This window comes from Saimiri boliviensis, chromosome 10 (genome assembly GCF_048565385.1).
Source record: "Saimiri boliviensis isolate mSaiBol1 chromosome 10, mSaiBol1.pri, whole genome shotgun sequence".
NCBI lineage: Eukaryota > Metazoa > Chordata > Mammalia > Primates > Cebidae > Saimiri > Saimiri boliviensis.
In genome coordinates this window covers 57,321,229-57,609,586 of record NC_133458.1, presented here as the reverse complement: position 1 = coordinate 57,609,586, position 288,358 = coordinate 57,321,229, and the positions used below count along the sequence as shown (strand labels likewise).

The following is a 288,358-nucleotide window of genomic DNA, read 5'->3' as shown; positions in this document are numbered from 1 at the left end:
CTTGATCAATTCGGCTGTTAAAACTTGTGCATACTTCATGAAGTTCTCGTATTGTTTTTCAACTCCATCAATTCACTGATTTTCCTCTCTAAATTGTGTATTCTTGTTAAAATTTCGTCAAACCTTTTCTGAAAGTTCTTAGTTTCTTTGGATTGAGTTAGAACAAGTTCTTTTAATTCACAGAAGTTTCTTATTATCCACCTTTTGAAGCCTGCTTCTGTAACTGGAACACACTCGTTCTCCATCAGGCCTTGTTCCGTTGCTGATAAGGAACTGTGATCCCCTGCTGAGGGAGAGGCATTCTGATTTTGGGTATTCTCAGCCTTTTTTGGCTGTTTTCTTCCCTTCGTTGTAGATTTATCCATCTGTGGTCTTTATAATTACCGTCTTTGTAATTGGGTTTCTGAGTGGACGTCCAACTTATTGATTCTCAGTGCAGAAATCTGAGCAACCCACTGCGCTGACTAAATCAGCGGCGTTAAGATTGATGGTGCTTTTCTGATTCTAAACCAAGAACCGACGCGCCAAGGCACTGGCAAAACTGCCTCGCCAGTCACAAGAGTCGCGCTGGTGACCCGTGGGGCTCCTCCGCTGGGAATCTCCTGGTGAGTGAGCAACAAGAATTCATCTGAAAGTGTAGCGTCCTCTCATTCTCTGCGCTTTCACTGGGAGCTACAATCCCGAGCTGCTAGTGATCAGTCATTGGATCTCTCTCCAAAGCCTTGTATTCATAAAGCATATAAAATACTCCCACAAACCAATGAGAGAAAGAAACAAACAGAATCTCTAGTTTAAAGGAAAAAAAGAATACAAAATTGATTAGGCACACAACAAAAGATAATATCCAAATGTTCATTTAAAATATTTAAAAAGCGATTTTTAACATCATTACTCATCAAATAATTCAAACTACCATGTGTCATCATTAAGCACCTACAAGAATGCCTAATTTGAAAAAGGCCATGACAAGTGTTGGTGCAGATTTAAACTACAATACTTTTTATACCTTCCAATAGGAATGTAAAAAGATGAAAATCAGGCTGAAAAACTGGCAATATTTGCTAATACTAGAAATGCATATACCCAACAATTCCATTCCTAGACATGTACCCAATGGAACTGCACACATGTATGCATCACACAATATGTTCAAGAGTATTCATAGAAGCATTATTTTAAAAAGCCCCAAACCAGGAAAAATATGTGAATGTATGTCAAAGGTAGCATTGACAAGTAAAGTGTGATAAATTCTTAAAATGGAGTTCTATAGAGCAATAAAAAAGACAAAACCATGTTACACCTAAGAGCAGGAAAGAATCTATCATGTTAGTGAGTGATGTAAGCCAGAATATACAAAAGTGTATATATCATCTGACTTACTGTATACTGATATTGTATATTGTATATAATTTACTATATATAAAGTTCTGTATAGCAGAAGTTACAGTGGGTCAAGATTGCACTGCTGCCCTCCATAAAAAAAAAAAAAGTTTACTAGGTCCTATATATAATATATCTATTTTTATGTCAATTTCTGTTGAAAATATGAGCAACTTAAGAAGAACTTTTTATGACTATTCTTATCTGTTGCTAAGAGAAATATTTACTTGGCCTCTACAATGTGCCAGTAATTTAATACATTGATAGATTAAAAACAGCATGTATAAGAAGTATCTTGAGAAAGTTTAAAAATCTCTGCATTTAAAAAATACACATTTGAGTTTTAGCTAAATATTTAAACTTAATTTTGCCTTCTGTCCTCATAATAACTTCAACTGAGTATCGAAAGAAATATTATGATTAAACCACAATGAAAATTTAAAACAATTTTTGATACCTAATTATCCTGATTTAATCATTACACATCGTATGCTCATATCAAAACATCACATGTACCTTATAAATATGTACAATTATTATGTATCAACTTTTAAATGACAATGAATAGGTATATGTATACACATATACACACAAACAAGTATGTTTTAATTATTCCTGGTAGTTATGTTCTATAAAGTCACTACAAGCACTGAATGATGAATAGTAAACCATTGCTCCTAGGGAAATACAGGGTTAAGCTCCTGCACCCTCTCCTCACAACATTTTCATCAAACAATGCATACATAAGTTTGGTTTATTTGTGTTTCTTTTTAAAGATACCCTAGTTAATAGATATTGTTGATTAATTACCATTGAACTCATGGCCAACAGCACTATCACTTGTGCCTTAATGAAGCTTATCTAATACATGTATTTTCTCCGTCAGGCTCATTGCAGCCTTCTTACACTTAGAAACACTAGATAGCACTTTAACACAATGCTTGGGGACTGTTTTAAACAGAAAATCCACTAGCAGAAAGAACAAAAATGCAAAAATCATGGAATCAAATAGACCACACACAAAAAAACCATTCATTTAGAGTATGAGAGCTGAAACAAGAAGAGAGGCGTCACCTTGGTCATCCTCAGCTGGAAACGTGTATGTGGGGCAACTCAAATTTTGCACAACCCTATTGTCTGTCATGGAATGACTAAAAAGGCATCTTCAGTGTTAATTTGTGGGTTACAAGTAAATTTTAGCAAGTAGGTAAACTTGCAAATCCAGAATCTGTGAATAATGGGAATTGACTCTAAGTATATATATATATATATATATATATATATATATATATATATATATATATATGTGTGTGTGTGTGTGTGTGTGTACATATGTATGTATGTATATGTATATATGTATACACACATATACATATATGTTTACATGGAAGGTCAGAGAGTTTAAGGTTCCATATGCTTCACATGAACTAATTAAAAGATATGAAAAGGGCTAGGTGCGGTGGCTCATACCTGTAATCCCAGCACTTTGGGAGGCTAAGAAGGGAGGATCACTTGAGCTCAGGAGTTCAAGACCAGCATGGTCAATATGGTGAAACGCTGTCTCTACTTAAATACAAAAAATTAGCCAGGCATGGTGCCACACACCTATAGTTCCACCTACTTGGGAGGCTGATGCAACAAAATAGCTTTTACCCAAAAGGCAGAGGTTTCAGTTAGCCGAGATCATGCCACTGCACTTCATCCTGGGCAATAGAGCCAGACTCTGTCTCCCCCGTCCCCCACAAAAAAAATATATATATGTATATGAAAAGGCCTCTTGTGAATTACACTAGTATTCTGTCTACCATTGGTATTGCTGACAGATGCAAGATTACAAGGAGGAAAAAGAGAGACCCGAGAGATAGCTCCAACAAGAGGAAGAAGTATCTGACCTAGCGAAGTAGATTTGCCAACAGTGAGAAAACCTCAGAAAAAAGCAATCATAACTGGCATAGCTCTTAGAGGTTTTTGACCGAGAGAGAACTAATTTGTGACTTCTAATGTAAATAAAATGTAAAACATAAAGGATAGTACAATACTATTAATCACACTTGTTCTTGCGTAAAACAATTTTTTAAGAAATGTAAGTGTAATTCAACCTAAAATTTAGAAAACAAAGATTATATTAAGCACCTGAAGTTCAAGAACTGTAAAGGAAAAATAAGTCTGATATTCCTATGGTAACTCTAAAGAAAAATATTATACTTCCACCATATAAATTTCTGTGACCAGTACATTGTTATATGAGGCCATGCTCTTAATTTTCCAGAATCACTGGTTATGACCTTCATGCATTACAAAATATTCAGCATCTCAGTTATTTCACTTACTTAACTGTAATCTTTCACTTACTCCTTCATTCTAAAATATTTATTGAGGACCTTATCTGAGTCACGTCCATTACTAGACACTGGGTACATGGACAGTTGTCAAGGATACAGACATGATCCCTACCTTTCTGGGTCTTAAGATCTGGAGGAGAAAATACACAATGTTATAATCACCCAACTAAATATGTACTTGCAAAATGAGATTTAAAGATCTACAACTGAAATGAATATACTTTTAAAAAAGACTATGAGGGAGACTCAATTGAAATTTTAAAGTCAAGGAAGTTTTTTCTAAGGAAGCCAATTTAGACCGATATCCAAAGGACAAAAAGGCAAAGAATGGAGAGTAGACTATTCTGGCAGAGGACTAAAATTTCAGGAGTCTTCGTCGCAGGAATGGAAGGAGGAGCAGTGTGGCTGGCATGTAATGGTCATGGGTCAAGTAGAGACATAAATTTGGAAGGGTCGTGTTAGTCATGAAATGTCTGGGTTTTACTTTAAATTTATTGGGAAGCTATTGAAAGCTTTAGAGATGAAAGAGCTATTAAACTTAAAATGTCAACATGAAGTGATAGACTGTCGACTACACAATGGTGAAAAGTTGATTGGAGGAAGAAATGGTGAATTTGAGTCTCCTAGGCTTAAGTAGTCCAGGCAAGCAGTGAGGGTGGCTTAGATGAGGGTATTGACAAAAAATGGATGGAAGTGGTCAGATTTCAGGTGCGCTTGGGAAAGTTAGATTCTTTGAGCTTCACTTTTATCCACATTAAATAACAGTAGATATTTAATTGGGATATTATTGATAAAGGAGATAATTATAACATTAGTTTTTTTGTGGTGGTGTTTGTTTTTTGAGATAGACTCCTGCTCTGTTGCCCACACTGGAGTTCAGTGGTGTGGTCTCGACTCACTGCAACCACCACCTCCCAGATTCAAGTGATTCTTCGGCTTCAGACTCCTGAGTAACTGAGATTACAGGCATCTGCCACTATGCCCAGCTTATTTTTGTATTTTTAGTAGGGACAGGGTTTCATCATGTTGGTCAGGCTGGTCTTGAACTCCTGACCTCAGGTGATCCACCCACCTTGGACTCCCAAAGTGCTGAGATTATCGGTGTGAGCCACCATGCCTGGCCTAATGTTATTTTTCATAAGAAATTCTGTTTAACTGGAAAAATAAGGACATTCATATAGTGTCTCAAACTTTTTAAGAAGTAACTGCTGTCTGTCTCAGCAGTAATAGTTCTTGGTCCTGACTCCTCAGAACTCAAAGTCATCTTGGTATACCGTATCAAAATCCATCTGTCCTAGAGAATATTTTCCTTTGACTTCGATTCTCCATGGAACAGTTATACATCACAGCTTATACATCTATTCATTATGAATTCACTAGAAAATACATATTAATATTTACTAAGCTCTACAGTGTGACAGGTACTATGCTAAATATTTCAAACATATTTTATATCATTGTTTCAACTATTGAAGTAAACTGAGGCTTACACACATGAATTAATGTGCTAAAAGCCACAGACGAGATTAAATTCCAGGTCTGTCTTATTCCAATGTTCATGCTCTTTTCACAGTATCAACCCAATTTAGAGACTCCTACAGTGAGTGGGCTTTACATAAGACAGAGTTGCCTGGTTTTGGGCTGATTAAATGGCTGAATTATCCACTTTTGCAGTCTCCTAATCTCCTGGTACCATTTATCGATCTGCTTTTGAATCCTTCCTCCAATTCCACCAATATTAAAATATTCTTCATTTTTATATCTTTTAGACATGGCTAAGCAAAATTTTGGTGTTATCTATGCTTTTTTTTTCTTTGAGTTTCATCTGGCTCCAGGTTTATACTTATTCAAATATTCATGCATCCATCACCAAAGTAACAAAGCACTGACTGTTTCTCTGTATTGAGTGTGCCTTATCCTGTCTGACAGGTGAAAGGGTATTCTGAAATCATCTTGCTTTTTTGCTGCCACTGAGCTTCTTTAACACTTAAGACAGGACTATTGATATTTACATAAACTGTTAGCCTATCTAAACCTATAGTATAGGTTTTTTATATTTTAAAAGCATAAATAAAAATATGCTTTAGTTCAATTCAGTAGTAGTTTACTAAACTTCCATTATGTGAAAAACATTCTAATGCAAAGAAACAGAAAAAGAGCAATATTCTTTCTCTCTAGTACCTGGATTTCTAATATTCCTCAAAATAGAGTCTCTATTTGTTCAACAAATTGAATTGAATTTATGTCATGGGGAAGGAATTTTATCTGTCCAAGTACTGATTTTTAAAAATATATATGGATAAAAGAAAATTGAAAAGTAATCTTAATTTTAAAATAGTACTTGATTAGTTAAAGCTGTTAAGACAATGTGAACTTTGAGAAAATAGCCTCAATTATTAATGTATTCTAGAAACTTTACTGAGTGACACTTGAAGCAACTTATCTGTACTATAATGTGTTATGCTGATGCCATCAAGCTAAATCCTAAATCCTTGGATTTGATTAGAAACATCAGGCTACCGTAAGTTAGGAGAATAAATATGTTCTCTGCTGGAAAATGAAGGGAGTGGCTCCAGCCCTGATGAGGTCAGCCAAGAGCTAAAGGGAGGAGAAAGAATGGAGCAGAAATCCAAATTTATTAAACCATATTGTACACATTTAAAAAGCATATTTTATGTTCTTTCAGGTAGAAAGAAGAAAAATCTGGTAACAATTTACACTGATGTTTATACTCATCCACAAGAGTGTTTTTTAATTTGGATTAATAATCTATCAAGTGTTTACTTCTTTAATCAAGTTTTTTAAATATAATTTTAAATTTAGAGCTGTGACAGGAGCCTCAGTTTCTTTATCTCTGTGCAACATGGGCTTAAGTCTTATTATTCCAGCCACTGCTGATGTTCTGTGTTGACATTAATACCTAAATCTCCATGTTCCAAGACCCCCTTGTTTGCCTGCAAGAATATTGATGCCCATGAATCACTTTGACTTGTAATTTGCCCCTGGGAGCAGTGGAACTGGGGTTGATTGGCTCAAGCCCCCTGCAGATCCACAGATACTCTGTTTCTCTGAGGTCATCGCCAGAAGAGCATTGGCTATTGGTAAATCTCGGATATCAACTTCTGCCTTCTTTCTGCTTTTACAAAGTAAGAAAGAGCAGAGTTTTCCATATTATGTCTACTTAGGATATCCAATAAAAAATAGATTAGAATGAAGAATATTACTAACATTTTTGAAACTGTTTTTTCAATGCTTGCTTGTTGGCTGAGTCAGACCTGTGTAGCCAGTCCAGTTTTCCAAATTGCAATGCTCATGGTTCCCAGTGCATTTTTGTGAGACCATTTTTGTCACCTAGGATCTGGTGGGGCTGGAAATGTACCACTCCTGAGTAGAAGTGAAGAACTACTTTTGGATCTTAAAGGAGATGAGCAATTTCCTTTCTAATGAAGTGAGAAAACAACAGTCTTCTGTAACATTCAACTTGGTAAATAGATCCTAAACCAAAGTTACTTCCATTTTAAAAGGTTATAGTCCTGAACAGATCTTTGAAACAGTAGACCGAGCCTCTATTTTCTAGCATTCAAATGTGATGCCAAGGAAGTTGGGTTAGAGTTAGCATGTCTCATGAATCTGCACTGGGTCTTCCTTCTCTCTTCCAGCTGTCCTTCTTTGTATATCGGGCTCACCATTCTGATCCTCCTCTTTGGTTGAGTTTTCTCTTGGATGCACCTTTCTCTCTCCAGGCAATCTGGACTCCACAGAAATAAAACCAGTCTGTGAAAACAGAAAATGTTTGTGCTACAGTTTACATTACCTCAAGTCATTCAGCCAGGAAAACCATCACCACTAACATACATTAGTGTTGTAGGACTTTATCCTTAGTTCAGCAGAAGTCGGGGTCCTTGTCACATGGCCATGAAATTTTAGGTTCACAGACACTTTGAAAGGAGAGAAAAATGGAATTTATTGGGTGAAAAGGAAAAAAGGGGAAACAGGGACTCTGCAAAGCCAGGGTCCTGCTAGCTGGCTTCCCGACTCACAGATTGAAGCCTAGTTACCACCCAAGAATAGGAGAGGCGGGGCTCCTCCCTCCTGCAGACTGCATGAACTTTCTGAGGCTCCACCCTGTTTTCCCAGTGTGCAGACTGATGAGAGTTTCTCTTGGGACCCCTCTACACTTGGATGTCTCATGAGAAGATATAGGTAGCAAAAAGCAGGAATGGTGTATCACCTTGTTCCATTCACTTTAGGATATTGGTGTCAGTGTTGTAGTCAGGATTAAAGAGGTATCGTTGCAGTGCCAGGGATAATGAAAATCACTGAAGCTGAGCAATAAAGAACATGACACATTAAGATGCGTGGCAGCCAAGAAAAAGGTAAGGAAACACATGGAAACAACATAAGAAAATGTCATGTGTCAGGTGCAGAATTTCATGTCAGATGCTATTATAGAACGTGTAAATAGAGCTATTTTGATGTACCTTACCAAGATGTCTCATTTAATAGAAAGTTATGGCTTCTTTGACCCATGATTTAATAGATATTAATTTTCAGAATGTGTCTATTTAGATATTTTTTATTATGTTTACATTAATCTTCTTTTCAGCAAAAGGTCAATCTGTTATTTGATAGAAATAAGAGCATCCAGGAAGTAAACAAGTTCAGCTCAGAGCAAGAAGTTAAGATCCTTCTATAGACCATTGAAAAGAAAGAAAATATATCTTCAGAGTATTTGAAACCCTTAGGACTAAACAGGCAGTCAGACTTCAAGTAAACACTCATAAATATATTCCCTTTTCTACGTCAAATGAAAAAATTTGGGTAAAATGGTGATATATTGTACACAGTTAATCCTCAATCAATGTTAGTCAATTTTAAATTAATAGATTAAATGATTCATCTGAATTTTTGATCTACTGAAAGCTGAGTATTACAGCAGCTTTTGGCCTTGTTTTCTAGTAAGCATTGCTAAAGCAGTAAACTCAAAGCTCAGCTCACTTTTATATGTTAAACTCACCACAGTTAATAAGTATGATAGATTGCAAATGTAGCTGCATATCATTCCTCTTCCTGGTATCCACACTGTCTTTGCCCTATAATCCTGAGTACTCACCCACTCTAATGCTGGGCTTGACCATGTGACTTGTTTTAGTGAATGGGACAATAACAAATGAACAGAGACTTGGAAATGATTATGCTTTGGGGATTGTCTTTTCTTGTTGCTCATGGAACTCTGCAACCACTACTCAGGTTGAGTAAGCCCAGACCAACCTGCTGTATAAAGAGACCCATGACTCAGTCACCACTGTTGTACCAGCCAACTTCTGGGTATCCATTGGGACTATGGATGACATCATTCTAGATCAGCCAGCCCCAATCAGTTTCTAGGTAATAACTGATGAATGCATGAGATTAGCTCAGCTTTTTGGAAGAGCCACTCATGAAATCCAGCCCATATTGCAGCCTGATGAAGTTAAACAAATAGTGGTTTTAAGCCACTAGCATTCAGGGTGACATATTACCCCCACAAACTAACAGATAGAATAAGAAAATGGAATCCCGATTAACTTTATTGATACTATAGTTTGACTGAAGTGAAAGAGAAATTATATGGAAATTTGGCATTATTGGATTAGTAAGATAGCATGGATATAAATATTGAGGCAGTCATATTTATATTCTAATCTGTATCATCAGCTTTGGTACTACATGGGATCATGTCATAGGCAAATTATTACTATTTTCTTGCTAAAATTTTTAAGTGGCTGTGGAGTTGAATATGCAGATTATCAATGCACAGGTGACTGCTCATTCTTGGAGTTATTTAAGGTCATCTGGCTTTGTAGTCAGTCTTATTTTTGAACTGGCAGAGCTACAGCTTAATGTAAATTAGCAACTGAAAACCATTAACTTCTAAACCTCAGCAAGATTTTTATCTGGCAAAACTTCTTGGAGTGAATGAAGAAAAGAAAATGGCATAGGAAATCCTGCCAGTCTTGGGAGAGTAGATGCCTTTCAATATGACAGTCTCAACCCTCAGTACAGGGTGGGTCAATTTCCTTTGGATATATCCTATTTTTAGAGGGATTGTTACAGACTCTAAAATGTTGACTGCCATGTAATAGTATAATTGAAATGGAGAAAGATTGTTGTACTGGACTAGCTCACACTGTCAGCATTTCAATGTGTTACATATTTGAATATCAGCCAATGATCATATTTTTCTAGGTGAGCAGGTGATGCATTTTACTAATGTTAGAATAAGGAATTCTATCTCTGTAACATAGCAATAGTAAAACAAAGCAGAGTGATACCTATTTTAAATAATCTAATTCATACCAGTCTATAGAAACTTACTGTTTGTTTTTTTTGTAATATATAAAATACATACAGCAAAAGCTGGATATAATAATTGCCTCTTAGACATTTTAATCATTGACCTAATTCTAATTCCCATAAAAACATGTTACTTTGCAAAACAGTGTCAAATGATTTTCTGTTTTAGTTTCCATGTGGAAAAATATTTTTTCAGAAGACTAAAGACATTAGCTGAGGTTTCTATAATACTCAAAACATTCGAGAATAGTATGACACAATATGAATCATCAAATAGATTTTTCAGTGTCTTAAAATTTTTAATAATTGTTTATATTTTCATTATGCCTATCAAGATACCCTCTAGTAGCTCAAAATATTTCTTTGTTAAATATAATTATATATATTTGTTAAGCATAGAAATAGAATTAAGTCTATTTGACCTGGAAACTGCATGACTTAGGGACTGATTGGCCAAGGAAATTGCAATTGTCAGTTGGTGAGAATATATTTACCATCTGTCATCTTCTGTGTTTCTGCCTGGCACTGCCCACTGGAACATTCAAAGTGGCTTTTAGCATTAAAATTATTTTCTAGTTTTGATCTTCCTGAGTCAGTGTTTTTCCAACTATCACCATGCATACCTGTTAAATTTATCATTTCTACTAACATGGCTTTGGTTGGGGTAAAGCACTTGGACACAATTATTTATACATAGCAGAAAACATGCCAGGAGCAGATGGATAGGTGGGGCCGTTGTTACCAGTAGATTTAAATAAACAAAAGTGGTAGGAAACTTTTAAAAAATGTTTAAGGAAAAACAGCAGTTTGAGGACAAGCAGCAGTTTGGGAACCAGCTTTTTATTCACTGAGCTGTGAAGTATGAGTGTGTAAAAATAATAGCCAAACTTTTAATAAATGAAATTAATGTAACTGTTCCATGAATTAAGTTGACCCTATTTGTTAACTGCCTTGGATACTTTCATTAATAACAATGTTGATGTTTCAATGTTAAATTGCCCAAGGGAAGAATTTCAAGAAGTAGTAAATTATGCTAGAAAAACTAGCAGAAATTACTCTTTGGAATACAGTATTATCTCAGGGAGGGGAGTGTTGTACAGTATCCTGATTCTATTTTTAAATATTCTCTTTTAGGGTTTTATCTAATACTACATTCATTAATACTTTAAAATATTTACATAAATCATGTTTAAGCCCAACATAAATATAAATAGGTGTATAAAACCTTAAAGGGATATTTCCTATTGTTTCTTTTCTCAGAGAGCATTACAAACATATTTAACTAACACTAAAGTTATAGCTGATAAAAATTTATGAATTATTATATACTCAAAGTAAAGTTGACCCGGCTTGCCACGGTTGCTCACACCTGTAATCCTAGCACTTTGGGAGGCCGAGGCGGATGGATCACAAGGTCAGGAGATTGAGACCATCCTGGCCAACATGGTGAAACCCCGTCTCTACTAAAAATACAAAAATTAGCTGGGTGTGGTGGCACATGCTTGTAATCCCAGCTACTCAGTAGGCTGAGGCAGGAGAATCGTTTGAACTAGGGAGTCAGAGGTTAGAGTGAGCCAAGATCATGCCACTGTATTCCAGCCGGGTGACAGAGGGAGATTCCATCTTAAAAAAAAAAAAAAAAAAAAAAAAAAAAAAAGTAAAGACCCAATTATTTAGGTGCCATAGTTGACGTCAACTACCATAGCGAACTTAATTATTATGTGACACCAAATGATGTCAACAACTGTTAACAACAGTAGAAATTGCATTGATTACACTCCTTTATGTGTATTTCTTACACAAACATTTCAATTGCACAGCACACAATAAGGAAGAGAATACAAGTAATTATATTATTAATGTTTTTCAATGAAGAAAACCAAATAATTGAAAATAAGTAATTATTTAAATAATTGACAATAAGAAATTATTTAAATAATTTTAATTTTAAAACACATAGTTCTCCATATGTCTAAATAGCTTCATGTGACATTAAAGCTGGACATTAAAATTGGAAACATCAGAATCCATATGTGTGTGTATGTGTGTATATATATATATATATATATATATATGATTAAATCATGGGTTCTATTACTAGTCTTCCTGGATTCAAATCTAAGCACTGACATTTGTCAGTTACATGACCTATAGAAAGTCTTTTATTTTTTTTTGTCCTAAATATCCTCATATGTAACAGGAGGGTAATAATATTCCTTATGTCATATGATTGTTGAGATGGTTAAATGTAAAGTGCTTAGCAGAGTACATAGAGCTTCAGTTTTTTACTGTCTGCAAAGTGCCAATATTCATAGAATGAATGTGTATTAATGAATTCAGCACAGCTCTAAGTCGTATTTTTATATTATACGTTCCTCATCCATTTGTTTTGTTTGATCCAATAAACTCAAGAATAACTAGAGTTACCTGATTTGCCTTGGGTTGGTGCTCCCTTTCCTGTAAGTCTTTTTTCAATATCTTTATATATTTACACTTCATTATTCAGAGAGGTCAATCCCTGATCAAATTGTATAAGATAAGCACATGCCTCTATCATGTTGTATCCTGTGGTCATTCTGTATTGTTAATAATACTTACTATTTAAATATCGACCTTATTTGTCATTTATTTACTAACTCCTTGTTTTTCTTTGTTTCATACGACCCTGTGTTCCCTGAATCTAGAACAGCACCTGTGGAGTTGGTGCTCAATAAGTGTTTGTGGAATAACTGAATGAATACATAACCACGTCCCCTCATTGCTTCCTCAGCCCAAACTTTTATATCTTTTCTGCTATTCACATCTTTTTTTTTCTTTTTTTTATTGCATTTTAGGTTTTGGGGTACATGTGAAGAACATGCAAGATTGTTGCATAGGTACACACATGGCAGTGTGGTTTGCTGCCTTCCTTCCCCTCACCTGTATCTGTCATTTCTCCCCATGCTATCTCTTCCCACCTCCCCGCCCCCCGTCCCTCCCCCATTTCCCCCCAACGGACCCCAGTGTGTAGTACTCCCCTTCCTGTGTCCATGTGTTCTCATTGTTCAACACCCGCCTATGAGTGAGAACATGCGGTGTTTGATTTTCTGCTCTTGTGTCAGTTTGCTGAGAATGATGGTTTCCAGGTTCATCCATGTCCCTACAAAGGATGCGAACTCATCATTTTTGATGGCTGCATAATATTCCATGGTGTATATGTACCACATTTTCCCTATCCAGTCTATCATCAATGGGCATTTGGGTTGGTTCCAGGTCTTTGCTATTGTAAACAGTGCTGCAATGAACATTCGGCTATTCACATCTTTATCATATCTCTATCCTGTATGGACATTTGAACTGGGCTCATGGAAATTTTATCCTCTTCTGAATAGCACTTGCTTCATCATCAATTTCCCCCAATACAAAAGAGATTATGTTATATTGTATTATATTATGTTCTTGAAATTGAATAGAACACAGAGGTTCTATTCATGGATTTTAAATTAAAATTGTAGGAAAGACAGAGAAATGCACAACATGATTTACTTATTCAAAATTACTTAAGCACCTACCAACTTTTATTAATGATGGAGAATGGGCCTTTTTCTGCTCAAAGGCAGAAAATTGCATGTCAATAGTGCCCACTAAATGTGTGTAATATGGTAGCCCTTACAGAGAATACTGTTATATAGAAGACATACAATGTTCTGCCATTAGAAATAAAGAATTTAGAGGAGAGAAGGAAGACAGACCTGTAATATAAGTAAAATCCCAAAGTGCCATGTTAGAAGTATAGAGAATTATGAGAACACAAAGATGGCAATATTAAGACACTCCAGAAATGAGGCAATGCTATCCTAGGGGAGGATTGTTTATCCTCATTCCTGAGGGATAAGGAGGAGAAGTCAGAAAGTTCCTCATCTGTGCCCAAGGCTGGGCCTGACACACCAATACTAATGGCAGTAGTATTCCTGAGGGACCCAGGCACTAATTGTGCGGTTTCGGAACACATTGACTGCATCTATAGAGGGAGAGAGACATCACTCACATATGGTAACTCTGGTGCCTAGCAATGTCCTTGTAAAAAAAAATCCTGGGAAATTGCCAGTGACCAGGTGCCTCCCCTTAGGACATTGCCTGGCAGTAGTACCCACTAACAAGAAGAACGGTGTAAAAGAAACTGAGAACTTACAAGATAGCTTATGAGGACTTTCAGAAATAACTGGCCAACATTTTCAGACATTGCACATGAGGAGGGAGAGTGAAGTTTTGCCATTGTGAGTGAGCCTGTGGAATTTGGGCATTAATATTCATGAATCCTCATCTGAACCCTCAAGCTGGTGAGACTGGCAGACATTGTGGGTACCTTGATATAACTGAGAGGATGTATTCCTATGACTTTTTAACTTGGGTCCCCCTTGATACAAAATGTAATTAACATACCTTAATTTAGGGACGTTTTTGAACATGGAGATTTCTTTATGGCTCCTCAACCCTCATACCTCCAGGGGATGGCTAACCTCCATATTACCCTCATTTAATCCAGGTTGCACTATAAACTTCTCTTTCCTGAAGAGAGGTACACAGGACCCTCTGAATGGTTTTCACTTTGGGGGCTCAGGTAACACTTTCACAACTTCTAGATTTCATGGATTGTGAATCTCAGAAATATAAGAGCCGCTCGTGAACAAAAGAAGCATCTGGGATGCTGCTTTTCCTCCTTGTCCGCCGTATCCCCACACTAAGCAGGGATAAACCTGAAGTTCTCCTAGTCTCCATAACACACAGATTGATTCTGTGAAATAATTATAGCTTTATTTCCAGAGGAATTGTGAATGAAAATATCACTAGGATATGATTTTAACAATATGTTTATAAAGAAGGATCTATACAACAGCTATGCCTTTGAGTTTCATCTCTGTTAGGTTATCTGTGTATCTCACTCAGTCTTTATAAAGACAGAGTCACCCTGTCATGCCGACATGAGGACAGTACATAAAACAAAGACTGGTTGTCATAAATTGGCAGCATGGACTGTGTTCTTCAATGAATTTAATTCATTTAATTAATATTTATCAAGAGCCCAGACGGAGCCTGGCAGTCTGCGAGGTGCCAGCCACTCCCACTCTCACTGCCTTTATACCATCTGCTGCACATGTGAATGGCAGGAAAGCCGCCACCTCAGAATGAGAAAATGTGTTCCCAGGTCGCCTTTCTGCTGCTTCCAACTCCCTCTCTGTATCTTGTTCCTCACATGGCTTGAGCTTGTATATAAACTATACCCCAAGGTATCGGACTCAAAGTTCTAAAATATGCTTTGTCTACAGGATAGTTAATGTTAAGGTTTTAATTATTTTTTCCTTCTTTTGTAATCTGGTGAATTCTAGATTTACTATAAATGGGTTTGCATGATCCCAGTGATTTATGAAAACAACTATGAAATGGTTTTTCCGCAGAATCATGGTAATCAGGAAATTTATTATACAAAATGTACTGAGAATAAGAGCATCATTCTTAACCAGGCATCTCACTGAGACATCAAAGTCCAAACCTTTATGTCTTTTCAAGTTGTATGAATAGTTACAAAGTTCTATTCTAAAGCAACTCTCAGGCCTGGTCCTCCTCCCATCTTTCACTTGCTACTCTGTAGTTTCCCCTGATACAGTAACAGGATCCATGCAGTCTACAGGTGAAAAGCCCATCTCCTCAAACAAGCATTATAGTGTTGCATATCGTCACCAAACAAAAATTCAAGGGCCAAATCTGTTTCTCTAACTCCTTGAATTATTTCTCTTTTTGCACTCTAACTGTTGAATAAATGGTGCTTTTAACCTAGTGTGTTTCAACTCTGGAATCCTGAGTTGGCACCATCCTCTGCTGTCTCTGCTCCAGTGACAGCCTTTCTGCATCAGACCTATTGATGTTGTTTTTCACAATTCTGACTCAGTCCTGGGACTGCCTCCTACTGGGGAACCCTGGTTCTGCCTCTGCCAGAGTTACCCTGCCTCCCATGGCCAGCACCCTTTGCTCCATTGCTTCATGATCTTCAACGCTGCCCTAGCTGGGCCATGCTCCTTCTTGCTGCCGTTACCTTCCAAGGTTTGTTCCTCTTTTTTTCTGATGAATCATATTTGATGGGAAATCTTCTTGCAGGGTTTAGTGTTTCTTTCCCATTTTTCTCACAGAAGAGGATCCAAATGAATTGGCTACTCATTAAAGCTATCCCACACTATGTATCTGACATTCTTTGCTCCGTAGAGGGAGGGGCTTTAAGGTTAGGTGGATGAAAGATTGAAGGCAGCAGTTTCCATTTCCCACTCTCAGCATTTCACCCTCAATCTCTCTCAGGAGTACAATTAATTTAATCATGGCACCCATGAGGAGAGGAACAATAATTGGACTTTTTTTCATGAAAAAGAGAAACAGCAAATTCTATCCAGGTTTTTTTCTATTACTACTGGCATATCCTATTTTCACTTTTCCTACCCTTTGAATCACCCAATATTCTGTAGAAAGAATGTTTTTTTAACCAAAATCAGTCTTGCACAGGTTTCTAGGAATCCATGTAAATGCTTTTGATATAATACTTTTCCTTCCATAGCCTCTTTCTCAGGAATCAGACTTTCTAGGAATGAGAAAAGGAAGTTTTCACTAAACCTCCATGTTTGTATTTTCATTCACTGGTTGAATGGTCATATTTATTTTACTACTGTGGCCAATGCAATGTTAATTCCTATGAATAATTCCTTGTAATATGTTAATGTGGAAAGAGGCAGGGAGGTTAATTGCTTATTCTTAGACACTTAAGGCAGAAAAAATATTTAAAATAAAACCTAAAGATTTTAATCAAACATTTATAAACATTTTGAGAGAAACAACTATTTAAAAGAATTATTTTGGAAATAGTATAATCATTTTGATGACTCATTTAATGTATAAATCATTAGATGTTGCTAAAATAGAGCTTTTCAATTGCAATATTCAAACATCAACTAATATATTTTGAAATTAAAATATCTGTAGCTCTACAAATTTTCTCAAAACGAATGCAAATATTCATTGTGAGAATATCTGCATTCATTTTGAGAAAAATTGTAGAGCTACAGATGTACTATTAAAAGATATAAAAATAATAAATACCAGATGTACTTTTAAGAGATATAAAAAGGATAAATTAAATAAAACTTATCAGTTTTTCTATTTGACTGTTTCATGAAATATTTTTACACACAGAAGACTAAGTGATTCTGCATAATCAGTATTAATAAATAGAGTTTTAATCATCTTTCGGCTAACTGGAATATATCAGTATTTCTCAACAAGGGCTGTTTTGTCTACAAGTGACCATTTGGGAACTTCTGGAGACATTTTTGGCTGTCACACTAGAAAGCTGCTTTTGGCTTTAGTGAGTAGTGGTCAGGAATACTGCTAAATATACTCCAATGCATAGAACCAAAGTTGTAAACCCATGGAATAGGTAAACTTTAAGATCATGTCTAAAACTGTGATATAAACAAGTATTTACAATAAACACTCAAGGCATCTCATAAAATATTTCAACTTAAGCAAGTACTAAATAAGCATTATCTGTGTGGTACAAGTTCATTGGAATTGATTGGAAAATTCATAAATTAAATATTCATAAATATGTATGTTATCTAAAGTAGAAGTGATATGTACAAAGTGAAGGACATATCGGGAATGTGACTATTTAAATGTCATTGATAGCAATATCTCAATAATAATTGCATTTCATTTCATACCAAAATTGGTATTTTATTCAGATACATTTTTCAACATCATGCTTTAAATGAGAAAAGCAATTATATATAGATGATATAGAGAGTTATTTAAAGTTCAGATGTCAAGTGGTTTTAAAAATGAGTTTCAATTTCTTATTTTGCCGATAGCTAGAGTTATTTACTCTTTGAACAAGGTTTTTATTCTATACTCAAGGAGAGAAAATTGTAAACTTCCAGTAAACTTGATAACTCTGGTTTTGCCCCTTTACAAATACAACATTTTATACAGGACTGAGTATTTTTTTTCACAAAATGAAAACATTTAAAAAAATAGCAACTGTTTCTTGAATATATATCCTTCTACAAAACTTCTGAATTATATTAAGTCAATGGTAAGGAAGACTCGCAAGACCCAATGAATGAAAGAAATATAGACTAAAGAGAAAAGAAGAAATAAATAAATTTGGGATGTCTGATCTCAGAGGAAAAACACATCTAGAACATACTATTTGTAAATAAGTTTATTTTATAAGGGGACTTAAACCAAATAACGTTTTTGAAAGAGAGAAGACTATTCTTATCTTGAATGAAGTGGATGACACACCTTTTAAAAGGAATTTTTCACTGATACTTTAAAACTTGCAAAAATGTAACATTAGTGTTATCTTGAAAATTGTGTTAAGATTATGAGTTAATAGAGTTTTCTCTTCATTTCAAAAACCCCCACATATTATCTAGTCATATTGTTTTTTCATAATTTATTTTTTGAACCACTTCGTTTCTTTCTTAAAGGTGTAAAAAATAAAATAAGACTAAAAGAGTTTGAAAAAAGTTGGTCCAGAGGGACCCAATAACAATATCCCACCTACATTGAGATACCGTCTCACACCAGTTAGAATGGCGATCATCAAAAAATTTGGAGACAACAGATGCTGGAGAGGATGTGGAGAAATAGGAACACTTTTACAGTGTTGGTGGGAGTGTAAATTAGTTCAACCTTTGTGGAAGACAGTGTAGCAATTCCTCAATGACCTAAAAATAGAAATCCCATTTGACCCAGCGATCCCATTACTGGGTATATATCCAAAGGATTATAAATCATTCTACTATAAGGACACATGTACACGAATGTTCATTGCAGCACTGTTTACAATAGCAAAGACCTGGAACCAACCCAAATGCCCATCGATGATAGACTGGATAGGGAAAATGTGGTACATATACACCATGGAATATTACGCAGCCATCAAAAACGATGGGTTTGCGTCCTTTGTAGGGACATGGATGAACCTGGAAACTATCATTCTCAGCAAACTGACACAAGAGCAGAAAATCAAACACCACATGTTCTGACTCATAGGCGGGTGTTGAACAATGAGAACACATGGACACGGGAGGGAAGCACTACACACTGGGGTCTGTTGGGGGGAAATGGGGGAGGGACAGGGGGGTGGGGAGGTGGGGAGAGAGAGCATGGGGAAAAATGACAGATATAGCTGAGGGGAAGGAAGGCAGCAAATCACACTGCCATGTGTATACCTATGCAACAGTTTTGCATGTTCTTCACATGTACCCCCAAACCTAAAATGCAATAAAAAAAAATCCCACCTAAAAAGGAAAAATATTACAAATTAGTCTAACATTTCCATGAAATTTAAAAGATACACACACACACACACACACACACGCGCGCGCCAGACACCACAAGAATATTTGACCGAGACACATTTGTTTTTTTGAATTGCTCCTTCTTCTTTAGTAGAAGTGAATATATTATAGACTTCAAAAGTTAAAGTGTAAAATTAAATATATTTATGAACACAATTGTTTGGTTTGCTTAGTGCAAATGTAATTATGATTTTTAAAAACCTAAATGGCTAAACAAAAACAAAGAAATAAAAATGTATACAACAGAAATAAGGTGTACCAAAGTATATGGGAGCAAGAAATAGAGACTGTTCAATGTTCTTCCACTTATTAGTTTTGCACTGAGTCAAACTCATACGTCTAATATATATGTATATTTCCTACTCTCAGGAAGGATCTCAGAGGTCTTTGTTCCCGATTCTTGGTTGCCCTTAAATTCCCATTGATGGACCTTTTCTGTATGAGCTGCTCAATAGAGCTACTTAAAGAAGAGGCCAAGGCTCCAAATCTGAAAGTGCAAACGCATTTAAGTTGCCTTAAATATGCTAAAATACAAGTTAAACAAAAATATCTAGTTATCTTAGATATAGGAGACTTAGAATGATCTCTACCTTTGCTTTAAGAATTTTCATTTACTTACAGTTATAAAAATTATGACATGAATTATTGAAATGTAACAAAGATGGCGCACTTAATAATATAATGTTTAACTTTATAAGTCTGATTCTGAATGCAATGTATTTGCCTGTACAAATATAATCAGAATGTAGAGTTTTATGGGTTTTTTTAGGTGATATTTAATCACAAGGCCAGATACTAAGTGATAAGAGGAGATAGTCATTCATGAGACCAGTATACTTTTTAGTAGTTAAGATCTCTGTGGAGGTAACATATTCTCATAATTTATAAAATTTGAAATCTTACACAATTCAAAATTATTTTCTCGAGGGATCATCAGCATAATTGTATATATTGGTAGAGAATATTCAAGTACATTTATTCAAGCAAATATTTTTCACTCATTTCTTAAGCTAATTTAAGAACCTAAGAAATTAGGTTTTGAGGCAAAAAATAAACATAGGATACTCCTTTTACAGTTTATTTTCTAGTATTAATATAACTAGAAAATTAATATTTTCTAGTATTATTAGTAGTTCAAAACAGATGTTTCCCCACATTTTTTTTTTTTTTGGTATTTGGAAATTTCAAACTCTTTCTTTCATTGCATAATTGTACTTCTTGAGTTTTAAATTTGTATTGGCTCCTAAACTCCTGAAGAATCCATCTATAAAGCAAAGCAGAGCCACAACCTATGCCTCACCCAATGAAGGAATTTTTAATATGGGTTTGGAATGCTTAATGCTTCATTTTGTCATCACTTCGTATCACTGATATATCATATTTGAAATGTTATTCTTTTGAAGAGATATAAGAACCTATCCAGACTAATGAATAAGCATCAGTATCCCAGCATCCTCTAGAAAATGTGACTATTGCCTCAATTACATTTTTTTCCTGGTGCTCAAAGCACACTAGGGCAAGTGTGTTAGCAATTCTTGTGGCATCCAGTATGCAATGAGGTAGCAATGGTGGTAATTAAAATATAGTGGAAAGCAAATAGCACTTAAATAATTATATGTATGCAATAAATCCCCCAATTGCTTTGATCTCCTTAGTAATTGGCAATTAGAAAAACTGGACCCTTTGCCAGGTGCGGTGGCTCATGCCTCTAATCCCAGCACTTTGGGGGGCCAAGGCAGGTGGATCACTTGAGGTCAGGAGTTCAAGACCAGTCTGGCCAACATGATGAAACCCTGTCTCTACTAAAAATACAAAAATTAGCTGGGCATGGTGGCACATACCTGTCATCCAAGCTACTCAGAAGCCTGAGGCAGGAGAATCACTTGAACCTGGGCAGTGGAGGTGAGCCAAGATCATGCCACTGCACTCCAGCCCGGGCAACAGAGTAAGACTTGTCTTAAAAAAAAAGAAAAGAAAAGAAATAAAAGAAAAAGAAAAAAAAAGAAAAGAAAGAAAAGATAAGAAAAAAAATTTGACTCTTAATGGGGCAAGAGAAGGAGGATACCTCATGAAAGGTTCCATATCTAAATTATGTCAGTTATCAAACAAAGGGATTCATTGTTCTCTATTACTTGCTTGGGATAAGAATAAAATCTGTAATAGGTAATAGCTACTTGCAGAGTTAACTGGTGAAAAGGGAATCATGCATTTTTGTGTTATTGTTTATTTGTTTTAATTTTGTTTGTTTGTTTGTTTGTTTTCCTCCTCTAGCTGGCCTGGTTGCTTAAAGTCCAAAGTTAATGATCCTTTAAAAGACCCTTAAAATTAACCCTTAAAAAGAGGAAAAGGGGTGGGGCGCCATGGCTCACACCTGTAACATCAGCGCTTTGGAAGGCAGGGGCAGGTGGATCACAAGGTAAGGGGTTCTAGACAAGCCTGCACAACGTAGTGAAACGCAGCCTCTACTAAAAACACAAAAATTAGCCAGGCATGGCAGTGTGCACCTGTAGTCCCAGCTACTCAGGAGGTTAAGGCAGGGTAATCACTTGAACCCAGGAGGCAGAGGTTGCAGTGAGCCAAGATCATGCCACTGCACTCAAGCCTGCGACGCTAAGAGTGAAACTCGGTCTCAGGAAAAAAATAAAATAATAATAAGAAAAGAGGGAGAGGGAGCTTATGGCGAATGAGCACTCTATTTCTGAGAAGCTGCATTCTCACTGCCTTTATAGAGCCTAATGGCAGGATCCAAAACCATCATTTGGAAGAGAAATTCCACATGAAAGTCAACATGAATCCAAGAAAAGTTATTTAATCCCACTGTTAGGGACTTCAGCGTGGAGATGGCAAGAATGTGGTATTTGTTGCTACATGACTAGATAGCAAATGAGTCCTACTCGTAAACAAAGAAATCTTCAGTAGGGAGTAGAAAAGAAACCCCTGCTTTCTGTCTTAACCTGGAATTCATAAATGGACAAATAAATCCACAAGTAGTAGTATTACTGTTTTTTTTTTTAATTGCACTTCAAGTTTTGGGTGGACGTGCAGGTTTGCTACATAGGTATACACGTGCCATGGTGGTTGGCTGCATCCACCACCCCCTCATCTACATTAGGTATTTCTTCTAATGCTATCCTTCCTGTAGCCCTCCACCACCCAACAAGACCTGGTATGTGATGCTCTCCTCCCTGTGTCTACGTGTTCTCATTGTTCAATTCCCACTTATGAGTGAGAACATACGGTGTTTGGTTTTCTGTTCTTGTGTAAGTTTGCTGAGAATGATGGTTTCCAGCTTCATCCATGTTCCTGCAAAGGTCATGAACTCATCCTTTTTAATGGCTGCATAGCATTCCATGGTGTACATGTGCCACCGTTTCTTTAGTGTATCATTGATGGGCATTTAGGTTGGTTCGAAATCTTTGCTATTTTGAATAGTGCTGCAATAAGTATATGTGTGCATGTGTCTTTATAATAGAAAACTTTATAATTCTTTGGGTATATACCCAGCAATGGAATTGCTGGATCAAATGATATTTCTAGTTCTAGATCCTTGAGGAATCACCACACTGTCTTCCACAATGGTCGAACTAATTTACTTTCTCACCAACAGTGGAAAAGCTTTTCTATTTCTCCACATCCTCTCCAGCATCTGTTGTCTCCTGACTTTTAAATGATCACCACTCTAACTGGCATGAGTTGGAATCTCAATGTGGTTTTAACTTGCATTTTTCTAATGACCAGTGATGATGAACTTTTTTTCATATGTTTGTTGGCTGCATAAATGTCTACTTTTGAGAATTGTTTGTTCATATCCTTCACTCACTCTTTGATGTTTTTTTTTCTTGTAATTTTATTTAAGTTCTTTGTAGATTCTGGATATTAACCCTTTGTCAGATGAGTAGACTACAAAAATTTTCTCCCATTCTGCAGTTTATCTTTTCACTCTGCTGATAGTTTCCTTTTGCTGTGCAAAAGCGCTTTAGTTTAATTAGATTCCATTTGTCTATTTTGGCTTTTGCTGCCATTGCTTTTTGTGTTTCAGTCATGAAGTCTTTACCCATGCTCATGTCCTGAATGGTATTGCCTAGGTTTTCTTCTAGGGATTTTATGGTTTTAGGTCTTACATTTAAATCTTTTATCTATCTTGAGTTAATTTGTGTGTAAGGTAAAAGGAAGGGATCCAGTTTCAGCTTTCTGCATATGGCTAGCCAGTTTTCCCAACACCATTTATTAAATAGGGAATCCTTTCCCCATTGCTTGTTTTTGTAAGGTTTGTCAAAGATCAGATGGTTGTAGCTGTGTAGCATTATTTCTGAGGCCTCTGTTCTGTTCCATTAGTCTATATATATATCTGTTTTGGTACTACTACTATGCTGTTTTGGTTACTGTAGCCTTGTAGTATACTTTGAAGTCATTTGAAGTCAGGTAGCATGATGTCTCCAGCTTTTTTTCTTAGAATTGTCTTGGCTATGCAGTTTTTGTTTTTGTTTTTTTTTTGGTTCCATATGAAATTTAAGTTCCTTTTTTTTCCAATTCTGTGAAGAAAGTCAATGGTAGCTTGATGGGGATAGCATTGAATCTATAGATTACTTTGGGCAGTATGGCCATTTTCACAATATTGATTATTCCTAACTATGAGCATGGAATGCTTTTCCATTTATTTGTGTCCTCTCTTATTTCCTTGAGCTGTAGTTTGCAGTTCTCCTTGAAGAGGTCCTTAACATCCCTTTTAAATTGCATTCCTAGGTATTTAATTCTCTTTGTAGCAATTGTGAATGGGAGTTCACTGATTATTGGCTCTCTGTCTGTTACTGGTATATAGGAATGCTTGTTATTTTTGCACATTGATTTTGCTGAAGTTGCTTATCAGCTTAAAGAGATTTTGGGCTGAGATGATGGGGTCTTGTAAACATACAATCATGTCATCTGCAAATAGAGACAGTTTGACTTCCTCTTTACCTATTCGACTATCTTTTATTTCCTTTTCTTACCTGATTGCCCTGGCCAGAACTTCCAATAGTATGTTGAATTGGAGTGGTCAGAGAGGCCATCCTTGTCTTGTGCCTGTTTTCAAAGGGAATGCTTCCAGTTTTTCCCATTCAGTATAATATTGGCTGTGGTTTTGTCATGAATAGCTCTTATTATTTTGAGATATGTTCCAGCAATACCTAGTTTATTGAGAGTTCTTAGCATGAAGGGTTGTTGAATTTTGTCAAAGGCCTTCTCTGCATCTATTGAGATAATCATGTGGTTTTTGTCTTTGGTTCTGTTTCTGTGATGGATTACGTTTATTGATTTGAATATATTGAACCAGCCTTCCATCCCAGGAATGAAGCCAACATGATCATGATGGATAAGCTTCTTGATGTACTGTTGGATTTGGTTTGCCAGTATTTTATTGAGGATTTTTGCATCAATGTTTTGTCAGGGATATTGGCCTGAAATTTTCTTTTTTAGTTGTATCTCTGCCAGGTTTTGGTATCAGGATGATGTTGGCCTCATAAAATGAGTTAGGGAGGATTCCCTCTTTCTGACTTGAAATAGTTTCAGAACAAATGGTACCAGCCCCTCTTTGTACCTCTGGTAAAATTGGGCTGTGAAACTGTCTGGTCCTGGAGTCTTTTTGTTAGTAGGCTATTAATTTATTCTTCAGTCAATTTCAGAGCTTGTTGCTGGTCTATTCAGGGATTCCACTTCTTCCTAGTTTAGTATTGGGAGGGTGTAAGTGTCTAGGAATTTATCCATTTCTTGTAGATTTTGTTTTATTTGTGTAGGGATGTTTATAGTATTCTCTGATGGTAATACGTATTTCTATGGGATCAGTGGTGATGTCACCTTTATCATTTTTTATTACGTCTATTAGATTCTTCTCTCTTTTCTTCTTTATTAGTCTAGCTAGTGCTCTATCTATTTTGTTGATCTTTTCAAAAAACCAGTTCCTGGATTCATTGATTTTTTTTTTTTTTGAAGGGCTTTTTTATCTCTATCTCCTTCAGTTCTGCTCTGATCTTAGTTATTTATTGCCTTCTGCTGGCTTTTGAATTTCTTTGTTCTTGCTTCTGTAGTTCTTTTAATTGTGGCATTTGGTTGTCTATTTTAGATCTTTCCTGCTTTCTCTTTTGGGTATTTAGTGCTATAAATTTCCCTCTACACACTGCTTTAAATGTGTCTAAGAGATTCTGGTACATTGCATCTTTGTTCTCATTGGTTTCAAAGAGCATCTTCATTTCTGCCTTCATTTCATTAGTTATCCAGTAGTCATGTAGGAGCAGGTTGTTTAGTTTCCATGTAGCAGTATGGTTTTGAGTGAGTTTCTTAATTCTGAGTTCTCATGTGATTGCACTGTGATCTGAGAGACTGTTTGTCATGATTTCCATTCTTTTGCATTTGTTGAGGAGTGATTTACTTCAAATTATGTGGTCAATTTTAGAATAGGAGTGATGTGGTGCTGAGAATAATGTATATTCTCTTGATGTAGGGTGGAGGGTTCTGTAGATGTCTATTAGGTCCACTTGGTCCAGAGCTGAGCTCAAGTTCTGGATATTCTTGTTAATTTTCATTGATCTGTCTAATATTGACAGTGTAGTGTTAAAGTCTCCCACTATTATTGTGTGAGAGTCTAAGTCTTTTTGTAGATCTATAAGAACTTTATGAATCTGGGTGCTCCTGCATTGGGTGCAGATATATTTAGGATAGTGAGCACTTCTTGTTGCATAGATCCCTTTACCATTAGGTAATGCCCTTCTTTGTCTCTTTTGATCTTTGATGGTTTAAAGTCTGTTTTATCAGGGACTAGGATTGCAATACCTGCTTTGCTCTGCTTTTCACTTGCTTGGTAAATCTTCCTCTGTCCCTTTATTTTGAATCTATGTGTATCTTTGCATGTGAGATGGGTCTCCTAAACACAGCACACCAATAGGTCTTGACTCTATCCAATTTGCCAGTCTGTGTCTTTTAATTGGGGCATTTAGTCCATTTACATTTACAGTTAATATTGGTATGTGTGAATTTGATCCTGCCATTATAATGCTAGCTGGGTTGCTCTTCTTGAGGAGTACCTTTTTAGTGTTCTCTGTATTTCCTGGATTTGAATGTTGGCCTGCCTTGCTAGGTTGGGGAAGTTCTTCTGGATAATAGCCTGAAGAATGTTTTCCAACTTGATTTCATTCTCCCCTTCACTTTCTGGTACACTAATCAAATGTAGATTTGATCTGTTCATGTAATCTCATATTTCTTAGAGGCTTTGTTCATTTCTTTTCACTCCTTTTTTCTCTAATCTTGTCTTCTTGCTTTATTTAATTGAGTTGATCTTCAATCTCTGATATTCTTTCTTCCCTTTGATTGATTTGGCTATTGATAGTTGTATATACATCACAAAGTTCTCATGCCGTGTTTCTCAGCTCCATCAGGCCCTTTATGTTCTTCTCTAAACTGGTTATTCTAGTTAGCATTTCATCTAACCTTTTTTTCAAGGTTCTTAGCTTCTTTGCATTGGGTTAGAACATGCTCCTTTAGCTCAGAGAAGTTTGTTATTACCCACTTTCTGAAGCCTGCTTCGGTCAATTCGTCAAACTCATTCTCCATCCTGTTTTGTTCCCTTGGTAGCAAGGAACTATGATCCCTTAAAGAAGAAGAGGCATTCTGGTTTTTGGAGTTTTCAACCTTTTTGTGCTGGTTTTCTCTCATCTTTGTGGATTTATCTTCCTTTGGTCTTTGAGGTTGATGACCTTTGAATGGGGATCTCTGAGTGGGTTTCCTTTTTGTTGATGTCGAAACTATTTTTTTCTGTTTGTTAGTTTTCTTTCCAACAGTTAGGCCCATCTGCTGCAGGTCTGCTGGAGTTTGCTGGAGGTCCACTCCAGACCCTGCTTGCCTGGAAATCACCAGTGGAGACTGCAGAACATCAAAGATTGCTGCCTGTTCCTTCTTCTGGGCAGTTCTTTATAGCAGTTTGAGAATGGACTAATGTTTATGGATATTCTGGAACATGAGATAGAACATTTATTAAATGAGGGTTTGAAATTGGTTGAATGAAGTAGGAATGAATAAAGAGTATTGTTAGCAAAGTGATGCTCCAGAAGATTTGGAAGGAAGGTTGAAAACTTTATCTAGTTATTCACAAATAAAATTGTTGGTATGCCTCCCCATGCAACATTGCACTGGTAAATGTGTTGCTGTATACTTAATTAAGCATCTAAAATGTGTGGTACAATGTAGCAATAGAAACCTAAAAATATAATTTTAATTGTTTTATCTCTTTGGTAATTCTTTAAAAATAGTAACTCTATCCTCTTTTTTTTTTTTTTTTTTTTTTTTTTTGAGACAGTTTTGCTCTGGTTGCCCTGGCATGATCTTGGCTCACTGAAACCTCCGCCTCCCAGGTACAAGTGATTCTCCTGTCTCTGCCTCCCAGATACAAGCAGATTACAGGTACATGCCACCATGCCTGGCTGATTTTTCTTTGCAGTTAGTAGAGATGGGGTTTTGTTAATGTTATTCAGGCTGGTGGCAAACTATTGACCTCAGGTGATCCACCCACGTTGGCCTCCCAAAATGCTGGAATTATAGTCGTGCACCACTGCACCCGGCCAACTGTATGCTTTTTAAAGTATTATTTTAAGAAGAAAATGTGTCAATAATAAAGGAATTTTTAAAAACTGAAAAACACTATAGCACTTACCCAGAAAGTGATCTGAACTAGTAAATAACTTGGTAAAATTGATATTTTATTAAATGTTGAAATACATGTTTCTCTTATCAAAGGAGAAAGTTTTACAAGATTCCCCTACTGACAAACATAAAAATTTATTTTTTTATTATTAGGTTTGTGGAAAGAGTGCACACAACATCTCCAAACCTAACTTAGTAAGATAAAATAATTCAGAAGATAAGGGTAGGAAGAGGAAGCACACTGGTCACTACTTAAGGTTAGCAAATAATGTTTCATATGCTAAGAATCTGTATCATCTTCATTAGTATATAGCTTTTAAACCAGTGAGTTTTTTATGAATTCAGTATTAACTTTAACATTACATCTGAATTGAGAACAATGGTATTCTGACAGAAATTTTGATTTTTTTTTTTTTTTTTTTAGAGGGAGTTTCACTCTTGTTACCCAGGTGAACCATGGTGGTGTGATCTTGGCTTACTGCAAACTCCACCTCCCGGTTTCAAGTGATTTTCCTGCCTCAGCTTCCCCAGTAGCTGGGATTACAGGCATGCATCATCATGCCTGGCTGATTTTATATTTTTATTAGAAACAGGATTTCACCTTGTTGGCCAGGCTAGTCTCAAACTCCTGAAATCAGGTGATCCACCCACCTCAGTCTCCCAAGGTGCTGGGATTACAGGCACATAAATCTCTGAATCTGGCCAAAATTTTGATATTTAAATTAAACATGACCAAATATAACATGTTCAGTGTCCTTAAAGTCCTCCAGTCTTTTGAGGTCATTGTGTTCCATTATTCATTTTCAAAAGGGAGAACTCAAAACTTCCTTCTACCAACAGTGGGATATACTAGCCTCAGTCTTACCAGATGGTTCCTGCATTTCTTCTAGTTATGCGTCTCATTCCTTGCTTTCCGGGGAATAGGCTTAGCAGCCTTTCCTTTTATCTGTGCCGTATGGACCCAATCATATAATGTTTTTTTTCTTATGTTTCTCAAATCGCATTTACACAAGAATACTTTTGTGGTAGGAACACAACATAAAATCTACCTTTTAAACAAAATTTTAGGTGTGCAATACAGTGTTGTTGACTATAGGTAAGATGTTGTAGCTCTTTAGTACACAACTATATTCTCCTTACACAAGGAGAATTTTACTAAAAACCAAATCAGGAATAGATGCAGAAGCCTATGCTATATTGCCCAAAGCACAGAGTATCATGACCATCAACATTAAATATTGGACATCTGTGTTCAATACCTTTGGACTATTTACATACTTTTTTCCTTACCTGTGTTTCGCATTGATTCCAGCCATTTTCAAGTACCCAAACTATGTCGTTCTCTTTATGAGCAACCTTAAGAAACTCCCCAATGTATTCTAATGTTACTATTAAAGTTAGAGAAGCGAAATTTAGTTTTTGTGTATCCGTCCTAAGACAGCTCCATAAAATGCCTGAGATCTGTTTGTTCTAACTAAACATAGCTCATAGTAGTCATGCTCAGGAAAAGATAGCTCCCTCCCCAAAGAATTCTGTCACCCACTCTCAAACTAAGAATCTATCTTTCACTGCTACACTTACAAATGTCTCTTTTGTTGTTGATGTTTATGAGATAAAAATTGGTTCAAATAAAAGATGAACCAAGAATGCTGATGTAAAATAAGCACTGTGTTCTAAAAGAAAAGACTACATATTTACAGAATTTAAAATTAATCCTTTTATTTTACAGATCACATTACCACCAGAACCAAACTATCCAAAAATGCTAATGTTTGAAACTAATGCAAAGATTCATTTACTCCATCCTCTCCTTCTACCTTCTTTCCCTTAAGTGATGGTTAGGCATAGAAGAGCCTCTCAGGGCTAGTTGGTCTGACAGTGTGTTGGCAGTTTTTGTTCCTTGCCTTGGTTAAAAATTTAGCTCACTTGTTTATTTTTTGCTATTTATCATGCCCATATGTATAACAAGTTCCAGACCTGAGATCTGGCAGAAGTTTCTAAAGCAACATTCAAGATTGTTACTATTATGAGACTATCTTAGAGTTAGAGTCTATGAAGTGTACGATTTGTCTTTTAATCTAGATGTATATACTCTGAGAAATTCTGCACTATTATGAATCCCTTAAAGAAAATGATTACATAATGAGAGATGGAAATATATATATAGATATGTATTTATATAAGTGTAAATGGATATATAGCCATTGGTCTTGGTAATGTATTGCTATACAAGCATGATTTTTATTTTAAAAGTGCTGAATAAGTAATTATTGAAAAAAATGAAGGGAGGAAAGACTATCTCTTTGAAGACAAGATAATTCAAGGGAAACTGAAAGATGTTCATACAAATATTCAACATTTTTACCCTTTAGTTATTATTTATTTATTTATTTACGAGATGGGGTCTTTCTCTGTCCCCCTAGCTGGAGTACAGTGTCATAATCCTGGCTCACTGCAACCTCCACCTCCTGGGTTCAAGTGATTCTCTGGCCTCAGCCTCTTGAGTAGCTGGGATTACAGGTGTGTGCCACCACGCCCAGCTACTTTTTGTAGTTTTAGTAGAGATGAGTTTTACCACATTGGCCAGGATGGTCTCAATCTCTTGACCCCATGATCCACCCACCTCGACTCCCAGCGTGCTGAGATTACAGGTCTGAGCCACTGCGCCTGGCTCATTTTTACTCTTTATTTGACAAGCTCCTCTTACTATGTTTCAAACTATTTAATATTCTTGATTATTATATTCACTACCTCATTACATTCAATGAGGCTGAGGTTTTTGTTGGGCTTCATTAGGACAATTGCAATGTATTTGCCATAATCACAAATTTGCAGTCAATATTGTTGTAAATTGAATTTTTTTAAAAAATAGTGTTATTAAAGAATCTCAAGTTAACTGACTTACTATGTAATATATTGAATTGAACTGAAATGAGAGCAGGTAGAGTGTGATCATCTGGTCCTTGTTCTCACTGTATCTAACCTTCCAATATAAGAAAATTCATATAAGCTCTCTAGTCTAACTTAACTTCTCTATAAATGGAAAGATATAGAATAAATGAACTCTCTGTATAGTTGAGTAAGAAAAAGGATTATGTTTAAGGTCAGAATTAGGATCTCTTCTGCCTTTTTTCTAACTCATCCCCATTTATTCATCATTCCTTTCCTTCTCCCTCTTCTATGTGTTTATCTTTTATTTTCTTCTCAGTCCAGGCATAAAATAATCTCTTGCAACTTTCTATCTAACTAAAACCTTAACTTTACAAGATTTCCTTCTGAGATATTACCTCTTGGCCTGTTTTTCTAACTAATCTTTTATTCACACTGGCTTATAAAAAGACAAGCTGACCTCATAAAAATATAATTAATCATATAGTACACTTTCCAGTCTGTTTTCAATGTAAAACAAACAAAAATCTTCATCCAAAAAAATTGAACCACTAATAGAGATTTTTTTCAGCAACTTAGTGAAACAAATGTTAAAGGTATTTCTTAACATTCTAAAAAAGGTAAGACAAGGGCCAGGCGCGGTGGCTCATGCCTGTAATCCCAGATCTTCGGGAGGCTGAGGTGTGTGGATCACTTGAGGTCAGGAGTTCAAGACCAGCCTGACCGTGGTGAAACCCTGTCTCTACCAAAAAATAAAAAATTGGCCACACATAGTGGTGGACACCTGTTGTAATAATCTACCCTGGGCTAGCATAACTGACTCCATTTTAGCTGTAAACTCCAACTTGTCTTCCCCCTCCTTACCACAGTCCCTTTAGGTGCATAACTGGGTCATGCTGCACTTAGAAGCATTGAAGCATACTGTTCTTAACATTTGTAACCATTGTACCGCATCCTGCTTGGCATACCTCCCCGCTGCTATTGTAAGAAAAAAGTTTCCCTTTGATTGTCTAGAAGGAGCCTGATCGCTCCTCTTCTTGGACCACCTGTGCCCATAGCCCCTTCCTCTAACCTGCTTTTCTGCTTCTGTAAAATTCGCCTTCAGCTAGGTACTCCCCTCCCCTACCTAAATCAAGGTATAAAAGATAATCAGGCCTCTTCCTCGGGGCCAAGAGAATTTTGAGTGTTAGCCATCTCTTGGTCGCTGGCTAATTAATAAAGGACTCTTAATTTGGAACTCAGAGTGGCGCATTCTAACTCACTCTGTTACAACACTGTAATCCCAGCTACTCTGGCTGAGGCAGGAGAATCACTTGAATCTGGGAGGTGGAGGTGTCAGTGAGCCAAGATGGCACCATTGCACTCCAGCCTGGGTGACAGAGCAAGACTCCATCTCAAAAAAAGAAAAAGACAAACTGTGTCTAATAATGGCTGATCGTGTCCACTTCATATTTTTTTTTCTTTTGGTGAAATGTAACATTCAAGATGAAAACACAATTCCTTCCACCCCAACAAATACTATAAAATTAAACTAAAAATATAGCATGATATTTATTGTGATTACTGAAAAATTTAAATTCCATTTATTTAGAAATAAAATTAATTGATAGAAACTCTGTCTGGATAAAAAGTATTGGAATACTGAATTTCAAAAGCAAATAAGAACGTTATGCTGTATGATAAAATCTTCAGACAGAAACAATAGTTAAGTAATTAGGTATGTGCCGCTCTTTACATTTAAATAACAAAATTTTTTATAAAATATTTTTACTGCTGTCTTATATAACTATGTTGACTATACAGTAAAATATGTTTTGGCCGTATTCTATAGTGACTTCATTGTAATTGTTCCCTTTGATGTATTCTCAACTTCAGGAGTGTCAAAATACTGCAATTATTCCTATTCCTAGAAATCTGGAATGAGAGGACTTTATTTGACAATTTCAACCAAAATTTGTGTCTTTATCTTGGCCAATAGCCTAAAATATAAGTTACATACTCAGTAAAATGTTGAAATAAAAGTGCTTTTTTTTTTTTTCTGGAAATGCTATTTGTTTCAGTGCCATAGAAGTATGAATAAAGAAGCCTGAACATATAATAATAGCTTTGGGGTATTAAAAATGTTATCATAATCCCAAACATTAGTCATTAACTGAAATTAAAATCCAAACATCTGGTGTAGCACATTTTTTTTTCCAAAATCTGCCGAATAAATGGTCTGCTGCAGTGATTTTCCAGATTATTCCTAACAGATTTTATTTTCCAAATAAAATCTTATAAGTAACAATAATGAAGAATAAAATAAAACATGAAAAGAAGATCATCTCTTTCTATGTAGGGAGGAAGATGGTGATACAGCCAGGTAGGAGGGGGTTCCTGGAGAAACTCCAACCAGCCTGCCCACTGGGGTGAAGACTTGGGAAGTTCACTAGGTTCGCAGCAGGGAGGAGCCCAGCCCCCCCACCCCTTCCTGTGTGGAACTGGGATTTAAGCTGCCAGCAGGAAGTGCTCTAGCAGAGGGACTCTGGCCTTGCAAGAGTCCCTATTTACCCCTTTTCTTCCTTTTCACTTAATAAAACCCTGTTTTACTCACCATTTAAATTATTTATGAACATGAATTTTCATGGCCATGGGAGAAAGAACCTTGTTTTTAGCTGAGCTAAGGAAAAGTCTTACAACAATGAGACCTCACAACCTAAATTCTCAACTTCTTTGGATCCTATCTGGGGTCCACTAGGTCTCCAAGGAATCCATTTCTAAACTTGTCAGTTTCAGTCATGTCATAGTGGCTTTATCAAACTAACCTCCTGCAAATAGAAATTAAGAAACATGGATGAAATGTGTTATAACACAAAACTAGAAATTGAGCTGTTGAAAACACTGGAGACTGACCCAGATTAATCAGACATTTGAGGGAAGTTGGCCCTTGAAAAAGGATAATTCACTGGGCAAGATATAAGTCTTTATGGCTTTTTTCCTGAGCGTTGCTATTCCACAGGGTCTGGGGCAAATTCTAGAGATCAAGTAGATAGTTGCAGTGTTACAGATTTGAGGTGTGATACCAGAGTTTGGACTTGGCAGGTGACTGTAAATTGAGAAGATATATTCAGGAAATGAAGGAAGCTACAAACATGAAAGCCTGTAATATTGTATATAAAGTCCCATCATTCCCTTGGCTGGCTCTTTAACTCTGCAACAGCAGGAAAATCTATAAGAAACTTAGAAGAAAGTGAAAGATGGGTGTCAGAAGAGGGTGAATGGGACACTGATTGATGATCACTGAAGGAAGGTTAGAATTTTGAATATAAAATCTACTAGGTTAGAGGAGTTTCCATTGAAACCACAGAGAGTCCACATTCACTTATTTATGTATCTTAGAACTAAGAATTTTTCTTATGAATAAAGGAAAAACTGAAATACATTTTCTTTAGCAAGGTGCAAAACCAAGCTTCCAAAAGTTCAGTGTGCCAATCAGTAATTTAACTGCACACTGGAAGATAAGTTATGACTTTTCAGAGGAATATAACAGAAGCCATTGTCTGTACAATGTGTCATCTGAATTTTTTAGTATACTACCGAGAAAATATGTGTAACGATACAGAAAAAAACTGATACATGTTAAAAAGAAAAGAAGATGTTTAATAGACCATAAGATCATCCAGAAATCATGAGATCACCCAGATACTGAAATTAACAAACTTGGACTTTCAAACAGCTAATGATAAATATGTTCAATGACTGGCTTAAAGGAAATGATCATTAAAGTTAGTGAACCAGAGAGGAATGTTAAAGAATAAATGAAAATTGTTTTGAAAAGAATCACAATGGAATTTCAAGAACTAAAAATTATAGTATTGGAAGTAAAAAATTTATTGTTTGGTCTTAATATTAGAGACAGCAAAAGGAAAAGTCAGTAACATTGAATAAAAATCAGTAGTAGTTATATAACATGAAAAATAAATAGGGAAGGAAAAACTTTGAAAATTAAATGAATAGGGGTAACTCTGATCTGTGGGACACTGTTTATTTGCCTAAGTTACATGTGCTTGGAGTCCAAAAAGAAGAGAATAGAAAGACTGGAAAATAAAAATATTTGAAAAAATAATGATTGAAAGATTTTCAAAGTTGGTGAAAAATACTAACTTACAGATGCAAGAAGCTCAGCAAAACTCCATATGTATACATAAAAAGAAAAGAAAATATGGGTCATCATAATTAAACTGCTGAAAGCCAAAGGAAATCTTGCAGACAACTAGAACTATGGAAAGGCATATTATAAACAGGAGAATAATTATAAGAATAAGGGCTAATTTCTCATTAGAAATAGTTCACAGATTGAACTATTTACTGAGGGAAAAAAAGAACCAACTCTGACTTCTATACCTTGTAAAAATGTCCTTCAAAAATGAAGGCAAACAAAAAAAATATGAAAGCAAGGGTGACTACAGGGATATGGCCGTATAGGAATATACAAAACTCTGTTCCTTTGGATAAAACTAGACAAAATTGTAAGAGTCAACTTTTGTGGAATTCTAAAATCTAATAAAAAATGTACAACAGCCAGGAAACATTTAACGGAAAAAAAGCTTCTGAATTTTGTTAAGAGAGGTCTGTGGCATTTTAACTTACCCTATTGCCATCCTCAACTCTCCAGCTCTCTCGTTCCGTGTGCAGGTTACTGGTACCAGAAGAAGCAATAGAGATCTTGTTTCTTTCTTTCTTTCTTTCTTTCTTTCTTTCTTTTTTTTTTTTTCTTTTTTTTTTTTTTTTTACAAATTATAGCTATAGCTGTGTGATTTGATCTCTCTGGCTGGTTCCTAAAGGACTGGCTCAAGGGTTTGCACTTGTTTCACCTTTCCTGGAGCTTATCTATGGCAGATATTACTTCCAAGGTGACAGTTTTTGAAAGCATTTAAAGCAAATATATTAGCCACTGCCATTTGGGGCAAGGCCATGCCCAGCCAGAAGAGTACACACTTTACAAATATAACTTAAAATTGGATACAACTGAGGGTGTAAATCAACAGATCCAAAATTGTAGTTAGAAATTTTAATATATCTTTCTTGGTAAATGATTGCTAACTAGAGTAAATGAATGAATGAATGAAAAAAGAAAGAGAGAAAGCAACACACAGACCAAAACAACTGGGAAGAATGAGCCAGAAAAAGAAAATACTTGAGAAAATAAGGGCTTAGAGAAACTTCTACATATTTCAGGGAATCTAGAAGGCCACATGCATGCCCAGCCTAGAAACATGCTCAGAGAAGACCTGAGAAGATGATAAGCTCTCATCTCTGACTGATCGTCTGTCTTATACAAGCAGGAATTGAAGACTAAAGTAGAGTTATAAACTGCCTGGCTATGCATCCAAGCAATATTCCAACACAGAACCAATCTGCTCAGGCAAGGAAAGTTACTTGCTGTTGTTGAGGACGTTGTTTTTAATACCAGACATTTAAGGAAATATCTGCATTTCACTAGCTGACCACGAAGCTCATAGAACAGAGACCTTAGTGGTCACACATAGCCAAAAAAAAGGCTTAAATTTTTAAAAAATACATATCGAGATTTAAAAACTGAGTGAATTTGTTGTCTGTAGAACTACACTGCAAGACATGCTAAAATAGTTCTTTCATCTGAAAAAAATGACATATATAGAAACTTTCCACAAGCGTGAATGAAGAATATAGAAACTGCATTTATGTAGATAAATAAAACATAAAAGGCAATGTTTCCATTTTTAAGTTCTTTAAAAGATAAATAACTGCATAACAAAAAATTTTAAAACTTTGTTTACTAGGGGTTATACATAGATATAAAATATATGTCAACAATAATACAGAAGACACAAAAGAGAGGGTTGGGCAAATAGATTTATAGTTATGTTGGGATCTTGATCACTGAGGTTTGACAGTTTGCTACAAGGTCTCACAGGACTCAGTGCATAGTTATACTCATGGCTATGATTTACTATAATGAAAGAATACAAAGCAAAATCAGTGAAGGAAAACATCAAGTGGGACAAAATCTGGGGGAAATCTGACACAAGCTTCCAAGAGTCCTCTCTTAATGAAATCATACAGAACATATTTAATTTCCCCGTCGATGAGTTGAGACAACATGGGTAAAATGCTGCAAACAAGGGAAGCTCATTAGAGCCCAGTGCCCAGAGCTTTTATGGGAGGTTAATGATGTAGACACCCCTGCATGGCATGTACCCAAATTCCAGATTCCTAAAAGAAAAGTAGGTGCTCACCCTGAACCATGTAGTTTCTACAAATGATTTACACACAATAAACCACTGTTAATCAGTTAATGGTGGGAACCCTCCCAAGAGTTAAATTTCCATATACCAGTTGAGGGTCAAACATGTAAACAAGCCTTTCAAAAGACAGTTGTGAGGACTGCTATGTTAACTCTCTTCTGCCCAATACTGTTGCAAATTTCTTACAGTTCATGTGATATGGTATAGTAGTAACTCTAAGGAGACTATGATAAAAATGTATATCAATTGCATTCTTTACTGGAACCTCTTAAAATGTTATATAAAGAGTTACGGTTTTAAAAAAAGCAATTTGAAGAATTAAAATGTAATTAAAGTGTGATTAACCTAAGATAATGTGTGGGACAAATAGAAAATAAATAGTAAAATGGGGTAGATCTAAACTTAATATCATCAAGAAGTATGATCAATGAAAATGGACTAAATATGTCAATGAATAGGCAGAGATGGTTAGACTGGGGAGGTCAGGGAGGGATAACATGGGGAGAAATGTCAGATGTAGGTGACAGGGCAATGGAGGCAGCAAACCACATTGCCATGTATGTACCTATGCAACAATCCTGCATGATCTGCACATGTACCTCAGCACCTAAAGTACAATAAAAATAAATAAGATAAAATAGCATGGGGAGAAATGCCAGATACAGGTGAAGGGGAGGAAGGCAGCAAATCACACTGCCATGTGTGTACCTATGCAACAATCTTGCATGTTCTTCACATGTACCCCAAAACCTAAAATGCAATTTAAAAAAATAAATAAAAATAAATAAATAAAATAAGGAAAAAGTAAACCTCAGATTTTATTTTAAAGTGTATTCTGTTTACAAGAGATACACTTTAAATATAAAGACTTGGAGAGACTTAATGGAAAATGATACAAAAAGATGTACCATGCAAGTTTTAAATATATCTGGTGTAGCTATATTAATGCCAGGAAAACTTAGTAAGATGAGAAGTATTACCAAGATAGAATCACTTCACAATAAAAGAGTATACTCTTTACAAAGATAAAGTAAAATTGGATACAACTAAGGGTATAAATCAACAGATACAAACTGTAGTTAGAAATTTTAATATGTCTTTCTTGGTAAATGATTGCTAACTAGAATAAATGAATAAATGAATGAAAAAAGAGAGAAAGAAGGAAGAATAGAAGGAAAGAAGAGAGGGAAGAAGGGAGAAGAAATATATAGAAACTTTTAACAATACTGTCAACTCCCTTAACCTAATTGACATATTGTAAAACACTGTACTCCTAAATTTGCAGAATAAGCATGCTTTCAAATACACATGAAATATTCCCTAAAATAAAAATATGTTCAACCATGAAATATTTCAATAAATTTGAAAAAATTTAAATCTCACAAAGTGTTTTCTTCCATGATAAAATATTAAATTAGTCACAATAGCATAAATAGATCACTCAAGTTATTTATATACTAATAAATCTTTCAATACAAATAGGAAAGAAAAACTTTATTTGGGGAATGAGATTAACACTTCTAAATCTAGATTAATATTACATGAGAAAATTCAAAATATGGGATTTTTTTTTTCAGTGATTCTTTGTCACTCTGCTTTATAGCAATTTGAGTAAGATATTTTCTTTGGATAAAGTAATCAGTTATTTGAAATTTCAAAATATAGTAATGAATTTTGAGTTACCCTTCCTGACTGCATGGATTGGACTGCTGAACTAAGTTATATATTTACTTTAATTTTGATAGTGAAAATTGTGAGATCCTCAAGGGCAGGAACAATTTCCTTTTGATTCCTAGCAGTAAGTTTTGCACCTTGAAGGTGTTCAATGAATATTTGTTGAATGAATGCCTGTATTCTCAATTTGGAAAGTAATAAGTATTTGTAAAAAGAAAATGAAACACAATACACATGAGAAATTTAGAGCTAATACAGTATAAGGTATAAACGGTATTGTCAACATAGAGATAAGTTTTTGAAATAAAGCTTTCATTAAGCAAAATAGGCTTTGGTAAATTTTTCATCCCACTTGAAGACAAAGAGCCCAGTGATTTGGATGGTATTAGAAAAAAGTTTATGATGAAAATAAAAATACTTATATTATAAAATTCAAATTTATATTATAAAGTCCAGTTTGGGACAATATCTATGAAATTATATTTTTAGCAATCACATCTTGTTTTTCTTTGTACCATAAAACTCAAAGAACAATCCTTTGTCTTTCTTGAATTAGATGAGAATCTAAGCCATTAGAACAAAGGGCTATGCAAAAAAAGTAATTCGCTTTATAAATAGAAAAAAATAATCATACTATTAGCCTTTAGAGAAGAGAAATTTGCCAACACACTCTGTTCTCCTTTTAACTTTTCTTCTTTGCCATGTATTTCGCTCGAATATACTCAGTCACTATCTAGCTCACTATTGTTACTATTAAATTATATACCAGGAAAATTCTATTTCCAAACTTTATCTTTACCACTTTATTTTCCCAGCAACAACTGTCTTTTGCTTTTATCCATCTGTACCCAATGCTGATGAGGTGGAGATAAAAGGCAGAGTGTTAGTGTGGAAACAAACACAAGGGACAGAATGATTTATCAAGAGCGTGGGTGTTATTGATGATGATGAAAATCAAGACTAGATAGGCTCTTTCTCAATCCCTGGATTCTCATGGCCTTTTTCGGAAAGTTAAAAATTACATTAGAAACAAAAGGAGTGTTTCAGAGATGTCAAATAAGTTGTTTAATAATGTGTACAGTATATATTTAACATAAATGTCTTCCTTTTTTTCTTGTGTAAAACAACTTCCTAATTGTACAAATTAGTAAGTATATTTATCCCCAAATAAATAAAATGTATTGAAAATATACTCCATAGCATGATTTAAATCCACGCATTATTCTATCCTTAATATTATTATTTTGTTATTTAATGGAAATAGCATTAAATGGGAGTGCAGAAATCTAGGTTGCAGCCAACCAACAGTTTGACTTTAGGGAAGTAATTTCAGTTTCCTGATCCTAAATTTCTTTATCTGTAAAATAAATGCCAAGGCCACTTTTAGGAACAAAATGCAGAACACTTAATTCTCCAGGTGACAGCAAAATTATTTGAATTGAGGATATATGCCTACATTTTCAGTCTGTACCTAAAGAGAAAAAGAAAAAAAAAATTGCATATTTTGTATAGAAATGGATAAGCCAAACCCAAGTTTATCTTTGTTGCTATTGTATCTGTTATTGTTGTTTTATTTTGTCATTTTGACAAACTTGTACCTATGACAAAATAAACTTTTATTTTCCCGGATCCTTCTAAATAACAAATTCAAATCATTGTAAACAAGGAAGAACAATGAAGCTAAGAAACTGCTAATGACTACGGTTAATAAAAGGGAATCTTTTCATCATTTTTAGTGGGAAATTTTAGTGACTTACATTTATATAATTGTTGCTAAATAGTGATCCTTCTCTAGTTAGAAACATTTTTGTCCTCTTCTAATCTAGATTTCAGTGCAGAGCAAAATGATTTGTAAAGAAAATTAGATGGCGCGCCGGGCGCAGTGGCTCAAGCCTGTAATCCCAGCACTTTGGGAGGCCGAGGCGGGTGGATCACGAGGTCGAGAGATCGAGACCATCCTGGTCAACACGGTGAAACCCCGTCTCTACTAAAAATCTAAAAAATTAGCTGGGCATGGTGGCGCGTGCCTGTAATCCCAGCTACTCAGGAGGCTGAGGCAGGAGAATTGCTTGAACCCAGGAGGCGGAGGTTGCGGTGAGCCGAGATCGCGCCATTGCACTCCAGCCTGGGTAACAAGAGCGAAACTCTGTCTCAAAATAAAAAAAAAAAAGAAAGAAAGAAAGAAAATTAGATGGCTATGTAAATATAAAACAGTGATAGCTCTTACACCACAGACCAAGGACCTTTATGGGAATTGTGCCAACTACCAGTTATTTCTATTTCATTCCAATTATACATTCAGAGACTGGTGAAATAACCACCAAGTGGATCATCTCATCCACAGTGCCATCACTGGGCCTAGTTTTGTGATGGCTTCTCTTTCTGTGATCCCTGGCTTACAAAGGCATTGCTGGACACATTCTTTTGTAAAGGTGTATCCTTTGGCCCCTCCCACACTAGATTTTCTCTACTCCAACATGACCACTTCTTTGAATCTAGAAGGTTTCTCAACCTTAGCACTGTTGACATTTTGGGCCATGTAATTATATTTTTGTAGAGGCCGTTGTGTGCATTGTAAGATATTTAGCCACATCTCTCAATCTCTACCCAGTAGATGCTGCCAGCATCTCTCTAGTTGTGACAATCAAAGTGCCTCCACACATTGCCGATATCCTGGGAAGGGGGTGGAAACACAGTCATCTCTGATTAAGGACTACTATGCTATGGTAATTCTAGGATTGTAATCTGATTTAGTGTGGGCTGTAGTTTTACATGAACACTTGTACAAGTACCCTAGTAGCAAGTTTGTACCATACCTCCCAGTGCTGGGGAAATGTTTGTGAATATTAATTCTGAATGAGCTAGAATGAATACAGATCTTAATTTTATATTACACTATTTTTATTGGTAACAGGGATATGATTTGGTATGTTAGCATATGGGATTGGAAGTCATATAAATTGTTTGTCTAATTGGCCGACTGAAAGCAGAACCCAGTGGGGGCCCATGTTCAACAGAGCTGAGATGCCAGAATCATGAGCCTCACAGCAAGAGACAGCTTTCCAGGTACTCCAGTTGGAAGTTTAATTAGCTTTATTCCTGGGTGCTTGTGAACCAATATATTCAAGTGGGTTTCAAGTGTCTAAGGCAGGTAGCTTCTCCAGCAGCAGGCTCCAACCGTGCAGGCAGCTTCTCCAGCACTAGGCTTTTGCAGAACACTAACCTGCAGCACTCAGGAGCCAGTGGCTTCCCTCTGAGCACCTGATGAACAATTTCATAGTGGACAGTGTCTGGTGGGACATCTCCCTGTAAACAGATTTCCCCAGCTACCAAGAAGGTGATTTCTGGAAGTTCTGAAAGATAGATTTTCTCTAAGTCCCATTGACAGGGTACCAAAACAAGTTTGCTGCCTTTCAGTGAGCCGAGATTATTTTTTTCCCAATAAAATCTGAATCTCGGGCCTGGGGTAATGGGGACTCTTCCACAGACAATTATCTTAGTCCTAGGAAACTGACTCTTCCTTACATATTCCATTCCTGCACTCATTAGAGTTCTTTTACTTCTTACCAGCCAACCCCTTATAACTCCAATCCCTTATTATATTTAATAATTCTTTTTTTAATTGTACTTTAAGTTCTCGGGTACATGTGCAGATCTTGCAGGATTGTTGCATAAGTACACACATGTCATGGTGGTTTGCTGTCTCCGTCCCCCCGTCACCTACATCAGGCATTTCTCCCAATGTTATCCCTCCCCAACTTCCCCACGCCCTGCTGTCCCTCCCCTAGCCCTCCAACCCCCAACAGACCCCAGTGTGTGACATTCCCCTTCCTGTGCTCATGTGTTCTCATTGTTCAACACTCGCCTATGAGTGAGAACATGCAGTATTTGGTTTTCTATTCTTGTGTCAGTCTACTGAAAATGATGGTTTCCAGATTCATCCATATCCTAAATAATTCTTTGTATTACCCCTTTCATTTTCAAATTGCTGTGTGGTTTTTATCTCCTGATTGGACTCAGACTTATACAATATTTAAAGGTATATGATTAAAAAGAGATAAATAAGTTTTCTCTGTTAGTGTGTTCAGTAGGAAATAAACTCGTGAGCATGACTGGTATTAAGTGTTCAGCAAATGCTTAGAAAACAAAGCTCTATCCCAATACTTACTATATTTATTTGCCTTACAGTAATTCATGAATTGTGACAAGAGTAATAAAAATAAATCCTCATTCAGTATTTATATAATTGTTGCATTTTGTTTTGTTTTATTATTTTATTTTCAGATGGAGTCTTGCCCTGTTGCCCAGGCTGAAACCTGGGAGGCAAAAGTTGCAGTGAGCCGAGGTCGCACCACTGCACTCCAGCCTGGGCGACAGGGTAAGACTCCAGAGTAGCTGGGATTACAGGCATCTGCCACCATGCCCAGCTAATTTTGTATTTTTCACAGAGATGGAGTTTCACCATGTTGGCCAGGCTGGTCTCAAACTACTGACCTCAGGTGATCCACCTACCTTGGTCTCCCAAAGTGCTGGAATTACAGGTGTGAACCACTGTGCCTGGCCTTAATATTACTAACAATTATTCTGCACAAAATTTCAGAATCTCTGTGTGCATATAGAAAATCAAGCTTGTGGGGAGGGGAGCGGAAATAATGTGAAATCCTCATGAGCTAAATAGTAGTGTTGGATATCTGAATGAAAGTCCTGATACTCCCAGTAATGAAAGACTAGATCATGGATACAAGATAGACAAGGAAAATACTGCACTAAAGATCCACATCACAAAGAGAAAGCTAATCCTACACGACACCTTTTGGTATGCTTTTAGTTACCCTTATATCTTAATGAGCTGCTATTCCATTGCTAACTAAAAGCTTGGGCTTCAAACAGTTCATTCTAAAAACAGATAATGAGGTCATATAATATGCAAAGCACCCTGTGGAGGATAGTTTTCATTACAGCCGTGCTTATAAAGCCTAAATCCTAATAGGAATATTATAGGCTTGCTATATTATGGCACACTTATAAAGTCATTTGACTTTTTCTATTAATGTTCTTCCAATAGCCCAACATTGGAGAGGCCCAGCATCTGGGAGCAATTTCTGTAAGAAAAGTACCTGTTCTTTTCTAACAAAAATTTTCAGCATTATTGAGATACAATTGACAAATAAAAATAACATATATTCAAGGTATACAGCGTGATGCATTGATATATATATGCACTGTGAAATGATTACTACTCTCAAACTGATTATCATTCCATCATCTCACGTGCTTACTTTTTTGTAGTATGAATATGTAAGATACAGTTTTTTGGCATATTTCAAATATATAATACATTATTACTTACTATAGTAATCACATTGGATATTGTGTCTTTGGAACTTACTCATTTTATAACTAATAGTTTGTAAGGTAGTCGTTCCTCCTTCCCCCCACCACATTGACCCCTGGAAAACACCTTTCTACTCTCTGCTTCTATGAGTTCAACTTTCCAATTAAAAGTAAATAAATAATTTTTTTTTTTTTTTTGAGACGGAGTTTCGCTCTTGTTACCCAGGCTGGAGTGCAATGGCGCGATCTCGGCTCACCGCAACCTCTGCCTCCTGGGTTCAGGCAATTCTCCTACCTCAGCCTCCTGAGTAGCTGGGATTACAGGCACGCGCCACCATGCCCAGCTAATTTTTTGTATTTTTAGTAGAGACGGGGTTTCACCATGTTGAACAGGATGGTCTCGATTTCTTGACCTCGTGATCCACCTGTCTCAGCCTCCCAAAGTGCTGGGATTACAGGCTTGAGCCACCACGCCCGGCAATAAATAAAATTTTTAAAAATAAAAAAATTCAACTACTATAGGATCTAGCATTCCTACTTCTGGATATATGTCCAAAAGAAAGGTATCAATTCTTTAACATCCTTACTCTCCTTTTTCTAGGAGATTTGCAATTAATATCTGTTTAGAATTAGTGTTAAAATTTTATAAAGAAATTTAAAGATAAACATCAGTGATCAAACCTAATGAGTTTTATAAACTTCCCACATTATTTCTGCTATTCATAGTCTGTTTCCTCATAGCTATTACCACTAAAAACCTTTAAATGAAAAGGAAAATAAAGAAGTTTACATAAGCCAGCTATATCAAAATCTGGAAAAACAGGTGTTAGCTGACCTCAGGATTGTTTCTCCATGTGTGAAGCACGAAGCTGTTAAAACTCTTTGTTCATCAGCCTATGTTTTCCCCTCCAACATACCACTGTCCCCATAACTGTAAGATTGCTTCGTCATCATGCAGAACATTCCATTTTGGCCCTCATGTATGATTTAAAAACCTCCTTTAAAAGGAAAAACTTAACAGATGGTAATGGTGAAATAAGTAGGCCTTGGAAAAGTAAGATCCCTAAATTCTAATTCTAGATTTGTTTCTCACTTACTGTACTACAGAATTTCAATTTCCTATACTGTAAAACAAGAAATCTTATAAGGTCATATTATAAGAATATAAAAAGACCACCTTTAAAAGGTATTTTCTCATAATGTGAAAAGAACAATCTACGAATAGAAATGCTTTTTTCCAAACACATGTGATAACCACTTTCAACATTACCCACCAATGATCACATTTTAAAATTGGGTTGTTGAATGAAACACCAACTTGTTACAGTCATATATTCTACTCAGCTTTAAAAACATAACAAATGGAATATTCCAGAGCACAGATTCTCATTTTTCCTATCCAGTCTTCAATGCATTTTATTTGTTTAGTCTTTCTGATGACTTTCTTTCTTGGCCAATATTTAATCACAATATCAAGTACACATTATGTCTATGTTATTGTATTGTGAATAACTTATAGTTACCACAATCCCACCCTTATGATTAATTTTATCTCCATGTATAAGGACCACCCACTGAGGTGATTAGGCAATTCAGTTTTCCATCTCATTCCTCTTCCACTACCTAACTGAACATCTCAGCTTGCTTTCTGAATCCTGGGAATACAGAGCAAGGGCAAGGATTCCTTAAGATGTTTACTAAGGGAGTAAAAAGGAGAATAACTGGGGGATGGGGAGAAGCAATGTGTTTCAAAGTTTTGGAGAGAATTGTGGAGGGAAGCAGAGAATTCATACCATTTGATTCGTTTTAGATGGGACTGGGCAAAACCCTTGAGAAAAGATGAGAAGCAGATATACTGTGGTCTCAAGGGAAAAGTAAAGGTGAACTAAGGGTTCATTTCCATTTTTATTGATGTCATTAAACAACTTGATCTGTGGTCTCTTACTGACTTTGCAGAAGAAACCAGTTGGTGGCAATTAGGATGTTGGCTTTACCATGTGAACACATGCTCTAAGCTAAGCTCAGAACTGATTAACTTCAAATGTGTCAGCAGCTGTCAAGTGATAACAATTCCAAGTAAGTTCTAACCTAAACTGGAAGCACACCAGGGGCATAGAGGTAAAATTGCTTAAGAATGCATGAAGACATCAGATTACTATTGCATAAGCATTTTGGTCCTATGTTCAGTTCCAATGTTTTACTTTTAAAACATTTGGCCATCCATAGTGATATGGTTTTGTTGTGTCCCCACCCAAAATCTCATCTTGAATTATAACCCTCATAATCCCCATAATCCCCATGTGTCAAGGGAAAGGGCAGATAAGGGTAATTGAATCATGGGGATGGTTTCCCCCATCCTCTTCTCGTGATAGTGAGTGAGTTCTCACAAGATCTGATAGTTTTATAAATGTTTGGTAGTTCCTCCTGTGTCCACTCCCCTTCCTGCTGCCTTGTGAAAAGGTGTCTTGCTTCCCCTTTGCCCTCTGCCATGATTTTAAGTTTCTTGAGGCATCCCCTGCCATGCAAAACTGAGTTTATTAAACCTCTTTCCTTTATAAATTACCCAGTCTTGGTCAGTCCTTAGAGCAATATGAAAATGGACTAATACACCTAGACTTTAATTTATGGATTATTTATGAAACAACCTTGGGTTGCCACTTTCAGGCATATCATATGGTGTCCAAATATCAACACAAACAATGTACTTTTGAATTGTAAAGCATTTCATATAAACACAATTGCATGGCATTTAAGGTGCCTTTGAACAGTTCCCAAGCGTTAACTTTATTATGAGTGCTTAATACCTACCAATCTTACATTTTTCGTTGTCGTTTGGTATTGAGTCTTTTTCCACATACATCACTCTCCACATTTAGAGTCCTTCTTTGGCTTCTCTGTGCTCTTCGGGTGAGGAGAAACTACACTATGTAAGATTGTGAGCAGCAGGCTTGCTGTGGTTGCCATCTCTTCCTCCAGCTTCCTTTTCCAGTTCATTTCTCCTTACTTTCTCCTTTTCAGCCACTCTGCTCTTCTTTCAGAGTCTGAACCAGTCATGCTTTCTTTTTAACACAAGAGGTTTAGCCATGCTAGAACACTCCTTCCCTTTAGCGAGTCGGTGTCTGCTCATGCTTCCGAGTTCAGTAGAAGATCACTCCTTCAGGGAGAATTTGTTGTGATCCCTCTCTAGGTCGATGCCCTATTTAGGCTCTTACAGTTCTTCTAGATCTCTTCTCTTGTTCATTTGAATGATTATGAATTAGTCCCTTTTGCTCCACTAGAATCTAAGCTCTGGAAGAGTAGGGGGGCAGAACTCTTTTATTTACCATTATGTATTTAGCACCCAGAGCACTGTGCAATATATATTTCTTGAAAAAATGAACAAATTACAGGGATGCCAGTAATAGAACAATGTTACAGAAATCATAAAGCATGTATGAGTAAATTGCATTTGGGTCTGACATTTACGAGGCCATCATTTTAGATAAATTTTAACCCATCTGACCAACTTTAATTTTTCTCACAGTCATTCAGCAAACAGCTTGTCTCTTGTATATTGGCAACTGTATTTCCTATATCATGAAATAAAAGTTCAGTAAGTTCGTAAAAAATACTTCACAGGGAAGCAAAATTATTAAAATAAAAGCTACTTCTCAGGTGAAATTACCACACCCTCAAACAAGCAAATAAAATCAGAGAAAATAAATAGAAAATAAGATGATATTGTCACAATAAAATACAATTTCCTCATTACTATTAAGAATAATAATATTTTACTGAAATGGGAAGACTAGATTTTCTAAATCTTAAGCCACATTCGAGAGTATTTAAAAAGGGGAGTGGACAGGTGAAACAGAGAGAAGGAGACTGGCATACAGGCAGCGGCGGGTTTACACTAAGGAGTATTAACAGATTAGATTGGAAAGGTATGTGTGAAAGAATTTTTGGAGGAACAGACTATATTTTGCAATAATGCAGAATACAGCCAGGACTGTGTTGCTTACAATGGTAATGAGCATAAAGAGGCAAGTACACAAGACATTTTGAAGGAATAATTGTCAGAAGTTGATAATATATATAAAGGAGAGAAAAACAACCAGAACAATACATGTTCAAAATATTTCAAATTTTACTAGCTAAAATTGCAACAATATAACATGACAAGGAACTAAGCTTAAATGTTGTCTTTATTTTTCTATATATTCCTTTTATAAAGAAAATTCTTATAGAAGACAACAAAGTACGTGTGGCAAAATATCTATGAATAATAAACTAATCCCACAATGAATTTAGTGCTCAATAATCATTTTGAAATTTTAAAAAGTTGCTTGTCAGCTATAAAAGTGTCATCCATGTGGTTTAGTTGAATGGTTTTCAAAATGTAAAGTTAAGTTTTATTATGGTATTTTGAGGGTTCTAGAACTTGCTAATTAGAACTTAATATTTTAAAATATATTTTAAATCTTTAAATGCTGTAATGACAGACGATATCCACAGTTACTGTGCTTTGTGTTAAGCTGCAACCCCGTGGAACCACAAACACATTAACTTGTTCTGTGGTGTAAGTTTGTCTTGTGCGGATCTGCTATCTCTGTTCATGTATTTGAACTTCTTATAAAGATATTGTAATTTTTTAAATTTGCAATCTTTTTTACCATTAATTAATTTATTTATATTATATTTTAAGTTCTGGGGTACATGTGCAGAACACACAGTTTTGTTACAGGGACATACACATGCTATGGTAGTTTGCTGCACTCATCAGCCCATCATCTACATTTTAATCAAGTACTAATCAGTACTTTTTCTCAATATTTTTTGCTTTTTTTTTTTTGAGATGGAGTTTTGCTCTTGTTGCCCAAGCTGGAGTGCAATGGTGCCATCTTGGGTCACTGCCTCGGTTCAAGCGATTCTTCTGCCTCAGCCTCCTGAGTAGCTGGGATTACAGGCATGCACCACTAAGCCTGGCTAATTTTTTGTATTTTTAGTAGAAATGGGGTTTCACCATGTTAGCCAGGCTGGTCTCAAGCACCTGACTTCAGGTGATCCATCTTGGTCTCCCAAAGTGCTGGGATTACAGGTGTGAGCCACCGCACCTGGCCTTTTGAATTATTTTAAACCAAATTGAGGCCAGCGCATATCTGTTAAATGCAAATCTGTACAACTGAGTGCCTATATCAAGCTCAATTAGCAAGGCCCAGGTACATTCACTTAGCAGCTATACACATCAGGACAAGTGCAAATGGAAAAATAATAAATGAGATATAATAGATTATTACTGCTAGTCAACTTGGGGTTTCTTTTTCTGATTTTGTGTTTCCGTCAAGAAATACAAGCAGTACTTCAACATTTTCTACCATAGTTCATCCCCCAAGCCTTAATAGATTATCCTGAGATTGTGAAGTAAACTGGGTAAAAGTTATCTTTGCAGCTGTTTGTCTGTACTGATACAGACGTGCCACATATGGTACAACCAAACCAAGCACAGGCACAATGGATATTATCTGCAATGATATTTTTTAGACCTTGATTTCAGTTTATGAAACCTTCATCAATATGACTCAGGAGCATTTCCAAAAAACAAAACAAAACAAATCCTCATCAAGACAACTAAATTTTTCTCACTGACATATATTAAAATAAATAAAAGTTTCACAATAAATTGAATGAAATCATCAGTGAAATAAATTACCTTTGGTTTTATTGATTTATTCACTAACTTATTTGAGTCAGGATCTCACTCTGTTGCCCAGGCTGGCGTGCAGTAAGATGACCATGGCTCACTGCAGCCCCAAACGCCTTACATCAACCTGTCCTCCCACTTCAGTCTCCCTAGTGTCTGAGATTACAGGTGTGATCCCACATACCTTGCTCAGATTAACTTTCAAAGGAGAGCTTTGATTAAAAATCAAAAAGATAAACTGAATATCGTTAATACATGTGCAGGTGATTAACACTTGGTTTTAGAGTTTTACATTAGAGGATGGATATGTTCAAGGTGAGATATTTTTCTAATGAAGGATATAACAATTCTACATTTACAGAGAGTTAAAGATGCACAGTGAAGACCCAAATGACTTTATTCATATTCTACATATGAATTCATTGTATAATCCACTAGAGTGTGAAGAATATAGCCTATGGAGCCAAACTGTCTGGGTTCAAATGCCCTTCTAATATCTAATGATCGTGTGATTTTGAGCAACTAATTTAATCTCTCTGTGCCTTGCTTTTCTCATCTCAACCTTACAAGATTCTCCAAGCAGAAAAATGATTATATAGCCCCCGTCCCATCCCCTATTAACATTGCTGTTGAAACACCAGGGTTGTTTGCTATTTGCTATACAGAAAGCCAATCACTAAGACAATGGTTATTGCCAAGGAAGAAGGCTTTAATTGGGTGCTGCAGCCAGGGACATGGGAGCTCAGTCTCAAATACACCTCCCTTATCTACTAAAAGTAGGGGTTTATATGGCAGGAAGGAAATGAAGCAATGTGTACCAAAGCAGGAACTGGGGAGGGACAAGGAAGCAATCGTGATGAATTAGGTAGGGGTCGGACATCTCATTGTCTGGATGTGGTGATCTGGTGAGTTTCAGTTCTTTGATACTTCTTTTTTTTGAGACGGAAGTTTGAGGCTGCAGTGCAGTGGCATGATCTTGGCTCACTGCAACCTCCGCCTCTGGGGTTAAAGTGATTCTTCTGCCTCAGCCTCCTGAGCTGGGATTACAGGCGCAGGTCACCATGCCCAGCTGATTTTTAGTAGACATGAGGTTTCACTATGTTGGCCAGGATGGTCTTGATCTCTTGACCACGTGATCCACCCACCTTGCTTTCCCAAAGTGCTAGTATTACAGGCGTAAGCCATTGTGCCCGACCTAGTTCTTTGATACTTTTTGAGAGAACTGAAGATCTTTTCCTGAGGAGGGAATTCAGATAAATGTAAGTTTCAAGCTTTATAACCAGAAGGGTGAATTTCTACTTTTATCCAAAAAACTATCTATGGGACTATTGGATTGGTTTCAATAGGAGCTCCAGGTTCTACTGCCTAATTGGTTTATAACAGAAAAGTAAGTTGATGAATATGGTGACATATTCTTAAAGTCTAATGTTTCTATGACTTTATATGAAATGAGCCTTTCAAACCATGTAAAAAAAAAAAACCCAAAAAAAGTGGAAAACTACCATTCTAGTCTAACCTTGCATTTTGCAGAAGAGGCAAAGAGATTCAGAAAAATTCAACAGCTTGCCCGAGGTCAAAAGGATTGTGAGAAAAAACACACATACAAGATCTGAAGATTGTCCATTTTGCCAGTGTATAATGTCACCTTCTGAAGATTGTCCATTTTGCCAGTGTATAATGTCACCTTCTTAAATGCCAGGTCATCTCTTAATGTGATTATAAGGTGGTAGAATTCTAGAGTGCTATTTGTGAAAGTAGCATGGTTTGGGAAGTCTTAATTAATCCACCATGATTCTCCTGTGATGGGGACACTTTTTAGTTGTATTTGTATTCCAATATTGAGTCTTTGACCTGTTTAGGGAACCATATTGTGGGAGGAAAAGAAGAAATGATTGCTTTGATTGTCTTTTTCTGTATACCAGGATATCAGGGTGACAGTAGATTTGACAGTCACTAACTCCCAGGAGTACTGTGTAAGAGCAGTTCACAAATGCTCTGATAGTTTCATCCAAAGGTTGATTCCAAAGCCTCATGTGTACTTACGAAACACCTGTAAAATTTCTTCTGTTATCTGTTATGTCAACAGCCATATCTATTGAGTAGAAGGCTGGCAGCCCCATGATTATGAATATATCAGTTCAAATTGGTCAATCGCCTTTCTAATCTATTGATCCACTTATGTATTATGGTTTTTTGCACAGAAGCAGTTAACACTCCAAGATTTCATTAAACATTTAGACACATGTTGGGTTACTACATTTTAAACCAGTATGATATTTATTCTTGGTTTCACATTGGAAACTCCTGAGTAATTTCCAAAACTGTCAGCATTGTGATTTCAAGCCATATGTTGCATTTTATTACCACTCTGCTTTGAAAAAGAAATGTCTTAATGCTTTATACTTGGATTTTCTTCTTTGTAGTAAACAACATTTCCCCCCAATAGATTTACATAGCATTTTAATTTGTTTCTATTATTGTCTTCTGTGGAATTTTAAGCAATGACTCAAATCACATTCTGACCAGTTGTTTCCTGGAAGTCATTTGCACATGGTTTAAGGCGAAATAATACGTTTTACAGAAATTCCTGTTGCACCAAACTTGTCATTCCATCTGTAACCATTAAAAAATAAATTCTGATTTTTCATTAAGGCAGCTTGAGATACATAGATGAATTATGTGAACTGAACTTCTTGTTGCAAACTTAAATTTTAATGTATTTTTAAATGCCATTTATTCCTCAACTTACTACTTTATCTAATAGACATGTTTATATACATATTTAAATACATATAGCATCTAAGAAAAAAGATACATAATTCAGTATTTGAAATAAGTGGCTGATGCCTGTAAGCCCAGCACTTTGGGAGGCCAAGGCAGGTGGATCACTGGAGGTCAGGAGTTCAAGACCAGCCTGGTCAACATAGTGAAACCCCGTCTCTACTAAACATACAAAATTTAGTTGGATGTGTTGGCATACTCCTGTAATCCCAGCTACTCTGGAGGCTGAGGTAGGAGAATCACTTGAACCCAGGAGGTGGAGGTTGCAGTGAGCTGAGATCATGCTATTGCACTCCAGCTTGGGCAACAAGGGTGAAACTCTGTCTCAAAAAAAAGAAAGAAAAGAAAGAAAGAAAGAAAGAAAGAAGAAAAGAAAGAAAGAAAGAAAGAAAGAAAGAAAATAAGTAAATAACAAAAATGGAATGTTAATATGAATGTTTTAATGAAAACAGACCACCAACTCATAAGCAAAAAGAAGGAATGTGGTCTCATTGGACTAGTTTGGAAATTAAAAAAAAAAAAAAAAACTCCAGAGATGGCTTGTCAGAGAACAGCTGAGAAGAAAGGAACAAAGAAAGCATGTTTTTAGAATAGAAGATGAACATGATCAGTGAAGAATTGGAAACATTATACAAACAAGACCATTTAGAGGATGGTTCAGGACGACCAAGAATGCAGAATTCTAGCAGTTGCCCAGGAGTACTACACCCTGTTTCTCTTATATTGTGTTTTTTAAAGTTCTTTTCATTCAAAATTTTCCCTTTCCCTATGTTTTTTCCCCATGATTTTTTGACAAATTTTTCTGCTTTCAAATATCAAGTGAAGAATGACTCCTTTTCTGTAAAAGCTTCTCTGACCCATCTGGAAGAGTAGAGGATTTTTTCCCAGTAAACTCTAATTGGTTCTCATTACAACCACTGTTCTAAACCACTGGTTCTCAATTATTGCTATACACTGGAATCACTTGGGGAATTTTAAAAATATTGATGTCTACAGCCCCACCCTCAGAGACTCATATTTAGGTGATATGGGTGTACCCTATGCATTGAAATGTAGAATAAGAAGAGAATAAAACAAAACAAAACAAAAAACAAAACAAAACAAAACTCTAATATAAATTGATTCCAAAGTACAGCAGAGTTCTCAGCACCACTGCTGGTTTCTTTTTAGTTGCAACGTAAGAGTTATCGTTCATATGAAGCTTCCCCTATGCTCTATGTGAATCTCTAAATTAGTTTAAGAGAGACCCCCTTTCCTCATGGTACTGGTTGGAAACCTGAGCTGGGCATTGCTTAAGAGCAGAGGGGTTTCCATGAAACAACTGAGATGAAATTTTAACTCTCTGACTTACCAAGGATATGTGTTTGGGCAAATAATTTTATCTCCACAAGCTTCAGCTGTCTTGTTAATGTACTGAGATGACTAAATGAGAAGTAATATACGTAAACATTAACAAGAGTGCCCATCAAAAAGTAGACTCCTCTTGTTTTATACTCATAATGAATTGAGCAGAGTCATTCTAAACTCTTTAATATATTTTATTAATTTTCAGAGCACTCTAAAATAAAGTTTTAAATATAAAGTAAATATTATTAGTCTGATTTTACATATGAGGAAACTATGGCACAGAGAGGCAAAATAATTTTCCCTAGAAACCTGTGGAAGGTCGAGATAAGTTATGAAGTTAAGAAGTAGAGCTGAGATTTGAAACTAGTTGGTTAACTTCTGATTCTGTGCTTGAAATCTTTGTACTTTTCCGGAAAAGGATGGAAGCAAAGCTATTTTTTAAAATTTACTCTATTTAGTTGTATGTGATACATGAGTGCTGAAAACATATTTTAGAAATTATGGTGGGAAGAAGTATTTATGTGCAGGAACTCAAGGCAGGCTTCATGGAGGAAGTGAAATGTGAACTGTATTCCCAGGCTGCTACCAATAATGTGCATGGTAATTGGTACACACACACACACACACACACACACACACACTGCCTTCTCTCCACCTTATTTAACTATGTATGACAGTTACTCATGCATTGAAGTGTTTTAGGCAAGATACATAATTTCCTAGAAAGATGTAAAAAGCAACCATTGAACAAGAATAAATACAGCTGTGTTTGTGTTCATGAAGTACACTAGATAACTGCTATTAAAGAGCACAGGATGTGATTCTATGCTGAAATGAATATTTTAATCTTAGACAAAAATACAAAAGGTTGGATGATCCTAAGAGGAGCATTCTCTGTCATCTGGAATACAGTTTTCCTTAAATCACAAGCAAGGATCGTTCACCATTATTCAAAAACCTATAGAATTAGTTCTCTTTAAAATTAGGACAAAAGCAAGGATGTCTGCTGTTATCAGGACTGTATTACACTAGAATTCTATAAAAAGGGATAGAATAAATAATAAAGCAAAGCAAAAACAGTAGGAAGTTTAAGGGAAAAGTTTGTATTTTTCATTATTCGTAGATTATCCAGAAAATGCAAAAGAATCAACTTGGAATCTTTTAGAATGGATAAAAGTTTGATAAATTGGACAGAATAAAAAAACTAAGTCATCAGCATGAACCTATTAGAATGCCAATCAGGAAAAGACTTCATTTGCAACAGCATCTCGGTATGTACAGTGTTTGGGAGTAACTTTAACTAGAAATGTACAGAATGTATAGGCTGTGTATATATATATATAATATATATTATATATATATATTATATATATAATATATATTATATATATTATATATATATATTATATAATATATATATTATATTATATATATAAAGAAGAGATATTAAAGGTGATGGTTATTTCAATTATCCTTATTTGACTGATGTTTATACATTGTAAGAATATATCCAAATATCACCTGTACCCCCCAAAAATGTACACATATGATGTATCGATAAAACATTTTTTAAAGAATAAGAATAGGTAAATATTTAACTTATATTAGACAATGTCTTTAACAATTTTTATTTTTGGCTCAGATTTATTTGATAATTAAATGAGTGGTTATATAGCCTCTCTTTGGGGAAAGGAAAGGAACGTGTGCATACAGAGAACATGCTGCATGTAATTAAAGATGATGCATAAATAAAGCAGAAGCAATACCTGGGTGGAGGATAAAGAGAAGCAGGTAGTCGCGTATGGCTGCTCTCCCTCTATCCTTCAGAAGTCAGTTTTCTTTTAGATAGTTACATTGGCTTTCTGAATTAAATTGAATCCTGCCTGAGTTCTGGGATCACATAAAAAGTAAAGATTGTGGGGAGGTGGGAGGAGTCAGGAAGAGTGTCAAGGGCAGGGCTGTTCTCCTCCACTTCCCCTATTAAACTGCTCTTCTCTACAATCATATCCTCCAAAATAACTCAGGAAGTGGTAAGAGGACAAGTGAGTGGAACACAGTTAAGAAAAACAGATGCCAGTAGGCTTGCAATGCTGCCCACCTTCTCCGGTTAATTAACTCCTTTTATTTCTTCTGACTTGAGTGGAAACATCACTTCTGGAATGTGTCCTCTGACTTCCCCAAACAATATTACATCCTGTGTTATTGGTTCCTACTTCACCTGTGCCTCTTGTAACACTTAATTGCACTTATATTTATTAGCCTGATGTTTATCTTCTCCATAGTACTTTACAGTTCCGTGAGAAAAAGAAATGTCTTTTTCTTTAATCATTGTTATCCTAGAGTCTATTCAATATCCACCACATTTCAGGTACAAGAAAAATCGATATTTAATAAATAGGAAGACAAAAATAAATCAGAATTTTTGTAATTTTGCATAGTTTTGCTTTGTCGTTCAAAATGAGCTCAACAGCAAGAATCAGCTTGGCACTGATTCTTGGTCATTAAAAAACAATGTAATAAATGGAGAAAATTCTAAAATCTTGTGAAATATGTACCATGTAGAGAATACAACCATTTTGTCATTGAAGCTCAGTAAATTGTCATACGTGATTATATATAGCTTTACTCTCTTTTATGATCCTTTATGCCATGTCATGTGAACTGAGTGCCAAACTATGGGGCCCCTTAGTTCTATCCTGGGAACATCATCTGGGCAGGGATTGGATTAACAGATAGACAAAGTCAAAGAGGGTTTCGTGACAGGCCCTCTGGAATTTGAGGATAACGTTTCAAAAGCCTCAGGCATGCTCTGGTGATTCTTGGCAGTGATGTACCATACTGAAAATAGGAAAGGCAGAGACACTTATACTGGAGACCTTAAAAGATAATAGTATTGAAGTTCTGATGATCCTTTGTATTATCAAACTATCTCTCTTCTCTTACAGCTGTTGCAGGAGAGATTCTCCACAAAGTCCTCTAAAAATATCCCATACAAATACATTTTTGGTAAATGACAGCTCTTATTAATTAGTTATCAGGCAGGTTAAAACTAATTGGGTTGACAATATTTCTGTGATAACTTATTTTAGCATAGTGAGTGTGATAAATGAACAACAATTAGAGGAGGATAAGTTAGTTTTCATATCCAGACTGGTCAAGAATGAATGGAATTTAGATTTCTCCAGAGTTAATGTAATCATCCATTAATTACCCAAGCCAAACACATAAAAGGAAGCAAAAATTTCCAGTTATCAATTTATGAACACTTGTTCTTATTTTCTAGAATTTGATATTTATGTGTGTGTACACACACACACACACACACTCACACACACACATATATATATATATATATATACACATACATTATATATATATATATATATTATATATATCATAATGTAAACAGTTCTGGCTTTTTGTTTTGTTTTGGTTTTTTGAGATAGAGTCTCACTCTGTCACCCAAGCTAAAGTGCAGTAGCACAATCTGGGCTCACTGCAAACTCTGCCTTCCAGGTTCAAGCCATTCTTCAGCCTCAGCCTCCTGAGTAGCTGGAACTACAGGTGTGTGCCACCACACCCAGCTAATTTTGTATTTTTAGTAGAGATGGGGTTTCACCATATTGGTCAGGCCTGGTCTTGAACTCCTAACCTCACGTGATCCGCCTACCTCTGTCTCCTAAAGTGCTAGGATTACATGTGTGAGCCACCATGCCCAGACAACGGTTCTGTCTTAAATACCATAAGATGCAGATTTAGTATTAGTGTGCTGAAATTGAACAAAAACATTTTAGTGTAACTTTTGACTCTTACTAAAGAAAGATATTCATTGACTAAAACTACTACCAAAACAAAAGAGATTCCAGTATGTTTTGGGGTACATGATAAAAGACAGAGTCATATGAAATAAATGCTAGAGGAATTCAGAGAGTAAAACTCTAAAAACAGAAAAACTATATAAAATTGCTTTGTGTACAGTACACGTATCAATACATAATTTTACTGTTTTGTTTAGTTTTATTGCATTTTCTGAAATTTTAGCAGAGTGTTGATCCCTGTATCACTCAGAGAATGAGACTAAATATTATATAAAAGTCAAATAAGAACAACCTGAAAATGACTAAATACAATGATAAATCAGGTAACATTTTGTTGGCGCTCTGGGCAAAGATAAGGATTTTAGGCAGCGTATTGATAAACCAATTTTTAAAAACAAACAAAATTCACTTTAATTTGTAGTGCAAATATTCTCACATCATAGACATTTTCAACTGTTGGGAAGCCAACCGTTTACTAAATGGCTATCAAAATACCGACTATTTAACAATCATGGCCTACTGAACATGACTGTCCTCACCCTAAACTCACTAGTTTGCCTTGGAAAAAAAAACACACTCACATATATATATTCATAAACACAGTTTCAAAACTATCATTATTTTCACATCAAATGCATTCAGGGAAATCTAGTAAATAACTGCTTAAAAAACATTTCCACTATAGTCCAACGTACCCAACTCTATTCTAATTCAAGTGATTTGCTGTTACATATTTAAGAACCAGCTCAGAAAGATGGGGTCCTATTTTGTGGTATATACTCCCACCATTGCTGATTTAAAGCTTTTGATGCGCTATCAATGAGCAGAGTTCAAAAGCTATACTCAATAGGGGGCATTTTCACTATAAGGAGACAGTCGATGTAAATGATCACAAAAGCATAGGTTATAGTAATACATAGTAAAATAATTAGGTAGCGATGAGTTTGGGATTTACATTACCTTTGCTTTTTATATAGTTAATTGTAAATGTATATAATTTAGTTTTTAATAGTGATTTTATTTAATAACTGGCTTGCAAAACTCCTGAAAATTTAACAATCATTTCTACAAGGCCAGTACAAGCCTGATCTGCATGCTAGTAACTTCCCCCACAATTCCCCTACACCACCTGCCAATTACATGACAGTAATAGAAACACTTGGAATCACACACCAAACTGAGACCTCTACACAGAGGGATGCCAAAGGGTCACTGTTTGGATCTGCTAAAATTTGTGCCCAAGGTCACCATCAGGATGTCCCATAACAGTTTTTATCCCTGTCTCTAAACCACAGCAGCAACAAAATTGTGATCATCTATCATTTTAGGTCCAGAGATGTCATCAAGTTTAAATCTACAAGTAATGATACTGGATTTAGGAATTGGGATGCAAGCCAGGACCAGACCCATCCAGATACATTCAGCTTGCTCTTGTTTCTCCATTTTCTGAAAATACCTGCTGGCAAAAACCAGTCCTGTGAGCATAGCCCAGGATTCAGAAAGCTAAATGCTCTAATAATTGGCTACAGCTAATTGGAAGCAATTGATAGTTTCTCAACTAAAATTTTGTTCTGATCCAAGTACTATATTAAGATTGTAAAATAGGTATTCTCATTCAGTTTCACTACTTTTTCAAATTTAAGTCTTATATCTTCCTTTTTGATAAGAAAAACCAAAGCTTAGAGAAGTCATATAATATGCCAGGACCCCCAAGGTAATAAATAGCAGAGTTAAATTTCAACTCAGGTGTCTAGCCTCAGAAACTATGCACCTGACAAATGTGCCATTCTGCCTAAGGCAATAATGATGTTTATGATAATAATGCCTGACATTAGTTGAGTGACACTTATGTACTAAGTTGTATCTAAGTTCTTTACATAGATAAACTCGTTTAATCCTTACAACAGCTAGACATAAATCAGCACATTTCCTCAATTCTAAGATATTCTCCATTGTAGGGGACACCTTTGACTTGAGAACAGTATTCAAGGAAAATAATGTAGTATGTAAATATCATATTGATTATACTATGTATCCCAGATTATTAAATATTTAAAAATATGAAGCTTATGTCTCAGGACCAAGAAAACATGGTATACTGACCCTTGTATTAACAAGGAAACCAAAGGAAGAAAATACATGCAAGGAAGTACAAGATGTCAAGGGGAATGAGAAACTAAAATTCTAAATTACTCAAAGACCACATAGTTTCTCAAGGTTCCTGAATGCAACAGTCTAATGATGTCTTTAGGATTGAGAAGCAATTTATCTTCTTGAGTAACGTATTCTCTCAATTACCATTTGTTGTGCCTGTTGCACATAGAGGGAGGGGGAGGCTAGAACCGTATAAATGAGGACATTCCCAGAAATCACTGTGGAAGTCATTAGATTGCTTCTGCTTCTGCAGGTATATATGCAGGTTTGAGGGTCTTATCCAGGTGGATAATGCAAGCACTGGGCCAGGCATGTTGCTCTAAAATTAAGAATATGAAACAACTGTGATTTTGTACGAAAGAAAGGATAGTCTCCATTTTAATTTCTCTCTGTCCCTCTCTGTCTCTGTCTTTGTGTCTCTAAACACACACACACATGGCTCTGAGTGAAAATAAGTCAGACAATATACAGAAAAAGATATTATAGTAATAACAAGTCTACCTGTAAAGCAGAAGAGCTCTAATAAATCCGCCTAATTTGTCAAATGTGTAAGGCCTTAGAAGCTAGATGGTTTGGAAGGAATTTTCTCAAGGATCATAATTTGAATACATTTTACGATTGGATTCATTTATCTACAAAAGAAAGTCAGATAATATCACTGTTAATAGAATTTTAAAAAGCAAAGAGAGCAGCAGGACAGTAGCAGTACAAGATCGAATCCATGCCTTTTTGAAAAAAAAAATAAGAAATCAACAAGAATATATATATTTTATTAGACTTCTGCAGACGTGTAAAAGTTAAAAGAGTGTATTAATCTATTTGGAAAATGTTTGCAGTGAGATTGGTAGATTAAAAAAACTGAAAGAGCCTGAATATAGCACAACTTTATAATAGTAGTAGAGTAGCAGAATAATCATCATTGTTGAATGTTAATTCAAAATTAATAATTTAAAAAACAAACTTAATTGTAAAATTGGATTGTGTAAAGAGTAATCAAAGTGACCATCTTTGGTCCTAAGTAGAAATCCACCACAGCAACTTTCTTCTTTCCTCCCTTCCTCTCTTCCTTTGTTCCTCGTTTCTTCCTCCCTTCTTCCATTTTTCTCTTTCTTCCATTCTTTCTGCCTTATTTTTTCTTTCTCTCCATGCGTGTGTGTGTGCACATGTGCTTGTGCGTCTTTCTTTTTGATTGAATTAATTTATGCTTTGTTATCGTGCACAAGTGTCTGACAGGCCCTTTGTGTTGGGTCTTAAAGCTAGTTGTACTCGAGAAATGACACAACCTCTGGAGTACAAATAATCATTTGATAATATGGCAATGAGATAATGCTTTTCTTTTCTCTTCTTTTCTTTTTTTTTCTTTCTTTCTTTTTTTTTTTTTTTCTGATACAGAATCTTGCTCTGTCACCCAGACTAGAGTGCAGTGGCACAATCTTGGCTCACTGCAAACCTCCGCCTCCAAGGTTCAAGCAATTCACTGCCTCAGCCTTCCGAGTAGCTGGGATTACAGGTACCTGCCACCATGCCCAGCTAATTTTTGTATTTTTAGTAGAGACGGGGTTTCACCATCTTGGGCATGCTGGTCTTGAACTCCTGACCTCGTGATCCACCCGCCTCAGCCTCCCAAAATGCTGGGATTGCAGGTGTGAGCCACTGTGCCTGGCCCATTTTTCATTTTTGTAAGATTCAATACATTTTGTGTAATTATGTTACTTCAACAATCAATAGGATTGGAATTCTTGCCTCTCCAATCCAGAATCCATGATAATTTCCCTAAATACAAATTACATCATAATCCTGTTTTTACCAAAAGCCTGAATGGCATTATGGTCCTAATTCTTTGCACATGACCTGGCTCTAAATTAGGACTGTTGTTTGAAAGGAACAGAAACTCACTGAGATTAAATCAAAAGTCTTTTGTTTTTTTGCTAATAGATCAGCATGAGTTTTCTATTTCTGTAACAAATACCACATACCTAGTGGCTTAAAGCAACACAAATATATTAGCTTACAGTTCTCTAGTTCTGAAGCCCAAAACATGTTTTACTGGGTACTATGGACTGAATTGTGTGTCCACCAAGTTCATATGCTGAACCCCTAACTCTAATTTAACTGTATATGAAGATAGGGCCTATAAAGAGATATTAAAGATTAAAGTTGGGCATAGTGTAGGGCTGTAATCTGATATTACTGTTGTCTTTACAGTATGACAAAAAGACATTAGAGATCTCTTCTTCTTTCTCCATGTGAAGAGAAGAAAGGCCATTCAAGGTTATAAGAAGGCAGTCATTTGCAAAGCATGAAGAGAGTCCTCATGAGACATCAGCTCTAATGGTACCTCGATCTTGAACTTACTGCATCCAGAACTATAAGAAAAATAAATTCCTGTTGTTGAAGCCACCTAGCTTGTGGTATATTGTTGTGGTAGCCCAGGACGACTAATACATTGGGTTAAAATCAAAGTATAAACAAGGTTATGCTCCTTCTGGTGGCCCTCATCTCTTGGCTCATGACTCTCTTCCTCCATCTCCGAAGTCAGCAAAAGGGGGTTGAATTCTTCTAACATCTCATTATTCTGACCTCCTCTTCTGTCTCCCTCTTCCACATTTAAAGGAATAATCCAGGATAATCTCCCTCTTTTAAAGCGAACAGAGTAGGAAACTTCATCTTATCTACTACCTTAATTTTCCCTTTCCATGTACCCTAACATATTCACAGACTTCATGGATTAAGATATGGATGTCTTTGTGTTGCGTGGAAGAGGAGATTGTTCTATTACAGTGACCAAACTGCAGGAAAGACAAAGAAGTGGCTGCCCTTTGTTTCAATTTAAAAACAAAAATCCTAGAAAAGAATTCCCATTAGCCTAGCAAGGGCCACCTGCCCATTCTCATGATAAGGAAGGATGGGATTGAGAGCTAAGCAACACATCATAGTTGGCAGCCCCAAATAAAACCATGTGTTTGGAGTGAAATGAGAAGTACTCCATTGAAAGAAGAATGGCTTTCCTCAGGAGGTAAAAATGCTAGACAAGACAAACAACAGATATCTCCTGTGCTGCTGTTTCACCCTAACCTCTTGCTACTTCCTTTTAGGTACCCAGTGCTCTAGGCAGACCATAATAGTAGCTGCCTCTTCCCACCCACTTTCATTTTTATATGACCTTTTTATCTTTTCTCAGGCAGTACAGCCTAACTGTCATTCTTTGACTATAGAAATCCCCATTACCTCAAGAGCTAATTCTTCTAGAAGAGAAGTCAATTTCTGGAACACCTGGCTCTCCAATATTCAAACTACTTACTACAATATGAAAGGTTTAACAATAATATAATCATGATTCTGAGAGCAAATGTTGTCTTTTCCCATTGCTTGAATATTTCAGAAGCCCTCTTAACTCTTGACTTGGGGAAAATTCATTTGTCCTGTCTGGCTTGATTTTGCACTGTGCTCTGTTTCAAGAATTACTGCAAACGTTTTCCAGAAGTCCAAGATACTTGGTTGTGCTGTAGAGTGATTTATGAATGCCAAATTTACTTTCCAGTCTAAATCTCTTTTCTTATGGCACTAATAGACGGTAATGACAATGCCACATCTCCAGGCCATTTGACTTGTTTCCGCAAAGGAAAATTTAATTCTCAAAGAGTATTTTATTATTACAAAGTAATTCACTGGGTTGAAAATTAGATTTTATTAAGTTACTTTCTAATATACATAATTAAATTCTAATATAAAAATATTTTTTAAAATTCCATCCTGTGCTCCATAATATGTTGATTTTTATAAAATAAAAGTTGTATTAAACATGCTTATCAACATCAGTTCACTGCTCTAGCAGGGAGTTCCAAGACCACACATTATGATGCTCTCAGAATAAGATTGTAGGAAGGCAAATTTAAAAGCCAACTCATTTTTAGGTAAATGATATTATTTTAGATATTTGCTACAACAAAATCAACTAAATTAAAGACAATGGAGACGATCAAAATGTTGATGTTTTGCATGGATATTTGATTTTTAGCTGAGAGATTTTATCCTTGGGATAAATTGTTTTATTTTATTCCAAGGCTTACTTTCTTAATTTATCAGATGATCTTAGGAACTTATTATTATATTACTTTTCCAAGAAAACCATGTTACTCATATGAATAATTCATTAGGGCAAATATTTTTGCTTCTATTCAGAAAAAAGTCATATAATATCTAATCATATTAGATTTTGTAGCATTTGAATCAATCACATTTTTACAACTATTAGATATCTAAGTAAATTTTTTCTAAAATTTACTTAAATTACTTGAATGTGAAAAAAAAGACTTTGTTGGACCTTCGAAAACTTTCATTGCCAAGAAATTATCCAATTCTTTTGCTTGGATAATTTTCTCTTTGCAAAAGTACTTTGTCTTTTAAAGTTTCCAGCTTGCTAACCGTTCCAGCTGGCAAACGACATCACACTCACTTTCAGTCTGCCTAGCTGACACCTCCTGCTTTATTAAACTTTTAAATGTCGGAGTTCCTCAGGGCTGTCTCTCCCTTACCAGTCCACACATTTTACCTGGGCTTTATTATCTTCTCCAATGACTTCATTTACTCTGCATATATGGAAGACTCTAAAATAGAAGTCTCAGTCCTACAACTGTCATCTGAGCTCCGCAGCAATGTAACCACCTGCCCATCTGACAGCTCTACACAGATATCCCATAGCTACCTCCCGTTTAGTGTCTCTAGAACTGAAAGTGTGTTATTCTTACTGCCCTCTCCTGTGTTCAGTTGGCAGAGAGGGGCCTCAACATCTCCCTAGTTGTTGAATTCAGAAAGCAGGCAGTCATCCTTCACACTTCTTTCTCATTTAAACTTTATATCCAATCTAGCATCAAGTCCAGTTAATTTTATGCCAATATATTTCCAATATTTTCTCACTTGCTAACTGGGCTCCTTTCATCAGTGTTATTCATATTAAAGCTGTGATTCTGTAGCCAGAAAATTTTTTTTTTTTGGAGATGGAGTCTCCCTCTGTCACCAGGCTGGAATGCAATGGTGCCATCTTGGCTGAGCAACCTATGACTCCTGGGTTCAAGAAATTCTCCTGTCTCAGCCTCCCAAGTAGCTGGGAGTACACACCACCACGCACAGCTAATTTTTGTATTTTTAATAGGATTTCACCATGTTGGCCAGGATGGTCTCGATCTCCCAAAGCCTCGGCCTCCCAAAGCGCTGGAATTACAGGTGTGAGCCACCATGCCCAGCCTAGAAAACCTAATGAAATCAATGTTCTCAAAATTCTTCCTTGAACGTATTCTACACCACGCAACCATGAGGCATTTTCACAGATTACCTAAACTCTGAGAATTCTCCTCCATCCCCTCCTCACCTTCGTAACACCTGCCACCCCCATATCATACCTTAAATACTTGTTTCCCATAGCAATTTGCCTGAACCCAAAATTTAGGATATATTCCTCCATTCTATGCTTTCTTCATCCCAAGTCTCAGATTATAATGAATCTATTATTTGTAATTTATGTTGTTGCATGTTTGTTATTTATTTTCTTTGTCTTCAGAATGTGAGCTCTGTAAGAGATACCTAACTGTTGCCACCTCTACCTAGCACAATATTTTGTACAGAGAAGATCATCAATAAACATTTGTTAAGTAACAGATAAATACATACCAACATGCTGCTGAATGTGCTACCCTTGCTAACAGAACTTGCTTTACTAGAGGAATGACTCCGATGGCTTTGTTTTCTTCTAAAATTATATCCATAATCCACATTCTTTAATCACCTGATGTTTCTGAGTCCTCTTTGAACTCTAAATTTAATTAATAGCCAGGACATCCCCAGGTGGGTTAGTGACTGTCACTATATCTCAGCAAATTTAAAAAGTGATGCCCATTCGGAAAGCTAACTAACAGTTGTAAGGTCCTGTAATGTTCTTTCTTATGTGTCCATTCTGTTTCCTCCTTGATGCCAATTTGATTAGTGTTCTCAATGACTTTCGCTTACATTTCACATTCAATGTTAACAAAATGGATAAATTATGATTTTTGTCTTTGAAGAACTCAAGAGTTCAGTGGCCTATAACAAAACAAGTAAAATATAAAGTAAAATAAAAATTTCTTCATAGTCCCCTGTCAAACCAATCATGCAACTGAGAAAAAGTGGCAGTGTGTGAGACAAAGTTATGCTAGCTAAAGGAAAGAGCAAATGCAAAGACAGGCACTTGAGAGGGAACCACGTATTGAGAACAGTGAGCGATTTAGAGCCTACTGAGCCTGGATCCCATACTGAGACAGACAAAGGAAGGGACTGATTAAGGTCACACTGGAAAGCCATTTTACCATGCTAAGGAGTTTACCTTTTATCCTCTGGAAAATAGGGAACTATGCAGTATTTAAATAGGAAAGTGGAATACTCAGATTTTTTTTTTTTAAGAAACATTGTCAGTATTTTGAAGCATGAACTAAATTAAGGATTAATTAAGTTTCCTGAATCTGCAAGAAAATTTGTTCATTACTGTTCTTTTGTTTTGGTACAGAAGGGGCTATTAACAAAACAGGGACTAAAAGAAGAGTTGCTTCTGCTTTCTCTAAATTTGACCACCTCTACCATCTCTTTATTATATTTATTGACTTGTTACTTTTTTAAAGAGGAAGACTGTCTTTTTAAATTGCCAGCAGCAATTTTCTTTTGGAGGCTAATCCTGGGACGAAAAGAGAATATTAGTTCAAAGAAAATGATATAGTATTTACAGAACCTAACTAATACATATATGAATCATTATGTTATTTATTACATCAGCAATTGACCACAGTTAGTAGAGCAAATGGATTTTAACTTTTTCACCAATTCTTGCAACCCATGGCTTAGAAATAAGTCTCAAAAGGAAATCTCTTCAGAAAGCATTTATCCGACAGTGCCGTGTGCCATATATGAGGATCAGATCTGGTCATGAGTTCAGGAGCATCACCACACTAGGTAGCAGGTGAAAGGCTGGAAGGGAGCAGTTTCTGTAGCACTGGGAAATTGACAGTGGGGAGCACGTGGAATGCTCAGACCAAAGAGACATTTTAGAACAGTAGTGTGGCAATTCGATGATTAGGAAATAGTGAAGTGAAGCAGTTTTCTTGAATCGGCAAGAAAATGTATCCCTTATTGTTCTTTTGTTTTGGTTCAGAAGAGGCTATTAATAAAACAGGGACTAAAAGAAGAGTTGCTTCTGCGTTCTCCACATTTGACTGCCTCTACCATCTCTTTATTATATTTTATTAACTTGTTACTTTTTTTTTAGATGGCTGTCTTTTTAAATGGCAGCAGTTTTCTTTTGGAGGCTGTGCAGGGACAGAAAGAGAATATTGGTTGAAAGGAAATGATAGAGTATTTGTAGAACCTAACACGTTTCATATATGAATCATTATGTTATTTGATCAGCAAATGTTTGCTCATAACTATTTGAATCATTTTATTTAACTATTAACATCAGCAAACATTTGTTCACTGACTTTATATTACCCAGGATATACCCAGCTTCCCAAAATGGGGGAAAAAAAGGTAGCATAGCCCCTCCTCTTGAAAAAATGTGTTTTCCATATTTTGTTCAGAGCAAAATTGTCTACTTAGACACTATCCCTTTGAAGTAGCCCTCCCCAAGTGAATCTATGAACCACTATTGGCTCACAGGAAGGAAGTGGTTCTTTCTAAGGCTAAGAGCCAAAATCTTGCATTCCATTCCATTCATTACTTCTGCTACTGATTTATTGAGTAATATTAAGCAGCAATTCTGTAGACTTTTCTCTTTGTTCTGCTGAGCATGGCAGTGCACTGGAAATTCCACTAATGTGGGCACAGCTTGGGGCACGACAAAGAAATAGGTGGAGACCAGAAACATGTCAGCATCTCTGGCATGTCTTAGGAATGTCCCGAGAGATGTTTCATTACTGAGTAGCTGAGCAGAGACATGACTCAGCCAGAGTTCTGCAACTGCCTGTCTGGGGCAACTATGAGAATGCTGGCATGAGTTCCTGACTAGCCAGTGTTTGCTGAAGATCTGAGCCTTTTATTAAAAATTGGAACTTCTAAATAGCAATCTGATTGTACAAACTGACTTGAGTTTTTTGTTAGTACTAAAATATTAAGAGGGGAATAAATCTGCTATCTGTCTGCAATAACTTTCTCAAATATGTCAATGCATTTGAAGCACCTGTGAAGAATTATAATTTAATCAGTGGACATTAGAACTTCTATTTTGATGGATTTTAAAAAAATACCTTGATTTTTTTCAGTTGCAAAGTGAGAAAGTTTCTGTTAGCAAACAGAGAACTAAGAAGTATGTAAACTTGTTTCTTAAGAAATAAACACTAAATTGAAGATGGAGAAAAGGGGAAAGAGAATAGACAGGAGGAAGGTGACCAAGGAACAGAGCCAAAGAATGAAGGAGTAGATGAAAATCTATTGAAACGCAATGTCTAATAAGAAGCATTTATATTAGTGGTACAAATTTTCCCTCCATGTGACAGTATATGCAGATAGATACATGTTTTGCATTGGGATTTTGATCATTTAATATTTATTTTTAGTTTGTGTTTATTGTCTCTGATATGAAAAAATTCAAAAACTTCTCTCTCCCTTATGCATCACTGTTACTCATTGCCTTTTTAAAAAATAGAAACTGGGCAATTAAGGCCAAGTGCAATCACTCTGTTTAAATTTATTGGGCAATAGTTGCATGTTCTTCAGTTGTGGGAATTTGTTTGTCAAGGTTCATACGACAGTTCTTTTATGGCATTAAAGTAAGACTGTAATTGTCTTTGCTTTGTCCTTTCTGCCTGCCCTTGGTCAACTCCTTATTGCAATGAATTCATATTTCTGAATCTAAAGATGACTAGCTTCTAGCTGCTAAGTTAAATTTAAACCTCCATGAGGACACCAGCTGTCCCTAAGTGAGATAATTGCTATTTTCCTCTGGCCAAAAATTCCAGTTTGAGGGAAGACAGGGCCTTGAAATACACATTCCCTGCAAGGTTACTTTTTATCCAGAGATCTCTTAAAGTGTTAATGGATTTCCACACACATGAGCAGCCTCCTGGTTTTTTTTTTCCCTTTTGGGATAAAAATCAAAGAGATCTATAAGGAGACTATCTCAGAACTTTGCTTCCCAGAACCGTTATTTATATTCAGCTTCAGTATTCCTGATTTATTAGCTGGGACCCAGCAGAGCAGTTACAGCAACAGAAAACAGTGAGCAGATGGCAGATTTCATGGTGATGATAACACAATACCTGAGAAGTATGTGGTGAACAATATGGGAGCTCTACGCAGATCCCTCATTTTCCTTTTTTGCTAATTCTATGTGTGGAGGGAGGGGATGTTAAGCGCTTTGGGTACATTCTCTCTCCTATCCCATAACAATGACACATGAGTGTCTGATGCTATGGAAACCAGCTCTCTTGCATCTAGCTGGGACAGCTCTAAGGTGGAACACATACTCCAGAGCTCCTTGCAAAATCAAGCTAAAATTCTCCTCTGCAGGATGCATGCCTCTGCACCTGCACCATAGCTTGGCTTCCTTCCTTTCCTCTTCTGCTTTCTCCAACTCCCTAATCTGAATGCCCTGGAGTCAGTTCCTTAATAAATCAGTTACACACACATCCTTGGCTCAGGCACAGCTTGTACTAAACCTAGGACAAAGGGAGTGGTGAGTAAAAAGGGTGAGAAAGGGAAAAGATGAATCTCCAACAGTGATGGAAAAAAAGGTTACTGGAAGGCAGGGTAGAGCAAAAAACTCCTGTAAGAAAGGAGGGGAAATAGGGTAAAGGGGGAACCAAGAATCAAGATACTATTATCTGGCACCATAGTATATGGGACCTTTATTTAGGGGTCCTGAAACAGTGTTGAAACACAAGGCCCTGACCTCATACTGACTGAGGATAAAAATCCAACTTTTCCACATCACAAGTATGTAACCTTAGGCAAAGTATTTATTCTTTAAGCCTCTGATTTTCCATCTATAAAATGAGTCTGAGATTTTAACCCTTAGAAATACCTTTAAATATGGAAAGAACGTTATACCTGAAAGTATTTATTGCAGCATCATTTAGAGCGGTCCCCAACTGGGAGTGATTTTGTTCCCTAATGGACATTTGGCCATATCTAGAGACATTTTTGTTTTCACAACTCAGAGTTGGAAATTTACTAGCTGCTAGTGTATAAAGACTAGAAATGTTGCTATACAACCCATAGTGCACAGAATAGTCTCACATCCCCCACCTCTAACAACAAAAAAAATTTTGAACCAACATGTCAATAGTGTACAGTTGAGAAACTTTAGAGTAACAGAGAGTTGAAAGCAAATATTTTAAAAATTTAGAAACAGAGCAATATTAAATAAATTATAATATGTCCCCAAAGCTAAATAGTATGCTATACCTGAAAGTAAATTACATTGTTAAAAAAAACTTGTTAACACCTATGATGAGATAACAAAGTAGAAAATGCTGACACTCTGTAAATTGTGTGAATTAATTAATTAAATAATTCAAGTCATACCTTTCAAGAGCTAACCCATGACAGATATTGGACTATTGTATATTATAGTGGTAAAGGAAACAAATTTATTGTGGTCATAAAATTTGCATTCTAGTAGAGAGAAAGGACAGTAGAAGATAGACACATAGATAGATAACAGATAATAGATAGATAAATAAATGATGAATAAACAAATGAGCAAGAAAGAACTCTGAATAGCTGATATGTCAGCTGAGATCTCAGTTTGTAGAAGGTGTGAATCATGGCAGGATGGAAGGGAGAGCATTCTTAGACAGACAGATTCATTAGGCTGATGATCCTAACGTGAGAATAAACATGGCAGTTTTGAAGAACAGAAGTGTGAAAAGGGAGAGAAAATTATGGTTAACAATACAGGCTATTGTGGAGAAAGACAGACTTGAATTTGAATCCTTGCTCTGTGAGGTATAAAATGAAATGTTCACCCTTTTAGAGACTTTTCCTTAACATTATTTCACTGTGTATAATTGGGCATAAGAAAGCCTCTCAGGATTATTGTGAAAACGAAACTGGGTAATATATGTAAAGTGCCAAGCATTATGCCTTTTACATAATAAGGACTCAGGTGTTTGAATTCAATGAAAAAAAAAAACAAGATTTAAAAATATATATGGTATACAAACTGGAATACAAAAGACATACAGAGATATATACATTAAACTATGTAATATACATAACAGACATAATGTTAGGTACAGATGGATTAGATTAGATAGCCTCCTAGATCCTCTCATTCTATAATGCCAGGACTTCATGAATTCCTGTACAATAGTAAATGACAATAGTTTTTGCTACATCTACTCATTCGTATCAGTTCTCTGAATCCATGAAGAATGACAGTCTGATTCTCTAAGGTATAAAAGTGTGGTGGACAGAAAGTAACAACTGAAAGAGCCCTAGTCTGTGACCAACAGGTATTGGTTCTCTTTGAGATTCCTCTGCCTCTTAATGTTGATGCCCCAACCATCACCAACTGTTCTGAGCCCCAGTTTCCATAGGTATAATGAATAAATAAGACAAAACCATCTTGAAGATCCTTTCTAACTTTAGAATTCTAAATATTGCAGATTATTTAGAGATAAAAGGTGGGTTGACCAGATTTTAGTTTAATCAAGTAGAAAACTGGTTTTTAGAAGATAATACTGGTTTCTCTCTAGAAGAAAAATTAAATAAATCTTTTGGTTTAAGGAAAGCACCTATTTATAATTTTTATAAAAGTACTTTATTATAATCAAAATACAACAATTATAAATTCTCTTCTTTAATGTATTTGCTTTTAATTTTTTATGTTACATGCAGAAATAAAGATGGCCAGACTTTTACAATAAGTAGCTCAAAGACACCAGGTAGTCATATAAGGAAATTCTATAAATACCTCCAGTGAAGAAAGACAAGATGTCCTAGATATCACTGAAATGACCATACATTACACGGAGGCCATTCCTGACATTGGAAATGGCATCATTTTGAGTGTTAAGCTCAAAAGCACTAATCCAAAATTGGCTTACCCAAGTGTTTTAGTCTATAATTAAAAATAACTACCTAATTGTGTCATTAATACAGGAGTTAAAGTGATTTATAAATATTTTTTTTATCACATAACAATAGGAATCAAAGGCGAGTGAGTAATATACCAGCTTTGTTTCACACAACTTAAGTGAATAAAGAACATATGCCTAATGGTTTATGGAAAGTCACATACAATAAGATAAGGTCAGGGTCAGGATCCACTTAAAATCCATTAAAATGTCATTGAAGTCAACTATCCACTCCACATGGAAAGGTGATTACACTATCTGTTGTTAAAAAAAAAATTCTTATAGGAGGGTACAGTGACTTACAAGAGGATGAACACTAATAGCATTCAAGACTCCTGAATGCATAAAACATTTATATGAAAATGTTTAATATGTATATTCTTATATATTAATTTATTAAATGAAAAGATATAGTTATAATAAAACCCATAAGTGGCATTAAGTGGGAAGAATTATGAGGGCAAATTTCAAAATATTCTTTCATCCCTAGACCAAAACCATTTCTGCAAATATTTTATAGAATGCCTTGAAAATGCATTCTATAAAATATATAAAAATGTAAAATATATAATATTGTTATCTGATTATACTACTGAGATGTTATTTAAAATTTTGAAAGATAAACTTCAACACATGGTTTATGTATAACTTTTTTCTTTAATTCTTCAGATGAGAAATTAATGCCAGAAGTGAAATGAGGAAAGATAGTCTTTTCCATATCATATAAAATGTATTTCATTTTTAGAATTGTCTAGTTTCTCACATGTAGTGAACTCTTAGAACAGCCAGAATCTAATAATCATGTCTTTGGGGAGCAATTATATAAGCATTATGATTTTCTTGGTGAGTAAATCTTTCCGAAGCAAAACAAATTGTTTACCTACGTTGAGGTGGGATGGAGCAACAGTAATTTCAAACAAAATACAGGGGGGAGGAGGGAAGTGGGAATCAGGTGATAATTGAAGAGGAGAAGAGAGGCTTTGTTCAAAACAGTAGATGGAACATTTGAATTTATATCTTTTTCTACTTAACTACATATTAATGCAATTTTAAAGCGTTTTGTAAAGAGTATAAATTTGCAACAACAAAGTGAGCAGAATGGGACTATTCACAAGCTTTTAACACATTTCTAGAAGGCAGAAAGCAGATGGTAAAGTGGTACTATTGCAACAGGATAGGAAAATCTATGGCCTAGAGGGCATGAAGAGAAGGCAGCAGCTGGTGAGAAGAGAGTCAATATGTGCTGTGCAAGGTCCAGGCCTGGAAGCGCCAGCCACTCTAAAAGGTGGGAAATGCATTTGAAGCAGGTAGATGAAGAAGCGGCCTACTGCATTTCTCAGGACTAAATACAACACTTGGAAGACTGCTTTTTTACTTGGTAGTGAAAAATTAATCTTTTAAGGTTGTAGAATATATAGAAATAGGCACCCCAAAATAAGACCATCTATACTCTGATATTTAGGGAGCGAAATGTTTGGCACCCTGGCCCTCTAACTTCATCCGAAGTCTGGCAATCCAGTGCTTCACACTTCAGGAACCTCAAGTCATGAACCCCCACGAAAGCATAACCAAAGTTCACAGGACAGTTGAGAGATGTCTGAAATACGAAAACGTCAGACTAAACAAACAAATAAATGACCCCCGGGAAACATTCACAGATATAATAGGGCTCATTCGACTTTTTAAAAAGAATATTAAGTATAGATCACATAAAAATATGTTTCTATGACAAAGAAATCATTAGAGAACAAAAACTATCTCTTAAAAATTAATAATGTGTTGTTCCTCAAATAATTCATTAAGAAATTTAGAAGATAAAGGTAAGAGAATTAAAAAAATAAATAAAGGACATAAAAGATCAATTCTGGGGACTTTAAATGAATTAAAAAGCTCTAGAAAGCTGAAAGAGAAAATACAAGGGAAATAATTCAAAAGAATTTAATAGAGAATGACTTCTGAGAGATATAGGCACAGATTTACAGATAAAAAGGTCTAATTCAGTTCTCAGTACAGTGTTTGCAGAGACACATTCCCCTTCTCCTCCTCCTCCCATAACTTTTTCACCACGATAACCTGTTTTTCATGCTCTCAGCTCCTAGTACTGTAACCAGAAGAGTGTATAGAATCGTCAATCATCTGTCCATTTTTTCTGAGTTTTTATATTTTGCGTTAGTCCTGTGCACATGTGGGCTCATAATAAAATTTGCTTTTCTTCGTGTTTTTTTGAAGATATGCATTTAGCAAAGTATTATGAAACTCTAATACCACAATGACAATAAGGACTTCCTAAACAAGAGGGTTAACTGGTCAGCTAGAAAAGAATACTAATCAAACTGGAATCAGACTACCTGACAACAAAATTGGATCCTGGAAGAAAATCTACAATGTCCTCAGAGTTAACCAATCTTCATCCCGGACCACGTGGAGAGAACGGCAAAGTAGTCACTGGCATGAAATTAAGATATTTTCTACATAGCCTTTCTTCGGAAGCTCTTGAAATATGCATTCCAGAAGAAAACGGAGTATACAAATACATAAAAAGAGCAAGAGAGACATATTGAATATAGAAAATGGAGAATCTAACCCTAAGTCATGTAGAATTGTACCACGTGGTTTGTAGAATAATCAGCCCAGATCAAAGCAGAAGAATAGAAGTTTAGAAAAAAGAATCATTTCAGGAGGGAAAAAAAAGGGGCTATTGCAGGTTTGTTATTCTGAGTATTGTGAAAAACATGAAACATGGTATCAGCTACAAGGAAAAAAACCAGAAAGTCACCTTAATATTGCAGAAAAAAAAGGAAAAAAATTAATGAAATGAATAGAACTATATAGAAAACAAAATGTTATCACAGCATATCTGTTGGTTCCACATAGACATTATTTAGATGGACATAAGAATACTTCTTAATGCTTTACTTTTTTTTTTTTTTTTTGGAGATGGAATTTTGCTCTTGGTGCCCAGGCTGGAGTGAAATGGCATGATTTCAGCTCACTGCAACCCTCTGCTTCCCAGGTTCAAGTGATTCTTCTGCCTCAGCCTCCTGAGTAGCTGGGATTACAGGTATGCGCCGCCACGCCTGGATAATTTATTTTTAGTAAAGATGGGGTTTCTCCATGTTGGTCAGGCTGGTCTTGAACTCCTGACCTTAGGTTATCAGCTCACCTCAGCCTCCCAAAGTGCTGGGATTATAGGCCTGAGCCACTGTGCCCAGCTTACTTTTCAATTTTATAAAGTAAGCTATAGAAAAGACCAGAAGGGTTAATTTTGGTTACAAAACAGAATAAAATGTAACTAATTTTGACAACACATGATAAAATGTTCCAGTTACTAATGAGAGGATGTTTGAGAAGAGCTGAAGAATTTGTGGATAGTAATAATATACACATCCTATAAAATGTATTCAAGAAATTTTGTTTACTCTTAATGAAATAAAAGTTTGAGAATATTATTTATGGGCCGGGAGTAGTGGCTCATGCCTGTAATCCCAGCACTTTGGGAGGCTGAGGCAGATCAGGAGGTCAGGAGATCCAGCCATCCTGGCCAATATGGTAAAACCCCATCAATACTGAAAATACAAAAATTAGCTGGGCAGGGTGGTGCACACCTGTAGTTTCAGCTACTTGGGAGGCTGAGGCAGGAGAATTGCTTGAATCCAGGAGGCAGAGGTTGCAGTGAGCTGAGATAGTGCCACTGTACTCCAGATTGTGCAACAGAGTGAGATGCCATCTCAAAATATATATAACATAATATATATAATATTATATATTTAGACACCAGGGTCTGGGTGTTGGGTGTCCTTGTTACTACTGTGGTGTCATTGCCTCTAGGGATTCTCAATGGATAATGCTAGGAGAAGTATTTACACACACCCATATGTATACATATATATTATATATTATAGATATATTATTTATAACATAAACAACAAAAAATCTCTTGCAGGGAGAGACAATCAACAGCAAATGTTGTAGGGTCTCTAGTTCCACCTATCATTCCATGAACATCAAAGATAATCTCTAAAATTAATTTAAAAAATTAATATAGACCATTATAAATGTTTTAAAAGTGGAAAACAAGACCAGAGGGAGCAATCCATTGGCCAGAGAAATATTACTTTTCATTGTAAGCCCATCTCTACTATTTACATTTTTTAGATTGATGCTACCTTTCAGGAAAATGCTTTCTATTTTGTAATGATTCCAGATTTATGGAAAAGTGACAGATATTACAGACAATTCTCAAAACCATCATGCAGTTAATTACCCTTATTGTTAACATTTGACATGGCCATGGGAAATTTATCAGAACTAAGAAACTGACATTGTACATTACAATTAATTGAACTCCAGGCTTTATGGCTTTCACCAGGTGTTTTATTCATGTTCTTTTTATATGCCAGACCGAACCCCAGTTACCACACTGCATTTAGTCTTCATGTCTTCCCAGTCTTTTCTGGTCTGTTCTGTAGCAGTTTCTCCTTCTTTCCTTTCTTTGCATGACCTTGATAATCTTTTTTTTTTTGTTTTTTTGTTTTGTTTTGTTTTGTTTTTTGAGACGGAGTTTCGCTCTTGTTACCCAGGCTGGAGTGCAATGACGCAATCTTGGCTCACTGCAACCTCCGCCTCCTGGGTTCAGGCAATTCTCCTGCCTCAGCCTCCTGAGTAGCTGGGATTACAGACACGTGCCACCATGCCCAGCTAATTTTTTGTATTTTTAGTAGAGACGGGGTTTCACCATGTTGACCAGGATGGTCTCGATCTCTCGACCTCGTGATTCACCCGCCTCGGCCTCCCAAAGTGCTAGGATTACAGGCTTGAGCCACCGCGCCCAGCCTACCTTGATAATCTTAAGAAGTGCTGGCCAGGTATTCCGTACAATGTATTCTAATCTGGATTTGTCTGTATTTTTCTCAGTTAGACTGTGGTTATAGGTTTTGGAAAGATTACAGCAGAGTTGAAGTTCCCTTTTCTTCATATCACAATGGAAGTACCTGGTATCCAGATGGTAGCACTCATGAGGTTATCCTTGTTTACTAGGTTAAGGAGTATTTAAAAGCTTTCTCCATTGTGCAGTTACTGTTATTCTTTCTCCTGCTCTATCCTTTGGAGGTGAGTCATTGGAGATGGGGATAAGAATTAAGGTCTACCTCCTATGCTGGGGATCATCTACACATATTTGAAATTCTTCTGAAAGGAACATTTATTCAGTCATTTGTCTTATATCAGCATGTATTCATGTATACTTACTTTATACTTTAGGTTATAACCCAGTACTGTGTTGTATTATGTATTTGTGGCTCAAATTGTTCTTGCCATGGCCGTTGAGAGCTCTTATAGGTTATTTGTGTCCTTTTGAAGTGTCACATTCTTTTGTTTTTAAGTACTTTACTTTTTGAAACCACAAGATGCTCCAGACCCATCTTTTTTCAGCCATGATACTAAAATCTCCCCTTTTCTCAATGGACCCTCATTAGTTTTTACTGTAGAATAGGATTTAGACACCAGGGTCTGGGTGTTGGGTGTGCTTGTTACTACTGTGTTATCATTGCTTCTAGAGATTCTCAATGGATAAAGCTAGGAGAAATATATATTACATATATGTGTATGTGTGTGTATATATATGTGTGTATATATATATGTGTATATATATAGCCATGTATATATCCTGTATAAGGGTTTGACAGAAAAACAAAAACAATAGTGTCTGTGTGTGTGTGTGGCGGGGAAGGGGGGTTCTGTAAAGAGATTTAAGGAATTGGCTCAGCAGTTGTGGAGGTATGACAAGTCCAAAATCTTCAGGATGGACAGGCAGACTGGAAACCCAGAGGGGATCACACTTCACATTTCAAGTCTGCTGCAGAATTCCTTCTTGCTCAGAACAAGTCAGTCTTTTTGTTCTATACAGGCCTTCAGAGGATTGGCTGACACCCAAGCACATTACAGTGGGAAATCTGCTTACTCAAAATCCACCTACTTAAATCTACTGATTTTGATCTCATGCGAAAACTCTGACAAAAACACCTAGAATAATGTTTACTCAAATTGCTCTGACATGGGGCCCAACCAAGTTGAGACATAAAATTAACCATCACAAATAAATATCTATAACTATTTACATATCTATCCATATCTATTTATATGCCCCTATATAATTATGTGTTAATATAAGCATAAGTTCATACCAATGTCTAATAGGTGCATAAAACTCTTCAGTTTCTGTTTGTTTGTTTGTTTGTTTTTTATTTTTTGAGACGGAGTTTCACTCTTGTTACCCAGGCTGGAGTGCAATGGCGCGATCTTGGCTCACCGCAACCTCCGTCTCCTGGGTTCAGGCAATTCTCCTGCCTCAGCCTCCTGAGTAGCTGAGATTACAGGCACGCGCCACCACACCCAGCTAGGTTTTTGTATTTTTAGTAGATACGGGGTTTCACCATGTTGACCAGGATGGTATCGATCTCTCGACTTCGTGATCCACCCGCCTCGGCCTCCCAAAGTGCTGGGATTACAGGATTGAGCCACCGCGCCCGGCCTCAGTTTTAAATAAAGTATTTGAAGACAGTACACATCTTGAAGGAATTTTACTAATAAATACAAAATTGAGAATTTTAAGATCATGTTTAATCAGAAAATATTGTTAAAAATTATTAAAGTAGGGAGTTAAAGAATTGTTGACTCCTACTAATGGGAGTTAAAGAATCATTGACTCCTATTATATGCCAGATATTTCATGTTTCTTGTTTGGCTTAAGCTACACAATTATGGAAGGAAAACATTATCAACAATGTTTGATAAGTCAGGAGCCTGAAGTTCAGCAGAAAAAGAATTTTTCCAAGTTCTTACACAGCGTTAATTTATAACAAGTATTATGATCACGGGGAAATGTAATATAACACAGGGAACAGGGGCATAAAATTAATGTTTATTAAATTCTTAGGGCTATCCTATCAAAGTGCCCAGACTGAATGGCTTAAAACAACAGAAATGTATTCTCTCAAAGATCTGAGGTTAGAGGTCCCAAAACAAGGTGTTAGTAGGCCATGCCCCCTGAAAAGCCTCTAGAGCAGTGATCCCCAATCTTTTTGGAACCAGGGACGGTTTAGAGGAGGATAATTTTTCCATGAAAGGAGGGTAGTGGGGGATTGTTTCAAGATGAAACTGTTCCATCTCAGATCATCAGGCATTGATTAGATTCTCATAAGGAGTGCACAACCCAGATCCTTCAAATGCACAGTTCACAATATAGCTCCTGCTCCTATGAGAATCTAGTGCTGCTCCTGATCTGAGAGGAGGTGAGCTCGGGCAGTAATACTGGGGACCCAAATTGGTCTGCAGTCAAGGAACTGGGGATCCCTGCTCCGGAGGAAGATCCTTTGTTGTCTCTTTCAGCTTCTGGTAACCACAGGTATTCCTTGGTTTATGGCAGCGTGAGTCCAATCTCTGTCTCTGTTTTCATACTGCCTTCTTCTTTTAAAGGTAACAGTCATATTGGATTAACAGCCAACCTAATGACCCCATTTTAAATGGATTATATCTGCAAACACCCTGTTTCCAAATAAGGTCCATTCATAGGTACAAGGGGGTTAGGACTTCAGCATATCTTTTGAGGGGACACAACTTATCCTATAATCCCACCTGAGTGATGCCGACATCAGTCAGAGCCACTGAAACTGTTGTTGAGACAATGTGGCCGTGGCTTGCTTGGAGAAAGAACATCCCAGAGGATGTAGCAGGGCTAGATGGTAATGACCTGTGGGCAGTTCCCCAGCCAGATTCCTTGCATGTAGCTGTGTGAAAGGAGTGATGAGGGGTAGAGATGCTTAGTACAGCGTTCTGTCTTCCCTGTGTTTCATTCAGATGTATTTCCTTACTGTGATGGTTAATACTGAGTGTCAACTTGATTGGATTGAAGGATACAAAGTATTGATCCTGGGTGTGTCTGTGAGGGTGTTGCCAAAGGAGATTAACATTTGAGTCAGTGGGCTGGGAAAGGCAGACCCACCTTTAATCCGAGTGGTCACAATCTAATCAGTTGCTAGTGCCACTAGAATATAAGGAGGCAGAAAAATGTGAGAAGAGACTGGTCTAGCCTCCCAGCCTACCACTTTCTCCCTTGTGGATGCTTCCTGCCCTGGAGTGTCAGACTCCAAGTTCCTCAGTTTTGGAACTTGAACTGGCTCTCCTTGCTCCTCAGCCTGCAGACAGACTATTGTGAGACCTTGTGATTGTGTGAGTTAATACTTAATAAACTCCCCTTTATGCATGTGTGTGTATATATATATGTATAGACACACACATGTATATATCTCTTCTCCCTTTATATATTTATATCCCTTATATATAGATATATATTCCCTTTTATATATATCTCATATATATATCCCATATACATATATACATCCCCTTTATATATATGTATATCCCCTTTATATATATGTATATCCCTTGTGTATATATATCTCCTTTATGTATTTTTTATCATTTTTGTGTTTATATTTTATTATCATTTTTAAATGATGGAACTGAGTGGTGAATAAATGTTTTTTTGAAGTCTAAATGTAGGGGAAATGTTAAGCTTTAAAAGAACATACTTGTGTGTCTTTCAAAATATACATCAACCTTAGAAGATTAAAACAACATGGAACATCCAAATCTTCAAATTGTTAACCAGTGTAATATTTAGCCAGTAACTGTTTAAAGTGTTGCCAAACTGTTTAAAGTGTTGTCTTTCTTCATTAAAAGAAATGAATTTGCAGGTACTTGTACAGTATTTTGGTTTTATCAAATAATTACCCAAAATTTAAAAACAAAATTACAAGGAAGGCAGTGCTGAAAGAATAAAAACAAGACACTATCATAGGGTTAAAGAGCCTTACATGAAATTGGGACATTAAAAGAGTTAAATATATATGTTTTGTATAAATGTGCCATATGCCTAAACCATCTATATACCCCAGTGTATGTGTGAGTGTGTGTACACACATCATATAATGATAAATTACATAAGGGATAAAATATCATTATATGACAAGGTATATAAAGTCTCCTTTAATATTATATGTTGAATATACTTAAGTATTACATGGTAATGCCTATAAAGTATCCTTTAACATTACATGATAAATGTACTTATTTCATGTAATGTCAAAGGATACTTTATAGACTTTATCATATAAAGTACTTAAGTACATTTAGCATAAAATGTTAAAGGACATAAATCCCATGGAGAGGCAATATATTGTGACCAAAGAGCTTATGCGTATTTAAGAGACAAATTAAATGGAAGTCAAAAAATGAAATATTTATCAATATCAAAGTCTGTTGTGCTTTGCAAATCTTTCTGATGTGGTCCTTAATACACAGAGAGACGAATGACAACATCAATAAATAGATACACAAATCTCATGTATACTGTCAAAATCAAGGTCATGACTTCAGTATGCCTAGGTTGTAATATGATTACAATTTATTTTGATGATTTAATTAAACTTTATAGTATCAGAGTAAGATTTTTTTAAAAAACAATTCACAAGACACTTCTTCAAAAATAGAGGTATGTATATGGGGGTGTGAGAGGAGGGATTTAAAAAGCAAGAAAGAATAATACCTCATTTTGAAAGGGGAAGTTCTCTAAATAAAATATTATACTTGCAGTAACCATAAAGAAGATTTTCCTGGAGTTATAGATACACATTTATACTTTCTAAGAGACCAGTGGTAAAAATAGCCAACAATAATACTTGACTCTATGGCTGCCATGAAATACTTCCCAACAAGGTTTACTTTTGCAAAATTTTTATTTTCTATGGTGGTAAAGGACAAATGCTTCTTTTTTCCTAGTTCCTACGTGTTATCTGTAGAAAATCAGTACAATATACCATATATTCTTTTTTTTTTTTTTTTTTTTTCGAGACAGAGTTTCGCTCTTGTTACCCAGGCTGGAGTGCAATGGCGCGATCTCGGCTCACCGCAACCTCCGCCTCCTGGGTTCAAGCAATTCTCCTGCCTCAGCCTCCTGAGTAGCTGGGATTACAGGCAAGCGCCACCATGCCCAGCTAATTTTTTGTATTTATTAGTAGAGACGGGGTTTCACCATGTTGACCAGGATGGTCTCGATCTCTTGACCTCGTGATCCACCCACCTCAGCCTCCCAAAGTGCTGGGATTACAGGCTTGAGCCACCGCGCCCGGCCCAATATACCATATATTCTTAAAGCAATATGGTAATAATTACAAACATTTTAAATTAGTCTATTAAAATGGATTAACTGGTTATTACTTTTGGATTAACTGGTTATTACTTTTGGAACTCCTTTTTCATTTAAATCATAGACAGTTTTCTGAAAATCTAGATATAATTTGTTAAAGTGGAGCTTATTGGGGGAAGGTGCTAATTAAAAGAATCTTTCAGATGAATAATCCTTTTGTAAAACAAGTTTTTTTCATTGTAAATATGCATTTTTATTTTAATTTGTTTTACATTTTTCTATTTTGCTTTTCTTTCTTTTCTTATATCATGCCTTAAGTTCTGGGATATATGTGCAGAACGTGCAGGTTTGTTAGATAGGTATATACGTGTCATGGTGGTTTGCTGCCTCCATCACCCCATCATCTATATTAGGTATTTTTCCTAATGCTATCCCTCCCCAGCCCCACACCCCTGACAGGCCCCAATGTGTGATGTTCCCCTCCCTGCATCCATGTGTTCTCATTGTTCAGTGCCCACTTATGAGTGAGAACATGTGGTGGTTGGTTTTCCATTCTTATGACAGGTTGCTGAGAATGATGGTTTCCAGCTTTATCCATGTCCCTGCGAAGGACATGAACCCATCCTTTTTTATGACTGCATAGTGTTCCATGGTGTATATGTGCCACATTTACTTTTCTTTTTTTTTTTTGTGAATGGTATATTATTATTATTACTATTACTACTACTACTATTAATTCAATCTCTTTACCTGTTATGTGTCTATTGAGATTATCTGTTTCTTCTTGAGTCTGTTTCAGTAGTTTGTGTCTTTCTTTTTTTTTTTTTTTTTTTTTTTTTTTTTTTTTTTTTTTTTTTAAAGAAGAGGAAGAAAGAGAAAGAGGAAGAGGGAGAGAGGATGGGGGTATTGCTTTATTGCCCAGGCTAGAATGCAGTCTAAATATGGGTATGCCTATAATTGTCCTTAATAATGGAGACATGAAAGAAAATGAGGGAAGAGAATAACAAACAAGGAGCCAACCAAGATTTCATTTAAACTTCTAAATTGATATGATGTGGTACTGATAAGAGTGTATATTTTGTATATTTAAAGTGGCGAGTTCTATAAATGTTAATTACATTTACTTGTTCCAGATCTGAGTTCAAGTCCTGAATATCGTTGTTAATTTTCTGTCTCATTGATCTGTCTAATATTAATGTTGAAGTCTCCCACTATTATTATGTGGGAGTCTAAGTCTCTTTATAAGTCCTGTATGACTAGGTATTCCTGTATTGGGTGCGTATATATTTAGGATCTTTAGCTCTTCTTGTTGTTGCATTGATCCTTTTATCATTATATAATGTCCTTCTTTGCTTCTTTTGATCTTTGTTGCTTAATTGTAACTTCTGCTTTTTATTTATTTATTTTAGCTCTCTGTTTGGTTGGTAAATCTTTCTCCATCCCTTGTTTAGAGTCTTTGTGTATCCTTGAATGTGAGATGGATCTGGATGCAGCATACTGATGGGTTTTAGTTTTTTATTCAAATTGCCTGTCTTTGGATTGGGGGATTTAGTCAATTTAAATTTAGAATTAATAATAATATATGTGAGTTTAATACTGTCGTTAGGTGGCTATTTTGTCCATTAGTTGATGTAAATTCTTCATTATATTGATGCTCTTTTTAATAATTTTTTTAGAAAGGCTGATACTGTTTGTTCCTTTCATATGTGTAGTGGTTCTTTCAGAAGCTCTTGCAAAGCAGGCCTGGTGGTGATGAAATCTCTGTGTGCTTGCTTATTCACAAAAAACTTTATTTTTCCTTCACATGTGAAGCTTAGCTTGGCTGGATGTGAAATTCTGGGTTGAAAGTTCTTTTCTTTAAGGATGTTGAATATTGGCCCCCACTCTCTTCTGGCTTGTAGGGTTTCTGCTGAGAGATCTGCTGTAAGTCTGATAGGCTTCCCTTTGTGGGTAACCTGACCTTTCTCTCTGGCTGCCCTTAGTATTTTCTCCTTCATTTCAACCCTGGTGAATCTGACGATTATGTGCCTTGGAGTTGCTCTTCTTGAGGAATATCTCTGTGGTGTTCTCTGTATTACCTGGAGTTGAATATTATCCTGCCTTACTAGGCTGGGAAAATTTTCCTGAATAATGTCCTGAAGCGTATTTTCCAGCTTGGATTCATTCTCTTCGTCACATTCAGGTACACCTATCAAGCGTAGATTAGGTCTTTTCACATAGTCCCATATTTCTTGGAGACTTTGCTCGTTCCTTTTTATCCTTTTTTCTCTCATCTTGTCTTCTTGTTTTATTTCATTGAGTTGATCTTCGACCTCTGATATCCTTTCTTCTGCTTGATCAATTCGGCTGTTAAAACTTGTGCATACTTCACGTAGTTCTCGTATTGTGTTTTTCAGCTCCATCAATTCACTTATTTTCCTCTCTAAATTTTATATTCTTGTTGACATTTCGTCAAACCTTTTTTCAAAGTTCTTAGTTTCTTTAGATTGTGTTATAACAAGTTCTTTTAATTCACAGAAGTTTCTTATTATCCACGTTTTGAAGCCTGCTTCTGTAATTGGAACCCACTCGTTCTCCATCAAGCCTTGTTTCGTTGCTGATGAGGAACTGGGATCCCCTGCTGAGGAAGAGGCGTTCTGATCCTGGGCACCCTCAGCCCTCCTTGACCGTCCTCCTCCCCTCGCCGTAGATCCATCCATCTATGGTCTTCATAATCACCGTCTCCGCAATTGGGTTTCCGAGTGGACGTCCAACCCACCGACTCCCAGCGCCGAAATCCGAGCAACCCACTGCACTGACCAAACCAGCGGCGCCAAGATTGAGGGTGCCCCTCCGACCCCGCACCGAGAACCGACGTTCCGAGGCGCCGGCAAAACCGCCCCGCCGGTCACAAGAGTCGCGCCGGCGACCCGTGGGGCTCCTCCGCTGGGAATCTCCCGGTGCGTGAGCAACAAGAATCCATGCGAAGGTGTGGCGTCCTCTCCTTCTCTGCGCTTTCAGTGGGAGCCACAATCCCGAGCTGCTAGTGATCAGCCATCTTGGATCTCTCTCCGTGCCACATTTTCTTTATCCAGTCTATCATTGATGGGATTTGGGTTGGTTCCCCACGTCTGCTATTGTGAACAGTGCTGCAATAAGTAAAGAAAATATTAAAAGTCATGTTATTGTAAAGTTATTAACTAACTCCAGATTCTTATATATGTGTTATTTTAAATGATACCTACCTTAAAAATAAAGACAAAAAAATGAGATGGAAACTTACAGAATTAATTGATTAAAATACAAAAATACAACTAGTAGAAATTTAGTTTTTAAATAATTATGTTTTTGTTACCTTAAATTAAGACTTTACTAGAAGAAATCCAGAATGAAACAAACCTAGAGTGAAACATGAGAAAAAAACAAATTTATATTGAATTTCTGAACTAGATGACATTTTTACTTCCTATGCCAGGGATTGCTACTAGTTTCTTTGTAATCATATTTTATTATTATTTTTACTATAATATGATTTCCAGGGAATCTTATTCTAAACTGTTAACAGAAAATTGAAAACATAATTTCTGAATTTTAATTTTTAGAACTTAAATTCAAAGAGAATTTAAGGCTGGACACAGTGGCTGGGGCCTGTAATCTCAACACTTTGGGAGGCATAGGGGAGAGGATCACTTAAGGAGACCCCGACTCTACAAAAAAAAAAAAAAAAAAAAAATAGCCGGGCATGGTGGTGCATGCCTGAAGTCCTAGCTACTCAGGAGGCTAAGGTGGGATGATTGCTTGAGCTCTGGATGTTGAGGCTGCAGTTAAGTTAGCTGTGATTGCACCAGTGTCCTGCAGCCTGGGTGAGACCCTGTCTCAAACAAATAAAAACAAAGAAACAAAAATTAGAATTAATCCAAACCACTGTTTTTGTAGCAGCTGATTATCAAGAAGCAAACCATTTCAAATGTTTCTAAAGCTTTTACAGACTCAAAATAAAATTTAAGCATGGTATAAAGGGGATAATACAAACATAATTACCTTTGATGTAAAATTATGAACCTTGGAAAGTGATTCCTTAAGAACCCTGTAAGAAATCACTTGTTGAAAGACCACACTCTCAGTGACAGTAAGATATTTTATTTAGATCTTCAAGGTCCTCAAATCACCATTAAAATAAAAGATCAGTTTAATTAATTGAACAACCATTTATTCAACTGTCACCATGTGCCAAGACTTGGCTTTAGCTGGCTACAAAATGTCTAAGATTCCTATGTCCTGTTCTGGAGCTGTTGGGAGTCAATGGAGAAAATTTTCACATAATTGTAACATTAAATGATACAGCAGGAAAACCTGAGAGAATACAAAAGTGAGAGAGGTGTTCATACACATTGTAGTATTTAACTAACACATTATAGTTTTTAACTAACCAATAAACCTAAAGGTAGTTGCTTTAGTACTCATTTTGCAAATAACAACACTAGAAGTGGAAATTAACCAATACCCAACATATATAGTTTTAGGAATTGGTGATTTACATGTAAATTTATTTGAAATCAAAATTGATATAGTTACAACTCTATATGATATCTAGGACTTGATTAATTTTGTTTCAGATTAAAGATAAAGATTATACTATAGAGAGGATGTGTTAAAAGTTAGAAGAGCATTTGCAAAGCCATGGAAGTGTGAGGAGGAATAGTATGGTCAAACAATGGTCAGGTAAGGCATCAGATACATACAGAATTTAAGGTGCCAGGGGAAGGAATGAGCAAGAGGGGATGAAGAATTAACCTTGATCCAAGAGGTGGAAAGAGACTGGATGAACCATGGAAATAAGCTGCAACTTTATCCTTTGGTACATGAACAGAAGACTTTAGTAACCCTGGTAACAATTTGCAGAACAGGTAACCTGTGACTTATAATTTTAAAATTACACTTGAGGCTGGTGTGGTGACTCACACCTGTAATCCCAGCACTTTGGGAGGCTGAGGTGGGTGGATCGAGAGGTCAGGACTTCAAGACCAGCCTGGCCAAGATGGTGAAACCCCGTCTCTACTAAAAATACAAAAGTTAGCTGGGCATGGTAGCACGCACCTGTAATCCCAGCTACTTGGAAGGCTGAGGGAGAGAATTGTTTGAACCTGGGAGGCAGATGTTGCAGTGAGCTGCTATTGCACCACTGCACTCCAGCCTGGGCAACAGAGCAAGACTCCATCTCCAAAAAAACGAAAATAAAATGACACTTAATACTGATGAACTTCCTGTTACTTAGGCTTGAATCGACTATGCAAATTTGTTTCTGGGTTTTCATATACTGTATTTACACGAATAACAAACTAGATATTTAAAGGAAATAGAGTTAATTTATATGTTATAAATGTACTTGGATCGGTGATAAAATAATTTGTATGATTTTCTGTTTTATAATGTATAATCGTTTACATGGTCAGTTTGCTATTGATTACCTCTTTGCTTCTACCCATATTCCTTGAACCTCTTCTCTATCTATCTGCCAAGGCTGTTCATTAATCATCTTGGTTTTTGGTATTCTAAAGTATACTAAGGAGAATTAGACACTGTTTCTGCTCTCGAGCTGTATATAATTTTAGTGAAGATAAAATGTCTGTATTTATCATTCAAATCTGAAATATAATGTGATAAGCATCCAACAAAAATGGAAAACCTTCTTCAGCACCTAAATAGCCTAGGAAGAAAGTAAAAGTCTCCACTGCCATTTCTTGTTGACTGAACTTTTTGTTAGATGAGTATGCCAAGAGGTAGTAGAAAGCAGGAAACACGTGGACTGTGGACAGGCAGACCTGAATTTATTGCCTAGGGACCAAATGAGGGAAGCACCTCAAATTTCTGACTGGCTTTCTTGTTTGCATGATGGAGGTACTTATATCTTATTTTTTTAGGGCTGTTACGGAGACTGAAAGAAATGCACTTCCTCAAATGTCTGTTAATAATGCATGCCCTTTAAATCATGTTGCTCCTTCTGGTTCACCTCTGGTCTAAAGTTCAATGAGTCCATTGCAATAGATGCAATTGATCAAGGAAAAAAAAAATAATTGCAATATATTCCAAGAGCTTTATGTCTTAAATTATGTCATGATTGTTGGTAATGAAAACTGTATATCCTTCTTTAAAGTTATCAAATGTTGCACATGATGAGAAATGGACACACAGAGGGGAACAACAGACACTGGGACCTGTCAGGCAGTGGAGGATGGGAAGAGGCAGAGGATCAGGAAAAATAACTAAAGGGTACTGGACAAGTTTTTTTTTGTTTTTTTGTTTTTTTGTTTTTTGTTTTTTTTTTTGAGATGGAGTCTTGCTCTGTCGCCCAGGCTGGAGTGCAATGGTGAGCTTTCAGCTCACCACAATCTCTGCCTCTCAGATTCAAGCAATTCTCCTGGCTCAGCCTCCCCAGTAGCTGGGATTACAGGTGTGCAAGACCATGCCTGGCTAATTTTTGAATTTTTAGTAGAGAGGGGGTTTCACCATGTTGGTCAGGCTGGTCTCGAACCCCTGATCTCCTGATTCTCCTGCCTTAGCCTCCCCAAGTGCTGGGATTACAGGTATGAGCCACCTCTGGGTACTAGGCTTAATATCTGGGTGATTAAATAATCTGTACAATAAACAAGAATTTACCTATATAACAAACCTGCACATGTATCCCTGAACTTAAAAGTTAAAAAAAATTCAAAGCCTCATGACTAAAAATAAATAAAATAAACTGAGTAAGTGGCTGATTCTTTGAAAATTTCCTACACAGCCCCCTCCACTTCCTGGAAATCATTGGTAGAGAAGACAGCGGGATTTCTCATGTGATTCTCATTATGAGAATGCATCTGCTAGGATGCGAAAGTTCTTTGCACAATTTAATACTCCACTTTCTAGTCAACCATTTAAAGTCCAGGAAGAGGATAACAATAGTAAAAACTGAAGATTACATGGAAAGGCCTTTGTCCATTTCGAAGGGCTGTAGATGGGAGTCAATTAGCCGGAACTAACAGTCCTGCATTCACTGCTCCAGCTGGTTATTATTTTTGAGCCTCATTACATGCATCTGTCAATCAGAGGCACTTGCAAAGCCCTCTCATGGCTCTCCTGTGAGAACAGATATGGGAAACGGTTTTGTACTTCCAGGTGAAGAGACAGAGAGCTTGAGATCCAATATGATTCATAAAAGCAGTTGGCTTTTCTCAAGATGTGGCTGTGGATGTGTGTACATATATTCAACTAGCAAACATTATTTGTTAAGTAACCGTGGGATACTCTGCAACCGTAGTTGTATATAGTTAATCTCAAATACATATACTCTTTTCTCACTGAGGCTTCATGTGAAATATTCCAAAAGGACAAAACAAATAGAAAATTTACATCTTGTCCTTGTGATGAAAATGTGAATGATCTTAATACTCTTTTACAACCTTTGTCATGCACATGTAACCTTTTTTAACTAAAAACAAAAATTCACTAAGAGATTCTTACTAGTGAAATTCTTTACTATTCCACTTTATACACAATATATAATATATAAACATTAGAGGCAATATGCTCTTATTTTGGTTGAGTTGGGAAATATTGTCTTTACGTATTTGATATGTTTGAATTTGTTGAAGTAAATACTGAGGACTTAAACGTTGAACTTTGTAATAGCTTATACAGTCACCTCATTTAAAATTATAAATGTAAAATATAGTGAAACATGAGACCTTTCTAGCCAACTTTCCTCTCCCGAGCAAACCACTGTCATCAGTTTATTTTGTTTAATGCCAAGAATCCTACAATTTGAGAAGCATAGAGTCTAGTACATATCAACAGAGAAAGAGTCACCAATATAGATTAGCAGTGGATTAAGAATGAAAATAGAGATACACTCATCCTATTGAAAAATTAGAAATTATTTGATAGAGGAAATACTAAAGCCTATTAGCTGTGCGGGTAGCAGTTTCACACACAGATTTCTAGAACAGACCTGTTTGACCGGCTTGGTCTCAGAGCTGCTAAGGTAACCCAAGGAGACGTGAGGCTGACGTAAATAAAGGAAGTAACCATTCGAAGTTCAGACTTTCCAAAGATGCAGTTCAGGAAACTTAAAAGGATGGCATCTGGGAGTTAAGTAAAGGAGAAAGGAAAGTAGAGAAGAGAGGAGAAAAAAGTTAAACAAAAAAGATAAGAGTAAGCTATTGAAACTTACTGAAAAACATCAGACACTAAGGGAATGAGTTTCTCTTCCTACTCTAATATTTACTCTCCATTTGACTTTGGGCAAACCTTCAATATTCTCTCATGGAAAATTGTAACTTTATTAAAGAAGGCTATGCAAATACACAGATAATAAGCAAATTATCTGGCAAACACAGATGCTTTTTTTTTTTTTTTTTGAGACAGAGTCTAGCTCTGTTGGCCTGGCTGGAGTGTGGTGGTGTGATCTTGGCTCACTGGAACCTTCATCACCTGGGTTCAAACGATTTTCCTGCCTCCACACCAGGCTAATTTTTTGTATTTTTGGTAGAGACAGGGTTTAACTATGTTAGCCAGGATTGTCTCAATCTCCTGACCCCGTGATCCACCGGCCTCCACCTCCCAAAGTGCTGGGATTACAGGCGTGAGCCACTGCGCCCGGCCAATTTTCTATTACAGATATTAGTTGTGACTAAACAAGGAGACAATTTTCAATCTCTGAAGGATTAAGATTTTCTAGTTAGGGTAGAGTTTATTTATTTGACTCATGGGTATAATAGGGAGAAATCTGTATTCTTTAAATTTTAAATAAGAGAATTCATAGCTTCAGAAACTCCTGAAAAAAACTGTACAACTCAAAATCGGTGCTAGACTTTTAAGTTAAATAGCATTCCTCAGGACCATCAGAAACACAAAATATTAAAAATATGTCCACTATACCTGCAGGCAAAGATACTTCAGAGTGTAAGATACTGCACCATTTCTAAAACATCTTAATAAAAGTGACCCTAAGTATTTTAACTTGGCTGTTTTTCAAAAACATTTTGCTGGGTGCAAACATTGTAATTAGTGCTCTCTAAATGTAGTTGTGTCATTACTCCTGTAGATCCATTTAGTGTCCCCCTTACTAAAAAGAGCGTTCTCAATTAGTTGATGTTGTTTTCCACTTGGAAGGACAAAGCTGATTTTTTTTTTTTTTTTTTTTTTAATCTTTGAGATGGTGTCTTGCTCTGCCACCAAGGCTGGAGTGCAGTGGTACGATCTCGGCTCACTGCAACCTCTGCTCCTCAGGTTCAAACGATTCTCCTGCCTCAGCCTCCTGAGTAGCTGGGACTACACATGCCCACCACCACACCCAGCTAATTTTTCTATTTTTACTAGAGATGTAATTTCACCATATTGGTCAGGCTGATCTCGAACTCCTGACCTTGTGATCTACCCACCCTGGCCTCCCAAAGTGCTGGGATTACAGGCGTCAGCCATGCACCAGGCAGATGAAGTCCTAAAAAAGTGGTAGTGCCCACCACTGTTTCTTATACAAGTCTTGTTTTGTCAAGGTGTTTTAAGCAGTTTGGGTAAATGTGGGCAGAGATTAATAGTAGGGTCTTCTAGTGCTACTGTTAAAATTCCACCTTGTGGCCTAAGTCTCAGGCAAGCATGAGCACTGTGTCCTTGCACTTAAATCCATCTTGGCTAAAGCCTATCAGTGTTTTTATGATTCATTCTGAGGTGTGGCCAACTGTAAACGTCTCAGAGCTAAGCAAATACCATTAAATCCCAGGAGCACATTGCAAAGAAGTTTATTTGGGCAGCATTGAGGTAACTTTGGCACAAGTTTCACGGACTGTGATTAAATCTAAACTATTTGCCAAGGCCTCCAAACCCCTGTATGTGTAAGAGATTGAGCTAATTCATTGGTGTTTGTAAATTGAGTTTGGAGTTTGTAAATACACCGTTTGAGATGCACTTCATCTTGCATCTCTTCATCATGGTTTTCTCAGACTTAAAATATATAAACAAATTCTATCTTACATGAATTTGTTGATCAGTTTCTAACATCTCCACATTTCTAAATTAATAATTATGTCATTTAAGCCCCACATTCATCTTTCTAATGATTTATTCTTCTCCTTCCTTAATATATAAATGCCACAGAGATATCAGTAGAAGGATAATAGTGGAGAATATATAACCTGGATCTCATTCAGTTTGAGAAGTGTTTCAGAGAAGCACACATAGTGCTTATGTGTATGGACATCTGGATTTTAATATTTCAGATTTGGGGGAGGTTAAATTCCTTATTACAAATTTATGTCAAGGATCTTCTCACATTATCACAAGAAATAATTTTAACTGTTACTATATTAAATTTTTGAAGTTTGAAAATATTAGCCCTGGAGTTCAAAAATTCTATTTTTGAACTCTTAAATTTGCATTGATTTGATCCCTTCATTTCTTGACAATGCAGCATGAGTCTGAGACACGTTTATGTTTACTGAACACAAGAGACACAGGAAAGCTGTGTCTCTCACTCACCTCTTCCTCTCACCTGAGATTTCATTCAACTTTCCCACTGAACAATGATTTTACAGCCTCAGAGGTGTTTTCTATGACGCAGTTTATAAGAATTTAATGATTCTGTTTCATTATGTGAAGAAAATTGTCAGGTATAAGAGAAATTACACTCTGCGTTCCTTCTATAGAGTGACATCTGCTGGGCTGTGGACACCGTGATTTTAAGCAAGTATCTGCTTGTTAAAGTGTCAAAGCTCATTTCTGCCGATGTTTAAACATCTGGTTTATTGTGTTTCGGAGAAGCAATTTTCACTTAAACATCAAAGTCAGTTCCAGAGTTTAACGAGTGTACCTGAAAGTAATGCTGGAAATATACCTCTGATATATTTCTGTACATGTGTAGTTAGTGGCTATCTGTTGGCATAAGTTAGCCTTTCAACACAGAACTGTGAAATAATTTCTTCTTGTAATTATGTTTGGAGTATCGTGGCGGGGAACGTACTGGATATGAGTCAATGTGGCGGGGTCAACAGAATTACTGCCTTCAGGGCATTAAAGGAAACTCAATAGGAAACAATACCCATTACAAGGATAAACTTGTGCAACAAGATTGTCATTTATCTTGACCTGTTTTCGAAAATACATGGCAAAGACCAGGCAAGGTGGCTCACGCCTGTAATCCCAGCACTTTGGGAGGCCAAGGCGGGCGGGTCACGAGGTCAGGAGAAAGACACCATCCAGGCCAACATGGTGAAACCCGTCTCTACTGAAAATACAAAAAATTAGTTGGGCGTGGTGTGGCGGATGCCTGTAATACCAGCTACCAGGAGGTTAAGGCAGGAGAGTCGCTTGAACTGGTGATGCGGAGGTGGCAGTGAGCCGGAATCGCACCACTGCACTCCAGCCTGGGTGGCAGAGCAAGAGTCTGCCTCAAAAAAAAAAAAAAGAAAAGAAAAGAAAAAAAGAAATACGAGGCAGAATAAGGACAAAACTCACGCCCTTTTAAAAAGGCATCTCTTTGCCTTAAAAGGATGCAGTGATCTTTCCCTGGCAAAAATTAAAAAATAAAAAATAACCACAACTGCCTTGCGCTTTGATATTTACGGCCAGGCAACGTCTGAGTCTGAGTGTCTTCGAAGAGCCGCCGGCAACAAAAACCGTGGAGCGCACTGTGCAAGTTGCTCACTGCCGCGGACTGCGAAAGGAGCAGAGCTGCCGGGCTCCGGCTCCAGCCTGCGGCCGCGCATTCCTGCGTCTGGCCGGCGGCGGGTTCTAAGGGTCGGCCCCGCCCGGCCCGCCCCCGCGGCTCCGTGCCACGCTCTGGCCGACGCGCTCGGGGTGGGGCCTCGCGGCCGGCGGAGTGCGGCCGGGGCTGCGCGGCGGTGATGAGAGCCTGCTGGGCGGCGCGCTGGGGCAGCGGGAGCCGCGCGCTGCGGCGCTGTAATCGGACACCGAGAGCGCTCGCCCACCGCGGCCGGCCACTTTCCATTCACTCTGAGGTGCTTGACTGAGCGACGCGGAGAAGGGCTCCGGGTGCCGCGGCTCTAGAGCGCTGAGATTCCTTTACAAAGAAACTCAGAGAACCGGGAAGAAAGAATTTCACCGGTGGGACGTGCTGGAAATTACGGGCGTCTGGGAAACGGACTGGAGACGCAAGCCGATCCAACCCCGGTAGCAAATTGATGACTTTTCCGTGCTGATTTCTTCCAACCTCGGTAAGCTAAACTGGCCATTTTACGCATTACAAATTTAGCAAAAATATAACTTTGGGGGCCTGTATATTGACTTTTACTACATTGGTGTGCTCAAGCCTGGCCGTTTTCTTAAGAGCACACGCGGTTTGTCAGGGAAGCCTCCCCCTAGCTGAGAGCCCTGCTCGAGTTGTTTCTTTAGGCTGTGACACCTGCGGAGAGTTTAAAGTTGAGTGTTACCGTGCCTTTCAAGGCAAAATTGCTCCAGAGGATATAAGAGAATTGTTTTCCTATGTGTTTTATTAGCTTCCAATCAGCAGAAGTGAAAACAAGAGGAACGTCTGTGTCTGAGTTAAAGGGAAGAAGTTGTATGATACTGTTGGGGAGGCGGGGGCATGTTTAAGAACTTGGCTTTCAGTCTTGCACTCCTCATCACTGGGTAGGATGTAAATCAAATTGCCCTGCAGACCACCTTCGTTTCATCTGCCGTTGTATCCCCAATATTCTTCTTTGCAATTGGTGATATATGTCCTTTCGGGAGAAACAGATAAGGTAAGATGCCAATTTGAAAAAGAAAGAAAGAAAAAGATGTGTTAATAATATCAGCTCGCTCAGTAAACATACAAAGTTTAGGCATATTAATAGCTTTTTTCTTTTGGCTTAAACTGTAAAGTCAACAGAACCAAGGGACAAATTATTAAGTGAAAGCCACCCATAAAATCGGTTTCCTTCTAAGTTAATTTAGGGATGACAGGGTGAAGAGGTTGTAGAAGCAGGAAGAAACTGTTTCTTTTGAAAATTACCAACACTAACATCTCTAGAGTTTCCTCCATCTGTGTGGTAAAAGAAACATACATTTTTGACTCTGGTAACATATGCACCACCTAGGAAATCTACTTAGAATTTTTCTTTAAAGTAGCATATTCCATTTAATTCTTTTTATTCTGTATTAATGAAGCTGTCTTTTTCAGTTGTTAGTGGCACTTACCAAGAAATTAATCATTTTGTCGATGAAATTTTAATTTGAAAAGTCAAATAATGACTCGGTGTAACCTGTAAAAATAAATTTCTTTATTGGACTGTTGGGTCATTTTATCGTAAAATTGTGGTAGAAGCAAAATGATTGCATTTCTTTTATGGTCCTGAGTTTATTTTACATGATGTGGCCACTAGAGCTCCCATAGGTTTATGGAAACACATTATCAGACCTTCCTCGGGCTTCAGATATTAGTTAATAGCATGTATCAATTTTATATCTATAGTTTCAAGCAGTGACACTTGTCTCTTTGATTTATCTCTGGATATTTTGACAGCCCACTTTCTGGTTGATGTATTTAAAATATACATCGGTGGATACATGGCTCACTGGATTGCTCGCCACTAGGTCATTAGTTTGAATCTGGCACAAGTCCATGGTTACCTCATCTGCATCATTTAACAGCTGCTTGCTGGTCATCGGAATAATATGGCAGATCCCAGTGACATTAGTGATCAAGGATTGAGCACACATAGATTTATGTATGGAAACACCATTTCAGAGACAATTACTCTAAAAGAGCTAATGACTATGGAAGTGAGTAGGTCCACATGAATGTTCATGTGGGATTTTGCTACTGCTGTTATGAAGAGTTCTCATCCAGTTATAGTCTATTAGCACAATTCTGTTCAAGTCTTTTTTTTTTTTTTGAGACGGAGTTTCGCTCTTGTTACCCAGGCTGGAGTGCAATGGCGCAATTTCGACTCACCGCAACCTCCGCCTCCTCGGTTCAGGCAATTCTCCTGCCTCAGCCTCCTGAGTAGCTGGGATTACAGGCATGTGCCACCATGTCCAGCTGATTTTTTGTATTTTTAGTAGAGACGGGGTTTCACCATGTTGACCAGGATGGTCTCGATCTCTTGACCTCGTGATCCACCCGCCTCGGCCTCCCAAAGTGCTGGGATTACAGGCTTGAGCCACCGCGCCCGGCCATTCTGTTCAAGTCTTTTTAATGTAATGGATTTCTAGAGGGAAGATCTGTTAAAATACAGAGCTTTACTTTAGGTATCAATGATTTTTCTCCCTGCTTTGTTCTGTTTCGATGGTAGCATCATTTTGCTCAAAGATGAAAGTTTCTCTTGTTGCCGACTTCCAGACACAAATGAATTAAATCCACATTTTCACATCTGAGAAGCAAAGACACAGCACCTCCTACTGTTTGCATTACTGTAAAAGTTTAGATGGCTCTTTTGTGAATAGGGTGTTTTGTGTAGATTAGTTTTTTTTTTTCTACTTCTAAGATGTGAAATGAGATATAATGAACTTGTTATCTCTCTCTTAAAGGTATTTTCCCTTGGATATTAACTTGCATATCTGAAGAAATGGCATTCCGAGCAATTTGCATGTTGGTTGGAGTATTTATTTGTTCTATCTGTGTAAAAGGATCTTCCCAGCCCCAAGCAAGAGTTTATTTAACATTCGATGGTAAGAGAGTTGATAAACACTCCGGGAAAAATGTTATTTTAAATTTTGTTTTCTTCCTTATCCAGATTCAAAAATTAATGAAGAGTATAAAATATGACTGGATATTAATTTTAAAAATATTTACTGGGCTGTTTTTTGGAGGACAATGGCTATTTTAAATGACCGGTTAATAGACAAAAACCCTCTGCTGGATCTGAGGCAATATTTTTGAAAATGCTTGTAGTATATGCTGCTTTTTATAAAACAATTCTGTGCTTGCCTGTGTACTCATGGGGGAGACGGGCAAGCTCAAAGCCTAGCATCTTTGATCTTACTATTCACCTGGTAATGTTAAGAAGTGGCCCCTTTATGCTAATCCTCAGCAGCAGAAAGAGCTATGCAAGTTTAATTACTAAAAAATTCTCCCAATTAATTTTTTGGGCATTAGTCTCAAAACTGGTTGTTCCATGTGTTGTTCTAATGGTGTTTCTTCTTTTTCCACAAGGATTTCTTGAGATTGGCATAGTCTCCTAATTAATTGAAAAGCATCTAAAATAATAATTGGAAATATGCTTTTGATTGTTGTTGTATACAAATGTCCTCAGAAGCTTAGGGAAATGGGTGTGATTTCAAATTTTCACATACATAAAAGGTGCAAGGTCTTCTGAGGAAATGGTTTGTATGAGCTTTAATGTATATAGTTCAAAGGACTTACAGATGAATGATTTTGGTTAGTCAAGTAACCCATACTAATTGGACAGATGGAGTAAGACATGGATGAGGAACACCATCCTGGCAATCAAAGTCATTTATATTTTTATTACTTCTTTCAACTCTGTCTGCATAAACTTTAGTGTCATTGCAAATATTTTCTCTTTCATTTGATAAACAACATACTCTCGGACCTTTCTATAGCAAGTTGTCTCCGAAAGTCTTTGTTGTCTCAAATTTCAAAAAGCAGAATGAATGACTGACACTTATCAGTCAAATGGCTGACCTGTTTTTTTTTTCTTTTTAAGTCACCAGTGCTTTCCCCAAGGTCATCATAAGCACTGAAAGAGCCATATTTGGAACTTAGAATGTGTGAGCTTCTAATTGCTTCCTTAGCCTCCATGCCAGGCATACCCCTTAAAACCCATAGCTATGCAGTTAAGTTGTGAAGAATGGAAATACAGACCCTTTGAAGTGCCCTTTTTTGCCCCTTAATTACTAAAGCATCTTATAGACTGCCACAAGTTTCCTCCCAAGTTGAGAACTATGAAATACCTTTTCAAATAAAAAAGGAAAAGCGTTAAGAAGTAGTGAAATTTCCCCTCTATTTTCTATATTTTTCCTAGTATATATAGAGATGCTGTGATCTAATAGATTGGGTGTCTCTACCTGCCCTCTTTTCCATTGAAAATTAATACAAACTTTTAATGTAAATATTAATAAAAAGTATGTCACCAGAGAGAATGAACCAATTCTGTATTTGAAAAGGCATTACAATTCATATTTTACGGAAGGAAATTACATAGTTTCATCTTTTAGAGCCAAACTTCAGAACTATGTAAGACGGGGGCAGCTCTGCTATCCAGTGACTGGAAATAATAATGGGATTTGAAATAATATATGCCTAATATTTTAAATGCTCTCAAACTCAAAACAGATTCTTGCAGAATAAGACTTTCCTTAATTTGTAACTTGTATAGAATGTGACATGATGAGTTGTTGATCTCAAAGTTCTATAATGCCTGATATTTTGTTCTTCTCAAGAGTATTACGGGTACTCTTAGGAAATGAGAGACAGCGCAAATAATCAGAGAGATAATAAATCACTTATTTTGAATACAGTTTAAAATAGATTAATCAATAGTGAGGATACATCTAATAAAATTCCACAATTTCTAACTCAATAATTTTAAACGTTCCTAAAATGAACTACATAGGCAAGGTATAGGAAAGGTATCAGACAAAAACAGTTGTCAAAATGTACAAATTTTAAACCTTGGTTCAATACAGTTTTTTTAGGAGATTTCACAGTGGATCTCCTTGAGATACCTGTTTCAAATTTATTATTATTTGAAGTTTCTCAGTAGTCAAATGATGACTTCTCTGAGTATCACACTAAGTAGGTTCTTAAGTTTCCTCCAAAGTAGTTTATTCTCAACATCAAAATGTAGAGCTTTGTATAGGGTTAATATATTTAAGAATATATATATATATATTTAAAAACATACGACATACTTTTATTTCATATTTCTAAATTTCTATTACTGTTTTCCAATAAAAAAATCAGAAACTGAAAGGTGTTTTGGGGGAATTCAGATAGTTTCAAGTTGCATCAGACAGAGGTCATTTGCATTACTTGTTTTATATTTCTAAGTACCTTTATATTCTTTCCTAATTACTTTACCTCTTGGCTCTTTTATCTTGAATTCTCCATCACTACAACTTGGTCCCCTGTTTCTCTCTGTGTGGAACTTGAGAAGAAACCACTTAGTCTTGTATTACTGCCAGTGCAATAAGCATCATAGCCAATTTTAAGGTGTGTAGGACAAGGAGTCTCTTCTCCCATCCATGTGCCATCCCTTTTTCTTGTGGTGAAATAATGGAGTGATAACATTTATAAAACAGTGATTTGCAGATTTGCCTTCCCTGTTGATCTAGGGCAAGGTCAACCAGATGGTCATCAGTCCTGTGGGAGAATGCACCTCTGATGTTATTAATTAGTTAGATTTGTGCTACTTACGTCTTCTGTGTTGAGACCTGTGACTTCTAATAGATATTTTCTTTTGTAATTCGTCTAAATCTCGTTTGGTGCCCAATAGCTTTGCAAATGAATTTAAGGTTCACACAAATACTTTTAGTTTAAGTTTTTCCTTAGTTAATATTGTCCAGTCTTCCAGCTTATGACTGATATTTACATTTACATTTGCATATGCATGACAGTGGTTTAAAAACAGAAAACTGTGAGTTTTGAATTGGAAATAGGTATTTTATGAGTAAGCACTAGCCTTGCATAAGATTACTTGTTTTTACTTTTCTTTCTTTCTTTCTTTCTTTCTTTCTTTTTTTTTGAAACCAGAGTCTTGCTCTGTTGCCCAGGCTGGAGTTGAACGGTGGGATTTTGGCTTACTGCAACCTCTGCCTCCCAAGTTCAAGCGATTCTCCTGCCTTAGCCTCTTGAGTAGTTGTGACTACGGGCACATGACACCATGCCTGGCTAATTTTTTTTACTTTTAGTAGAGACAAGGTTTCACCACATTGGCCTGGCTGGTCTCAGCCTCATTGGCCTGTCTAGTCTTGAATATCCACCCATCACAGCCTCCCAAAGTGCTGGGATTACAGGTGTGGGCCACCATGCCTGGCCCTGTTTTTTCATTTATTGACTTTGTGACTCATTTTACATTTTGTTTGCGCTGAATTTTTAGTAATAAAACTGCCAAAGTCTCCAGGTCATTGACAGTATATAAATGAAAGACTATGAATTATTAAACATCTTTTAATGTCAGCTTCAACAAATAAAAGAACCCCTGTGAACTAATGAACTAAGCCCAAAAACTGAATTGTCATTGGACAATAAATTCAAAATAATAAATTGCCTCTTTATAAACTCTGGTAGCATTAACATTACAAGGCACATTTGTTGAAATAGTTTGTGTTGTGGTTGCCCAAGAAATGAAAATAAAGGCAATTGTTCTTGATTTCTCCATTAATCTTGGAAGATGCTTACACTGGCTGTATTGAATCTCCTCAGAACTAAACACTGAAAAGTATTTAGTTCTCAGATGTCTGTTGCTGCATTTTCTTTTAAGTCTTCTTATGATGCTCTCAGTTAAATGTGACTGAAATATTTTGAAGCACATGAGTGTTTTAATAAACCCAAACTCAAGTGAATAAAAAAGTTCCCTCTACTTTCCCCCTTGTGAGAGTTTAACTGAACTCAGCAAAGGATTGATGAATTCAGTGTGAGTTGGACATTACCTAAAACGTAAGAGTCTAGAATAGAGTCACACTCAATTCGTGAAGTAAAAACTGTTATCAAATACAATTGCAATGGAAGATGAGAAGAATTGCGAAGAAGTAGAGCCTCATATGTCTGTTTTCCTCTATAACACGTATTGATTTAGGACTCTGGTAGTCAAAATAAAACAAAGTCTCTAGTAGGCTTAAATTGGAGGGAGGAAATTTTATTCAGGTATTGCGAATAATGTCTTTTGAAAATACTAGGATAAAATGTATTACATTGATATGCTATGAATTTCTTTTAGAAAATTTTTAGAAAAATGTGTGAGCCTATATTTTTCTGTTAAAAAAAAGTAATTACTGTTCCAGGTGAGTTTTATCAGATTCTAATAAGCTTGATTATGTTGCCAAGAAATGATAATGTGTTAAGCCATTCAGAGGCATAAGGTCTCTACAACTGGGAGCAAAGAAGGAATGCTTTAGTGTTCTGAAATTAGAAGAGTGAGCTTGAGTGTTACGTTAATTGGTTATACAACCAACGCAGTTTCATTAAAAAAAAAAAAAAAGTTTCCTATTCTGTGGATTAACCGTAGACATGCCTAAACGTATGTTTAATTAAATTGAACTCTTTATCAAATGAAGATGGTGCACATGATCCTAGATAGCTTATTTTAAATGTGTTCACATGTTGATCATATATGTTGATATGTTGTTCATATGTATTGCTAAAACTATGTTACATAGCCTTTATTTGAAATTTTGATTTAGAAAATATATCTAGAACCAAAGTTATACATTTTTACATTCTTCCTAGGTGTATACTACTTTTTGTCTTCTTTCAAAATAGTTTTGGTCATTTACTTATATTAGTTATAATAATCACTAACATCAGTACTGCCTTTGTGACAGCCATTTCGGTAGCTACCATGAGAATTAGTTTTAAGATCCACAAAGATCACAATGAAAGGAAAAGAATGTTTTCTCAGTAAGGTATGCTGTAAACTTATCATGTTAAATGTATCACTCTAGAATTTTACATTTCTCTTAGAACATTAAACCTGTCTGAGAATGAAATAAAATTCATTCTTTATACCATCCCCAATTGCCCCTTTAATTCATGATTCATCAAGGTGAAGATGAGAGGAATTATTTCTCTGAAACATGTTTATTTTGTTGCTGTAAGTGAGATCTCCCTTTGTGTGTATGTGAGCAAGTCAGTGCTTAGATAACTATAGAAAAATAATTATTCATTCTCCTCATTTCACTATGCAAATTTATAAGTGTTTATTCTCATAGATTCACTGTCCCTTGCACTGTCTCTTAAACAAAAGGTTCAGATGTTCTTTTTCATGGATATCATTCATTGAATTAAAAACAGCATTGAAACACACTTATTTTTTTCATTTCACAAACATCTTTTATATAACAAGGTACAAAAGAACTATCGCTTTGGTTTTTAGTTCCATTACTGTTAAAAAGCATTGGGAGATAGAGCTGCGAGCTTTGGGCAAATTCCGGCAGTCCTTTGCCTACTTCATCTTCATTTATATGTTACTGAAGACCTCTGTTGTTAAGCAAAACACATTTAAAAGCATGGAATAGAAAGGCAAGATATTTTCTAGCTCAGACTATGTGTTGGCAAGAAGGGCACATGGAAAGCAGGGCTAAGTGCAGAGCCATGTGCTATTTTAGGGTCGCACTAGCCATGGAACAATTTGCTGAGCTGTAAAAGATGGCAAGTATGTTCTACATTTTAAGTTGAGTGCTTTTCAGAAACAATCATTTCAACCCATCCTCCTTATCCAATGGGAATGAGCTGCCTTTAAGCGCTCAATAGGGATATGTTACTTCTGCAAGATACTTTTTAACTTTTCAAATAATTTCTGTATTACTTAATTTATTATAGAATGCCTATGAAATAGGTTGGCATGGAGGCTGAAGCACTTGGTTAAGGTGCTACAGCTTGACAGTGACATTGACGAGACTAAAAGAATGGTATAAGAAGAGAAAAATTAATTATGAGCAGTGCTTGTATAGAGTCAGAGACACCCTGCAAATGTATATTCCAAAATCTGCAGAAATGCAAGGCTATTAATATGAATATTAACAAACTTGCTTCATGCTATTTCTTCCCCAAGTATGCATAACACTGTAGCTTTAACATGCCTCACATTTTTAATTAACTGCTGATTTTCAGCAATAATTTGAGGATCATTATATATCAGGCTTTAAATCTGTTTAACACCATATTTTAAGTGCCTCTCAATTCTCTTTGCAAAGATTTAGGCAATACATAAATAAGAATAATTTATATTTTCATTTATCTCTAATTCATGCAAATTAATGAACACACTGGTCTTGTCTTGCCTTCCCCAAGTTACTGCTCTTGTAGTCAAGAGCTCATTTGATGTGCTGTGTACATCAGGATTCCATATTCCCCTTAGTCAATCCCTAGGATATTCTACTCTGCTCATTTTGTATTGCCTTAGAGTGAAAAACTCATTAAAATAATCTTATGTTCTGGTTTGAATTGATGCTACTGGAAATGCTAAATATTCTTGCCTTACTCAACTTTAACAGTTGCTAGAATTTAACATTCTTGATAATAAAAGTATAAAATATGCTACCTAATTAATTTCAAAATTATTACCTTAGTAAAACTATTTTCTGATAAAAATGATCGGGTACCAGACTTTGAATACAAGATTGCTTTTATATTCAATCTTATTTATAATTTAATGGCTAACGTCCAGTCTCCGGTCTGTATGGAGTAGATAAACCCAGGGAGTTACTGCAAAATAATTTTACAGAAGATTTCTGTTCCTCAGAGAGGGGAGTCAGACTGTTGATCCAGCAAAAAGAAAACCTTAACTCCATGTCAAATTAATAGCTCTAAAGAAGCAACTTCTAAATTTTTTTAGGAAAAACTTACTTCCTTTGAGATTTTTACTTTCAACAGACAGAATGAATTATGGAGAGAGGATATATATCTGACTGAAAATAAATGCATAACACACACACATCATCATCATCATCATCATCTATGAGTAAAAACCCATTATATTTTGATATAGTTTTAGCCTTTTCTAAGTGTATATTCTTTTGTATATTCATGTAACAAAAACTGTTAAAATCAGAAGAAAAGCTGTTGTATTCCTGGTATCATTTTAAATGTATTTTTATGATTTTTTACTTTACATTTATGAATAACTACAGATTTATAATTATATAATTGGATCATTAGTTTGGTGAACATTTTAGTACTTAAAATATTTTTGTAACAGTTATGTGACAGCTTTTAGTGCAAGCAAGCTGAGGGCCAGGACAAGAAACTGGTGACTCGTGTATTTGAGCCCTCTCCCTCCCATTTTTCTGTCAGCTAGTAATAGAACAAAATGACTTGTTGAATAGCAACCTGCAAAAAGGAAGTAATCCATCCCTAGCACAGATAACAGGAATGTAAAGGGAGTGAATGGGGCACGTAATATTTAAAGGCATCAGTAAGATAGATACCTAAATTTGCTCTCTTTGCCTGCCTTTTTTTCTCAGCCAGCAAAGTCTTGCAACCCAAGTTGCTAGTGTTACTATAGTTAGCATCAATTGCCAAAGAGCTAGCAGAATCTCAGTGATAGCATATGAAATATGAACTTCAATTATGTGCTTCAGTTTTCCAAAATCCTCATTTCACAAAAATTAAATTAGAGAAGACACTTTCTCTTTTGTAAATAGACATAACTTTGTAGAAACTGTGAAGTACACCAAGCTGGCACTTCATTCATCACTGAAATTTGATAATGAACACAATGGGTCTGAAGATTTTAAGAGAACAAGAACAAAATTAGAAACTGAGAGTATGGGGAGTTAAACACTCTGGTAGGTCCTGCTTGACCTTCCTTGTGATCTAGTCAAGTAGAAGTAATATATGTGATTATGGTTTATTTTAAATGCGACTATTAAATGTAAAAAGACAATTCCAATACAACTATAATTCTCAACCCAGGGATCTCTTGTTTAATGGAATTAGTGAGTAGAGCAAAGTGGTTGTACAATGTGTTTGTATAAATATTATACAAACGATATTTCTCTATTGAATTTCATTACGTTATTAGAGTCCATGTGTATACAAACCATTCAATAGCCTGAACTGAACAACTTTTAATAAAGAAGCTTAATAGGTTGATAAGACATGCAGAAGTTTGGATATGGTGTGGTGAATACTTGGGAGCCTTTTAAATAACTTGTCTGTCTTCAGATAGTTGTACACTAGTTATCATAACTCAAGGAAAAGAAAAACCTTATGACTTAAATTACCCCTTGATTTGAAAAGAATTACTGGATAATTTAATTTGTGTCAGTTGCCAGTTAGAGCCCTAAGTATTCTCTAAACAACCTAGTTCTGTATTCACAACTAAACATTATTATATACTAATGATGCAGTCAGTAGGAAGAGATTGGAGTCTCATTGCTATTATTAGGAATCTGACGTTAAATAGACCACCCTTTATAGAAGCGATCTTTCTGGCATCAGAAGCCTCCCAACTTGGTCGGTCCATCCAGCCAGATTTTCGCTCCATAAATTCAGGCTCAAGGGCTTTTTCCTTTCTCCCGAACAGTAACACTCAAAACATTCCAAGAGACCAGAACATTAATCAGGAATAAAACAATGAGTGCATTATCATCACCAAAAGAGCATTTTGAATTTTATTAGAAGAAACCAATTAAGATGTTATTTTCAAGCGAAGCGCTTGGCGTGGCTTCAGAAAGTTACTTTCCGGAGTGGCGCAGGGGTTTAGCTGGCACAAAGAGCAGATCTTTAGTTTAGAGTTTTGACAGCTTTAATGCACATGCGACTGGAATTTTTTTTCTTTAAGCTGATTCTTTTAAAAGCCATGCTTCCTGCCACTGTTTAACATAATTGCATCAATCCTATTTTCCATTAGTAGTCAAAACCTGCTGATATGACTGGAGTTTTAAAACCTTTGTGTAGAAATCTAATTATGTAAAATTTTTTCAGAGGGAACTGATAATATGATCTATGCAGCTGTGTTTTCTATTTTGATATCTAAAGTACAGTAAGCATGGGATTCTTTATGCTAGTGTTATAACTGTTGGTTATTTCTTTAGTTATATCGACAACAGTGGTATAATTAATTTTCTATTATAGAAGAAAAAACATTCAGTAATCTTTACTTTGTGGAAGAAATAGCAGCATATACCACTTGGCTACAAAATAATGAAACAATCTGGTTTCAGGTGAAAGGAAATGCTTGCCTCTCTCCTTATTATATCTATAATATTCCTGTCTCTTTTATAATGTTTTTATTTTCAGCAGCTCTTCTGCATAGAATATTTTTTAATGATCTACCTTAGTTTGTTTCATCTTATATCTACCTTCTATATTTCTGATATATATTCAAAATTTTTAAGATACATAATTGTATATAGATATTTCTTGATATCTTACATTTATTTTCCCTTCTCCCCTCTCTTTTTTTCTTTTCTTTTTTACTGACATGAGAAAAAGATTATCAAGCTTAGCTTGGAATTATTCATGAAATGGTAAAAGCTTTAGAGCCCAGGTGCTGATGGAATGTGTAGCAAGAATGTAGTTAAAGGTGGCTGAGAGTTAATATGTGTCATTTATTTGTGCTATGGAGATGAAATTACCTCTGCAATAACCATCTTTGGTTTCCAAATTTTACAATATTTGATAGTAAGGCTTAGTTTTAACCTTTTCTAATACTGCTTCTGGGTAAAAAGAATATTAGATTTTTAATAACTAAAGATAAATTTTCTGAGGTACATTAATAGCATAGACATTTTTCAAGATATGTATCTGTATGAAGTTCCAACAGTATAAATTTTGTTCATCTTCCAGTGGAAACAGGAAAATCTGGTTAGAATTGATTGTTGGTGAATTATGGATCAATAAGAGGAAAAAAGCTTTTAGGCCCTTTTATAAATATTGTTTTTTTTTTTTTTTTTTGAGACGGAGTTTCGCTCTTGTTACCCAGGCTGGAGTACAATGGCGCGATCTTGGCTCACCGCAACCTCCGCCTCCTGGGCTCAAGCAATTCTCCTGCCTCAGCCTCCTAAGCAGCTGGGATTACAGGCACACGCCACCATGCCCAGCTAATTTTTTGTATTTTTAGTAGAGACGGGGTTTCACCATGTTGACCAGATGGTCTCGATCTCTCGACCTCGTGATCCACCTGCCTCGGCCTCCCAAAGTGCTGGGATTACAGGTTTGAGCCACCGCGCCCGGCCTATAAATATTGTTATATCCACTTCTCTCTTCTTCTTTTGCTCTCTACTCACCCACCTTCCTTACAAAGAGGTTTTATTCAATTAAAAAAACCACACCCCAAAACTACATTTAATTCCCTGACTCTTGGACAGGGTCTAGCTCGTACAATGCTGTGTGTATCTCTGGGTACAAAGACAAATGTGGTGTGAATTTGGTCCTCAGCAGCCACCTATGGTAGTAAGCAGGATAAGCCAACCATGTAAATATTACACCAGGCAAACCCTGATGCATACCATAAAAGAGGTACAGACACCTCACAAAAGGTAACATTTTAAAAATGAAAAATAGGTTAAACTAGTTTAGAGCATCAGCTTTAAACCCATTGTAGGCATTCGTCATTTTGCTAGCAGGGATTAGCTTATCATAGTTATAAACTGGATTGACAGGGGAATTAAGTTGAAATGCCAAGGATGAGCTTATTGCACTTGCACTTACTGCAATGGTCTCCAAGCCTCTGGGGCAAAATGCTTTTGCTGATTTTGTCTTGTTCCTTTGCCTCCAAATTCCCGACAGTGTCTGTAACTGTGCAGAGTCATTATGACTGCTGACTGATGACTAACAAATAGGCTGACTTCTAATTGTCAAATTAAATCCAAATGGCCAGAGCATATAAAATCCTAAACTGTCTGTAGTGGTAGTAGGGGTCTCTGTCTCTATCTCTTTCTCCCTACATCCCTCTTCCCACCACCCCCCCCCCCCCCGCCAAAATTGGCCATAATTGAGGGTTGCAGCAAAGGCATGAAGGAGGCTATTTTAAATATCAGAAGTTCAAAACAACATTATCTCAAGAAATGTCTTTCTTGACAGATTACATACCCAGAGTTCAGAAGTTTTTTTTCTCTGTACTTTCATTTTCATCAGAAGTTTGCCACCCTATCATAAGGCCATAAAGCTTGAAGTCAGAAGAAAATTAGCACTAAGATTCAGAAAATTCAGGAAAAAAAGAGCCCTGTAATTCTGAGTTTTTGGAATGAGTGTTAAGGTTAAACCTGAGACCCTAGAACAGTGATTCTCAACCTTGGCTGTGCGTTAGAGTTATATAGAATCTTTAAAAACTGCTGATGCCAAGGCCACACCCAGACCAATTTAGTCAGTCTCTCTAGGGATGGCACTGATGTTGTAAAACTGTCTCAGGTGACTGTAACCTATTGCGATATTTAGAAGCCACTTTCCCTAAATCCCTAAATGCAATTTCTGTTCCACAATATGAAAGGGTCAGAGAACTCCTTTTAACAGTAAAAGAGAACACTGTTCAATTTAGTGTTCTAGAGGTTTTCAGGTTATGGTCAGTACTAAAAATTAAAATTTCACCCCTTTACTCAACAACTGAGATTCTGAAAGCCAGATAAATCATCATCAGTGCGGTGGTAATGCAGTTTGAGTGTCTGCAACCCACTAAGAGTGAACAAGTCCCCTTCACTTCTGTGTGGAATATAAAGACCCATTTCAAAACCACGATTTAGAAAATTATGTTCTATTCTTTAGATCCTTTGTTTTTTGAAACATAATGACATCTCAGTAAGAATCCCAACAACCTGAAAAGGTATTTAGGCCAGGCATGATGGTTCAGGCCTGTAATCCCAGCACTTTGGGAGGCTGAGGCAGGTGGATCACTTGAGGCCAGGACTTTGAGACCAGCCTACACAACATGATGAAACCTAGTCTCTATTAAAATTACAAAAATTAGCCAGGTGTGGTGGTGCATGCCTATAGTCCCAGCTACTGAAGAGGCTGAGGCATGAGAATCACTTGAACCTAGGAGGTGGAGGTTGCAGTGAGCTGAGATCGTGCCGCTGTACTCTAGCCTGGGCAACGGAGCGCTACTCTGTTTAAAATAAAATAAAATAAAATAAAATAGGCTTTTAGGTTACATTGGTTACATTATCAGGCTTAACATACAGGGGATTAAATATAGGTTTGTGTAATAGGTGCCCTCTGTGTCTAATGGTGGGATAGCAGGCTTTCTAAAAGAGGAAGAAGCTGTAGTGGTGGTAGGGGTAGGAGGAGTGGGAGTAGAAGATAGGGAAGGCTTCCTCTCACTTGCAAAAATATGTCACTTATGGAAATGGGAGCAGATTCTGGCTTGTTTATGGTTGTTTCTTTGTATATCTTTTTTTTCTAGCCATTTAAGTGATGTGTGATACATAGTAGATACTTAACACACTTGTGTACTGCATAATGATGTTTCTATGGAGAAGGACCACATATATAATGGTAGTCCCATAAGTTTTATTTTTATTTTTATTATTTTTGAGAAAGAGTCTTGCTCTGTCACCCATACTGGAGTGCAGTGGTACAGTCTCAGCTCACAGCAACCTCCACCTCCTGAGTTCAAGTGATTCTCCTGTCTCAGCCTCCTGAGTAGCTGGGATTACAGGCATGTGCCACCACACCTGGCTAGTTGTTGTATTTTTAGTAGAGATGGGGATTTCACCATGTTGGCCAGGCCGGTCTTGTACTCCTGTCGCCAGGCTGGTCTTGAACTCCTGACCTCAGGTGATCTGCCTGCTCTGGCTTCCCAAAGTGCTGGGATTACAGGCATGAGCTACTGCGCCTGGCCTCGTAAGATTATAATACCATATTTTTCCTGTATCTTTCCTATGTTTAGATATACAAATGCCATTGTGTTACGGTTGCCTACAGTATTCAGTACAGTAACATGCTGTACAGGTTTGTAGCTAGGAGCAACAGGCTGTAGCATATAGCCTAGGCATGTAGTAAGAGATACCATCTAGGTTTGTGTAAGTTCAATATATGATGTTTGCACAATGACAAAATTTTCACTTCTTAGAACATACCTTCATTGTTAAGGGATGCGTGACTGTAAATACTTGAAAGGGAAGGAATGAATGAATTCTATCTGTATTAGGAGGGAGGCAGAGGTAGAGCAGAAAGAAGCAAAATAGTGGATCAAACCTTTTCAGGGCTCTCAGTTCCAGGATCATAAGGTGCCAGTAATTCGGAGGGCTTATGCTCTTACCCTTCTTCTTAGCAAATAATCTTGGCTTAGGTCTCTGCCCTTTGTACTATAATCCTACTGTTTTCACATAGGCGGAAAAGCCATGGGCTATTGGCTGACGATTCAGCTTTAGTATACTCAACAATACACAAGGAGAAGTACAAACACCCTTGGTCCTCTAGAAATAAACCTAGGATTTCATTGAGGAATATTGGAAACTTCACTGGAGCCTGGAAATGGGAACAAGACTGCCCCTGCTATTATGAGTTAGAAGTCATATATTATTTTAGTATGATGTTGTGATATCATGATTATATTAGATTTGATATTAGATGAATCAATAATGTTAGCCTTGAATAAATGGATAGCTGAAAAATTCATTCGGACCATGGAAATTTATAGTTGTTTATGTGATCAATTTAATATTTGTACTTAAACAGAGAACAAGTTGAGTACTTAGGTCCTTATCACGCCATTGCACTCTGGCTTGGGCAACAGAGTGAGTTTCTGTCTCAAAAAAAAAAAAAGAAAATTGTCAGTGTTGGCTGGAAAGAATATGTCATCTTTACTTGTTATTATTAAAACATGAAGGCCAAGTGGAGTGACTCATGCCTGTAATCCCAACATTTTGAAAGGCGGAGGTAGGCAGATACTAGCTGAGTGCGGTGGTGCACACCTGTAGTCCCAACTACTCAGGAGGCTGAGGTAGGAGGATCACTTGAGCCTGTGAGGTCAAGAGTGCAGTGAGCTGTGATGGCATCACTGCACTCTAGCCTGGGTGGCGGCAAGACACCAAGTCTCAAAAGCAAACCAGAAGACTCAAACAACATGAATTGAAAACTTCCTGTGTCCCTTATCAAGAGCTTATAACTTTCTTTGTTTTAGTGCATCAATATAATGTCTTTCATTACAGAAAAATAGTGAAAAAATAACTTTTTTTTGTGGGAGGTATAAATTTAATGCCTTATAATGTGCAATATACTTAATATGAGCAAAGCTGAGATACACATGTTGCTCATCGGGTGCACTTTAGGCAAAATAAGAAAATTAGGCAACCATTGTATGAAGTGAAACAGCAGGTGATATTCTAGGACATTGTATATTTTCAAAATTGCAGTCACAGAGAACGAAGATATTGTTTCCAAGCTTCCACCTGTAACTTTACTGATTGATCTTTAATGGAAAGAGATATATTTTGCCTTCAAAATAAGTGATTAAACATAGCGTGTTCGTATTAGCACTTGGTGGTAAGTTTTGCAAAGTATGTAGAAATAACGAAGTAACTGATAAGAAATGCTTACGATATAGTTTCAAGTGTAAAATATCAGTATCTGATTTAGGAAACTGTAAGTCTACAACCTTCTGTGTGCTAAAATGTAAATTTCACAGCTGTGGTGCTTCCCTGGATGGAAGAAAGAAAAATTGTTTTGCCTAATGGAAGTTACTTCTGGACAACACTGAAATAGCCAAATCAGTAAATCGTTGTTGAATCACATAGTCAAGGAAAAATTTTTTTTCACAGGATATTTTATTTAATTATTTGTTTTTGAATATTGTTGATAAAACCAAAATTATCATTAATTCTGACTAACTGAACAACTGGAAAAATTGTTTGACTTTGTTATAATCTTCATGTTCCCAATTCATTTCTGGAGTTCATCCACCAAAATTAGGTGTAGTAATTCCTTGTACCACCCTGTACACCAGGCAAAACTATGACTCATTTCCTCCACCCAGTTACACCAGAGCTGTTTAGTGCAGCATACAAAATGAGGTGTTATGGCATAATATTTCCCAATTTATTTTTGAGCCACTCAGGCAATATATCCAACATCTTCTCTTCTAGGGAACACACATTAAAACATAAATTACGTGTTTTCCGTAATTCATTCTTTTCTCCTTGTTATCTCAGCAGTACACAGGAAAAAAAGGTGATGGAATAGTCGCAGTGTTGTACAGTAAATTAATCACAAAAGGACTGTGTTTTTTATATTCACTTGTTATATACAGTTACTTTTTAATCTGTGGATAATTTTTAGGCCAGTAGTGAATGGGCCCTCCCAACCTTTATCTTTGCCTTGTTCAAACCAAAATGGAAACAATTCATTCTGTTTTGCACAACCTCTACTAGCTAAGACAAATGTAGAAAGCCTAGGTCAGGCTCAGGAGCAGACTGCATAGGTGTGAAATTTTGCTTCACCACTTACTAGCCATGTAACTCATGGCAGTCGCCTCGACTTCCTGGACTGTCTACTAGGCTATGCAATTAGGATAGTATTAGTTGCTACCTGATAATATCATTGTGAATATTAGGTAAGATGTGTAAAACACTTATTAAGATGTGACACACAATAAAAACATACTAAATGTAAGTCCTTATGTAAAGTGAGGAAATTAAAAGATAACTAGAAATTACTTAATAGGTATAATGTACACCATATGAGTGATAGTTACGTGAAAAGCCCAGGCTTCACCACTGTGGAGTCTATCCATGTAACAGAACTGCACCTATATCCCTTAAGTTTACACAGATTTTAAAAGATGGCTAGAATATACTCCCCGCCCTGAAGAAATGTATTGTCTAGATATATTAAGAATATTCATATAGAAGTGGAAAACTTGTCACTGGCCTAAAAAAGGATGGTCTTGGTTCATCTAATATTTAAAAATGATTCAGCTGCTAACATTTAAGAATTAGACTTCAGTTGACAGTCTTTATTTCTCATTTTTTCTTGAAAAGTCAGAGGACCTAGCAAGGACTGATGGGGGCTGAGAAGAGCTGTCTTCTTCTAGCCCGGTTTCTTTTACTAATTTATGTTACTTGCCTGACCTCAACAACATGGAGTTTTCTACTCTCGGTCTAGAGTAGAGAACAATGACAGATAAAAAATTAATTTTTATGTAAAGCAAAAGTTCTTGTAAGAATGCTTTCTCCAGGGTGGTATTAAGGCAGAGAAGAAAAAGAGTAGAAATGTTTATTTCAATGAAAATATAGTTGGAAAAAAAAGTTAAAATCATAACAAGATGTCTATAGCATGTCTTTCTAAAAGTATGTGTATCATTTAAAAACTGAAAAAAATAATGCATTTACTTTTGTCTTCATCTATGAAAATATTTGTTATGAAAAAATAAGTTGACAAAGTAGGGCACATAAGAATGTTTCGTGACGGGACTCAACAGTAGCATTACTGCATTTTTATCCATTTCTCTACATTGGGGCATACGTTGAGGTTTCTATGAAGCTACAAATCCCCTATAAACCAATTTAGGCTATGTGGAAAGACTTCAGGATAAAATTCATCAAGCCACTACTCTGACCAAGAGTTCTCATTATTGTTTTTTTTTTTTTTTGGTCTCACAAAAATTATGGACAGGCTGTGGTTACTGATAAGACAATGTGGGCTAATATTTTGCATTATTATTGTGAAAAAAATTATTCTGTAATCTCAGTGAAAATCTATCCTACCTTAATGCAGATATACTTAAGGATCGAGGTTCCCTACCTACATGTCCTGATACTCAATACCACTGTGATTATAGAAGCCCGATTCCCATGTCTTGTGAGCTGCAGGACTAGTGTGATTTGGTTCTGCTTATATTTTGCTAAATATTAATACACAAAACAAAGCTTGGCAATATATATTCTTTACATACAATAGTTCTTATTAACACAGTTACTTTGCTACATATTCATCTTTGTTTCTATTATTTTTATACATGGAATTCAGTATTAGCTTCAAAAAGAATTATTTCACATTTTAGTACTTGGATTTATATTTTTGTTTTTGTTTGTTTGTTTGTTTTGAGACAAAATCTCGCTCTGTTGCCCAGGCCGGAGTACAGTGGCATGATCTGGGCTCAATGCAACCTCTGTCTCCTGGGTTCAAGTAATTGTCCTGCCTTAGTCGCCCAAGTAGCTGGGACTACAGGCGTGTGCCACCATGCGTGACTAATTTTTGTATTTCTGGTAGAGGTGGGGGTTTCAGCATATTGGCCAGGCTGGTCTCAAACTCCTGACCTCAGGTGATCCACCCACCTCAGCCTCCCAAAGTACTAAGACTACAGGTGTGAGCCACCATGCCCAGCCTACTTTTCTGTTTTTTAATCTGTAATATATTTTAGAAAAAAGAATCTGGAATTGATCAATATAAACAGCACCTAAATTATCTCATTATCTTTTAGGACTTTTGGCAAGAGTTTTAGAAAGGCATGCCAGGTTCTAACTACAAAGAATTTTTAAGTTTATAAATAGTTTAAAAAGATAGGGCCGGGTGCGGTGGCTCGTGCCTGTAATCCCAGCACTTTGGGAGGCTGAGGCGGGCAGATCATGAGGTCAAGGGATCGAGACCATCCTGGCCAACATGGTGAAACCCGTCTTTACTAAAAATACAAAAAAATTAGCTGGATATGGTGGCATATGCCTGTAGTCCCGGCTACTCGGGAGGCTGAGCCAGGAGAATTGCTTGAACCTGGGAGGCGGAGGTGGCAGTGAGCTGAGGTTGCGCCACTGCACTCCAGCCTGGCGCCTGGTGACGGAGTGAGACTCTGTCTCAAAAAAAAAAAAAAAAAAAAAAAAAAAAGAAAAACAAAAACAAAAAAAACAAACAAAAAACCAAAAAGATAGGTTTATTACCTATTTATTCCAATGTATTTAGGATCCATTGTTCTATATTGTCTGACTGTAGTATCAATAAAGACACTTTAGAACAAAGTAAAAAATAAAATGTATGGCTAAACAAAGCAGAACAATAGCTTTAATGTTTTAAATGCTAAATGAAGCCTTCTTCCTTACTTGAATTTCTATTCACTTGTTTGTTTATACCAGTATCAAACTTAGCAGTCAATGAAATAACCTCAAACTTTTAATTTTTTTAAAGCATGTTTTACTCATCTAGGTATCTTTCTTCTCTTCAGTCTTCCCAGTTCTTATTTCTTCTTCCCTCTTCATATCTGGGCACTATTTTCTGTGTTTCCTATCAGGAACATCTCCTTTCATTTTTACTTATCATTTGCTTTTCTTCCCTGGTGGTCAGGAAGGGAGGTCAGAATTGGCCAGGGCACATAGGCAAGTGTGGTCTGTTAACTAAAGCTTACGTAAAGCAGCTCTTTTACCACTGAATCTCTCTTGTAGTTTCCAATCTCACCAAAAGGCGTCTGGAGATCCACTTGTTATTTAAGGAACAAAGGAAAGGATGTTGATATTTTCATGTTTTTATGGCTATTTTCTTAGTTGTATGTTTTTATGTTTTTGATGGAAATTCCCAAATATAATGTTTCTACATGGTACCTCATAACTCAGAAAGTAAAAATGAATAGTTTTGTCTAGCTCTAGTTCATTTTAGACCTTTTTTTTTCCTAATAATTACTAAAAGGGAAATTAGAAGGAGAAGAATTGAGTAGACTTGCTAACATTCCAAAAGTGTGGGCCAGTGGTTTGGTCAGGCCCTGCAAACTGCTGACCCATCCCAACAGCCCCCCGCCTGCGGGGGCCTGCCTGCCTCCCACACCCTTGCCACACAAGCCCTGCTACCCTGTCACACACCCTCACCAGGTTTACTTTCGTCTGAGGTCAGAAGAGAAGACAGAGCATCAGGAGAGGGTGAAGAAATTGAGACACACAGGGAGAGGGCAGACTTTGAAAGCTGGGTAAGGGCAGAAGCTATTGAGGAAGGAAAAGTCCCATTCAAGGGAAGCAGAACCTAGAAAAGGTTTGTTGGCAGAAAGAAGAGAAGTTACGATGTAGGCTAGCTGGTTCATAGCATGGCAAGGACCAGAGTAGGGCCCAGCAGGCAATTCTGAGACAGCCAGTTCTGAAGAAACAACCACCAGGACTGACAGAGGGTCACAAGAGCTCCTATTCAGCTGTTGGAGTTACCAGCGCATTCCACCTGAGGTTCCAGTTAAACATTAGGCTGGTTCAGGAGGCTGCTAAGGCAATTTTTCTGTTTCCCTTTCTACCTTATCTCATATATTTAATTATCTCATATAATTGTGTATTGTATGCACCTTCTCCTGTATATAATATATTTAATGCACACTCTTTAACCAAAGGTAATCTGAGATATGCCTTTTCGTAATGGCTGGTTTATGACTAAGGCTTAGCTAAATCAAAACATACAGGAATAGAGAAATGAGAAAGGACTCCTAGAGTCGGAGCAACTGCATAGAGGGAAGACAACACAAGTTTTTACATAACTGTGATTTAACACAAATAATTATATCATCTTTATATTCCTGATTTTACTGAGGTTTGAGGCATTTTCTATTTCTCTACAATTGAATCAGTTGTTATAAACTAATAAATGAATTCCGTGTTTATAGATGTCGGGCTATTTTAAAAGACAATCATTGATTATTTTGGGGAAATTGAAAATTAAAACAATTTTAAAGATTTATATTGTATTATGAATTATATTTTAGATATTAACATGGTTAGACTGCTATGGGGATATTACTAAGTACAATTGATAAAATAAACTAAACACAAATCTCATTCACATTACTGTATTATCTATATTTTCTTTTTATTTCACAATATTTGAGAAGATATTGTGAAAAAAATTAAGGAGGAACTACAAATTTTATTCACAGGCCTAAATATCTGTCAGATGTTAAAGGATCATAGAAGAAAACTTTTAAAATGGATGCAATACAGGTAATTAATTGCTGTAGAATAAATTTTGCTTTAGACAGCCCCAAATTGTATCATCATTTTGATTTTTCTAGATCCCAGAGATATTTTAGGAAATGTTTGGATATTTAACAAGATTTTTTAAGGCATTTTCCCCTTATAAAGCTCATGATTGTTTCCACCTAGATACTTAATAGATGACATGTATTCCTGAGACCCTTTTATGTTTAAATTTAATAATCTCTGCAATTTTCTGATCATTCTTTGCTAATGTATAGTTTGATATATACATAAGGACTGAATTTGTTTTATTTTACAGGAATTCGAATTTTTGCAGATTTTTAACAGCTTTATGAAAGTCATTTTGTTAAGTCTACAGTCAAGAAATGTAAAAATTAAAAAGAATGCTGGCCATTGGGTGCAGTGAACATTGCCTTGCAATGTCAGTTTACATAGGGGAAACTAATGACGCTGTAAATAAATACTGTCTGTTTTACTAGAATTTTTTGCCAGTGAAACAAACAGCTGGAAAAACAGTGGTAGTCGGCTGGCTTCCATTTTCCATTGCTTTCTGCCCTTTACATTCAAATTTCCTCTTATTCAGGACCACACGCTCACCACACACATACTCCTTGGTTTGCTACTTTAAGCCACATAGAGATTAAGCGCCATTAGTAAAGACTAGTTTAGGAACAGTTTTAGGTAAAATAAATGACATTTTCAAAGAGAAGGTGGATTTATGGAGTGTGTGTATACTTGCATGAGCATGCTCAAGTGTATGGGGATAAATCAATAAGGCAAAAATCAGGTGATGATAGTTGAATGCCATTAGTGACTGGGACATGTTTTATGTTACAGTCTTATTTCTCACAGACTGAAAGAAAAATGAGAATCATCTGATCTGGCCCTTTTATATTACAGCTGAGGGAGGCCTAAAGAGATGACGAATTTTTGCCACTAGGCAGCATAACTAGACTTGAATACACTTATTATTTGTGCATCCATGGTAGTCCCCCATCATCAGTCTCTTCTGTACCTAACCACTTAAGAAGTAAATGAAGGGAAAAGACAGTAAATGAAGTAAATGAAGGTACTAGAAGTAAGGTAAATGTAATAGAAGTAAGGTAAACGAAGTAAAAGAAGTAAATGAAGGTAAATGCAAGTAAAACTGAGATAATGCGGTGTGAAGGATAATAAAAGTAGTGACAAGCAGGTCCAATCAGGTGTTAAAAAAACTAGTCATGAAAGGTAAGGTGCAATCTATCAAGTGCGAGAGTTTGGGGACCCCAAACAAGCAAAATTTAGTTGATTTATTAAAATATCCACTGTTTCCTGTTAGCATCTTAAAAAAGAAGAAAAATTAATAATGTATAGTAAGTCATCTGCCTCCAAACCCCAAGTGTGAATGCATCAGACTGGGTTCAGATCCCTCTACCTTAGAAACAACTCCTTTGAAATAACAGATGATTTAAAAAACTTTTTGTAGAAACGTAGTCTATGAGTGCTGCATTTTTTTAAAAAAAATTGCATAATCATTGTCTGAAAAACTAAATTATGTAAATTTTCATTCCGATGAACATTCTATTGACATGACAACGGGAAATCATTGTGCAACACATCAAGAACTATTTATAATTCAATTATTAGGGAGGTACAAAGATTTTATTTTCAAATTGCAAATACACAGATCTAATTTACTGTGTTTTCTTCATGTTCTTTACAAATCAAGGTTACTACATTTAAATAAGAAAAATAGTATACTTTACTATACTCTCTTATGCACCTGCTGTAATTAAAATTGTAATTACAGTATTCAGGAACTAATGAGCAGTAGTATGCAGACAGTATTATCTACAAAGGAAAGCATTTTGTTATTATATGATAAATAGGATATTTATCTTATAATGAGGGCAAAATAGATTGCTTATCCTTGGGAGATAGAACCAGTTTTCACAGCATTCATGTGTGACAAGGGTTAAAGTTATAGAAATACTAGTTAAAGTAGAGTAATATCTTCAGTTACCTTTCATTCATGATACAGAATGAAAACTCCTGTAATGTTTCAGGCTTGTTTACATTTTTAAAATGCTCATCTGTTTCAAAATGGCTGAGGTGCAATTTAACTGAAGTTTTTCTAGGGTGGTTTTTCTTTTCTTTTCCAGGAATTATTTATATACCTTGGAAATATCCCTAATGTAGTCTCTGAATTATTTATGTAACCTCAGAGTCTACATAAATCTAGGATGACGTCTAACACCAAATACACATTAGCACATATCAATATGACCCCCTCACCCCAGCCTTGCAATGCATTTCCCTTAAATAAAATAATTTAAAATTCTTCCTGAGCACCTACTGTATTTGAAGCATTGTCTTTTGTATTGAACAGAACGTCAGTAATAGATACATTTCTTGCTTGCCATTAACTTACAGCCCCATATGGAGACGAAAGGAATAGTAACTATTTAACAGATGACATTATTAGCAATTAGTGTTGAAGGCTAGAGAGATAAAGGAAAAGGGTGTAAAACCTTAGCTGTGCCTGGAAAGAGTATGGTTGAAGAACACATGGTCAGGAAAGAAGGCAGAGAGTGTATCTGATAGAACAATGGTGTAGACATTAATTTCCCAATTTGTTCTGTCTTGAGTCTAAAACATCATGTGATGGATTTGAACAATGTTGATGGTGGAGACTCGGACAAATGGGCCTGGAGAAACCTAACCTGGCTCATGAATTGTCCAAACAATGAGACAAGTTGCCCTGACAGGGCAGGTGTTTGGAATTTAAGGTACCTTAGGAGAAAAGGAGGGCTAGAGAAGGAAAGCAGTATAAATAAGCTATGAAAATGGATAAATATGATTTAAAAAAATAACTCTGGGCTTCACATTTTCCACCTTTTGTCCTTTAGTCATCTGCTAATGAAGGAGCTTAAGGAAAAGAGATTTGATGAAGTTGAAGTTTAACTTCTGGTTGCTTAATGTAACACAATCCCTAGCTTCTACGTTTATTAGTGAAGAATAGGAAAATAAGAATAATCAACACCCTGTATTCCCTTAGGATAAAATCACAAGAAACATAGTCTTTTGTTTTCCAGAAAAGATTGTTTCTTGTTAGAGCCATGAAAAATGAAGGAAAACACATCATAATACAACCACGTGTTCCAACCTTTAAAAGAGGAATTTGTTGTTCAGAGTGGGGATTTAGTTAGAAACTTGAGTAGATGAAGAGCAGAATACTTAATGGCTGAATTTTTTAGAAATGCCTTTTAAATACCTGTTAGACAATATGTATTTAAGTAATCTATTTTTGCAAAAAATTATCTATTATCTTAAGTTCAACTAAAAAAAAAGAAAATCAGCATGCCTATGTGCCTATAGTATCTGTTAGGTAGGAGGTACTCTACCTTTTTTTTTTTTTTTAATTTTATTTTGTTTTCAAAGCTTTTTAGTGTACCTTTTTTTTTTTTTTTTTTTTTTTTTTTTTACAATGTTTAGGACCTACTTTTGTTTCATCTTACAGACAATGTAACCACAGCTTAATCACAGGACTTGAATAAGAAGTAGAGAATCATACAAAAGAAAGAAAATGTGGATGACCTTGCTTTTAGATAAAACGAACAAAGAAATTTATACTGACTGTTAAAGTAAATAACGATCTCTCTGTAAATACATTTTAATAATCTATGCTAGGTCTCCCATGAAAATATTAATGTGCATTCAACTTTTAATTATGAAACATTGTAGGGACTCACAAGATAAGTGTCAAAATGATTTTAGTCAATTTGGCAAGTAGTAGTTTATTGCCTCCTGTAAAGAGACTGTAACTGATTTTGTCTGTGATCCTAGAATTCTACCATTATGCAATGAGTTACTGCAAAACTGTATCTCTGAATGAAATAGCCTATAGCTAATATAAGAATGAATGAAAAAATTATATGGTTTGTAAGATATTTACTATTTCTACTATTTTAGACTTTTTTGGGAAGATAGTATTTTAAGTATATAGGTAGGCATCTTATAGAAGAATTTGAAAGAAAATAAATTTTTCTGGTTATCATTCTTGTTTGAATTATAAAACTATTGCTAATGCTTTTGACTTTAAAAAGTAAATTTTATAACAGGTCACTTTTCTGGTTAGTATGTAAAACCAATTTCATTTAGGGAAATTTAGATGCTTGTATATAATCTGGAGAATGAATTTTAGTTAAGAGAATGAAGTCACTGGTCCTCATAGTTTTATAACTTTTAGTTTGATTTTAACTATTAAATTCAACAGAAAAGTTTAGAATATTTTTCCCCAGGACTCAATGAAATAATTTGAATTTTTAAAAAAAATTTGAAAAAATTTTTAAATTAATTGATCTTTCCCTTGTCTTTAATCATTTAAAACAAAGATAGGTGTGCAAAGAACAGGCATGTATGTCTTCTTGCTTTTTTTTCTGTTCTTATTCTCATTCCTACCTCACCATGTGTATTCCAAATTGTTTGAAGAATTTTATGATGGATAAAGTTCATTTCTCAGAATTTAAGGGGGGTTGGAAAAGATAAGCTGTTCCTTCAGGCTGTTACTACTAGAGAAGCAGTAGAAGTATTATGGGGAGGGCGGGATAAGGAGTGAGTGGAATTGAACGTGCTTTGGTAACAGATTTTGCACAGTGAGGATGGATGTATGTCAGGAGTTTGGACTCAAGACCAGATATAGATGGAAGATGACAGGATGGCTTCAATGTCTAATAATTTTCCTCCTGTTTCACTTATGGACCATCAGTAAATTAAACAAGTATCACAAAATGCTGAGTGTATCTGAAATTTATATGGAAATCAGTAAAAGGGTGGACCATCAAGTCCTATATTACATGGGGCAGAAGCAAGCAGACTGCTATAAATCAAGAAGTGAAACAGAGAAAAGCACAGGGGAGTTTGACTTGGAATTCCTGGGAGGCTTTTAATTGTGCTAGGCCCTGGAATTAAGATCTGAACCAATATTCTTTAAATCTTGTTAGTACAGGGAGGTCAAGTGACCAGCAGATAACATGTGCATATGCTTCCCAAAGAAACAAACTAAAATATAGTACTACAAAGATCATAAAACACTGGCATTGTAGCCAGATGATGCATCAGTTTAATTCACAGCACATTTGACTGTTTGGGATTTTGCAGAATAATATCATATTACCTAGGACATTATTTTAAAAACCTTGCCAGAATCTAAACTTCCTTTGTAGCACTATTTCTCTGACATGAGCTCTTGGTTATTTTTGGAGCTCCATGAACTTTGTAGTTTATCGTGTGTCCAGCCGGTTGTGGCTGGACACACGATATATAATTACTTAGAAAAGTATATAATTACTTTTATTTGTATTTATGTTACCTAAAATAATCTATACTTTTACCAATAATGCATAATACACTTGTAACCATACCTCTTTGAGGACAATATATTTTAAAGATTAAATTATCTTTTAGAACCTATATTACATGTATCTTAAGTCTTTCACAGGAATTTGTTGTAATACAACAAAGAGGATAGTGAAATCTATATTGATAGTAAATTTTGTGTTATAAGTAATTATTTGAAGATTTAGTCATAACACAAAAAGATGATTGTATGTAACAAAGTTTGTATATAAGATTAGGAATACATACCTCTATTCTAGTTTTAATCATACTATATCTTATTCTTGTAAAATTCACAACCATTACATTTGTTCTATCTAAATTAATATAATAATAAGTACCCTTTCTCAAATAAGGTTATTGTGAAGTCAAATGAAACAAAGAAGATATTCATATTTGTAATATAAAATTAAAAACATGGACAGGTTCGGTGGCACAAGCCTGTAATCTCAGCACTTTGAGAGACCAAAGTCGGAAGATCACCTGAGGTCAGTAGTTCCAGATCAGCCTGGCCAACGTGGTGAAACCCCATGTCTACTATAAATACAAAAATTAACCGGGCATGGTGGTGGTGCACATCTCTAATCTCAGCTACTCTGGAGGCTGAGGCAGGAGAATTGCTTGAACCAGGGAAGCACAGGTTGCAGAGAAAAGAAAAAAAATTCAAAACACATTTCAAATATAAGATATACTCAAAGTACATTTTAACATTAAATTGTGGGATAGAATGTACCATCTCCTTAGTTGGACTCAGTAAGTTTTTTGTTGTTGTTATTGTGGTTAAAGTATTTTAAATGTCTATTTATAATGAAAACTGTATATAGTATCTTGATATAAAAATCTTTATACTTTGGACAAATGAAACAGAAGTAAGGACATAGCTGAAAATTCTGACACTCGAGAATGATAGTAGAAATGTCTTCCTTGTCCTTCATTAATTACAATGTAGATAGAGATTTTGCATATGTTACCTAGATGTTTCTTTGCTACATTATTATTGGAAACAATTTCATGTCAGCAACCTTATAATAACCACATAATTAGTTTATTTATTTATTTATTTATTTATTTATGTATGTATGTATGTATTTTGAGACAAGGTCTCCTTCCTGTTACCCAGGCTGGAATGCAGTGATGCCATCTCAGCTCACTGCAGCCTCTCTACCTCCCTGTGCTCAGATGATCCTCCTGCCTCAGCCTCCCAAGTAGCTGGGACTGTAGGCAACTCCACCATGCCCAGCCAGTTTTTTGTACTTTTTTGTAGAGGCAGGGTTTCACCATGTTGCCCAGGATAGTCTGCTGAGCTCAAGAGATCCTCTTGCCTCAGCCTCTCAAAGTGCTGAGATTTACAGGCATGAGCCAGGATGCCTGGCCAATTATTTCTTTTTAAGTTGCTTAGAGGTTCAGGAATCATTTCTGACTGAAGTAGTTCAAGGGGAAAAATTGCCAGAGACTTCTTTCTAAAACATTTCATTTTTTAATGTAAAAATCACTAAATCTTTAGAACATGTAATAAGAGACCTTTTCGGACAAGTAGCATTAATGTATATTTGTGTCCTTCCAGCTATATTCTTTATATAGACTATTTACTACTGATAAATGCAAATCAAAATTACAGAGATGTCTAAGATAATATAAAATCAATGTTTAAAAAAACCTCTATATTAGACGATGTATAACACTAGAACATTGCTTTAAAGAGTTGAACATATTTGGAGTCTTTTAAGATTTTTCTCCATGACAGGTAATTGTCAGTATGTATCCAGTCTTATGCTTTTTACTTAGGATAAGCAGCTCTTTCAATTCATTTAACAAATCTGTGTTGTAATTAACTCTAAGAAATGTAAAGCCTGTAACCAGCATCTCAATAACTGGTTTGACAGATTGAAAGTAATAGTCTTTAACCTTTGCCTCAAGGCTACTATATTGTTTAATACTGTAGTTTGTTAGACATAGTACCAATGCTTTGATTTGGGGATTTGATTGATCCATTTAATCTTGGGTCAGGCATTTGAATTATTGATTTAATCTTTCTGCTTTATTCTGCATTCAGTATTTTTACTGAAGATAGAACCATAGTGAGAGGCATTCAGAAATTCACATATAAAGTTTCAATATGTCATGCTTTTCTATTTAGTGACTTGTTTCCTCACACCACTTCATTATACCAAATTGAATTTATTGTTTTGAATTCCGTCTGAAATTGATGAGCTTGATCTGTTTAGATATTTAACAACTGTTAAAACTTTGCAGACATTTAAAATATTTCATGTGAGAAAATTTAAGTTTGCTTGATATATTATGCCTTTAATTTTAGATCTGCTTTGTAAAATGACATTGATGCATTAAAATAGAAGTCTTTTAAGGGAATATTTTAATTTCACTCCCTGGTAACTATATGTGTATATGAAGAACTGATAGGCTGAAATTTTAGTTAATTGATTTAATTTATATGACATATTAATGATTTTATACAAACATGCACTCTAGTGGTTAGAGTTTAAATGAGAGAAAAATTGATCAATATTTGTTACCTAGCAATACCCTAATTCTTTTCTTACTGGTCTTGTTATTTTATAAAATGGACTTAGTGAGATTATCAAATACATACATAAATTCAATCACATTATTCATAATAAAAGATTAGAATAAACATTGGTGACATTTTAGCACACGGTTGGTTTAATAATTTTATGATGCCACATTTAACTAACTCCTAGGTATCTGAATTTTTGCTTACCAAGCAGTTTCTAAGATGATGTGTCATGGGAGAGTTTGAGAATGCAAGTTTAATTTCTAGTTGTACAACATCCAGCTGAGCCTATTTCATAAATGCGCAGACATATGAATACATACTGCATATATGGCATAAATTTATTATGCAAATATCATCTCATAAGCACATTAGCAGATCTTAGAAATCAAAAGTTAAAAAGTAGACTTGATATGTCTAGCAGTGTAATTAATTAATTTCCTGATTTGTCTTTACTATTAGATAAGATCTTCAACAGTAGATGCATTCACTGGTATTAACAGTCCGTCTGTTTGAATTAGTTTGAATGGATAATGTGAGTATACTTTAGACTCAGTGGAATCTTACAAAAAACACAGCTGCTCTAAGGTCTCAAAGGGGACAACTGAAACTAAAAAAATCAATATGTTACCAGCAGGTTTTTTGTAATAGATGCTTAGCACAGTAGGTTTGTATAAACTAATGGCACACTGCAATGACAAGACAGTTAGATTAAAGGACTGCACAGGCAAAGTCACTGGCCTGGTGCAGCAGATGATGCAAATATATACATGCAGTATTTTTGGAGTGGTGGAATATACACAGTTTATAGGTGCCTATGCTGGGATATTGTTGTGAAAACCGATTTTAAATATAAATTTACATGGATGTTGCAATCACTTTGACTAGCGTATTTAAAACCTATGAAAGACCTGTTAAAGCTTTTACCTTAAACAATTGTATTTTTATGTGAACCCACCAACAACCAACATACAGGATATTTGTTTGTTTGTTTTTTGAGACAGGGTCTCACTATGTTGCACAGGCTGGAGTGCAGTGGCATGATCTCAGCTCACTGCAGCCTCTACTTCCTGGGCTCAAAGGATCCTCACACCTTAGCCTCCCAAGTAGCTGGGACTATGGGCATGCATCACCATGCCTGGCTAATTTTTGCATTTTTTGTAGAGATGGGGTTTGTCATGTTGGTTAGGCAGGTCTCAAACTCCTGAGCTCAAGCAGTCCACTCACCTCAGCCTCCCAAAGGGCTAGGATTACAGGTGTAAGCCACCAAGCCCAGCCATTCAGGTTTTTAAGAAGGCAAAAACTGTTCCTTACAGTTTACTTAGGGATAAAAGAGGGAAAAAGGGGGAGAAGAGCTATGTTCTGAATGTCTGAAAAGAAACAAATAAAAAAGATGTTGTATTTCAGACATCAGGTGACATTCTGCTTCAGAAACAATATATTGGGAAAAATTGTGATTTGCAAAACTGTTAAACAACTTAACAAATTTAATTAGAAGAATTGTCTTTCTTGTCTCATTCTAAAGAGAAATGTCATCACAAAACTATAATCTTATGAAAGCTTTCAAGGACAATGATTTCAGAAAAAGAATACATTCTACTCAACAGTAAAATATTTTGCTTGTACTTTGTGGGAACCAAATATTTTTTAGAAGATTTTCTTAAGAGCATCTAATCTGTATGTTTTAAATGCATGTGCTGGTCTTAATGTTTATTATTCTCCATTTCTTTACACAGTTTTCCTCTACAGTTAACATATTATTACAACCTGGTTTTTGATTTGTCATCACAATCTTGTGACCTTTAAACAGAAATTTATGGTGTACATCAAAGCAGTAATAAACACATAAAGAAATTATTCTACAAAGAAACAGTCACTTTACTGTTTCTGCTGAACATGTGGTTAGAGTTTACATCTTGGTTACCTTGTACTAGCGAAGATGGAAGACAAAGCTGCTGTTTGTATGAGAGTGAACTGCTTATGTTCTCGCATCAACACTTTCCCTCCAAGGCTGAAGTTTTCCTCTGCTCGCCTCTTCTGTTTAGACTGATGAAAAATATTTGCTACTTATCTTCACTACTGAATTGTCAATACAGGAGTCTGTAAAAAGTTTCATTAATTTATTCATTCTTTTGAGTCGCAGTAGTCTTTTTTTTTTAAATCAGATATTCTTACAGAGCATCTCGTGTTTGATAAGTTAGTTATTAGGGTCTTATATTTTTGTAGCAGTTAGGAAGAGACAGTGTCATTAAAAGTTCTCTATGGTAGAGTCAAAAAACTTGTTTTTGATTCTTTCACTGACAGACTTATGATTTTGGACTAATCTTGGTTTTGTTAACTATAAAATGTAGAAATTCAAATGGGTTGTTATGTCTTAAAAATTTCATATCTTTTAGGAGAAACAAATTGATTGAATGTATGAAATTCCACTTATGTCTGTCTGCATATAAAATAGGGTAAATTTCTTGGGCCTACAATTTTTTTTAAACAATAAAATGAAAATGAGCTTTTTAATAGATTAGAATTAAAATTCAAAACTAGTGCAATTCAAAGAGAGTATACCAAGTTAACAAGTATTTTTGCCAAAATGAAATTTCTGCTCATAAAATGGCCATGACAGTGACTTAAACCCTAGAGGTCAGGAAACAACCCCTTGGATTTGTCACAGTGCCTCACACTTAGTTCAGACTCTACAAACATTTCTTGTGGGAAATAATGACTGCTAAGTAAAAATGAAAGTTGAGCAATGATTCTTGCAAATTACGAGTTAATTAATGGTATGACTGAATTTTGTTGACATCTCGGGTCTTTTCCTCATGATTTAAAGTTGTGCTTTGATACTATGAAGGACCAAAGGGCAGTGAATCACTGTAAAGCTGCTTTTGCAACATGCCTTAGGGCAAATTATGAGCCTTCATTTGTGTCCAGAATGGAAGGAACAGCAAGAAGCATGGATGAGTCATAGGACAAAAACACAAAATGTCATTCCAAAGACAGGATGGTGACCTTATGTCTGAGTATGCAAAAACTGAACTGGGGACGTAAGAAGCCTGATCTTAAAAGTTCATGTATTAAGGGGAAAACCATATTTTTATCTTAGGAGATTATATATAATTACTTTTGTTTGGTAATTCAGGTGAGTTACCTGTGATTCAGTTTGACCCTATCCCAGATCAGGCAGAGTTCAAACACGGACGCTCCTGGGACTGGGTCTGCTTTTTGTGGTTCGAATAAGAGGTCCTGCTAAGGTATGTGCTTCTGTCCTCAGATTTGGAACAGTCTGAATTCTATGTGTGATGTAATGTGCTTAGTCAGAAGCAACATTTTCAGACTGCTTTAATTTTAGAAGGAGGCTGTTGATTTGATATAATTAATATTTGTTAATGAAGGCATTTTGTGTTCATTGCTAAGTATAAAAGAAGCAAATATAGGACAGCTTGTGGTGTATTAACAAATGCTTGAGAGAGAAAATATAAAGAAATACAACAGGTAAACATAAAAGAAGTAATTTAAAGTAGTTTACCTAATGGGAGAGAGAGAATGTGCGTCCTCAGAGATTCAGGTGTATCTCATGGCATCCTCTTTCATATCTTTCAGTTGTATTTATCTTTAGGTTTGTTGTTATGTAAGTGGGTTTAGGTGAAAGTCACTTTCTGATAGGAGCCTCCTCATCAGGACCTTTTCTTTTTAAATTGTCATATATGTCTATTTTTATGTCAAAACTGTCCAAATTAAATATGTATATTTAAAAGTTTTCCACATAACTCTAAAAGAGTTCTATCTGATGTCTTTATTATGAGACTTACAAAAAGAAAAGAAAAAGAATATATCCAATTAAAACAAGAAAGAACTGTTGAACCCAGCTATGCATACAAGAAAAATAAATTGTTTGAAGTGAGACATGAGGTAATGGAGACTCCTCAAAGGGGGAAGCCAGTGCTCATCTGGCCCCGTGTGTGCCTGTTGAGCTGAAATACTTCACTGACGAGAGTGCTTAACAAATCACCAAATGCTCAGTGAATACCTACTATGTTTCATGAGCTCTATGAGGTAGCTTTTTTTTATACAGTTATATGTGGCAAAATTGATAGTGAAAAATACCAAAAGAAATTAAAAAATAAAATGCAATCCTTACAAATTCCAGAATGTATTTTGAGGTTATACTCGGCACTATACAGTGATTACAAAATTCTTGCTACAATTTAATCTTAAAATAAAAATAGCAGAAGGTGTATTGCACTTCAGGCCAATAAAATACCCCTACAGATGATGACATTATCAACATCTCATTTTATTGATTGAGGTCATTTGAGATTTTGTGTGGAAGCATTTTAGTGGTCTAACCCACACAGTATTGAGTCAATAGCATTGTAAGAATGATGTGTAGTGATTTGTGCTATATTTATAATGACTACTGATAAGCTGTGATTGTAGTTCTTTTATATATGGTTACAGTAAAATGTGTGCTTTGTGGGTGAACCATGAAGGCATGTCGCTACTTCTTGTGTGCCTAAATGCTTCTATTTGTTACAACACCTTTCCTTCACTGGGATATTTATGTTTTATTTAAATATAATACATTCAAAATATTTATTATTATATTAAACCAACAAAGTTGCATGAGTAGTTTATTTCATGCTTTTTCCCACCCAACAGATGATACTTGTATCCATATATGGATAAACCTCCTCAGCCTTTTATGACACTCAGCAGGCTTTCTCTGTCACAGCAAATTTTGTGTGGCTTGATATTTTCCCCCTCCCACTGTCTTCATACCAATGCACTGCCTGTTTAGAGCTTTTTAACCCTACTCCTGGGTTATCTCCACAAGGAACAATATGAATCTAATTCTCTAACCTTATTTCAACTCATAGCTGCTGCTGCCATGAAGCCAATTGTAAGCACAGTTAATTGTTCCCATGATTACTAAGACAAAGATCACATGTAGGAGAGGTTTGATTTTTCCATATTACAAAAGATAAGCTCTGGGACAGTTCAGCATGCAGTTTCCTAATCAATTACACATGTAAAACCCCTCCAGTGATGCCAGAAATTGTTCATTATTTCTTGTAAGCATTGCATAAAACTCAGAGTGCACTCAGAGGAAGTATCAATTCTGTTTTCTTGGAAACTAGTACTGCTATGTTAGTGGTAAAAAACAAAATGACTTCAACATAAAACACATTTCAGATTTCCTTATACCTTACAGGTTACTTTCAGGTATATTAAAATGAGAGAAGACCAGCTAAGAGACCATAAGTAGAGCAATATTTGAGGTTCATTTGGAAGAATAATCTTACTGGTCTTACTGACTTCTTGGGTAAAATGATTGGAAAATTTGACACGTGTGTGTGTGTGTGTGTGTGTGTGCGTGTGTGTGTGTGTGTGTTTCTTTCTCCAGGCAACAAAAATAACACTCAGGCTTGTGAAATTTTTTGGTAGAAGATCATTCTTTATCAGAAACACCATTCTTGCAATTAAATTAACTTCAGTTGATTATCATCAGAATCATAATTTTGTAACAATAATTGTGATGAATATTTACAATGTAAGAGACTCCTCTTAAAGGATATGATGAGGTATTTCTTGCTGCAATCTGATTTACTTTTTTTTTTTTTTTTTTTTTTTTTGAGACGGAGTTTCTCTCTTGTTGCCCAGGCTGGAGTGCAATTGCGCGATTCGGCTCACCGCAACCTCCGCCTCCTGGGTTCAGGCAATTCTCCTGCCTCAACCTCCTGAGTAGCTGGGATTACAGGCATGCGCCACCATGCCCAGCTAATTTTTTGTATTTTTAGTAGAGACAGGGTTTCACCATGTTGACCGGGATGGTCTCGATCTCTTGACCTTGTGATCCACCCGCCTCGGCCTCCCCAAGTGCTGGGATTACAGGCTTGAGCCACCGCACCCGGCCTGTTTTTGTTTTTTTGAGACTGGAATGCAGTGGTGCAATCGTGGCTCACTGGAGCCTCCACCCCCAGGGTTCAGGCAATTCTCTTGCCTCAGCCTCCTGAGTGGCTGGGACCACAGGCACCTGCTACCACACTCAGCTAATTTTTGTATTTTTAGTAGAGATGGGGTTTCTACCATGGTGGCCAGGCTGGTCTTGAACTCCTGACCTCAAGTGATCTGCCTGCCTCGGCCTCCCAAAGTGCTGGGATTACAGGCGTGAGCCACCACTCCCAGCCTGTGATTTACTCTTGGATAATGTTGTGGCATGTAAATGGAGGGAGGTAAAAGTGAACACATTTGAGTTGCGTTTCCCTCCAGGCATAGATATTTTGAAAAATTTCTGTAAATTATCCAATATGTATTTCTAAGATGAGCAACCACTATGATTTTTAAACATAGTGAACCACCATAGCGTCAAATTCATTCATTTATTTAACAAATACTTATTAAGCACTGTGTGCCAGATACTGAGTGAGACTCAGAATACACCTTTGAACAGAATAAGTACGCTTACTCTAGTGATTCTTACTTTCTTGTGAAAGGAGACAGATAAAAACCCTAAGCATGATGAATACATTATTCAGTATCTTAGACAATGATAGGTAATATGGACAAGAAAACACAGAGTAGGTCAATGGTGTTCCATAAGGATGGGGAAACGGCAGACTGTTGTGTTAAATGATAATTGGGGTTTGCCTCCTGAACACGTTGAAAGGCAACATCTTTGCTCAAAGATTTGAAGGGATTAAGGGACTTAACCAAGGGGATATCTGTGGGAAGAGCATTCCAGACAGTGGAAAAAGCCAGAGCAAAGGCCCAAAGGTGCAATGGAGAATTTATAGCATATTCTGGGAAGAAGGCCAGCAGAGTGAGAGAGAGAATGACTACTAAGAACCATAGTCAAAAAGGAACTGGGTTGAAAGGCACATCTCATTTGGTTGGTACTATGATGGGCCTCCTATAAAGAAGAGAACTGAAAGTTCTGTAAAGTTCATATAGAAGCACCTTATAAGATTGTTGGCTCCATGTCACCCTGAAGAGGTTTGGCCATGTGTTGAAACTAATTTTAAATACCACCTAACCTCTTTGTGGTTTGCCTCCTGTTATGCTTATTCTCTGTTGGTGTTTTACAGTATAACTTTAGTTACATGTTACCTCAACAAAAGCTAATAAATTGGTAAATATAAGATATTGAATATAATATAAAAGCTATTAAGCTAAAGCTTAATAAGATAAATACAAGATACTAAATATAATCTATAGCTAAAGGCTGTAATATAGACTCTGTAGTATAACTCAGGGAAATGAGTAGCTAAATTCCATGAGTAATTGAATGCACGGACTGAAGGGAGGGTTTCACAGAGTGTTGTGTGTGTTTGGAATCTGTGTTCCTTCCCCTCCCCTTTCTTGTGCATTATTTTGGGAGGACAATCAGGTGCCTGCAGCCTTACTACAACCACATCTCTCTTGCCTCTTACCCTGCTGACTGTAAAGAATCACATGCCCCTTTTGCAAAAGTTATTTCATTCCCCGTGTTCTGGAATTCTGCATCCTTTGTCTCTAAAAGAACTTGGTTCCATCACTTATTGTCACTCTTGTCTGCCTCCAAGAAATCCTGCTCAGATGCCCATTTCTATTATCATATGCTTGGCTGTTGTCTCCCATTGTTTTTTTAAAAATTCCTGTCTAGGTTCTGTTGTCTGGCAGTGCCTGCCTTCTCCTATTCAGTAGTAAGCACTTTGACTGCATTTCTGTATCTGGTATTTGCACATTTTCTCCTCTTTATTAGTTTCCAGGCTTCTACAATTGGGTTTCTTCACCACTACTTCACCACTACCATCTTCATTCCCACATTAGAATACTTTCCCCCCTTATCTGATTTGATTACTTCATAACATTTGACTTATAAGCCACTGTTCTTCTTGAAAATACTATTTTCTTTATCTTTAATCACAGCATTCTTTCACATCATTTCCTACCTCTGTAACAACTCTTTTTCTAATGTTTTTGAATTCCTCTTTCGGTGTCTTCTTAAATATCAGTCTCTAGGATCCCACTCCACACTCTGGGCAATCTCATCACTGCCAAGGCTTCCATCACTATCTTTATGCTGTGATCTTTTCCAGGCATATCTCTGGTCCCTAATTCCCCCCTGAAACCAATGTTTTTATATACAGCTGTGTACTGGACACCTAACTGAACATCCATGAGCCAGAGGTACCCTTAGACTTAAGATATCTTGCTTGGATCCCCACTCACTCCTTTCACCAAACTCCTTTCTCTTCCTTGTTTTGTATCCAGCAAATGACAGTCCTATTGCCCAATGCCCAACCTAGCTTCCTCCTTCACCCCCATACTTTCAATTACTTTGTCCCTTACAGCTTATGACATAAAACTTCCCAGATTATCTCAGTGTCCCAATGCCAATTTTTGTGAAATTGTGTTCGTTTTTTATTCTATAGGACTCAAAACAAGTACAATGTCAGAAATTCATGTACACAGAAGAGGCTCAACTTACAAAATATAATTACATTTAAATGACGGAGATAAATTTTAAATTGTCGGTACAAAACTTTAACTGGAGGTGTGAGCTGAGTTAAAGTAATAAGTAAGTTCACCTTGAGTGGGAATGCATGACAGGGAATCTCCTGGGAGGAGTTTTGCCTGCTTCAGTCATATTGCTTCCAACTCTAGTGCTTCCAGTCTCACACATCAGAAATTCTCTCTTCCATTTCAAAAGTTATACTCTGAAAAAAACTAAAAATCTAAAATACTTGTTACAATCGATTTCTTACCACTGCACAACCAAAGACTAGATGAGAAAAATATTGAATTACACAGTCTCTACAACTGTGTCCACATAGACAAGAACAGAGGACACGCACGGTGAACGTATTTTCTTTTTTTCCATCTTTCCACTGATAAGTATATTTAAGAGAAATGCAGAGAAAATACTTTGAAGTATAGTGACCATTGTCGCCAAATGGCATGAAAACGTTAAGATGAGACTATATGAGGGAGTATGGTAATTTAAATCACACTTTAGATTAATCTTTACAGAGATTTTTTTTTTTCCAGTATAAAGGAAAGTGTTTCTGCTGAAGTTAGAGATCTTTGGGTTACAAAGAGATTGGCAGTTAAAGGAGAATGAGGCAAAACATTTCAAATTTGAAGAATTCAGTAGGCATCACTAACAAATGTTGTATCTCAGAATACATAATACATTAGGACACTTGTTAAAAGTATGTGGTTGCCACTGTAGAAGTATGTAGTGTAATTAGGAGTAATGTATGCATGTTTCCTGTGATACTGTGCTTTAAATTTTGTAACTCTGTATTACCAATATGTACTAATAGTCTTGCTATGATCTTTTCCCAAGATAACTCTTAATTGCTCCAGACTTTACAAGGTTGACTCAGAAGCAAACTGTAGAATGTCAGAAAAGTAATCTCCACCACTTATCATTAACTAGTGACCATCTAACATGACAGATGGCGCCCTGCCTGTCTTCAGCAGCTTGTGGGACAAAGCTCAGTGTCAACACCATTGGGATGTAATTATTGCAATCTCCTGGGTCCAGTTTGTCGTGACCCTGAAAGCAATTCCCCAAGAACTGCTGGGAGCAATGCAGTGATGGAAAGAGCAGAGAAAGGAGAGGTTTGGGAGACCAGCAGCATTTTCAATTTACTGACAAGTGTTTTCACACTGCTTAAGAATAAGTACTTTGCATGTGACAAATCCAACTGACAAATTGAAGACTTCATGGAACTTTCATTGTGGCCTAATTTAAATATTGTCAAAGGGCCTTAATTTATAATGCACAAGCAGCTATTTAATGATTTAAGTAATTTTGAAAAATATTTTTAATGATTAGAAAGCAATATAATTTATATTTTAATTTTTTCTTAATTTGGTAACATCCTCATTATTTTGGAGCACACTTTGTAAATTTTTTACTACAACTCGTTTAATCTCTAAAACAACTCTATAAATTAGGTATTGTTATTAGTTCCCATTGATAGATGGGTAAAATGAGGAACAGAGAAGTTAGCTGTGACACAAAACAAATGGTATATCCAGGACTCAAACCAAGTCATCTGGTGCCAGAGTCTCTGTACTTAATCACTGCACTTCTCCCTGTGCTACCTTATTTACCTCTTTAATAAAAACACTCAATCTGCCTGTATAGAACAGTGGCACCAAACTTAAATACTTAAGTTAAATGCTTAAGCATGCAAATACTTAGTATACTTAAATATATACTTACATATAGTTATTATGGAGCTTGATACTAAACCAGATAATGTAAGAATATCTATAATTCTGAAGTTACTAAAATAGATATTAGAAGAATTATTAATACAGTAATCCTTTTTATCTTCAGGGGTTATGTTCCAAAGACCTCCCCAGTAGATGCCTGAAACCATGCATGGTAGCAAACTCGATTTCCATCAACAGGAACATTTTTCTGTTCACATCTTACACCCGCAAATTAAATTCCTTTTCTGTGTTAAGCAGTTATTGTTAAAAATGCATGCTCTTAATGAAGAGACCCCCCCCCCCCAAACATGCTTTATGTGAGCAACATGGCTGTTTACTCACCCTGGTGCGAGCAGGCTGAGTCCAAAAAGAGAGTCAGCAAAGGGCAGTGAGATAGGAGTTGGTTTCACAGGTCATGGAGAAAGCAGCGGAAAGTTACAAAAGTTACAGTTTTAGGGCGGTTTTTTTTTTTTTTTGCAAGCTGGAGCTGGGGGTGGTAGGGTGTGGAGTCACGTGGCTGGCCAAGGTTGGTCAATTGAGGCCAGAATAAGAAACCGTAGAAGAACGTCTCAAGGCAGTTAGGCGCCGCAGAGGTTGATCGTTTTTCTGCTTTTCACGGTCTAACTCTAACCGTTACTTCAGGTTTTCTAACTCCTAACTCCGGAAGGCCCTCCAGAGGTCTGTGTGTGGGCGGCAGAGGTTACCATGCCGTCCGCGGCGGTCAGACCTTAACAGTTATCACGCACTGTGGCCCTAAGTTTTGCAGTTAGAGATGCGGCAACAAAACTAGCACAATCTTTTTTAAACTTCCTTCCCAGTTTTGCTGCTAGATTTGTTCTTGCTATAGGCCTTAGCAATCTCAGGGTATAATTTTTCTTTTCTTTTCTTAGTGTGAAGTTTCACCTTTTCACCTATAAGAAGCACTTACAGCTTCTTTTTGGCATATCCAACGTGCCCACGTCCCTACTCTTGCACTTTGGGGCCATTAGTAAGTAAAATATGGATGACTAGTTCACAAACACTGCGATACTTCTGCAGTCAATCCAGTAACCCAGAAGGCTGCTAGTGAGTAACAGGCAGGTAGTGGATATGCTGGACAAAGGCATGTTTCCCTGATGTGATGGAGTGGGATGGAGGGGGATTTTATCACCTTGCTTAGAGCAGCACACAACTTAAAACTTGTAAATTGTTTATTTTTGCAAATTTCCATTTAATATTTTTCAGATTGCGCTTGAGTCAGGACAACTGAAACCATGGAAAGCCAAATTACCAATAAGGGGGGACTACTGTCCATTAATTGGTTAATCACAAATTCCTCCCAGAGGGGTGTCTTTAATATATACACTGAGAGCAATGAAAATAGTTGTGGTACAAAAAATTAATATCACAAAGGGAAATATGGTTCTAGATGTCGCTTATTAGGGAGGACTTTGAAAATGTCACAGATTTTCTTCTGATTCTGAATAATGCTGACTTAAGTTATTTCTTTTGTATGGGGGGACAAAAATCTAAGAACCATGTTGCTGATAATAGCTGATATTTATCACACAACCAGTTAAAAAGATTTCTGCACTTAGTATGTACAGTCTCATTTATTCTTCACAACAGTCTATGAGGTAGGTGGGTTTTTTTTATTTTTTATTTTTGAGACGGAGTCTCATTCCGTCGCCCAGGCTGTAGTGCAGTGGCACAATCTCAGCTCACTGTAACCTCTGCCTCTCGAGTTCAAGCAATTCTCCTTTCTCAGCCTTCTGAGTAGCTGGTACTGCAGGTGCCTGCCACCATGCCCAGCTTTGTTTTTGTAGTTTTAGTAGAGATGGAGTTTCACCTTGTTTGTCAGGCTGGTCTCGAACTCGTAACCTCAGGTGATCCACCTGCCTCAGCCTCCAAGGTGCTATTTTTTTTATATACCTCCATTTTGCAGATGAAGAAACTAAGAGAGAGAAGAGTAAATAACTTGCTATGGGCCAGGCACTGTGGCTTATGCCTCTAATCCCAGCACTTTGGAAGGCGGAGGAGAATGGATTACCTGAAGTCAGGAGTTCAAGACCACCCTTGCCAACCTGGTAAAACCCCATCTCTACTAAAAATACAAAAAATTAGCTGGGTGTGATGGTGGATACCTGTAATTCCAACTACGCAGGAGCCTGAGGCACCAGAATCTTGAACCTGGGAGGCGGAGCTGAGATTGGGCGATTGTACTCCAGACTGGGCAACAAGAGCAAAACTCTGTCTCAAAATTAAATAAATAAATAAATAACTTGCTATGGCCTTTTAAATAATGCATAGAACAAGGTAGTACATAAAAACAGTTACCTATCACGTCGATGTAATTCTGACAATTTCTCAAAACCCTGCTTATCAATCAACCAATAATAGGTAAAGGGCCCGGAAAGCCTAGACCATGTGAGAAAAGCACCTCAAGAATTGGAATGCTGTAAACACTACTGCCATTGTTGATTGTTACGATTTATCTTGTTGGGGTTGTTAGGAGCCATCAATTCTAGGAGATGAGAGCAGTTGAGTTCAGGCCCTCAAGGAATTTACAGTCTGATTCGTAAGATAACTCTTACTGTGAAAAGCTTTAAAACCATTTATTAGAAGTTCTTAGTACAAACAAGGAATACAGTAAACGCCTCAGGTCAGGAACACTTGTGGTGTAGGGACCCCTTACATCTTCATCTCTACTCTGAAAAAAGGGCTTTGAGGTGATCTTGAAAGAGGAGAAGGTAAGTTATGTTGCCAGCCCGGGGACCAGGGGCAACAACAAAGCCCCTGATGGTGCAGAGAAGATCAGGAGAGGCCAGAGCACAGTGGGCCTCCTAGCTAGAGCTTCTCCCCATGCCTCCGTGCAAACTATTTCCCATGCAACAACTGGAAGTCTTTTAAACATGTAAATGACAGTATCACTCTCTTACATACCACAATTCAAACATTTTCTCATTTCAGTTAGAATCAAAAACCAAACACTACAAAAGTCCCTCCTAGAGGTCTGACACATGCGACAAGTTTGTTCAGTAAAGATGGTGACTTTAATAAGTGAGGCAGGCCGAGAGGAATGGCAATGAAGAGCGCTTCAACTCGGAAGTGGAGACTATGGCTTCCGCTAGTCCTCTAGATGTTACTCAGTTCTAATTGCCCCACACAGAAATAGGTCTAGTATTGCCTGATGTTCTGGTTTGTTTAAGAGAATCCAGAAATCCAGATTTTTAAGCAAAATCTCTATTTAAAAATTGACTCAAGTTTCTCATCATCATCATCATCATCATTATCATCATCATCGTCGTCATAAAGATGGCAATAAAAAAAAAGCACTGTGCAAACAAACTCGATACATCTGCAAGACAGGTGTTCGGATTGGAATCACAGGACCCTAGTTTATGATTCTGCCCTGCGCAGTCTGGCTCTGCCTGCTCTGCAAACACAGTTCATAGCACCCTTTTCCCTGCTCACTGTAGTCTCACCACAGTGGCTGTCTTCAAGTTCTCCATTTCTCAAGCTGATGCCTGCTTTAGGCCCTGTACACGTCTTGCTTTTTATGCTTAGAGTTGTTTTTGGTCCTTCTAACTCTTCAGATCTAGCTTAGGTTTTATTAGCTTTGACCCCTTTGTCCCCTTTTACCAGTGGCTCTCAAAGTGTGGTCTGGGGATGCTTGAAGCCCCCAGGATCCTTCAGGGGGTCTGCAAGGTCAAAACTAGTTTCATGACAAAAGTAAGATGTGACTTTCTTTTTCACACTCTCATTATCTCATGAATGTATAGTGGAGTTTTCCAGAAGCTGTATGACAGGTGAAATTGCAACAGACTGATCACACAAGCAATATGAGAATTCAGCAATCTTCATTTTAAACAGAGATGAAAGAGATTCTGGGCCAGGTATGGTGGCTCATGCCTGTAATCCCAATACTTTGGGAGGCTGAGGTGGGTGGATCACCTGAGACCAGGAGTTTGAGACTAGCCTGGCCAACATGGTGAAACACCGTCCCTACTAAAAATACAAAAAATAGCTGGACATGGTAGGGTGTGTCTGTAATTCCAGCTACTTTAGGAGGCTGAGGCTGGAGCATTGCTTTAACCTGGGAGGCAGAGGTTGTAGTGAGCGGAGATCGTACCACTGCACTCTAGCCTGGGCAACAGAGCCAGGCTCCATGTCAAACAACAACAACAAAAAGAGATTTCTGAGAAAAATGTAAAACATCACCACTCTTCTCACTAATTTTGTAAGAATATTGTTATTTTTATAACGTTATGTTGTTTGTAGGAAGCTTTGCATACAAGGCTGTGAATATGAAACTGATCATGCAGTCAATGCAGAAAAGTTAAAGGTCTCTAGACAGGGAAGTAACAGGATTAAAATGGCATATTAGATTATTTTGTAGTGAAAGAGGAAATTTTTATATTTACATTACTGTGTAATGGGTTTTGTGGTTATTTTTAGTAAATTAATACATACTGAATGTTTCTCTCAATTTTAATTTCTACTATGATAAATGTTAATAAATACAGAGCCCAAAAAGGTTCTTTGAGGTGCTCAGTAATTTTTAAGGATGCAAATATGTCTTAAGACCAAGCATTTTGAAAACTGTTGCTTTATAGATAAATATCAATCACTAAAATTACCTCACCTATTTACTTGTTTACTAAAACATAAGCACCATGAGGGCAGGAACTTTGTAGTATTCACCACCACTGTAAGCATTTACACCTAGTGTTTCACTATTGGAATGCTAAGCATGTGGGAGTTATTTATATCCTGCTGCTCAAGGTCATTGCCAAAGTCTGATGGCAAAACTTCAAAACTTTATAACCTCAGGCATAAATGGGTTGATAGCCTTCAGCCTCTCGAGGGTGTCTGAAGCACAGTAGGCACTCAGTAAACGTTTTAGAATAAGTGAATCAATAAATGAGCATAATGTTTGCGAGTTATGGTTAGTAGGATAGGTTTGAGCTAGCATTATAGGAAGCTTTACATACAAAGCCATTAATATGAAATTGATCATGCAGTCAGTGCAGAAAAGTTAAAGGTCCCTGACAAGGAACTAACCGGATTAAAATGGTGTATTAGAGAGATTATTTCGTAGTGAAAGTTAGAGGAAATAAAGTTAGTTTTTCTTTCTTTTCCTACATGTCTTTACCGACTCTCCTACTCACTCCCCTCTTAATATTTTTACTGGGCAGAAGGTTTTGAAACCTTTGTGCGTTTTTTACAACTATAAATACATATGTGCTAATGAATGAGGTCACATCAATTTAAATGGAACACTGACAGAAAACACAATTTAGCTCATTAGTAAGGCATGACAAATTTACAGCCAGAAACTCTGTTGACTTTTATAGAGGAACATAAATTAAAGGTGGCCAAATCTTGTTCAGAGGGTCAGTATTAAGGTGTAAACTCAGTCAAACAAAAATACACATATTCCTTTAAGGCAATCCTTTAATATAAAGCAGGGAGGTGTGGTATCTGGAGCGTTTTGAAGGGCTCAGGGGAGTTCCTTCTCCCTCCTAGCCAGTGGGCACAAGTGTCTAACCTCTACCACTAGGGAGACTTTCTTCAAAGTGTCTCTTTCTGCTGTACCTTGTTTAAAATACAAATCTCAGAGCAAAATGTTAAGAATGTGGGCTCTGGTGCCAGACCTTGTGCTTCATTTTGATTCCATGTTATAGAAGCTGGATGACCTTCGGCAACCAACTGAATGTCTCTGTGCGTCAGTTTAAGCGTTTGTAAAATAGATATTCCTACAAATTTGATGTGAGAATTGAGTAACACAGGTAAAAGCCCTTAGAACGGTCTCTGTTACATGGTATGCCCTGTCCATGTTAGTGTTTGTCATTATGGTTAGCATAGGAGGCTAGTTTCAAGGAGGATTCGCTTTGCAGCTAAATGTCAGTGAGATTCCGATTAAGTCATTTAGTATGTCCAGGCTGTGATTTATTTGTTTAAAAAGATAAACTCTTGCTTGACATCAATTAAAAGGGAGAGAATCTGTTAACATATGAACATGCTGAATATAAATGATGATTTTTTTAAAAAAAGTTAATATGGTTAATATGATATTCATTGGTGGCATCAGACTAGGCGTGGAAGAGAAAGGAACTTTTCAGATGGACTTTGAACACACGAGAAGACTATTGTCCTGCTACTTAGGTGGGGCAAGGTAATTCCAGGTCAGTGAAAGAAGGCACAGGTTCATCTGTTTGCATGATGACTAGGAGTGTTCATCTAGCACACAGGAAAAAGCCTTGGGGTGGGAACAGAAGATGGGAGTTCAGACAGGGCATGGACAACAGTGGACCCTCCCAATTATAGGTAGGACTTTTACCCTGAGAAAGAGACAGAGAGAAAAAGAGACTGAACATTTTTGAGCATCAAGATTTAGATCATGTGTTCCGTAAGAAAATAAACTTTGGTAACAAGGCAAAGGAAGAATTGGTGAGCAGAGAAAGTAATGTCTGGAAAAGTAGCCAGAAGGGAGAAGTCCCTGAAATTTAGTTAAAGTCAGGAAGATTCCAGAGTGAGTAAGAGATTCCCACAGGACACCAAGCCCTTTCTAGTTTGAGGACTGAGAGAGTAAGGGTTGAGAGTGATACTGAGGTCTGAACCCCAGAAACTAGAAAAATGCTGTTAAACGAATAGTGCTCTCAGGAAAAGGAAAAAGGAAATCTAGAAATACAATTTTGTAATTCTAAACACTGACAGGAGGAAACATGTTAATTAAAAACCTATTTTAGGTGCTCATGGCTGCTCTGATTCACTTTACTCCTGCCACAGTGCCTGCCATGGAGAATATCAATAAATATGAATTCCTTTCCCGTTAACCCTGAAGGGCTCTGGTGTGAGTTCTCGAAAAGCAAAGAAGAATGTAAGAAACGGAAATGAGGTTGGTTAGACAAACATCACCTACTGCATATTTTTACCTCTTCTGTGAGAGTTATTATGAGCTGTAAATATTAAAAGGCACACAGAAAATTTATATTTTTAACATTTAAGAACCAATCTATGAACAAATAGATTTATACACCAAGCAATCCCTGCTTTTCTTGTAATGGGATGCTGATTTTCTCTGCTGCTAACAAACACGTTTTCATTAACATTTTGCTAGCTAATTACAGTTAATTATGAACATTAAATTCGTAAGTGATCACGTATAAGCATTGCCAAATCTGTGTGTAAGGGAGAGGAGGAGTGGGATATTCCAGTTCATGCATTCCAGTGACTAAAAATTGTGCTGAGTTGGAACACCAGGATTTTATATAAGAAATCTCCACAATCCTCATTGTAGTTAAAATTGTAGTTACCTATAATTTGTTCCATTACAGTATGTAAGGCATATTAGGCTCTCAAATATACCTTTAATTTAGGTTTTAGGACTAGTAAATAATCTTCCCTGATATTTCTAATTTTAAGTATGCATTTTGGTGTTATAATACACTTTTCCTTTGGCAAGAAAAGCTTATTATGCATTTAATGTGGGCAAGTCCTAATTTACAGATAAATTGTTTTCTAAAATGTTGTTGGTTGTTTGCCCTGGTTCCTTTGATGACAGCTGGTACATCCTCAGTAATGGGCTGTATAACCACACATTAATCAGCTGTGGGTTCCTGCAATCTGCTGTTGGTGGAATTTCTCCAGACTATAATCTCTCTTCTCTCCTTACCTCAAACAACAAATTTTAGTATAAACTTCTTGAATATATTTGCTTATAGAGAAAGGAAAGTATATGGTCATCAGTTGGTTGCAAAGATATGATTACGTAATATATTAATAATCAGAGTTCTATGTTGAAATATAAGGAAGGGGCCAGGTGCAGTGGCTCGTGCCTGTAATAGCCCTTTGGGAAGCCAAAAGGATCACTTGAAGTCAGGAGTTCAAGATGAACCTGGTCAACACGGTGAAACCCCATCTTTACAAAAAAAATACAAAAATTAGATGTGGTGATACATGCCTGTAGTCCCAGCTATTTGGGAGGCTGAGGCATAAGAATCACTTGAACCTGGGAGACGGAGGTTGCAGTGAGCTGAGACCGCACCGCTGCACTCCTGCTGGGATGACAGAGTAAGATCTTGTCTCAGAAAAAAATAATAATAAGTAAAAGAAAGTGCAATAAAATATAAGGGAGGGATCTAGGTAGGAAAGGAATATGTTCTTGGTGCTTCGTCAAGTCTGCCATTATTTTTGTCTTCCTGGGAGAGAGACATGCACCATCCTGTATTCCAGAAGTCAGTGATCGCTGCTTACAGACCCATTGGCCCACTGACGTGTAGCTTGACCTATATTGTTAAAAACAATTTGTTGTCAAAACTTTTAAATTGCAACATTTCATAATACACTTAATTGGTCTGTTTCTCTTTAAAAAATTAGAAAATCTAGCAGCACAGATACTACAATAGCTAAAAATGGCCATCCTCTTTAGACAGAGCATGCCCTACCGTTTCCCTGATGTTGGATCAGTTCCATCTGGGCATCAATTTGTAGTACCTCCTGGCTTGCCTGACTCATTTGCATTACATATTTTGTCTGTAAAGATGTTGAGTGTTTTCCTCTCATGACGTTTTCCACACAGAGAGGTTAACGTGTGTGTGTATGTGATTTAGATTTATGGACAAAAAAGAAATGACAAACCTTCACCCAGCATTATATGATGCCACTCTGTACCCTCTTTTTCCTTGCTACTTTCAGTACTATGGCATGCACCCTGCCTGTACTAGGGGTTCCCAAAATTTCATGGCGCACCTAGGACAAGGCTGGGAAACATGAAGAGGCCAAAGGACTCAACATTGTAGAAAAAAGTGAGGACAGGGTTAACTTTACAACATCACTATTTATTAGGGATTTCCACACTGTAATATTTTGAAACATTGACACTTTGCTCAGTACGTGGGGCCCAATATAAAGAAATTTGTTAGGCCAAGAGCGGTGACTCATGCCTGTAATCTCAGTACTTTGGGAGGCTGAGGCAGGAAGATAGCTTTAGGTCAGGAGTTCTAGACCAGTCTGGGCTGTATATCAACATCCTGTCTCTAAAAAAAATCAAAAAGAAAAAATAAAAAAGAAGAAAGCAAAGAAAGAAATCTGTGTTATGTATACTTCAACATAGACATTTTCTGTTCGTGTTAGAAGGAATATTTTGATCATTTTCAAGTCTTTCCCTACAACCATTAATCAGAAAATATTTTTATGAATACCCAGAATTGCATGTTAAGTTGGTGATTTTGTTGTGTATTTCATATATTTTAAGTAAATGCTCTCCACACAGGGATTGTCCCAATAGGCGATACAATCAGAACTCTTCCCTAGATTTCTCTCTCACTTTTCTCTACTAAAACCTGTTCCACGTTTTTGGTTGACAGCCTCCATTGTTTCCACAACTTCAGCCTCATATTGCTCTCTGTATTTTTTCTACGTACATGTAGTTGGAAAATATGTCAGTTTTTAAGCTACATAGGCTCAGCAACTTAACATTTTACAGGAAGTTTGTATTCTTGTTTAATTTTTTTCATCAGAAAAATGGCAAAACAGCAGTGTCTGTAAATGCAGATGAAATGTTCTATGTATTTTAAATGCCCCTTACGTTGAGTGACTTTTAAAAAATTACTGTTAAGTTAGACGAAGCTCTAGGAGTGAGCGCCCTCAACACCAAGTTAATATTTGCTTCTCTGGAATGCACAGACAGCTTTCAGTCAAAACAAACAGCTTCTCCAGCTGTTGTGCCCCTTTCTGGAGGGCAGATTATAATTATGCATCGTCATCATCATAGATTTCATTGGCAAATCATGCTTTAACCAAGTGACAGGATTACTTATTTTTTATTTTTATGTATTTATTTTTTGTCCTGTCTTACAGTGCTGAACTACTTTCCTTTTTGTTTTGAGACCGAGTCTTGCTCTGTTGCCAGGCTCCAGGCTGAGTGCAGTGGCGCGATCTGGGCTCATTGGAACCTCCGCCTCCCGTGTTCAAGCAATTCTCCTGCCTCAGCCTCCCGAGTAGCTGGGACTACAGGCACGTGCCACCACACCCAGCTAATTTTTGTGTTTTTTAGTAGAGACGGAGTTTCACCATGTCGGCCAGGACAGTCTCTATCTCTTGACCTCGTGATCCACCCACCTTGGACTTCCAAACTGCTGGGATTACAGGCGTGAACCTCCATGCCTGGCCTGAACTACTTAAGAAAATAAAACTGTGAAAAGGAAAAGTAAAAATTATTGTGTTAAAATATTTGATTCTAGCTCTTTCATTAAACTAGGAATCGTCTTAAAGTATGGCTGTTATTGTGCAAAAGTTTTTTAATTTGAATTTTTACCAGGATATCATGGAAGATACTAGAATCCTCACAAGATAGTTTGCCTTTTAGTCCCAGGCCTAAGTGGTAACAGCTACTGATATGATCTTGACAAATTACTTAACTTCCCTGAGAATCAGTTTCCTTATATTGCAAATAAAATCTATGATTTATATCAGAGTTTTGTGCAAATTAATCATAAAGACATATCTGAAAAGACTTTTAGATCTTTATCCTGCTCTAATAACGTAAGTCCTACGATTCCAATATTGACATAAATGCTATTTAAATGATGCTTATTCAATACTTTATGCAAAACATTGAATTATGCACTATAAGTGATAGACAAAAGAAGAAAACTATAGTACATTCTCTTAATACATTTACTGTTTTTAACTATAATGTAAGGAATTACCTTCTCAAAGATCAAATGCCACAAAATAAATATAAACAAAGTATTCTGGTCATTGAAGAAAGAGACGAGGAATGCTTTCACTAGAATGCTGGTATTTGATATGCATTCTTTTTTTTTTTTTTTTTTTTTTCCGAGACAGAATTGCTCTCTGTCACCTAGGTTGGTATGCAGTGACACTATATCTCAGCTCACTGCAACCTCCGCTTCCAGGATTCAAGTGATTCTCCTGCCTCAGCCTCCCGAAGAGCTGGGATTACAGGTGCCCACGAATGCCTAGCTAATTTTTTTTATTATACTTTAAGTTCTGGGGTACATGTGCAGGATTGTTACATAGGTATGCAAATGCCATGGTTGTTTTCTGCCTCCATCCCCCTGTTACCTACATTAGATGTTTTTCCTAATGTTATCCCTCCCCAATCTCCTCACCTCCTGCTATCCCTCCCCTAGCCTCCCACCCCCACTACAAAGCTCAATGTGTGATGTTCCCCTTCCTGTGTCCATGTGTTCTCATTGTTCAACACCCACTTATGAGTGAGAACATGTGATATTTGGTTTTCTGTTCTTGCGTCAGTTTGCTGAGAATGATGGTTCCCAGATTCATCCATGTCCCTGCAAAGGGCATGAATTCATCCTTTTTTATGGCTGCATTGTATTTCATAGTGTATATATGCCACATTTTCTTATCCAGTCTATCATCGATGGGCATTTGGGTTGGTTCCAAGTCTTTGCTATTGTAAACAGTGCTGAAGTGAACATATGTGTGCATGTGTCTTTATGATAGAATGATTTATAATCCTTCGGGTATATACCCAGTAATGGGATTGTTGGGTCAAATGGTATTTCTATTTCTAGATTTTTTTTTTTTTTGTATTTTTAGTAGAGATGGGGTCTTGCCATGTTGGCCAGGCCAGTTTTGAACTTCTGATCTCAAGTGATCCTCCTGTCTTGGCCTCCCAAAGTGCTGGGATTACAGCAGTGAGCCACTGTGCCTGGCCTTGATATGCATTCTTAAAGATGGTAAGATGATTGAGAAAGGATATTCCAGATAAATGAGACAGTAAACACAGAGACATACGGATAGAATGATTGGAATACATTAGTAGAATAGTAAGTAGTTTAATAGGCCAGTACCATTTAGGGGTGTCATGGAGGATATGGCTACAGAGGTTATCTAAGTATTATTAAGTCTAATTGTGTATTTAATATTCATAGGAGTGAAGCTTTAAAAAAAATGTTTCTGTATCTCTGACAGAGACAGAATCGTTGAGTTTTAAAGAATAAGGCGATTTTAAATATCATTTTAATTCCATACTTCTATTTCTCAGAGAGAAATAAAAAAGTGACCTTTTTAAGACCACAAAGCTAACTTTAAAGGAGGATTTAAAGAAACCCATTTTAGAACAATTAATACTGTACCAGAGTGTATGTAAATAGCACAAATGATTAAGACTGGTTAGTAAAAATATTTAAGAGATCATTTCAAGTGATAAAAAGACCCATTTTATGTGATATATGATAATAAGAAATGCAACAGAAAAGATGTGAGGAGAGCTGGAAAAACAATGAGAGGAAGTAAAAGCTGTTGACTATGGAGTCTGGGAAAATTAAGGTACCTTCTGCAGGAGAAGGTAGACAAGGCGAAGAACTGATTTGAAGTTAAGGTAATAAGTTCTGCTTGTGATGTTGGGGTTCAGGGGAGCCCTTAGTTCCCCCGAGAGGATGTTTCTCCAGGTTCTTGGTCTATCACTCCCTAGGAGTGGGAGAGGAGAGCACAGCGCAGTAGGCTCATAAAGTAAATGCCAGACTCAAAAGTGTTTGTAGAAAGTGATTTATTTATGTAGAGAGAAAGAAAGAAACCACTAACGCTCACATTAAGTGAGAAAATCCAGACAGATGGAACCCAGGAGAGGAAAGCAGCTTCCACATTAAGTGGAAGGGAATAGAGAGAGACGGAGTTTAGGAGGGGAAGACAGGCCTCCATGAGACAGTGTGGAAGGGGACCCAAACATGGAGTCTGAAGGGGTGTAGAAGAAGGGGACTTTTAACCTGGGAGGAACCCCCACCTTCTACAAGACCTCTGGCCAATGAAAGTTAATTGGAACGTCCGCTGGAGTAATTGACTTTTTGATTCTTCCCCTGCCCTCAAAAAATTAAAATAGAGACTGTTAAATCTCCCGATGGAGAGAGATGGGAGCAAGCATGGCGCTGGGAAGTTCTTGCCCTTAAAACTACACCCCCTCATGGACCTGGAAAGAGAACACATTCCCTCATGGTCAACATATGCAAGGTTGGAGTTAAACTTTGAAAAATCACAAAGAGGTATTTAGTAGGCATTTGGGAAAATGAGCATTTCACGGCTCAGGAAAGAAGTAGAATCTAGAGTGACATATTAGGAACCATCTGTGTCTATGTGAATCTATGGCAGGCAATCGAACTTTATCGAATTGTAACATTTTGGAAACTCTTGTAATAACCTCCTTACAACACCTGTCTTGTAAGGCGTTGGTGAGGAGCTTTTGTTTTGCTTTATTTTTTCTTCCATATTGTGTCCCATTTTTCTTAATATAGTTTCCCTATTACTAGCTAATTGAAGATTACTTTAGTAACAACGTAACAACCCTTGTGTTATTAAGTTAAACATTGAATTAAAAACTCTGAGGAATGAGATACATTGTTCTCATTTTATTTATTTGTTTATTTTAATTATTTTTCGTAAGTTATTGGGGTACAGATGGCATTTGGTTACATGAGTGAGTTCTTTAGTGGTGATCTGTGAGATTGTGTTGCACCCATCACCCGAGCAGTGTACACTGTACCACACTTGCAGTCTTTCATCCCTCGCCCCTTCCTACCCTTCCCCTCAAATCCCCAAAGCCCATTGGCTCATTCTTATGCCTTTGTGTCCTTATAGCTTAGCTCCCACCTATCAGTGAGAACATATGAAGTTTGGTTTTCCACTCCTGAGTTACTTCACTTCGAATAATAGTCTTCAGTCTCATCCAGGTTGCTGCAAATACTGTTAATTCATTTCTTTTTATGGCTGCATGGTATTCCATTATATATATTTCTTATTAAATATATAATTATACATTTTCTTTATTATATAATATTATTTTATATATGTTATATACATAATATAACTGTGAAAAAATATATGTCTATATCTCACAGTTTCTTTATGTACTCATTGATTGCTGGGCATTTGGGTTGGTTCAACGATTTTACAATTGTGAATTATGCTGCTATAAACATGCCTGCCCAACTATCTTTTTCGTATTATGACTTATTTTCCTCTGGGTAGAGACCCAGTTGTGAGATTGCTGGATCAGATGGCAGTTCTACTTTGAGTTCTTAAAGGAATCTCCACACTGTTTTCCATAGCAGCTGTACTAGTTTCCATTCCTACCAACAGTGTAAAAGTATTCCCTGTTCACCACATCTATGCCAATATCTACCTTTATTATTATTATTATTATTATTATGGCCATTCTTGCAGGAGTAAGGTGATGTCAAATTGTGGATTTGATTTGCTTTTCCCTGATGATTAGTGATGTTGAGTATTTTTTTCATTTGCTTGTTGGCCATTTGTATATCTTCTTTTTAGAACTGTCTATTCATGCCCTTAGCCCACTTTTGGATGGGGTTGTTTGTTTTTTTCTTACTGATTTGAGTTCATTATAGATTCTGGATGTTAGTTCTTTGTCAGATGTACAGATTAGATTGTGAAGGTTTTCTCCCATTCTGTGGGTTTTCTGTTTACTCTGCTGACTGTTCCTTTTGCTGTGCAAAAGCTCTTTAGCTTAATTAAGTCCCGATTATTTATCTGTGTTGTTATTGAATTTGCTTTTGGGTTCTGGGTCATGAAATTCTAGCCTAAGCCAATGTCTAGAAGAGTTGTTTTTCAGTGTTATCTTCTAGAATTTTTGTAGTTTCAGGTCTTAGGTTTAAGCCCTTAATCCGTCTTGAGTTGATTTTTATATAAGGTGAGAGATGAGGATCCTGTTTCATTCTCCTCCATGTGGCTAGCCACTTATCCCAGCACCACTTGTTGAAAAGGGTTTCCTTTTCCCACTTTATGTTTTTGCTTGCTTTGTTGAAGATCAGTTGACTGTATTTGGGTTTACTTGTGGGTTCCCTGTTCTGTTCCATTGGTCTGTGTGCCTGCTTTTGTACCAGTACCACGTTTATTTTTGGTGACTATGGCCTTACAGTATAATTTGAAATCAGGTAGTGTGATGCCTCCAGATTTGTTCTTTTTGCTTAGTTTTGCTTTGGCTATGCAGGCCCTTTTTTGGTTCCATGTGAAGTAAAAAAGTTTTTTTTTTCTAATTCTGTAAAGAATGATGGTGATAGTTTGATTGAGACTGCATTGAATTTGTAGACTGTTTTTGTCAGTATGGTCATGTTCACAATATTGATTCTACCCATCCATGAGCATGGGATGTGTTTCCATTTGTTTGTGTCATCTATGATTTCTTTCAGCAGTGATTTGTAGTTTTTCTTGTAGATGTCTTCCAGCTCCTTGGTCAGGTATATTCTTACGTATTTTAATTTTTTTGCAGCTATGGTAAAAGTGATTGAGTTCTCGATTTGATTCTCTACATGGTTGCCGTTGGTGTCTAGAAGAGCTACTGACCTGTGTACATTAATCATTTATCTGGAAACTTTGCTGACTTTTTTTTTTCATCAGTTCTAGAAGCTTTCTGGAGGAGCCTACAGTTTTCAAGGTAAACAATCCTATCATCAGCAAACAGTCGGACTTCCTTTTTGCTGATTTGGATGTCCTTTATTGCTTTCTCTTGTCTGATCGCTCTAGCTAGGACTTCCTATACTGTGCTGAAGAGGAGTGGTAAGAGGGTGCATGCTTGTCTCCTCCATTTCTCAGAGGGAATATTTTCAACTTTCCCCCATTCAGTATTATGTTGGCTGTGGGTTGGTCATAACTTTTTTTTTTAAACTGGTGGCAGACATACTCCAAAAGGCCCAGAGTATTTGCAAAGAGTACAGAAATCTTTTTTTTTTTTTTAAGAAAAAGAATAAAATAAAATAAAAGAGGAAGAAACAGAAAGAGGAAGAGGGAGAGAGAATGGGGGTGTTGCTTTATTGCCCGGGCTAGAATGCAGTCTAAATATGGGTGTGCCTATAATTGTCCTTAATAATGGAGACATAAAAGAAAATGAGGGAAGAGAATAACAAACAAGGAGCCAACCAACATTTTGTTTAAACTTCTAAGTTGATATGATGTGGTACTGATAAGAGTGTATATTTCGTGTATTTAAAGTGGAGAGTTCTATAAATGTTAATTACGTTTACTTGTTCCAGATCTGAGTTCAAGTCCTGGATATCGTTGTTAATTTTCTGTCTCATTGATCTGTCTAATATTAATGTTGAAGTCTCCCACTAGTATTGTGTGGGAGTCTAAGTCTCTTTATTAGTCTTGTATGTCTGGGTATTCCTGTATTGGGTGCGTATATATTTAGGATCTTTAGCTCTTCTTGTTGTTGCATTGATCCTTTTATCATTATATAATGTCTTTCTTTGCTTCTTTTGATCTTTGTTGCTTTAACAACTATTTTATCAGAGGCAAAAATTGTAACTTCTGCTTTTTATTAATTTAGTTTAGCTCTCTGTTTGGTTGGTAAATCTTTCTCCATCCCTTGTTTTGAGTCTTTGTGTATCCTTGAATGTGAGATGGGTCTGGATGCAGCATACCAATGGGTTTTAGTTTTTTATCCAAATTGCCTGTCTGTCTTTGGATTGGGGGACTTAGTCAATTTAAATTTAGAATTAATAATGATATATGTGAGTTTAATACTGCCATTTAATATTAGCTGGCTGTTTTGCCCATTAGTTGATGTAAATTCTTCATTATATTGATGCTCTTTACTTTTTGGTATTTTTTAGAAAGGCTGATACTGATTGTTCCTTTCTATGTGTAGTGGTTCTTTCAGAAGCTCTTGTAAAGCAGGCCTGGTGGTGATGAAATCTCTGAGTGCTTGCTTGTTCACAAAAAACTTTATTTTTCCTTCACTTATGAAGCTTAGTTTGGCGGGATGTGAAATTCTTGGTTGAAAGTTCTTTTCTTTAAGGATGTTGAATATTGGTCCCCACGCTCTTCTGGCTTGTAGGGTTTCTGCTGAGAGATCTGCTGTAAGTCTGATAGGCTTCCCTTTGTGGGTAACCTGACCTTTCTCTCTGGCTGCCCTTAGTATTTTCTCCTTCATGTCAACCCTGGTGAATCTGACGATTATGTGCCTTGGGGTTGCTCTTCTTGAGGAATATCTTTGTGGTGTTCTCTGTGTTACCTGGAGTTGAATATTATTCTGCCTTACTAGGTTGGGAAAATTTTCCTGAATAATATCCTGAAGCGTATTTTCTAGCTTGGATTCATTCTCTTTGTCACATTCAGGTACACCGATCAAGCGTAGATTAGGTCTTTTCACATAGTCCCATATTTCTTGGAGACTTTGCTCGTTCCTTTTTATCCTTTTTTCTCTAATCTTGTCTTCTCGTTTTGTTTCATTGAGTTGGTCTTCGACCTCTGATATCCTTTCTTCTGCTTGATCAATTCGGCTGTTAAAACTTGTGCATACTTCATGAAGTTCTCGTATTGTTTTTCAGCTCCATCAATTCACTGATTTTCCTCTCTAAATTGTGTATTCTTGTTAAAATTTCGTCAAACCTTTTCTGAAAGTTCTTAGTTTCTTTGGATTGAGTTAGAACAAGTTCTTTTAATTCACAGAAGTTTCTTATTATCCACCTTTTGAAGCCTGCTTCTGTAATTGGAACACACTCGTTCTCCATCAAGCCTTGTTTCATTGCTGATGAGGAACTGTGATCCCCCGCTGAGGGAGAGGCGTTCTGATCTTGGGTATTCTCAGCCTTTTTTGGCTGTTTTCTTCCCTTCGTTATAAATTTATCCATCTGTGGTCTTTGTATTTACCGTCTTTGTAACTGGGTTTCTGAGTGGACGTCCAACTTATTGATTCTCAGCGCCGAAATCTGAGCAACCCACTGCGCCAACCAAATCAGCGGCGTTAAGACTGATGGTGCTTTTCTGACTCTGCACCAAGAACCGACGCTCCGAGGCGCCGGCAAAACCGCCTCACCGGTCACAAGAGTCGCGCTGGCGACCCGTGGGGCTCCTCCGCTGGGAATCTCCTGGTGCGTGAGCAGCAAGAATTCATGTGAAGGTGTGGCGTCCTCTCATTCTTTGCGCTTTCACTGGGAGCTACAATCACGAGCTGCTAGTGATCAGCCATCTTGGATCTCTCCCATAACTGACTTTTATTCCCTTGAGGTATGTATCTTGTATGGTATTTTGCTGAGAGTTTCAATCATAAAAGGATGTTGGATTTTGTCAGATGTTTTTTCTTCAGCTATTGAGATATCATGTGATTTTTGTTTTAAAATCTGTTTACGTGGCATATCCCATTTTTTGCCTTGCATATGTTAAACCATCTGAGGTTGTTTAATTCAACATTGTATTCTTAGGGCCTAGTACAACGGTTGGTGAAGAATACATACTCAAGAATATTCTTTAAAATAGTGAATGTTACAATTTAAATAATAGTTACGTTCTATAACCTTTGAGATCAGTTTTCTAAAGGCCTTAACTGTTTAAATGTCTATTTAATTTGTATGAACAGTGCTTAGTTTTGCTTTAAATCTACCTTGTTATATGTTTGACTTGATATTTTACCACAAATACCTTTTATTAAATGTGATATAGATATACAATGAAGTAACTTCTAAAATTTGGACATTTTATGTACTATTTTAAAAAAGGTCCAGAATACTGCAAATCATTGCAAGCAAATATGTGATATCATGCTATTAAGTGGCAAATGTAACTGAATTATATTATGTAGTATAAATAACTGAATCATTTTCTAATATATATAGTAAGTTTTTAGAACTAACTGATCTAGAAGCTGTTACCCTGTGAAAATACTTTATATTTATGAAAATACATATATTTCTTTTCAATAATAGATAATCTGATGCTTTAGGAATAATGGGTGGATTAATAATCAAAGCTTTTCCAATCAGGGGAGAAAAGAACATTTTTTTTTCATGTGTCCTAGACTCAAAGTCTGCCCTGTAGTGCTGTCGTGAGGGAACAGAATGGCAAAGGAATGTTGATATTGGTATGTTTTCATTTTCTCATGTTTGGTCAACTGGATAAAGGAGTTTGTTAATTAAGTGAAAATCCATATTATTTCCTTCAGCGTGCCTTTGATTTAAAGTCACACATAAACTATGTCAACATTACTGACACTCAATAAACAAACATGAGTTAAAGAAGAATTGTTGAAAGTATGCTTCAAAGGTACCTATAGAAGAAAAGCAGTCACCAAGCAGTAGGTCTCCCCAAACAGAATGCTTCAAACCCCACACCTGTCTTTATGGCATCCTATGGAAAGGACCTAGTAAGCAAACAAATGTTTGTGTGGGTGGCCTCGTCTTCCCTGTTCATGCCCTTTGATCGAATGCACTTGTCCGTTCTGTTTCTGTTATTGCTGCAAGAGTAATGACCATGGGTGCTTGGCCTCGGCAATTTAGGATCTCAAACCTCAACTCTGCGTTTTTGCCCATTAAGCTTAGATCTTGCTCTCTGATTGGGAGAACTTTAACTCTATCAAATGGAAACAGGATAATTCCTCTGTAACACTCAGCTTGTTGAGCAGAGCTCAGGCTATAGTTTTTACTATGTTAAATCAGTTTTCTCTACCACATTGTAGCAGTGTTTTAAGGTATGCAGTTGGATCTATTGTACGTCCAGAGCCACATGTTAACAGAAATATACTGGTGCTGCACTCTGAAAGTAGACATAATAGACATGGTAATGTGTCTTGAGGAAGAAATAATGGTGGCCATCAAAATTTTAAGGCAAAAATTCAAAAATAATTGGCCATTAGGAGAAGGTTTATAATCTTTTATTAAAGATATTTTTATGATTATAAATTTATACTACTAAACCATAGTCATGATTTACTTGTAGTCATAGTCATAGTTTACTTAACTCATAAAAACTAAGTGGTCATTCATTTATTCTAGGAAAAAGTATTATTGCTGAATTATAAGTAGGGTAAAGACACTAGTTATATGTATTTGCTAAGCATACATATTACCAGAAGGATTATCCTAGAAGAATTAAGATATTTGAATAAAAGCTAAGTGGTGGTTCTATAAATAGTCTTTTATAATTTAAACCTATTATTAATTAGAATATTGTTTCCCAAGTTCAAATGAGTTCGTAGCCCACAGATGAGACATTTTTGAAACCTGATTATTTAGAAAAACAAATAGTGTCTGGCAGACTTACAAAGGGACTCCTAAACCAAAACACATGTGAAAGGTGTTAGAGATTGCTAAATTTCAGTTCAGTTCAGAAACATTTTCTGTGCCAGCCCGCCAGCCACCGAGCTGTCATCACCAAATAAGGTCTTGTGCCTTGCCTCGGAGAGAAGCTCACCATCCAGTGGGCTCAAAAGTCAGCTAAACGGAGGCTGTCAGCAGACTGTGGCAACAGGAGGATGCTAAGTTTGAAAATGTCTGCCTCCCCCAAGTTTTCAGTATAACGTACACATACCAAAATCAGCTAAGCTTTGCATTTGGCTTAAATCTTTTCTTTTCTTTTTGTTTTCAACATATGGAATTCAGTTCATGCAGTTGTCTACAAATAATTAAGAGAACTAGTTGCTGTCCTTACTTAGAGAGCCTCTTCTAAGCATTTGTAAGCCTACTGGATCACCTGACACTTGGTAGAAATCTTTTGAATGAACTTGAAAATGATAGAGTAGAACAGGTATCCTCCCTAGGGAGCTCGTTTGGTACTTTTTCAATATAACCAAAAACTGTAAAGCATAACAAAATGTAATAATAAACTTGTTCTAAACAGAAAGAAGTGATTTCTAGATCTAAAAGCATTAAGGAAAACAAAAAGTTATCTAAATATGTATGTATGTATAAATATGTAACTAGGATAAACCATTATAATGGCTCATCTCTACAGGAAAAATAAATGCACTTCTTTGCACCTACACACAGAAAAAAAAAATAATTGTTCTTTTTTTCTTGAGTTTTTACCACAACTTATTTTTCTTGGATTTATGGTCTAAGAACTAAGGTATGATGAATGCCTGTTTCAGAAGGGAATTTCAGACAAGTTTCAAATTATAGGAAAAGATCAAGGAAAGAAAAGAAAAGCCAGAAAAGCTGAAAACTCTTGTAAAGTTATAATAAAGAGGACAAATGATGCACCTCTAATCGAGGGGCCCAAACTTTATTCCTTTTAGATACCATTCTTTTCTACACTTCCTGGGTTCAGTTACCGGAATGGGGAATTACCTCTAATTCATGCTTGCTCTATTTAAAGTGGGAACTAGTCTGGACTGAAGAGCATTTGCTCTAATTAAACACTCCAAGGCCACAAAGGGCGACATGAAAATTATGGACTCTAATATGTATGAATTTGAGTGGCTCAATCTGATAATGACTCAAGCTTTTTGTTTCTGTTTATCTCAGGCATTTAAAAAATAGCCTTTTGGTTTCATGCAGTGGCACTGGAGCATGTGTGATTAGTAAGCACACAAAGCTGATATGTATTATTTATTTAATAATTTTCTCATCTTTAAAAATAGAAACTGGAATTCCTCCTCAAAATGTCTGTGGTTTTACAAATTTACAACCTAAAACTAATCTTAAACTATCTCAAGAGCAGTACTCGAGCTTGTTGTAAATTAGTAACAGTTATTTTATTTTATTTTATTTTTGGTTTGGAATATATCTGGACATCTATATAACTAAAAATTTTCCTCTGGGATCTGATATCTGATCATCAGTTATACCAAATGAAAGCCCTACAGGCAAACATATGTGATCTGTCATGATGTATATCAGTGCTTCTCAAACCTGCTTAAACCTTCTTATCATGTGGAAGATTTTTTTAAAATATGCATTTTTGAGCCATACTGTGGTCTAGTAGTTTACAGAGTACCTGTTCTTGTAAGACGCACCTGAATGTCTTCCTGCTTATACAAATAACTTCGGGAGTATAAGCCATCTTGGATGGCAAATACCTAATATTTGTTTTCAATATGCCAGTGCCAGAAGTGTGATTGAGTCTTTCAGACATGTAAAAATGTTAAGGTAAGTTTTAAGCAATATGATAGACAACATAACAAGATTCCCCACATTATAATCTGATATCTGAATATCGTAGAAGTTATGGAACAAAATAGGTCTATTTGAATGAGTTTTCTACTTTGTGAACATAGAGTATATTTTCCTATGTTTAGAAACATCACATGGAGTAACAAGATGTTGATAAGCATGACATACAACTAAGACTCTGTAAGTCTTTTTAGCAAAATTTTGAGCTAGTAAAAATTCCTGGTTTGTTTCATTAGCAAAGAATATCTCTTTTACAAGTTCTTCATACCACTCTATCTTGTAACTAATATAATCAAACTATTTTCCTCAATATTATTGTCCTTTTATCAGGGGTCTAGGGAAATGAAGTAGCTGACTATGCTACCTAGAAAATAAGTTTGATAGATTTAGATACTTATAAAGTTATTATATTAATTTTTTTTTTTTTTTGAGACGGAGTTTCGCTCTTGTTACCCAGGCTGGAGTGCAATGGCACGATCTCGGCTCACCACAACCTCCGCCTCCCGGGTTCAGGCAATTCTCCTGCCTCAGCCTCCTGAGTAGCTGGGATTATAGGCATGCGCCACCATGCCCAGCTAATTTTTTGTATTTTTAGTAGAGACGGGGTTTCACCATGTTGACCGGGATGGTCTCGATCTCTTGACCTCGTGATCCACCCGCCTCGGCCTCCCAAAGTGCTGGGATTACAGGCTTGAGCCACCGTGCCCGGCTTATATTAATTTTTTACAAAGTATTTTTAGATAGGAGGAAAACCCTTTGTAGCAGTTTATGGCTACTAGTTAAAACAAAATCCTGATAAGCAATTTTCAAAAATTAACATATCTGAAGCAAATACTTTGTCTAATACTAAGCAATTCTGAGATGTCCTGGCTAAATTAGCAATGAATCTTGCAATTTAGACATTAGATTTTTTTCCCTTTTTTCCATAATTTCTTGCCTTTGTAAAACTTCCTTTTACCTGCTGTATACTTATGAAATATTAATTTTTGGAGGTTTAAGAATATGTGGCACATTAGCACATCCTGAAAATTAAAATTCCCTTAATTAAAGGGCTTCATGTCACTGATGCCAAAACCTGCATCAGTCAGAGTGCTTATGTGCTCTTCTTGGGGAAATTGTACAAATCAAGAATTGGCTTTAAGTTAAGGAACACATACATATATATAACAAGGCAAATAAAATAAAACACATTTAATTCAGGAACTGATTTAATGAAAGGCAAAGGTAGAGGTGATGAGATACTTTTTAGAAATATATATTGATGATGAAATTTGTGAGGTTAGGACCTTAGTGACTGGTCCTTCCGTTATCCAGTGGCATGTGGTTGTTAGAATGAAATAAGAGGGAGGAAGAAGGGAGGAAGGGGAGGATGGGGATAGTGTTAATTTTCACTTCAAGTTTAATCCTGGGACCTGTAATTTTCATTCCAAATCATGGGGGAGGTAAATGGAATGTCCATTTAAGTTGATAGTACCTTGAATTTCAACCATACTTGGTGATACAGGGGGCAGAATCTCTCCGTGTTCTCCCAAGTAAGAGCCTTTAGGCCCAGATGTAGGATTCGGTCCAGTTTCTTTTCAGTGTAGCTCATAAGCAGCAGAGACATTTGTAATGGATGAGGTTTATCTAGGCACAGAAGTGTTGGTAAGATAACGAAATAATGTTTTTATAACATGTTTTCCAGAAAGGAATTTATATACACAATGCTCGTTTGTTTATTAATCCTTTAAACTCCAAGCCTAAGGTGTAAGGATTTTTTCCAGCGTAAATTCCTTTTCTGACCCATTTTTTTCTTAACGAATGCAGAATTGCATATACTCTGAAAGTTCTGGTTGGGCCGTCACCATGATATTGAATGCAGCGGAGCATGGCAGTGCCAGCCTCTCTCTGCTTGCGCTACTCCTCATTCATACTGGGTTATCATTTCGTTAGTTCATAATTAGTTAATATTCATGTTCCTTTTTTGTTCAGATGTGGATATATTATTACATATGAAAAGGGGACGTGGTTTGCCTGCTATATGTAAAAGAGAATGAACAGAAAACATCAGATGTTCTAAATTGTATCTTGAAGGTGTCATTTTAAAAATTCATATAATCTATCAAATCCATTGTTATCCTGATACCTTTACAGAATTGAAAGAACAGTGAATTTTTACCTTCCTATTCATGGTGAGCCTTTCAAAAAATAATAAAATTTTAAAGTACTGTAAAAAATTTGGTAACTATATTTAACAAAAATTCCTTTGCTAATGCATGAAATTCTATTAAAAACGATGTTAATCTAGTTACATTTAATACATGTGACCTCTTTTTAAGAAGCAAGAAAGAAATTCACAAAAGCTCATCTTTTTCATAAATTCATGATTCTGTGACTACTAACTCCCTGTCAAGTCTGGTTAAAATATAATGTGAACGATTGAGGGAGGCTTATTGTTTTTAAAAAGCTTCATATTGAAGTGAAATCTAAACATAAGCAAAAAAGTTAACTCCCCAGCTCAAACTAGTGTTACAAGTGAACATTTCAAGAAGGTAAACTATTAAAATTGTCATCTCATTTTATTGTCACTACCAGTTCCCTTGTGTTTTGCATCATGACTCCACTAGAGTCATCCAGCCTTGAGATTAAGAGCAGAGATTCCGACCTCAGACTGACCAGGGAGCCAGCCAGCCTGATCTTGCTGTGAATGTGGGCACATTATTGAAACATTTGTGCCTCAGTTTCCTCAGATGCAGATTAGGATAAACTAATTTTCATGGGGCCAGGCGTGGTGATTTACCTTGTAATCCCAGTGCTGTCGATTGGAGGCCAAAGTGGGAGGATTGCTTGAATTCAGTTCTAGACCAGCCTGGGCAACATAGTGAGATCCCTATCTCTATGAAAAACTTATAAATTACCCAGGAATGGTGGTGCTCACCTATAGTCCTAGCTACTCCAGAGGCTTAGGACTACAGGCTTAGGACTACACTCCAGAGTGAATTGGGAGTTCAAGACTGCAGTGAGCTATGATCATGTCACTGCATTCCAGCATAGGAAACAGAGTGAGACACAGTCTTAATAATAATAATAAAATGACAATAATAATAATTTTCATGTATGGAATGACCATCCATTATTGTTTCCCAAGGAGATTCCCTGTTTATGCCAATTGTCCTGAAGTAATTTCTGCTAGGTTTCTCCTTTCACTTTAAAAAATGTTCCATTTTGGATAATAACTTACAGTCTTTTAATTTATGTAGCTGTTGTGAATGTTAAATGAGACGATGCATAATCATGGAAATGGCTTAGAGAAATATTGCTTATGAATATAAGATCTTTATATTTCTCATCTATTATAATTTTAATGTCAGTGCAAGAATTGACAAGGGAAATCCAAAGAGCTATGTGTGCTTCATACAGTACAATAATGAACACTGGAGTAGCATGGGCTTCCAAGATAGTTTCAAAATGCCTGTTGGCAAAAAATCTGGTTATATCTTATCTAATATCTAAATGCAAAAACAATGTTGTTCCATTAGTGGATTCACATTCCAAAAGTTTCAAACCACTGCAGTAATGAAATCCAAAAATAGAAAATAATGTTATTGGTAGAAAATATGTGTAAAAGTTATTCTTGGTCTTTCAAGCAAATATTTTAGGTGAATAGTAAGTTAGGTATTAGTCATAAGCTAACTAGATTTAATTGTTGGGTAAACACCCTCTCCATAAAGATGTAAAAGAGCACAGATGGCCACTCATTAATATAGTGGATGCAGTTCTTGTACCCAACTGACAGGCACCAATATACCTGAACTAATATTAAAATATTGGAAAACCCCAGGTGACTCTGTCTCACAATAATTACTTCAGCTCTACCCAAGAACTTTGGTCTCACCCAGTATCTAAGAACTAAGTTCATTTCTGGCCCAGTAGTCAGGCCCCAGAACTGAGTTCTAGTTTAAGACAGTAATCTTCTAGTGGGAGGTACACCTATGCTGTTCTTTAATAGCACCTCCATGTGGATGGCAAGGGGGAATTGTAGCTTTCCAAAGCATGGTCAGTTAAAGGAACAGCAAGTATCCCCTTCCCTGTACCTTCATAAGCTGCCATTTTGTGCAAATTCATATGGAGTCTGATCTGAATGTCTCCTTAGGCAAAGAAGGACAAATGGAAATCCTTAAAAAGGCTTTTTGTCATTTTCTTTGAGAGCATCTTGTTGGGGTACACACAGTCTTCCAGATTGATAAGAATATTTTTATCAATAACCTTACCTAAAACACATAATATATTTATCAAGGTCATTGTGATGTCTCACTTAGAAATGTACTATATTAATTAGAGCAAAATAATTTTTTCCATTTCTCAATAACCTGAGTTTTGTTTGTGGTGTTTATAACAATAACTTTATTTCATTTTTTTTCTATGAAATGATGTCCAAAATGAATCTCCTTTTAGAAAAATGTTTATATTTAATATGTATGGGTACATAGCAGGTGTATACATATGGGGTACCTAAGATATTTTGATATTGGCTTACACTGTGTAGTAATCACAGCAGAGTAAATGGGGTATCCATTACCTCAAGGATTTATCCTCTTTTTGTTGTTGTTATTGCTGACAAGCCCATTAGTTTCTTTTAGTTATTTTTAAGTGTGCAATTAATCATTGTTGACTGTAGTTACCCTGTTTTGCTACCAAATACTCCGTCGTATTCTGTCTAACTATGTTTTTCTGTCCATTAACCATCTCCACTTCCTCTCCTTCCCCTCCTACCACTGCCCTCCCAGCTCTGATAGCCATCATCCTATTGTCTAGCTCCCTGAGTTCAGCTGCTTTTTTTTTTTTTTTTTTTTTTTAGCTCCCATAAATGAGTGAGCACAGGCAGTTTATGTTTCTGTGCCTGGTGAGTTTAAGGTGACATGATATCCTCCAGTTTCGACCATGTTGTGCAAATGACAGGATTCATTCTTTTTTATGGCGGAATAGTACTCCATTGTGTATATGTATCACATTTTCTTAATTTGTCTATTGATGGACGGTTGGGTTCCTTTCAAATCCTGGCTGATGCGAATAATGCTGCAGTATACACGCGAGTGCTGATGTCTTTTTGACGTACTGATTTCCTTTCTTTTGGATATATACCCAGCAATGGGATTGCTGGATCTTATGGTAGTTCTATTTTTAGTTCTTTGAGGAGCCTCCAAACTGTCCTCCATACTGGCTGTACTAATTTACATTCTCATCAATAGTACGGAAATGTTCCTTCTTCTTCACATCCTTGCCAGCATTCCTTAGTGTCTGGTTTTTGGAGAAAAGCCATTTTAACTGGGGTGAGATAATATCTCATTGTCGTTTTGATTAACAGTGATGTTGAACACCTTTATGTATATTTGTTTACAATTTGTATGTCTTCTTTTGAAAAATGTCTATTCAGCTTTGCCTGTTTTAAAATTGGATTATTAGCTATTTTGCTATTGAGTTGCTTGAGCTCCTTATATATTCCGGTCATTGATCCTTTATCACAAATTATCCTTTATTTGTGAATAGTCTGCAAATACTTTCCTTCATTCTGTGGGTTTCTCATCCCTTTGTTGATTGTTTCCTTTGCTGTGCAGCTTTTCAACTTGAGATGATCCCACATTTGCTTGGGTTGCCTGTGCTTGTGGGGTATTGCTCAAAAAATCTGCCCAGACCATTGACCTGGAGAGTTTCCCTAATGTTTTATTTTGGTAGTTTCATAGTTTGAATCTTTTCTTTTGAAGAGAGGTGAATTACAAGTGACCCTGGCTACTGTATCAAGGAGATAAATATGCATTTCAAACCAGTAACATGAATAAGGGATTAAGCTGCCACAAGTAGCAATAATGTGAAAAGCAGTGTATGAGAGAGTGTCTTGACTCTCCATAGGGATTTCTCTCAGATACTTAACTCAGGGGATATAAGCAAGGGGTTCATCTGCTTCCAACCAAATGCGTCTGAGAGTCTTGTAGTTCCAGAATGGTGATGAAATGCCTCATCTATGGCAACATTCTGTTACTGTGCTTGCATTAGCAGCCTGAGTAACTCTCTGTAAGAGTAACAAGCACAGGCATTTAGAGAAGACCAAGGGTTTCAGAAGTGTGGAGAAGCAAACCAAAACAAAAATAGTTCACAATCTTCTCCTTCCATCATATTTTTATTATATTAAAATTGGTATCTTTACTGTTATAGTTTCTAACATAAATACAACTAAAATTAACATCGTCTTCTTTCGTGAAAATGTACCACATTTTAGGCAGATACGTTTCAATTTGTTTTTACTGCTCGTGTATTATATTCAATGTTTTCTTCCTTTATCACTTGACATCGTTTGTGCCCATTTTGTGCTTTGACTGCCTATCGCTCTGTGTTCTGATACCATTATCCATAAAAATACAGTTTTCTGCTCCTGCTTTATGAAGCCTTCGCAGCTGATTCTGGCACTTAGTTAGGTTTCACTCCTTTGAAACTGTAGTTAGTACTGTCAGTCATATTCTGTAGTAGGCTAAATAATGGCCCCATGAATGATGTGCTGATTTGCTCACCCTAATCTTTAGAACCTGTAAATGTCATCTTTTTTTTTTTTTTTTTTTTGAGGTGGGGTCTTGCTCTGTCACCCAGGTTGGAGTGCAGTAGTGCATTCTTGGCTCACCACAACCTCTGCCTCCCAGGTTCAAGCAATTCTCCTGTCTCAGCCTCATGAATAGCTGGGATTACAGGTGCCCACCACCACATCCAGCTAATTTTTGTAGTTTTAATAGAGACAGAGTTTTTCACCATGTTGGCCAGGATGGTCTTGATTTTTTGACCTCGTGATCCGTCTACCTCAGCCTTCCAAAGTGCTGAGATTATAGGTGTGAGCCACTGCAACCCACCGAATGTCATCTTACATGGCAAAATTGACTTTGCAGATGTGAATAATTTAAGCTCTTGAGATGGAAAATTATCTTGGATTATCTGGGCGGTCCCTAAATGCAATCACAAGTGGACTTAGTGAGAGAGGCTGAGAAACTGACACAGAAGAGGAGGAAAAGACAACATGGGCACAGAGCCAGAGACTGGGGGGAGGTGGTCTCAGGCCAAGAGATCAACAGAAGCGGGAAGAGGCAAGAAACAGATCCCCAAAGTCTCCAGAGGGGCTGCAGCCCACCTCAACTTCAGTGTTAACTGATTTTATACTCCTAGTCTCTAGAAGTGTGAGAGAATACATTTTGTGTTTTAAGTCACCCAAGCTTGTGGTAATTAGTTACAGCAACCACAGAAAACTAATATACAGTGTTTCGGAGATTACACATTCATCAATTTAATACCCTTTCATTTAGAAAATATAATTTTCAACAAAATGAGCCTAGATACAGAAAAAATATCAAAATCATCAGTATATATAAAATGTCACACTAGTTAGCAAAAGCCACCATCCTTGTCTGACTACCACGCAGGCTGAAAATACATGTAGACCCCTTTTGTCACTGCAGTGACTATGTCTTCCCTTCTCCCTGAATGTAACCACCATCTTGACCTCTATGACCGTAGATTACTTTTGCCTGTTTTTGAACTTTATATAAATGGAATTGCATAGTGTGTTTTGTTTTATGTATGACTCATTTTGCTTAATGGCTTGAGAGATTCACTGGCATGTTTACATGTAGAAGTAATTAATTCTTTTTTATTGCTGCATAGTACCCATTGTAAGAAAAATGCAACAATTTATTTACCCACTCCCCTGTTGATGGACATTCATACCATTTCCATTTTAGAACTATCATACAGTTCTAAATGAATTGTATACAAACACACATTCAAATTGAGGAGATAGAGCAAAACCATTTTCCAAAATGGTTATAGAGATGTATATTCCTTCCAAAAGTGTATGACAATTCTAGTTGTTTTATGTTTTTGATAATCTTGGAAATAAACACGTTTCTTCTTTTATTATTTAAAACAAAGTTAGAGCCAGTCAGGTAACTGTATAGTAGTATCTCATTATAGTTTTAATTTATATTCTCTGGATTGCATTTGAACACGTTTCAGTTTGTTGGTCATTTAACTATCTTGTAAGACATTTGTTTGAAGTCATTGCTCATTTTATTTTAGTTTGTGTTTTTCTTACTGGTTTCTAAGAGTTTGCTATATGTTCTTGATATGAGCCCTTTATAGATTATATGTGCTTAGAAATCTTTTCCCATTATTTGTATTGCTTTTTCACCACATAACGGTGGTGTTATATAAATGAAAACTCTAAATTTAAATGCAGCCTAACTCATAATTCTTTTCTTCATACTTCTTTGCCCTGTTTAAGAAATATTTGGCTATCCCAAGATTGTAAAAATAGTCTCCTATTTTTTTCTCCAAGAGTTTTGTTGTATAACTTTGTACTTAAACCTCGAATAGACTTGCCTCCCAGAAACACTATGTCAAATTATATTTTCACCGACTGAAAATATCTCTTACTCTGTACCCTCACCTACAATGTTTATTTTCTTTCTCTTTGATCTTTCAGTTATGAAAAGGTACATCATTATCTGCTACATTCATTAATGCCCATCTTTAAGAACATATACTTTTATGCATATACATTTTATGCGTGAAATAGAGATAATGAAAAACTTATAGTCAGTCCTTAATAACAAAATATTAAGGATTTAAAATTAAGGAATACTATTTTGTCAGCAATGGTGATTTTATGTATCTCTCTACCTAGCAAAAGCATCAACGTTTATTAATGGCCACTGTTGCTAAAACTTAGTGTTGCTACATCATCTGTTTGAAATTGTGGTAGAAAGCTGTGTATAAATCATATAAAATGAAGGCAAAGTATATATTCTTGCATTCTTTTTATGCAGAACAGTAAAGAAGATTACTGGAGAAGATTAAGCAATTATCCACTCATGGTAGAATTAGGTAGACATACTTAAAGCTAAATTTAGAAACTTAGCTGCAAAATGATGTTTTGTATGACATTCAAAAGCTGGATTAAAAGGCAGTACAGTCTCTTGTGTGAAGAAGCACGCGTTGCTGTGAAACATGATGTGGGAAAGGGTGTTGAAGTGGGCTTATAAGGGTTCTTACCACCTCTCTATGTTAGAGACTGCATTCAGTTTAAAAGAGGGCGTCCAAAGTGAGAAAAAGAATTTCTTTATTTAAATTTTATAACAAAATCACTGTGAATAACACCATTGTAAATCGAAAATTAAAATGAAAACATACGATGAGAAGACTAGCTTCTATAAAATACATAGGTTGCATAAATAATATGTGGGAAAGAAACAGTAAATTGAAATGAAATAAAGAATGGAGAGAAAGAATGATCTGAAGAAAATTTTGGACTGGCGTATTTTGCTTACGTTTTCTAAAAATGCTTGCTGGAGAAACAGAGTGTATAAACTTTTTGAAGCATAAAAACATCAAAAACTGTTACCGGAATGGGACTAAGAATTGTTCTATCCTTTTATTTAAAAAAAAGGCTAATTTTTTATTTTTTCAAATTATTAGGAGAGGAAATATTTGGCAGGGTAGAACACAGTGCCCCATGACATGACCTTCAGTGTTATTCAGTGTCCAGTGTATATTGCCATGGAGGACGTCAAGTTATCTATCATCTAGTAAATAGTAATTTTTGCATTGCCACATTTAATTCACTGTTGTGTACTAGATAGAGGGGAGAATTATTTACCGTTGCACTTTTTTTTGTAGGTAGAGGACTATAATCAAGAGGGCATGTGACTTTCCTAAGGTAAAAAATTAGAGGTTGTAGTTCACTTATGAGACTAAAAGGAGGGAGCATAGTCCTAGTCACAATCTCAAGGGAGATATTGCTTGGAATAGTTTTCTCTTTATTGTCCTGAATGTTAGTTATTTGTGTTGATTTTTATTCTGAATATTTAATTAGAGCAAACTAGACATAGTTGAATTCAGATGTAGTTAAGTTTACATGCTTAACCTTTATTCAGAAATTGTTTAACTACCTCTGAGACACTAGAATTAGTTGCATGTATAGCAAAGGAATTATCCGGAAAGAAAGAACAGCAAATTATAGATAAAATCTGAAAGCATTCAAAGTTTCTGTTGGGGCAGGAGTTAATGGTAGTTTTAGAAAATTTTGAAGTCAGAAAAGACCAATGCTAGAAAAGATTTTACTGATTATCTAGTCAACCCGTTCATTTACAGATGCTAAATTTGAGGCTGAATGAGATGTCTGCCTAAGAGTAAAAAGCTGGTTGTATGAACAGGTTGCTGTTGTGCCTCCTCCATATCCTCTCTGTCTGGTGTATGCTTCCTACAATGACACCTTGCTTGTTTATAACCCCAGTGGCTCTTAACACTGGTTGCCACAGTCAGCCCCTTTACAGATTTCTCAGTACAGGAAGATTTGCTGACAAATTACATTGTGGATTCATTGTCTTTCCTAAATGCTTCAAAAGCAAAATGAGGATGCCAAGTGAGTTTGCTCTTTTCACTTTTGGAAAGGGGATAAAAATCCTACTCAATGCCAATATTGTTTAAGTATGTTTCTCTGTAGCTGGAAGAGAGTGCCAACACTTGTTACCAATCCACAACACAATAAAAACAGAAAATGGTCGTGTATCTTTAGGACATGCCTAGCAGTTTGACAAATTACTTTAGTATCTACCAAATCTAATGTTAAGAATCTTGGGCTTATATGTGCATGGCTGAAATAATGTTTATTTACCTATAAATTTACTCTTTTTGTAAACTGTAGAACCAACCAACGACACAGAAGCACTTCTCCTTTACCACTGAGTATTTGAGAGTGATCTGTACCATTCTTTCATCAAATTTGCTCTGTGGTGAAGGACAGATACCCAAAATATGGCAGCACTAAATGCTGAGATGAATAATCCATTCTCTTCTTTTTTTCTCCACTCCCTCATCCAAATTGAGTAGAAGATTGAAGGTCTTATCCAGGTCAATTTAAACAGTTTTCTTTGAACAGGCACAGTCTTCCAGTCTTTCTAAACAATTCTGAAGTTTCCTGAAATAAATAATAAAAACTTGTATGACATGCTCAGACTTGTGGGGTAAATTAGTCTGAGGTTGTGTCTGAAGTGTGTAAGAATGGACATATACTCAGTATACAAAAGGAGTCCTTGAGGGATGTGCTACAATGGAAAGTACTTTAGAGTTCTGCTTTCTGGAGTTCTAATCCTGACTCTGCTGCTCTTCAGCTAAAATTGATCAACACATACTTAACTCCTCTTCAGTGTAGTTTCCTCATGTGTGAGATAGGAAGTACATTATGCACATCATACTGCTGTTGCAAAGATTAAATGTATGTTATTAAAATTAGTTATCTTGGCACCAGTAAAATAGTATATTATTAAATAAAGATGAGCCATTTTCATCATTTCTCACAGGAGGAAGAATCAGTAAAGTCTTTTTACAGATGGTAGTATCAATTAAGCCTTAAAAACATGGAACAGGGGCTGGGCATTGTGGCTTACTCCTGTAACGCCAGCATTTTGGGGAGGTTGAGGTGGGAGGATTACTTGAGGCCAGGAGTTCTAGGCCAGCAGAGCAACATAGTAAGACTCATCTCAACAACAACAACAAATTTAAAAATACAAATTAGCCAGGCACGAGAGCCCAGGAGTTAGATGTTACAGTGAACTGTGATCATGCCACTGCATTCCAGCCTGGGTGACAGAGTGAGAACTTGTCTCAAAAACACACAAACAAGGAAAAGTTAACAAAACAAAAAGGCACAGGAGACTAGTATGAAGATGGCTGAGAAGCATGAGATAGCATGATGTTTTTCAAACTAGAGCCATACAGATAGCTCTGTTGTAGGTGCATAAAGATCAAGGAGGAAATACCAGGCACGGGGCTGAGGAAGTAGCAAGGGTCAGGTTATGAAGGGCCCTTTTTAACATATTTAGAGGCATGAAATTTTCCCTTTAGGTGAGACATTTATGTCAAGCACATAGACTACCCTTATGGGATATTTGAATTTCAGAGCATCAGTGACTGCCTGAATTGCTTGAAATATTTTATGACTGTGACCCTATATGAAATTTTTGAGAAAAAGGCCATCACATTTGCTATATTCTTAAAGTAGGCATGAATTCTCAGAACTAATGTTAAAAATAGGAAGTCATTGAATAGATTTCAAATGGGACAGAGTAAAAATATGTGAAAGCATGGCCATGTTTAGTGTTTGGATGGTAATTAATTCAGGTAGAAGCCCGAAGCTGATATGAGAATCCTATATACCTTGTAGGGTAGGGTCCCAGTCATTGTATTCCCAGCACACAGGCTGCACCAATGCCCGTGACTTTGCAGCATTCAATAAATATTTGAATAAAGAATGAAACTAAAGACAGGAAGAGCAAGTAAAAGGCTCATGCCATTGTTCATTAAAGATGACTACAATTGTTATGTGTCTAGAATTGTGTGGTGATAGAAATGGAGAAAAGTGACAGGAGAGACATTTAAGAGGTAAAATCAGCAAGTCTCAGCCGCTGGATCGGCTGGGAGGGAGGAGTGGAGCATGATTTTCTTGTTTGTAGGTTGAATATGATTGCCGGTACTATTGCTGCCTGTCTTTACAGGCATTTATCATATACTGCCTTGTATTCTAGTACTGTGAACATGCTGTCTCTCTCCTTGAAGATGGTTTTATTTTTAAAAAGTGTTAATACCCTCAATAGCAGTTGGCTTGCTGATGTCCACCTAAGAAGTACTCAGGAAATGCAGGTTTCAAAAAAGTGAAAGATGCCACAGAGAGTGTAGTCCACTTCCCAGTACCTACTGAAATGATTAGCTTTAGCCTCCCATTTCCAAACTTCCTGTCAGTTTTAGCCTCACGGTAGTTTTCAGTCTATGTGAGGGAATAGTAGGGTTCTGGGAACTTTTCGTAGCCTGAGTAAAAAGCTGAGCCATGTGGCTACCCTTTGTGAACAGTGGAGGGGGAGAGGTTGTACCAACAGGGTTTGGAAGGCCCTCCTGGAGATTCAACAAGAGCAGTTTCTCATTGATTAGTTCACACTTCCAGATTCTGCTTTCATTTGGAAAAATTCTCCTCAAGCAGCAAGATAGTAAACCGCCTGATGAAAAAAAAGATGGTTCACAAAGATACAAAGATTTAGAAGGACACTTTCATGGTGCTCATGTTATACATGGTGAAAACTACTGCAACAATGTGCTAAGCACATTTCATGCATTTATGAGTAAATGGTTCACTGATGGTCGAGTTTGCACTGACTGTGTAGAAAGATGATGTTTTGTGTTGGAAAGGGCAGTAGTTCTACAGCTAGAAAGACATCATTTTAATTTTCTCCCACTGATCATTTTTAATTGTGTAACCTTTAGAAAGATATCTGACCTCTCTGAGGACTATGATTATCATTCCTTTAAAATGAGAAGAATGATCACAGTCAATATTTTCTGAGCAACATAATTTACCTGGAACTACTCCACTTTAATTTATTAATTTACTTTATCCTAATTAGAAATCCATGAGATAGATACTATCATTACCCCCATTTTACAGATAAGTAAACTGAGGTTCCAAGGAATTAAGTAACTTTGCTACACAATTAAACAAGTAAGTGTCGAGCACTGGGCCCGTATTCTGAACCACTGTATACCGTGGAGGATCGTAGTGAGGATAAATGTTAACTTGGGTAAAGTCTTAGGAAATATTATTGGACAAATGTTGGTTTCAGTGTCATCATTAGTCATGTTAATATGACAACTGGTCAGATAGGTTTTGCTAGGAAAACTGCTGGATATCAGTTTAAACTGGCACCTGGCCAGCATGTTTATTTTTAATAAGCAACTTACGTATTTCTTATGTGCCTTAAAATTTGAAGACCACAGCTATGCTCGGGAAAAGTGATAGAGACCAAGTGCCCCAGCTGAGCAGATTCTCATTCCCCATGAGGACAGGAGAGTGTAGGCACTGCCACTTATATTTAAAATTTGGGAAATGTACCCAGGATTCATCTGCAGCATTCTTATGTATTTAATCGGGAAAGTAATAAAACTTAGTTATTAGCATTGTTGTAGAGGTTAAATGAGATAGTGCTTATAAACTCTTCTTAGGAAATGTATAGGTACTTTGTATATTCTCAGAAGGAACTAGGTGATGAGTGTGGTAACTTAGGCAGACTGGCTAAAGAGTAAGAGAACGTTTCTTCTCATTTACTTTTGCGTTGTAATCAATGATTATTTTTCCTAGAATTTTGAGATATCATAACAGTTTTTATTGGTGCAGTCATTACATTTCAATACAAATTAATGTTAATTCAGTAGATTTTATTTAGTAGGATTAATTTAGAAAACAACTCTAGAGTAATGCCCTCAAGCTAGTGTACAAATATCCTATTTAAAATGGAAACTCTTATCTTTGCATGGCTAGACTACTAGTTGTGAGTGACAGCTATTATGCTCCAGGTATTTCACACTTTACTTTCTCATTCAGTTAGCACAAGAGTCCCATGAGATAGGTATTTTTTCATCGTGCAAGTGGGAACACTTAGGCGCTAATAATTTAAGTTGCCTAAAGCCACACAGTTAGTCAGATGCTGTGCCAAGATTTGAGAATAGATTTGTCTTCAAAAGCCAGACTTTGTTCCAGGAAAATGCAGTAAGCCAAAAAAAAACAAACAAACAAACAAACAAAAAAAAACAAAGTAAAAAGATAAAGATTCTCATTTTAATTTTTAATTTGTGTTTTAATTGATACATAATATGTGGAGTCCAAGCGATATTTTGCTACATGCATAGAATGTGTAATGATAGAGTCAGGCTATTTTGGATATCCATCGCCTTGAGTATTTACCGTTTCTGTGTGTTGGAAACAATTCCGGTCCTCTCTTCTAGCTACTTTGAAATACAGAATATGTTGTTGTTAGCTATAGTCATCCTCCTCCTGTATCGAGCGTTACAACTTACTCCTATCTAACTCCATGTTTGTATCCATTAACCGACTTCTCTTTATCCTCTCTCCCACCCACACACCTTTCCTAGCCTCTAATCTTATCTGTTTTAGGTTAAATCAATTTTAGGACTGGAAATATACTAACTTGAATTAATTTTACACCTGAATGTTAAAAGATAATTTGTTCTTTGCATATTCATTGTCGATGAAGTAATAAAGCTTGCAGAGTTTTAAAATTAGGGAAAATGATTTATACGTCTCTGATGAAAAGAAACAAAAGACTGTTGCTGAACTAGAACACTGTTTATTTGCTCTTCTGATTGTATGGCAGAATGTGGTTTGTTTGACTTAATCTTGTAGAGTTATTTAAATTGTTTAATGTTAAATCCCTCAAATAATACCACCCCAGTTATCTATAAGTGTCATTTTGTCTAGTAAAATTGCTGCTTTTTGAGATTCAGGTATAAAAATGTCTATAAATCAGTGAAGTGAAACTTCCTGATTAAAAAGGTGACCATGAGCTGTTAATACTCAGGTCACATGGTGGATTTCTGATGGTTTTTCATTTCCTTTTTTAAGTGTGCCTTATTTCCACCAAAAGATCTTACGTGTGCACTGAAATTACAAAGAAAGTCATGGCAAATGTTTGTCTCAATGGGGTGGCAGCATTTTGTAAGATAAATAAACTTTGAGTCTCATATTCTGCTATTCTTCTTGAAGTATGTGCAAGACTGATAAATACTATGTTTCCAGAGCAAAACAGCAAAGTGCAACACTGATCTCTTTTGAAAGCGTGACTGATGCCGTCTCAAAATACCATCACGTGAAATTTGGAAACAAATGGTTTCCTAGTGTAGCCTGAAGGAAAAAGAAATGTCTTGCATATACATTGAAAAGCCATTGTATATATGATGAGTCTTGGGCTTTCAAAGCTGCAGGAAACATGGTTGCATCCTTTGTGCTTCTCTTGAAAAGAATTAAAGGGTGGCTCTATTACTATGTAGAAGCCCACTCCAAAGGACTGTTTAAATCTCTGCTCCAGCAGCTGAACCCTGCAAAGTCACTGACCTTGTATTTTAGACAATGTCAGCGGGGAGTGAGACAAGAAAAAAAAGGAAAAAGGGGAGCTTCTGCCTTGAATGACTGACAAATGTGTTTAAAGTTAAATGAACACGTCTCCACTGTCCTCTGCAGTCCTCCAGACTGGTTTCTTGTTTTGAAGCCAAATGTAGTAACTTGGCTAAACAGTGAGTCACATTGAAATAAATAATATTTGGATAAAGTAGCTGTCTCTTTAGGAAAGCATGTCTACATCTCTTTGTTCATAAAGTCTGGGTCTTTAAATTTGAGATTTTATGGTATATAGTTTATAATATTTTTCCTGTGTTCAAAAGAAAAGTTTAAGAATGCGTCAAGTGAAAGCATAGTTCAAGAATTTTGGCTAGTTGGGGGAGCTGAGTTTTAAAATTCCAAATAGTTTGTCTTACTGAAAGTCGTGGGTGGTCCTCCACCATTCCGAAGGAATCTAGAGATGGGGACTTTTTGCCAACATATAGCTGTTTTCTAGTTAGATACTGATATTTCTGTCGTTGTCTAGTTCAGCATTTTATTAGGTGCAGTGCTGCTAGACTCCTGTATGAGAATATATGTAAATTACAATGGTCAATAAGGAAAGTTTGCATAGCCTGATTCTTGATCAAGATGTAATTATAGTTCTCTTAACTGATAGGGCGTTGAAAGGAGCCCTCAGGTTTATCAGAATATTTATAAGTTGAATTTTTGGCCAGAGTTTTTTCTACATTCATTTATTTCTATGTAGACATAGACTGGTTTGAGAATACAAAATCGTTTTATTCTACTTCACTTAATGTTATGAAGTAATCTTGCTCTCAAGAACTCTTCATTAGGCAGAATTATCTTTCTAACAAACTTGCATGTGATCATGGCAGGTACTTGCTCAGATTTTCTTCATTGGCATGTGAAGTAACTTTGGAAGAATCCAACCCCTATGGTTTGACAGTCAAGAAGTTTGGATCTTTGCATGTTGGTTGACTTCTTGTTTCTGTTTAGAAAATCCCACTCTAATCCTCTTCTTGATCAACTCCCCCAAACTCCTAGTCATCCTTTGAATATCCCGCCTGAAGTTTTCCACACAAGCTTTTTCTGCTCCCTGGAAAATGTGTGTTTCTTTATTAGCTCAACTTTATCCTTCAGGTCAAAGTTTACATGACTGTTTCCACAGCCATGATGTAAAGCCCTTGTCTTAAACACTTACTCTTACTACACTTTGTGCATTTATTGCTGTGATTTTAGTATAATGTTGAGTGACTTAGTTAATATTTGTTGAACGGAGAAACAAGATTAAGTACTTCCTTCTGTCTAAGATTTCCGTGTTATTTTGAGGAAGAATTAATCTTTATTCTTTAATGCTCCTCAATTTCTGGAGTCATCGTTTTATACTGCAATTGCCTATGTACCTCAGCTTTAGACTATCCTGTTTGAGAGACAACAAATTTTTTTCACATTTTTACCTGGCTCCTGGCATTTATCATCTCTTTCTCTCTCTCTCTTTTTTTTTTTCTGGCAGCAGGGTCTTGCTCTGTCACGTAGGCTGGAGTACAGTAATATGATCACATGGAGTCTCTACCTCCCATGCTCAAGTGATCCTCCTACTTCAGTCTCCTGAGTAGCTAGGACTACAGGTTCATGCCACCACACCTGCAAATTTTTGTTATTTTTTATAGAGACATGGTCTTGCCATGTTGCCCAGACTGGTCTCAAATTCCTCGGGTCAAGCAATTCACCTGCCGTGGCCTCCCCCCAGTGTTGGGATTATAGGCATCAGCCACCACTCTTGGCCTTTTTACCATCTATTGAATGATTAATAAATATATGTCTCAAAGAATATTTCTGTTTTGTGTACAGCCTGCTGTGTTATGTATAAACACAATCAGTATGTCACAGAGAGCTGTAGGATGTGTTACGCATAAACACAGGCGTTATGTAGGATGTGTTATGTATAAACACAGGCGTTATGTCATAGCTGTGGGCTGTGTCACAGAACTTTATGAGGGTGAGAGGGACAAGAGACTTCACTTAGTGCATGGAATCTCTGATTCTTGCTATAATTAAGCGTGCTGACTAAAAGTACTTACTGTAAGTCCACAATATAGTCAAGGGAGTTTTATTGAAAGCATACAAATCCAGCAACTAGTATAAATTTTGTGGAAGACAAGTGTTAAACATTGCTGTAAGAATCTTTCCATATGTGGTTCCAATGTGGTCACTTAAGGAGATGTGCTTGGGGAATGCAGTCTATTAAATTCTCTGTGTTCTGAGGTTTTGCTGACATGATGCACCATGTCAGCTCATCATCCTTCCCCAATGCATGCACACACATTGGTCTGAAATATGGATTGTCTTTACATTTCTGTCCCACCATCCAAGGACTTTGCTATAAATGTTTTAAAATATATCCCTCCTAGTCTTATTTTTTGCCAATGACCTTTAACAATTGTTTTCATATTGAGTGTAGCCTGCTTTTATAACTTAAGCACATGAGAAAATGTTTTCCCTATCTTAACATCTTTACCCAAAAAGTTGTAATGGCAGTGTAATATTTTATTTAGCAGAGGTACACTTTTTTACACCAAGCTCCAACTGTTGCTGCATTTCTCTTCTGTGCCAGCTTTTTTCTCTATTTTTAGGTTTCTGCTTTTGTTTTGCTAACCACCTTGGAACTACGGTTCTTGAACTCCTTGCCTCAAAGTAGCTTTTTCCAAAGTGCCAAGAGGTCTAGAAAGCAGATGTCAGATGAAGTGTTTCTTCCTCTACAGGTTTATCTGCCTTGTTTATATCTCAAGTGGACATTGAAACTGAGGCCTTTCTGGCAGTATGAGTATCATTGATACTTATAGCTCATCTATGTTGTCCTTATATAGATTAGTGATAGGTTCAGATTTTATTCTACTTTTTAGAAGTTACTACCAGTTCAGTCTCTCAAGACATGTAAGATATTCTCTAATTTTGTATTCTTCCTACCCTGAGATAGAGTCCAGACACTGCTTCCCATACAAGGAACAGAAGATTGGCTTAAAATCTTTGTAATTTGCTTTCATGCCTCCCAAGTGAGCTTAGAGAAAGGAAGTCAGAATTTAGAATTCTCTATTTAATTGAACTACACAACACAAATGGAATATGTTTTTGGTAAGTGATATGGTTTGGCTCTGTGTTTCCAGTGAAATCTTATCTCAAATCATAATCCTTATGTGTCCAAGGAGAGACCTGGTGGGAGGTGATTGGATCATAGGGGTGGTTTCACCCATACTATTCTCCTGACAGTGAGGGAGTTCTCAGGAAAGCTGATGGTTTTAAGTGTTGGACTTTCTCACTCTTTCTTTTTCTCCTGCCATCATGTAAGACATGCTTTGCTTCCCTTAGCCTTCCACCATGATTGTAAGTTTCCTGAGGTCTCCACAGCCATGTGAAACGGTGAGACAAGTAAATCTCTTTTGTTTATGAATTATCCAGTCTCTGGTAGTATCTTCGTAGCAGTGTGAAAATGGACTAATATGTAGTAGGGGAACAGAGATCCTTGTTTATGGTTAGCTTCATTTTTCTAGAAAATACACAGTTATATTACTGTGACTATACTTCTAAGATAGATTTTTAAATAGACCCCTTTTTCCTACAAGATTTATCATAATATAAAGAATTACATTAGCTTTACAGGTATCCCACAACAATAGGCAATATGTGCAAACAGTGAAAAAGAAATTATTTTTATAGACATTTTATTGCTGTGCAGAACATTAGAGATCATCTGATTCCAAAATATTCTCCTTCTTCCTTTTATTTTGTAGATGCAGAACCTAGGGAGTGGTCTGGAGGGTGATGTTGGGGGAAACCCTGTACCAGCAAAAGGTGAAACTAGAACTTTAGTCTTAGTCAACTAATTCCAAAGCCAAGCCTTTCACCTACCCTGCCACACATATCCTACTTCTTAATAAAGCATTCATACTTCATGTAAACTCTGATTTTCTGAAATTTGATGGCATTTTTTTCCATTTGATTGGTTTGTGCTTATATTTTTAAATCACAAAATTTAAAACATCCTAAAACTCAGTATAGCAAACAACAGCAAAAACAGGTAGAATGTGAATAAACAAAGACCTGTGTTTCAAAGTTATAGTCAATTTCCATTACACAACTACAGAAACAAGGTAGGTTTTAGGAAGTCATAATATAGTCCTCCACCCCCTAATCTAGGACATTTTAGACTATTTCAGATGACCTTCCACGCAGCCTTCAAGAGAAAAGAAAACCACAGAGGGAAAGGAGCAAATACCAATGGACCTGAAACTTGACTTCATCTAAAGGATAGAGGAAGCTTTTATGAGACAGCCCTGTTTAAATTACATCAAAACTGTTGGTCATATTATAAGTAGGAATTAGAAAAAGGCAGGAAGACTCTTATAAGCAAGGAGAATAACATCTACAAAGGCCCTGAGGCAAAAAAAAGAAAAAAAAAAAAGCAAGGCAAGTTTGAAGACGTAATAAGTCTAGCAGAGCAAGAAAAAAGAATAGGCCAATAGTGATGATGAAGGTTTCTGGTGAGGTAATCTTGAACTAGATCACGGCAGGCCTGGAGGGCCGTGTTAACCCTTTTCCTGTTTGCCCTGAGAGTACTCGTGGCAGCAGCATTTACCCCACGATCACTTTGCCACAAAATATCTCGCTTTCATTTTTTTTTTTTTGTATCACTCTAGTATATCAACTCAGGAAACAAAATATGTATTATAGTATTTTGTTTTTAGAAGTGGTATTTCAATTTACAAAATACAGTAACTCTCGATCACTGAAAATGTCAAATCCCAGAAAACGTAGCATTCCTATGTGGGATGTTAGTATCTTCGGACAGTTGTTGGCCAAAAATTGAGCTGATGAATCGGACATTTGTGAAATAGACGATTCTGATGATTCAGATGATTCTGATGTTAGTTTTGTTTAGAAATAACTGCAAGAACAGTCTTATATTGTATTTTCACAGTGAATATCAGATTTGCATCAGCCTCAAAGAGCATGTTTATGTAAAATTTAATGAATGCTGATAGCATGCTTCACTGTTTTTCTAAATGGGAAAGGTTTAAAATTTTGACTTTTATAATAAAACTAATAGAAAACTATTATAACCAAAATAATTAAAATGTTGCTTAAAAGTAGACCAGCCATGTAATTTAACATCCAAAACATGAATCTTCTGAGAATGAAAGAAAGCACTAGTTATAATTATGCTGGGGAAATGGGCACAATCTGGGGCTGTTTGGGGCATATCGGGATGAGAATCATTCACAACACACAAGGTACCTGTGTGTTTGTGAATATTCTCTCTGATGCAATGCCTGGGAGATACATTCTAGTGTTCACTGCTGTTTTTTTGTTTTTGTTTTTGTTTTTTGAGAGAAAGTCTCCCTCTGTCGCTCAGGTTGGAGTGCAGTGCATGATCGCTCCTCACTGCAGTCTTCACTTCCTGGGCTCAAGCCATTCTCCAGCCTTAGCCTCCTGAGTAGCTGGGATTACAGACGTGTGCCACCACACCCGGCTAAATTTTGTGTTTTTAGTAGTGATGGGGTTTTACCATGTTGTCCAGGCTGGTCTCGAATTCCTGACCTCAGGTGATCCACCTGCCTCGGACTCCCAAAATGCTGGGATCACAAGTGTAAGCCACCGCGCCCAGCACTGCTGTCTTTCTTTAGCCAGACTGCCTGCATACAGTTATTCCCTCATTCCTTCTTTCATCCATTTGGCATTTTACTTCCCATGATAACTGTCAAAAAGCATAGAAAAGGGGAACCTTCTGTCTTCTGCATGAAGCTATGTCTGTTCCTTCCATGAAGCTATGTCTGATTCCGCTTTCATGCTGCCTCTCATACCTTCTTTAATGCTTTAGTGGGAAGAGCATCACTGAGATTTTGATAGTTCTTGAGTTGTTTATAGTGTGATATCCACCCATCGCCAGCTGGTGAAGAGAATCTGAGAAGCTGAGTCGTTTCTTTCCTTCTTTCTTTCTTTTTTTTTTGAGATAGAGTCATGCCCTGTCGCCAGGTGCTAGGCTGGAGTACAGTGGTGCGATCTTGGCTCACTCCTGGGTTCAAGCAATTCCCCTGCCTCAGCCTCCTGAGTAGCTGGGACCTCAGGTGCATGCCACAAAATTGTATTTTGTAAATTGTAATTTTTGTGTTTTTTAGTAGAGATGGGGTTTCGCCATGCTGGCCAGGATGGTCTCAATCTCTTGACCTCATGATCTGCCCAGCTTGGGCCCCCAAAGTGCTCAGATTACAGGCGTGAGCCACTGCACCCGGCCAAGGCATTTCTTATACTACATTTGATATTATGCAGACCCATGGACAGAGCAAGAGCATGAAAGAAACCCAATTAATAACTGTTGAAGTTGTCAGTCTGATTAGAAAAGCAAGAGGTCATCTGATTAAGTTCACAGATTAAGGACTGGCCTTGCTTTGAATCCTGAAATCTTGCCTCTTTTAGTCTTTACTGTGTGATCTTGGATAGATTGCTCAAATTTGCTCAATTTTAGTTCCTTTGTATTTGGGACTAGAGTAATATTAGAACCTCATGCGAAGGTTTTGAATGGAAATTGTGTGAACTAAGTTTATAAAGCACCTACAACACTTGCTCCTATTGGTAAGCCCACAGGTGGCTGCTATTTGGAGCTATTATTTTTGAGCAAATATGGTTTTAACAACATCCCTTCTTATCTCTGTTTGCATTAGGAGTTAGTAGCTGTAGTTTCAGTTCACTGAAGTTTCACTGCTTTTGTGTTTATTATTATTATTTTTTTTCTGAAGGGACAGGTGAAGTTCGCTTTCTAACCCAGTTTCAAAACAATAAGTCTCAGGGAGAGGATGGGTCACTTGAGCCCACTCAAAATTCTTCTGAAATAAGACATTCAAAAGGGGAAATTATCCTGCCAGTAGCAATATCTCTGAAGTAAAAGGTATCTTTAAAATTCACTTTGAAATCTGTAGATGTGCATCCTGCCTGAGGCAGATCTGAGGTTTATCATGAGAAGGATATTTGGATGGACTAGCCAAACAGAATGACAGAATGTTAGGTAAGCAATGAAACAGTCATTAAGACATAGTGTCTTCATTGTTTCTATCCTCTTAGTTCAGCAAAGTGTCTCGCCTCCTGGGATATGGGCTCAATAAATATATATTAAATAAATCAATAACGTATCATGAATTTTAAAGTAATGAGTAATTACCACCTATGCTTCCAATCCAGGAAATCCTGGGAATTGATTTTCAATCAAATAATCTTTTACTTATCTTAGAATTTTATAAAAGGCTGAAGATAATGTAGTATTCTGAGTGAATGAGTTACCCTACTGTGTAGTTTGACAGGTATACAGTTGGCACTCTGAATTGCAGGTTTCACATCTGTGGATTCAACCAACCAGTGGTCAAAAATACTCAGAAAAAATTAAAAAATAACAATACTACAATAAACATAATACAGATTTTAAAAGCAATACAGTATAACAACTATTACATAGCATTAACATAGTTTTGGGTATTTTAAGTAATCTAGAGATGATTTAAAGTATAGGGAGGCTGTGGGTAGGTTATATGCAAATACTCTGTCCTTTTGTAGCAGAGATTTCAGCGTCCTGGATTTTGCTATCTGTAGGGTGTCATGGAACCAACTTCCACAGATAAAATGGGGCAACTTTAAAATAAACTCATAAAATAAAACCCTAAACTTTCCACCTTCCTTTATCAGGATCACATTTTTGAGTGCATGAATGAGATTTCTTCCTGACTTAGTTAACTCAAAAATACTAAGATCACTGACTGGCTTAACAGAGGACAAAGGTTTGTTCTTAGATACCAAGTAATGGAGTATTATTGACAGACAAAATATATTACTGTATATTGAACTATGTTGTAATTGCTGTAACAATATACTGACTATACTCAGACAGGCCCAGAAGCTTCTATTGCCAGGGTTTAGATTTTGGGGAAACCTGTTGTTCTTCCAGCTTTGGTTAAATTCTCAAGCTTCACAACGGTTTCTACTACAAAGAAAAGTTCATGTGGATACGTGAATTTTAGGTAAGCGTATTGTGTGGCAAATTTTCCCCCAGGGAATATTGGCATAGAAGACATTACAGTAATTTTCTGTCATGGAGCTCTATAATAATGTGGATTACAGGAAACAAATAAGCAGTATTTTCTTTTTAATGCTGTTTCCTTGGAGATTTTCCCAGGGACTAGGAGACCTATGCTGCCCTTTGTGGAGCCACTGCATTTTCTAATACTACACACTCTCAGCCAGAGTCCCTTGTTCATTAACTGAGCATGTCCTGAGAAACAGCACAAATAGCTGTACCTCATATGCTTCAAAAAGGATGACATCATTATTAACTTAAAGGAATGACAATGCCATTCTTTGCCTTGTTTAGATGATGGACTAGTAATTATAATGTTTTTCTCTCACTGTAGCCAAATCATTAAATCAGTCACTTTCTATAACTGTGGCCAATTCACTGGTCATTCATTTACTTAAATTGGATCTATGTGAAAGCAAATGACAGATTCTTGGGTCATTCTTCTTATAAATAAAATTCTGATTGCTTTGAGCTCATCTCTTTTGTTGTTTTTTCTCCCCAAGCCGTAAAGTTCAATTATGGCTACTAAGAGCAATTTAAATAGCATTTAACAAAATAGCCTAGGCTTTTATCACAACAAGGGCACTTCTGAAGCAAATCTTCCCTGGCTAACAGCTGTCAACTATCCATGAGATACAGGTAATTAAATTTGAAGATGCTTTATGGCTCGGAAAACTAGATAAAAACCCGTGGACCAGAAAGGTCTTAAGTTGATGTAGTTACTGCTCCCTGTGGTATTTGAATTAATGCAATAGATGGACAATTTTCTAATGAAACAGGTAAAGAGAACTGCAGTTGTTTGTTTGTTGCTTGCAAATAAAATTTAATCGAGCCTTTTTCCCAGCTGAGACCACACTCTTGGTTTTATTTCAATGTAGATTAGAAAAAGAAAGGAAAAAGAAAAAACGATATTTTGGAAAAACTGTCAAAACTAAACAACCTCACGATAGAAAATGTGAGAAATTGGTGGGGGGGAGGATTGTGTACCCTCAAAAGATGTGTTTGTTTCTACAACAGAGAAAGAATACTTCCATTCAAGGTGCCTAAAAAATGCAAGAATTTCTTTTTATTTCATTTAACAGAATAGTCCAGTAGCAATGTAGCTCCGGTTCATCCAGTGACTCAGTGATTTCGTAAAGCATCCAGATTTTTTTCTGCATTTCTGCTTGCCATTCTCAGCAAGCAACTTTCATGGTAGATGCAATTGCTGCAAGTATCATATGCTCAAATACCAATGTCCAGAGTCAGAAACCAAAACCACCTCTTTTTGTGTGTGTGCCAGTTTTTGCCGAAGGCCCTCCTCCAAAGTTCACTGGCTAAAGTTGTTTACATGGTCACATTTAAAACACTTGCTGGTTAGAAGAATGGGGCCAGTATGGTTGTCACTGAACGGCCCTGTCAAGGCTGAAAGAATAGTGTCTCTTGGATAGATAATCAACAGTATCTCCTGCTGAAAGGAGCATATATTGATCCTGTACTGCGGGCTGCTAGAACATACTTTGAACTTGGTATTATTATTGCCAATTTATAGATGAGGAAATTAAAATAGAAATGAACTGTTTTCCCCGATATAATATACTTAGTAAGTGATGAAGCTGAAATTTCAACTGAGGATTATGACACTAATCGAGTACTCTCTTCACAATGTCAAACTGTTTCCTATACATCGTGAATCACCTTCAGTTTCAATTCTAGTGCTCCCTTTTTGTATCTAACAACCAACTCATCTCTATGCTTTGCTTTGGTTTTTAGATATACTCTTCCCCGGAGATTGTATCTACTCTCAGAATTCCATATAATAATCCATGAAAAGAACTGAATACCTCTACCTGAAGATTTGCTATTTCTAATGGCAAAATTAAATTAATTATCTAATTCTACATTCTTATGGAACATTTCTGCTTTGGTCTGAATGTAATTTAATCTATCCACACTTAAGTACTTTCTCTACCAAATAAATCTCCTTTTCAGATCCCCCAAAAGTAGCAAAAGTATATTCATTCTTCTTATACTTAGCTTACAATGTTAAGGGGAATTTACCTTAATCTTCCCTCTACTCCTGGACAAAACCCATACAAAATCATTCAAAATTCTTTGTTTTAAGTGTTTCACATGTCAGTTTTTTCTTTTCATTTTAGCACATCAGATGTTCATCAATATAATGTCTCAACTACTAGAACAAAGTCTTTTAGTCTTTTTAGCTTATATACTTTAAAAATTATCATACTCAAATTATTTTTCTTCAAAATGCCTTATTTTGTTATTGTGTTCTCCTAAATAATTTGAGTAGATTCTACTTGTAAAAAAATTGAATATATTAACTCTAAATCAGGCATTCTAGTCTTTTTTTTTTCCCCTGCCTGTGTAAGAAATTGTTCTGACTTTGCTTGCTGCAGACTAATGTCTTTGGCCCAAGTTGTTATAATAGGTAACCCATATAACCCATCGCTGTAGCTCAGGGACTCTTCTAAACACTTTATGAGTATTACCAGTTTAAACTTCACAACAACCCAATGGCATAGATAATATTATTATCCTGACTTTACAGATTGAGGACACTGGAGTTCAGAGAGATAAAGGCACTTGCCAAGTACATCTAGAAATGAAATGATAGAGCCAGAATCCAGACTCCAGTGGTAGAGCCCCAGAGGCCATGAACTCAGTTATATTTTACTGTATTAGTCTACATATGCCACTGTACAATTACTTATTCAAGAGGTATTTGTTGAATGTGTATTCCAGCAGCCCAAGTAATATATTACCCCTGATGTTTTACAGAAGACTTACACAACCGTGAATCCTATCCCTGAGATGAAAAGTAAGCTTTATGAAACACCTGCATTTTAGACAGAATCAAAGAAGTCTATGTCTTCTCCAATCTTTGAGTGATACTTGCTTTGATTCTATATTCTCTCCTATGTTCTCTGCTCTTGAATCTTTTTCTATTAGCCCTAACTCCTAGTTTGTCATGGGTGGAATTTTTCCTGAAGGACATCCCTCTCCCCTTACTTGCTTTCCTCATGAAGGAAGCTGTTTCAGTTTTTGGGCTGTGGCACCACCTCCCAACTGTGTCACCTCACTGACTGTGATTCCGAGGGAGGCTAACTAACTGGAGTGTCAGCGGGCAGTACCATGCTCAGCACCCAAGCCCCCTGTTTCCAAAGATCTTTCACCCAGCCCCTTATTAATGACCTGTCCTTTGTTCTTGTATGCTGTCATGATTTTACATGTTAAGATTCTTCTGAAATATTTTTCTAACTTCCTGATGTTTTTTTCCAACATAAAAAATTCCTGTATTTGACTATCGTTTTATGAACAGTAAATCTGAGGCTGTAAGATTACGTCTTAATAATTTCATGGATCTAGCTCCCTAAATTTAAAAGAAATAGGAAAACATATATCTATTTTATCTAAATTCGTGTCTTTCTTATAAATCATGATCCAAACTTAATAATTAGAATTTATTGAATACTATCTATTCTCACTCATTTCAAATATTTACGTGTGTCAAATTGATTTCCATGGGAACACTTGGCAGAAGCTGCTGTTATTGTTGCTTTTTACAAAGGAGGAAATTAAAGCACAGAGAGGTTAAGTAACTTGTTCAGTATCACAGAAGTTTGGCAACAGAACCTGGTTTCATTATTACTCTGTTTCTTCCAGGACATTTTCAGATTATTGGCTAAAACTACCTGAAGGATATTATAGCAGATATTCTGAACAAATGTGCCTAGAAAATAGGTTAAATGCAAATCAAAACCACATTGAGATACCATCTCACACCAGTTAGAATGGTGATCATTAAAAAATCTGGAGCAACAGATGCTGGAGAGGATGTGGAGAAATAGGAACACTTTTACACTGTTGGTGGGAGTGTAAATTAGTTCAACCATTGTGGAAGACAGTGTGGCAATTCCTCAAGGACCTAAAAATAGAAATCCCATTTGAACCAGCAATCCCATTACTGGGTATATATCCAAAGAATTATAAATCATTCTACTATAAGGACACATGCACACGAATGTTCATTGCAGCACTGTTTACAATAGCAAAGACCTGGAACCAACTCAAATGCCCATTGATGATAGACTGGATAGGGAAAATGTGGTACATATACACCATGGAATATTACACAGCCATCAAAAACGATGAGTTCGTGTCCTTTGTAGGGACATGGATGAACCTGGAAACCATCATTCTCAGCAAACTGACACAAGAACAGAAAATCAAACACCGCATGTTCTGACTTATAGGCGGGTGTTGAACAATGAGAACACATGGACACAGGGAGGGGAGCACTACACACTGGGGTCCGTTGGGGGGAAATGGGGGAGGGATGGGGGGTTGGGGAGGTGGGAAGAGATAACATGGGGAGAAATGACAGATACGGATGAGGGGAAGGAAGGCAGCAAACTACACTGCCATGTGTGTACCTATGCAACAGTCTTGCATGTTCTTCACATGTACCCCAAAACCTAAAATGCAATAAAAAAAAAAAAGAAAATAGGTTAAATTTGTGACTTTTGTATCTTCTCATATGGACTATGGCCCATGTACTCACAGAATATAGTCCATGACTTCCTATAAGAATACGTGTCATTTTAATATCAGTTTGAGTCAAACTACAGCTCTATTAGAATTTCTAGACATTGTTTGTGATTCAACACCTAAAAATCTAGAAACAGTTCATCACGGAAGCCATAATCCCAGAAAGCATTCTCTTTCTTATAGTTTGTCATTCTTCAGATTATAATCAAAAGAACAAAGAAATCTTGAACCATTTAAATAGAAAAGTCTAAAGTTATGCTCCTTGAGAGGAGCATTTTGACTGGTGAATGTATCATGAATGTCACCATACAGTCATTGTCTTCAAAGGCCAGCTATACAGGCACTTAGGCAAAGTGAAAGCAGTTAGAGGAGTGTGAGTCACTAACCACTGAGGATACTGAAAACATGAACATTTAGATATCTGAAAATTCACATGTTTTCCTTAGGTATGTGCATAGTTATACTGCTAAAAATAACATTGCCTCCTGAAAGTATGTCTTCTTTCAAGTAATTTATAGAAAAATAAGTTGGACTAATTAGAATTATGTTGGGAAGTAAGGCAAATACTTGTAGTAGGAAATAGCAATCCTAAAATGATGAATAAATAGGGTCCAAGAATAAAACATTAATAGAGGATAAGAAGACAACCACACTGCCATTTGTTTTGTTTTCTCTTCAGTCTGCTCACTGTATTTTTTTGTGTGTTTACTTTAACTTGTTTTGAGCTGATGATATCCAGTTATAAGAGTTGAGATTATTGCAAATGTGACTGATTTTGTAATCACATACTATTACCATAAACCTTAACATTGTGCTTATTGATTTATGTTTTACTTCAGCATGAATATAATAAATTAAAATGCTCATTAACATAACTTTTTTAAATTTTGAGGCAGGGTCTCGCTCTGTTGCCAAAGCTGGTGTGCAGTGGCATTATCATAGCTCACCATAACCTCTAATTCCTAGGTTCAGGAGATCCTCCCACCTCAGCCTCCAAAGTAGCTGGGACTACAGGCACATACCACCATGCCCAGTTAATTTTTTAAACAATTTTTTTTGTAGAGACAAGGTTTTATCATGTTGCCCAGGCTGGTCTTAAACCCCTGGCTTCAAGTGATCATCACACCTTGGCTTCCCAAAGTGCTGAGACTATAGGGAACTAGCCCATAACTCTATTTTAAAATTAGTTTCTTACTGTAGAAGGAAATGTACCTTAACTTTTTTGGTAAATATTCACATATGATTTTTTATTAAAATGATAGACTTATAAAGCTAGGATACTCTATCTATACTTGTGCTGTTCACTCTTTCAGAACTTCGAGAAACCAAGACTTCTGAATACTTCAGCCTTTCCCACCACTCTTTAGACTACAGGATTTTATTAATGGATGAAGACCAGGACCGGATATATGTGGGCAGCAAAGATCACATTGTTTCCCTGAATATTAACAATATAAGTCAAGAACCTTTGAGTGTAAGTTTATCATTTTTATGAGGACAGTGTCTACCTTTTGAGTGTCTTTTTTTAAAAAAAGTTAAATACAGTTAAAAATAATATGCATTTTATTAGAACAATAGAAAATACTGGTCACATGTTACTATGAAAGTTAGTACTTATTTCATGGATTGAAAAGATACTAAGTTCAGTTCTCCTGTCTAGTCCCATAATTTTTAACAATTCAACACCTGGAGCTCAATGAGAAAATACCACCCGTGTATAAATATACAAAAAGAGAAAAAAAGGGAGCATAGGGTATCTCATGAGAGAAAAGGTCAGAGAAAAGGAAGATCTCCTTTGTCATCTCTGTTTAACCATTGAAGGCCTAAAAGGAAAACAGCTATTAAATACACTGTTATTTGATCCAGTATGGCCTATGTTTATCATTCCATTTCACCAGGAAATAAAATTGAGCTTCACTGGAGTAAAGAAATACAAGTAGATTAATTATAAATACATTACAGCAAGGAGACTTCTGCATTTGGTTGTGAACATAGGCAATGGACTGACAACTAAAAAAATTAATGATTGTTGCCAGACTGGACCCAATGCTCCAACTACTTGGAATAGTAGCACAGTATTTCAGAGAGAGGGAATCCCTTAGATTTCATCCAAGTTATTTTAGCTATTGAAGTACCTAGGGGCCCATCTTATGTAAATCTACTAGCCTGGCTGTGTAGTCTACCAAAAACAATAACTGAGAAAACAATGTAAATGGAAAGTTATTGTCATATGAGCAGCTGGGAAAAGTGTACTGTGTCAAAAGAAGTGAACAATTCTGTTGTTCATATTTATGTTAATAGTGACCTTATTTTAATATACAATTAGCAAATGAGCATATGTTATTGAAAAGCATTTGTGAAAGGAAACACCAATGGAAGAAATAAAAAGTAATTGTTAAAATAATAGAATGTTAATGAATTCATTAAAAATCAATGTTAAAGTTTTAGTATAGGATCATCTTAAATAAATCTGTTAATAAAAAGTAACTGAAGAGTATTGGGCTATCATATCTATGTCCAAGTGAGATTATGCAACCTTTATTTTTCTTTCTGTGCAGGTTTTCTGGCCAGCATCTGCAATCAAAATTGAAGAATGCAAAATGGCTGGCAAAGATCCCATAGTAAGTGTTTAAAAAAAAAAAAAAAACGCTAACTTAAATATTTGGTTTTCAAATCCATGTACTTTGAGAGAAGCCAAAAATGAGACAAAGGGTGGTGGTGTTTTAAGTTTTTGGCTGGACATATGCTCAAAACCTAAACATTGAAGAGATTGGAACTCTCGGGTTCCCTGTAACTTCAGAATTCCTAACTGGGTAAAATTTGCTTGCCTTGCTTTCATTATTTCATTCAGATACATTTCATGATGGATTTCAGTAATAACCTCTGTTCCTAGTGATCCAAACTGCAGAATTCTCAACAGGCTCCTGAAACGATGATAATGCAAGTGTGTGGAGCAGCTCCCTGTGGGCTTCTCCCAAGAAAGATTCTCAGCAAAAGGGTAGTGGTTAGCCAGCAAATTCCAGAAATATAAATCACTAGTGATAAATGGCACCTTTGTTAATTCAAAACAGCCACAAAACAGCAATCGAGGAAGCTGTAAGTATCAATAAATATTCAGTATGCAATACTTGTGCAAATTGTATTGCTCTAGGTGAGATTCAAAATAGAGACAAGGAATAAATCTATATTGATTTCTACAAATAACTTGCTGAAAGTAATACATTGTTATTCTTGAATATTCTAAAACAAATGCATGAAGCAGATTTTTAATGTGTACATGTCATTTAATGTTTATAATGGAGCATATATGTCATCTCACCATTTTACTTCAAATAATGAAAATGTAATAGAGCCAAGCATCAAAATTGTCCTCTCTTTCACAAATAGCATGGTAAAAAGGTTCCTTTCTTCATTCATTCCTTCCAGCATCTGTTATATATCTAGCATAAAGCTAGTTGCTGAAGACATAATTGGTGCAAAAACAGAAGCAGTTCCAACTCCAGTCAACTTTATTATCTTATTAGAAAAGTCGGCCTTCATCAATCGGGCATGGAAATACAAACTAATTCAGAAATAAGCTGGAAATATGGTAATTGTGTGAGAGACTAGTCAGTGTATAAACATACATTCAGGTCTCGGGTCATAACAAATAATAGACCACCTTAGTGTTAAAAAATGTTAACTAAGCATTTATTTTGCGGTTGGGTCAAGAGATGCTGAATTTAGGAATGAAGACTATGCCCTGAGTCTTTGAGGCAGAGGTGGATCAGATAAGCCCAAACATGGGAAAGTGGAAATATGGGATTGAGGAAATGAAACTTAATTTCATGGACTCGTAACAAGTGTAAAATTGCAAACTTTTGGCTCAAGGCAGGGCCATGGACGACTCTGGATGGTAGGATCTCTGGCCTTGATAGACGGTTCTTAGAGCGATTTATCCAATAAGAAAAATTCAAAAGTGGGCGGGAGAAATTTGCAGAGGCATAGTTGCTATCCAAGGGATCTGTTAGACCACAAGCTTGGGGGGAAAATCCAGAAAAATGTAGAAGAAACACTAAAACAAATATGTTACAATGGCATTCCAGGAAACCAATAGTAGAATGAAGTATAATGTTGCAGAGACTGACGTTTTGTCTCCTGAGGCTATTATTTTAATAACTGTGCATGATTAAACTATTTTCTTTTGTTCTCTAATGAGATTTTTTTCCCGATGATGTGTATCTGCTCATGCCTTGCCTTTTGCCACAATAATATTCCGTGGCTATAGTTACTGAATTTCATTGTCCTTTGTTCAAAAAGATTTGCATTTCCCATTCATATGAACTGCCACAGGCAAAATGTGTAGAATTTAGGTACCTTTGTATGTTCTATTTCCAAAAAGTGCTGCTGACTTTCTGAAGAATCTTAGACAAGTCATTTGGTTTCTTGCTTCCTTTGTCAAAACAGAAACCTTCTGAGGTTTTTTTGTTTTTGCCGCTTTCTGACAATTGAAAGTTATTAGGTAAAAATACATCAGTATTCATGCTGACATTTTCCCATAGTTTTGTCACGTTGTAATTTGTTGATATTTAAATATTCTGTTATATGGCCAGTTGTTATACACAAGGAAAATATCTATGGAGTGCTCTTTCCTGGTTATTTTTAGGAGTCAGCTGGACAGGTTTTGTTTGTGTTGTTGAATCTTGAGAAAAATAATCAAAAAATACATGTTTGGTCTATGCAAGAAAAGAATGTTGAACAAATCCATCTCATTTCATACATGTGATGTACTTAGAGAAGTGTCCTTTACTTAAGCTATTGGAAAATAAGAGGCCTGTGGTAGAAAAATAACATGAAATAGATCTTTGGAAGTTCTACAGAACAACCTGTCCTTTACATTTCTCAATGAAACCACACTTAAGAACTTCTTAAAACATGCTATAAATATTATCTAATAACCTAATATTTTTAAAACCCAGGAATTGATTATTTTAATTTGCACAGTTTATTTAGTTGTTATGAAGAAACTGGAGGTAAGATGGAGTCCTTACATTTAAGTCTTTACAATGTACTAGAGATGATGAGACATATATACAGTAATTTTCAGAAAAAATACCCAACATTTAATGGAACAGGGCAGGCCCTGTTCTTAGTGCTTTACCTTAATTCTCCTAACAGTGCTACAAGGGGGACATTATTGTCACCACCTGTATTTTTGCAATAAAATAACTGCATCACTAAGAAAGTGAGAAACAAGCTGTTGTGTTGTGAAGCGGGATGGTCTGTGTCTTAACAGTTCTGGATCTGGTACCCTTACCACTAAAACATGCTACCCCTCCAGCGTGAAAATGATAAATACTAAGGATACACACAAAAGGTGAAGAAAAGCGCAGCACAGCTGGGATATTTAGCAAAAGTTTGATAGATTTTGTGGCAATCATATTAGAACATCTGTTAACCTTTTATTTCAATGATATTGAAATTCGAACAAGTCATACCCTCTCTCTCTCTCTTCCAGCCTTTGGTATGTGCTATATGCAATTGAGTCTCTTTTCCTTCTATTATCTTCCCGTGTTTTCAGCCTAGGAAACATCTACTCACCCCTTGTGCATACCAGCATGGGAACCTGTTCCAACTGATTGTCAGGGCTTGTGGGCAGGATACAGTAGATGATGAGTTTATTAATGCTTTTAGATTAATTGTGTTTGTAGTGCCTTGATTACGCATGTATTTTAGAAGTTTATTTTCATTAAGCTAAAACTTTCTGCTTTTAGCTCTGTTAATCATCTAAGCAAAACATAAAGTGGTGGCAATTAAAATCCATACTTCTGTAACAACCGAAAACAAAAATAAAACAGTTAAGCATCCTTTAATCTTTTAGATTTTTTTGGTTGTATCAAATTTTGATTGACATTATAACGAGAAAGTAATTATAAGAAGAAAAGTTAATATGATTTAAATTTTGATCTTCAGTAATAATATAGCATAATTCTGTAGTAAACTGACGTTTATAAAGAAAATAAATTTTTGTGGTGGGAATACAGCTAATTTTCTGCCTCAGCTAAAAAGAATATAACCTACTTCCCATCTCTCTCTCTGCCCCTGCATACTCACATTCCTACATGCTCCATTTATTTCTAAATGTTAATATTTTATTCATACCCTAAATAAATTGAGCTTAAACAATAGCACATGTTGTCAAACATATCCATGAGATAGGGCTTAATGAATGTGCTGTGTAAATACCATAGGAGACAGTTGAAAAATTAAGTAGGATTAAATATATTTAGATATGTATACATTACATGCACATGGTGTCAAACTTGATTTATTAATTGTAGAATATCAGTTTCCCTATTTCTGTGACCACAGATTCAAAGCTCCTAAAAAATGTATTTTCTTTATCCAAATACCTTGATTAATTTACCTAGACCAAGGAGGCATAGACAAAGAGGAAGAATGTGTGAGGTCTTTTTATGTCATTGCAGAGTATGGACCATGAAGAGTCAATGTTTTTTGAGGCCTGTCTACCTGTGCTCCAGGATTTATTTTTAAAACATCTATTTTTATATTATAAAACTAATATATTTTCAATACAACATTCTTTGAAGGCCTAGAAAAGTACATAGAAAGTAACAGAAAATAAATCACCTCTAATTAGCTCTTCGACCTTGGAGACTTAAACTTTCTGTGTGTCTTGGTTTTCTTATCTGTGAAATGTGCTAATCCGTAGCACTTAACCTTATTGGGTTGTTAAGAGGATTGATGAGTTAATATTTGTAGAGAGCTTAGAGCAGTGCATAGTACACAGCTAATGCTGTATCGCTGTTAAAGAAAGTAAATTGCACTACTGAAATAATCATTCTTAACAATTTAGGGTATATTCTTCTAGGATTTTGTTATATAGGCATAGATGTATATATAAAATAGAATGTTATTATATTCTGTTTAATGTTAACAGCTTATATTTCATTAACCTTGTGCTAGGAAATCATTTTGAAAGAGAAGCAAACAATGAAAAGAAGGCATCTATGGTATTTATATCCACTGAAGTCTCTGAGGCTTCATTCATTCTCTAAACATTTTGTGGGTTTTACTGTGGTTTGGACCTACACTAAGCTCTATGCAGGATAGCTGTCCAGATTATTTTACCAGGTTTATAGACAATATCTATTTTAAAATGCAAATAAAACAAATCTAATATTGGACAATTGGATGTGTTTATTACGTGCAAGATACTATTTCTACTGTTTTATTAATATATTGTACACAACAGGTATCGCCATTGCCATTTTAGAAATGCAAAGATCGAAGCATACAGAAGCCAAGTAGCTGTCTTAAGTTCTGAAAGCTAGTAAAAGATGAAGCTAAGTTTTAAACCTAGGTCATCTGCTGACTCTGAGATCTGCATACTTAAATCTACTCTGTCTTCTCTGCAATACTCTCTCTGGCCTATCTGAAGACTGTGGCAGGATGGCAGACCAACTCTAATTGCCTCTCTGATTTTATTGTACAGTTATCCTCAAACCCTTCTAGGCACTAGTCCCCAAGTAAATCCTGCATCTCATGTCTCTGATTATTGTTCATGCTGTTTTTTGTTGAAATGTTCTTTCTTTATGCTTTTGCCTGCGAAAATCTCTAAATTATTCTGCAAGACTCAGCTCAATTGTCACCTCTACTCCAACCTTTACCTCTAGATCAGCATTATTGTCTTTCTTTCCTTCTACAGCAGATTAAAAAAAAAAAATACAGCCCTATTGCAGTATCTACCAAAGCCTGATACATTATGCTGTCCTTTCTTTAAAAGCAGGCATTGATTGAGGCTATTCATTTCAGTGTTGCTAGTACCGTATACAGTGCCTTGCATAGAATGACTTCAGCAAATATTTACAAGATGGAATTGACACTATTACAGTAGGATCTAGATAATCATTTTCAATAATTAACTGAATTGTTTTTCCTTTTGTGGTCTTGTGTATGGGGAGAGGTAGGGCGCATACTGAGCATCAGATGGTGTGGGAATCTGTTCTCTACTAATCAGAATCCTATAGAAAAGCTGCATAGTGCAGAGTGGATGTGGTTTAAGACCCAGTTTAGCTACTTATTAAAACTAGAACTCTTTATTTAACCTCTCTGGGTCTCAATTTTCTCATCACTGAAATGGAGAATTAGTAAACTGGAGAATTGTTATGAGAATTAAAGCAATCTACGTCAAAGGATTAAGAGTTCTGTGAATATTAATGAGTGTTATAAAAACTAAAAAGTTCTATCAGTCTTAACTTAAAAAAACAGCTGTGAACTCATCTAATGACAAATTATAAAGCAGTTAAAATACAGGATTCAATGTTAGAGACATATGTATTCGTAAGTCTGCTTTACATACTACCTATATGATCTCAGACGGGTAATTTTTTAAAAAGCTTTAAAGCTTATTTTTTTTAAAGGGACTGAGTTATGGTAAAAAAAACAACAACAACAAAAAAAAACTGAATGAATGTATGGAAAGTGCCTAAGTAGCATACAGAAAGTATAAATGTCAGCTATAAAGGTAAAAATCAAACTTTCTGGAGGTAAAAATAAATAAAATATACAGTATCAATATTCCACAGTCTAGCATGTAATAAACTCTAAATATTAGTCATAATAAACAGATAGTTAGATATATGAAATGAGTATAGTTGGCATTTGAAATATAACAGATGTTACTGACTTCTTTCATTTTACTGATACCAGTAATTCCTGAAAGTACGTTGGCATCCATAAGACCCAAGATGAGAGAGGCGTGACCTATTATTAAAGGAATGGGATTGAATTCGTGTCTTATGGGGAAATGCTATATACAGAATCCTAGAATGACTAAACTTGAAAGTGAAAAAAATATGCATGTGTCTCATTGCTAATAGATTCCCTTTACGTAGACGTGTTATATACACACCATATTTCATCTGTGCTTTTTCTTCAGAAACATGCTATCATCTGTAGTTACGTAATCCAATTTCCAGGTACCTGTATAAACGGGTGTCAAGATCCAATGACACTATGTGTTTAACAAAAATCCTTAATGTCTTAAAATAAAATAAACTGTATGGTCTGGTCTGTAAGGCTTAATTTCTTTGACTACAGAGTTAAGGATTGATTATTTGATAATAAACTCTATCATAGAAACAGCTGTATAAAATTACTGCATAAGAAAATAAGTATATGTTTGCTGGCAAGTAATAATGAATTTAAGAGGAGAAAATGATGCAAAATGTAAAATAATGTTGACTTTAACTTCTATTTTAGCAACACTTTGTTTCAGTTTTTCAATCATGTAAATAATAGATATGCTTTATAAAAAATTAGAAGTATGCATGGTACCTAGCGGGGGAAAAGCAGCAGATATTTTCTGACCACCCAGGGGAAAATACTGTGAACTTTTGATTTATTTCTTGGTAGTTTTTTAATATAAATACTGTCTCTAATTATACAATCATTTTATTAATGTTCTTTGAGAGAAAAATGACTTCATGAAATCATTCAATCTCAGGCTTGATTGAATTATAGTCAGCAGAGGATGGTGAACACAGTAACTGTGAAACATTCAGTGGTTAATTTGGCCGCAAAGATCTGCATCTAGCACTGACCATGTTTCTGTGCTCTTGCAAGGTCACAGTCAATTTAGAATTGCAGGAATTATTTTATTTCATTGAGTGAATAAATGACAGCCTTGCTTTTACTTGAACTGGGAGTGAGTGAGGAAGGAGTTCCTAGGAGAGAAGAAGGGAGTATTTTAGGGGATCCATAGCAGAGAGAATAATTATGTTGTTCCTCATAGAAAGCAATCATTATGTTGGCATTTTGTTGGGGATTAGTTTTATTTGCCAGTTCCTAAAGTGAATAGTGTTTGCCATTGTGTGCTGATGGTAAAATGGTGTTTGTGTAATGTGTGTGCATGTTTAATGTTTTAAGGAAAACTTGAGAAAAAAACTTTTATGTCTCAATTTGTAAACTTTCTCAGGTAAAGAATAGGTTTATAAAGTCTCAGAACATAAAAATTTATACAGTGTTGTAATAATACATTAATGAGATATGAGAGAGAGCATTTTGCTTACTCTCTGAGGTGGACTATATTTCTCTTGAAATAAATCAGTGGAATAAGCCATGTTGTTATTTTAATATTTCTGTGAAATATCTTTTAACAATAAAAAATAGAGCAGAAAGGAAAATGTATAGCAAAGTATTGCCAAATAATATTTGCATTGACATGTATAAATTTGAGAGCATTTCAAATGAAGTATTAGAATTAGTCCAGATTTAAACAGAAATAGAAAAAGCAGGGCATTTATGATAACTTTGTTCAATTTTGTTCTACAAGGGTAGAGATTTTTGTGTGTTTCTCACTAAGGATGCCTAGAGAATTTGACTATACCCTGGCAAATACTGTAGTAGGTAATCAGTAAATACTTATTGAGTGACTGTTTCTGTAATAATGTTTTGACTGTTCCTGAGCCACTATTTGTCTTCATTTGCACCAAATCTTAATATGCAATTTGGTACTTCTACAAGACAGATAAGTATTCTTAAATTACCTTTAAGAGGTGCAAATATATACATGTGTGTGTTTTTAGTGCAGACAGGGTTTCACCATGTTGGCCAACATGGTCTCAATCTTTTGATCTTATAATCTGCCTGCCTTGCCCTCCCACAGTGCTGGGATTACAGGTGTGAGCCACCTCACCTGGCCAAGAGGCACAAATATGTTAATAGATCCCCAGAGATATGGCCTAATACAAGCTTGTCCAACCATGCCACACAGGACAGCATTGAATGTGGAACACAAATTTATAAAAGTTTCTTAAAACATTATGAGGTTTTTTTTCAGCTCATCAGTTATTGTTAGTGAATTTTATGTGTGGCCCAAGACAATTCTTTTTCCAATGTGGCCTAGGGAACCAAAAGATTAGACACCCATGGGATAATACATCAAAAGCTACCTCATTGTTACCTATCATACAAAATCTCAGGTTAACATAGCTAACTGAAATAACAGTGAAAGTCATTGAGTTACTAACTCCTTGTTTACTGATTCCTTTAGCATGGCTGTCGGAACTTTGTCCGTGTAATTCAGGTTTTCAATCGGACACATTTGTATGTCTGTGGGAGTGGTGCCTACAGTCCCATCTGTACTTATGTGAACAGAGGGAGGAGATCAGAGGTAAGTTTAACTATTTAACATTCTTAGTTATTATATTAGTGTCAAGGATTTTTGAAACTGTATTTTAGAATAAAAACTTAAAAATACCAGTATTCATAAAATATTTTCATGCCCTTTAAACACAAAGTATATTACATTTTTTTCTGTCTGCCAAGCTACTTAAAGAATCACCTTCTGCCTTCAGCTAAAAATGTATATATTATTATGTTTATTATACATATATGTGTGTGTATATATATACTTTTAGTTGAAGGCAACTATATATATTTTTAGTGCATATGTATATATTGTTAGTATACCTATATTTTATTTATAAACTGTAAAAGTTAAAATGTTGTAATCTCAAAATTACTTGTGTGTAATACAGTGATAGTATTTGCTCCAAATTATAGAAATATTGTAGCATAAACCTACCTTCTCAAATATAGTCTAAGTAATTTCCTATTTGTCTTTCAAATTCAGTAAAACTTTCTAAGTATGTATCTGTAAAAGATATATAAAGCATGATGCCAAATGTCTGCTGAAGAGAACTTTATGTAATTAACAAATCATACTTTTATCTTAGACCAACATCATCCTACATTAGGCTATTCTGGCCTGTTTCTTAAATTAGTTAAAATGATATGGGGTATTACAATACAATGTTTGCTAAAAATTAGTCAAATAGATAGGTAATGTATAGTCAAATATGAGACTGTTGAACTTCGTCTGTATTATTTAAGACTGTCTTTGTTATCCCAGTCCACAGCTGTTGAATAAGGTAAGTGCATTATACTGAGAGAGTTTCTACTCATTCTTTTAGTCAAACATGTTGTCTTACTTAACATAATTATTTTAAAAGCTGAATCTTCAAACTTGGTTTGGCTTTATTATGCAATTAGAATCTAGAAAATCCAGTTTTAAAATAATAATTTGATTTTAGAGATTACAATTTTGAAAAAAGTAAATATGGCTACTGATATAAACATTTTTTCCTTTAGCAAGGATTAATCTATTTTAGTACTAATATGACTGAACAATGATTCTTTTTAAAGTTGATTTTCAGACATGTAATTTATACTATGTACCTTTTAATGAATAAAAAGTCATTTTAAAAAAACTGAGTAATTATAATTTGGCCCTAAAATGAGACTTTTAAAAATGTGGTTCAAGAGGCTATGAAATATTACAATTCTTAAAGGAAAAGTAAAATTATGCTTTTTGGAAGAATACAGTTGGCTGCATTGAGCTTGTCATTAAAACCACATGCCTGTGATCAATTGATTAAATAAACTACTGCCTCAGACGTCTGCAATCTGTCAGACACTTTCCTGAAGTCTGTGCAGTCACTGTACAGGCCAACAATAGCATAGCCATTTTCAGGGCACAGATTTCAAATAAAATTATTTTCCCATGTATGAATTGCCCACTATGCACTTGAAGCCTTAATTGGAAATTCTGTCCAAAAAAATAATCTCCTTTGGAAAACCAGCATAGAATACATTTTAATTACTTTGCTAAATATAAACTACTTTAGTCTCACTTCAAAAGATATTTTTCAAAGGAGAAGCAGTTTCATTAATTAATCTCTGAAATAATGCATGTACATCTTACAAGCCAATTTAGGTATGAACAGGGTTATGATTTCTAAGCTTTATAAAATGTAGGCCCTGATAGTTAACTCTAGTCATACAGTTTCACCATAACATCATTTTTATATATTTGTTGTATAAAAACCATATTGTTACTATAGAACTACACAGTTTAGTCAAACATATAATGCATTTATTTTCTTTTATAGGATAAAAGTTTAGGACAAAAGATCCCCTAGTATAAAATGACCACGTGATGCAGAAAGTTTTATTTAGAGAGAATTCTTCTTTATCACTAGCATTGTATTTTGTAATCACCAACAGTAATACTTACTGCTGACCCTCATGTAATCATATTAAGATATAACGTTTTCCATTGAATCAAACCTAATTTGAAAGTGAGCCAAGTTAGGTTGGTAGTGTTATTTTGATTATTCAGTTTTATATCTGGGACACTACCTACCATCTTTCATTGGTCTGCCTTCATATTCATTGGTTCTAAGGGAATATTTATTGAGCCTACTTCATGTTTGGAGCACCACATGCTTCTGTTATACCCTATTTCTCTTCTGTTATTTTTGAGACTGATTCAGAGCTTTCCGAGATTTCTACAGTGCCCACCTAAAGAGTCTTTCAACAGTACCCACATAAATCCTTGCTACACAAAGACCTAACCATGGTTTTTCTTCACCTACTGTCTTTACATCTTGTCTTCTGTTCCTGGAAAAAGATAAAGCAATACAAGTGGATCACAACTTTAAATGAATGAATAAAACATCAAGCAAAAACGGTGACTGGTTAATTTTGCAGGAAATTCTTGGAATATTGCCACATCTTATCTATGATTGATTTCATCAAAGGTTTTCATAACATCTGTTTCAGCAACTCAATATCAATTAAGCTCCCCTGATCCTGCCCCTCATCAAGCAGATAATTTTACCTTTGACTGACTAAGACTATCACAGGTGACCAAGGATGTCATAGGTTTCCAAATTATCCTCTATGCTTTTAGAATGAAATTTGCCACCAATCTAGTTTGTTTCAATATTTTTTGTAGCATTTTTTCTGTTCAGAAGAAAAATTATACATTTTGCATATTAAGTTCTTTGACAAATAACCTTCATCACTCTATTTTATATTTTTATTCCCTTTTTTTTTACATTTACATTATTTTCCCATTTAAAGAAAGGATTGGGGTTCTTTTCCTTAAAATCCTTATTTTGGTTCTGTGACTTCTTTTTCTACCTTTCTCCTTTCTCTCTCTTTTGCTTCATTACTAAGCTTCTCAGAGTAGGAGGCTGAATTTCCAGCTTTTATGCTCCTGTTCTCTTATGGCTTTATTCATCCTTTCTAATCTTCCACACCTACACATTAACTAGAACTGTTTGATTAATAACAGATTTCTCGGTGACCAAATTGATTCCCTCAAGTCGTATATCTGCTCCTCTGATGATCTATGACATTAAACCCTGCCATTCATGCCCTATATTTTTCACTGCCTTTACCAACGTCTTTGCCCATAGGACACTTCGCTATGCCTTCTTTATAATTTTTCACCACCTACTCTATATTATTTTCTCTCATTGTCCAATTCAGAAATATTCATTTAATGAGAATAAAAGCAGAATCAAAATCATGTTGAGGCTTGTAGGATCATGGTCAATTTTGAAGATCATGGTCTTTCTGATATATCAACAGAGAAGTAAATTGGAACAATCTTCAGCAGAAAATGGCATGAGCAGAATTGTGTTGTCACTTGTGTGTTAGGTAACAAATGATTTGCAGTATAAGTAGAGGGGATGGAAAAGTTGTAGGAGCTTAGTTTGAGAATTGACGAAGAAAACCACAAAAGAGACTGTCATTCTCAGGTGGTAGCAATGGTGACAGAATATAAAATGGCATAAAGGATAAAGTAGCATAGATGACGTTGACAGATTTGGTTATGAAAAAGGAAGTGATACAAATGTTGACACTTTTCTTGTTTGTTTGTTATTTTCAGCCTCTTTAATTATATAGTTGCCAAGAACTGAGATGAGAATGAAGAGACAATGTATAGGGTAAAGATTATAAGCCTGAGTTTGGTCTGTTGAATGAGAGATGCTATTGAAGGATCCAACTGGTGATATCAAGTAGGAAGTTAAGTATAAGGCTGAGTATATACATATGTGAGCCATTGTTTTTTTAATAAGCGTAACCGAAGCCCAAGGAAAGTGTGGATTTAATTATGCGGAGAGAGAGTGAAAGTATGGAGGAGAAAGGAAAGAATGACTATGATTGTGACCTGAGGGTTTCCTAACGTTAATGGCCAATTGGAGGAAAATGAACTTACAAACAAATCTTAAAAGGAAGAGACAGAGAAAGGAGGGGTAGGGGAAGAAAGACTATGTTGGTTCTAGGAAATAACAATAAGCCATTGTAGAAAGATAGAAGTTTTCAACAATCTTGAGTGCCATTGAGAATCCAAGTCAGATGACATCTAAAAAATAAGCACTGAATTGTGTACTACGATTGTCATTAAAGATCTTATCAATAAGAGTTTCAATGGAATGATTGATGTTAGATGCTGAATTAAAGTGGATTGAAAACGAAAGGACAAGTTAGAAAATGGTGATGAGTATGTACGTAATTCTCTGAGAAATGTGGTTTATAAGGAGAGTGATACATGGGAGATGAAGAGGTTGTTTAAATAATGGCATAAAGGCTTCAATTAATATGAAAGGATGTATCAAAGAAACAGAAGGAATAATGGAAATGTAGGGTGCCTAAAAAGACCAGATAAGATGAAATGCAAAGCACTGAAGAATTGGCCTCAAGGTAAAAGAACTAGTTAGTCTCATGTATTAGTAGCTATATCAATATAATATTACATTAATATTATATGATATTTGCATGTTTAGCAGTGAGGAGTTAAAGATACATCATTTAAGGGTTTTGTTTTCTCTGCAAAGTGTTTAGCAATAATTTTGAGTTGAGAATAAGTTAGGAAATAAGAAATTTGAGTTGAGAGTAAGTTAGGAAATAAGAAAAATCAGAATTTGACTATAATGGCAAAGCTTGAAATTTTTGATGGCAGAACCAGTTGTGATAAGAGAATCTTTGAAAGGCCACTGTACATTGTAGGGGATCCACTTGTGGTTGGGGATCACAGATCTATAGTGTATTGAATTTACCTTTTTAGGTTACCTTCTACAAAGTGTTTAATAGTTTGGAGGCAGGTATGGAGAAAGTAGATAGATGTATCCTTTTAGTGTATGGATACAATGAAAAAAGTCGTAGATTCAAGGAATCGAATATTGTGTCAAAAATTTATTGAAATTAAAAAACATGGAATCTGGCCAGGCACAGTGGCTCATGCCTGTAATCCCAGCATTTTGGGAGGCCAAGGTAGGCGGATCACTTGAGCCCAGGAGTTTGAGACCAGCATGGGCAACATGGCGAAACACTGTCCATATAAATAAAATACAAAAAATTAACAGGCGTGGTGGTACTTCCCTGTAGTCCTAGCTACTCCATAGGCTGAGGCATGAGAATCGCTTGAACCCGGGATGCAGAGGTTGCTGTAAGCCAAGATCACACCACTGCATTTCAGCCTGGGTAATAGAGCTAGAACTCGGGAGGCTGAGGCAGGAGAATTGCTTGAACCTAGGAGGTGGAGGTTGCGGTGAGCCGAGATCACGCCACTGCACTCCAGCTGAGGTAACGAGCAAAACTCCGTCTCAAAAAAAAAAAAAAAAAAGCAAACAAAAATACATGGGATCTAACTTGTTAATAAAGTAAAAAAGAGAAATGCCTAATGAACTGGGTAGAAGTAGAGAAGAGTTCTTAAGAGACAAGTTTGAAGAATTATAATATTAATAATAATTATTATTATTGGGGTAGACCACATCTGCTTCTGGCAATGACAAGACCTAGATTATGACTGTGTGAGTATGAGAGTGCTGTGCAAGGTGGATAGGAGTAGGTCAGTTGAGAGCAAATGGTACCTAAACAAACTCATCAATTCCTGCAACAGGAACTCTCGCTTATTTGGTCAAATCAGTCTCCAGCTCTAAAACCACAACAAAGCTTACTAATTTTTTTTTGTTTGTTTTTCTTCTGGGTTAGAATTATTTATTTAGTTTATTCGTTACATAAATGAAGACCTTTTGGAAATCAGAATCACTAGGACTCAGGAGACTGAGTTCAAATTGTGCTCTTATCACCGTTTAGCTACATGGTCTTCTGGACAAGTCATATTTTTTCATCGTCTGCAGAGTGACTTAATTGACAAAGATCTTAGGACGCTCAAAAAGAACCTTTTTAGGCTAAAGGACTATGATTCTTTTTAAGCTCTATTATTCTCTATCATCTTCAGGGAGGTCCTGTAGTAGGACAGAAACTCAGTACAACAACTTTGTACTGAGTTTATTTTTTCAAGCAGTCAGAACTTCAGAATCATCTGTTTTCCTGATCAATTAGAAATTGTTGTGATTGATGATCACAAATCTATAGTTTATTTGGATTTACCTTTTTAGGTTATCTTTTACAAAACAGTAGTTTGGAGGCGTGTATGGAGACTGTAATTGACGTATTCTTTCAGGGTATGGAGACAGTGTGAAAAGGACAAGAAGTACAATAAAATTAGAGCCACCAAATTATAACTGATTGCCAAGCTCTGTTGACTGCCACCATATAAATTTTCTTACATCTCTACTGCCCTTACCTTGACCACTGAAAACATGCTAAGTCAGATTATTATTACCTAATTCCTGGACTCTTGTAATAGGAAACTAGCCCATTTTCCTGAATGCAGTGTCCGGTTTTATACATTTCATTCCCAATCTTGCTAAAGCTCACGATACAGTCTCCCTTCCTAGAGCAGGGTTTTGATCTTTCCATTTTCACACTCAAAAATATTGAGTTCATATTTCTTTCAGGATAAATTTTAAAAATCTTAACTTGATAATTAAGCTTTTTTATCATCTTATTTGACCTATTAAAATGGTCATTTTTTACTTTGAATTTTAGGAAGAGACTTCTATTAACTTTACATAAGAAAAAGGTACATATTTATACTGACAATGTATTCCCTCTTGGTGAGGCTAAAACCATTGAATCTATTGCCCCCAATCTATATTCTTCTCTATTCTCTTTTCCTGCTTAACTTTTCTGCTCAGTAGCAAGCACCATCTAACATACTCCATATTTTAATTATTTATTCTCTTTCTCACTAGGTTATAAATTACTTGAGGATAAAGATTTTCATGTATTTTGTTTACAGTATCCCCAGTGTCTAGTCGGTTTCTGGTACATGGCAGATGCCCAGTAAATTTTCATTAAATAAATTCATAAGTAACTAGCACATTTCAAATCTGAATTATGAATTATTTTGTTGAATCTTGTATAATGCCTTACATGATGAAATTAAATAGTAATGTAAAATTCTATTTTTAAAAATATATTATTTTGAAAATATTATACTCCTTATATAGATTGCTCCTCTGTGGACAGTTTTCTTCTTTTGGCTGATGTTCAACATATCTAGTTGAGGTTTCTAATAATACTTGATTTTCAAGTGATTTTTGCTGATGTTGATTTGAGGAGAATGACTTCTTGGATCAGCTCTATGGGGAGTATAATAGAATGAGAACTAGCCCTGCTGAGGTTAGGTTGCAATTACACATGGATTGTTCTCATAGTTTGAGTAAATCTTAATATAGTAAATTGGAAGGCATAAGCAACCAACTAGAAAGCGTATTGATTTTAACTATGCTTTGTTTTACTAGTGACAATTATCTCGATTAAATAAGTTATCATTGACATATTTTAAATTTTATCCACAATAAAGGACCAAGTTTTCGTGATGGACTCCAAGTATGAATCTGGAAAAGGACGCTGCTCTTTCAGCCCCAATATGAACACAGTGTCTGTTATGATCAGTAAGTAGATAATGGACTAAACATAAAATAACATGGAAAATTAGCATGACATGGTGTGCCCATTCTTGATGGTTGTATAGATGATAGTACGTGAGTAAAATAATAGAAAGAAAGTTCTGAGCTGAAAAATGGAGAATTCAATTCTCATTTGTAAAAATATTTGTGATTAATGATAAGCATGTACCTTTTCATTGACAAATGACAGTTTTGTTATACCTAGAGCCAGCCAAGCATTTTTTAAAAGTGTATATATGTATACTTACGGTTAAATATTATCATAAAGTCATTTTCAGTGTCTTCTGTACTTGTGTTTGTAGTATTAAGTACACTCACTTTTTCTCATGTTTTAGTACTTTTTTTCTTACCTTCTTTCATTAATTTTTATTTGTTTTAGCTGACAAGTAATGATTTTGTATATTTATAGGAAACTGTGGTGTTCTGGTCTATGTATACATAAATGAAAAATTCAGTCAAGCCAATTGACGTATCTGTTACCTCACCAACTTATTTTTTTGTAGTGATAATGTTAAAATCCATTTTTAAGCAGTTTTGAAATATCCAATAAATTTTATTTACTGTCACCATGGTCACTGTATAGTACAGTAGATCATCAAAACTTATTCCCATAGACTAGCTGAAACTTTATACCCTTTGATGAACACTTCTTTTTGTCCCTTCCTCTCCTTTCCAGTCCCCGATAATTACCTTGCTACTCTCTGTTTCTATGATATCAACTTTTGTAGATTCTACTAATCAATCTGTTGAACAGCAGGAATGTATAATCCACAGTTTATGGTTAATGGGATATAACAAAAGTGTTAACTATTTGTAAAGTTATCGCAATTTAATAGCCATATGTGTGTGTCTGTAAGCCTGACAAATGTTCTTAGAATTTTAAAGAAGCTAAAATGATTTTTTTAAAAAAGCTTTTATGCACATTTTTGTTATCTCCCTGTAATCTATTTCCATGGGCCTAGAATCCCTACTGGGAAGGAGAGCTGAGGCACAGAATGCCTGCCACACCAGCTTGCTAACTGGTAGGGGTCCAGTTCATAACCTGGTGAGCACATATTAGATACATTCCATTCTCCATTCTATGCTGGGCCAACTGGTATTGCTTATTACTGAACAGTGAGTTGAGAGTACTTTGAAATGTGCCAATCCTGCCAAAATGACCACAACCTGAAGGTAGCCCAGGGAGTAACCCTAGAGCAACAGTCAAGGAACACAACTGCATGGCAGTTCAGTGGGCCAGGCTGATAAATTTCATTCTTTTTAAAACAGATACTAAGCTACTGTTTTATACTCGGGGGTCACCTTGTTACCAATTCAATGCTTACTGCCCCTTACTAGATGAAAAGTAATATAGGTCTTCAAACAAGAGGCTAAATGTTGAATATTATGTATAGATTAATACATCTGATTCTGTTAATAGTGATAATTTATTTAATTTTAAATATCTTTTCTTTCTTACCGTCGTATTCTATTTTTATGGCTGAGTTGCAATAGAAAAAGTAGCACTTTGTTTACCTTACTGGGAACTTTCTAGCAGTAAAGATCAAAATACATACTTTTAGTAATTAAATTTTTTAATCACTGATACTATTTTGACAATTATAATGTGGCCTTCTTGTTATAATAATAATTTTTTAAACTGTTGTATTCAGTCCATTTAGGAAAATCATAGAAATTTTAATATGTGTTAAGAACTTTTAAGATCATAATCTAATTCCCATTAATTATAGATTAGAAGGTTGAGACTCAGAATGTTCAAACTTAGCACTAATTCCCAATTTGTTAGGGATTACCTATAAAAACTATGTTTTCTGACTCTTAGAGTGTTTTCTTTTAAATTTATTACAGGTAAACAAACTATTTTGTTATCTATCATTCATCTACCTTTTCTAATAGACTCTATATAAAAATTACTATCTAGTGGCTGGGTGTGGTGGCTCACACCTGTAACCCCAGCACTTTGGGAGGCCAAGGTGGGTGAATCATGAGGTCAGGAGTTCAAGACCAGCCTGGACAAGATGGTGAAACCCCATCTCTACTAAAAAATAAAAAATTAGCCGGGCATGGTGGCAGACACCCACTAGTAATCCCAGCTACTTGGGAGTCTGAGGCAGAGAATTGCTTGAACCCAGGAGGTCGAGGTTGCAGTGAGCCAAGATCGCACCACTACACTGAAGCCTGAGCAACAAAGCAGGACTCCGTCTCAAAAAAAAAAAAAAAAAACGACATAGTATAAGTATAGGTAAAGGAACTTTCACTTTTACATAGAATAAAGTTGTTTTGAGATTTTATTTTTAAAAAATATGGTAATTATTCAGGCAATAATGATGAAAGATTAAAATTTATTGATTTGCTGGACAATGCAAACCAATTAATGTTTGGTTATAACCAATTATCATAACACTGTAATACCTGGGTGATCTCCTAATAAATAAACTCACCTAGAATTTCAAAATAGGTTTAAAAGTTTACATTTCTATTAACATTTTCTTTTTCATAGATGAGGAGCTTTTCTCTGCAGTGTATATAGATTTCATGGGGACAGATTCTGCCATTTTTCGAAGTTTAACCAAGAGGAATCCAGTCAGAACTGATCAATACAATTCCAAATGGTTAAGTGGTAAGAAAGCATATGATGCATTTATTTTTTGTTATCATACGTTAAACTTATTTAACTCCATTGTAACAACTAGGGAAAACAGTTAAAAACTAAGGCTATGACATGAATAATGGTAATTCTGTACTGTATGATTTAAAATATTTGGGGGAAATAAATAATAGCTCATAGTCCATATTCCAGATCTTTATTTCTGTTAATCATCCTACAATTACCATATGAATATGAATATGAATAAATAAAAGTGACAGTGATAATTTATCATATATTTCAGTACCTAAGCATCTTCTCTGGTTGTTTAATTGTAACATATACAATTAAATATGCTTTTTACTTAATTTAATGTTCTTGTATATTTTAACAATGGCAAATCTAAAAATTATCCCAAATGTCTGACATTTAGATGCAATAAATAATAGTAAGGGCCTCCTCTTTTTTTGTTTTAAACTTAGATTCTAAAATTATAAAACTGGTATGTGTTTTTTTATAAATGGGCTAATATTCAATAGAAATCACAGGAATGGTAACTTTATGATTATCCATATTCAGTTGCCTCCACTTTTTGGTATCATATGGAATTCACATCAAAAAAAAGGTGCTCATTTGATTTTACTGTATTATTTCAATCAAATGCTGTTGTTTAGAGGAATTTTTAAAAAGCTAAGAATCTTGTCATTTCACCCTAGAGAAAATTTTTAGCTGACCCTAAATGTGGCAGTTCCCTGAACATTGCACAGTTAAGCACGAATCGCCTCAATGAAGCATCCTATTTCCCTGATAGGCCAGCACAAGAAAGCATTTGATTGTTCACTTACTTCTTCATAAGATTCCACGCATACATCTGGAAATAGAATATTCTAAAAGTTGTTTTGTTCTTGAAATAAGGAAACCCTGTATGTCTCCAAATGACTAATGACACTACTTCTCCTTGAAAAGTTTCCCCTTCATTTCATTTGTTGCAATTTAAGAAAAAATATGTTTTTTAGATCTTGGACTTCCAGCTCTTCATTCTGCTTCAGTGAATTGGAGTTTATATGCGCTAGATTGAAAAACACACTTTGAAAAATAAATATTTTTTTCAATAAAACAGCCATCAGATTCCTTGGGAAATAACTGGTAGAAAAGTTTTTCAATTTTTTTTTAGACTCATCGGTGCACAGAGAATTTTTGCATTTCCTGCACTTCCAGAATGTATTGCAGACAAAAAAAAAAGTAGTTTCTCATACTATAGCTATACTTTGTGGTACTTGACATTCCAAATGTGGTATGTTGAGTGAATGCAATTACTGCTTTTAGCAATGTTGCCTTAAATTGTTTTTTTTTTTTCTTTTTTACCAAAGATGGGAAAGGCATGTGCCTGTGGTCTATTTGGATGAATAGAAGATGGATTTTCGTCATGAATAACTATAGAGTCTTTTATATTTTTTTTCTAGAACCTGTATTTATAGATGCACATGTCATCCCAGATGGTACTGATCCAAATGATGCTAAGATCTTCTTCTTCTTCAAAGAAAAACTGACTGACGGTAACAGGATCACAAAAGAGATTCATTCCATGATTGCTCGAATATGTCCTGTAAGTATTAATGCTGTTCTGATTTGAAGAAAGACCAAGACATTCAAATTATGGTTAATCTCCATGCTTTTATTATCAGTTGTTACAAATAAATGAAATATTCAGGGAAACATTTAATATAACATTTATTATTCCTCATTATTATATTCTGAATATAGTGTTTATAACCCTAACCCAAATTCTAACTGTGAATAAGTTATATGAGATAAATGTACCCTATCCATTTAATGCATTGGTATGCAAATGGCTAAATTGTATATGACCAAAAGAAATTGATTTTTGTGAATAAAATACAGCAAATATCTCAGTTAAAGATGATCATTAAGGAACCATTTATAAATAGTGAAAATTAAGAAAAGCTTTAATAAAATAAAATTCTAATTAAAAACAGCAACCAAAACGTCGTTGTATAGAAACAATAAGTATATATAACATAAGAAAATTTGTGATGTCCTCTCTATAATAGAGATTTACAGACTTGTCCTGACTTATTTATGATTATCATCCTTTGTGAAAAAATGTTTGTGCTTAGTATGTAAAATAGTTTTTATTTTTGTATTATAATATTCCACTGATCATGAAGCTCAGCTGTTCCTCAGTCATTTGGAACAAGATAGCAAAGTCAGCAGAAATGGTAAAAGGCCTTTGGAGACAAAGAAAAAAAATGTCTTCAGTGAGACTATTTGTGAATGATTCAAGTGCTATTTCCCCTGTGCTGGCCATATAAATGATGTATAATAAGGTATCAGATTAGAAATACTGAAAACTATGTGATAATTTGAGTAAATAAAGACGTGAATATAAAACTGTTGGGGACCATTTGGTGTAAAGACTGAACCACTCTCCTGACTACAATCTGCAAGACTCACTGAGCATAATAATTGATGTTCAAATTGAAGACACTTATCAATGAAAGGGAAATTAAATGATCTATATTCCATAGCATTTGATAAATACTTCCATTATACATTGTTAAAATTAGAAATATTTATGTTATACATTTATCAAGTAAATGTATTTTAAACTGATATCATGCTATAAGAGAATAATAGTATAACTACTGTATAAAATACCATAAGTCATAAATATTTCTCTTTGACTATCAATGTACAGAAGTGGTTAACATATCCGTTCTTGAGATTTTCATTCTCCAAGCAACTAGAGTTCAAGTTGAATTTTTAATGTGCTTCAGTATTTACTTAAGCAATCTGAATTATGTTTACAAAATGGTTTTAGAATGACTCTGGTGGACTGCGGAGCCTTGTCAACAGGTGGACCACTTTCTTAAAGGCGAGGCTGGTATGCTCAGTAACAGATGAAGACGGCCCAGAAACACACTTTGATGAATTAGGTACATAAATAGAGATTGAAAAATGTTTCTGAAAGAAGGCTTATAAAGTTTATATATTTAAATAAGGTCTCAGAAGAGTGCGTGTTTTCCATAGATATTTTCAGCATAAATAATGTGCTAATTTGAATTAATGATCTACATACTGGTCATAAATTTTCTTAAGTGTTTTTTAGTCTATTATGTCATGAGTGCACAGCTGAAACATGTAGCTCATGGAAATCACCATGATATATGAATGAGTGTATGTGTTTGGGGGGTGTAACTTGAATAATTTGCATGTAGGTAATAATATGTGTTTTTATAAATGATTATTTTATATATGTTAGAGTATGTAATATTCTGATTTTGTGTAAAAATACAGCTATATATTTTTACTGTTGTAGCGAACAGACAGGATAGAGTTTGGCTGCAAAAAAAGTGTCAGTGTAGAAATTTAGAGACTCATGTTTCCTTCTTAGTTCTGCTTGGTGACCCTGAGATTAAGTATTCTCAATGTGACAGGAGGAGGCTTATACTTTCCAGGTCAAATAAGGACTGACAGTTTGATTCCCTTCTGCCAAGGAACAGGTTTTTGTTTTTGTTTTTTTTAGTCTGAATATCCCAGGGCACATCATATTTACTAAATGCCATTTATAAATGACTTTTCTTTCACCTTAATTCATTAAAATATAAAATAATGGTCATTCTCAGATTCTGAGATAGGTGATAACATAAGCAATAAATCTGTTACCATATGGAAAAGTTTACTGATTCTAATAGTTATAAACATGAAATAGATCATTATTCTGCTCAAAAACTATTGTGCTGATTATGGAACAAACTTTTCTAGATAAGCTTTTCTGGAGAAAAGTTCTAAGTATCATTTAATGAAATAGCCTACTTGTTCATTCTATCCCCCCAGATCTTTGTGAATGTATTTTATGTTTCAGTCTTTCTTTCTTTTCTTTAGAGAGAGCTAGACATTGTCAGCCTTTATTCACATATGGAAGGACTAGTGGTTATTAATTTATTGCTTGAGTGGTTAAATATTTATTGCTTATGAGGTCATTTAAATTCATTGTTAATTTAAAGTAAATACATATTTCTTTGTGTTTCTCAGCAATAATTATGTTAGCAAGATTGTCACTACATCTAGACCTTTCATATAATTGTGGCAATTTATTATTAATTAGAGTTTTCTATCAGAAATCTACTTTCATATTGTGTTATTTATCACTTTGCTATGCATACTTTTGTCTTTGCCTTGATATATTTTAAACATCTTGTTGTTAGGGGAGTTATCATTAAATAGAAGTATCACTAGCAATTTTGAACATATGCCACAACAATTTCTATTTAATGGTAAGACAAGTCAACTATGAAAAAGTTTCATTCTGTCTTCCAACTCCTAACATTAGATCAAAAAGAAATTGAAATTTTGTAATTTTTAATTTAAAAAAGGAATATATTAACATTGAAGGATATTTAGAAAGAAGCAACCAGAAAATTTCTACAGCTTTGCCTCCTGGAACACTCACTGTTAATCTTTTTCTTGTATTTTGATGGATAATTTTATGTTAATATGGTTGTAGTCCATATAATATACTATTGTATTTTTCCCCATAATATTATTTTACTAGCGTGGTTTTCACAAGGTTACAAAATTTTCATAAAATCCATTAGTATCTGTATTATTTTAGTGTTTCTATCATTTACTGGCTTCCAAATTATCACCATGGTACAGGACTGTCTTTCTGCAGAGTACTTTTCATAGTTGAAATTATTTTCTTAGGGCAAATTTTTCAAAACAATGAAGTTAGTAGTTGAAGACTTTAAGAGACTGATATTTTCCTTTTTATAGAGGATGTGTTTCTGCTGGAAACTGATAACCCGAGAACAACACTAGTGTATGGCATTTTTACAGCGTCAAGGTAATTATTCAACAGTTACATTTTATGAGTTAAATGTAAACTTCATAGAGTAACAGTAATTATTATAAATGCATTCTTCTCTTCAGCTTTTAATTTTACATGGCATTTGGGATATGACCCATCTATTTTATTTACATATTCCTGATTACAAAAATAGATTGGAGCGAATTAATGCTTTTCAAATACTTTTGTAGAGTCTATTCGTAATGATTGCATGGCATTTTTATGAAACAAATGAAAATATGAAGTATAATGTAAGAAAAAATATATATGTTTTTTAAAGAAAGTAATTTGAGCACTCATGAGCAAATAAAACTTTTGGCATTTTTTGGTTGCTGTTATCAGAGGTAATAAATGTTTATCACCTGGATTGTGGTGATGTAACACGTGTATACATATGTCCAAACTTACCACATTGTATATATTTATTATATACTGTATTTTTTGGTATACCAATTATACCTTAGGAAATTTGGAAATAATTAGGCATTTCTATAAAAATACTTTTTACTTCTAATATAAAGTGATGACTATTTAGAACCTAACAAAACACTGAACCAGTTTTCTCATTCTATATGACATTATTTCATATATTTGAAAATTAGTTTAATGTTTTCTCACTGCTCTGGGATGCCCAAACTGGTCAAAGTATACATTTCAAGATAACAAATCGTATTTTCACCTTTTCCTGCACATATATTTCTTTTTTCATTTTATACTAGGCATATTCCTTAGAGTTAAGCTGTATCCAGCCAGTGTAGAAGATAATCAAAGATTCCCTTTGATTAGAGATTCAACTACAAAACAAAAATCTAAAGGCTGTAGCTGTTTTTTTTTTAAAGTGAGAGAAATTTATTATAATTGTAAACTGCAATGAGCTATTCAAAGTGAAATAAATTTACAAGGATATTGTTTTTAAATATTTGCAGTTGCCCCACAAGATGTCTAAAAAGATGTCTTTAAGGATGTGTTTAACTCCTGTTTTAAGTAGTCTTGAGAAAATATTGTTTCCATTAAAACTATTTTTCTTGTTTTGTTTTTCCAAATACCAGTAATTTCAATATCAAAAATCATCATTCTCTCTATTAATGTGAATAATTAACAGTGTATCTTATTTGTTTTTAATGGGAATGCACCTTTTTTCATTAGACGTCTAATTTGAAATAAATATGTGAGTCAGAGAAATATTGATTTCAGACAACCTGCCATAGGACAATGGAAATATTTCTCACTAAGGATTCAAACAAATTTTATGATGTGTCAATGACTAAAGATGGTTTAAGGAATCTTTTCTGGGCCCCTATTTTTTGTTTTGTGACCCACAGAAAAAGTACATAAATCATACAACATAGACTTCTCCAACTAACATTTAAGATACCACGTGAGAGCACTCGTATTAAAATAGTCATAATACGAAAAGATACGGTGTTCAATTATTAACAAGATTTATTTCTTTGAGTTAGATTGTGATAGGTCATATAGATAGTGATTTGAAATTGAAATTCATATTTTTAAGTAAAATTTCAATATACTTTCTTGTTACTAAGATAAACTAGTTAGAAACTTTTTAAAGTTTTCCTATATTTTGGAAACATTGAAAAGGGCTTTACTATAAGATACTGTCTACTATCTCCATGGATGAATTGAGTATTTTAATGCTTTATGTATCATCGTTTTTCAAAATGTTTTAACTTTTCACATGTATTCAATAACATTGAACTTTTCTATGATGAATTATATTAACTTTTTATCATGTTTTACCATATGTTTTTAAAATGTATTTTAATTTTTAAAATGAGAAAATGCCTTTTTCTGTTTTCTTTTTTAGCTCAGTTTTCAAAGGGTCAGCAGTGTGCGTGTATCATTTATCTGATATACAGACTGTGTTTAATGGGCCTTTTGCCCACAAAGAAGGGCCCAATCATCAGGTGATTTCCTATCAGGGCAGAATCCCATATCCTCGCCCTGGAACTGTAAGTATTCAGGAAAAATTCTTTGTTATGATGCTTTATTAAAAAAAATCATTTAACAATAAATGAATATCTGTTTTTTATTTTATTTTATTTTATTTTTGAGACGGAGTCTTGCTCTGTTGCCCAGGCTGGAATGCAGTGGCATGATCTCAGCTCACTGTAACCTCCACCTCCCAGGTTCAAATGATTCTCCTGACTCAGCCTCCTGAATAGCTGGGATTACAGGTACACACCACTACGCCCAGCAAAGTTTTGTATTTTTAGTAGAGATCACGTTTCACCATGTTGGTCAGGCTGGTCTCGAACTCCTTACCTCGTGATCCGCCTACCTTGGCCTCCCAAAGTTCTGGGATTGCAGGCCTGAGCCACTGTGCCAGGCCTGAATATCTATTTTAATTAAGGAATAACCATGTGAGAAATAATTTAGAGATACTTCATACAGAGATAGTTCCAGTTCTAGGAATTCTATTTAGATAAAAATTGTGTTATATATATATCTCAAAGAAAGAAAATTTGTATGTAAGCAAATAACTACAACCAATGAGATATAATTATTCAAATAAAATATTTATAAAGTAACACACAAATTAGAACTATTTAACTATAGGCTGCTTTCTAATTAGGAATGGTCTGAACTAGAAGTATTGTTTTTAAAGCAGGTGGATATATCCATATCATGCAATATTAATAGTATTAAGGACACATTGAAAACTCAGTTTTCCAGCTGAAGATACATACAGTGCACTGGAATATCAGAACTGGAATTTTTCTAAGACTCCATTGATAACAATCCTACTCTTTCTTTCTCATTTGGCCTATAATAATGCTGCCTTCTAGAATGTTGGCTAGTTTTTGTTTCTAAAATGTCAGACAGTAAACCAAGAGATGTTATACAATTGAACATTAAGAGAAATATAATCTTATATTTCTGTATTTCATAAAATAGGGTTATAATTATAAAATGGGTAAATATGAATAATGAATTTATTTTAAAAATCAAAAGATAGCTATTAGCATTTATGCAAAAATGTTTATTTTTTCTTGAATTTGAAATTATCTTTGCTAATATTCTTCCAAATATTTATCCCATGTAATTTTCACTAATTGTCGATTCATTGTATTTTTGTTATTAGCGTTCATTTGCCATATTGTTTACTCTTTTATTTTCTCCTCTTCTTAAATTAGGCTAATGTCAATTTTTTGAAAATTGAAAAACATAGTTTGCTAAGCCTTTAAAGAGCATATTTTAATCCAAAATTTTTAAAGCTTGAGTTTGGTTCCCTGGCTAGGAAGCTCAAAGACTAATCATTCAAATGTAGTTTATGGAGAACAACTGACCTTTAATTAACTGTGGAAAAATTAGGAGACTTGGTACTTGTTTATAAAAACATTAAATTTTTAGGTCATACTTAATTATAAGTGAGAACAAGCTCCTGTCACAGAATATACAATATCCTTTAAGATGATCCCTGTTTGATATTCACAGCTCAAAAGAAGATGGATAAAACATTAATTTTGTATAAAAGCATCAGCAGTTTAAGGGAAAAGCATCAGCAGTTTAAGATTGGGGGGTATAACAAGCAGAGATTTTTTTTTTTTTTTTTTGAGACTCAGTTTCGCTCTTGTTACCCAGGCTGGAGTGCAATGGTGCGATCTCGGCTCACCGCAACCTCCGCCTCCTGGGTTCAGGCAATTCTCCTGCCTCAGCCTCCTGAGTAGCTGGGATTACAGGCATGCGCCACCATGCTCAGCTAATTTTTTTGTATTTTTAGTAGAGACGGGGTTTCACCATGTTGACCAGGATGGTCTCGATCTCTCGACCTCGTGATCCACCCGCCTCGGCCTCTCAAAGTGCTGAGATTACAGGCTTGAGCCACCGCGCCCGGCCAAGCAGAGATTATTTATGAGAAAAGGAAGGGGAAGCGGAGGCTGAACAACTTTCATATTCCATTATGTATCAAAGGCTCTTATTATTTTACTCAACATATTTTATGAATTTCTAGAGAAAAATATCAGACTTTTGAGAGTGACTTGATATTTGAAATTGATCTAATCATAGACTCATCCTAATAGGGAAAATTAAGAGGTAGTTGTGCTTACATGTGTTTTCATCAATGATTCTTTTGAACCACATATAAATGGGGTTAGTACAGGGACAACTGATTTGCAAACTCAACAAAATTCTATTCTCCCCAAAAAAACTTAAGAGAAACTCCTCAAATAAAGATATTAAAAAGATAAAAGAGAACCACACTGCTTGAATCAGAGTTTGAGGCCTCAGCTTCATGCAGTCTGTGCTGGAGCCAGCATGTACTCAGCTCACAAGAGCAGATAATGTACACCTCTTCTCAATTAAGAACATTAGAGTGGCAACTTGAAATCAGCCATGGTGAGACTATTTACACCATGGAAATTGGCAAATGTTACAAGTACGTGTACTTTTTTCCCTGAGGAAAAGTGACCTCTGACTTTACTTCTCATCAGGCTCTTCACGCACTTGACAACTTAAAAGGCACCTTAACAGGTGTGTAGAACTTAGAGAATCACGGTGAGAAAACCACTCACGTCAGGCAGCTATTGGTCTACATAAAATGTAGGAATACTAAACACTTTTTACTAAATCCTTTTTAGTAAAACAGAAGAAACAAATGCTAAATTAGAAGATTCTGCTAACTTTTCACTGTTTTTTAGCTCTCAAGAATAAGCATTTGTTTCTTGTTCCAAAGCAGTGTAGAATAAGCCAGAGTTAGCAACACACATCTGGAGCAGACTCCATGAAAAAAGGGAGTAGTCAGTACTTGAGAAATATTTCTATAATGTGGTTTCTTACATCTGGTATTGAGAGCAGAGCTGCTCTTTTAAATCAAAAAATTGTCAGATGAGTGATCCTTAGAGAATAAAAGAGGCAGGGTGGAGGAATGACCTCAGGAACTCCTCCTGGAAAAGCATTCCTCCCTGAAGATTCTGTCCCTCCACCCTTCAACCAGCAAAACACCATGAGGTCAGCTCTCTGACTGAAAGTGCCCGTGTCTGTCTCTTCCCTGCACTTGCAGGGTTTAATAGCCTGCTTATGTAGCCAGATGACTTGCAGCCAAGTGACCCAAAGTATTCTCTCTTCTCCAAGGTTAAGAATGTCGCTTCCGATGTCCTCCCAGTGAAGTATCAACTGTGACTGTCATCCATAGAGTAGTATGGTTGCCCAGTCAACCCCATAACTATATAACTGTGCTGTTAAAGAAATGACACTGGCAGAAATCTCTTGCCCTCGTTCTAATGCTCCCTGTAGGTGCTTCTTTTAAAGCACGGTTAATAGCTCTGTTAGTAAACCACCCCGCCAGTAAGCCCAAGTCAGTAGGAAGAAGCCTGCCAATTGTGTCATAATCTTTTTCCATAAGTAATTCAAGTTTGTGGAAGAAACAAGACACCTTTGGTATGTTGCAAAGGGCAGCCAAAGAATGAAGACTCTGAGGCCGAACAAACGTACTCCATTATTCTGTTGCAACATGTATAAAGCTTCTGCAGGAGATTGTTTATATATGTTGTATGTCCTGTTAAAGCAGAACTTAATGAAAGTGTTCAACTTTAACATCTCTTTATAAGTATAGCAGAGTCATGTGCTTCAATCTTCGTGCTTTGGGCAGGTCGGGTACCAGCAAAGGATCACAGAAAATTGATGATCCACATAGTCAGTGGTGGCAAGGATACTAGAATCTCACTGCTGGCACTTTTGTTGATTACATACGTCTTCTGGTTGTGCTTACATTAGAGTATTTCTATTCTCCTAGATGTTTGAAAACATCAGTCAGGAACACTTCCAAGAAAATTGAATGCATAAGGCATATAGACATGAAAAATTAATTACATGTTGTCTCACATCATTATTCAAAACATGAATAAAATTTTAAAAATAAATATTATTAATATTTAGAGAAGAGAGAGATTGTAGTAAAACAGCCTGATTTTAAAAGGCATAAAAAAATGTGAGATTGAGCTTGCCCTAAAGGGCGATTGGATGTGGATACACTGAGTAAGGAAGGAAGGGGTTTTCAGAGGAAGGGCACAACATACGCTGCAAGGCACAGATGGAAATGAATAAGTGAGTTTTGGAAGCTCTATGTGGAATAGTAGGACTAGGGCAATGGGCTTTTATATATAGGGAAGGGCAAATATAAGGAAGATGAGGGCTAGCTAACAGGTAAGTACCAGTCTTCAGCTGTGTAATTCTTTGGGCTTCAAACAAAGGACTTAGATTACCAAGGTTGAAACATACAATGAGTTTTCTCAGTATACAAGTTTCATAGACCTAGATTCTAGAGTGCCACTCAGACCTTCTGTTTATCTACATACCACTCATCCCCCAAGTGTTAGGTTAAGATCCCCTTGACCACACTAGTCACAGTTTCTCTGCCTAGTTTTGCATTTACATTCTGCTATCTGTCTTTAGCCTCACCTTCTACCTCTTCCCTTCACTTTGGACTCCATGGTCCAGCAATGCCCTAGGAATTACAGTTCTCTAAATACTCTAAATTTTGTTTTCTCATCTCTAAACATCTCACTGACCTTGGCAGCTGTAAGTTATCTACTATTATAAACTCCTTTTAAAAATACTGGCTCTTGAGTATGGAGGGAAATTGATCCTAAACCAAGACTGGTTATTTATCTTACACTTGTCTCAAATTATTGCTTTTTGTCATAATATTGTTTTTCTGCTTTAAATATGTCTTTCTTACTAGAATACTTGTGTCTAGAAGTCAACTGTAATTTTTTATTCTTCTGTCCCCCTACTGGGCACATCAAAGTGCTTTCTGGATAAAATATGTCCAAATAATGGATATGTATGTTAATATGTAAATATCTTCTGAAACCTAGTCAAATAGACGTGAAGATTAAGAGAATATTTAGAAACTTAAGAAGGCAGCAGATATTTATGAATACCTGAGTATAGAAAAGAAATTTGGTAAGGACAATTGCTGTTACTTTCTTAACATGGCTTTCTTATTGTTCCTAGCATTTCATCTCACACTTTAATCAAAACACATAAATGTCTTTACTCAAAAAAGGAGTGCTTATCATTATTCGGTAAACAACTAGCTAGAAGAACTGAACACTTGAAGGAGAAGTTTAACCAAAATAATTTAATGACTATTTGCCGAGTAAAATTAATGTTCTGAAGAATGAAACACCAGCCTAATTAGTGGACAAATATTTTATTTTATGATGGCACACAGATGTTATGTTATCTTGAAGTTTCAACAAACATGTTTTATTGTATTGCAAGGTGAGAGAAAAGTTAATCACATCTGATTTATACTTGGCAGCATTACACTGAGAGAACTCGGTACTGCATACAGAGTCTATAAAGGGCAATCAGTGTTTATGTGTGTTACATTATTAACACTCATTGTCTTACCAACAAAGTTGATGCCATGAATCAATAGAAGAATTAATTTTTTTCAGAAAGAATTATTTGATAGATTTGAACATAAAGTGTCTCATACTAGGAGACACTTGTTTTAGGTGATAAATTCATTGTGGGTATTAAAAGAATGTCTTGTGGGGAATATTTGAGTGAATGCAAAGTAACTTACTTGATTTGATTTGTTTAGATTACCTATATAATAACTATGGTTTTGAGCAACCTTAACCTAATTGTTATCAAGATTTCAATTACCTTTACGTAAAAGCCAGAGACTAGGCACTGATAATTTAATAAGCTTATCACACATCAAACTGTACTAACTGGAAATTATATAAATTGTCTATTAATATGTGCTAACTTTGGATTTTTCCAGAACTTAGAAACAAGAATGCTTGCAAATACTTAAGAAGACATATCAGTTTAGCAAGCCATAATTAGTGGTGTTTTATGGAGATCTGGAACTATTTAAATTACCCATGCATTGCTCTTTCCATGTTTTCATGCAGTGAGTGATGTATTTCCCTTTTTCCACTTGTGTGAAGATTAAGGCTAGAAAACACCCATAATTCTATGTTTTGCAGAAGTGTGGAACACACTCTTCAGCTTAGAACAACCCCAAATTAAATTTTTTGTCCTCATTTTGGTCCTCATTGTGAGCCACTTATAAACATGTGTATTTAAATATAATACTTTTTAAAAAATAAAAACATATGAAATCCAGATGAAAGTCTAGTTAGTGGAATAAAGAATGAGAGGTTTTATTACTTGTCTCATTACTGCTACTCTTTTTAAGTCTTTTAATTGTTCCTCGTGCCTTTCTACAAAAGGAGAACTATATTTATCAGGTCTGTAAAAAGTTCTAGTGATGTTAACTGATCAAAGTAGGTCTAAAAATTGCATTCGTGATGATGCAGTCTACATGAGTGAGACGATATTAGTAATTTGCTGAGATCTAGCTGCACATAGAGGTCTGCCTGACAACCTTGGCTCAAAGGCACTAGTACTGTTGGGAAGCTGGTGCAGGGATTTAACCTGGAGATTGTCATATTTTGGTTGGTATCCCACGTTTTCTTTCTTTTTTTTACTGAGTCAACATTAAACACTTGGCAGATTTTACACAAAATTCCACATTCTATCTTCTGCTGAGGTCTGGCAGCACGAAGATTTTATTCCAGCTTAGCAGCAATCAGCTGGATAAGTGTTCATTGCCATCTTTGGATAACACGTAAGTTCCCAGTTTGTCACAGTCCCCACTGCATCCTGCTATTTATGACTGATGCTGTGCCTATTGCTGGACCAGGCAGCTTGCTTTGTTACTTTCCTTTTACCGCATACCTCTCTGAAGAGATGAATGAAAACTGAAACAATAGTGCTGTGTGTTTCAAGAAAAAACATAACATAGTGTTTTTGTTTCTGGAAGTGAAGATATCAACAGGAACTTAATATTGACAGGTGTTTAATATTAGTAATAATGTTTATATGTGTTAAAATGTTATATATCCAACGGTTTTGCTCATATAATTTAACACTCAGATCCTATTAGTAAGTTTCAGTTCTTGGCTTCGGCAGTTCCCAGCCTACCCTTAAGTTTGGCCTTAGGTGCCCTATGAATGGAATCTTCTCAGAAGCCCTTGTCAGGTTCCCCTTCCAGAACTGTTGGCGCTGTTTAGCAGTCCCTTCTCCAGATCTGGTTCTTGTTTTCTGTCTGCCCCTTTGGACTTAATGCTCTGAATCTTTTCCCTCCTGAATAGAATTGAGGCTTCTGTTTCATACAGACCTTGCACCAAAATTGCAGGCCAGATACAAGGAATGATATAATGCATTCATTCCACACGCCTTTGTTTATTATCTTTTAACCAGCCTTGTTATAAGTCTGATGGCAAAACAATAACAACATAGACCCAGTTACAGTCAGCATAAGCTTATGTTCTAGAGGGAGAAACAGGCAAAAAAAATGCAAGCAACTAATATGTAATATACTGTTAGCTAAAAAAGGGCTGTGAAGAAAAATAGCAGGCGAAGGAGACAAAAAGTAGAGATTGAGAGGGAGAGCTACTTTTATATGTCATCACTTTCAAGAAGCAACTTCTGAGAACTGAATGAGGTAGCAGAAAAGGGCATGGGGTGTTCCGGAGAGGAGTATGCCAGACGGGTAACAGCAGGTGCCAAGATCATGGAGGGGAAGTATACTTGAGGCTCGGGAGCAGCAAGACCTACAGTGGGAGGGGCAAGGTCAGGCCAGGTCATGCAGAGGCTTGTAGGGCATTCTAAGCTGTTGGGATTTTATTCTAAGGATAATGAATGGGATCTTTGATAGAAGGGAATTACCAGATTTAATTTACCATGTCCAATCTAAGCTCTCTTCTTTCTTTTTTTCTTCTTTTCTTCCCCTCCTTCTTCTTTCTTTCCTCCTCCTCATCCTCCTCCTCCTTTTTTTATTTTTAAATAGAGATGGGCTCTCACTCTGTTGCCCAGGCTAGAGGGCAGTAGTATAATCACAGTTCACAGCAGCCTTAAATTCCTGGGCTCAAGCAATCCTCCTGCCTCATGTTCCCAAGGAGTTGAGATCACAGGCACACACAACCACACCTAGCTAATTTTACACTTTTTTTTTTTCCAGAGATGGAATTTTGCTATGTTGACCAGGCCGGTCTTGAACTCCTGGCTTTAAGCCATCCTCTCATCTCACCCTTCCAAGGTCCTGGGATTATAGACATGAGACACCACACCCAGCCCCTAAGCTCCAATTTCTAAGTTCTCTCTTTTGGGAGCGCAGATCACATGAAAAATTTTTACATGTCAGAGTTTGACGTAATTTCATGATAATATAATTTATTTTAACAAGTAGCAGCATTAGATTGTGTCTGTAAGTTTTTGTTTTCTAACTATATGGTGTCTGGCACAAAATTAGAGGTAGAAAAGTGATGAGTGAGAAGGGTGAAGAGTTATCTCATATACAAGATGGCATCAGCTCTTCTCTGAAAACAGAATAACATACAAGCACTTAGCCTAATTCAAAGCATCAAGTTATACACACTGTATTAATCTTTCTACAAATAGTATAACATAGTCATGCTATTTTTTTCCTCCTCCAGGGTAGAAGATAGACTTAAAGCAACTGGAGCGCCTAAGTGATTTGAAAAGTACAGAGTTTTTGATTATTACTAGAATAAGACAGTTATGTTATTAAGTTGGTTCTTTAAAACTTTCTTTCTAGTGTCCAGGAGGAGCATTTACACACAATATACGAAGCACCAGGGAGTTCCCTGATGATGTTGTCAGTTTTATTCGGAACCATCCTCTCATGTACAATTCCATCTACCCAATCCACAAAAGGCCTTTGATTGTTCGTATCGGCACAGACTACAAGTATACAAAGATAGCGGTGGATCGTGTGCACGCTGCGGATGGGAGATACCACGTCCTGTTTCTCGGAACAGGTAAGTACTTGAGCCCAAGATATGCTTTAATAAGTAGTAAAATAATGTGCTAAATATAGGTAGTAGATACGGGCCATGATACTGAAACTAGAAAAACTCCAATAATTATTTCTGTTTATCCCTTAGTGAGATATTTAATTTCTTTTTGCCTCAATTTCCACATCTGTAAAATGAAGCTAATAAAGTATAGAGTTATTCTGAGGAATATATATATGTATGTGTATTATATAATATATATGTGATATATATTATATATATATGTTAAATATGTATTATAAAATATATGTGGGTAGGGCTATGTGATTTTCTTGGCAATTTGTCATTACAAAATATTTGCATGATTTCTCTGCTGCACTTTCCATCCAAACTGGAAATGAACCAGCTTTGTGAAAAGCTTCTACTTGCCTTGGAAAAAAAAGAAAAAGGAATGACTAAGTACTAGAATCGCATCGAGATGTAACCAAAGCTGATTTAGCTCTTATTTAATAAGCCATGTAGGTAAGTGTTCCTTTCAACTGAAACAGACTCTGACTTCTTAATCAATACATGAAGCCATTTTCTAAGGACAGTGATAATGACAGATAGCATGTCCGATGTAACATTTGGAAGTGAATTTGACGCAAATATAGACAGGTTTTTTGAAAATACTGATGGCACTCTTTTAGTACATCTACACATTTTATACGTTTACTTTGATAGCAGTTGAATGAAAATGTGCTTGTTTATAGACCCACGTGATATGGAATAACTAGCATTGTATGTTGTGGAGCAGTGGTTCTCAAAGTGTGGTCCCTGGATCGGCAATATTACTGAGAACTTGTTAGACATACAAATTCTGAGGTGCTGGCCCCAAAATTCTGGGAATGAAACTCACTCATCTCTGTTTTCCCAAGCCCTCTAAGTAATTCTGATGCACATTAAAGTTTAGGAACCACTACTCAGGGGAAAGACACCCTGGCTTGTCAGTTGGGCAGTAATTTAAAATAGATTTCAAACATCCCTAACTACCTTATAGGCACTGATGAAATCTCTTCATTTACAAGAACACTCTTAACAATACGTCTTGTTGTAGTCTTAGAACTATCTTATAAAATTAGGTAGTTTCTGTATTAGATTAGGAAACAGACATAAAACACATCTGTAAAAGTCATTATAAAATATGGCAGTGGTGGAATATGGGTTCTGGATTAAGGAATAAATTGTACTTGTACTTAAATCAATTTAAGATGTGTATACTTTTTCTTGGCTAAATAAAATTTCCGAAGTGTGCTAAGACAAGGTTTTTATTTTATCCTTTTTTTTTTCCTTAAAGCCCCAGATCTGAGTGTTTCATTCTCATATAATTTCAGCTGGTACTGGTCTGAGACTGAGAATCTTCTAAAATGTACTACTCGATTTGTCATCCTTTTCTGGCATCCTAGTTTGGCATCCTTTCCCACAGTTGGACATATCTGAGTTTTCACTAGTCCTCTCTTTGCTTGCCTGACATCTCAAGAATAATCCTTCCTTCCCAGAAGAACTGTTCCTCACTGAGCTCTCAATTTGTATCTCATCTACCATCTCCAGGACTTTTGTTGTCAATTACATTCTTACTCACTTGATTCTTCCCTATCATCCTCCACTGAATCATCGACTTAGAAGACTTGCCAGGTTATGAAACTAGATCTCTGTCTTCACCAACTGCCACCTCTGCTGTATTGCAGATTTTGCCAAAGTCTTACATGGTCTCATGATAAGAAAAATAGTCTTTTAACCACTGAAATATCTCTCTCTCCTATTTGCATCATTTGGCATTGTAGAATTTCACTTTACCAATTGTTTCAGTCACATGTCGGATAATTATCCTCTCCTTCTGGTAGTTCCCTCTTAGCTGGCTTCCTCCTGCCCATGAGTGTGGGTATTCTCTGAGGTTCTGTCTGTAGTCCCCTTTCTAAAAATATTCCTCATCCATCTCATTCATTCACTTGGCTTCAGTTACCCATTATGTGCAAACGAATCCCGAATGTATATTGTTATTCCTTACCATTTCCTATGCTCAGTGTTTTCATGTACAACTCACTGTTACATAACACACATTGTATAACCCATTAACATTTCAGACCTCATGCTTCAAACTCAATTTATTCTCTTTGAAAACTTCCCCCCAGCAGTTAATCTAATCTCCCATATTTGTATTCATTACTGCACATTCCTCTCAAAGTTCTATCTCTCCTTGCTATTTAATTTCTCTTTAGGCATATCACAGTGTCTGATAAGCTCAGTAAATATTTGTCAAGATAAATTGAAAATCATAACTATGTCCACTGTTACTCATGTAATAATATAAATTCGTAAATGTGACTATAAAAGCCAATCTTCATTTGCATATAAGCTTTGTTCTCTACAGATACAGCCTTTATGTAAGAGACTACTAAGTGCTGCTTTTAGCCTTAGCTCAGATCATTCAACTTGGAGTTTGTGTTTGAAAAACAATTTTGTTTTTCCTGAGGCTGTGTGGTAATTTGGAATATTACCTCTCCATATGTCTCATTACCCAGAAAAAAAAATGACTTTTCTTTTTTCTTGTGAAGCCTATCTTAAAGGTGGACTTTGTTGACACAATCAAGTTGGCTTTTTTTCCATGAAAATCTACATGAAATATGTCTATTTTCTACATAAAATATGTAGATTTCAAAGATGGTCAAAGATGGAATGTTAAGCCTTTGTGAACTATTCAGCAGTGTTTATTCATAGAAGACAGTAAGAAGCATACTTTTGCACAAAATTCTTTGGCTTTTCTTACCACATAAGTTTCTGGCACCATGTCATAGAATTTTTATTTTGGTATTTAAACACTTGTGTCATTTTCAAAAACAATATTTAGGCATATGTTTTTAATTGCAGTGGAAGCTGCACTAATCATTGCTTACAAAGCCACAGGAGTCTCTTGAGGATTCTATCCTAATAGGAAAGTGTGTGCTGTGACAATACCCCTGCCAACAGCATCCTACTGAAGAGCTGGTAACACGCTTAGCCACTGGACCTCACTGTCATAACAGACTCCGTTATAATTTTTATTTATTTTATTTATTTTATTTATTTATTTTTTTTGAGACAGAGTTTCGCTCTTGTTACCCAGGCTGGAGTGCAGTGGCATGATCTCGGCTCACCGCAACCTCTGCCTCCTGGGTTCAGACAATTCTCCTGCCTCAGCCTCCTGAGTAGCTGGGATTACAGGCACGCGCCACCATGCCCAGCTAATTTTTTGTATTTTTAGTAGAGACGGGGTTTCACCATGTTGACCAGGATGGTCTCGATCTCTCGACCTCATGATCCACCCGCCTCGGCCTCCCAAAGTGCTGGGATTACAGGCTTGAGCCACCGCGCCTGGCCCCCATTATAATTTTTAAGCAATGCTTTCAATTTACCTGCAACTCTAACAAGTGGTATATTGGTATAAAATATTTACTGCCCAAGTAGTTCTTGGTTTGCTGGTGAAATTTCTACTAATGAGAGTTCTCTCTTCCTGTTTGTTACTAAAAGAGACAAAATAGCCTTTTATGAAACAGCTTTTGGGGGGGGAATCACAGGTCATTGTCCCAGGACTTCCTAGCATTATGTATCTAACTGTCTTGCGAAGGATATAACATTTCTCGGGTGTTTCCAGGTCTCCTAGTGTCAGACAGCCTTTCAGCTGTTACAGACAGATGATGACGCTCCAGCTATTGACAAAATGAAGAAAGTGTCTCTTTTGGCTTTTCATCTTTCCATGATGACATGGAATTCAGGGGAACTCAATGAAGACATTGTTTGTCAAAGAAGATGCCATAGGGATAACTTATGTTACAGTTCATTGGAATGCAAATAGGATTTCATGTAATGATACTTACTTTGAATATTATGAATGATTTTGTAGCTCACAAAATCTCCATGGTAGTTGTGTGGGCTCTATGCCTGGCAACTGTTACAATTAGCCCAATACCATTATTGTGTACAATTCTGGCTGAATTTGAGAAACTGACCTTCTTCTACTCCCCTCTGACTGCCTCAGATTATTTTTTGTGTTGCCAGATATCAAGCAAAATTAATTAATGAATGAAAAAAAAAAGAAAAAAGGGAGGGAGGAAGAGAAAGAGGGAAGAAAGAAGGAAGAAAAAGTGAGCTTTGTTCTCTGACCTTTTATTTCGTACGGTTTTCATTATTGCTATCTATGGCCCAAATCTAGCCTACTGTATGTTCTGTATGGTACATATATTAATAATGTTGCTTGGCATTTTTAAATGGTTGACAAAATATAAAGAGTATCTTATGAGCAGTGAAGATTATATGATTTTTAGATTTCAATGTCCATAAAGTTTTATTAAAATGTAGTTGCACCCATTCATTTACATTTTGTCTGTTTCTGCTTTTTGTTTTACAGAAGCAGAATTGATTAGTTGCCACAGAGACCTTTTAGCCAGCCAAGCCACAAATATATATATTTTAACCTTTTGCAGAAAAAGTTTGCTTATCTCTGTTTTGTTTGATAATTGTAAATTTTAAAATAAATCAATATTTCTTCAATAAGCTGTTTTCTAGTATATAGATATAATACAGTAATTCGTAATTTTGCCCAAAATTAATATTTCTTCTTTTATCTTGAGTAAAAAAAAATGCTGCTATTTTGTTAAAATTTAAACTGGAAACTATGTTTATTTAATTATTTTCCCACTCACTCCTGATACTACTGTCTATTAAAAAAATCACAGGTTGAAAAAATATATTTTAAAATCAGTACTTTGTTTTATTCTGTAGTATTAGGGCTATAGGTATTTTTGTGTTCTTTATCTCTCTCTTTTCTTGAGGAAGGGCTATAAAACAGCAGGCAAGGGTTCTCATAGGATTAACATTCCTATTTTAACTTTGCCACCTACTGCTTATATCTAAGCCATTTATTCAAAGCAGACTGTGTTACACAGTCAAGAGCTTTTTGATGCTTTTCCTTTTGCTTCTGGAGTTATGAAAATATTTAAGTGTCTGGGTCAGGTTCAGACACATTCTGTAAAATTTATATTTTTAGCACTATATGTGAATCAGAATGACATGTGGTTTTTGATGAACAAGTCAGAGTGTTTTTATGAATGGGTATTAGAGGTTTAGGGTGATTTCATGCTATTATGATTTTTTAGTGTAAGATCCATACGTGTGGTGTTCTGCTAACATTCTTATATAGTGTATGCTGTTTCATGCTTCTTATTGGCTTCCATTTAACTGGAGGAGTACTAAGTTGGAACATTGGTTCCAGGAAGTCCTCTGAAAGTGTGAAGTTTTGAAGTGTGTGCCACATATGTCAATAAAGCTTTAAAATGCTTGCCTTGTAGCATTAGAGGATAACTGCCTTTATAGAAACTAACCAGCTCTGGCAGTTGCATCTCTTGGAATGGCACACTTAATGAACTGCAGAGCCAGGAATTTTGATTTTTAAAGAACTCCTTAAAATACCCCCTGTAAAATTTGATAGCTAGAGGAGTGCATGTGAGTTTGGAAACGATGACTGTCAACTGGAAGGGCTACATGAATGTCACTCTGAGGATGATGTCTAGACTTCTCCCTTGCTTTGGCGTAAGGAAAAAAATCCCTTCGTAAGTTACTGATTTTTAATAACATTGTGGGTCACTGCTTTCCAAAGCGGAATGTGGAAACTTCTGAGAGTTTACCTTAGATTCTACAGGGATTTTCACAGCAGGAAATACTAATGGAACAGAGTGGAACGATGGCTGAGTCGATGGGAGATAGATGATAAGTCACGGTGTCATGTAGAAGAGTAGCAAAGAGGGATATGTGAAGAGAGAGGGAAGGAAGGAACACAGCCCTGAGTGAACGCTAAGCTAGAGGCAGATGTTGTAATTTAAAGTTTACTTTAAGAAGAGAATTTATTTAAAATAAAAATATGGCTAATTGCTGAAAAAAAATTATTGCAAAAAACAGAAGTATTTTTCTTTAAGTTACTCTTCAGACACCTGTTATTTTAAGGACAATGTAAAATCTCAAATAATGATTGTATAAAGAATACATGCATATAATGTTATATATAATATATGTTAATATACATATAATAATTGTTTCTAGTTTGCTTGAATCACCCATTTATTATTTAGTATTCTGACTGAGGCAAATAAGTATATATTTTCAGATTACTAAAATACTTTATTGCTATTATAATTATGCTAATTAAATTTATCTACAGTGTTTATGTTTTTCCAGGAATGCTAAATAAAGCATCTCATCCAACCCTTATAAATATCATATAAAGAATTATAAGAATGTAGGTGCCATGGAGGGCAGGGATATTGGTGTGATGGATTTATTGCCATATCCTTAGTACCTAGACTAGTGCATCACTCCACTTAATAGATATGATTTGAATGAATGAGTTGCATTTATTATTTGTCATTGTCTTCAGGCAGAATCACAGATAAGTTAAGATCATAGAGATAGTAGTTAATATATAATACAACCAGAATATAAACCCATGCTGTCTGATTTCATATACTGAACATGTATTCTCTTCACATTTTTACCTCTTTTACCGTAAGTTCTTTATATTTTTTCCTTAAGTGAAGTTCATTTCATTTATATTTTCTCATTTTACTATGAATTAAATGTTTCATCCACATATATCAAGATGATACCCCGGATGTGCTGACATTCAACATTAGCCTTGGCATTGCTTTGTTCGAGTGATATCACTCATTTTAACCCATCCAAATGTTGCTACAAAGTCTTACATGTGAACAAGATTCATCTTACAAGGTGACAGAGAAGACTTGGATGAAGTGCACCTTGGAACAGACTGAGTTTTTTATGTGTGAATTAACTTATGCGTTCGAATTTAACCTGTGAATTTGATATGTTTATGTCAGTTACATTATACCTAGGAAAAAAGGAGATAAAAATTGGGGGAGAGAGGGGAAGATGTGAAAAGAGAAGAGAACTTTGCCCTCATTTTTGATATATCACTAAATTTTTGTCCGTTGAAAATTTGCTTTAAAATGGGTCTCATATCTATATTCAAAATGTCTCACATGCTCACCAAAACACACATCAAACTCCTTGGCGTGGTTTTGTTTCCTTGATTAAAGTGGATTCTACATAGCTCATAGATATATTCGGAGAGTTTAGAATATCATGCAAGGACCTAGTGACTCTCAGCAGGAGGATAAGGGCAATGATTTGCTCTGCACCACTGGCTCATTTACTACCTAATCCCTGGTGTTTCTCTAGATGACTTGAAGACAATTATAGTCAGACCTCATCCCTGGGTGTTGCCCCTATTAACCCTCTAGTGATATGAATGTAAGAAAAATGTTCTAGCCTAAAGACTTTAAATGGTGAAGTCTTTTGTCTGTGTGTCAGGAATAAACAGCCACACTAAGTTTTTGTGCTTGATATGCTGCCAAGTTTCCGTGAGGCAGACGTGGCAGGCTTTGTCCCAAAGAGAATTCACAGCCTACTGCTTAGCCAGGCCAGGCCATCCCTATGTGAGTATCCATAGGAAGGCTAGAGCTGCCAGTTGTGGTGGCGGTTTTTGCAGAATGCCAGCTTTTAAAATTTTTTATTGAACTTGGAAAAGTTCAGATTCTAGAAAATAGAAGGAAATGATGCATTTTACAATGTGAAACATAGTATAGATTGGAATGAAAAGATCTGAAAATGGAGTTTCCAAGGAAGTCTGTGATATTAGAGTCGCATGTGTTACACTGAGTTACATCCTTATTTTTCTCTTCCACTAATGGGGCAGGCAGAATAATGCCTCTGTCCCAAAAGATCTCTATGTCCTAATCTGTGGAACTGTGGACATGTTATCTTAATTACAAAAAGGAACTTGCAGATGTTTAATGTAGTTGATGGGGAGATTTTCCTGAATGGTTTGGGTGTGCACAGTCTAATCACATGAGTCCTTAAAAGCAGAGCTTCCCTGGCTATTGTCAGAGAACAATAGTGGAAGAAGTGTCAGAGAAATGTGACTTTGCTGGCTTTGGAGATGGAGGAATAAGACCATATGCCAAGGAATGCAGGTGGCCTCTAGAAGCTGGAAAATGCAAGGAAGTATATTCATTCTCCCTAAAGCATCCAGAAAGGAACCCTCTCAAAACCTTTTTTTAGTGCGGGGATACCTAGGATGGCATTGTAGTTTACAGAACTCTCAGATAATAAATTTATGTTTTTTTGTTTTTTGAGACAGGGTCTCCCTCTGTGGCCCAGGCCAGAGTGCAGTGGTGTGATCTCAGCTCACTGCAGTCTCCACACTCGAGGCTCAGGTGATCCTCCCACCTTAGCCTCCCTAGTAGCTGGTACTACATTCACACACCATCATGCCCAGCTAATTTTTCTATTTTTAGTAGAGACGGGGTTTCTCCATGTTGCCCAGACTGACCTTGTACTCCTGGGCTCAAGCTATCTGCTCACCATGGCTCCCAAAGTGCTGGGATTACAGACATGAGCCACCGCACCTGGGCTTTAATGGGTGTTCTTAAGACATTAAATTGGTAATAATTTGTTTATGACAGCAATAGAAAATTAATACAATTGGCTTTTGAGTTATAGCTTAATCTATGCTTCTTTTAATAATTTTAAAAATAAAGATTAATCAATTGTGAAGTTTTGAAACTCTGGAAATGTGCTTACTGATTTATGCAAAAAGATAACATGTTATTTTCTAGAGCTCTTTCTCAACTGGTACAGAATAACACAGTAATATATCACAAAGATGTCATTTATTCAGTCATTAGAACGTATTGAGCTTACTGCATGCCAGGCCTTGCGATATATAAAGAAAAAGAGCACCATTGCTGTCCTTTAAGAATCTCTTAACCCAATTTAATTTAATCCAATTCAATAAACATTTATTTCACATGAGAGTGGCTGCCTAAAACATATTTGAGATAGTTTCCTATTGCTGTATAACAAATTACCACAAAATCTGTGGCTTAAGACTACATATACTTATTATCTTACAGCTCCTAAGGATGATTGCTTAGCTAGCCTCTTTGATCAGAGTCTCATGAGGTTGTAATCAAAATGTAGCCATGCTGCATTCTTTTTGGAAGTTTAAGATCCTCTTCCAAACACACCTGGTTTTTGGCAAAATTCAGTTCCTTGCTTTCGCAAAAGTAAGGTCCTTACCTCCTTTAGGCCGCTCACAGGTTTTTGCACCATAGATCTCATTGGCTCTTTAAAATGCGGTTGTTTGCTTCTTCAGGGCTAGTAGAGTCTCTCACTTCAATATGCTGAGATGGGGTCTCACATAAACATAATCACGGTATTGACATACCCACACTTTTATATTTTTCTTTTTTTTAAATTGTACTTTAGGTTCTGGGGTACGTGTGCAGATCATGCAGGATCGTTGCATAGGTACACACATGTCGTGGTGGTTTGCTGCCTCCATCCCCCCATCACCTACATCTGGTATTTCTCCCCATGTTATCCCTCCTTGACATCCCCACCTCCCCATTGTCCCTCCCCTGGCCCCCCTTAACAGACCCCAGTGTGTGATGCTCCCCTCCCTGTGTCCATGTGTTGTTCTCATTGTTCATCACCCACCTATGAGTGAGAACATACATTGTTTGATTTTCTGTTCTTGTGTCAGTTTGCTGAGAATTATGGTTTCCAGATTCATCCATGTCCCTACAGATGATACAAACTCATCATTTTTTATGGCTGCATAGTATTCCATGGTGTATATATGCCACATTTTCCTTGTATAGTCTATCGTCAATGGGCATTTGGGTTGGTTCCAGGTCTTTGCTATTGAAACAGTGCTGCTATGAACATACCTGTGCATATGCCTTTATAATAGAAAGATTTATAATCCTTTGCATATATACCCAGTAATAGGATTGCTGGGTCAAATGGAACTTCTATGTCTAGGTCCTTGAAGTAGTACCACACTGTCTTCCACAATGGTTGAACTAGTTTACACTCCCACCAACAGCGTAAAAGTGTTCCTGTTTCTCCACATCCTCTCCAGCATCTGTCGTCCCCATATTTTTTAATGATCCCCATTCTAACTGGCGTGAGATGGTATCTCAATGTGGTTTTGATTTGCATTTCTCTAATGACCAGTGATGATGAGTATTTTTTCATATGTTTGTTGGCCTCCTGTATGTCTTCTTTTGAAAAGTGTCTGTTCATATCCGTTGCCCACTTTTGGATGGGTTTGTTTGTTTTTTTCTTATAAATCTTTTTTAGTTCTTTGTAGATTCTGGATATTAGCCCTCTGTCAGATGGGTGGATTGCAAAAATTTTTTCCTATTCTGTTGCTTGTTGGTTCACTCCAATGATTGTTTCTTTTACTGTACAAAAGTTCTGGAGTTTAATTAGGTCCCATTTGTCTATTTTGGCTTTTGTTGCCAATGCTTTTGGTGTTTTAGTCATGAAGTCCTTGCCTATGCCTATGTCTTAAATGGTTTTGCCTAGGTTTTCTTCTAGGGTTTTTATAGTGTTAAGTCTTATGTTTAAGTCTTTAATCCATCTGGAGTTAACTTTAGTATAAGGTGTCAGGAAGGGGTCCAGTTTCTGCTTTCTGCACGCTGCTAGCCAGTTTTCCCAACACCATTTATTAAACAGGGAATCCTTTCCCCTTTGCTTGTTTTTGTCATGTTTGTCAAAGATCAGATGGTTGTAGATGTGTGGCATTGTCTCCAGGGCCTCTGTTCTGTTCCATTGGTCTATATTTCTGTTTTGGTACCAGTACCATGCTGTTTTGATTACTGTAGCCTTGTAGTATAGTTTGAAATCAGGTACCATGATGCCTCCAGCTTTGTTCTTTTTACTTAGGATTGTCTTAGCTACATGGGCTCTCTTTGGTTCCATATGAAGTTTAAGGTGTTTTTTTCCAGTTCTCTGAATAAGGTCATTGGTAGTTTGATGGGGATAGCATTGAATCTATAAATTACTTTGGGCAGTATGGCCATTTTCACAATATTGATTATTCCTAACCATGAGCATGGAATGTTTCTCCATCTGTTTGTGTTCTCCTTGTTTCTTTGAGCAGTAGTTTGTAGTTCTCCTTGAAGAGGTCCTTTACATCCTCTGTTAGTTGTATTCCTAGGTATTTTATTCTCTTTGTAGCAATTGTGAATGGGAGTTTACTCATGATTTGGCTCTCTGTTAGTCTGTTATTGGTGTACAGGAATGCTTGTGATTTCTGCACATTGATTTTGTATCCTGAGACTTTGCTTAAGTTGCTAATCAGTTTAAGGAGATTTTGGGCTGAGGTGATAGGGTCTTCTAAATATACAATCATGTCATCTGCAAATAGAGACAATCTGACTTCTTCCTTTCCTAATTGAATACCCTTGATTTCTTTTTCTTACTTGATTGCTCTGGCTAGAACTTTCAATACTATATTGAATAGGAGTGGTGAGAGAGGGCATCCTTGTCTAGTGCCTAATTTCAAAGGGAATGCTTCCAGTTTTTGCCCATTCAGTACGATATTGGCTGTAGGTTTGTCATAAATAGCTTTTATTATTTTGAGATATGTTCCTTCGATAGCTTGTTTATTGAGAGTTTTTAGTTTAAAGGGCTGTTGAATTTTGTCGAAGGCCTTCTCTGCATCTATTGAGATAATCATGTGGTTTTTGTCTTTGGTTCTGTTTATGTGGTGGATTACGTTTATAGACGTTTGTATGTTGAACCAGCCTTGCATCCCTGGATTGAAACCTACTTGATAGTGATGGATAAGATTTTTGATGTGCTGTTGCAATCAGTTTGCTAGTATTTTATTGAAGATTTTTGCATCTGTGTTCATCATGGATATTGGCCTGAAGATTTCTTTTTTTTTGTTGAGTCTCTGCCGGATTTTGGTATCAGGATAATGTTGATCTCATAAAATGATTTGGGAAGTGTTCCCTCTTTTTGTACTGTTTGGAATAGTTTCAGAAGGAATGGTGCCAGCTCCTCATTGAAAGTCTGGTAGAATTCAGCAGTGAACCCATCTGGGCCTGGACTTTTTTTGGTTGGTAGGCTATTAATTGCTGCCTCAACTTCACCCCTCGTTATTTGTCTAATCAAGGTTTCAACTTCTTCCAGGTTTTCGCTTGGGAGGGTGCAAGTGTCCAGGAATTTATCCATTTCTTCCAAGTTTACTGGTTTATGTGCATAGAGTTGTTTGTAGTATTCTCAGATTGTAGTTTGTATTTCTGTGGAATCAGTGGTGATATCACCTTTATTATGTTTTATTGCATCTATTTGATTCTTCTCCTTTTTCTTTTTTATTAATCTTGGTAGTGGTCTATTTTGTTGATCTTTTCAAATAACCAGCTCCTGGATTTATTGATTTTTTTGAAGGGTTTTTGTGTTTCTGTCTCCTTCAGTTATGCTCTGATCTTAGTTATTTCTTGTCTTCTGCTAGCTTTTGAGGTTTTTTTTATCTTGCTCCTCTAGCTCTTTTAATTTTGACGATAGGGTATCAATTTTGATCTTTTCCTCACTTCTCATGTGGGCATTTGTTGCTATAAATTTCCCTGTAGACACAGCTCTAAATGTGTCCCAGAGATTCTGGTAGGTTGTGTCTTGGTTCTTGTTGGTTTCAAAGAACATCTTTATTTCTGCCTTCATTTCATTGTTTATCCAGTCAACATTTAGGAGTTGTTCAGTTTCCATGAAGCCGTGAGGTTCTGAGTTAGTTTCTTAATTCCAAGTTCTAATTTGATTGTCCTGTGTTCTCAGAGACTGTATGTTCTAATTTCCATATTTTGAATTTGCTGAGGAATGATTTACTTCCAAATATGTCATCAGTTTTAGAGTAGGTACAGTGCAGTGCTAAGAAGAATGTATATTCTGTGGATTTGGGATGGAGATTTCTGTAGATGTCTATTAGGTCTGCTTGGTCCAGATCTGAGTTCAAGTCCTGGATGAACTTGATTGACAGTGGCATGTTAAATATTGACAGTGGCATGTTAAAGTCTCCCACTATTATTTTGTGGGAGACTAGGTCTCTTTGTAGATCATTAAGAACTTGCTTTATGTACCTGGGTGCTCCTGTTTTGGGTGCATATATATTTAGGATCATTAGCTCTTCTTGATGCATTGATCCTTTTACCATTATGTAATGCCCTTCATCTCTTTTGATCTTTGTTGGCTTAAAGTCCATTTTATCAGAGACTAGGATTGCAACTCCTGCTTTTTTTTTTTTTTTTTTTTTTTTTTGCTATCCATTTGTTTGATAAATCTTCCTCCATCTCTTTATTTTGAGCCTATGTGTGTCCTTGTACCTGAGATGGGTTTCCTGAATACAGCACACTGATGGGTCTTGAGTTTTTATCCAATTTGCCAGTCTGTGTCTTTTGATTGGGGCATTTAGCCCATTTACATTTAAGGTTGATATTGTTATGTGTGAATTTGATCCTGCCATTTTGATGCTAGCTGAATGTTTTGCCTGTTAGTTGACACTTTTTTTTTCATTGTGTCGATGGTCTTTACCATTTGGTGTGTTTTTAGAGTGGCTAGTGCTGGCTTTTTCTTTCTTTGTTTAGTGCTTCTTTCAGGAGCTCTTGTAAGGCAGGCCTGGTGACGATGAAATCTCTCAGCAATTGGTTGTCCATAAAGGATTTTCTTTCTCCTTCGCTTATGAAGCTTAGTTTGGCTGGATATGAAATTCTAGGTTGAAAAATCTTTTCTTTAAGGATGTTGAATTTGGCCCCCACTCTCTTCTGGCCTGTAGGGTTTCTGCTGAGAGATCGACTATGAGTCTGATGGGCTTCCCTTTGTGGGTAACCTGACCTTTCTCTCTTGCTGCCCTTAGCATTTTTTCCTTCATTTCAACCCTGGTGAATCTGATGATTATCTGCCTTGGGGTTATTCTTCTTAAGGAATATCTTTATTGTTCTCTGTATTTCCTGGACTTGAATGTTGGCCTGCCTTGCTAGGCTGGGGAAGTTCTCCTGGATAATATCCCGAAGAGTGTTTTCCAGCTTAGATTCATTCTCTTCATCACATTCAGGAACCTAATCAAACATAGATTAGGTCTTTTCACATAATCCCATATTTCTTGGAGGCTTTGTTCATTTCTTTTCACTCTTTTTCTCTATTTTCACCTTCTCGTTTTATTTCATTGAGTTGATCTTCAATCTCTGATATCCTTTCTTCTGCTTGGTCAATTCACCTATTGAAACTTGCATATGCTTTACTTTCTCATGCTGTGTTTTTCAGCTCCATCAAGTCGTTTATATTCTTCTCTAAACTGTTTTTTCTAGTTAGCGTCTCATCTAACCCTTTTTCAAGGTTCTTAGTTTCTTTGTATGGGGTTAGCACATGTCCTTTTAGCTCTGAGAAGTTTGTTATTACCTACCTTCTGAAGCCTATTTCTGTCAATTCATCGGATTCATTCTCCATCCATCTTTGATCCCTAGCTGGTGAAGAGTTGTGATCCTTTGGAGGAGGAGAGGCATTCTGGTTTTGGTGTTTTCATCCTTTTTGCACTGGTTTCTTCCCATATTAGTGACTTTATCTACTTGTGGCCTTTGTAGTTGATCACTTTCTGATGGGGTCTCTGAGTGGACATCCTTTTTTGATGATGAAGTTATTTCTTCCAGTTTCTTAGTTTTCCTTCTAACAGTCAGGCCCCTCTGCTGCAGGACTGCTGGAGGTCTACTCCAGACCCTGCTTGCCTGGGGATCACACATGGGGGTGCCGCAAAACATTAAGAGTTGCTGCCAGTCTCTTTTTCTGTTATCTTCGTCCCAGAAGGGTACCTGCCAGATGTCGGTCTGAGCTCTCCTTTATGAGGTGTCTCTTTGGGTATACAGGGGTTGGGAAGCTGCTTGAGGAGACAGTCTGTCCCTTATAGGAGCTCAAGTGCTGTGCTGGGAGCCCTTTTGTTCTGTGCAGAGATGTTGGGCAGGTACTTTTAAGTCTGCAGCAGCTGAAATCATAACCACATCTTTTCTCAGGTGCTCTGTCCTAGGAAGGTCAGCTTTATTTATAAGTTTCTGTCATGCTGCTGCCTTTTTTCATAGATGCCCTGCCCTGCACAGAATAGTCTAGTCACTGTCTGCCAGCAGAGGCATTGCTGAGCTGCCACAGGCTCTGCCTAGCTGCTGTGAGAACTGCCTCAGTAGTGGCAGACTGCCTCAGTAGTGGTGGTTGCCCTTCCCCTCACTAAGCTGGACCATCCTGGGTCCAGCTGTGCTTGCTGCAAAACTCTCAATCCAAAGCATTTCAGATTGCTTGTTTTGTGGGGGTGGTACCTGCCAAGCCAGATCACCTGGCTCCCTGTCTCTGCCGCCTCCCTTTCAGTTGAATGGGTGACTCTGTCTCCTAGGCATTCCAGGCACCAGTTGAAACAGCCGCCCAGATTTGTGTGAGTTTCTGTGCACCAACCCAGCACCAGCTGAAACCACTGTGCTGAAAACTCATGGCATTTTTTGGCCCAGGAATCTCCTGGTCTGTGGGCAGTGAAAATTTGTTTGGACATGCGGTGGGCACTCACCCTCTGTGTTGTTCTTGCTAGGGACTGCACTCCAGAGCTGTTCCTATTCAGCCATCTTGGATCCTCCCCCGACACTTTTATATTTTTCTATTGCTTAAAAGCAAGCTATATGTTCCACCTGCACTCAAGAGGAGGAGTCATACAAGTGCATGACTCATTAAGGGTCACCTGAGAGTATGTCAGCCATGACCCATATGCATTTAAGGGGGATCATTTTCATGATGATGTAGAGGATACATTAAAAACAGGGAAAAGAAAATAAAACTTTTTTCTGTTATAGATAAGAAATGATGAGAACGTAAATTAAGACAAGGGTGAGAAATGACATTATCAGGTCTAAAAGGTATTTAGGAGGAAGAAAGGACATGATGATAGAAAATTGATATGTGGCTTGATTAGTAGATTTATGACTTGGCAAATGGTAGAAAGAAATACCATTGGCTGATCAAGGTAAGAAAATCAGCAATCAAATTTGGAGAGTAATGAATTCATTTTTGTTAATAAATGGCACACTTATCTCTTCCTTTGACCTACTGTGCATGAGTCTAAATTGGTTCTTAAAATACATTATTTCATTAAAACCTTATAGCAACCCAATGAGAATCATTAGCCCCATTTTACAGTTGTGTAAACTGAGGCTTTGAGACATTAAATGCTTGCTTAGGATGGCAAAGCTAGTAGGAACAGTAATTAAATTCAAGCTCAGTTCTGTCTCACATCAAGTTGAAGATTTGGTGGACTATTCAGACATGTAAGTCCAAGAGAGTGTTATAGAGAGCACTGTGCTAGAGATGGAGATCTGGAAGTCATTAGCAATGTGGGTGTCAGCTGAATCCATGACAATGCTTGAGGTCACTCTAGGAAACTATACAGATAAGGATTTAACTCTTGGATCTCAGTAAAGGGGTGGGAAAATGAAGAATATTTGCCAAGAAAATAAAGAGTGATCATGCAAGTAACAGGAGAATAAAAGAACGTGATATCCTGGTGACCTTAAGAACAAACAGTAAAAGGAAGGAAGATGCAGTGGTCAATATCATCAGACGTGGCACAGTTATAGCTGAGTGCCCTGGTAATATGTTATTTTCCTCATCCTATCTTCTTACATATCAGTAACATTTACCAAGAGAATAACCGTTTCAGGTGGAAAGATCTGAGACATGAACAGAAAAAAGTAGCAAGAGATTAACAATGCAAGTAAATGGGTTGTGTGATGACCAAATTCTGAGAGGAAAGATGTTTTCCTTATCCAGGCACCTAGAAATGTAGATAGATATTCAAGGCTGGTTTATGGATGTGGTTTAAACTTGGAAAACTAACACAGAAGAGCCTATCTCATGATAAAAATGGTACAAGAAAACAGGTTGAGTGACCACTCATGAATCTCAGATGAGTAATTCTTCCCCCATACAATAAAGGATTAAATGGAAAGGTTAGCCCTGAATTTGCATCTTTGGAGAAGTTGTTGCAGCCTTTGAAGGACCAGTAAAACCTTACATAAGTAACCTGCATTATTGAAGGTACATCAGTTTATCTATTAAAATATACATAGAAACTATTCTTAATGTAATGAAACAAGAAATACTAAAATGTGATATATAATTTTTAGTAATTTGCAAAGTCTTGAAACATTAATTTTAGTGATTGCTGAGGTCCTGTATCCACATTCTTTAGCTATATTACAGGAAATAATAGTAATAATTTATATTTTGATGGATTATCACTTGAGCCAATACTATATTATAGTGTTTTTTAACCCTCACAGAGAAAATTTGCTTCTAGAACCAGAATATACAAATTTATTAAACACTTTTTTGACATATTAGATATTGCAGATATTTTGAATACAGACACTTTGGTTGAATAAATAAAGTATTAGGTCAAAATCTTAAAAGGGAACACTTTGTTGTTTTCTGCTTTTTTGGTATGCTTCAATTAAATCAAAAATAATTTAGTCATTATATAATTTCTAGTTTAGTAAAACCATTGGCCTTAAGATTTCTCTTTCAGCTTTGTCTCGGAAGTCTATTTTTCAATTAACCTGCCATATAACTCTGAAACTTTCTACAGCCGTTATGGATGCAAGCATGTGTGTGCCGCGATAAAATTAAAATTCTAGATCAGCATATGGCAGTGTGGGATGTAAATCAAGAGATTTTCTCATAGTCACCATTTTTCATTTTGATTGTGATTTCTCCAAAACCTTGTATAAAACCAAATACAAAATAATTTATTAGAATAGTTTTTAATGTCACATCTGGATGAATTCTAGGGTAAAAATCAGGGAATATATTTTGGCATTAACGTTTAAATCCTGCTCTCTATGACTTATCAGTTATTATATAACTGATAAAATTATATAACATCTCTAAGCCTAGTTTCCTTATAGGAGAACTTTAAAGTAGACTTTATAGGTTTACTTTAAAGACCAAATGAGATTGTATGTATAAGCCTGAGTGTACAACCTAGCAATTAGTAAGCATTCAATAGATACATATACACATATACCTATATAGTAGGTATATATTTTTGAAATCAGTCACACGTATCTATGACATATATCATATCATATATATTAGTGTATATATATGCATTTAATAAGTATTTTGAATGTGTCCAATACTGTTCTATTCACTAGACATAAGCAGTGAACAAAACATAAAAAATGCCTCTCCTTTCACAGAGCTCAGATACCTGGAAGCAATACAAATGGTAATGAACAATATGCATGTAATTATTCTACAGTGTCACCTACATTTGGGTACCCACTATATTAGGAAAAGCTGAAAGCAAAACAAAAATGAAAACATCTTCTTAAAGCTTTAATAACATCATAGATGAATCTGTTGGTAATATGTGGGTGGCCTTTCTTTTGTTTGGAATTATAAATAAAAGTAAAGCACTGGTGTATAACAAAAGTATATAAATAATTTATGTAACAGGTGAAGAGACAAATAAGGAAAGGCAATTTCAGACCATGGGAAGTAAAATTCGTCATAATCTGTAGAATTTGCAAGAAAGGTTTACGTAGACTATTTTCTTTGCCCTTGAACAGCCTTGTCATGTGTGTAGGGCAAACACTATATTCACATTTTAGGAAGAAACACAAAGGATTACAGGTGGCAGGTTTTACTCTAGTTTATGCTGTTTGCAAGTGCAAAATGAAAACGAATAAAATAGAAATAGCGGACATTATTGCAAATTCAGGAGAAGGCCATGTATTTTCTTTTTCTTTATAATTTACATGGCAGTGTTTTAGGGACTGCCATTATCTGGTCTGTTAATGAGCAATTGTTATCCACTCCTGAGAGCTATTAATAACTGCAAAAAGAGAACGTTCATAGAGCACAGCCTTCTACATACACTGTGTTCAGCTTGTGTGGGAATAATCCAAATTAGTTGTGTTCCTTCTAACTTAACTACCGTTGGGCAGACACCATAGTGGTATCTGGAATTCATAAAGCAGTCTTTGTAGATCTGCTTTTGAGGATGTACACTTCATCATTTTAGTCAAAACAGGAACATATATTTTAGTCCATAGTATCATTCACTGTGTCTCTTAAATTGCTACTGCTGAAGTTACAATATGCTTATTGTAAAAAGAATCTAGAAAATATTTTTTAAAGAAAGCAGTTTATATTCCCTTATTTGAAACCAAATATGCCTCAGAATTCAGAAGTATTTCAATAGGAAAAGGTAATATGATCATAATATGATCATATATATTAGGTAAAATGACTTGCAGTACCTTGGACCACACCCTATAGGAAGGCACAGTACTATTTTTGCAGTGAAACAGAAATCTTCAAACCATGGGTAAAAAAAATAAAAATAAAAAACCAACCGTAAATAGCCTCAAGTCAGTGCAGGTCAGGTTTATGACCAAATTCGTTGAAGTCAGGACAGATTTTGCCACCAAAGAAATTTAAAAAAGAAAGAAAGAAAGAAAACAAACTTGTAAGTTTGGGAATTGTAGATAAAAGATAATGGACCTGCATTAAAAATAGAATATAATTCCCTACTTATATACAAGGATTAGATTATAAATACTTGACTTTTTTAATACTCTGTAGGGTAACACGAGGTCTGTTTGGCTTTTTAATTTATTTTTTAGGATAGTTTTATTTTTCTGTCACTAGATTTTTCAGAAATGGGTCAGCTTTGTTCTTATTTTAGCTTTTATCATGTTCACAAGTATCTGTAGCAGTTCCAAAACTTCTATCTGCAAACCAATTAGTGCTAACAAAAAGAGGGTCATATCCGGTTCTCATTATTCCTTTTGGAGTTTCCATTTTGTACCAGTTCCCTCCAGACTCAAAGGCATCCTTTAGAATTTCTCCAAATGCAGGAGGTCTGCAGGCAACAAACTTTTCGTGCTTTTATTGATTGTTTTCACCTTTTTTAAATAGTATCTTTGCAGATATAGAATTGTGGGTTAACTTTGTCTTTTCTTTCAACATTTGAAAAACGTCATTCCATTATCTTCTTGGCCTCCCTTGTTTCTCATAAAAAGTTACCAATAATTATATTACTTGTTCCCATGACAATGTATTTTTTTCTCTTGTTCGTTTCAAGGATTTTTCTCTGTGGTTTGTTTTCGGCAGCTTATATAAAATATGCCAGGGTTTGACTCTTTTAACATTTCTTCAGCTTGGTTCTTAATGAATCCTTATATCTGTAATGTAATATTTTTCATCAAATTTGGGAAGTGTATGGCCATTATATTTTCAAGTATTTTTCTTACCCAGTCTCTCTGTTCTTCTTGTGAAACTCTAATCACCTATATGTTGGACCATTTGATAATAACACACAAGACCACAAGTGTCTGTTCACCTTCTTCAATCTTTTATCCCTCTGTTCTTCAATTGCATAAATTTTATAATCTGTCTTCAAGTTCACTATTTTCTCTTTCAACTCCAATACTTTAATCTGCTATTAAACCCATGGAGTTAATATTTTATTTATGTTATTTATACTTTTAGTTTGAAAATTTCCATTTTGTTTAATAGTCTTTCTTTTCTGAGTTTTCCTGTTTGTTAATTCGTCGAGATGTGTCTTCCTTTAGTTTTTTAATATATTTGTTTTATTATTTGAATGTATTTATACTAATTATAGTAACTACTTTAAAGCTGTTATTTGCTAAATTCAGCATCTGGTTTATCTCAACTTTGTTCTTAACTCTTGGTCATGTTTTCTCTCTTTTTTATATATAATGAATTATGTTGTTGAATACTGGAAATTGTGGATAATGCCCTGGCTTTGAGTTCTGTTTTCTTCCTCTGAATAATGTTAATTCTTATTATAGCAAGCACTTTATGATTAGCTGATCACCCTGGAATTATTTGGACTTGTCTACTCTTTGTTAGAATGCGTATGGTTAAAGCACATCACTCCAATTTTGCAGGACTCAAACTCCAAAATCTCTCCTTTCCGTGCCTTATCAGATTTGATTATACGTTTTGTTAGGGCAGGCCTAAATTAGGTCTTACTCTAGAATATGGCACTTTTAAAATCTCAGCCTTTCTTGTGTCAGCTGGATGTCAGGGTTTTAACAAGGTGTTAATGAGATCTGAATGAGGCATGAACAACTTCATCCAGCTTTTTCTTCCAGAATTTTCAAACCTGTAATTTATTTGAACAGGTTTCTCAAGTAGCAATCTGTAATCTGGTAAGCCTCTTGTGCTCTCATCCTGCATATGTAGCCCAGGACTCAACCACAGACTCACAGAGTGTTTTCACATGGATTTCTGAAACCCCTATTTCTGGACAGCTCCCTCTCTCTGACACCCTGTACCACAGAACTGATTTCTTTCTGCTGCCCCACATTTTCATATCCGCCTCCTCATCTTACTGGGACTACCATGCTCTGCTTGAACACCAGCTCTCTGAACCTCTGCTGGGATTGTTCCCAGACAGCAAGTCGGGGATGATCATGAAGATTAGCTTGTGAGTATCCTTTCTTCTAGTATTGCACTGCCTGTTATCTGTTACCTAAAAATAACTGCCTCATACATTTTGTCCAGTTTTTTATTTGCTTACTGCAGGAAAGTACTCTAGTGTCAGTTACTCTGTCATGGTCAGTGGCCATATTGCCCTCCAGAAAGATTTTCCTGATTACATTTCTACCAAAAGTGTTTGAAAATCTTTATTTCCTTACTTCTATGCCAACTCTAGGATTTACCATTCATTTTACTGAAGATTGTTATTTTTATAATTTCATAAATCATATGTATACACTCTAATCTTCAAAACATGAAAATTATTTGTTAAAATTCTGCTTGAAGACTTTCTCAGGGTATTTTAGTATATTGCAAATAAGTCAATAATTTAACATAGTAATAGAAAATGTGTTATTTTAGCTAAAATTAGAAAAGAAAGTTTAACATATTTATATTTTAAGAACTAATTTGGTAGCTGTTTCTTTGATTAAATGCAGACAACTTCTGAGAAATGAAATAGGTTTTAAAAAGTACCCTGTTTGTCTCTCATGATTCTTTAATGTTTGAGAAAACATATGTTTCCTCTAAAGCTTATTTAATATGCAGCACCTCCAAAAATCATGCCTGTAGTGTGATGTGGGAACCAGCATCTGTATTTTTAGTAAACTCCCAAGGTGACTTTGAGTGAGGTAATCTGAAAGCCATACTTTGAGAAACTATTTGTGTAATTGAATATGACTCTAGGTGCTAAGGAGCCAAGTGAAATTAACGATATCAACAAATAAACTTGAAAGTCACTGAGTACACTGTTTTCCTCATAATGCAACAAAGTATTTTAACTTTTCTGAAAGGTTCTGCAGAGGAAAAAAAAAAAAACCTGTTTAACCTTGTTTAACCCAGTACTTTCAAATTTATATGACCTTATAAACTTTTTAGTATCAACACACTTTGGAAGATGGTGATTAGATGGCTTTTGTTGATACAGCCTTTCTAAGGGCCTACCCTCAAATATAGACACTTGAGATGCCCTTGATGACCAACTGGGGCTCTAATACAGCCAGGGCTGAGGCTGAAGGTGTCAATGTTACAGCTTTTCAATTACCAATTCAAAGCTCACCATGTGAGAAACCCTGCTAAATGTGAGAAATTGGGCTAAATAACTTAGTTTAGAAATACTTTATATTTTTGGAAAAAGGTGTACACATGCATAGAATGCTACCTTTTAAAAGTGGATTCAGTGAACTAACCTAATAAAGATTTTATAAACTCATGAATGATTCAGTTTTATACTGAAATGTTAAAACTCACTATTAAAAGATTGTAGCAGCAGTTTGATTACCTAACAGGAAAATAAATGTATTAGGAATGGGTGTTTAAACGAACATAAAATAAGGCAGCCAATTATTGGTACCTAATTATAGAAACTAATAATTGGCATGTCTAGTCATACCTCCCTCATCTCTATTAAGGATTCCTTTGCCAAGCAAAGATTTTGCAGTTCTTTTTTGGGCTTTCAAAGTATGTTTATTTTAATAAGCAAGTTGTCTCAGAAAAGTATTAAAAAGGAAGAAATGCCTTTTAATAAATGTCGTGATTTTTTCTTTTTTGTTTTGTTTTGTTTTGTTTGTTGGGACGGAGTCTTGATCTGTCCCCAGGCTGGAGTGCAGTGGCACAATCTCAGCTCACTGCAACCTCCGCTTCTTAGGTTCAAGCAATTCCTCTGCCTCAGCCTCCTGAGTAGCTGGGACCACAGGAGCCCAGCACCACACCTGGGTAATATTTTGTATTTTAGTAGAGATGGGGTTTCACCATGTTGGCCAGGATGGTCTTGATCTGCTGACCTCATGATCTACCTACCTCATGATCTACCCGCTTCAGCCTCCCAAAGTGCTGGAATTACAGGCATGAGCCACCGCACCCAGCCCAATTTTATCTTTTATAATACTTTAATAAATACTAGAACTGATTATTTTGCAATAATTTACCCCTAATATCATGTGTGGGACTGCCTAGGCTGACATGTAGGAACACAAAGAGCCCTTCTGTGCACAGGAACTTGTGTGACTGTGTGTGATACACCCATGGCCCTGACTAGAATATGTTTATAGGTTAGCAACCAGAAGGAAGAGACTGACCAGATCCCATTACGGAGGCAGTGTTCCCCCAGATCCCTAGGCAACCAGAAGAGCAGGGGAAAACAGACAGTTTGGCATGTCAGTTTCCAGGGAAACCCCCTAAGAACTGTTTACATAAAAGTCAAAGAGATAGATATACAAATGTTGATTCCAGTGACCTGGTTGGTGGTGAGCTGTGTTTGATCCCTTGCCTGAGACAGCCAACACTTACTGTACTTACAGATACAAGCTGATCTCTTGGCTAGAAACAGTGGAAAGGTTTAAGGATAATTGCTGTCCTCCCTTATATTAGAAAAAAATAGGATAGTATAAAGTAAATAAGACAGGAAGGAAGCCTGTCTAGGAGATTTTCTTTAATGATTTAATAAATCAAGAGAAAATAAAAACATCTCATGTGGATTGAAGAGTCTGTTGTGTTGTGCATAGAGTTGCATTATGCAAATCACTGCAGATTTGTCTTGCTTAACCACACAATGCTTTAATGTATTCAGAGTATCTCTATTATCTACACCTCACAGCTGAGAAAATTGAGGTCCAGTAAAAGAAAGTGACTGCAGTCATGTGAAAAGTGTACTTACTGATGAAGCTAAAACTAAAACATAACTTCTACTTACTGAGAAAGCTATTGATGTGCCAGACACCATGCTAGGCAATTTCCATGTCTTATTTGTTTAATTTTTATTAGTCAGAACTCTCAACTGAAAGTGACCATACACCTGACTCAGACTACTTAAAACAAAATACTGTTTTCTTTGTCTAACAGAGAAATCCAGAATGCAGCCTCAGACATAGCTAAATTTGTGCTAAGATGATGTGGTCAGGAACTCATTTCACCACCTTTCAGTTTTACTTTCCTCTGCATTGCTTGTTCTCAAATGAAGTCTCTGCATGTGGTAGTAAGAATGGCTCCAGCACCTCCAGATTTATAAGCGTTAATACTCCTGATTTCAGAAAGAAGAGTCTCACTTGCCTCATTCCCAGGAAGGGCAGGGCCCTCACTCACTTCTAGGCCAGTTCCTGTGTGAATCACAGGGGCAAGGAAGGGTATGCTCTCCTTGGCCTAGCCTACATCATGTGGGCCTCCCTGGAGCTGGAAGAGAGATAAGCCTTTCCTTCACCAGGCAGACTGAGAATGAGATGGGTGGTGTTTCCCAAAGATGTGTCAGGGTGTTAGCAGTAAAAGAAGGGGAGTGATTCTGGCTAAGCTTTAGCTTTAGCGTAATGGATTTTTAGATATCCATTATGAAAAGCATGGTTATTACTTAACGTTTTACACACTAGCAAAGTGAGGTTTAAGGAAAAAAGGAAATGACAGCTTCACTGTAACTAAATCATAGACATGGTGCTTTCCCCAAGCAATAACCCAATTCTACAGAACAATAAAAATGATTTATGGTTGTGAATACATTCAAGGAATACCATTCTCACCACCCCCAGAAGGAAGACATTTGATAACTATATTATCATCTTCAAACGAAAGGGCACGGACATGGCTTTATGTAGACATAAGTAATTGGGAGTTTTATGACCATTCTGGAATGCATATCTCTCAATGACTAACATTTTAATGGGAACACACTTACTGCTCAAAAAGCCATAAATTCTAAATTCTGAACTCTTGAGTCCTGTGCCTTGTATGTTTGCATCCATACTGCCCAACTTACTGAACTCTCCCAGTACTTTCTTGTTGAATCAGCGAATGAAAAGGCATAGAAGACAACTTAAGACTACTTATTTAATTAGTAGTAAAAGATACAGCCCAAGGATACCTCAGAAGTATTCTTCATATGGGGAGCTCATTACCATCAAAACCAAAAATCGTAAAGGAAAAGAGAAATGACTAAAAGTGGTATTCTAATATAAATTGCAAATGGATCAAAAGCAGGTTTTGCTTTTTTTTTTTTTTTTTTTTTTTTTTTTTTTTTTTTTTTTTTTTTTTGAGACAAAGTTGTGCTCTATCCCCCAGGCTGGAGTGCAGGAGTGCAGTGGCACCATCTTGGCCCACTGCCACCTCTGCCTTCCAGGTTCAAGTGATCCTCAGGCCTCGGCCTCCTCCGGAGTAGCTAGGATTACAGGCACCTACCACCACACCTGGCTAATTTTTTGTAATTTTAATAGAGACAGGGTTTCGCCATGTTGGCCAGGATGGTCTCAAACTCCTGACCTCAGGTGATCCGCCTGCCTTGGCCTCCCAAAGTGCTGGGATTACAGGTGTGAGCCACTGTGCCCAGCCTGCATTATCTTTTTGTTAGCTCATCTTCATAGCTCTTCTTTGTGTAATATTTTTTAAATGGTATGCATAAAGTATGTTTGTTGTGGGCTGTGTCAGAAGAAAATGGGGATTTCTGTAAAATTTTGCTCTTAGAGTAAGTTAAAACACTGGGGGAAAATGGAGTCAGTTGCCTCATTTGAGAGTACTTAATTCTTTTCAAAGCTGATAGTTTTATCTATCGGAAACTTTCTAACTAAAGTCTGTTTTTATGTGGTTTTATTTGGAGCTGTGTTACACACAGCCACTCTACTCAGTCTCTTTTCGTAGGGCAGCTATCGTAAACAGTAATTCATTGTATATTTTAAAACAACGAAAAGAGTGGAATTGGAATATTTCTAACACAAAGAAATGATAAATGCTTAAGATAATGAGTACCCCAATTACCCTGATTTGATCATTACACATTATATGCCTATATCAAAATATCACATGTACCTCATAAATGTGTACAACTATTATATATCCATAATTAAAAATTAAAAAATTTAAAGAGTTGCAAACAAAGAAAGAATATGGATTTTGCTGTCACAGAATGGTAGTGATCCTTATAAACTGCAGCAGGGAACCATAAAAATGTTATGACTTGTAAAAAAAAAAAGAAAAAAGAAAAAAAACTTGCTTTTTATGATAACATGCCATATAACAAAGATTTTATATCTGAATTCTTCTGAGTTTTCTCTCATCCTTCATGCCTACAAATTAATTCCACAAATATTCAACAGGAACATGTATGCATACACATGCATGTGCTTGTTTACACACACACACACAAACACACACACGCACACACACAAATAAAAATTTTTTAAAAATCTTCCCCTAGCTACAACATTTTCATGGGTTTCAGATCAAGTTTTTCGTATGTTGTATTTCCATAGGAGTTTCCACAGCTAATTGCAATAGGTTGTTAATAGAAATGGAGGAACACCTCCAACCACTTTTATCCATTTTCAGTTGTGACATGTCTCTGTACAGCATCTTCACATGTGTTTTCACTTCCAATTTTTACTTGTATTACTTAACTTCCAAGAAAATCGTCTAAATTGTTATCAGGGGTGATTCTAAGGAAGCATCTGCAAAACAGATATTGCAGAGCTTTTTAATGAAAACTAGAGCCTGCAAATCTGTGGGATGGTTATTATGATTTTCACGTTTTTTGAGTACAGTTTAAGAAGTGAATTTTAAATTACAGAGTATGCTTTGCAGCGTCTAAGATTATGTGCTTATACTTTGTATCCTTAAAAATTTCAGGGATTATTCTGGCAAACTCTGTCTTCCTCTTTTGTATAAACATTTTTTTAAATTTAGTGGATTTTTATTTTTTAATTTTCAATGTTTTAAAGTTGAGTTTATTTTGTATTAAGAATTACTTTGACTCTATCAACTGGATTAATGAAACACAAACTATAAACATGAGATAAAATCTTTTACGTCAGAGGAATTTGTGCCCGCAGAATAGAAGCCAACTTGAGATGTGAGATTTGAAATTTATAGTATTACTCACTATGTGATTTCTAATTGTAACGTCATGTACAATTCAGTTCAAGTTAATTCTTCTTATGACATTTTCCAACTGAATTTTAAAATGCACATTATGTTGATGATAATGCATATTTACAAATTATAAATTTAGGGTTATAATTTAAAAGAGCAATAACCTGATATTTATGATCCAACTCATTAGTTAATAGAAACATTTTAAGTAAATATATTTTTACTTTGCCAGATCACTCACAAATATGGTTTAACCCCACTTTGCTAAATCTAGACTAGTGTCTTTTAAACCTAAAATTCATGTGATTGGTAGAGTGGCATGATTATATGCATAAGGTTTATGTGACTTGTGAAGCCATTTTAATTATGAATCGTGACATAAATAATATTTTCTGTATTCTTATATTATTTGGGCATCTCAATTTTTGGCTATCAGTAATTAGAAAATATAAGTAATTTCTTATTTGATTTCTCTTATTTGGATCATCTAATTTCAAAATTTTCTCTACATTTTAAGAATATCCAAAGAAACATATTGCCCACTTGTTACTTGGTAGCAAATTTGTACAGATCTGCAGCAATCTAAGTTCTTGCTTCCTCAGAAGAAATAATTTGACCCAGGGGATTTATACATAATGCTGGTGTGGAAGAGTAAGTAATATTAATGACCAGAATTAAACTTATATATTGGCCGGGTACAGTGGCTCACACCTGTAATCACAGCACTTTGGGAGGCCAAGGTGGATGGATTACAAGGTCAGGAGATTGAGACCATCCTGGCTATCACCTTGAAATGCTGTCTCTATTGAAAATATAAAAAATTAGCTTGGCATGGTGTTCCTGAAATTTTTACTTAACATTTGAAGATTCTTTCCTTCTCTCATAGAAGTGGCTACACCCAATATGTCCAGAATATGATATTCGTATTAGTTCCTCTTGAATTGTATGTAGTATCAATTTTTATGAGATTTGAAATACACTCAGCATATTGAACATGGCAATGGCTTAATATGAACAATGTTTTTTCTTACTAAATACTTATGTGAATAATGTTCTAAATCAGTAGTCCTGTGTCTAAATATCTTTCTTTTAAAAAGTATTGTAACATCTCATTGCTTCTTTCTTTAATTTAGATCGGGGTACTGTGCATAAAGTGGTTGTTCTTCCTACTAACAACTCTGCCAGTGGCGAGCTCATTCTGGAGGAGCTGGAAGTCTTTAAGGTTTGAACATCTCTTCTATTAATCCAGACCATGCATGATGAGTGGAGTTCTTTAATCTTACGCCACTTGGGAGGAAACTGTATTTGATAAAAGATCAAATAAATGAATGTTATGAATTTTTGAGGGTAGGAAAACACCAGATAAAATAAGAAATATAGAACGAATGTTTTTGAAAAGCATTTTCCTACATTTCAAGTTATCTTAACATAAAAGGAGTCCTTCTGTTTTTAAGCTATCATCACAACTTGAAGAATTGTGTTCATCATTATTTTTTTTAAATGAGCTCTAGTTGTCAAGGTCTGGAAGATTTTGCCATGAAAGGGCTTTTATCATTCTTTTCACAAGCCACTGAAACTCAAATACTTTCACATTATTGATTTTTAGATAAGCGTCTCGTATTTTTTTAGCCAGTAATTTCAAGAAAAACGACTTTGTTTTCTCTCGTTTTATTGCCTTTAGTTCAAATGTCACTTTAGTTAAATAAAACAAATGTTGTCCCTTTACCACGCAGAACTTCACGTTCTGTTAGAACTTGAGATTTCATTGTATTATTCTCCCTGTCCTTGAATTTGGGATAAAAACAGAAAAAAAGGCACAGCAAAAATTAAAAAAAGAAAAAAAAAAAGATAGACAAGAGAAGTTCAGTACCGTTAAGATCTCACCTGGTCAGGGCAGAGTGCCTGTTCTTTATGTATCTGTGAGCCAGGAGAGGGGATTTGTTGTGTCCTGCTGTGCGCTTCTCTGCTCACAGTGTCAGTCACTGTATTTCAAGTGGTGCTTTTTATGTGCATTTGGAAAGATGGGGAGAGCGGCAGAGGAGCTATTAGAATTGCAAAGAAAGTCTGGCATGGAATCAATCCTGCTGGCTATTTCCAACTAAACCAATTAAGAAACAATGGCCCAGAGGCAGCAAAAGACCAGAGTCAGCCTATGACTGAGTAAAAGCGGCACTTCAGAACTCCCAGTAGCAAACTGTTGCTAGTCCAGCAAGTCACTTTGCTTATTTGAGTGGACTTGGAATGTATTGATTCATTAATAGACATTCCCACGGTCACCAAAAATACTGACTTTTTAAGCACGTTAAGTGAGTAGGGTGCAGTACTGTTAGATTTAGGTAATAAATTTTAAGTGTAAAGAAATATAAAATAGAATCAAATAAAAAATGTGAGGAACTCTGGCAAACTACATTATTAAATTTATAATTTTTAATGCTAGACTAACTTTGGCACAGGTTCTTTGTGATTGGTGTGTTAAAATTGTGCTCATAAAAAGATGTTAATGATATTTAGACAAGTGCTTTCTTCATGCCTTGTTTTATAAAGGAATTGATTATTTCACTAGATTAACCAAAATCACATATATAGAACATGCTTTTTAAAAATTCAACTCAGTAGGGGTAACTTGACTTGCTAAAATAATATGAAGTGCCTTATTTTGGAGTATTTTTGAAGTCAGCAAAAATGTCATATAGCAACACTTCATTTTTAATACTGAAATACATCTTTTTGATTATCAGGAAATGTTAATTAAGTGAGCATGACATAAGCCTAAACATACATGTTATGGGAAGAAACATGAGATATTCTGATCACGTGCTAACTACTTATGGTCTGTCATATGAGTTATGCTGGTGTTATCGTCTTGAAGAATAAACTCTCAGTGGAAAAATAGAGTCAGTCAGAATGCATGTGGGGGACATCAGCCCGAGAGAGACCAAAACAAGTTTGAGCTTTCTTACTGATGCGTGTGCCAGTGATTGATATGGCCAAGTCAGGAGACAACAGTTACCGAATGCAGTTACTGTCTTCAGCATGGTGTTTGTGTCACATTTCTGAGGTGAGGTTAAAATAATTGGGTGTGTATGATATACTGTGATGAGCATGTGAGGAAATAATGTATCTAAATGGAAAAGTCTTCTTAGGTAAGTGTCACACTGATATACTGCAGAAAATTCAGTGTGACTTTGAAAAACCAGGAGCTTTGTTTTCATACAGTGCAGGGCCATAATCTCTTCTTTTAGTCCTTGGTTCCACATTTTCTGACAATAAGTCTGGTTTCCTTGAGCTTAACTAGAATTGGAAGTATAACTACTAGTAGCTGCCTAGCTGATTATAAGTTGCAACATTGTGTGTGTGTGTGTGTGTGTGTGTGTGTGTGTGTGTGTGTGTGTCTGTGTTTATAAGGGATGATCAAAAATTGTTGCAATGGAGGATTAAATGTATCACTGTTTTCCCTTTTTAAATGTCAGTAAATACATGCAACTCCAAAAAGCAAAATAACTGTGGATATATTTAATTTTGAGAGCTTGCTCCCACTTGAGTTATTTAAATAAAGCTCATGGATCTCAATCACTTTACCAGAAGTCTAATTTTTTTTTTTTTTTTTTTGAAATGGAGTGCAATGGCGTGATCTTGACTCACTGCAACCTCCGCCTCCTGGGTTCAAGTGATTCCCATCTCAGCCTCCCAAGTAGCTGGGATTACAGGCATGCGCTACCACACCCAGCTAATTTTGTATGATTAGTAGAGACAAGGTTTCACCATTTTAGTCAGGCTGATCTTCAACTCCTTACCTCAGGTGATCCACCTGCCTCAGCCTCCCAAAGTGCTGGGATTACAGGCATGAGCCACTGCAACTGCCAGAAGTCTAATTTTTGATCGTTAAAAGTAACTAATAATTTTTAAGAAGTAAAGAAATGAATAATCTGCAAAAGCATTACTATTCCAGAAAATCATTACGTTTACATTTTATCAAAAGAAGACCTTTCTAACAATATTTTTTTGTTTGCAACGATGAGTATTAACTAGTATGATTCATCCTAACGTATGGTCTTTCCAAAACAGCACTGGCAGGTAAACAATAGTGTCTTATGCAGAGTGCTTGTGTTGTGGAGGAATTAGATGGTGTAGCATTCCACAGCCGCCTCCACCTGAGTGCATGGATCCAATTCTGAGTTATTTGTTGGATTCAATATTCTAAAAATTCCCTTCTCAAATTTTTATTTTTTGTTCTAATGCCTCTATTGATACATGTGTTTTAATGACTACTTTTTTTTTAGTTTAGGTATATATCTGTGTAACAACTCTATCCTTGGTTTCCAAAGAGGAGTGTACTTTATAGACAAGTATATGCAAATGTACTTTATATGACAAGTACTTTTAAAGTAGATGTATATATAAAGAAAAATGATTTCTTAAGATTTAATAGAAACAAAATGAATGTAAAATCATTTTAAGGAATATTTGAGCAACTAACACGGTGTTTTCTAATTTTTTAGAATCATTCTCCTATAACAGTAATGAAAATTTCATCTAAAAAGGTAAAAACTAAGCTATTTCTATACTCTTTGATTATTAAAATGTTATGAAAAATTATATTTTATAAATTCTGAATAATTAGTTCTTATACTAACAAAATAAATATTACTGCCTAAAATATACCACAAAATCACCTTTAATTTTAATGTAGAACTTACTAGCTATTAGTGAAAGACCAAATAGGTTTATTTTTGTATAAAAGTTTGTCAGAGCAGAACATATATACAGGAAGATATTCCAACATTTTGTATATCTAGTGTTCTCAAATATTACAGTGTGTGAAGCCAATTAAAAGAAAAACAATCTTTCCAAGAGAAGAATTTAGCATAAAGTTTGGGCAACTCTATAACGTCACAACATTCAACATTCTTAGGGGCTTGGAATGAGTAATCAATCCTCTCTTAAGTTCCTGCTGTTGTCACATGTTTGAAATGTGCAATGCATTCTTTTATGCTTATTTTTAAGGAAATATTATTTCCTAGGATTTAAACATGTCAGAAAAAAAGAAAGTCTCAAATCAGGAATTGGAAAAGTAATAGTAGACTATAATTGAAATCCTCAAATTAATTGCCTGATCTGTGCTTACACATGCAAATATACAATGATCATGGAAATAAAAAGTACAATTTCAATATATACATGAGCAAACCATGTACCTCTCTAATACCAAAAGGTATTATTTTTAAAAAAATATTTTATGGTACAGAGTAACATAGTCACAATGGAATAGGCTTCCAAATAGGTTTGACATGCATTTGCACCCCAATCTGACCGTGAAGTACAAACAAATCATGTAACTTCACTAACCTAAGTTTCTAAATTTGTAAGGTAATGCTTTTCTTACAAACAAGTTTATTTATATAAATTACCTAGAATAAAGAGGATCCTCAGTAAATGCTGTCTGTAAAAGCCTGAGACCTATTTTTCTTGGAATACACAATAAACGTTTTATGTGTTAGCACAACTGATTACGTAATTTTGGTGCTCTTCACCATATTTGGTTTGTTACAGATGAAATAGTATTTTATAGTCAGTCTTACACTCTTTTCACTTCACTGAATTTTACGAGGGAAAATAAATAAGGTACAATGGAGCTAACGATCTCATCTGTAAAAATGTTTGTATGGTGCATAACAAACATTTTCCCAAGTAACGAGAAGCCATTCGTCATTTTGTCTAATGTCCTAGGGAGCAGATCTCAAGTCAGAATTGTCTTTGAAGTTAGCAGGGAAGCCCTTTGTTTATAGTAGTTAATGGAAAGAGAAAGTATCAGGGCAAGATTCAAAATGGACACAAAGCCATTTGTGTGGATAGTAATCCTGTATGCAAGTTTTAACTATATTTAGTTTACGTATTCCATCTGTCTTCAATATTTTATATTGTAGGTAATTTAAAATGTCTCATTAAAACAATAAGATACAAGGCAAGGCTAGTTGTTTGACTTTTAGGAAATCATTTGTACAACTGCATATGGCATCATTTTTTCAGTACAAGAGGACTACAAATAGTTAATGACATCTTAGGTGTATTTAAATACCTTTCTCAGTGTTTCTCATTTTATTATTTTATTTTTTCCCATTTTATTATATTATCCGCATAACAGAAAATAGTAGGATTAATAAAAATTATATTATCTAGAAGAAAACTACCTGTGTCCTACCGTCAAATATACTGATATCCTTAAAGTATTTTAATGAAGCTGATAAATTTACTGTATTACTCACTAATTCACTCTATAAACATTTATTTCAAATGTGCCTAGACAAATAGTTATTGCCAGAACATGCAGTTGTTTTCTTATAGTTTGAATGCTTCAATTGGAGATCAATTTCAGCACAATTTCTGAAAACTCAGTTGATGTGAATAAAATTATTATATTAGATGTAATAGAGTGAGATGTGATTCAAATCTCAATTCAATTCAAATTAGAATTGAAAACTTATATATTGATAGTTTGATATACCGTACTATTACCATCAATTAACATTCATTGAGCAACTTATGAGCCAGAAACTATTTCAAGCATTTTATGTGGAGGAACCACTTAACAACATTTATTTTTTTATAAAAACTCTCTATGGTAAGTACTATGTTATCTTAATTTTAATAATGAGGAAGCTGTGATTCAGAAAAGTTAATACAGCAGATTTGTAGCTGAGCTGAGATTTGAATCTAGGAAGTCTGGCTCTAGAGCTTCAGAGCCTGTTGGACTCATGGTGTCTCCAGAGGTTTAATTTTTAAATGTGTATGTATGTGTATGTGCATGTATGTGTATATGGAGGAGTATGCACACACCCATACATCCACGTCTACTCAAGTACCAGCTTGCAGATTCTGTGCTAACTTGAATTATGTAAGTCCTTTGGAAAGTAAGCAGTGTCAGTGAGAGACTCATTCCTTCAATGCCTGAGAACCATGTGGTGCACAGTTAAAGGATTCAAACCATTATCTTAGAAGCAGTAGACGTCCTACAATTGAAGGAGGATGAAGTCTCCATTCATGACATCTTTAGGATGATGAAGATCAGTGGATCCAGCAGAATTTTAAGACATGTTTAAATACAAATACTGATATTCTTCTAAATAATTATATTTAGGTAGTTTTAATCAGTAACATGCCACTTACAAAGGCATGTGACCAAAATGTTCTTTTTTGTTTTATCCATTTCTTACTATTTACTATTTTTTCTTTCTAAACTTAAAATGCCCTTTATTTTAAACCAGACCTTCTCAAATTTACAAAGTAATGTATTGCCATACGTGAAAAATAAGAATGCTTCCTTGTGCTTTGCTAGGAGACAGCATTCAAAGGAAAAAAAAGAAACGTTATAACTTAAATCTGTAATATATTAGCTCAAATCTGAAAGAACAATGAATCCCAATGTCTAAAACACATTACCATTCTATATGGTGCTTTGAGCTTTACTTTTTTAACAGGAAAGTGGTAATGTTATAGGCTTATAAGCGTAGGAAAATTCTATTTATTTTGGCTTTATACCCTTCTGTGCTTTGCTTCACATTTTAGTCAGTTCCAAAATGAATCCAAGGGTTTGTGGGCATATATTATAATGTATTCCTGCTGAAAGTTGCCCTTTAACTTCCACATCTGAAATAAACCATCTTCATTCCTTTAATAGCAACAGTTGTATTTGAGTTCCAATGAAGGGATTTCCCAAGTGTCTCTGCATCGCTGCCACATCTATGGTGCAGCCTGTGCTGACTGCTGCCTGGCACGGGACCCTTACTGCGCCTGGGATGGCCATGCCTGCTCCAGATTCTACCCAACTGGGAAGCGGTGAGCACAAAACACTCAGCTCAACATCCAAATGTAGGACACCAGACAATACAGAAGTCTTTCACATCTTTAGAATTAGTTCTATTGCCATTTTTTAAAATAACATTAAAAGTGGAAGCTCTATTTAGCACCATACATAGTCTTTGAATGAAGAACATGGCAGTGCACTTTAATGTGAAATTCTCACAGATATGGTAAGTCCAGAATACAGTACTTTGGGAGAATTCCTTTCTCCTTTCAAAGCTCCTCTGTAACACCTACTCCCCTGGGACCCATCAAATATTTTAAGTAGCATTTAGCTTTTTAAATTTTTTACATCATCTAACTTATGTCTTTTTTATTTTATATGCTTTAGTGAATCCTTAAAACCCACCTTCTTAGGATTTCTCTACATTGCTTAATTATCTTCTAATCAAAAATACAATTATAACACTGGTTCTAGTTCAAGCTACAAAAGTATTATTTCAGCATGGATACCTTGATTTGCTTTCAAAACCTTGATGGCCATGTTTTATCCATGGAGTGGTGAGTGAATGATTGCTGGTTAGGTTAAGAAAGAAAGGCAGTCTGAGGCAGGGTGCTTTTTATGCAAGTAAAAACTTAGGCAGGAAACTGCATCAACTTGTACCAAGTTGGAAGAACTACGAGTAGAGAAATTGAAAAGGAATATGCAGAATTCAGAGTCAGCCAAGACTCTAGCTATTTTCAGTCATACAGTAACGTGGGTCATGATGGTGGCAGGGGTAAAACCTTTAAAAATTAGGCTTAGCAGAGGCCCCAAAAAGTAGTTGCAGCTACGAACACCAGTAATCTTTCAAATAAAGCTCTGGGGTGATGGTGCTTCATGGTTTTTATTCTCTACATTTTATTCTCCCTGACAGATTGTAACAACTCTAGCACTTGTGTGTATCAAAAGTATTCTGATCCACTTATTAATTAGTTCAACAAATATTTTCCACTGGAAATATATTTTCCAGGCATTGTTTTAGAAGCTAGCCATGTAACAGGAAAAAAGACAAAAATTTCTGTCTTCAGGAATAATGCATTCTAAAGAGAAAAGATAGATAATAAATAAATAAGGAAAACCTCTGGTATATCAAATAATAACACGATCTGTGAATTGTAAAAGGGCAAAGAAGGTAGGTACAATAGGTGGTAAGCAGAAGGTTGCGACGTTAAGTGGGTGTCAGGGAGGGCCTTACTGCGGACATACTGTATGAGCAAGGACTTGATGTGGAATGGCACCAAGGCACTACCTGGCAGAATAACATTCTAGGAAGAGGGACCAGAAATCTCTAATACTGGGGTGTGCCAGGATTGTTCAAGAAACAGCTCTAAAGCTAATGAGGCTGCACTGAAATGAGAAAAAGGAAGGATAGGAAGAAATGAGGTCAGAATGCCACATGATGTCAGATTTTGTAGGTAATTGAAAAGTTTTTATTTAAAGTGAAATGGAAAACAGCTGAGGAGTTTTGAGCATGAGAGTGATATTATTTGACTTTTGATTTCAAAAGATCACTGGCTAGATTTGGCTTGCACTGAAGCCCTGGGGTAGGAAGAGGTTGGAGGCACAGGGGAAGGTGTGGCAGAAGCTACATGACGGGAGGGTACTGTCGTCATCCAGGGGAGATATAATGGTGGCTTGCATGGGGACAATAGAGGTAGAGATGGCAAAAAAAGAAAAAAAAAAAAGATCTGATGCTTGACAGAGCTTACAGAATGTATCGATGTATTTGGATGTGGGTGGTTCGAGAAATAGAGGAGTCAAAAATGATCCAAGTTCTCAGAGCTGAACATTAAGATTTATGTCAATGTCACTTCATGAGAGAGAAGAGACTGTGAAAGGAGCAGGTTTGTGGGGAGAAAGAGGATGTTACGTTAATGATATCTGTAAGATACTCTCACAGGGATATTGAGTAGGCAGTTAGAAATAAGAATCTGGAGTAGAAAGGAGTAGCCTGAGCTGGATCATTTGGGAGTCTTCCATAATTAATGACATGAGATAGAAGTCCCACTCTTTTTTCTTTTTTTGAGATAGAGCCTTGCTCTGTTGCCAGGGCTGGAGTACAGTGGTGCGATCTTGACTCACTGCAACCTCTGCCTGCCGAGTTCAAGCAAATTCTCCTGCGTCCGTCTCCTAAGTAGCTGGGATTAGAGGTGTGCACCACCACGACAGGCTGGTCTCGAACTCCTAACCTTGCGATCCACCCACCTCTGCCTCCCAAAGTGCTGGATTACAGGCGTGAGCCACTGTGCCCAGCTGAGAACTCCCCCTCTTTAATCCAGGAGTCTCATAGATGTGTTCCAAGACTCTGTCCCTCCATGTTAATTTAGGCTCTAGCAAGGAAGTCCCTGACTTCTTTTGATTTCTACCTAGAATTTCTGGACATCATTACCCTGTGATCTTCCATCTTAGTATGAGGCTGGAGGCCTAAACCTGGACACACAGTTGTGAGCGAGGAAAATTTCAGATGTAATCTCACATAAAAAGTGATTTTTGTAGCCACAGTTGTTTCAACCATACTTGTTTTTCACTGCCAAATACGATAGTAGCAATGCGTTAGATTACCATAATTCTTAGTAAGGCGATACTATTTACGTGTTAAGAAAATCTAAAAGTTCGTGTCTCTTACACCTGCAACATAATCTTCAAACTATTCAGCAGATTTAGTGTTGAAGGAAGCTGAAGCACTATACTTTCCACGGAAGAAATGGGTATAAGGACTATAAATGGAATCGTACTATAGCTGTATTGGTATACCAGTTATATAATGTAAGGGAAATGGACATCAGTATGCTTTCTCTGCAAAGACTAGTTTTGACCAATAAGCATTTTTATCTAATAAACAAATAATATTTCTCAAGTAAAATTCCATACTGTATATAGATTGCCATTGCATATTACAGGTTTGTTTGTTTTTTTTCACATTTTAGAAGTTTCTGCTGAATATGGGCTAGCTCATTTGTTTGTATATTTTCCCAACCATTATAATACCAGGTATCCTTTCTAAGATGTGTGCTTAAACATAGATTTTACATTGTCGTTTTACCACCACAAATTATAATTTTAATTAAACTTTTTTTTTAATAAAAGAGTCTATCATGCAGTTCTTTGCATTTACAGTATCATGCCTGGTATTAAACCATAAATAATCCTTTTCCTTCCGAGAAGGAAAGCAGTAACTGTTCAAAGTGCCATTTTGGCTGGGTGCAGTGGCTCGCGCCTATAGTCCAAGCACTTTGGGAGGCCAAGGCGGGCAGATCACTTGAGGTCAGAAGTTCGAGATCAGCCTGGCCAACATGGCAAAACCCCATCTCTACTACAAATACAAAATAGATTAGCCAGGTATAGTGGCAGGTACCTGTAATCACAGATACTCAGGAGGCTGAGGCAGGAGAATCACTAGAACCTGGGAGGTGGAAATTGCAGTGAGCCAAGATTGCACCACTGCTACTCCAACCTGCGAGACAGAGTGCGACTATCTAAAAAAAGAAAAGAAAGAGCTATCTTGATTATCTCTAGCATTGTCTTAATTCTATCATGAGTGAAAAGACATAAAAATGCTACATATATAAAAAATATGTCTGTGCCTACTCGTGTTTATCTTTGACTAGCATTTTGGAAGTTTCACTCAAAGTATCTATAGTATTTCCATTCCCCAAATTATGTCCTAGCTTAGTTAAGCATATACTTTTAGTAAATGGAAAACATGTTGCTGAATGAATTAACTATTTTGTAAATTCCCATGTGCATTTTTTATTTTCCTTTGAAGGTAATGGATTTGGAGTATTTTCCACACTTATGTTCTTGAATAGTGTTAATTTACTCAGTTTTGTGCTGATAGTACTCTGTAAGCAAAACACAAGATCACTTAGAGGATTTCATAGAAATAAAAAGCAAAAAGCTGTTTTCTTTGTGTACAAACAGAGAAATACAGTTATACTTGGAAATTGGCGGAATCCCTACTTTGCCGTAATAGACTTGTTAAATATCATTGACTCAGTAGTCTCCCTTTAAAGAAAAAAAAAAAACAACTAGTTAAAAGGCTGGGTGCAGTGGCTCACGCCTGTAATCCCAACACTTTGGGAGGCCAAGGTAGGCAGATTACCTGAAGTCGGGAGTTCGATACCAGCCTGATCAACATGGAGGAACCCTGTTTCTACTAAAAACACACAGTTAGCCGAGTGTGGTGGTGCATGCCTGTAATCCCAGCACTCGGGAGGCTGAAGTAGGAGAATCTCTTGAACCCAGGAGGCAGAGGTTGCAGCGAGCTGAGATCGCACCATTGCACTCCAGCCTGGGCAACAAGAGCAAACCTCTGTCAAAAAAAAAAAAAAAAAAAAAAAAAAAGACAAAACTATAGTAAACAGTGGAAGCATTTATTTTTCCATTTTCACTCTCAAGTATCTTAAATATTTGTGGATTTGTATCAAATATTGCAGTATAGTTTCTAACATTATTTGTTCTGGATTCAGACAAGTAGTTAGAAACTTTAAGACAAGATAATCAGCTCAATTTTCAAATAAATATATTTTCTATAAAAAAAAGATTTCATTGCTCATCCAAGAGAATGTACTGTTATAGATGAAACATGGGAAACTTGAACCAAATTCCATATCCTACTTGGAATACAATATTATTCTCCTACCAGCATCTTTTTGTGATGCTATGTGAGTGTCTTGGAGGGGATCTACACAAAAAGGCTCAGATGGCTGCCTTGCTGAGCTCATGTTGTAAGCTAAACCATAACAATGTTTCTTTCAGTACTTGAATGCCTAGAAGCTACGTGATATTGCAAATTGAGATTGCTCAGCTTGAGAGTTTGTATACATGAGTAAACTATTACGTAGTGTTGATCACAGGTCAATAAATTTAACCATTGTGAATGATATTGCTTGCCTAGATGGCTGAAAACTCTCTCATGATGCTCATATAATATATACTAGAAGTTGGCTCTAGTAAAATAATGCTGGACTTCAAAATACAGCAAATGTTATGCAGTAAAAACTTGATATGGGAGCTATTCTAGAATATAGAACCATAATAATTATATTTCCTGAGATAAAAGTGGCTAACACTTCCACTGTTTTGTGTTTGTGTATGTACAGAAATATGTAATTGGTAAGGATCATGTGACTTTTTTTGGAAAGGAATACTGAAGTAGAATAAAATTTTATACCTATTCTACCCTAAATAGATATATACAGTCCATTGTGTACATGAAGTAGTGACTGTTTTCTTTAGCCAGAAAACGAGCTTTTTTTCCACTATCAGTAACTTCAAGATTAACTTTTGTTTGTAAGTTTAATAACCACTGTGTGTTTTTAATATTTCTGTTCCTGCTGAATATTTTCATTTGTCTTTAAGAGTGAAAGTATTAAGAAAGACTTAGCATTAAACCCAGTTAAGTGATATGCTCACTCACCTATACTTCTCAGTGTTGATAGTAAGCAACCAATTTAGGCTGGTATTCACAATATTTAAAGAGTCACCTTCTTCTGACTTTTTATTTCTCTTTGGGGGGTGGTGGAACAGAGTCTCATTCTATTGCCCAGGCTGGAGTGCAGTGACTCTGTCTCTCACCACAACCTTCGCCTCCCAGGTTTAAGCAATCCTCCTGTCTCAGCCTCCCAAGCAGCTGGGACTATTTTTAGTAGGGATGGGGTTTCATTATGTTAGCTAGGCTGGTCTCAAACTCCTAACCTCATGATCCGCCCACCTTAGCCTCCCTAAGTGCTCATAGGCATGAGCCACCAGCCTCTTCTGACTATTAGCGATGTTTGATGTCTTGCTGAGAGGATTTCAGTTGCTCTGCTTTGATTTCTTAGACTATATGATACCATTGAAAGTAAAGTACTTAGTGAATGTAAGACTCAGGAAATTAAACAATTTGAGTACAACTTAAAACTTTTATTTAAATAATGACCAGTTTGCAAACAATGTAACTGAATTTTTGAAATGCTTAAACTAATAATACATAACAACTAAATACAAAGAATGAACCTTGATTGGAACCTGGTTAACTTAAAATCCATAAGAGAGATTTTGGGAACAACTAGAGAAATTTTAATATAGAACATGCATTCAATTATATTGTTAATATCAACATATTTAGTGTAATAATGATATTGCTATGTTGAAAGATTACTTGTTGAATACATGCTAAAGCACTTATGGGTGAAACATTTCATGTCTGTAACTTATTTTCTAAAGGCTTTCCTAGGTGTGGATCCATAGTATATACATGATATATACTTGCATGTGAGAGAGAAAGACATTAATGTGGCAAAATATAACAATTTGTGAATCTAGGTATGCCAGTGTTCATTTTACTCGTATATGTACTTTTCTGTAGACTTGAAATTTTCCAAATAAAATGTTGAGGGCAACATGCTTATTCTAGTAAATGAAATTAACTTTTTATTAAAAGTCCCTTTTTTTTTAATCTCTATCACTTGTTTCAGTAAAGTTTTACTATATCTAGAAACAGAAAACATTGACTTTTGTAAGAAACAGTTATGTTTATTTAAGACAAATTACTCTAAAAAGAGAAATGCTAGGGAGTTTATACTTTGGAGGTTATTATTTTAGAAAATGTAGGCTAAATTTCTCTGAACTAAAAATTTACACTATTAATCAGAGAATGCAGTATTTACTCAGGATATGCATGTAATACGAGATTCATAGCTATTCCATCATGAATGGTAGATAGGAAAACTTAGATTGAAAAGCAAAGGTAAGTACCCCCCCATCATTGATGAATTGAATAAGAAATGTGAGATAGCTATATCAATCAGAACTCTTTTTAAAATTTTTTATGAAAGCTTAGTAATACAAAGGATGCAAAGTTTAAAATTACAATATTTTTAGTGTGATATAATTGGCAGTGATAATTCTCAGTCACTTTTATGTATTTCTGCAATTACAGGAGGAGCCGAAGACAAGATGTGAGACATGGAAACCCACTGACTCAATGCAGAGGATTTAATCTAAAAGGTATTAAAAGTGAGCAATGGCCAGTCTCAGTTAACAGTAGCAATGCCCCATATCACATTTCAGTGAGGGGAAACATTGTCATAGATTCAAGCCTTTCATTTCCAAGAGATATTTATTATAACAATTTTGGGTATTCATGTATGGTAATTAAACATTAAATGCTTTTTGTATGCATACTGAGAATTGTGAAAAACAAATGTCTGGGAACACATGTACTTCAAGTATGTTAGCCGGTAGGTCTTTCACGCAGATTATGATGACAGGTTTACTTAGCTACTGTTTTCTTTCTGAATAAAACTGACTTTGCTTTTAAAGATTTACCAGTGAAGAACCCTTAGAACAGCACTTTTTTTACTGCAGTAAATGTACATAACATAAAATTTACTATTTTAACCATTTTAAAGTGTACAGTTCTGTGGCGTTAAGTGTATTTACATTGTTGTGTAACATACTGCCAGCGTGTTTGGTTATTTCTCATCTTCCCCAACTGAAACTATCCCCATTAAATACCACCTGACCATTACCTCTTCCCTCCAGCCCGCACAAACCACTATTCTACTTTTATATGAATTTCTCATGAATTCCATTTCTCTAGATACCACATATAAGTGGAACTATATAATATTTGTCCTTTTGTGACTGGCTTGTTTCACTTACCCTAAAGTCTTCAAGGTCCATTCATACTGTAACATGTCACAATTTTTTTCATGTTTAAGGCTGAATTATATTTTGTCATGTGTGCATATATATATATAGTGTGTGTGTGTGTGTGTGTGTGTGTGTATGTATGTATATATGTAAGCCACATTTTGTTTATTCATTCATCTATCACTAGGCAGTTGGTTTTCTTCCGTCTTTTGGCTAAGTGAATAATTCTGTCATGAATGTGGATGTACTACCCTGCCTGTTGATAATCCTGCCTTGTGTCCTTCAATTATACTAATTCCTTCCTTCCCATTCTGACATGGAGTTACCATGTTACAATACTTTACCTGCCACAATCCCACCAAATGAAAGTATTTCCAAGCAGACCTTCCTTGTGACTCACCAAGGTGCTACAGATATGCTGTATCAAAAATTAACAGTGAGACTCCTATTTCTAATCCTTTTGAATCTGCTATTCAATCTGCACTTTCCTTTAGTAAAAAACGATGTTCTTTTTACTAACTAGTCTAACTGCAAAGAGCAAATTAAGGCAGATTTTGCTTACTTCATACTTAGTTGAGGTTCAAGTTACCGTTTCTCTATTTGCTGTTTTATAAAAGTTTATCAGTTCCCATTAATAGTAGCAGTTGTCATAGTGGTAAGAATAATGGCAGTGGAGGTAACATCAGACAAATATTGATGCTGACTTTGTGTCAGAACCTGAGCTAAGTGCTTTTTTTATGATTATGTCACTCAGTGCTCAAGAAATCATACTAGAGTCTATTATTATTCCTGCTTTTATTAGTGAGGATTCTGCACAGTCTAAGCTACGACGTGGCAATACGAAATGATTTGCCTAATTTAATACTTTTATTGAGAAACCTATATAAAAATGCTATAATCGATGTTTTAGAGATGAGTAAAACTAAAAAACAGAGACATCAAGTAACTTTTCTAAGGTTATAGCCAGTAGTGGTAAGGTCAGGATTTCACGGTACGTTCCTCTGATTGCAAAGACAGTTTCTCAACCAGTGCATTCCACCAAGACTTACTTTCTGCCCTTTGCAGTGCTTACCTATTTCCTCTGTAGGACATTAAGTATGAACTTGAGGAATGGGATAAACCTAGCTTCGGTAATGACTGGCACATTCACTAAAGTATATTTCCTCATAACTCACTGCCTCAGTTTGCTCAGCTGTGAAAAGCTGAAAAAATCTGGCAGGATTATTATAGTCATTAAGTTAACAAACTAATATTAAGAATAATCCGTGGTGGAGAGTAATTATTGAATAACCCTGATTCTCTTATCCACATTGCCTTCATCCACAGTTTTTCCTTCCCTTTACAAAAATAAAACAGGTGAACAATGTATCCTACTTTGCTTGTTAAATTATTACCACTGCTTTTTGCTGGCTGCCGTGGTTCACAATTTTCTGTAAAAATAAACATTTATATAGGATTTTTACAGGAGAATGTGCTCTGAATTCAGTTGTATTCTTTCTCTTTCTCACCTTTTTTATTTTGTTAGCATACAGAAATGCAGCTGAAATTGTCCAGTATGGAGTAAAAAATAACACCACTTTTCTGGAGTGTGCCCCCAAGTCTCCACAGGCATCTATCAAGTGGCTGCTACAGAAAGACAAAGACAGGAGGAAGGAGGTGAGTAAAGCAGCAGAGCAACAATCCATCAGAGCTTCGAAAAGAACATTAAATCACCGTCCCTCGGTGGGGCTCAGATCAAAGGAACAAGGAAAGGCATGTGATCATCTTTTAAGTCTTCGGATGACAAGTGCCACTTCCCTTAAAATCCTTTGTCCTAAGAATTGATGGATTAATTAGAAATTCCCTCTGTCTGCTCACCTCTGTAACGTGGTGATTGAAACAAGAACTTGGGCACTAGGACAGTGGTACTGATGTCAGGAAACGTTCATAAAAGAAACAAGATGTGTGCAAATCCAGAAGCCAAGTTTTCACACAACAGCACCTTTGTGTGCTTCACAAGATAAAAGGGGGCTTTTTTTGAAAAGTTCGACTTTCCTCAGCAAGAAACTACACTGAACTATAACCTTCATGACAAAGAGTGTTTTTCTGCTGTGTGGTAATCTGTTTCCATTGCTTTATTATTCATAACTCCTGTGCTTTGGTTAGGTAATATGTGGAATCATTGTTTATGGGACTGTTGCCTTTATTTAGTGATTTGGAAAAAATTCGTAGGTTTTTAAGTAAAAAGACCCATACTGAAACCTTTCATAGATTGGAAAGAGCTGTTTTTTTTTAAAATAAGGGAGACGTTGTAAAATGACATAGGGTGGTATATTGTAAATAATAAATTTTGTAATATTGATGTCATGTTGTCCTGACAAAAGAAAAGTTAAAAATATATATATATATATATATATATGGCCTTAGGGAAGCCTAATGTACCACTATTCGTGCATTGTGAAGTCTGATAGAGCCCAGGGGAAAGTGGAGCCTTCTGCATCACTTTATTTTGTATTTTGTATTTAGAAGAACATTCATTCATTGAAACATTACTGTTCTACAGTAAGCTGTAGAACACAGATACTGCATCAGCGTTACTGAAATAAATGTTGGTTTCATATGCAAAAATCCTTTCTGACTCTCAGACTTTTCCACCCAAAGATGTTATGAGCTATTTAGGAAATTGTGTGTCCCTCGTTACTGGAATATTAAACCATAAGCAGATGACTACTTGCAGGAGGTAATTTAATTAAGTGGGGGAAAGATGAGCTAGTTGGACGTCAGAGCCCCATCATTCTTGCAAAGTCTATGATGCTAACAATTCTTGTAGAAATATTTTAATAATGAAAATTATTAAATGTGTGTGTGTGTGTGTGTGTGTGAATTGGGTAAATGATAAACAGGGATCAACTAATATGTATAATGTAATTTTCTTTTGTTCAGTAGAACGTTCAGTAGAATAATATATAAGTGAATATAACTTCTATGATTTAAAAATGTATGTATGTTTAGTATATGCCATAGAAATTAATAGTACAATTTTAAATGGAATGTGTTAAGGATTTATTCTCTCATAGTATTTCTTAAGTTTTATTTCAGAATGCTCAAGAATATGGAGGCTCAAATATTGCTATTTTGACTTTTTTCTAATCTCAAAGACATAAGAATGTAATAATTTAATATTGCAGTAACATTAACTTTAACACATGTAGAAAAGTCTGTTTTGTTCAGAATTTAAGCAAAGTACAATTTTACTTATTCTTAAACTATTAATATTTTACTAAATTTATCCTAATCCTTTCTATTTTAAGAAAACATATGATTCTCACTTATGTTACTGTGTAAATATTAACCATTTTTTAAGTAAGACAAATGATAAAAGCTCACAGAGCAAAGGCAAATAGTTCACACTAAGTAGCATAAAGTGAAAACTGAAAGCCCTCTTACACTTCAATTCTTATTCCCGCTTTTAATATCTATTGAATAATACTAATACTTACGGAATAACACTTATTCAGTTCTTATTCCCACTGCCCAGAGGAAGGTTACCAAGAGTTATATGTTCTATAGTTTTCCCCCCCTCTACACATACACACAAACACACAGACCCCACTTTAATATCAGTACATATGATTCTACCTCCTACTTTCTGGCTGCATAGTATTCCACTGTATAAATATACCTCAGGTGTTTGTTTTTTAAGCCATCTACTTGTTAGGTAATTTCTTGTTTTCCTTATATCAAAAATACCTGCACACATGGGAGAGTATATATTCTAGATAAAGTCCTAAAATAAAATTGTGCCAAATACTATATACATGTTTAGTGGGTTTACCATATTGGACTCAAAATATTTTCCCAATTTTGCACAAATAGGGTAAATTTTTTTATTCAGTTTCTGAATGTATTTGTACATTATTTGTTTTTGAGAAACACTTAAACTTAGTAAATTTAATTAATGTCAAGATTTTGTTTCTTTCCTTCGAGTGATTCTCTCTTTTCTAGTTCTGCCCTATTATCTGTCTTTTAATATTCTACTTGCCTTTTTGTGCTTTTTTGTGCACAAACCAATTGATCTTTGATTTAGATATCATGAGTAATGCCTTGTCTGTTTGCACAGAACTTTATCATTTAGAAAAACATATAACATGCATCATCTGATTTTCATTTTGGTCAAATTTCTTTTTTCTTCAATTAAAGACTATTCTAGAGTATACATGTCAAAGAACTTCTTACCAATTAGGTTTTTATCTATTCATTGGCAATACTCTAGGTGGAACTGTAAGGAAGGTTTCAGGCATTTAGCTGATACCCAGTAAACAATCTTATTTTTCCAGTAAAGCGTATAAAGTAATTAAATATTAATTCATAGCTTTTTAATTACTTTTCCTTGTAAAGTCAAACCACGTAGAGGACTTAAAGGATGATGACATTCCAGCTAATTTTTAGACATTGTTTATTGTGGGATAATTGGAAAAGGCCCTTGATAATGTTCAAAATTCTGCCTCTGCTTAAGTATGTTTTACTTAGAAGAACATTAATTCATTAAAACAGAAAGATAACATTCACCTTTTAATTGTGGCTTCATGTTTTTACTAGTGAAGACTAGAACACCAGGATGGAGTAGATATTTTAAAGCATCTATGAGTTTCACTCATATATATTGACTGTGATTCCAATTTCAAAGGCAACCACAATTTTGTATTCATAGATGGAGAAACTTCTATCTAGGGTTAAGCACTTTAAGCTATTTTTGACAATGTGGATAATATCTTCACCCTCTCTTTGTTAGATTCAATACTCCGGTGACAATGTGATAAGATCTCCCATGTGTGTTTTTTAAAAAAGGCCCTAAAACTGACCAAAATTTTGTGTCCGCTGAGAAGGATGTTATTAATACTTTTTCCCCAAATCTGTGCAAGTTGAGACTATACTGTATATGTTGGTCATAATCTAAGGAAATACAATGTTCAGTTTCAGTAACTTTAATGTCTCTCTCTTTTAGGTTAAGCTGAATGAACGAATCATAGCCACTTCACAGGGACTCCTGATCCGCTCTGTTCAGGGTTCTGACCAAGGACTTTATCACTGCATTGCTACAGAAAATAGTTTCAAGCAGACCATAGCCAAGATAAACTTCAAAGTTTTAGATTCAGAAATGGTGGCTGTTGTGTCAGACAAATGGTCCCCATGGACCTGGGCCAGCTCTGTGAGGGCTTTACCCTTCCACCCAAAGGACATTATGGGAGCATTCAGCCACTCAGAAATGCAGATGATTAACCAGTACTGCAAAGACACTCGGCAGCAACATCAGCAGGGGGATGAATCACAGAAAATGAGAGGGGACTATGGCAAGTTGAAGGCGCTCATCAATAGCCGGAAAAGTAGGAACAGGAGGAATCAGTTGCCAGAGTCATAATATTTTCTTATGTGGGTTTTATGCTTCTGTTAACAAATGCTCTCTCTTCAATGATCAAATTTTGAGTAAAGAACCTTGTGCTTTAATGATGGGAATTACAGAAAAAGGTGATTAGTCACTCCTAAAGTGAGTTTTACATGAACTGAAATGAGCATGCATTTTCTTGTATGATAGTGACTAGCACTAGACATGTCATGGTCCTCATGGTGCATATAAATATTTAACTTAACTCAGATTTTATTTATATCTTTATTCACCTTTTCTTCAAAATCAATATGGTGGCTACAAAACTAGAATGTTGTACCCCTCAACTGAATGAGGGCCATATCCCTGTGGTACTCCTTTCCTGCTTTGGGGCTTTAGATTTCTAATTGTCAATGATTTTAGATATGAAGACAAGTTCCAAATTCACAGCTTTAACATACTAAAAGTCATAAATGCATATGACAGAATGGCTATCAAAAGAAATCAAAAAGAAAAGAAAGAAGGCTTCTAAAAGTTGTATAAAAACATGAGTGATTCATAGAGAGAAAATGATGAATTTATATGGTTCCAGTGAAATATGGTTTTTTTTTTTAAGATTGTAAAAACGATCTGTTACTGGTATCTGTTATTGACCTTTGTTTCCTTATTCAGGAAGATAAAAATCAGTAACCTACCCCATGAAGATATTTGATGGAAGTTATATCAGTGAAGCAGTTTGGTTTTCTTATGTTATCACCTTCCAAACAAAAGCACTATCTTTTTTTTTTTGGAAGATACTTAATTTATTTTAGACTCAAAGAATATAAGCTTGCACTGTTCAGTTATTACTGTTCCTCTTATGTCCTAGTCTGTGTGACAAATTAAATAATATAAGAAGAAAAAAATTTTGAAGTATCAAACTTCTATGAGGGGTGAAATCATGAAAAAGATAAAATCAAAGTAGAAATGACTACTTTTTAAAGAGGAATTTGTAACAAATGTGGCTAGTTTTCAACTTCAGTACTCAAATTCAATGATTAATTCTCCCTTTTATTAAAAGCAGTCTCAGATATGCTAATTTTTAAGTCAACACTATATAATTTGTGATCTTTTCAGTGTGATGGCAAGATGCTCGTTATGTCTACAAAGTTAAAAACAGTATGAGGAGACATTCTTTCGAAAGGTAATGGTACATATGTTCACTGGTCTCTAAGTGTAAATGTAGTAAGTTTTGTGATGAACAAAATAATTATCTCCTAATTGTATATTTGAATAATTTTATTAGAATAATTTCATAATAAATTAATTTTCTCCAAATGAAAATTAGATGAAAAGATGTGAAAAAATTATTCATGTTCTCATATGTATTTTTAAAACACTGATTTTACTTTTTTATTTGCTTTTTAAGACATTTTCATGTTTCTAGGTGAAAACAGATATTGTACCACCTACCTAATCCAAATCTTGTATAAAAATTTTATTTATACTTAATATTCTATGATGACGGTAATTAAAGTAGATTATGGCCTTTTTAAGTTATATAGTATAAAACTTCATAAACTAAATTGCCAAAATGAATGTGATCATTAATCAGAATATCAGAATAGGATTCATTATTTAAATTGTGGTAAATTATGATAATATTTGAGGAGACCTCAATATGGCAAAAATAGTTAAAATGCATAACATAACACCAAACTTCATTTTTTTTTAAAAAAAGTGTTATTCCAAATATGTGTAACTTTAAAGTAATTTCTAAAGTAGTTTATTATAATGGTTTGCCTGATTAAAAGGTATAATTACACTTCATTTCTCCTCTACATAGAAATGTGTCAATGTAAAGCCAAAACCATCTTCTGTGTTTATGGCCAATCTGTTCTGTGTCCAAAGTTAAAAGTGAAATTGTTTTAGAGTCACAGTTCCCTTTGTTTCACATAAGCCCAAACTGATAGACAATAAGGTATTTAGATTTGTACTATATTTGTGCTATTTAATTCTATTTTCACATTGATTAAATTGTGTATACTTTTATTACTTTTTAAAATGTAGAAATTCTTCATGAACATAACTCTGCTGAATGTAAAAGAAAATTTTTTCAAAAATGTTCTTAATGTACACTGTTGGTGGTTGATTGGTTTTATTTTGTGTAGTGTGACAGTTCTGTGACTTAATATCTTTTCCATTCGTATTGTACATAAAATTTTGTAGAAATACACTTTTTTCCAAAGTGTACATTTATGAATAGATGTTAGCATGATGAAACTGTCATAATAGTGAATGGTGAATGTTCACTCTGTGTAAGAAAACAAACTAAGTGTAGTTGTCACACTAAAGTTTAATGGGATATTGATGAAATCATTGGCCTGGCAAAATAAAACATGCTGAATTCCCCAAGGATGCTTCCAGCTTTTATTTTTAATGTAGGCTTAACTTACTTGTTAACATGATAGAATCTACTGAATTCATATGATTTTTAAAGATTTCTTTATCCATTTTTGTGAAGTTAATACATCTACATATTTCAAAATTTAAATTTCAGAAAGATGCACAGGTAAAGCTCTCCCAGTACCGATAGCCCTCATTTATTCAAGTGCCAACCCAAAAGACATCCAGTATCATCACTTTTCTGTGTATACTTCCAAACAAATACATATTTGTTTTCCCCCTAATATTGCACATCCATTTATATCTATTGATATTTATTGAGAGTATGTGGTGTCTACACTGGAAAAAATATAGTTTAGGGATGCATGGTCTGGAGCCAGATTGCTTGAATTTGAATCCAAGCTAACTGTCTTATTCTTCGAAGGTTTTAAAATTCTCTCTGCCTTCCTTTTCTATACAAGTTCATACCAGGAAAGCATTAGGGCAGAACATTTTACATGGTAAGTATTCAATAAATGTCTTAACATTGCCTTATTTAGAAGGCATCATTTTGCTAGAACAGGAAGGAATGTTTCAGTTGTGTTCTATGTCAAGTTGAAAGTCAATGATCTAGGTGGGGAAACTGCAGTCGTTGGGTCAGGTAATAACTTACCAGGAAAAATGAGCCTTTAATAAACTAGAGGAAAGAAGCCACAGATATCTACTCATAACACAGTTAATACATTTGAATGGCAGACCTATTACAGCTTTCTTCTACCTCTGGGCTTTCAATCTTTAATGTCAGTGAAGAAAAAGGAAACCACAAAAAGTAAAGGTTGTCTTAACTGATCTTCTGACTTAATGATTCTGCACTATTAGAAATAATAATTGCTTCATTACTTCTCATTATCTCCCTTGCTTATAGTTCAACTTAACCTTAGTTTTAAAATGTTTGATGTGTTTCTTATAATTTTAATGTACTGCTGATGATTTATGTCTTTTACCTAAGTGAAAAAATTTTAAGAAAATGATGACTGTTTCCTACAAGTATTCTGCTAGCTAAAGTCAAGAGAAACATTCAACTTGTTTTGCAGCCTGTTAAAAAGCTTTAGTCTAGACAAAAAAATAAGCAGACTAAGTAAGAAAAAATGTTTATTTAACCAGAGACATCAAGAATTTTATTGAATTCCATGCGTGATGACAAAGCTGTAGATTACTGTGGAATTTTTTTTCTTAAGTGTTTATCCTGCTATCCTTTCAGCCAACCACCTTTTGCACCAGGATGAAGGCCCCTCTGCAAAATTAAACCACAACAAATTGTACTGGCATGCCTGCCAATTGGTGAAATCCATTGTCAATAAGTTGTTTTTTCTGAAGGGACTTCTGGTATACTTTTAAATATTTATGATTTCATAACAATGTTACCTTCATAGTATACAGGTATTGAGAGTTGGAAGAACTAGCTGCAAGGTTTTTTTTTTTTTAAATGCCATCTTCATTATTAGGACTCTAATGTATTTGTCTATTCACCTCATAAAATACTACTTTCCACATAGTTTAAATTGTGTATTTCTCAGGGCTATTATGTTGCCATGCTTGAGTGTTACTTACATAAAGTGCTATTAAAGAATGACATTATAACAAACACAGTAAAACTGTTTATGTGAGGTTACCTTTCAACCTCAAGTACAAAACCTGGGTGAAGTTCTATTCCTTTAGTGGATTTTTTTCCTCTGAATTATTCACAGAAAAGTCACCCAAATATTTTCTGAGATAATAAACATAATTATTTTTGCAAGGTAAAATGAATATATGATAGAAGAAGAATTATGAAAAAAGTTATTCCTGTTGTTTCTCTGGATATTTTTCGATATACAAATTATCCCTGGCTGATAAGATAAAAAGAATTTCTCAGTTTCTTAGGGCTTTTCAAAAGAAGAGAAATAAGTTATATGTTTTAATTTTTTTCCTTTATTACTGATTCTGGGGATAAACCATAATCATCTTCACTTCTCTGACAAATCATGAATAGTCAAACAGAGAAATTAGACCTGTAAATTACCTTCTTTTGAGTTGATGTGAACTGGAATTGTTGTAAGCTGTGGTTCTATATTGACAATCAGCTTGTCTCATGAATAGGAAAATCAGACCAGAGAAAACAATAAAATGGAGATGCTACCCCAGCCACACCAGCCTGGCACGTTCAGCAGAATCCCAGTGATGTTTTTATGTACATGTGTATGTGTATATATAGATTACATACCCACAAATTCACAACCCAGCCATATTGAATGTATTCATTATTCCAAAATGAGCCTCCATTTCTGCTTCAGGAACCTATTCCAGCTTCTCCACTTATAAATGATATAACCTGGAAAAGTTATTTAATCTCGCTTGATGAATTGTCGCTTACTCTAAAATTGGAATTATAACAATATCTATCCCACGTAGTAGTTATGTTGTGAGAATAAAATAATACATGTGGAGTTCTTCCAGCATATGCTATTATATTTCAATCAGGAGAGCAAAACCGTTTCCTTCATTTGAGCATTTGCCTCTTTTTCATCAGATTGCATCTACATAGTTCGATTGATATTTCATGTCATTTATCCATACTGGCATCTATGATAACATCAGTTTTTCTATTTAACTTTGTCACCAGTTCACAAAGGTCTTCTATACTGTCTTTTGTTCCTGGTGCAAAGTCCGTTCAGGGCAAGTGAGCTTTCCACTATGTCCAAACACGCTCTAGAGGAATAGGAATTTTTCTGCTATTCCTCCACCATTTCTGGGAGACAATTTGAGCCTCTTCAAGGCAAAAAAATTGTTTGCCCCTTAGAGATCTTGTACCTCCCCGGGACACAAACCCAGAAGTGAGGTAGGAACACAGAACGCACAAATCCCCATATGCTAACCATCCATCTCCACCAACTCGCTCTTCATTGCCTTGGTTCTCTGGAGCAAGGATTATCCATTAAATATCACCCATGAGCTTGATCCGTAGATTTCAGACTTTGTCACTCAAGTACTTCAAAGAGAATTTTAAAAAGTTATATAGCTACTAAATCATGTTTAAATTAAAATCTTTCTTATTACATGTTTAAGTAGTTGAAAAGCATGTAACTTTCAGTATAAAGTCAATTTCAAATTTTTTAAATAACATAGTTACATCTCTTTTTAAATGACCAAAATGAAATCAAAATATTATAGGAATTTTGTACCCAACATCATATTTTAAAATAAAAAGTCCAATTTTAACCGTTTTTTAGCAGCCAGGAATTTTATATTATTTTTGTTTCTTCTTATTTACATTTGTATTCTACTTGCTTCAAAAATTTTTATCCTGATACAGAAAATCTCATATTTTAAGGTCTTTCATTGATTACTATCACACATACGTGCAACAAAAATATGTATATTTAATTCTTATTTAAGAATGTGGGCCAGGCTCAGTGGCTCACTCCTGTAATCCCAGCACTTTGGGAAGCTGAGGCAGTTGGATCATGAGGTCAGGAGTTCGAGACCAGCCTGGCCAACATGGCGAAAGCTCATCTCTACTAAAAAAAAAAATAAATACAAAAATTAGCCAGGTAATCCCAGCTACTTGGGAGGCTGAGACAGGAGGATCACTTGAAGCTGTGAGGTGGAGGTTGCAGTTAGCTGTATCGCGACACTGCACTCTAGCCTGGGCAGCAGAGCGAGACTCCATCTCAAAAAAAAAAGTTGTTGTTCAAATACTTAAATATCTTTTGAAGGCTATATCTCACAGCATCATCATCAAATGTTATTTTATTTTAATCAATGAGCTGACAATATAATTAGTTTCTCTTATAATTTTATTCAAAGGAAAGATTTAAATATCATCATCATTCCTCTCAATACTTGTACCAGTATCTCCAGCTGTGCCTTTGTTGGGTTTTCTGGCTCAATGAGGCCATCTCCTTGGTTTTCCCAGGGTAATCCTTTCTTTCTTCTACTTACACAGACTCCCAGCTGCCGCTCGCTAACTGAGTTCTTTGAGAAAGTTACTTAACCTCTCTGTGCCTGTTGGGGTCCTAAACTGAAAAATTGCGACAATAATATTATTCCCTTCATATGGTTGTTGTGAGGGTAAAATTATATTTATAAATATTTCTAACACTCCTGTCACATGATTAAGATATTATTATTAGTTTAATTGCTTTATGAAGCCCCTCAGCTCATCCAGAAGTTCCAGTGACCATTTGCTATCTTTATTATAGCTACTATTTCCTTATCCCCTTAGCATGGCAGGCAGATGATCTGATAATTGTTATCAGGACATGAACCTTGTGGGTCTTGCTTTTTTTTTTTTTTTTTTTTTTTTTCCCAAACCAAAATCAGGCCCTTGACTCAGTCCTTCCTCAAGCTGAATTCCTTCTCCATCTGCCTAGGAACCTTGGAGTGACTACCTGGAGCTTAGACTTGCTCATCTGGGATGTCAGCTGTCATCCAACACATTAGGAGCCTGGCTTTTCCTAAGACTCCTCGATACCCCATAGCATGGCCTCCGGTCAGTTCTATCCTGGCCACTCCTCAGGCATGATCAAGCATGTCGAAGTCATACTGGTAGAGATGCCAGCCACTGTGCTATGCACCTCTCATCTGCAGCAGTCATGGCACCCTCACAAATTCCACCATCATTCTCATCAAAGATAGCCATTTGCTGAGCATTTCTATGTAAAAACACATGCTATACATAATATCTTCCTTCACAGGATCTTCTGAAGTATATGCTATTAATCTATTTTACAAATGAGGGTTGGAAGCATTTGGAGACTTTCCCAGAGTTTAATAACTTCCTAAAGGCCAAAAAACGTGAAAAACAGAGTCTGGCTACAAACTATATGCATCTTCCATACTTCATTATCAGGAGTCCCCTCAGGAACATCTATTAGGAAAGTCAGATCATTTGGACAAATTCTATTTCAGCAGCCTTTGAAATAGGATTTCTAGGACTCTAGGTAGCATCCAGCTCAGGCCGTGAAGTCAGAACACCTTGCTTTGTCTTGCTTTCTTAGTACTTCCTAGTTTCACAAGCCTGAGATCATTATCATAATATCAGTCTCATGGGTCTACTGTCAGGATTAATTGAGATAATCCATGTAGAGTGCTTAAAACTTTCCTGACATAACACGAATATCAGATAAATGTTGAGTGTGTTTATTACCATGCCTCTGATTTTGGAAATATCATTTATTCATGATTTCATCAGATATTCATTTAGCATTTCCTATGCGCCTGGCAGTATTTCAGTCACTGAGGTCATAGTGGAGAACAAAGTGAAGTCCCTACTGTTGCGAGGTCTCCCTTCTAGAGGAGAAGAAAATAAAGAAATGAGAAATAAAAATAAAATCCTAAACCCTGCAACTGATTAAACAGACAATCTCTTGACCTAGGGGACCCCAGAGTAACCTTGAAAATGAAATGCTCAGTCATGATGGGATGGGGGTGTTCGGCCCCTCCCTCACTAACTACGATTAGCCTTTCTTCCCTAAGGGCTCAACAGGAACGAACCCTTTTAAATGACTCCACCATTGATATTAACCAACTACCTGATGCCGCCTCTCTTTTGTTTTGCCTGATGAAGAGGCCACAATCACGGCGTGGTTCTGGTGGGTCCACAGAGCATGCACAGTAAGGGATTTTGCATCCTCTGCTTCATACTTTGATGTCAGAGGGTGAAAAATTCCACCCTTACAGCACCATTTTTTATGAGCATGGAGGAGCAGGAAGCTCAATTGCACATGTTCACCTTTCTCCTTCATGTATCCGTGGCTCCTTCCATAGCTTATTGAATATGTATATTTGGCCACCTTGCTTGGCATACATTCCTTTTTTTCTTTCCAACTCTTATTTAGGGGGGTACAAGTGCAGATTTGTTATATGACTAAATTGTGTGCTGTGGAGATTTGGTGTACAGATAATTTTCATACCCAAGTAACCAGTATAGTGCCCTATATGTCAGTTTTCAATCCTTACCCTCCTTCCACCTTCCCCCCTCAAATAGACCCCAGTGTCAAGTGTTCCTTTATTTGGGTCTATGTTTACTCAATGTTTAGCTCCCACTTATGAGAACATGATTTGGTTTTCTGTTCCTGTGTTAATTCACTTAGGGTAATGACTTCCGGCTCCATGCATGTTGCTACAAAAGCCATGACCTTTTTTCACAGCTGCATTGTATTCCATCTTGTTAGGTAACCACTTCTTTTATCCAGTCCACCATCGATGGGCATCTAGGTTGATTCCATGTCTTTGCTATTGTGAATAATACTGCAATGAACATGTAAGTGCATGTGTCTTTTTGGTAGAATGGTTTATTTTCCTTTGGGTATATAACCGGTAAGGGATTGTGGGCTGAATGGTAGTTCTGTTGTATGTTCTTTGAGAAATCTCCAAACCACTTTCACAAGGGCTGAACTGACTCACATTCCCACCAACAGTGGATAAGCATCCCTTTTCCCCACAACCTCCCCAGCAGCTGTTGTTTTCTGAATTTTTAATAATTGACATTCTGACTGGTGTGAGATGGTATCTCATTGTGTTTTTGATTTGCATTTCCCTAATGATTAGTGACGCTGAGCATTTTGTTTTATATGCTTGTTAGCCACATGTATGTGTTTCTTGGAGAAGTGACTGTTCACGTCCTTTGCCCATTTTTAAATGGGGTTGTTTGGTATTCAATTGTTGATTTGCTTGAGTTCCTTAGAGATTACGGCTCTTTGACCTTTGTTGGATGCATAGTTTGCAAATATTTTCTCCTATTCTGTAGATTGTCTGTTTATGCTGTTGGTAGCTTCCTTTGCTGTGCAGAAGTTCTTTAGTTTAATTAAGTTCCACTTGTCAATTTTTGTTTTTGTTGCAGTTGCTTCTGGAGTCTTCATCATGAAGTCTTTGACTGAGCCAATGTCCAGAATGGTATTTCCTAGATTTTCTTCTTGGATTTTTGTAGTTTTAGGTTTTACATTTAAATCTTTAATCCATCTCGAGTTGATTTTTGTGTGTGGTAAAACGTAAGGGTCCAGTTTCAGTCTTCTGAAACTAGCTACTTGGCATAAATTCCTGTTCCCTTTGCCCCTCCATGGAAGTATCTGATTCTGACTTCTGGCTGGAGGTTATCCTTCCCGCCCTTTCAGAATGGCCACCCTGCAGGCTGCAATCCTTCATGAGAAAGAAAGTATTCTTTTTTGCTTTTCGAAAGTTATCAATTGTGTTTTTTTCTTTAATTTCACAGAATCAAGTAAATAACTATGTAATAGATTAGGTTCAGAAAAGTGCTATGAAGAAAATTAAGGACAGGTAAGGGAGTCATGCAACAATTAGGAAAGAGAGAATTCCAGACAGAGGGACAAGCCAGTAAAAGGCTCCAGGTTAAAAACAGTTCTGGCGGATGTGAGGGAAAGAAAAGAAAACGTGTGGTGGCTGGATCTACGTGAAAGGGCAAAGGACAAGGAGGAGGTGGGATCCAAAAGGTAAAGAATCCGAGTCCCTGGGCTCCTGATGGCCGCGGTGGGAAGTTCAGGTTTGATTCTAAGGATTATAAAAACAATTGGAGGCCAATGATGTGACACGAGCAATTTACATCCAACATAACATATTTCTGCCTGTATTTTAGAGGCCTTTTGAAAGGAAGAATGGAAATAAAGAAAACAGGAAGATCAACTACCAGTCCAAAACATATTTTTTTAAGTGTAGACTTTCTTTTAGACTTAAAGTCTAGTAGATTTAAGTATTGCTTTTCATTCACACAGAAGTATAAACAATAGGTAATCGCTCCCTCCTGGAGTGCCTTTCTGAAATAAGAGGAAGGCATGTGATAAGACAGTGTTTATCCTCCTAGGGCAAGAATGGATTGGAGGCGTAGTGTGGTATAGAAGGAAAGGACACCAAAAGATGTCAAATAGAGGCCAGAAGAGAGCCTTAGAGGTGGTGCTGGAGCTGTTATACAACAGGCAGAAACTGTCAGAACAAGAGATTTATTACCCAGTAATGTCCAGAAGAAGAAATGGCGTAGCTTTCAATATTGAGAACCCAAACAACCACAGATGAAAATCGAAGAGTGGTTAAAGACCATGCGGCATGGATGCTTTAAGATTAAGACAGGCTGGTCACATGGGCAGTGGCACTAAGCAACAGAGGATGCAAACTGCTTTTGTGGGTGAGAGTCCGCAGTAAATAACCTTACCAAGGATACAATGCTGTATGATTAACACCAACTATTTGCGAAGACCAGCTGCCTTAATGATGCTGTTACTTAATCCTGATTTTATTTATTGGAGAAATAATGGCACTTTTATCCTGTATTTAGAAACAAGCTGTCTAAGTGAACAAGGAAAGCTTAGAGAATGGAGTTTGTGGTAAAATATCCTTTTTCAGAAGAGTGAAATTCACAATTCGGTTTATTAATCTTAAATTGGGGCACTGGGGTCAGCATTAAAGAAGTGATTCCAGGGGTGTTCCAACTCCTCACGACGGAACCCCCCACACCGCAGATAACTGCTTTCCTCTGCCATGTGAAATAAGGAAGACTGTTACTAAAAAGGTGATTTCTGGACTCTCTTGAGATGGCTTCATTAGAAGCTGGCATTGAGGCTCTGAAAATGGGGATATATTGAGTTTCCTTCTCAGGAATGGAGTAAGCGTGGATACTTTTGAATAAAAATACTTATGGAAGATGAGTTTGGTAAACAGGAAAAAGGAAGAAGGGATGATTTAGGTCTTTACGTCTCCTTAAAGAGTTAAACTCCACGGTCCCTACCATAGCCACCACCAAAACCATGAGCTTGGGTGGAGACAAAAATATTTATAGCCAATGAACAGCAGGGGGCGTGATTAACGTGTTCTGACATTGTCCGCACTGGTTTTTCATTTTCAATAGGTCAAACCACAAAAGCCCTTTTTGGGCTGCCTTGAAATGCTTTTTTTTAAGCACAGGTAGAGTCTAAACTTCATATCTCAATCGCCTTTTATGCCTTATAGATCAGTGCCAGCCCCAAAACAGGTGCTTAATTGCTAAATAAGCCTGCATGGTCTTGGTTTGGGGCCTTCCCTTTTTGATAGTATATAGTAAATTCCTGTAGTCACTATTATCTAATGAATAGATACATCAGTATTATTTGCTCTAATACAGATTTTAGAAAATGCAGAGTTATCACTTTGAATAGCTATAGAATTGTCATTAAGTAGAACACTCACTAAGACTCATCAGGCAAGCAAATAAAATTATACCATGTACTCCCATATAAGAAATGAATAACACCATATCTATTCTCCAAAAGGAAGCTAAGGAAAATATAAAGTACTTAATAATACAGGGTGACACTTCAACAACAGTTTTAAAAAAATTTAGTCTGTATCACAGCGCCCACAAGAGAACACGATGAAAAATCTACTTTGTTGTATTAGTGTGTTACTGCAGTCCTATTCATTCATTATCACATCTATTTTCCACAGTGATATTTGGTGGACATTGCTGTGAATTTTACAGATGGGAAAATAAGCTCAGAATTTCTGCAGCTAGCAAGCTGCTTATCTAAGTTTGAAAAAAACACTTCTGCTTTTTGTCGTATGCCACTAAGTAGTCGGAGCTTCAGAGAATGGAGACTTCAGTGTAGTAATCAGAGGAGGCTTCTGCTATAGGAGGAGCTTGGAATGGACTGTGTAGTACAGAATTCTGAAAGGTTAATGTGGCAGAAGAAGGATTTTTCCATAGGCTTGGTGGTCAAAACATATAAATAACATCCAAAAAAAAAAAAAAATCCACGGATTGATTCCAAGAGTTGAAGTTTGGGAGGAACAGAGATCAAGACAGATATATATGCATTTGAATGCAGCAAATAATGAAATAAACACCTGCTGTTAGTTTTTGAGGCGAGTTGGTCAATGTAGATGCCTTGAGAATTTAGATATTTTTAAGAAGAAGGAGATGAGAGGCAAGTAATTACCTGATTAACTGATGCCCTGGCTGTTTCTCAAAGGAATCTGAAGTGAGATATACAGTTAGGTTAGAGCAGTGGAACAATAATTGTCATAAAATTGTTTAATATCGTTAATATGCTGCCTTGGCATCTACTTTTAGGTCTGTCTTAAGTTGTTTGAAATACAACTGTACCCTGTCACCTTTGCATTGTAAAAAGCCCCTCCGCCTGTGTTTGATTGCAAATAGCCACTTGTTCCTCATTGTAATCACTGAAAAATAAACCAACATACCCACAGCTGTTGCCCATGATAAAACATAATGGTTAACACCAGAATCGTGTAAATAAGATCACCCTTTGCAAACAGTTGTTTTTAAACTAGCCAATCAACAACTCCCCCGCAGGAAAGCCTGAAGGAGAGCCTCCTTGGAACTCAACAAACTTAGAGTTGCGCAGATCCTCTCCCGGGCTTTCTCCGTCTCTCACTCCTCGCTTGTTGGGTGAGCTCCCTGCCACCTCCAGACTTCCGTCAGCCTCCTGTTGGCACCCCTAACCTCTCTGAGCCTGGTAAGTAAGACAGTTCTTATGTTTCATGCCATTTGATTTTACTTTCTCATTCTGTCCTGCCCAATCCACACACCTCAGTCTGAGCCTAACTTTTCTTTAGTCAGAGCTTTCCTAAAGCATGGCTATCTCAGTTATGGCCAGTTTTAAGAGAGAGACCTCAAGATCAAGTTAGAAATAAGCTATAACAATAGACATCAATAAAGAGGGTTTATTTTTTCTTAGTAATACAGCTGACATGCTGAAATTAGGCTGTTATTACATATACATGTCAAAACACATAGAAGCAACTTGATTGATATTAGATGTTAACTAAACAGTCATTGAATGCATGTGCACATTGCCAACATTGTGGTTTGAAGGTTTTTTAAAAGAATTAGGTAAAAATATAACAATAAAGCTAACATTAATGGGATACTTACTAATTGCCAGGAACTGTGGTTTTATGCCTTACCTTGTTGAATTTTCATGTTCAAACCTAGGAATAGGTACTATCATTTGCCTTTTGCAGATGAGGAAACTGATGAATAATATCTAGAAGGGTGAAATGAACAACACAGTAGAATATTCTAAGTTATGATGATGTATTATAAAGTGCCTTCCAGAGTTGCTCTGAGATTCAAGTGATCTTTAATGTCGATAATTTTTGGTAGAAAATATTAGCATAACATGTGTAAATGAGAACTTGCAGCACTGTCTTTCTATTTATAGACGTTTGCCTTTGCAGATAATGATTTTGTCATATAACATTGAGTATTTATTAACTAGCATGATACCACAACAGAAAGGTCTCAGGACATCACCTTTATCACAAGAAAAAAGCAATGGTTAAGAATCGGTTAAAATCACCACTCATGTGTACACATATTCACAAGGCCTGTGCACGTTTTAGTTGAGAAAATCTTTCTGACAAATTTAATAAATGTAGGACTTAAAATTCAAAAAAAAAAGGGCAGCATATTGCCAGGGTTCTCTAAAACAGCTGGAGCCAGAGAACAAAGTGTTTTTAGTTAGATATCTCTTACAGAGCAGAATATTCTGGGGTGAAAGGTGTGAGGACAGGTGGAAAGAGCAGGGTGGTCCCAAGAGCTGTTCCATACCAGCACTTTACAGACAAAACTGAGACACTTAAAGAGGTCACACCATTTTGTAACAAAGCCAGGTCAACATAAGTGACCTAGAGATATGGTTTGTAGAGTACAGAAAAGTGCATGCGAGAGCAAAAAAAAAAACTATTCTTTTCAGCTGTCAGCATCAACTAAGTAAGAGCTTGAATTTCTGGAACTCCATTTCGCGGCCTGGCTGTTGTTCAACTGCACTGTCTAACGATACCAGATCTTTTCGGTCAGTCTCATTTGGCTGTGCTCAGCTACACATGGCCTCAGGGCAAACAGGGCCAAAATGAAAGCAAAAATATTTTTTCCCCAAGCCACATTTTCAACTTGGTGAAGAAATGAAGGGCTTCATCCTCAGGGTCACAGTCATAACTTTCTCCAAATTTCTTAGCAGTAGTTTAGAATTATCTTGTCAGTATCACTATCTTCTGTAACTGGTGCTAGGAGACAACCAGCCACAGGTGAAGAGGATAGAAAAGTCATCTATAAAAACTCATTTAAAGAAGCTGAGTTGTGTCCTCTGCTGCGCCTCCTCTTTGTAGAGAAGCCAGCATGTTAGGGCCAGATAACTGAATGGATGTACCTCTGCCGTCACCCAACATCTCTGCTCTCCTCCCAGTCCCTTCCTTCTCCTAGGCACCCCTGGCCTTTTTCTCCTCAAATCCAGCCCTCCTCAAACTTGAATGTGTCCATGAATCACCTGAGCCTTGTTAAAAGGCAAATTCTGATTTCAGATGTCTGGGGTTGATGTGGAGAGCCTGCATTTTTTAACTCTTAGGAGATACCCAGACCGCTGGTCTGCAGACCACATTTTGAGTGACAAAGCTCTATTTTACTTCTGTAATTTATGATTGAGAGGATGAAGGTAGATTTTGGAAAGACAGAAAAGAGAAATAATTTCTTTCTTCTTTCTCCTCATCCTTCACAGTGAAACCAGCGTTTTTTTTCTCTGCAAACAGAAAAGAAACAGTCTTCAATTGGGACAGGTGAGGAAGGTTCTAAGAATATATGTAATTTGCCTAGGTGTACAATTACATATCTTTTCTAGAGCGATACGTGGAGAGGAATTATCCAGGAAACCTAATTTTGTTTGCTCTTTATAGCAATTACTCATTAAATTAAAATGACTTTTTTGATATTCTTAAAGACAAAAAATAAAAATAAAATTATTTTTAGTAAGATTTACACTGAATTGAATTAGGATAGGATTAAGACTGGTGGTGAGCTGGTAATACTTTAACCACTGGCTTTCCAGAAGAAGGGTGAGGGGCAAAGAAGCCTTGATGTGCAGCATCTCCCCATTTTTATGGTATAAATACAAAACTACCATCATGGCCAAGTTCAAGCTACCCAAAAAGAGGTCATTGATTACCAAACTAGGAATTCACACAATTAGCCTTCAGAGAACCATCCAGAGACTTTCCACAAAGAGATAGCTGAAGACTCTCCACAAAGAGATAGTTGAAGCTAAGGGAAAGATGATGTAATCCAAGAAAAATTACAGAGAAAGAATGTTGAGGATTCTATCATCTTCTAGAACACTGAATATATATACTAAGGCTTCTATTTCGTTTATCTTTGTCTCATACTTAATTTTGGATTTGTTTCCCAGACATTAGATTGTAAGACTATTCTAAATATCTTTGATCCTTTATATGTGTAGTAAAATATTTTTTTAAATGGGTGTTGAATTGCAAATGGAGAGTGGCATAAAAATTGTCTCCATTAAAATGATTTTTGAAGGAAAAAAGACAGCATACGTGTGACTTGTTAACTAAAAATAAGAATACTGATAGAGTAAACCTCTGTGATGACCACCTGTAGTTTTTTTTTTTTTTAAATATTAAGCAGTATTTTGTAACATGGATATTCTGAGCAAATTCCTAGATTTTTAAATTACTTTTACTGGAAGCTGTAAATTTGTTGTAAGGCAGCCTTTGAGATTTAGGGTGGAAGAAAGGTGAACAACAGAATCCTGAGGGAGGCCACAGATAGTAAGGGTCTGCTTAGGAATGAAAATTAAATCTAATCAATTAAACAGAATATCATAAAAATTTCCCTGGGGGCCAAGGAAATAGACCTAATAGAGCATAATGTGAAGAGACTTCTCATACTATAAGTCTGTGAACAATTAATCCAGTTGCTGTAAAGGAGAAGTGCTGAACAGAGTAGCATTAACAAATACACCCTCAGGTACTAGTACCTGAAAACAGAGAACAGAAGTAGCTGCTGGGTAGAACAATTTGTCAGTTAAAGAACAAAGCGACACATTAACCTTTTCTACCCTTATTGAACTGTAGACCTCTCATTGGCCTAACTGTTTATAGGGTTTCTACCAGCAGGGTCCCACACACTCCAATGCCTCATCATTTTAAGTAGCTTCTTGGGGGTGTTATTTGGCTGATTCATCATGGAGGATAACCAGAAATATAAAAAAGCAAGACACTGATCTCAAGAGTCTCTTCGATAATATACCTGATAATTTTGTCATAATACCCAACCAGTAAAAGCAGATCTTACTATTTTAGAATGACAATGGATAATTATGAACGATCTATTCTCTTTCATATTCCGCACCTCATTAGCGAGCATAGGACACAAGTGGAAAAGTAAGGTACTTGGTACTGTTTAGAAGTAGGATCATTTGCTCTGCTATTGTAACTGTATGATACTTTCAAACAAATAGTTTTGTGAATCTCACATCCGGTTCTCCATAGCGGTTACCCAGAGGTGCAGGCTTAGAGCTTTCTTAAGATAAGAAAATAAAATATTTCCTTAACAGATGGATAACAACAACATCAGTTTTATAACTTCTGCAAATTCGTCTTCTGACACAGATTCAGATTACCCTCAAATGTGCATTTAAGTATCAGATACCACCTAAATGTCAGAAGAAGGCAAAAAATGACTAATCTTAGCAGTCTGGAGAATGGATGATGTCAAAGGTCATCAACAAGTCTGACAAAACAGGGCTCATTAACAGTGTCTCTCAGCACCTCCATTTGGAAGTAATTTGGATATTGGCAGTGACCCCATCAATTCTGATTGGCTGGGCAGTGACCTTGACCAGGGTGAAACCTGTTCAGTGTAGCTCATACAATGCACTGTAGGTGGAATCCAGGATGACAGATGGCAGTGGGGTCAGCGAAGAGGAACGTGTCCGTCACTGCTATTGAAGATGAAGCTGGTCAACGGTATGATTCAACTGGCGTGGGAGTTGTGGGTGCATATGCCACTAGAGAATTCTTCAAGTTCCTTTATTTTTAAAGAAACGTTATAGTCTTATGATCTCAGGGTTCCTGAGAGTGCCAAATACATGGCAAAGAGAGCGTAGTCGCTAGACTTGAGCAACAGACTAGAATATTTCAAAACTTGTCTTTGACTCAAAAGTCAGGGCCTGAAAAGTCATGCTAGCTATGTCTTTACCATGGATAAATTCCTTATCAAAAACTGGTTCCTTTAGTATATTTTTCTCATTCTTACAAACTGGGTTAGTTTCCTGCGGAGGTCTGGTAGACACATCCCTTTCTTTTACCTCCATCACATACCATTAAATCAATGTGAAATAGAACTATGACGGAAGAGTGCCTTATACTTTCAAGGCCGGCTTAATAAGATTATCAAAGCAATTATATTCTGGGAATACTTAATCTTTAATAAAACAATCTGCATTTTTTTGCAGTTTCAGAAGCACTTCTTTTTACATAAAAACTAGGAATGGGTGGTATATTGAAAGACGTAACACTGTGTTTTAATTCTTAATAGTTCAAAAAAACATTAAGACACATTAGTTGACAAAAGACCTAGTGAAAATGCACATACGTTCT

At 36.0% G+C, this 288,358-nt stretch overlaps 1 protein-coding gene across 1 annotated transcript; it reads left to right on the top strand.

The window, feature by feature from the left end:
* Window positions 1–94,223: 94,223 nt before the first annotated feature.
* SEMA3C (semaphorin 3C) lies at window positions 94,224–272,947 on the top strand. Its single transcript, XM_039472862.2, has 18 exons — window positions 94,224–94,544; window positions 96,841–96,981; window positions 186,767–186,927; window positions 188,012–188,074; window positions 196,510–196,629; window positions 204,028–204,118; window positions 206,634–206,753; window positions 208,184–208,326; window positions 209,563–209,677; window positions 211,518–211,587; window positions 213,416–213,560; window positions 222,197–222,419; window positions 250,847–250,935; window positions 254,213–254,254; window positions 257,389–257,546; window positions 264,476–264,543; window positions 266,717–266,847; window positions 270,176–272,947. The coding sequence occupies exons 2-18, from the start codon at window positions 96,879–96,881 to the stop codon at window positions 270,587–270,589; spliced, it is 2,256 nt and encodes a 751-aa protein (XP_039328796.1). The 5' UTR covers window positions 94,224–94,544; window positions 96,841–96,878; the 3' UTR covers window positions 270,590–272,947.
* The last annotated feature ends 15,411 nt before the right edge of the window (window positions 272,948–288,358 follow it).

Excerpts from the sequence above, each read along its gene's own strand:
- SEMA3C (XM_039472862.2), top strand. The coding sequence starts at position 96,879 with ATGGCATTCCGAGCAATTTGCATGTTGGTTGGAGTATTTATTTGTTCT. Across the intron at positions 211,588-213,415 it reads GGCATTTTTACAGCGTCAAG|CTCAGTTTTCAAAGGGTCAG; the intron begins GTAATTATTCAA and ends TTTCTTTTTTAG. Across the intron at positions 264,544-266,716 it reads CAGAGGATTTAATCTAAAAG|CATACAGAAATGCAGCTGAA; the intron begins GTATTAAAAGTG and ends TTATTTTGTTAG.